This window comes from Centropristis striata, chromosome 1 (assembly GCF_030273125.1).
Source record: "Centropristis striata isolate RG_2023a ecotype Rhode Island chromosome 1, C.striata_1.0, whole genome shotgun sequence".
Lineage (NCBI taxonomy): Eukaryota > Metazoa > Chordata > Actinopteri > Perciformes > Serranidae > Centropristis > Centropristis striata.
In genome coordinates this window covers 13,222,197-13,510,554 of record NC_081517.1, presented here as the reverse complement: position 1 = coordinate 13,510,554, position 288,358 = coordinate 13,222,197, and the positions used below count along the sequence as shown (strand labels likewise).

Below are 288,358 nucleotides of genomic sequence, written 5' to 3'. Positions count from 1 at the left end.
TACATTTAACAATTTTAAACAAATAATGAATGAATAATAACAATAATAAGATTTTTATGTTCAATTTTCTTGATTTTTTTTCTTTTTAGATTTTTTCTTTTTCTATTTTTAACTGTAACAGAAGTCCAGATTCATGATTCTGATTATTGCTCCTGTTAACATTTGGTAATTTTTTAATTAATAATGAAATACATTTTTATGTTTTATTTTAATTTCCTTGAATATTGAGTTGTTGTTGTTTTTTTTAACTTTTATTATCATTTCTACTTCTACTAACATTTAGTCATTTTTTAATAAATAATGAAGGCACATTTTTATGTTTTATTTTAATTTTCATTAATTTTATTAAAATTTTTCTTTTTCTTGTTTTAATTATTATTACTATTATTCTAAAATAAAACATCAAGTAACAAGTGTCCTGACAAGTTACCAAAATCCAAAGTCATGTTTCATTTTGACTCATAAACAGAGACCTGAAAACATTTAGTTATTTTTAATAAATAATAAAGGTGCACTTTTATGTTATGTTTTTATTTCCTTGAGTTTTTTTATTTACTTATTTTATTATTATTATTATTATTGTTACTTTTTCTAAAATTAAGTCAATTGTTAATAAATAACAAATGCACATTTTTGTGGTTTATTTATTTTATTTTTTATTTAAAATTTTATCAGAATTTTTCTTTTTCTTTTATTCTAACAGAAAACATCAACAGGTGTCCACACAAGTTACCAGAGTCAAAGTCATGTTTCATTTTTGCTCATTTTGACTCATGAAACAGTAAAACACCCGGATATAAATGTAAATTTTAACCCATAATATTCCTTTAATTCCATTTTTACTTCTTCTTTTTTTAACAGTTCTCAAGTTTCATAGAATCCCAGACGCAAACACATCTTTAAATCATCATTTAATGATCAATATGTAGGGTTTTAGGTACTTACCGATCACAGCAGAATCTCCGGAGGTCCACAGCAGCAGCAGCAGCAGCACCAGGGCCGTGAACGCACCGCCAGCCAACATGTTTCAGGCCGCAGAGCTGCAGCTTCCTCCTCGGTTCAGCACCCGGAGGTCAGAGTCACAGAAGAGCCGGACGAGCCTTCATGAGACAGAAACTTCGTTTGGAATAAACGACGTGTAGTGTCTCGTCAGTGAAGTTCCTGATTTTCTTCCACAGAAAAGCGACTGAGTCACATCCTCAAACTCACCATCTCCTCCGGCGTGTTAGAGTATGTTAGTGTGAGTGTGTGTGTGTGTGTGAGGAACAAGAGCGCTCGACATGCTCTACCTGGAAAACACCTTGATGACGTCAGAGATAATTATCTCTTTCTTTTCAAAATAAAGGTTTAAACGGCTCAGAGGAAATTAATGGAGCGATGATGAAGAGGCGGTTTAATAAACTAAATAAGAATAAAAGTAGGACAAGAAAGCTTTACTAAATTTACATTGAAACCTCGTTTGTAGAAAAAAAAGAATTGAATCGCAGAAAAATGTAAAAGTAAATCAATACTAACAGGAAAACATGTTGAGAGATACAAAAATACAAGTATAAGAACAATAGGCTAGAGTTCTGCACAAAACAAACGAATATAATATATTTAAATAATCTGAATCGTGTTATTATTTTCTGTGCAAAACATTAAAACATATCAAGAGAAAATTAAATTAACATTTAAGAAACACTACACTACACTAAAATATCTACATGGCTACTACATAAAAACAAAATAGGACTCCAAGAACAGAATAAAAATGTAATAAAAAAATAAATAAATAAAAGATATAAAGATCATCCTATCATAGCTATGCCGACGACACCCAGCTAATCTTCTCATTTCCCCAGTCTGAAACACAGGCAGCAGCACGTATCTCTGCATGTCTGGCCGACATCTCCCAGTGGATGTCCTCGCACCACCTCAAACTCAACCTGGGCAAGACTGAGCTACTCTACCTCCCAGGGAAGGGCTCTCCCACCACTGACCTCCACATCACTGTGCAGAACACAGTGGTTGTCTCCACAGAAACCGCCAAAAACCTTGGCGTGACTCTTGACAACCAACTGTCCCTCTCCACAAACATCACCGCCACCACCAGATCCTGCAGATTCTTGCTGCATAACATCAGGAGAATCCGCCTGTTCCTCACTCTGAAGGCAGCTCAGGTCCTGGTCCAGGCGCTGTTCATCTCACGCCTGGACTACTGCAACTCCCTCATGCCAGGTCTGACTACCAAAGCCATCCGACCTCTGCAGCTCATCCAGAATGCAGCTGCTCCATTGGTCTTCAATCTTCCCAAATTTTCACACACAACACCCCTCCTCCGCTCCCTGCACTGGCTACCTGTGGCTGCTCGGATACGCTTCAAGACTCTAGCTCTGGCGTACTCTGCTGCTAATGGTTCAGGTCCTACTTACATCCAGGACCTTGTCAAACTCTACACCCCTGCCCGTCCTCTCCGCTCTGCATCAGCCAAACAGCTGGCGACTCCCACCCTCCGCGGGTCAACTCGCCTCAAAACCTCTTCCAGACTTTTCTCTATCTTGGCTCCCAAATGGTGGAACGAGCTCCCCACCGACATCAGGACCTCAGACAGCCTGTACATCTTCCGCCGCAGGCTGAAGACCTATCTCTTCCAACAATACCTCGGTTAAGCCATGGTCACCTAACACATATATATATTTAAAAAAAAAAAAAAAAAAATTGCTCTTCTTCTTCTTCTTCTTCTTCTTTTCTATTCTTTTCTTCTTTAACATATAGCACTCCTGTAGCAATGACAGTTAGCTCTTAAAGTTATGTACTTACTCGATTCCTATGGTCTATGTCTAGTACCATCAGGTTGAATGCACTTATTGTAAGTCGCTTTGGACAAAAGCATCTGCTAAATGACATGTAATGTAATGTAATGTAAAGATAAAATAAATAATTATTTATAATTAGTATTCATATAATTATTTATACATGTTTCAAATAATTAAAATAATATTTTATTCATATTAAAATATTATTTTATTTGCTTGTGCTTTGATTGATGAGGACAACATCCTTTAATTTCCGGTTGTGTTTCTGGTAAACAGGTGAATCAGCAGCTCATCAGCTGGTGTTTGTCGCCCTCTACAGTTCACTCTCTGACATTACATCTTCTTTATTTCGGCAGCTGCGGCACCAAAAAACGAAAAAAACCCTCAGACACTTCTACTCTTTTCTAATCTGTTTCACTCAACTTGGCCTTATTTGGATCCTCTGACTTATTTTAATCTTAATAACTCCTGGCATTACTTCCATGTGCTTGTTTTGTATCATGTCTTTTCTGTCTTTCTGTTTTATGCAAAGCAGTTGTTTTGCCTGCTGCTGAAAGGTGCTGGACAGATAAACTTGTTTTTCCAGTGGCAGATTAAAAAAAACAAAAACTTGTCAGTTCCTTTTCCAGCACATGCAGGAGACAAATTAAAACTAAAACTAAAAAAAGCACAAAAATAGATAACAAATTACTTAAATAAATAATAAAAAGTATATTCTATATATATTATAGTAATTTAATCTTGTTTTAAAGACCAGAGTTGTTTCCAATGATTTGTATATTTCGCCAAGAGCTCCTGTCACAAAGCCTGTTCATCACCGTGCCAACGACATCCAACTTCAGCAGAGTGAAAAGCAAAGCCTCTTATCGGATTACAGCTGCAGTCTTTTACTGAGTCAGATACACACACACAAACAATATTCATCCAGGAAAAAAACAGTCCACTGGAAATATTACAAATTATTAGGAAGTAGTCCAGAACTCTCTGGAAGAACAGAGCTTGTGCCTCAATGAAGGATGAATACATAAAAATATATAAAATCATCTGCAGGATATTACATAAATTATTGCAATTATTACACTCATATAAATTTCTTAACTTCGACTCTTAATATAAAAAAGTAAGAATATTTTACAATTATTCATACTTTTGGTATATATACAATTGAAAATATAAATGTTCTCCAATTGTATTTATTTATTTATTTATTATTTATTCATTTACATTTTTTATTATTTTTGTGAAGCCCTGCCAGTGGCCTGTGTCAAGAAAAATATTTCACAACTGTTCATAATTTTGGAATAAATAAAATGACAAGGCTGTCATCATGTCACATTAGTTTACATTAAAATTAAAATTAAAAAAATCGGATAGCACATGATGACCTTTCACCTGCGATTTATTTTATTTTAATTCATTTATTTACTTATTCAGTATTTCTTTTGTGAAGACCTGCCAGTGGCTCATATAAAGAAAGAATCTAGAAATAAAATGTAAATTAAATGGCCTGGTTGCCATCATGTGACGTTCGTCTACGTCACATGCCCTGCGGCAGGTGAAAGGTGACCCTGTGACGTGACCTCTGCTTCTCTAACGTGCGGCTGTGACGCAGGACGCTGCAGACACACACGCGGGACGTTCAGACGGTGAGTTTGTGTGATTGATGATCACGTTTTTTTAACAGTCTGCTGCTGATGGACTGGACTCACAGTGACGCCCAGCTGGTTTAACTCCTCGCTGTGCGGTGGTTGGTGTTGTTATGGATGTTTGGTTTACCTGTAGCTGAAGCTGTTTTAGCTGCTGTTGCTGAGGGACAGAGCTGCAGAACTTTCTCCCTTTTTAGCATTTCGAGTTTGTTCAGTCTCCTGTTGTTGAGCTGCTGGGAGCTTTGACTGAAGTTATCCTGGATTTAACTCTTTGCACCACAAGGAGCAGTTTCAGGGCTTTTGTTGTTGTTGTTCTTTTAACATTTTCCTCTCTGTGTCCTTGTATTTCACTGCAATATATAAAATCTATATAAATAAAAAAGTCCTGCAACTCTAGAATGACAGAAAGCAGAGTGGAAGTGAATAAAATGGAACACACACACACACACACACACACACACACACATACATATATAAACACTTTGCCAAGTGCCCATGAATGTCACAAGTGTTAAAAGGACAAAATTACCATGAAAAAGACGTAAAATTGCCACAAATGCCAATCAAAGTTAAAAAAACAAACCAAAAAATCTTATATCAAAGAAGACACAACGAGACCAAAAAAACACAAAAAATACCAGCCCCCCCACAAAATTTTATATGACCAAAAACAGTTTCCTTCACATATTTTCAGTATTGTCATGTTTCCAGCCTCTCCTGTCCTCTCCTCTCTGCTCTGTGTAAACAGCCTCTCCTGTCCTCTCCTCTCTGCTCTGTGTAAACAGCCTCTCCTGTCCTCTCCTCTCTGCTCTGTCTAAACAGCCTCTCCTGTCCTCTCCTCTCTGCTCTGTGTAAACAGCCTCTCCGCTCTGTGTAAACAGATTTCAGTGAATATTTGTCACGTGACCGTTGGTCTCAGCAGAATCAATCATGTCTTCACAGTGTCTCTGAGGAGCAGAATAAAATTTTTAATGCATGTCTTTTGGTTGCAGCTACAAAATTCTCGAATGCATGATTACAGTAATTGCGACTTTAATTCTTTGTTTTTCTTAGTAAGGTTTAAATGCAGCACTTTTCCTTGTAGTGGAGTCATTTCACAGTGTGGTCAGTGTAGTAAAGATGTGTGTGTGAACAGTTGGTGCAGAATGTAGACCGTCGTGCTGTGATGCCGGGCCGTGGGATTACTGAGAGCACCATCAGTGTCATGACAGGTCTGACTCTTTACCCATGATCCTCCTCTGTACCCTCGGACCCGGCTCTCATATTTCTGCCCACTCAGCTCGCCACGTGAGGAGTAATTACAGCTGCTGTCTGCACGCCGCGGCCAGTAATCCTGCAGGGACAAATCCCACCAACCACCAACCCCCCTCACCCACCCGGAGCAGCGAGCATCCCGCTGGGTCGACTCCAGACAGATGTTGGACCTCACAGCTGGATTGTAGACATGTCAGAGTTTGATCAGGATCGTTCCACTGCACAGTGACTGATGCACTCGGTGCTATTCGTTTAATTAACAGAGAGAAGACAGTTTAGGATACAGCTGCTGCAAGCAAATGCATGAACGATGCTGCTTCTTGAGCAGCCTGGCACCTCCTCTACATGTATAAATATATACACACTGGCCACTTTATTAGGTACACCCAACTGCTTGTTAACACAAATATTTAGTCAGCCAATCATGGCAGCAGCTGAATGCATTTAGACATGTAGACATGATGAAGACGAGCTGCTGAAGGTCAAAGCGAGCATCAGAATGGGGAAGGAAAGTGATTTAAGTGACTTTGAACGTGGCATGATTGTTGTTCTGCTGATCTAACAACATCTGTAGGGTTTACAGAGGAAATATCCAGATGTTTGATGCTTGTTGATGACAGAGGTCAGACGAGAACGGAGACTGGTTCAGCCAGAACTCAGAGAACCACTGTTACAACCAAAGTAGGCAGCAGAATCAGTCAATCCATCAAACTTTATTTGTTATTTGTTATTCTTTTCCATTAAAATCTTGCACTGTAAAAAAACAACAACTGAGGAAACGTTATTGTAATATAAGATTTATTTAGTTTCACAATTATTTTTATTTAGTAGGCCAATTTTCTTATTTTCAATTGACTTAAATAATATTAGTGATTTGGGAAATGTACTGACCTTTGATAATTTAGCCTAACGATTGTTTATTTAATTTGGAATTAGTTTATTTTGTTGTGGAATTACTTTTGGTCTTCTGGGTAAAAGGTGATGTGAAGGTGGTTTTTGAATCGTGAACTGGTCCTCATTTCTTTTTACCCACGACTCGAAAGTAAATGGAAGTAAATTCCTAAGTGAGACGATAAATTAGTTAATGTTCGGCAAAACCTGCGTTACACCATCTCAGATCTCATCCATTTACAGTGAGGAAACGCTATCTAAAATAGAATACAATACATAGTTAAATAGATCAAATATTGATTCAATTAAATTAATAATTAGTAAAAATATTTACTAAGTAAATAAATGTATTAAAAAAGAATGAATAATAATAATTATAAAATTCTTCTTCTTCTTCTTCTTCTTTTTATTATTATATTATTATTATAAAACCTAATTAAAAACTATACTAAAAATAAACAAATAAATAGCTATAGCTGAACGTCCAACAACAGGAGCAAATGAAGACGTGAGCAAAAGTTTTGCTGCTGATTATCTAATTTGAAATTAAAACAAGATTTCTAATTGCTGACCACTGATTGAGAATGAATATATAAAACCTGAAAACAAAATAAAAACACCCAGTTATTTGTATTTTTCTCGCGACAGAAAGGATGAATAAAAATTTAATTTGATAAATAAAAAAAAATAAAATGTGACATAAATAAATGTAATGTATTTTTAAAAAATCTATATTAAAATAAATGAGAGGAAAATAAAACAAATTTTAAAAAGTTGCAAAATTTTTTGCAAATTGCAAAAAATTATTTAAATACATTTTAAAAATAAATAAAAGAAACAAAACATTTAAGCAAAACTTAAATAGGTAAGTAAATACATAATAATATAAAAAATAAAAAGCAAATTCAAAACAGAAATATCAAATTATAAATGCAGACATTTATTTTTAACATTATTTTTGGTACGTTTATTGGCCTATAAATGTATTTATTGAGTTATTTATTTATTTATTTTGGCAGTTTAATTCTTCCATATTTTTGTTTTGAATACAATATCACTATTTTTTTTTTTTTTTTTTTTTTGTCTTAATTTAAAAATATTTTACTAACTACTACTACTAACTAACTTTCCGGGCAAAATGACATCAAAATGACCAAAATCATCAGTCAACAATGTATAAAAATAAATATAATATTTGATTTAAAAATAAATAATAAAGACAGATGAGTCAGCACCTTCCTGATTCTAATGAATTATTTTCTGGCTACGGTAATGCTGACTCAGTTTATTTTGGGCCACAGAGCAGAACCAGACAGGCTGATCGCCGTCAGAGAGACTTTATCTGTGACCTCGCTGTCAGCGAGTTAACATGCTTGTTTTTCTTGATTACTCAGACAGAAAAGTGTTCAGCAATAATCCATCTGCCCAGTTATTCCATCTGATGAAAGCAGAGGATTGACCTTGATTGATTATTAAATTAAAAGAAAAACTGTGTTGCTGAATCAAATCCATTTCAGGAGCAACCGAACGGTCATCAATATAATGTTTTCAATTAAAAGGTATCCAGAGCAAATTCAGATTTTATTAAAAACTCTCCATGTGCCCCAAATTTACATTGAATATGTATATATTTATTTATTAGACCAGCTGTCATAAAAAACGAGAAAACATAAATCATTTAGAAATCTTTCAAAAGCTTGTTGAAACTAAAATGCTTTTGTTATTTATTTTGCAAATAACAAACTGAAGTCACCTTTTCACAGCCAGATTCGAGCCAAAGTCAGAATGGAACAAGCAGAAAATTCAACCACTAAAACTCATTTTTCATTTTTCACTATAATTTGACTCTTAATCCAGAAATAATGATGTGCTTTACTATTTTACAGGGTTTTTTTTTGTAAAACAGTAAACATTTTTGTAAAACAGTAAATTTAAAAACTCATGTATATCAATAATAATTATATATTAGCATTAAAAAATATCATTTAGGTTAAAGAGCTTCGACATACTGCTGTATTAACCATGACAGGAACATAAAGCTGAGGCACAAACTGCTGCTCTAATACATTTGCTAAGTGCTGTATATGTTAGCATTTTTAGAGTATTTTAATTGTTTTTATCAAGTCTCTTCTGGCCTATTAAGTCTGACAGTCGACAAACTCAACTCAACTCATCCTCAGCAGCAGCAGCAGTCGTCTGACGGCTTCTTTAAATCCTTTGATTGAAGTCATGTTGAGGATTTAGACCAGAGTGAGTTTAAGAATCTGCTGATTTATAAAATCTGTGTGCAGTAACAGACTTCATCAGGTCTTTAACGGAGGCTTTAAACACGATTCTCTCATCTGATCCTGGTGTCAGACACTAAATACTGTTCAAATAAAGCTATACAAATTATTTTAAATAAATATACCATAATGCCTTTGCCATTGTATGATAATTTACTGTTACATATTGGATCTATGTGTCTGCAAAAGTTATTTGTTGACAGTGGAAACAGTCGTTTAAAGTGTAAATGATATTAAAAAATGCCTTTGAATTCCTTCATACAGTTTTACTGTAAATGAATAAATAAATGACTAAGATGTATTTACCATGCCATATACCAAAAACATTTTTAGGAAATGTATAATTAATTAATAAATAAAATGTGACAGAGATAAATGTAATGTCAAATTTTTTTTAAAATAATAATGAAATAAATATGAGGAAAATATAAGAAAAATAAATTAATATATTAAGATCTGAATTAATTTAATTGAAATCACATTTTACAAAAAAGTTAAATTTAATAAATAAAACATGCAAAAATGAATGTTAAAAGCAAATTTTAAATAGGAAAGTAAAGAAAAAATGAAATACATTTCTAAAAGGTAAAATTTTTTAAAAACATTTATTTTTAACCTGTACCTCTAACCTTTGGAACATTTAATGAACTATAAACATATTTATTGTGGCATTTATTTATTTTGGGATCTTCATTCCTCAGTGTTTTTTATTTTATTTATTTATTTTATATACAGTATTACTTTTTTTTCTAATATTGTGGGGGGTTTTGTCTTAATTTGAAATAATTTACTCACTTTTCAAAGCAACATGACACTGAAATGGCCAAAATCATTTGTCATAAAACAATGTATGAACAAGAATATAAAATATGATTAAAAAAATATATATAATAGAGAGAAGTGAGACAGCACCTTCCTGATTCTAACGAATCAATCTGAGTGATTAAAAGCCAGTCAGCTCGTCAGAAATCACCTTCCATAACAATGTGCAGATAATCTCTTGTCTAATCCTCCTATAGATTTTTAATCAAAAATCCTTTTCAGGTATTTTTCTCTCTCATGCAATATTTCAGCGAGGATTAATGTATGCAGGCTGCACGCCACCAGCTCACACACACAGACGCACACGCACACACACACACACACGCGCGCATACACGCACACATGCACACACACACCATTTAATTTTTTTCTTTTATACCTCTCATTTTTTGAAATAATATAAGTAATATTACATATATTATCCAATTTTAATAATGAATTTAAATGTATTTTTACTTTTACCAACTTTTAAAAAAATAATATTGTTTGCATTTATTTCTTTGGGATTTTATTATTTTATTGTTCTTGCTCCTTGTGTTTTATTTATTTATTTATTTATTTATTTATTTCACAGGGTCAATGCAAAGTTTCTTAGCTGTAGTCAAGTCAAACTTTATTTCTGTAGCACGTTGAAAACAACCTCAGGTGACCAAAGGGCTGTACAAATATAAATAAAGCAGTATATAATAAAAATAATAAATAAATAATAAAATAAATAAATAAAATAGCTGTACTAGTTAGCTGAACCATCAAATACCAGCCAGAAATTATTTTTTTTAAATCTACATTTTAAGTATTTATTAGACCTTAGGCTTTTATTATTTTATTGTTATTGCTCCTTGTGTTTTTATTTATTTACATATTTATTTGTTTGTTTATTTAATAATAAAACATCATAAATAAAACAGTCAATCAATAAAATCAATAAAACATTTTTAAAAATTAATTAATTAATTAATTAATTCAAAAGCTGTAGTGGTAAGTTGAACCATCAAATACCGGCCAGAAAATTCTCATTTTTAAATTTTAAGTATTCATTAGACAAAATGTCAGACATTCATGGTGATTATCTCAACATCATCATCCCTTGAAATGTCATCACCAAAATGTAATATTTCTCAGTCTAATTAAATAATTACATTTTTATTTAGAAATGTAGTAGGCATAATTAAAAATTAAATTACTCTAAGCTGCATGTTGTTTTTAAAGGCCGTAAATAAGTAGTTTATTATTGTTGTTATTTACCAGAATTTTGCACACAAAATAACAGAAAAGTTGAGAAAAAAAAATTATGTTTTGTTAGAAATTAACAATTAATAACAGTTAATACAAGTGCAGCTGAAACAAAGAGTTGACAGAAAATTAACTATTTTGATGGTTGAAGGCATTTTTTATGTCAAAAAATGTTATAGTTCGAGCTTCTCAAATGTGATGATTTGCTGTTTTACCTTTTTAATAATTTAATAACTTTTTAATAATTAAAATAGCATTAATTTATTAGTAATAACTTTCAGGTTTGTGCAAAATAAAACGCTGCCATGGTTTCACCCTCTGAGTGAGCCTGCAGAGAGTCAAACAGGGAAGGCACACACAAACACACACACACACACACACACACACACACACACACACACACGTAACAGCTGTGTAATTCTACAATCGGTGTGTTTTTTTCTCCATTGTGTTCCACGTGCCTGAGGTTTGATCCCCCGCCTTTTTCTGTCACCAAGCTTTACTGGCACACAAACTGGACCCACGCACACACACACACACGCACTCCATGATATAGGGCAGCTGCACGGCTCTAAATCTCATCATTGGCCTGAATCCTGTTGCTCTGCTGCATGTGTCGCCATGTGAGCAGCTTCTTAACTGGTGCTCCTCCCATCAGGTCCCCATCAGCCCCCCTGGTCCAACAACCCTCCCCTCCTCTGCTCTCTGCTCTGTTTACTCCACTGAACTAACAACTGGATGCTTTAGTTGATCAGCATCTATTTACTCTACAAACACACTTTCCTCCGTCCACTGTCACCTCTGTCACCTCCGTCACCTCCGTCGGTCACCTGAGCACCATGCGAGTACTTCTGGAGAGCAGCTGGATGAGGTTCGGACCAGCAGGCAGAGGCTCGTACGACTGGGTGACAGGTCCACCTCCAACACAGGAGAAGCAGGTATGTAAATCTGAACATATATTCTCCTCCTCATGCTTTAAAATTTACCCCAAAGTATGTGGATTTAAAATAACAGGGAAAAATTCAGTGTTTCTGCTTGTTTCCGGGGTTTTACTGAGGCTAAATAACTCTCCAGATGAATCTTAGTGCATGCTTTGCACTAAATTATTTTATTTTATTCTAAATGTTTAAAATGTGTCATAGTGGAATGTAACTAATTACATTTATATATTTATAAGTACTGCATTTAAGTACAATTTTGAGGTACTTTATTTGACTATTTCTATTTTATGTAACTTTATCCTTCTACTCCACCACATGTAGCTGTCAGCTTTAGTTACTTTTCAGGTCGAGATTTAACATAAAAAACATTATTACATTAAAATGATTAAACCTCATAACAGTATATTAAGTAGTTAAAATGAGCCTTACCTTAAGAAAATTAAAATGCTGCTTGCATAAATGCATCAATACAAATAATCTTATATTATGTTTAGAATATATAAAAACATTCTGCATAAGAGTACTATTACTTTTGATACTTGAAGTACATTTTGATGCTTTTGTACTTTTTTTTTTTTTTTTTTAGTTTTGAATTTCACAGTGTGGTATTAGTACTGAAGTAGGGGATCTGAATACTTTTTCCACCACTGGAAATGTTCCCTCGTACTTTCAATATTATCCATCTATTTGTTTCTACTTTACTTCTGAAGAATTATACATTTAAATCCCCCTCACATATTGAGAACTCCGCTGGGAAAAAGGTCTCCTTCACGTGTTTCTGCTTGTTTCTCGGCTTTATTGACACTACACGATGCTGATTTCATAATCTTTGTGATCTGTATTGTTTGTGTGTGTTTTCCTTTTTAAATTATGTCCCACCTGCATGTTGAAAAAAGTTTTTGCAAAAACTAAATACATTTGCTCAAAAAAGTGTTCATACTTTACTGGACTTTTTCCATTTTCCAGGATGTTTTTCACTGCAGCTTTCATTGTTAAGATTGAAACTGTCTCTAAATTAAAAAAGACCAAATATATGAACATTTTATGCTCTGATCTGAGGTAGATGATCCTGCAGAAGATGCATTTATTAATTAATTATTAAGAATAAGTACCTACAAATATCTTGGTTTATGACTTGAAAATGGACTTATAATGTGCATAATGCAGGGCTCAGCATGCAGTAATGGTTGCCAGTTGTGGGAACAATTTTGAGAAATTGGCCTTTTATTAAAATGAATGAGCTGTGCAGTTTAAAAAGAACTAAACTGTCCATGTAAAAGCCCAATAATAAAGGACACGAGTTGAGAATTCCTATAAACTCTGTGTGCAGCATATCATTGGCATGCTTTTGCATTGGAACTGTGTCAAATTGCATTGTCCCTACTGTCCCAAATTAAATAAAAAAAAAATGAAATAAATGACATGCATTGAACAGAGATGTATAGTCCCAGTAAATGTGTGTAAATTTCATGCACATAGACAGGTGTGAAGGTCTTAATGTAATGCTTTGTTGATGAGGCCAGTTGCAGATGAAAAATCCTTCTAAAATGCCTCTAATCAGCAAACGATAAAAGTGCTTAATGAAAAGCCAGAAGTAGTAGGTTGGAGAACTGGAAACTTCCTCCTCAGAGCCCTTAAAGCCTCACATGAAGTGTCAGACTTTGATGACAGCAAACACTTTGTGCTGAGGACAGCCGAGTGACACTCAAACAGATTGAGAATTAAAACTGTCCAGGAGTCTGCAGGGTGCTGGGTCATCCAGGCAGCATTAACTAATTGCTAGAAAAACTGAGACTGGGTGAATTTGGGACGCTGTGAGCAGACCTCAGCAGCAGCAGCACGGCCACATGTCGTCCTGTCACAGCTGGATCCTCGTCTGGATCAAACACAGATTTACAGCTGTTCATTCACACAGAGGATCACTCTGAAAACCATTAAAAAGATTTGGTAGAAAGGTTCAATCTGGACTGAATGATTGAGCTGTTTTTTCACAGAATCTAGTTTTTAACCCTCTGAACCCTAACAAGATGTTTTAGGGTGTTTTTTATGCTCGTTTTATTCACTGTGTCCTTGTATTTTACTGCAATATATAAAATCTATATAAATCAATAAGTCCTGCAGCTCAATGGAATCAGCACAATCGGAACAACTCAAACATGTCTTAGTGCAGAATAACACAGTTAGAATGACAGATATCAGGAAAAAAAGAAAATTGAAGTGAATGAAATGGAATCAATACATAAACTATTACTACTATAAATATTTTTTTACAACACAAATGTTGTAAAAAAAAAAAAAAAGAAAAAAGACAGAATTACCAAAAACTCACAAAAATAAAAATATAAAAATATAAAATATAAAAATATTAAAAAAAAGATACAAAATGACAAAAAAAATACACAAAATTACCAACAAAAGACCAAAAGACGTAAAATGACCAAAACAAGATGTAAAATGACCAAAAAAGACAATAAAAGAACAAAATAACAAAAAAGATATATCATAAACACTATATATATATATATATATATATAAAATATATACCTATGTATATCCTCCTCTCTGCTCTGTGTAAACAGCCTCTCCTGTCCTCTCCTCTCTGCTCTGTGTAAACAGCCTCTCCTGTCCTCTCCTCTCTGCTCTGTGTAAACAGATTTTCAGTAAATATTTCTCACGTGACCGTTGGTCTCAGCAGAATCAATCATGTCTTCACAGTGTCTTTGAGGAGCAGAATTTAATGTTTTTAACAGGATCTGGTTAGTGCAAACGCTTTATTTTAAATGACACATGTAGAATAAAGAGATTCTGATGGGCAGTTTTGGTGCCTAAACGTAACTAAACTGCGACAGCTAAGAGAGCGTATCGTGTGGTGGGCGTGTCCTGTAGTTCTGTGAACCTGCAGAATGATCCTCACCTGCATCCTCCACACCTTCTACAATGGTCTGCAAACAGTTTTTGCCCTTATTGCGAAAAAAAGAAATAAAATAAAATATTTCTACGAGGCTGTTTATACAGCTTGCACAAGGCACTTTGCTGTGTACATATTGTTCATAGTATTTACTGGTCGTTTTGAATGGAGTGTTTTTGATCATTTTGATAATCACCCCAGCGTCTCAGATCACCCTTAGCAACGTTAGGTGGTCCCTCAGTAGAGCACCAAGAATCAGCTGGAAAGGAGTGAAAGCTAACAGAGGAGAAATCAAAGCTGTGTATACTTCAATTAACATAAAACGCCCTCATGAAGTTCAACCTACAGGCCTTTATAAAACTTAATTGAGAGTTTTATAGTGCTGTTCCGAGGGTTAATTGGACTCTTCCTTGTTGATCTCCAGGGCCACAACTGGAATGAGTTGGTCGAGGATGGGAAGATGGAGCTGGTGCTCTACGTGGTCGTCCCCGTGGCCTCTGTCCTCCTGCTGGCTCTCCTCGCCGGTCTGGTTTACCGCCGGTGTTCCCGCAGCAAACTGAGCCTGGCCAACATCATCGCTCTGGACCTGGAGGACGCAGAAGGCAGTGCCGAGTTCCTCTCCTCGCTGACCCGGAACGCAGAGCGCCACACCAGCACCAGCTCCGATGGCTCGGACGGAGTCTTCGTCATGGTTTACCTGCCTCCGCCCTACGAGGAGACGCTCACTAAGATCACCCGCGCTGCCAGCCTCTCCAGCTCCAAGGATGTGGAGTCAATAAAGATTGAAGACCTGGAGGCCAAGCTGTGTCCGGAGCTCAAGGCCAGCGGTAGATTTGTGTGAAGAGGCGTGAACGCTGCTGTAAAAAGACATTATGACTCCAATATTTGGTGTTTTTATAACTCTGTTGTCTGTGAACTCACTGTATGTAATAATGTCTCATCTCTGCAGCTCTACACAGCTTTTTAGCCTCTTTTAGCTCATAGTTTTGGTTTTACAACACATTTACTGTCTGGTTCAATCCAACTGCTCTCATTACAACCCAGTCATCGGAATAATTGTTGACATTTCTGCAAACCACAGATACGTTGAATCTAAATTGCACCATCCATTGGCGGGATGTTTCCAGCCTCTCCTAACCTCTCCTCTTGGCTCTGTGTAAACAGATTTTCAGTGAATATTGGTTGCACCTCAGCAGAACCAATGATGTCTTCACAGTGTCTCTGAGGAGCAGAATTTAATGTTTTTAACAGGATCTGGTTAGTGCAAACGCTTTATTTTAAATGACACATGGAGAAAAGAGAGATTCTGACACAAATATCAACATTTTAAGCTTCATTTTGGTCACTTTCATAAGTTATGATCTGATCAAAGACCATCGGAACGTTGTAATTCAGACAATAATGCCAGTTTTTATATTTTCTTTTGACAGTTAGCTGTGTATTTTGAGTGACCATTTATAGAAAACATATTTTTCTAACCTGTGGCTGAATATTAACATTTTAAGGAAGTCTTGAAGAAAATATGGAAGAAATATCAACATTTTAAGCTTTGTTTTAGTCTCACAGAGTTCATTCTGACTCTAAAGACTTTCAGAAAGTTCAAATTCCGTTGAAAATGCCTGTTTTTACAGTTTCTTTCTACAATAAATAGTGTTATTTTTGGCAATTACTTCAAGAAAATGTGTTTTTAATCCCAGTTCTGGGTCACCTCGGATGGAAGACCAACTTGACCAACCAAATGTTACAGATTAACTGTGGTTTGCAGAATTGTCCAAAGCTAACATCTTTGCTGGCGACTGGTCCACTCATTAACCTTGTTTCCAGTTGCTGTAACAAACCGTACACAACCTGCTCAACACCAAACAGCCGACAGACACAGTTAGAGACCAGCTGGTGAAGACGGGCATTTTTCTCTGGAGTTGGAGACCAAACAAGATCTGTATGTTGGACAGAAACACGACTCCCAGTCCGGATGATAACGTCACTCTGATCTGCTGGATGTGTCTGTGTGTTTGCTTGTTTTGCCCTTTACTGTCCAAACATCAATAAATGCACTTTGAAAGAAGTCCTGCTTTTTACTGTTATTTCATACATTTCTAAATTTTTTAAATTAATATAAATAACTGTGTTGTTTGCCTAAAATACCGAAATCTCCAACGTGTCCATGGGTTTTTTAAACTAAATCACAGCATGGATTTTTCTGTGGTGTTCCAAAGATTTTGGTGTCTTAATGTAGGACTTTTAAGGGATTTTTGACCATTTTCATCAGATCTTGAGTGGTCAAAAATGGTCAAATTTAACACCAAATGTGTTGAAGAAATGGAATCAACCTAAAAACTGCTGCAACAACGTATCAGACATGATTGAGTATGGGAATCACCTTCATATACTCCATCATGATGTTTTTAGCCTTTATAAAACTCTCACCCCCTATGATTCAAAATGTAAAACAAGGAAGACATGTCTGATTGAAGGAACAGTAACAGAGTAAAGTCTGACCTCTAGTGTTGACAAGTCACAACAAAAACAACAACATATCCATGTTTTTTTAAACATCATTATCATATATAGGCTGTATAATTAGTAGAAATCCCACATAACGTGCCATTTAATTATCTTTGAACCTGTAAGATTGATGCATGTTAATTATTCCAATTATTATTTCATCTCCAAACACTGGCAAGCATGGAGCCATGCTTGCCAGTGTTTGGAGATGAAATAAGGTTGTAAAAATGCAAATAGTAGGTGCAAAATATGTGGAGACCCATTTTTCTTTTCTGATCTTTTCTGATCTTGTGGGCACTTGTGTATAAATTCCAATTTAAAAAAATAATAGATCATAGAAATTCAGTGTCTGCTTTTTAAATAATTATTTCTGTCATTATAACTGTTATTCTTTACAAAGACAATGATTGATTCTGTGATGAACGGTCTTGTGACAAATATTCACTGAAAATCTGTTTACACAGAGCAGAGAGGAGAGGACAGGAGAGGCTGTTTACACAGAGCAGAGAGGAGAGGCTGTTTACACAGAGCAGAGAGGAGAGGACAGGAGAGGCTGTTTACACAGAGCAGAGAGGAGAGGACAGGAGAGGCTGTTTACACAGAGCAGAGAGGAGAGGACAGGAGAGGCTGATTACACAGAGCAGAGAGGAGAGGACAGGAGAGGCTGTTTACACAGAGCAGAGAGGAGAGGACAGGAGAGGCTGTTTACACAGAGCAGAGAGGAGAGGACAGGAGAGGCTGATTACACAGAGCAGAGAGGACAGGAGAGGCTGTTTACACAGAGCCGAGAGGAGAGGACAGGAGAGGCTGTTTACAGAGAGCAGCAGTTTTCGGTCACATATATATATTTTTATATTTTGTGTGTGTTTTTGGTCCTGTTATTGTCTCTTTTTGGTCATTTTGTGGGGGTTTTTTTTACATTTGTGACGCTCATGGGCACTTGGAAAAGTGTTTATAGATTTCTTTTTTTTTTTTAACTTCAATTTTCTTTTTTTCTTTCTGATTTCTGTCATTCTAACTGTTATTGTGCACAAAGACATGTTTGAGTTGTTCCCACATAGCCATGATTGTGCTGAGCTTATGGACTTATAGGTTTATATAGATTTTATATAATGCAGTGAAATACAAGGACACAGTGAGTAAAATGTAAAAAGAGTAAAAAAGGCCCCGAATCTGCTTGTTTGGGTTCAGAGAGAGAGCAGTAGGGACACGTGGTGGTGTAAAATTGTAATTGCATTTGCGGTCTTATATTTGACCCTCTATTCTTGCCGTAGTTTCTCTGTTTGTCTGTTTATATCTAACGTTACATACCAGTCCTTGCTAACCTTTGAATCTGTAAGCATTTCTGTTTTCATAAATTATTCATAACAGCAGTATCCTGCATTCTTGTATCAGGAGAAACTACACTGTTGTATGTCTTTCATAACATTGGTGCAAATTTGTTCCTCAATCACAGTTTTTCGGGTCAGTCTGATATATATATATGCAGTAAGGTATACTGTCTATATATATAAGGTATACTGTCTATATATATATATATATATATATATATATATATATATAGACAGTATACCTTACTGCAAAGGTTTTAGGCAGGTATGAAAAAATGCTGTAAAATAAGAATGCTTTCAAAATTTAAATGTTAATAGTTTATTTTTTATCAATTAACAAAATGTAAAGTGAGTGAACAGAAGAAAAATCTAAATCACATCAACATTGGGTGTGACCACCCTTTACCTTCAAATCAGCATCAATTCTTCTCTGCATTTTTTCCAAACCTTTTTCAGAGTACTGTATGTACATATATACATATATAAGCCCTATGGAATAGGCAAAAATCATGGCTAGAGGTGGGAACAACTCAAACATGACTTTGTGCAGAAAAACACAGTTAGAATGACAAAAATCAGTGACACTTTTCAAGTGCCCACAAGTGTCACGAATACTGGAGAGAGAAAAAAAAACCCGATTGTCATATTTCCAGCCTCTCCTGTCCTCTCCTCTCTGCTCTGTGTAAACAGCCTCTCCTGTCCTCTCCTCTCTGCTCTGTGTAAACAGATTTTCACTGAATATTTGTCACGTGACCGTTGGTCTCAGCAGAATCAATCATGTCTTCACAGTGTCTCTGAGGAGCAGAATTGAATGTTTTTAACAGGATCTGGTTAGTGCCAATGCTTTATTTTAAATGACACATGGAGAATAAAGAGATTCTGACACAAATATCAACATTTTAAGCCTTGTTTTGGTCATTTTCTTTAGTTATGATCTGTTCAAATTCAGACAATAATTCCAGTTTTTACATTTTCTTTGTACAATAAACTGTATTTTGAGCGATAATTTATAGAAAACATACTTTTCCAGGCCTTGGCTGAATTTTCAGCATTTTGTTATCTTTGTCATAAATTAACTAATTTTAAGATATCGGGGGACGTTATCCATCCTCACACCATTAGTTTCCCCTTCCATGTGCATTAAAATATAGGACTTTTTGCATGTACATTTTTTTTAAATTGAGAATAGCCTTAAAATTAACTTTAAACTAAAATATTTGGTCTCTCTGCCTGATTTCAAAGCTCTATTAGTACAATGGTGAATTAAGCAGTTGTTACTTGCAGAGGCATTTTAATATTTTTGAGGTTTTATTTTAATTTTAGTATCTTGTGATTATTGTTGTCTGTAACTTTTTTGACTGCTGTTTTGGCCAAATTCCCCTTGTAAAAACAAAAAACTGTTGATCTTGATGGGAAATACCTGGTTAACTATGGTTTGAATAGACAAAAAATAAAAACAAAAGTACAAATTATCTTTATTAGTCTTTCAGTCATCTTTAATACCCTGCACTTTTCCTTCGTCAATTGACATTGTGACTTTTCCCCCCAGCAATGTTGCCAGGCACATTTTATTTTGATTGATAGACACAAACACAACAGCATGCTTCACTTTGTTATGGTCATAAATCACCGCTCATGTGAGAGAAGGACAATCCGTCCTGTGATAGTTTTGGCACTTCATTACATTCAGAGAAGTAGTTGGCTTCTCTAACTCTGCACTTCATCCGAAAGATTTCCTTGATCCTGCAGACCAACAATGCAAATGTCATTAAATTAAGAGATTTCCAAAAGCAGAACATGCATGAAGAAAAGACTGAGGTAATAACTCACATTTCTTGAAGCTCCTGGGGCACTCCCCATATGTCTTTACTGTCACTGTGGAAATACCAAAGAAGATAAATACATTTTTATTAATTTAGAGTATTTCGATTGAGGTTTTGCAACATGCTTGAAAGCAGATCAGCTGACAACAGATTTTCTGAAAGAAACTTTTTTTTCTGATGTCTGAGTCTGATGTTCTTTTTGTGATGAATCCTTAAATGTCCAATTAATAAAGTGTCAGTGGTAGAAAAAGTAGTCAAATCATTAACTTAACTACAAGTACTGAAACCACACTGTGAAAAAGCTCCACTATAAGTAAAAGTATTTAATTTATAAGTAATATATATATATATATATATATATATATATATATGTAAAAGTATATATCAGCAAAATGTTCAACTCAAAATATGAAACTCTGTAAAGTATAACTCTGTGTTTTACTTTCATATATAACTGTTGCAGTAATATCATATTATTGATTAACTTAAATTGACGTATACATTTAAAAACATTATTGTGCAAAGGTTGTGTGAAAAAATGTAAACGATGAACTTACAGAAGAGTTTTTAGGATCTTTAACACGCAGTCGATGTCGTCGTCGATGTTGTCATCCACCAAGTCTGAAAAGAAAACAAGTTTACTGTTTTAAGGCAAAGTTTGGAGAAGTTTGGGCTGTTTGTTGGACAAAAGAAACACTGTGAAGGTGTCACTTTGGGTAATTGTAATGCAATTCATTGCTATTTTTACAAATCAAACAATCAAGCCCTTAGTGGAGAAAAATGTGCAGATTAATCCTTACTGAAATAATCATTAGTAAATTAAAATGAACTTCACCGGAACCAACTCCAACAGTAAAATCCTGCTTTTAGATGAATGCATGAATAATAATAATAATAATAATTATAATCTAATGATAAAATGTATAATAGTAGAACAGTCACAACTTGCAGGGACATTTTTATACCTTTAAAACTTTTTGAAGCAGGACTTTTACTTGTAGTTGAGTATTTATACAGTGTGAAGGCCAGTTGCTGCAGAATCAGTAAATTAGCTGTAAAATTACTCCAGTACTAATATTTAAGCAATAACGTCAGGTTAAAGTTTACTATGGCGTCGTTCGGACTGCAGGCAGAAGTGTCCCAAATCTGATTATTTTGCTCATATGGGACATTTTTTTATAACCACATGGAATCCCATTTTCAATGCTTTCCAATGTGACATCAGTCTGAAGAGTCACTTAAATGTCACATTACGATTGTCAAAATTCTGCGCCGGCGGATGTGGTGCTTACACGATGGATTATTACGATCCCAACACTCCTGGCTCTGCCTCCTCATCCACACACACCTCCATAAAGACGGAGCAAAAAGCCTCTTTTTCGTTGTCCTCCTCCTCCTTCTCGTTATCATCTGTTCAGAACTGTAACAGCTGACTTCAGCAGCCTCCATGTTCCCTTCTGTACACATCGTCTGTTATTGTTCTTCTGCGGGGTCACGGGGTCAGTTCAGTCTGATATAGATCACATCTATTAGAGGTGTGAATCCCCAGAGGCCCCATGTATGATTTTATCCTGATACTTTAGTTACGATATTATTGCGATTTTAATCATTTTACGATATAGTGATTATTGCGATACAATATATTGTGATTTAACTGTTTAACTGCATTTTGTGTCCACAACATTAAATTCAATCGAGAATTGTTTTGTCAAATAAGAGAAAATTCTCAGTGTATTAATCTCGCTTCAGTCTTTTTATTTCTCCACAATGAGAGTCAAACCCACAGACTGACCAACAAAGTATTCAGTCAAACTGAACTGAACTGATATCAAACATGTATGGGCGACAACAACTGCAGCGAATTAAACAAAAAAAAGCCGAACTAAACACATGGAGCCTATAGATTCCTTAGATCTTCTAGTTTCAGATGATATCAGTATGTCCAGTATATTCATAAAAGTGAGCCAGAAAAAACAAAAACGGCAAAAATACTGACATCCCACTGGCCGCCAGAACGCTAAATATCTATACTTGGCGGTCATGAATCTATATGATATTGCAAAATATCGCGATACTATGCTGTATCAACCCCCACCTCTAACATTTATACAATAATGTCAATGGCCAAACAAAAAAAATTGGCTTTGAGAAAAAAAATCCGAATTGAGCATTAAGAGCTGCAGCTGCTGACGTGTTCAGTCTGCTGTCGTGACATATACGATGATGCGTAGATATAAAACGGACACACACTCACCTTTGCACGCCATCCCACAGATGTCGAGTGTGGAGGACGTGCCGTCGCTGCAGACCACACGGTTGCTGAGCTGGAACAGTCCGTAGAGCGTTGTTGGGACTTCCTTATCTGGGGGAGTCAGCTGATTCAGAGCTCTGGTGTTCAAACCTGACTCCTTCTCAGCGTGACAGATAACTGAAGGCAGGGGAGAGTAGAGAAATCATTAAATAACTTCTGCTAGCTGATATTCAAACTGGTGTTAATATTCATGAGCCCCAACGACTTTCTGAGCCCTGAATTCATCCTGCAGCGCTACGAAAAGTTCTGCTTAAATATCTGTGTCTCTTAGCATGATATAAGTATTTATGGTGCAGTAAAATGTTCCCTTCCTGTGTTTTCCTGTTATATCTGATGTTGTTGGATTAATATTCCTGCTGCATCAATGTTGCATTTTCCTGCTGTAGATTTTTCAGGTTTTTGCTCATTTTAACTTCTTTATTATCCTGTTGGGTAGTTTAATCTACAGCGACGCATCATATTCTATATGATCATCATGTTTGTAGCGTGGCTGTCCTGTGAGAACTACGGATCTCTAAAAAGTCACAAAAAAAGTCACAAAAACAGCTTTGTGACGAGGACTTTTCCAGCTGATCCAAGAGATGTTTTTTTTAACTAAATGCCCTAAAAATATTTCAAAAAATATATAAAGAAATTAAAGGAGAAAAAAAACCCATAATAAATAAACACATAAAGGTCTAAAAGATAAATTAAAAGTATAAAAATAATTCAAGTTCTTGTTTAAAAATAAATGAATTCACTTAAAAACTTTAAAGTTAAAGAAAGACCTCAAAACTTAAGAAGATGATAAACAGATGTATAAAACAAACTAAAAAATTGTGTATAAATGAATTTGCTGTGCTGTGAGAACCACGTTTCTCCACAAAACCTGTTTTCAGCTTTGTGATGAGGAGCTGATCCAAGAGGGATCATTATTTAGCTAAAGAAGGAGGGGAATTTTGTTCAAAAATCTTTCTAAAAATACATAAATAAATAAAGTACAAAAAATTGAACAACAACAAAAAAAAACATTAGAGTCTACAAGCTTTTAAAAATGAATTAAAAATAAAAACATAATAACATAAAATAAATATATAAAGACCAATTTTTTTACCAAAGTATTTTCATTTCTTTCTAAAAAAAATAAAAGTTAATGAAAGACCTTAAAAATAAATAAAATTATCTAAAAAATGTATATAAATGTGTTTGCTGCCTGTGAGAACCACGTATCTAATAAAAAGTCAGAAAAACAGCTGTTTTCAGCTTTGTGAAGAGGACTTTTTTCCAGCTGATCCAAGAGGGATCATTATTTGGCTGAAGAAGGAGGGGAATTTTGTCAGCACATAAGGGAACACTTCATCCTTCAGTTTATCACAAACATCAACAGATAAAAGTACAATAATGGCCTCTGAGATGTAGCGGAGAACAAGTAGTAGTACATGTAGTAATGTACATTTACCCAGATTTTAAGTACAGTAGTACAGGTTTTAAGCAGTAATACTTACCCTTGGCTGCTATGTTCTGACTCAGATCTACCCTCTCAAACGCCTTCAGTAAATCACATTTGGTAACGTTTAGTCCTTCAGCTGTATGGCAGCCCAACACGGACAAGACAAACACCACAAGTATCCTCATGTTGACTCTGACTCTCTGAAAACAGCGGTGACATGATATGTATATATATATATATATGCTGCCTGCAGATCCACCACAGAGCCTGCATCTTTTGTTCTCCTCAGACAAAGGATGTGCTCCATGTTCTCACAGTCAGTTTCGAGTTACTGAGTTTTTAAAGAGGTCGGTTGGAGAAAAATGATACTCCTACCTGAAAACATCTTTTCTTAATTTTGCAGGTTACGCCTTCATCCTCCTGAAAAGACCTGGCCCAGAGAGGAAACATCACACAAGGTGAGATTATTTCTCGTTTATAATTTCAGAAGATTGGGTGTCATGACCGGCAGTGAATACACGGTATGGTAAAAATGAGGACATCCGTGTCCTGATTACAGATATTATGTTAAGCCAAACAAAAGACACAACAACAGCAAGAGCAGCAAGACAACAGCATGAAAGATGATCAGCATCAGCACTTTTTATACTGCCTTTCCGCCCCAGACTGTATTTGAATGATGTTGAATTTTGAATGTATTTAGTCATGGTGACGTCCCCCGTTGGTTTGTGGACCTTTGAAGCATCGAGTTCGGTGTTACGTCTATTTCCATCTTTGTTAGTTGAAACCAGGAGAGACCATATCTGGACTGTGGTTTTTAGTAGTTTATTTTAAGTAATTTTGTGTCTTTTTGTCTTTACGGTCATTTTTTGCTCTTTTATGACTTTTTGGGTCATTTTGTGTCTTTTTAAGTGTTTTTTGTAATCTTTTGTTGCTCTTTAATTACTTCTTTTGTTCTCTTTTTGCCTTTTTTTGGTAATTGTTTTGTCTTTTTTTCAGTTTTTTTTTGTAATTTTGTGTCTTTTTAGTATTTTATTAATTCATTTTGTGTGGTTTTTTTTTTTTTAGTATTTTTTGTAATTTTATGTATTGTTGCTGCTATTACTTTATTTTGGTTAATTGTGTCAATTCTTGTTTTGGTAATTATTTTGTAATTGTGTGTCTTAAGCATAGACTGTATATAAATAATGGACGAATCACTGTGACGTCACCCATTGGTTTGTGGACTGCCAGTTGGAAGCATCGAGTCCAATTAATTTGAAAGCCATAGACAAACTTTTATATTATAGCAATAAAGATAGGAAAATTCAACACTTAATTAATTTGATTATTCTAAGGGCGAAATTCCACATTCACAAGGCCATTTTCCAAAGGTCGACCTTTCTTTCCTGCTTTTGAAATTGAATTCAATAACTCCCTTGAATGTATTAAAACAATTGATAATAACAAATGTATACATACTCTTAACATAATTCAAGGAATATTTGGAGAAATGTAATATGTCATGCCTTTTTCTGTTTTTTCCCTCCTTCCCTTTTAATTTAATTATCTTTATTAATCTGTTTAACTTACACCTGTACTGACTTATGCATTTCATTCACTTTGTCTCATATTAAATTATTTTCTCATTTTGTGATGCCAGACTTTGTTTGTTCTATCCAGGATGAATGTTCCAACTGTATTTGGAATTTCTCAATAAATTTTAAGAAAAAAAAAACTGTCCTGTTGAAGGAATTAAAACAATATTTTGTCTCCAAAAAAAAAGAAGAAGTTGGAAGCATCGAGTTTATCGTTACACTCGTCGCCATCTTGAAGCCGCTGCTAATTCATGTTAGCATTAACTGGAGCATTAACTGGGATTTTAGTTTTGGCTAGAAAAAACAAAAACAAAATGTATGTTACTGACCTCAGAAAAATGAACAGTGACTCCTTGGAGTGTCCGTTAGTCCAACTAAACACTGAACAAGACATTTTTACTGAAGAAAACATTCAAATAAACTGTCATTAAGTGAAAATACAGTGTGAAAGGGTCAAAGTTATGAGACCAAATCGGTAAACGTCCTCTTTTCTATCTATATAACGTTATATATAACTTTATTGATACGTTGCCGTGGATACGCATTGCTTCATGTTAGCATTAATTGGAGCATTAACTTAACCGAGCACTGATCCCTACAGCTATTGCTGTATGGGACCAGTGCTCGGTGCGATTGCCCCGAGGCCCTAATAAGTATATAATACAATATACTAACAAGTATTCTTTTGTAATTATGTGTCTTTTATAGCTTTGTTTTTTTTTTTGCCAGTAAAGTTGTGCCTACTTTTATGACTTTTTTTATTGTCATTTTGTGTATTTTTTGTCACTCTGTGTCCTTTTTCGAGTATTTTCTTGTGTGATTTATGCTCTTTTTTGATGTTTTTTAATGTTTTGTCCTTATTTAAGTCATTTTGTCTCTGTTTTTTGGTATTTTTTTCTCTTTTACCGGAAAAACTCAACAGCAACTCCTTGGAGTCTTTTAGTCCGACCGAACTCTGAATGATTTTTAAATGAACAAAATGTTCATTGGTGCGGATATGCATTGTTCTGTTCTATCCTGATGACAGCCACCTGTCAATCAAATCACACTCTGCCTTATCATGTGTTTTCTTCTGAATGGGACCATTATTTACAAAGTAACATCAGATTATCTTGAAGAAGACTGGAAACTAGAGATTGAGACCAGAATGTTGCCACCAGAATGTTTTCTGAGGTAATAAATCAGGTGAAAAGTCGTTTCAGATTGGGTTGAGATAGAGACGACTGGAGTGCTTTTGCAACTGATGTTGGTGACCCCTGCTGGCTATTGGAAAGAATGCACGTATTGGCTTCATCTTTCAGACTTGGAGGTAGCTGATTGTTAGTAATCTAGATTGTTTTGGTGTGAGTTGCAAAATGTTGGAGAAAAAAAGTAATAATTTGCTGATGGGACTATTTACAACATGTGATGTCAAAGGAAAAACATTACCATCCCACTGCCTTTAGTTATTTAAAACACTAATATTACACATAACTCTATATTTTTTGTATGTATACAGTATTTGTGTGTTTATATATATATATATATACATTTGATTGTATTTGTATAGACTATAATTATTATTTTTTTCCCCTTCCTTTCTTCTCTAATTTGTTCTATTTTTGTTGCCTTTTTTGGTTTATATGCTATTCTTATATTTAAGTATTTTCAACATCTCTATATGTGTTGTGTGGAGGAAACTACAACTGCATTTCATTGTGCAATCTTAAAATAATTTAAACCTTGAATCCTTGAAGCAGGGTTGCGCCATTGGGAGCCAAAAAGGTCACAATTTAAATTTCAGAGCTGTGTGGTAGAGTGAGTGCTCTTAAGTGTTTTTACTGTATCAGAATTTCTTGTCTGATTATAAAATATCTTATTTTTATCAGTCAGTGTTCCTTATAATTAACATGTCCACAAACACAAAGTGTACAGTGCAGCAGGTTTATTGGAAGAGCACAGATGGCAGAAGATAGAAGAATCATTCTCTTTGTTTTTCTCATCACAAATTATTCACTTTAAAGTACATAAAAGTGGCATTTCAATTAACAATATTTCAAAACTGTTCAAATTAGAGATACAGTTGTCAGTTCAGCTTCAATTTATGGAATGTGTTGGTTGCAAATTCAAACAAACAAACTGAAATGAAATAACCTTTTTTTAATAGAAATATCACTAATTAAAATTTAAACAGAAGTGCAGAGCTGATAGAGATGAAGAAATCATGTTGGTGTGGCGTCCTGCAGGTAGAAAAACCAGCCGTTCATTCACATCTCCTGAAGTATCGCCTTGAGATACGAACACACGTGGGACTGCGTACACGCCAATAATACCTGTTATGAAATGAGAGATAAAGCAATTAGTGATATCTTTGTCAGTAAGCATCATATGGTTTAGATAAAAAACAAAAACAAAAAGTTTAGAATTATAGGGGTTTAGAACATTATGTTACACAAACATTTGTTACACAGATTTGGTGCTAAATTGGACCATTCAACCACACAAGAATTGATTTTAAAATGGACAAAAATCATTCCAATCCACATTAAGACACTCAGATCTTGAGGAACATCTTAGAAAAATTTATGCTGTGAATTGGTTTTAAAAACTGTGGATTTTGCCTTAAACTGCAGGGGATTGGCATAAAATCAGAGACCAAGGGACTCCTTTGAAAAAGGCCATGTCTAAATTTGAAGAGTTATTTCACCCCCTTCTTGACAAGAAAACATGACATTGGTACCAACAAGTTTTCCTTATATATTCACGTTTCACATGATACCAGTATCGTCACTTCGTCTTTAAAACAGAGCCTACTATATTCTCTGAAAAGGTGGCGGCATCCTCGGCTGATTTTCAGAGACTGTAGTAGAAGAATTTGCTGTACAGAAACTTACCACCAGCGATTAGTCTTCACGAAGCAATCGATGTCATCTGTTATGTCGTCATCAGTGAAGGCTTCGGGGGGAGAAATTTTTTTTATTAATATGTAACAAAACAACAACAACAATTTAATTAAATATCATCTCTCTACTCCATTGGTTTAAATACTCACCTCTGCAGTCTGTGTTGCACTTGTTTGCAGACCAGCTATAACCAGAATTACAAAAGAACCTGTCACTGAACTGGAATAGGCCGTAATAGCCAGTGGGGCGATGTCGCCTCCTGCTGACAAACCATGGCCGATATCTGCGACGAGGGGATCGTTTCTTACGTTTTCCACCATTCTCATCATCATCGTCTTCACTCTCCTCCTCATCCCTCATGGATACGTTACCCAGGGTCACCTCATCCTCCTCGCTTTCACCTTCGTCACCTTCGTTCCCCAGTTCCTCAACGATCTCATCCATGTCTGTCGTGTCAAGCTTAATGGTTTTATCAGCCTCGCGCCTGCGTCGGTTTGGTCCAGTAGTGGTTAGACGAGTGGTTACTGGTCCAGTGGTTGGTCCAGTGGTTGTTGGTTCAGTGGTTGTTGGTCCAGTGGTTGTTGGTCCAGTAGTGGTTGGTCCAGTGGTTGGTGCTCCAGTGGTTGTTGGTCCAGTAGTGGTTAGTCGAGCGGTTGCTGGTCCAGTAGTGGTTGGTGGTCCAGTGGTTGGTGGTACAGTAGTGGTTGGTCCAGTGGTTGTTGGTCCAGTGATTGGTGGTACAGTAGTGGTTGGTCCAGTGGTTGGTGCTCCAGTGGTTGTTGGTCCAGTAGTGGTTAGTCGAGCGGTTGCTGGTCCAGTAGTGGTTGGTGGTCCAGTGGTTGTTGGTCCAGTAGTGGTTAGTCGAGCGGTTGCTGGTCCAGTAGTGGTTGGTGGTCCAGTGGTTGGTGGTACAGTAGTGGTTGGTCCAGTGGTTGCTGGTCCAGTGATTGGTGGTACAGTAGTGGTTGGTCCAGTGGTTGCTGGTCCAGTGGTTGCTGGTCCAGTGGTTGTTGGTCCAGTGGTGGTTGGTCCAGTAGTGGTTGGTCGTGGCAGTATTATTAGTTTGCGTTTCCCGAACACCTTCAGTGAGTTGGTTATCAGATGGGACCTTCTTTCTGCCTCACAGATAACTGCAGCGAACACAACATGCAGATGGCAGGAAGCAAACAAGGAAAAGAAATGAACAAAAATTGTGTTAAAGCCCATAAGTTACATTTCCTATTCTCTTTGTAGTTGTTTAATGTCAACTTGTAGTCCTTTTTCAGTTCTTAATAGTAAGTTTATTGTCTCTTTGTAGGTGTTTTCTCTCTGGCCCAGGAGCTTCCTCACTAACTGCTTCATACTGTGTAGGGAATGTCATTTCCTGTGTTAGCACTAAACGATGGTGTTGAACTTCATTCATCTTTGTAGTATCGCCCAATATGGATGTAGTTCAGAGGGATCCTGTCTGAATAATAAGGGATGTGATCTTTATCTTACTTAATGATTCTATTAAACATTATTTACAAAGCACATTTCAAAACAAACCTTCTCATAATTATGAGATCCGGATATCATCAATATGAGCCAATGTATCGTCTCTTTTTTTACGTCTATCATTTACAGTTTGTACGCTTTTATACAATTTTGGTTATAGGGTGTAATTCCCAAAATGCCCCCAAAAAAGCACAATTTGACTGCTAACATTGTAATATTCTTTTGACCCAAATTATATCTTAATATCTATCTTATCTAGCTTAGATAATTGTGTAGATAATATTTGATATTCTGAGTCCTAGGCAATAACGACACATGTTTGCACTGTTTTGCACTGGTTGTCAATCAATTATTCTATTTTGCATTTGGACATCTCTTTCTGTAGAGCTTTTTTTCTTCTGGCTTCCTGCTGTGTACCTGCATGTTAATGCTGGTGACTTTGGCAGTCATTAGACCAGGAAAAAGTAACATTTTTATTCATCACCGAGTAGATCAAAGTAGCAAAAGAACAGGCAAAATGCTTGGTTAAGGTTTAGCACAGAAAAAGTCACAATAAATACATGTTTTACAAGTCAGACAGTGTGCAGGAGTTCTTTTACATCTTGTGATCAAACCTTCAGAAACACTTAACTACCTTTTTTTTAAAACCTCACCTATTGCCAGTATTTTTTCCTTAAACCTTTTCGAATATCTGGGCAGGATCTCATCCTTGAGTCGATCTCTCAGCTCGCATCTAGAGACTCTCCGTCCCTCAGACAGGCTCGGCACCAGAACCGCCACGGCCAACACCACGAGCAGCCCCAACTTCATGTCTAAGCTTTCTGTGGGGGTCATTAAGAAAACATTATTTTGGAAAGAAAAGGATGCATATCTCAGTCAGTGCAACTTGTTTATATGATTATTTTCTTTAAAAAGCATTTTGCAATAATGGCAACATTCCTACTTGGTGACGTAGTGACATCAAATCATTGCATTCAATACGTACTGAAATAAAAAGTACCAGCTACTAAAGTACCAGCAACAAAATGTCCTTAAAGTAACTAAAGTAAAAGTACTCTTTATGCAGATTGTTTTATATTTTGTATTTATATTGTTGGATAATTGTTTTTGATGCATTTATGTAAGTTAGGGCTCATTTTAACTACTTAATATACTTTTATATTGAAAAGTAACTAAGGCTGGCAGCTAAATGTAGTGGAGAAAAAAAAATACAATATTTTCCTTTAAAATGTAGTGAAGTAGAAGTATAAAGTTGCATAAATGGAAATATGCAAGTTAACAGGACACACCTCAAAACTTAAGTGAACTTAAGTACTTGAGTAAATGTACTTATTTACATTTCATCACCGACATTTGCAGTATTATTTTTTGTACATTTTATGTATTTGGCAGCTGTCGAGATTTGCACTTTACACAACAATTTAGATGTATGGTTGATTTTATTTTGTTCTGTGATTTTTATTTATACAGACAAAAAAATATCATATTTTCAATATATTTTTCAATATTTTGTCATATCATTATTGCAAAAATACCCTGAAATATCATGATATTCTTTTAGAGCCATATCGCCCGGCCTTATCTAGAACCAGTTTCCTCTGAAGAAAAGCAGAACTTAACATTGATCTTCAGTGTTGAAGCTGAGTTTACAGTAAAATAGCGTCCTCTAGTGGTTAGAGAGGCTTAAAACACGCTTCTGCTGATGGAAAGGCAGGAGCAGAGGGAGAAATTTAGTGGGCTCTGGCAGATTCTATTGCCTCTATTCCATTATATACACTGATCTTAAACATTACATATTTTATTTAATTATTTTAAAGGAGAATAAATTCTGTGGTGGATTCTGTTAACACACTGTGCTCTTATTTTGAAAGCAGCATGTGTTTAGCAACAGGAAGTAATCCCCTCTAATATAATGGTAGGGGAAACATTGAAGTATCTCTCTGAATGAGAAATGCTATTGCTATAATCATATATATTCTTGGTTGTTTTTTCAAGGTGGGACAAAACTGTTCAGTTTGCTTCCAAAACATCCAAAATACACATTTAGGTTTTAATATGACAAAAATTTTAAACATCAAGAATTGGAAAACTTTTTGGGAAAAAAAATATCTGAATGTAAGTAAGCAACTGGGCAAGTGGTGATATTCATTAGTTTATTTGTGTATTTAAAGGTTTTCTCAAAGAGATCTCCACTTCAGTAGCACTTCAGTAGTAACACTTCAAACTGTTCAGTTCACTATAGTGAAAAATTTGCCAGTGAAATTATCTTTTCTTAATTTAGAAAAAAGTCAGATTAGCTATTTAAAAATATTAAAATAATAAAGTTTACTTTGAAATATTTTCTTGAAAATTTGTGTAACAAAGGAAAATGTACTGACAACAACATAAGTACTTTAAGAAGAGAAAAAGTCTTCAATGCTGAATCTAACATGATTTTCGTTTTTGCAGTTTAGAAGTTTAATTGCAGATATGTTCATTTATTTCACACAGAAGCACCCTGAAAAAACAATTACTGTTTAGAATAAAGTTTTTTTGTTATTATCTCTCCAATGAACAATAAAAAAATTGGTCTTAAAAACAAGATTGACACGTTTAAAATATTAAGTTAAATATATTGATTATTTTAATTTGTTATTATTCATTAATTTAAATGTATTTATTATCTCTAGCCTCAAACAAAGTGGTAGGTAAAAAAACAAACTAATAATAGTAATAATAGCAAGAAGAAGATTAAAAAAAGCTGTTTCTTACCAAGTTCTTCAGAATAAACTCTTTGTTGATGAAAGTTTGACTCTCTGTCTGCAGGAACAAATGTCTCAGCTTTTATATGTTGACTCTGAGCTTGACAACCTGTTTTGCTAGTTGACATGTTTTTCATTATTCCTTAATGATGTTTCCTTGAAGGAACAGGGAAATGACTCAACAACACACAGAGGTGTCTTTGACCATTGTGAAAACCCGGAATATACATTCGTTTTCTCAGAAACTGTTTACCAAATGTGATCCAATGTGAACGTGACATTTCCAGCTTTCGTAATCTTTCATATCAAATTACAGCAGCAGTGAAGCACGCGATCACAAATCACAGTGTCGTGTGTCTTGTAGTGTATATTTATACTGTTTGTAATTTATTGTGTAAAAAAAGCATAAATCAGTGTTTCTCCACCTGATTGGATTTTATAAGAAGATTAAATTAAATCATTTTTTCAGTGATTATTAGCCCATAAATCGGTCCGATATTGGATTATTTTTGAGGCCGATACTGATTTTAGAGGAGGGAAAATAATAATTAATAATATTCAAACTAGGTTGTTGTCAGCCCATAATCACAGTAACAATAACTGCTGATAATGACCATTCAATCATGTGATAACATTAGAAAAAGATGGTTTCTATTTGTATAAAGGGCTAAAATCAAAGAATGATCACTCAACTCTGCAGGTTTTTTAGCCTCTTTTGCTCATAATTTAGATTTTTCATCACAGTTTCTGCAGTTTCAGTGTCTCAGCTCTCTCATTAACTCTGTTTCCAGCTGCAGCAGGCAGCTGTTTACAGCAAACAAGCTCTGTTAAATACAGTGGCCCCGAGAGCTCATCACACTGCAGCTAAAGAAAACACATGCAGACAGTGTTTTGAATTTGGTTCTGTATTCTGACTGAATTTGCAGTGCGGTTTGTGTGTTCAGGATGCAGAGGAGGCTGGAGTCACACAATCAGGAGGAGAGTTGTGCAAAAACGAATGTATACCTCAAGAATGCCACTTTTGGGGCCAAAGTTGGAGTCTTGCTTACAGATAGTTGCAAGGTTCTACAGAAAAATGCTTTCATTTAGATACACTTCAACTTCATTGCCAAGAATGTGCAACTGAGAATTCACAGGTGAGTAGAAAAAGAGCATGAAAAAAGGTGCAGGCAGAAAAAGGTTTAGTGTTCATGTTCAGATGCAGGTGGCAGGAAATCCAAAGCAGGAAGCAACATTTACAGTGTGGCCAGGAGCAAGTGAAGATGGGCTGGAGGGGGACAACAGGGGGGGCGAAGAACAGGAGAGGAGGATGGCAGGAGACTGGGAAGGGTGGGAAAGTCTGAGTGCATCTGGTGGAGGAGTGGCTAGAGACCGGGACAGATTCAGTGAATTACAAACAGCTGAGGCAGACATTCGTTAGTTTTGTTTATCAGTGTTGGAAGTGTCCTGCTCATATACAGACTGTGAACTTCAGACGAGCCAGGCACCGAATGTTATCAGACCATTGAAAGAGTGTTATCAGTTTGAGGTGTGAATCAGCGTATCGGCCCCACGATACGATTTTATCCCTATACTTGAGTCACGATACGATATTGAGATTTTAAACATTATGTGATATGGTTAGTACTGTGATACTGTAGATCAGTCACTGTGTTAGTGTTGATGTTTATTGAGCCACTGCAGACACCGTACTGAGGAACACTCAGTTATACAGGTTACTGGTTCCGGGTCAGGGCCATGTCACAATGCTTGATGCAAGCTGCCTGTATGTTGTTTTATTATATCCTCGTTGTGTTGGTTAATAAACCAGGTTGTGAGTACTAACCCTGCATCATACATGAGAACACGAAACAGATACAATATATTGCAGAATTGCAGAATTTTTTGGGGTTGATACCATTAGTTAGACACATTTCTTCCTAAATTTAACCTTTTTTTTTACTCAAGTATCAATACAAATTGTCAAAACTCCCTCTAAAATGCCAGATTAACACACAAAAACCTGGTGCACCATAGAAACATACATGCTGTGATTTTGTTTTAAAAACATTCGACATTTTGTAGATTTGTGTATTTTTCAGCAATTGTATGTTGAGCACTTTGTGTTGTGTTGCCTGCATAGTAACCCCCTTATTGTGAATCTAGTGTGCCAGCCATCCATCCTCTGAATGCTCTAGGTCTCTAGTTTGTGGTTGTAAAGCTTCATGAGGCTGTGATGATCCTAGAGGTCACAGCAGCTCATTTTTTACGTACTACAAACTTTTTTTTGGTTGTTTCTTATTGTTTTGATTGAGAGACCCCATGCCGCAGAAAATGATATATTTAGTGTTTAACGCTGTGTTTTTTAAAGATATTTACACGTATTGTAAGATCAGATAAGTTCAGACTTTAATTATCCCTCAATTGGGAAATTCAGTCTTCACAGCAACTCAAAGTACAGACACATAGATATAGAAGACAGAATAAAGAATATAAAAAATAAGAGATATATAAGTACATTCTATACACATTCTATACATACATTTCTGCTATTTGGCATTAATTATTAATATTTTTGTATTTTGTGTTTGTTTTCCTGAGAGTACTTTGCATTCTACAGATATTGCACATTGGAGAAAATATATTTAGCATGTTAAATAGGTTAAATAAGTAAATATATTTAAATATATAGTGTGAGGTGGTATATGACATATATAATATAGAAAAAATACAGAAGGCCTAAAATGGGGCTAATGTGGTCGGATGTAACTCCATTTGAGTCTTTTATCAGTTATCTGTCTTTACTTTTCCTTTGGCATGAATTTAAATTACTTTTTGTACCACTGAACACTTATACAATAGTACTGCATGGTAGTAGTTTTTACAAATTTACCAGATAGTTTTTTCTTTTTTTAGCCCTCCACTACCGGAATAAATGGTATAAACTGCCAGTTTGAATTTCTTTTTAAAGCCCACCTACCCAAACTCCCAGAAAGAAATACAGATGACATGACTTCAGGGTCCATAAGGGTGTTTATACTGCTCCCTGGATGTTTACTGGTGACTGGAGGGTGTTTGGTCCCAGGGTAATCCACCAGCAGCTTGAATTTGCATAGAAAAAACATAAATAAATGTTTATCTGTTGTCCACCTGTACTGTAATGCAGTAATGTCACTGTCAGACAGCTCCATCAGATCAAAAGTTCACAGAAATCTACTGTAGTCTATTGTCTAGGACAAAGTCACTGTGTTCCAGTTTCCAGCCTGTTGAAATCACAGTAAAAATCTGCTGCGTTCATAGTTCAAAGTCATCTGAAACAGAGACAGGCTTTACATTGTGTGGTATCATGCAGGAAGTATCAGAAATGTTTGCTTTGGATGGATAACTTTCTCCCTCACACATCCTCCAGATCCTGACTTTCCTTTTTTTTTTTTTTTTTTTTCTCGAGAAAAAGATTTGGAGCTTCAATTTTGTTTTGCATTTTTTAATTAAGTTTTCTGTTGCATATACACAGTGTGCAGACACAATAGGGGTTCATGAATAGAGAAGAAACTAAAAACAAAAATATCACCTGTTCACAGAATAGTTTGCATATACAACGTTAAATGCACCACATCAGGCTGCAGCACTCCAAGAGCGGATCTGGTGTGTGCTGCATTTGTGCATTTGTCAGAAGTTTGCCGTCTTGGTCCAGACTACAGAGCCGCCATGTTTGGTTGTTGACTTTGTATGTGTTGTGAAAGCTAAAATAATCTACCTCGTTCTGTCATTTTTTTGCAGTGTAATATTTGCGTTCTGTGTGAAAGTACTTGTGACTATAGTATGATGTGGGAATTGAAATGTGATTGAAAAAAACCCATTGTTGTCTAGGAAAAGATAGTTTGGCTTAAAATATGTAAGTTTGATATTGTAACTTGCTCTGCAGCGCGCACAGAAAGCAACAGCCTGCAGAGAGAAGTCACAGACGGATGTGATGCAGAGTCGGGTCTATCCATGGCAAAGCAAAGTTGGGGATGTTTTCATGAAGTCACACTGCAATGTGGTTGATACGGGCTTGCGTTAGCTCACAACAAAGTCTAACATTATCATCTTACACTCAGTATTAATAAGAACATTATCGCTGCTCATAGCATTCAAGACGAGCAGCACAAATGTGTTGTATCAGTTGTGTTTGGATGCCATTTTAGGCTCGCAAATCCAGGAGACACATTTGTAGTAGAGATGATGTAGTCTGCCATTGTTGTTATAATACTTGCAGACGTACAGTACTGTGCAAAAGTTTTAGGCAGGTGTGAGAAATTGCTGTAAAATAAGAATACTTTCAACGATAAAATGCAAAGTGAGTGAAAAGAAGAAAAATCTAAATCAAATCAGTATTTGGTGTGGCCAACCTTTGCCTACGAACCAGCATCAGTTCTTCACACCTGCCTAAGGAAAAGCAAACAGGTTGTGAAAAGTTCGTTCAACTTGCAATCCAGCACCAGCACCGGCAAAAAAATGAGGCTCACATTGGTTGAAAAGGGGTATGAGAAAAAACTGAAAGGGAGCTTCTCCTGGAATGAGATTGAATTTATGAAGTATGGGGCTATGATTGTGCCATTTTAAAGAAGTCTGAGTGTGATTTTCCACTAGCTGTCATGTTGACAATAGAAAGAACGTCATTGGACCAAGTTGCAGGTTTATGGGGCAATGCAGAAAAAACAAGGTTCTGTAACCGGTGAAGGTTGGAAAGGGTTAGAGGTGTGAATCCCCAGAGGCCCCACGATACGATTTTATCCCAATACTCTAGTCATGATACGATATTATTGCGATTTTGTAATGTGGTGAGTATTGCGATACAATATATTGTGATTTAACTGTTTAACTGCATGTTGTGTCCACAAACCTAAATTCAATCAAGAATTGTTTTGTCCAATAAGAGAAACTTCTCAGTCTATTCATCTCGCTTCAGTCTTTTTATTTCTCCACAATGAGAGTCAAACCCACAGACTGACCAACAAAGTATTCAGTCAAACTGAACTGAACTAATATCAAACATGTATGGACAACAACAACTGCAGCATTTTATCAAACTTTCAAAAACAACAAGCTTCACTGCTCTCAAATTTTTTGAATGAAACATAAAAAAGCCGAACTTTGCAGCGTTATTTCAACAACTCCCTGACATGATAGCCTTACGATTCCTTACATCTTCTAGTTTCATATGACGCAAAATATTAATACTTGGCGGCCATGAACGGATATCGCCGCGCAAAATATCGCGATACTATACTGTATCGATTTTTACCCCACCTCTAAGGGTCCCCTCTGTTGGCCTACAGGAGACCTGAGCATTGGGGTCAAGCCACACAGGACGCTGTACATATAAATAAGAGTATAATTTACTTCTACACACTCTGTTGAGAATGTTTTACACTAAGTATCTGGTTATATCTTGCACCTTTAAAGCCATTATGTGCCAGATGTCAGTTTAAGTGATTTAAAGTGATCAGTGAGGCTGTCAGACTGGTTAGCCGTCATGTTCTGCATACTCATGCTGTTCATCACTTTAAGCCCCGGACACTTTGTTAAGCTCTTTGTTCAGTGATGACATTGGTATGACTCAGTACACAGGCACTTTTCATGTCACAGCTGAACATGTGAGGATCGTTTCTCGGTGAATCCACCCACACACACACACACACAGGTGCTTTCACTCAGGCCGGTTTCACCTGATCATGGCTGCAGTCCAATCGTCTTTTTTTTGCTTCGGAGGTTTTCCTAACAGAGTGAAATGTAGCCAGTCAAACTCTCTAAATACTGTGGAAAATGCTTTCTTTTTTGTCTACATTGTCTTTTATAGATAGATAGAAAGATGGATGGATGGATGGATGGATGGATAGATGGGTGGATAGATGGATATATAGAGAGATAGAGAGAGATAGATAGATAGATAGATAGATAGATAGATAGATAGATAGATAGATAGATAGATAGATAGATAGATAGATATATAGATGATATATTTGGGATATATAAAACAATTTGATTAAAGCCATTCTGCATAATGAGTACTTTTGCTACTGCTTTGTACTTTTACTTGAGTAAGTTTTGAATGCACAACTTTTACTTGTAGTGGAGTAATTTCACAGTGTGGTATTAGTACTTTTACTTAAGTAAAGGATCACCACTGTCCACCTCTAAACACTGGAAACTTAACTTCCTGTTATGTTGCGGGTCAAATTGACCCATTTTGAAGTTTAAAAATCTAAAAAAAAATAGTTAAAAGTATTTTTTGGAATGAAACTTCTTCTGCTTGGCTTAATAAGTGTAATCAACATATAAAATGAAAATGGTTCATCTCACATATTTGCATGTTTATATTACATAGATACTGTTCAATGCTCATTCTGACGTTGAACAGAAGAGGTGACTGGTATTAATTTATCAACTTACTCCATAAAAAATAAAAATTTAAAAATGTAAAACAAAATTTTCAATAACTCAGTGTCATGTCAGCTATTGTATTTTATATGGAGGTCGTTCCAATGGACATAAATTTAATTTAAAATATTTTTTTATTTGGATTTTTCAGACACATGTTCATGTTGATCACAAAGTAGACAGTAGATCCTTATTTTTAACAAACAAGAAGTGCAGGGTTTAACAAGTACAGTTTAACATGCATTTTTTAATGAAAAAAAAAATATTGATTGAAATGGTTAGTGATGGAGTTATTAATGAAATATAAACAATGTTTATTGTGATTTTTTGGTTTCTGACACTTTTGGATAATTAAACATGCCCGGGTCAAATTGATTATTGCTGTTCCTGAGAAAGGAACATAACAGGAGGGTTAAATGAATGACGTTTGTGTTTTGCTTGTTTGTGAAGAATCAATTAACCCTGAATTGTTTCCGTAGAGATCACACTGTGCTGAGAGGAAGCTGAAGACTGAACTGGTCCTGGTATGCCGTCTGAGGGGGGCGCTGATCCAGGACTGCCAGACGGGGATGGAGGGCGGTCAGCGATCTGAGGGCGCGGAGGTCAAAACTCTGCTGGTAGCTTTCGGACGGAGGGTTTGGAGACTGAAGGGACCGGTGGTGGACCTGAGACCTTCTGCTGGGAACACTGGAGCTGCAGCATGGAGACACAGCGTGTTTTTTTTTTACTGAATTACACAAAGACATTTATCAATACGTCTTTTCTATCTGGCAAACTTTCTGCTCCACAACAAGAAACAGCGTTTAAACTACTACTGGTCAGGTTACCGTGCATTATTTCAGACTATTCCAACTATTTTAGAATCAGAATCAAAATGGTAAATACTTTTTTGATTGAAATTCTGTTTCGTTACAGTTACTCCAACCAAGTATAGAAAGAAATACAGAATAAATATTAGATCACTCTTGTTTTCTCTAATTTCTTGTTCATTTTAATGCCTGGTACAACTAAAGGTACATTTTAATTAAAAAAGTTTAATAAAGTTTAATTAAAGCGATATCTAGACATTTTCCATGGTTTTCTTCATAATAACCAAAATCATTATCAAGAAAACCATCATTATATTTGCCCAAACAAATCTACCTTTAGTTGTACCACACACATACACACACACACACATATATATATATATATATAAATATATATATACCAAAATCATTTTTTATGTTTCTGTAATAGTTAATACAGCAGTATATGGAAGCTCTTTAACCCAAATTATATTTTTTATGCTAAAATATAATTATTATTGATATCCATGACTTTTCTAATTTACTGTTCTACAAAAAACCATGTAAAAACAGTAAAACACTTATAGTTATTTACTTGCATTCCTAAAGAGAAAAATGAGTTTTAGTGGTTGAACGTTCTGCTTGATTAATTTCTGACTTAAATCTGGCTATTAAATTGTGAATTCAGTTTGTTATTTACCAAATAAATAACAATAACATTTTTAGCTTCAAAAAAGCTTTAGAAAGATTTCTAAAATATCTTTGCCTTCTCATTTTTATGACACATGGTGTAATAACTTTGTTAAACACTGTATATATGTTATATATTGCAGTGAAATACAAGGACACAGTGAGTAAATTTAATTTGCAATTTAATTTAATATGTAAAAACAGCCATGAAAAGGTCATTAAGCCCCCAATAGAGAGGACTAAGTCTGGCTTAATGAAAAGTTTATTCTGCTCTTACTTTAGCAGAGAGATACGCTAACTGATTAACTGGGTTTTGTTATCTAAAATAAGACTCTTTCCTCTTTTTCTGAAACTGTAGAAACACAGAAATTGACATTTCCAATTACCAATACAATGACAATTTTTGGTTTTAAACAAGTTTTTGAAAGATTTCTAAAATATTTATGTTTTCTCGTTTTTATGACAGGTGGTCTAATATATTTGTTAAGCACTGTACGTATGTAAAAAAAAATAGTAGAAAAAACAAAATAAATAGATTTAGGAAAATATAGAGGCCTGAGAATATATACAGACTTCCAATAATACAATACATGCAATAATAAGACAAACAATAAGTAAACCATGTAAGTTTACTGAGCACATTCATTATCCTCAGATGATTAACTCTTCTCACAGGACACACTGTGAGTTTACTCTTTTACTTTTAACCTTTAACCAACAATCATTTGCTTAAGTTAAAGTATAAATACTGCAGTAATTACAAGTAAATGTCTGAAAAACTTTACTCTCTGCTGCGGCGCCACCCTCAGGCCAGACTTTTCACTTTATGAATAATATATTTCATGTTTTCATGATAGAAATATGTTCAATATGATATTTATTTTAAATAGCATATGTTTATGTGTTACTATACACAGTAATGTTTGAATAAAAAGTAAAAGCATAAGGAATAAACTTAACTTAAACAATAGCTAGGAGAACAGGAGAATTATGACAGCCTTTCTATATTTTTTATGCCTTATGCCTTACCCACAATCCTTTGAGTGGACAACATGGACTCTCCCCAGCTGTCCTGGATATAATCCTCGCACGTCTCTCCCCAGACGAAATGTTCTGCAACAGACACAAGAGAAAAGTTCAATCTCTTTAACATCACATCACATGCCACTCATCAGCACCATTATTAAAAATAATATCAGATATTATCTGCAGTTATCGGCTTATTAAAGCTTATCAGTATCGGTGTACAGGTGCATCTCAATACATTAGAATATGATGTACAAGTCAATTTCCAGTAGTTCAAGTCAAACAGCCCCAACCAAGTATTGAGTCATATAGATGGACATACTTTTCAGAGGCCAACATTTCCATATTAAACATACTTTTTAAAATTGGTCTTTTGTCAATTAAATGTTCATTAAATGTAAGCCATAATCATTATAATTAGAATAAATTCAATAAATAAATAAATAAATAAATAAAGACATGAAATGTTTCATTCTGTGAGTAATGGATCTATATAATGTGTTATTTACACTTTTTGAATTGAATTACTGACATAAATAAACTTTTGTATGATATTCTAATTTATTGGCTGCATCTGTATGTTGTCTGATATTTGCCATTATTAAAACTTTTTTACACAATATATAAAGCAGAAAATGTTGCTTGCTGTGATTTAGAAACGTGATTTAATCTTTTTTATTATTATTATTTTTTTTAAATCATCAGCAATTGAGTGAAACTGAACAGTAATTATGTATATTTGGCTATTTATTTCATTGCTATTTATTAAGTTTTATGTTTGAGAAAGTAGTTCCCTGGGTACATGTGCAAAGTGAAAAACTGGTGCACAGGCCACATAAAAAAGTTCTATTTCCGGCTAAAACAATCACTATATCAGTCTCCTTATTGGTTATTGGTGAATGTTCCTGGGCTCTGCTGCTCACTCACTTTGGTGTGAACATGCTCGCTTCTTCCTGAGACTCTCTGAACTCGTGCAGCCTCAGAGCTACACCAGATCCCGCCATCGCTGATGAGACCAAGGTATGAGTTTCCTGTGGATGAAGACAGGCTTATTTCTGTTCTGAACTTTTAATACATAACAAGAGTGCTGACCTGTAGAAGTATTTAGATCCTGAGCTAAAATAAAAGCTCTAATATCAAACTGCACTACAAATAAAAGTCCTGCATGGAAAAGACTGCTTAAAATCAATAAACATGTAGATTTTAAATACAGAGTACTATATGTTTTAACAGTGTTGCAGATAGCACTTGTTCCAGACATTTTTTTTTTTTTTTTTTAATATTTGCAAAAATCTTCTTAGTGAATTTGGGCTCCTCTTACATCCTCTGCACATTTTTTCCATACAAAACAAATGGAAAGATGATAGAATTTGATGCTTGGTTATGAATAGAATGGTAATAAATAACACAAATATTTTATAACTTGAAGGCGGAGTCATTTAACTGCCATTTGCAGTGAAATGACCACATTAGAAAGACATAAAATGAGGCAGTATAAAAACAGTAAAATAAAAAGAAAGTTCCCACATAGGGCCAAAGATCACCAAGTTCACAAGTGCATGATTTAAATTTTGATGATTTGAAAAAAGTTTAAAGAAACTTTATTTTATACAGCGATCAGTCATTTTTCAGTCTGAAAATATTTAATGGTTCCAGTCTCACAAGATTTGCTGTTTTTCCATTTAATTGTGTTAATAATTTAAATGTTTACAAACCAAACAATTACTGTAAAATCCTGCTTTTACATCATGATACAGTCACAGCCTGCAGGGATTTTTTTATACTTGAACTGCATTTTCCTGATTATACTTTTACTCAAGCAGCATTTTCATTACTTTTTTAACCCTTAATGGAGCATTTTTCAGTGTGGTGTTAGTACTTTTACTTAAGTAAAGGATCTTATGTCACAGTTGAGTCAAATCATTGACCATTTCTGCTCTAAAACATGCCCCACCATCACGCCGTCCCTTATTAGTTAAGAATCTCACCTGTCTTACCTGCAGAGGAGGAAGATGTCAGTCCAAACTGCTGATCTCTTCTCTTCTCTTCTCTTCTCTTCTCTTCTCTTCTCTTCTCTTCTCTTCTCTTCTCTTCTCTTCTCTTCTCTTCTCTTCTCTTCTCTCCTCTCCTCTCCTCTCCTCTCCTCTCCTCTCCTCTCCTCTCCTCTCCTCTCCTCTCCTCTCATCAGGTATTATCTCTGCAGGGGATCGAGGACAGAGAAACCCAACACTGCAGTAAACTGACACTAGTAACCAGCAGCGTCTCTCTTCTCTTCAGTTCAGCTCAGTTGGCTTTACTGACATGAAACTTTAGATGAGAATATAACCAAAGCAACAAAACACAACAGTATCACCAAAACAGTACATAGCAATAAACCATTTATTCAAATTCAAATTCAAAATTACTTTATTTATCCTCGAGGGGAAACTCAGTTAGTCTGTTAGCTCTTGAAGAATGTGACAGCCTGATGTCTGTAGGAGCGAAGGATCTTTTGAATCTCTCCGTCCTGGAATGGAGAGAGAGGAGCCGTCCACTGCTGTTTTTTAATCTATTTTTGTTTTATTTATCTGAACATCTGAACCAAAATAGTACCATCAGGTTGAAAACTACATGATAATATGTCACTTTCGGCTTCTTATTATTAAAACAAATGCATACATTTCAGTCTTAACTTCAATATTTTTTTTATTCTGAGTTCTAAACAAATATTAGCTCACAATAGAGAGTCTTCTGGTGTTTTTATTTGGGTTAAGCATTTTTTTTCCCATGTGAAAGAGCTGTGAATAAATTCATAAACTTTGCAAGATTTTCCTTCATGTCTTTTGTATTTTTTTTGCCAGTATGGATGTCAAATGGGTCTTAATTATTATGGTCTATTATTGTTATTATTGTAATTATTACGGTCTATTATTGTTAATATTGTAATTATTAAGGTCTTAAAAAATCTTAAATTTGACTTGTTGAAACCTGCAGAAATGAACAAAATCCCTTTAAATTTTTTTTCAATTAAGTATTATCACTCACAGGAAAGGAATAGTCAGACATTAAGGGACAATATTAAATCAAAATCAATCAATCTGCATATCCAAACAACTACATTATTATTGTTTTTAATTTTTAATTTTATTGTCTATGAAACGTAAAAAATAGAGAAGGCGCTTCACCTGTCTGACAAACAAAAAGACTCAAATTATAAATATATAGAACAGAAAACAATGAATAAATCTCTGGGCTGTAAAAAGCAAATTATTTATAAGTCATTATTTACAAAAATGTCATTGGAATTTTGTTATATAAGAACCGTTTAATATTTTTGAATTATTATTATTATTTTTTTATTATGTTATTGTTTGGGGACCGTATTTGTCAGGTGTTTTGTCAGTCAGCAGACACCTCTGAATGATAAACTGTCTCATCTCATTCAGACCAGACCTGTTCAGGGAGAATGATTGTTATTTCACAGACTGTACTTGATTAATGTAAAGCAGCAGCAGCAGCAGCAGCAGCAGCAGTCCCGTCTATGTAGGCTTGCAGCCAGACTGGGACCAGGATCCCCAAACAAAGCATCCATTCACAGGAAGGCTGGAGAGGAAGAGAGGGAGGGTGGAGGGAGGGAGGAGGGGGTTCTATACATTTAGGTAAGCCTGAGTAAATTAATAACAGAATAAAAGTCTGGGAAAAAATAATTGTCAGCATGCAGAAATTTTCACATGGTGTGTTTGAGACTCACTCCAGTGGATAAATAAGAAGTGGTAATATCTACTGTGGCTCAGAGGGAAGTGAATTATAACTGAGCTGAATCTGGACACATAAATCCAGCACACGCACAAGCGCGCGCGCACACACACACACACAGAGAGAGAGAGAGAGAGAGAGAGAGAGGGACAACAAAAGCCGGGGACCAACAAAAGCCCTGGATGCCATGAGGAGAGAGATGCTGCATTCAGGTATCCCTCGTAAAATCCCAGTTCCCAGCATATAGAGGACACACTGTACAGACGTGCTGAGAGACGTACAGTAAATCAAGACACGCGATTAAAATGTAGCGCTCAAATCGATTATATTATCAATTAGAATTAATCTAAGTAATTAATTATAATTTCAATTTCAATAATAATCAAATTTCAGGTAAAATACAGAACACTGGGAGGATTTATTTCTTTTCTCTCTCTTGTATTGTTGGAAATGAAATATCTTTGGGTTTTGGACTGTTACTCTGACTGAAATTATTATATAAAAAAGTCACATTTGGCTCTGAGAGATTGTGATTGATTATTTTGCACTATTTCCTGACATTATATAAGCAAAACAATTAGCCAATTCAATTGTTTTATCTTTTTATTGGGTTTTCAAGGGGTCACGTTGAATTTTCACATTAATAAAGTAATACTGGAATACTATAAACAAATTTCGAGTGTTTTACTGCATTTATTTTGATGATGAATTTTACATTTACTTTAAATAATTATTTTCTACCCCTGCCAAATTCCCTGTCACATTTTACCAGATGGTTAGAAGTAAAAAAAAAGCAGTAAAAAAATTGCAGTTAGATTTCAGCACAAAAAAAACTATTACTCGTCTTTTAATCATTTTTGAAGGAATTTTAGAAATGTTTTTCTGCAACTACTTTGACAAGAAATGTATCTTTTTGCACTTTTTGCTTTTAAAAAAGATTCTCTCCATTATTTTGAAGTTGTTTCAGCAGAGGAACCTACAATTAATTTAATTTACCACTGTTACTGTTCCTGTGTGAGAGAGAAAAAAATCCAGGTACATTTCAGATCATCATTCTAAATGCAACAGATTAGATACGCATCCATATTTACTGCAGACTCTTTCACTGAGCTCTCAAACTAACTGACCTGAATTAAAAATTTTAATTCTTTTTTTTTGTGCAAATATTATGACAAGAAATTATCTTTTGGTCTTTTTTAGGCAAAAACAATGGCCACCAATATGGAGTATAGCCTTTAGTGTTGTTGTGATGGCTGTATTTGCATTACATTGTATTTAATTGTTTATTTGAACTGTGTTTAAATGTTGTAACTTGTCACTTTTTATGCTGCTTTCTTGACCAGGTCTCTCTTGGAAAACAGATTTTTTAATCTCAACGAGACTTTTACCTGGTTGAATAAAGGATATATATATATATATATATATATATATATATATATATATATATATATATATATTTAAGTCAAGGATTTAAATATTTTTTCCCCAGCTTCCCTGTCACTTTTCCCGGCTGGTAGGGTCAGTGAGTGTAGCGCCGCCACATGTCCCACGGCCCCTGAACGCAGCAGGAGTCCTCCCAGTCGGATCTGGCTGAACGTGACGTGCCGACTCGGAGCCGAGCGAGGTTTCCTGGCGGAGCTGCGGAGGAGCAGGAGCCGAGCGGGTCTGTCTGTCTGTCCGCCTGTCTGTCTGTCTGCCGCCGCAGTCTCTTGTCTGTCTGGGACACACACACACAACCCCAACCCTCCTCTTTTCTCCGGCTTGTGGACTCGGCATCAGCGGCCATGGCTCCATCGCTGTCCGCCTCCTGCTTTCTCCACTGAGCGACCGTCGGATGCTCCAGTGCTCATAGAGGAGGAGCGGGGAGGAGGAGGAGGAGGAGGGGGCATCCTTCTTCGACTACCAGGTACCACATTATTATTATTATCATTATTATTATTGTTATTATGTGCTGTAACGTGCTGTGGGGGTTGTTTTTAGTCGGGGAGGTGCGTCGTTTTTATTTTTGGGGAGCGGGTGTGTGTGGCGGTGGGAGCGGAGTTAGCATGCTAAGCTAGCCGCTGCTAGCTGAGCGGGCTGCTGCCGCTGCTGCTGCTTCGTCATCCGCCAGTCTGGGAGGATGCAGCGCCGGGATGCTGCTGCAGGAGGGAGGGGAGGCAATGGGAACGGTACCGTCCGTCTGGCCTCGGCCCATCACCCCCCCAGCCTCCCCGCCACCTCCCCTCCTCCTCCTCCTCCTCCTCCGGCTCACCGTCTCCGGTCTCCCATCCCCTTTCAAAAACAACGTCGCGTCTCTGTCCCCAATGAACAAATAAAACAACCGATAAATCGTTGTTTCATGACAAAAATGAGACCAGTGGCTGTCAGTGAGCCATGTTGCTATGCTAACCAGCCTTAGCATCACCCCCTCCTCCTCCCGCTAGCATCCCTGGCTACTCCTCCTCCTCCTCCCAGCCGAGCCATCACAGGCCAGCCGGGCTTACACAACCGTCTCCCCGTCACCCTGCCGCCTCACACACACACGGAACCGGCTCATTTTTTTAATCGTCGCTAGCAGCAACCACTCACTCGGTGCAGAAAGTCCCATTTCTCCCCGTCGCCTGTATTAAAATATAACGGAGCACGCCAAGCGGATGTTGTTATGTAACAAGATAATGACACCACACGCCCTTGAAACAAAAGCTGTTGTTTCAGTATTTGTTTGTTTGTGGTGCGGTGCGGGACCCAATCATGGCCAATAAATCAGAGACACGGGGGGTGGATGGGTGGGGGAGTAGGGGGGTTTGTGTTTGTACCGAGGGCCGCAGCTCTCAGCCGGCTTCTGAAATATACCACGGCTGCTCCTGTCAGCCATTGTTGTTGTTGTCATTGGAGGGCTCGCATTTGTTTTCCAGCCTTGGATCTTCCCATTGATGAATGTGCGCTGTGGATTGAAGGAACATGGCCCAAAAATGTCCAAAATACTCCTATATATTACTCTTATAACTTAAAATTTAAAATTATGAGTCATTATAGTGAATGTGATTATGACTTCAAAATGTATTAAATTGCTATGGGAGAAAAGTCAGTTTCACTCCGACTTTGCCAGGAAATATGTAAAATAAACATAAAACATATTATTACATTTCCTGTACAATACAAGGAGGACTTGAAGGTAGAAGGTTATCTCATGGCAGATAATACAGTATGGTCAGTTTTGTGATTAGATCAGATTCAACTTTGTCAGCATTGTTGTTGTTGTTGTCATTGGAGGGTTTGCATTTGTTTTCCAGCCTTGGATCTTCCCATTGATAAATGTGCGCTGTGCATTGAAGGAACATGATTCAAGAAACCTCCAAAATTATACTCCTATAACTTGAAATTTTGAATTATGAGTCATTATGTGAATAGTAAATGTGATGATTTCTTCAAAATTTATTAAATTGTTCAGGAAAGGTTATGAGGGGATGGTGAACTGCTATGTGGGATAAAGTCAGTTTAACTCAGACTTTGCCAGGAAAAATAACATGTTATCATTACATTTCTTGTAAAATACAAGAGGGAGTTGAAGGTAGAAGGTTATCTCATGACAGATAAGGTCAGTTTTGTGATTAGATTAGATTCAACTTTGTTGTCAATGCTTACGGTTCAGGTGCTGAGACAACAAAATGCAGTTTAGTATTTAGCCAAGAGTGCAAAAATGCAGTAAAATGCAGAGTAATGTCCATACATATGTCTAGTTTGTGGTACGCAGGGCTGCTCCTGTCAGCCATTGTTTTTGTTGTCATTGGAGGGCTCGCATTTGTTTTCCAGCCTTGGATCTTCCCATTGATGAATGTGTGTTGAAGGAACATGGTCAAAAAATCTCCAAAATTATACTCTTATAGTTTGAAATTTAAATTATGATTTACAGTCTATATAAATAATGTGAATATTGCCAATAATGTATTAAATTGTTCATGAAAGGCCATAAGGAGATGGTGAAATGCTGTGGGGGAAAAGTCAGATTGATTCAGAATTTGTTGTCAAACATCTATTTCTTGTAAAATACTAGTAGGATATGGACATAAAGGTTATCACGTGATGGGTAACATGATACAGGCAATTCTGTGATTAGATTAGATTAAACTTTATCATCATTGCACAGAGTTCAGGTACTGGGACATCTAATGCAGTTTAACATCAAACCAGAAGTGCAAAAATGCAGAGTAATGTCCAAACATATGTCTAGTTTGTGGTACGGAAGGCTGCTCCTGTCAGCCATTGTTGTTGTTGTCATTGGAGGGCTCGCATTTGTTTTCCAGCCTTGGATCTTCCCATTGATGAATGTGCGCTGTGCATTGAAGGAACTTGGCCCCAAAATCTCATCTTACACTCTTATAATTTGACATTTAAAGTAATTATTACCTCAAAATGTTTTCAAGTGTAGAGATAAGGCTAGAAATATGGGGATGGTAAAGTGCTGGGGTTGGGAAAGTCACTTTGACTCAGACTTTGTTGTCAAAAAATCAAAGGTTATGATCATAATCGTCCGATGTGTAAACCTGAGTTCCTTCCCAAATATTCAGGCATAAACCACCATTTTAAATATTGTGTTTATCAGAGATGTGCTCATAAGTTTCTTAGAAATAGAGTAAATCATTCAGTGTGAAAAAAACTAAAGAAATTACCAATTAGTCCACTAATTGACTAAGAAGGGTCAGCCCTAGTTTATTCGGTATTGTGAAATTGTGAAATTGTGTACATTAGATTTTTATACCTTATTGATACTCTTTATGGTTTATATTTTGTTTCTGGCTCAGTATCAAACAATATAGGCATTATGGGATATGCAATGGTGTGTGAATATTTTGTATCACGCATTCTACCCCACTATCCTAAAATTGGAGATTGGACTATTGCACTGTCCAAATCAAAGGAGGGGCATTATTTGTAAAAGAAAAATATTATTCTGAATTAGTAGTGGTGTTGCTTAAGAGATGACCAAGCCTACAAATCGTATAATTTCATACAGTGTGACTTGTACAATGCAATACAAACTTAAGAAAAACATCATGTTTGGTATAGAGCCTTGCAAAACAATCCCACAAAAACCATCTTCACATATTTTTTCAATAGAAATGAAAAATAATGATCCAAAAGTGATTATTGCCTTTAATATTGTGAATCATTTTGCATTCACAAGAGCTGTCAAAATAATCACAATTAGACCATTTCCGATTCGTTCAGCCCGAATCAAGAAGTATTTTGAAGTTGTTTCAGCACAAAAACCTGCAAATCATTTGATTCACAGCAGTTACTTTTCCTGTAGAAAAAGCTATAGCTATAAACTTTTCAGTGTATTTGATCTGCAACTTATGGACGGTCTGATACTACAGTGTGAGTTGAGTATCATGAAGTGTAGTTGAATTTTTACAGTGGTTCTGCCTCCATTAAAACAATTATGAATGTAGACAAATTTTGACTAAGCAATAAGTTAGCTGTCTTGGATATAAATCTCCCAATTCTCCCGCTGCCAGTCTCTGCCGAACTAAAGCAAAAGAGGCAGCACTGGAGTCTGTGTCGATATTCACAATTTGGTTATTTGGTTGTAAAATGTATTCTTTTCACAACTGAACAGTGTGTGTGATCTTAATCGTGTTTTAGGAACTTGCGGACAAACTCATAAGGGATGCAGCCACTGTAAAAACAAAGGCGTGTTCGGAGTTTAGATGTTGCTGTCAATGTCTGTCTGCTGCTCACCTGTCGGTCTATGTCGGGTGACGAGTTGACAGGCTGAGAGAGACTGATGGAGAAATTAGAAGGAGGCGAGAAATGAATGTAAAGAGAAAGTTTGGGAGTGAAGGGATAAAAGAGGAGTGAGGGCAAGGGGAGGACAAAACAAGGGAATGTGTGACAAAAATGATTGAAGGAGATTTTAGAGAGATTTTAAGTCTATTTTTTACATGCAGGTTGCAAATTGTCACAGTATTACATTTCACAAATGGATGCAAATTGCAGACACAAAGTCCTAAAAGGCTGGTGAAGTCTCATGCAGTGTTACAAGCATGCTTGTATGAATGAAACAACAGGAAATTATCTCATGATGCAAATTTGGTGCCCCAGGTACACTATAACCATACTCCTAATGTGGCTTGGGAAATGTTTTAGCTTTGTTTGAACACACTCAAAGAAATGACAACACTAACACATCCAATATGGCAGCGATAGGGCTTGAGGCAAGGAGAATATATACAATATTAATTGATTTATTAATTGTTTGGTCTTTGAAATGTCAAAAAGTAGTGAAAAACTCCGACCACAACTTCCCAGAAAGTGATTTTAAGTTGCTCCATTTATATATATTCTTTATTTAACCAGGTAAAAGCCTCATTGAGATTTAAAAATCTCTTTTTCAAGAGAGACCTGCCCAGGAAGGCAGCATAAAAAGTGACAAGTTACAACATGAAACACAATTATCACAAACATAAAATACAAATACAGCCATTACAACACTGAGTGAGCAGAGGAGCAGTCACACTGACCAAGGGGAGAAATTTCTTTGTCTTGTCCTTTAAATTGATTTGAATTCCCCAACTGTGATCAGCTCAGGCCGTTTCAAGTCCTTTTGCAAATTATTCCATGATAAAGGGGCGGCGTAACTAAAAGCTATCTTACCTAACTCAGTTCTGTTTGTCTGACCAACTGACTAAAACCCCAAAATATTTGATTTACTATCATAAATGAACAAGAAAAGTGTCAAATTATCACATTTGAGAGACTAGAACAAGCAAATGTTGGTGTATTTGTTTGACAAATGTTGCTGTCAATGTCTAATTTATTGATTTAAAAAAGTTTGAGAATAAGTTAGTGGTGGACTGATGAATCACAGGGAAAGTTAAGGTACTGCAATCCTTTTCCCCTTAAAAGAGAAGGAGAAAAAGGAGTTAGTGAGGCAGGGAAGGAGGAGAGAGACCAAACCTGTGTGAGGAAGAAGAAAGGCCATCAAGGAAATAAAGGGTGGATGTACTGGAAGAAAAGCCGGATCTCGTCAATGAGGGTCGGAAGGAAGTAAGGAAGGAAGGAAGGAAGGGAGGAAGGAGAATGGGAGGTATAAAAAGTCTGGAGGAGGAGAAGATAGGGAAGTACTGATGGAGGGAGGAGGAAACATGAGAAGGAGACACGGTGCCAGTGTAATGATGGATTGATGTGGATCAAGTTGAGGTAAAAGTATTTTATTGAAGAACTGATGAGAGGAGGAAGAACAGGAAGGATGCAGGAGGTAAGAGTAGTTTGTAAATGACTGATGAGAGAAGGAAAGAAAGGGACAAAGCGAAAAAAAAGGAAGAACTAAGATAAGCAGACGGAAAATTTTGGGGAGATGTAGGGATGCAGGGAACGACTGATGGAGAGATGAAGGGGAAGAGGAGGAGAAGATGTGAGGGGGCAAGGAGAGAGGAAGGGAAGGAAAGGAGGGTAGGAATCAAAGAAGAAAGGAGGGAGACAAGGATGTAAAAAAGTTCAGGGAAAAGTTTTTATGAATAGGCTGATGAACGAAGACGGATGGAAAATAGTCAGTGAAGGATGAAGGGAGGAGAGAAAAAGGAAACAAAAGAGGGTAGGAGGTAAAGAAGGAAGGAGGTAGAAAAGGAGGTAAAAAGTTAAGGGAGATGTGGTGAGAGAAAGACTGATGGAAATGAAGAGGAAGGAAAAAAGATGAAGTGAAGAAGGAAGGAAAAAAGGTAGGGTAAGAGGAGACAATGGGATGGAGAGAGGAAGGGAAGGAAGGTAGGGTATGATATAAAGAAGGAAGGAGGGAGAAAAGGAGGTAAAAAAGTGAAAGTAAAAGTAGTTTGTGAAGGACTGATGAGAGAAGGAAAGAAAGGGAGGAGACAAGAGGGAGGGAGATGAGTTAGTGAGGAAGGAAGGAGGAAGATGAGGAGGTAATGAATGCAGGGAACGGCCGATGAAGAGAAGGAGGGAACAAAGGATAGAGGAGATGATGTTAGAGGGCGAGAAGAGAGGAAGGAAAGAAAGGTGGGACAAAAAGTAAAGAAGAAAGGAGGGAGACAAAGTTGTAAAAAAGTTTGGGGAGAAGTAGCTTGGTAGAAGATTGATGGAAATAAAGTGGAAGGAAAAGAAGGAAGGAAACAAAAGGAGGGGAAGAGGAGGAGATGATGTGAGGGGGCAAGGAAAGAAGGAAGGAGGGAAGGAGAGTAGGGTAGGATAAAGAAGGAAGGAGGGAGGGGGGGGGGTTTGAAAAAGACTTATATAAACAAAGAAGAAGGAAAAAAAGGAGGGAACAAAGGAGGAAGGTAGGAGATGATGTGAGGGAGCAAGGAGAGAGGAAGGAAAGGAAAGTAGAGCAGGAGGTGAAGAAGGAAGGAGGAAGAAAAGGAGGCAAGACTGAAGGGAATGGAAAGATGAAGGAGGGAGAAGAGTTGGTAAAAAAGTTAGGGAGTTAGGAAAAGACTGATGGAAATGAAGAGGGAGGAAAAGAAGGAGTAAGGGAGCAAATGAAGGAGAGGAGAAAGTGTGAGGAGACAAGGGAGAAGTAAAGAAGGAGGTAAGGAGACAGGAAGTGTGTTTTAGGCTCCAAACAATATGTGGCGGCCCGCTGTGTTTGCTGTGTGAAGGAAACTATCCACTGACCTGCTCTGCCTTCTCTCCTTTCTCTGCCTCCGCTTCCTTCCAGGCTGACTCACCGCTGGAGCGCCTCAACACAGCAGCAGCAGAAGAAGAAGAAGAAGAAGAAGAATTTTGGGAGAACGAGGGAGAGAGAAAAAGAAACAGAGTAAGAGAAGGAAGGAGGGAGAGAGAGAGAGAGAGAGAGAGAGAAACTAAAGGAGGTGAGGAAGACTAGGAGGGGGAGGAGAGACTGAAGACAGCCAGAGAAAGTGAGGTCGGGTCGGCGGGGCGAGAGGAGGAAACAGAAAGTGATTGTGGGAAAACGGAGAGAACGACAGAGAAAGAGCTGAGGTCAGGTGAGAGAGGGCGCAGGTAGGTTGGAGGTCAAGCGGCGGTCAGACGCTGAAGGCTGACTGAGCAGCAGCCGCACACGCTGTCCCGCCACCACCCCCAACGCCACCGCCCCTGCACCGTCACCACACTGGGAGAGCTGGGAGGACTGGTGACGAGGAGAAGCCACCATGAGCGACCAGAACGTCGTCAAGGAAGGCTGGGTCCAGAAAAGAGGTGAGGAGGACTCATGTTCTCATCTAGAACCACTAAGATATGTTGTTTTATCATATGTTACTGATTTAGCGCTGCTAGTTAGGGCTGGGCAATATGGACCAAAAGTCATATCCCGATATATTTAGGCTGAATATCGATATACGATATGTATCCCAATATTTTTATCACAAAGTGAGAGCAAATGTTCAGTCAAAGTCAGAGCCAAATATGACATGTCACAAGTAGTTTTTATTGAAACTGTTTATTTAAGTGAACATAAATACTCTAGAACAACAGGAGAACCTTTTATTAAAGTCAAAGCTCCATAAAGTGCACATTTAAATAAAAAAAACATCTTAAATAAAAATATCCTATGAAATAAAATAGGCCAATCTTTGACAGGCATCAGTAAATGTAGTTTAAGTATGTAGCTTGTTGTTTTTTTTTGCCTTTTTATGTATTCAATTGCAAGACAACATGCTATATTGTGAGAAATATTGTTTTTGCGACATGAAATGACCATTATTTGGATTGAAGATTTTGGCCACATTGCCCAGTCCTACAACAACGTCTCATCACTTTCCACTCAGATGAAGGTGTAAATACAGCCGCCATTAATCCGACAGAACAGAAACAACAATAATGTTTAAAAGTCACTTCTTCTTTCTGTTTTGTGTTTTTTCGTTAACAAAGAGGAAGCTGATTTATTACAAACCTGACAGTTGGACTGAAACATGGCTGATGTGTTCTGGGCCTTGTGGCCGTCTGTGTTTGTGTTTTTATGGAATTAATTAATGTGTGTGTGTGTGTGTGTGTGTGTGTGTGACATGGCTTTAGGTTTGCCTTTACGCAGGATGGAAAATGAATCATTTTCAGCCAAAGTTGGCTGCTGTTCTTTGTTATTATTCTTCTGATTTCCTTTTTTTGTTTTGTTTTAATCTTTTAGCTGACTCGGGTCTGAAACAAGATCAACACAGCAGCGTATGATTTAATCAAACTTGAGACCGTTGTGTTTAGGACTATACTGAGAAGACGCTTTACATGTCTTTAAATAAATGAATTAATGAGAAAACAAATAGCCTATTTCTATGCACACTAATTATATACAATATGTTATATGCACTAATTCTTTAGCTACAGTTTATTATTTTTACAGACCTGCAAACTTTAAGTAAGATTTGCCTTTCTGAACTTAAAAAAAAACATTGCAGCAACAAGCTCTTGAAATCCTATTTCAGCCTTAAAGAAAGAGGAAATTATGTATCTAAAAATGATGCAGATAAATTGAACTACTCAGGTAGTTTCTGCTCCGCAGACTGGCATTGTGTCATGTTCTTTTCACCTTTACAGTGTACTCACAGCAGCTTTCATGCCCTCTGTTTCCTTCTCAGAGTGCAACTGAATGATGCATTTACTTAAATTATGGAGAAGCCCCTGAACTCCTCTACACACACATGTTCAGTATGTTCAGAGTTTGCAGGGTTGGCTTTACAATAAATTAGCCTATTTCACTCTTTTATATAAATGTAAATAGTTAAAACTTTTGGATGGAAGGACTTTGGAAAATGTCTCCCTGTTGAACATTACAAGAAAGTTAAATACTTTTTTCCACTCCTGAGCAGCTTCTCCTTTCTATTTGTGCAGTATCTAATTGTCTTGGGACAAAAGTAATATAAATAACTTGTATCAATGTGAACACGCCTCATGCTTAGTTCATAGTTTGTAGTGTGGAACTGAAACACAGCTGTTATTTTTGAAAAGTTTCATTCAACAACAGGTAACTGGCTGAAACTTTTCTTCTAGATCTTTCTGTCTCTTATATGGTCACTTACCATGTTACCACCTGAATTTTAGAGAAATCACAGTATGGACTAGTCCGATATCTAAATGACAGGAGTTCCATTACTTGTTAAATGCAAAATATGTGTCAACATCATTCTGAATGAAGTTTTATGCTGCTGCAGTGAGAGTCTGGATCCTCTCTGTCAGTTTTTGATTTCCAAATGGTGATATCAAGAACGCGAGCGAATCAAAGCAACAAAATGGGACGTTAGTTCCCCATGCAAGGTATGGCGATGCTTGGTCAGTTTGCCGGATAACAAACTTTCTCAAAATTGAATTAAACAGTCATTTGAGGCAACAAATAGGCAACAGTTTAACATAATCTTGATTCATATGTGATCAGAGCTGCAGATTGACAGTTAAATCTGAGTTTGGTGAGTTACACTGGATGTCAGGCATCATATAAAATCTGCTCGTTGGCCCGATGGGGAACACAGCGGCTGGAACAGGAGACTGACCTGAGTCAGTCGTCGGATTTCCAGGCTACAAACATGATTTTGGCTTCCCACGATTAAATTCATGTGATGAAGCAATTTTCTTATTTTTTTTTTTATTGTTTTATGCATTTGTATTTATTCTTTAAGGAGATACACTGATTTTTGGTGAATAAGACCAATTTTATGTTAATGCACAAATCTGTACATTAGCAGAAATATAGCACAATATGGATATGATAGCAGTTATAATTAAATGACAATACAAACAGTTTTTTGTTAAATCAACAAATAATCGTGATAATTAATTGTTGATTAAATATTGATCAAAATGATCGTGATAATCATTTTGGCCATAATTGTGCAGCTCTATTCTACAGATTTAAGAAAAAAATCTCACTAGGCCTGTCACAATAATAACAATATCGACCTATCCAGCTAAGCAAAAATTCACAGTGTTTAAGTCAGAGGAGAATTATTAAACGTGCTGAGACACATTTTGTTGTCGTGCTGCTTCTCTCCTCTCGTCTGCTCTTTATGTTGAATTATTTTTGAAAGTTCATTATATCTGTGTCATTAAATTGTCTTAAAATTACAATAACATTGTTGATAGCAGTTAATAGTTGGACAATAAATCGTCCATGAAAACATGTTCATCGTGACAGGCCGAATCCTTGCAAAAAAATCTGAAAAATGATACAAAAATGATCATTCCCTCCTTTATCATCAAATTGAAACGTCAATATCAGTCAAAATAATATAAAAACGTGTCTTTAAGTTAAGCTGAACACACAAGAACAACAAGGAGCAAATGTTATTGTCTTGTAAAAGCTTTTTGTTTCCTCTGGTCCACGCTGCAGCACAACATGAATTCTCTGTTCCAGCTTGCTCAGGAAAAACACAGCTTTGGGTTGTTGTTCGCAGCGACCGGCCTCAGTCAGAAAAGATGTGTTTTCATGCAGCTCGGAGCGGACACGGCCCGAGCCGCTCTGCCAGTTTGAAGAACAGCACCTCCAAACAATGGTTGTTTACCTGCCAGACGGCGAGCAGAGCAGGCAGGCTTTGCAGGGCTGCAGCCCAGTCTGAGCTGCACTTGGCTGGTGTGTTATTTCCCACAGTTACTTTAGTGTGTGTGTGTGTGTGTGTGTGTGTGTGTGTGTGTGTGTGTGTGTGTGTGTCTGTTTGTGTGTGCTGCCGGTGTGTTTGTCTGGTCTGAGCTCAGGGCTGTTGGCTGGCAGGCAGGGGGAAGTTTCTCCGTGGCACTATGAGCTTACAGAGGATGACCTAACACTCTGGTTCCTTCCTCTCCGGCCCCCACAAGTCCCTGAATTGTTTATTGCACCTCTGTGTTCTCTTATAATTCAGCCCTAACAGCCCCTCTCAGAGAAACTGCCCCGAGCCGTTCTGTGGGCTGTTTAGGATCAAAACTCAGAGTTCACACACAGTTTAGGAAACTGAGTTTTTGAGAAACACTTTAAACTTGACCTCAGTTGTTTAACATGTTTCAGTTTTTAGTTATGACACTGAATTCTGTCAATCTGATTGATCTCTTTTGACGAAATTATCCTTCGCCACAAATGTTTGGGGTCACGAAAGACCTCTTCTTAATGTGATGTATTTCCTGTTGAACAGGATGTTGGGTGGGACATTACACAGCGAGGAATCAATTAAATCTGTGAACCAATGGGAAATCAGTCAAAGTGAAAGAAAGGTTGCTGAGTTGACAGGAGGACAAGAACTGTTTGTTTTACACTGGGTGTGGTTCAGGAGATGTAGCTATAACTCCAATTCAGACAAATTTGGGATGCTGTATGAAAAGTTTATTTAAAAAAGAATGCATAGAATTAACCTATTAAGACCCACAGGCCAGGTACTGTACAGGTTTAGGGGTAGAGGAAGGGTCTTTTAACATGTGGATAGCAGGAGGTTGGTTTCAAACCACCAACTTTATGTTTAATGACGGACATGTTCCACCACCTGAGCTAAGGGTTTTGTAGCATGAGGTCCCCTTTTAAAGGTTCCATGAGATTAAACAAACAAAGTTTCTGTTTACATTCAGTGTTACGCTATATTGCCGACGGCGGCTGCAGTTGTTGTGCCGCTGAACAGTGATTTGATGACTGTCGGACCAAGTGGAAGGTGTGTGTTAGACGTCATGCACGACATCAAATATCCCGATTCGGCCCGATGGCTCGTTCATAGTGGTTCTGCTTCCAACAGTCCCACCAATTTTCCGCCTCTGTGACTAACGCTGGAGGCGGAAAATTGGTGGGATCACTTGATCCCGGCATCCCGCTTCCAGCGTGTTAATAGTTAGAGAGCCGTAAATGTCCCGGCATGAAATAGCACTATGAAAGGGGCTTCTGTATGTGCTGCAGCAGTATGTGCACAGTAAGCGACGTCTGCTTGTTTACAATAAGCGGCCGATACTTTGGTGAATGGTGGTAATGGTGAAGAACTACCCATCGTGCTGTTTCTCTCTGTAGAGATTCTACAGCAGAGTCGTTCTGCATTTTGCTGAACATGATTCGATTGCTGTCGGACGTGTTTCTGATGGCACGTCACATATTTTAGGGCTTGCCAGCTCCACCAGTTCACATTGATCCCATCTGAACAGTCTCATCAATGTAACGCCTCCGTTTCTACCCCTGAAGAGCTGGGGACACTTTGTCCCCCCATCACGCCTCTGGTACATTCAGATTGCAGGCGAAACATTACAGACTAGAGGAGTAAATATTGCAGCTTGAACCGGCAGTCTGAAAGGGGGATATGTTTGTTTTTTAGTCTCCAGCTCTCAGTCTGTAAATCTGTAGTTGCATTGAGCATGTACAGTAATTTACATACTGTTTGTATTGTGACGTAGCTGCAGTTCTTCACATTTAGAAGTTGTTCACTTTCTGCTGCTAAGTTTGGCTCCCGAGTATAGAATAGTTTCGCTTTCTGTGTTTTACCTTGTGGTACGTGCTTGTTGAACACTTTTCAGCATTTGAGTTTTTCCAAACTCTCCTGTAGTGTACTGTCGTGCCGTTTGGCGCCATTTAAACATCTGTAGCTCAGGAGTTGGCGTTTGGCTGCGACATCACGTCCCATTCACATGAATAGCAGCTTTACGCTCTCTATACTTTTGAGTCCGTGTGTGTGCACACCCAGAAGCAAACATGTTAAATATATTTACTCTCTCAGTGGAGAGAGGATTTTTTAAGTATACCTGTTTGTTTATATCACTGTTTACTATGTTGGAGATTTCTTTGGCATTTATTGGTGCATTTTGGTTTCCTCCACCTGCCGTGACAGCTCAGAGGTGTGAAACCAGTTACATGGATGTGCTTTTCTCTGCATATAATGTATAAAACGTATACGTAGTCCCCGTGACGTCACCCGTAGGTTTGTGAAGAGCTTTGGTCAATATCGCTCCTCACGCCTAACTCTCGCAAGAGTTTTACCCTGCTCAGTGCTCTGTGGTAGCAGATTCAAAGGCTTATAATGAGTTATTGAAGGAGGGGAACTGAATGAAGCTGTGGAGTTTTAGCCAGTTTTTCAATCGTCTGTTGATATTTTCAAAAATCAATTGAAGACTTACTGATTTCGGTAAAAATTCAGCTAATGTAGTTTGTTTTTTTCTATTTCCATTTTTCATACTTTTATTCTTCTGCCTTTAATTTGTAACATTTACTCTTTCTCTATTTTCTTCATGTTTTTATCTTGTGTATTTTCTTTCCATTTTTTTTTCTGTGTTTTTTGTTTTTAATGAAACTGTGAAGCACTTTAAGTTGCCTCTGTTGGATTTCAATGCCATACTGCGGAGCACTTTGAGCTGCATTTTATGTATGAAAGGTGCTATACAAATGAAGTTATTATTATTATAAATTACTTTGTGAGGGTGTAAAATGAGGCTGCTGTTTGAGATATTGAGCAGTGAGCAGGGATATGGAAAGTTTTGCCAATTGGGGTCCAACAATAAATGATTGGTTGTGTTGTGGATGATTTCCAGTTCACTGAGAAGATGCTTGGAGGCAAATCTGTAGATTATGTTGCTTGATCCAGTAAAAATAAAAAGGTTATCCTAAACTGTTACATTTCTCTGCTGCTTATCAGCTTTTAAATGTAACTGTTGTCTGTGTTTTCTGACTCCATCCCATCTCTGTTGTTGTCGTCCTGGTCACACTGTTGTTCTGAAGCTGAGTGACGATAGTGAGCAGAGTTTCGTCAGATTTGTTGGAAAAGAAGCTGCTGAGGCGGCTGATCGCTGAAACAGAGCTGCTGTGGTTCCAGCGCCTTGTTCTCTGACTCTGTAAGATGTTCAACATCTCACCACGACATATTCATTTACTGCAACATTAGAATTATGTCACATAGTTGATGAGTCGGAGCAGCAGGGAACCAACACTTCGTGGCTGCTGAATGAGAGAATTCCTCTTCAGCTCCAAGTGTTCGCAGATGTTTAAATTAATTTGTTTGCTGAGAAACATAAAAGCTGTTATTAGGCCTGTGATGATAATTACAATCTGGATTTATCATATGATACCTGGACATGATAACTTGATATTCCCTTTGTGTTTCCTGCAGGTTTATTTACTAAATAATGTCAGCAACACTTTATCCATTCTGCTCGCTGCTTTTATTTATCAAGGAGATTTTAATATTTTCACAAGTTTTTCTCACATATGATTCTAAAGAAACTTAATCTGTTTTTTTTTTTGGTATATATTTGACAGAACAGGTTCTATTTGAACAGCTGATGGACAATATATCTAAAATATCTTCCCAGCTGTTTCTGAGCTACTGGTGAAAGAAAAAGGCCACCTGTTGATCATTTTGACTATTTTTAAGTTGCATTATTTACTTTTTGGGTGAATATTTAATTCAGTGTATTCATTTGTTTAATGAAAAACATAAAATAAATCTCTGTTCTTTTATATATTGAGGATATTTTTTTAATTTACATTAATGTGTGAACCCCCCATGCCAAAAGAAAAAATAATTTAAAAAAGGAAAATCATTTTCTTAATGTACATAAAAAGAGAAAAGAATCTGTAAATCAGATCAGTGGGGGAAAAAAATCCTCATCCAAAAACTCTATTTAAAATTTGAAATTGAAAATAATCAGAATCACGTTTGTAGGTTTAAACACACAACAATAGAATATAGTAAGAGAAAATAAAAGATAAAAACAAGCACTCTCAAGAATAAAAATAGTAAAATTGACAATAGAAATGTGTGTTATAGAAATGTGTTCAATGTATCAGTTTTAAAAATGTTTGAAGGCATGCTTTAAAATCCTCAGAATAAAATGACAAAAATCACCCAAAATTTCAGCTTAAAAAAAGCAACCGGTGATGTTCTGAGATCCTCCTGACTCTAATAAACCTCCACGTCCTCGTCATTTATCACAGATTAAACTGATACTAATGTAGACAGCCCGAGCTCTGCTGCTTCCAGCTGTGAACACATGTGCGTGCAGCAGACTGTAACCTGTCGCTGTCGCTTTATTTCCCTGCAGGTGAGTACATCAAGAACTGGCGACCGCGCTACTTTCTGCTGAAGACAGACGGCTCTTTCATCGGCTACAAGGACAAACCGCAGGACTCCGACCTGGCCTACCCGCTCAACAACTTCTCTGTAGCAAGTAAGAGCCGGACACAGAGGCCCGCGCCGCACGTTTCATCTACTGAACAAATGAATAACAGCCGTCCTTCTCTCTACCCGACTTCCAGAATGTCAGCTGATGAAGACGGAGCGACCCAAGCCCAACACCTTCATCATCCGCTGCCTGCAGTGGACCACCGTCATCGAGAGGACTTTCCACGTCGACACTCCTGATGAGAGGTGAGCCTGCAGACGAGTCCAAAGAAACTTCATCTGCTATGTATTTATTTTACGGACCAGGCTCAATTTAGACGAGCTGATGCACAATATATCTAAAATGTCTGAAAATTCTCAATTTTCTTTTTTTTTACAAAAAGAAATTCAAATGACAGGTGAAACGAAATATTTTGACCTCTTAATCTGAACGTTTTTTGCACAAAATTAACCGAAACCGAAATCTCTGGTCAATAACAATTTGAATAAATATGAAACAAGATTTAAATCTAAACAAAAAAATAAATCAGGTTTGAATTGAGATCAAACAAATGCAATAATTAGAAAACAATATTTTTTCATAAATCACATCATATCATAAAATCATGTTTGAGCTTTTAAAAAACCTTAAAAACGTATTACAAAGAAATATCGGAAGAATGAAAAAAATAAAAAAAATAAAATAAAAAATCTGAAATTCGTATTACTGGAAAAAAGGGAATCATATAATAAGATAAAATAAAGGATAAAAGCAAGCACTTTCATGAAACATAATCAAGGAAAATTAAAATGATGAAATCATTGAAATTAAAATAAAAAGGATTTTTTAAAAATGAGCACAAACTATCAGTTACAAAAGGAAATATCTGTACAGTTTTTGTGCAAAATATATATATTTTTTGTGATGCAGTACTCAATTTGTACTATTGTGAAAGTTCTACTTAAACCAATAAAAAATGATTAAACAAAACAACAAAACCTACCAAAAAACCCCACACAAAACAAATGGAAAAAAAACAATCAAACGGGCAAATCAAAGTTAGGTCAATAAAGTATGTACCAAAGTAAAACAGTTTTGTGCAGAATATTGACCAGAGAATCTGCAACAATTACAGAATGAATAAAGAATGTGTGTGCAATTATGCAGAGATTATAGTCCAGAAATTTGTGTTATGACAGCTCCTGAAACACTTTTTTTGTTTGTGTTGAAGATGAGGAACAATCTGTCTTGAATCTGGTCCAGATTCTCTCCCATAATATTAAAGATAAAACAATGCAAAATATAATAGAAGTAATAGGTTTTTTTTCTTCTTATAATGTCTTATGAAGGTTTACGTCCGTACGACCTATTTAACTGCTACTTTTGTCCTGATAGGATAAATATAAATGCAATTAATATAAAAGGTCATGGGAGATGACAAAAAACTCAAGTTTTCAGTCCTGAACCAGTTTTTGTGTTAAATTATCCTCAACAACACAACAAAGTCTGTCAACACAGTGAGAAGAAAGACAGGAAGCCGGGGAGTGGGCCGAGGCGGGACGCCAAGTTTTTAAGGCTTTTCGTTCCCAAACACAATATAATGTGTAATGTATACATTATGACTCTATACCTGGAGCTCAAGGCTTGTTATGAACACGTCTAAAAACATCCTGCGAGCTCCTGATGAGGTCTGAAGGTTTTTACCAGGTGGATATATGATATATATGTGTCGAAATGGATAAAATAACATATTATTTTTTAAAGTTAGCACTTGATGAAGATGAAGTCAGCAAAAAGTGTAAGACGTAGTTTGATTTTTCATTTTTACCTCTTAATCTTTTTGTACAAAATGAACCGAAACTCCACAAGATCTCAGATTGATAATAATGAGAATAAATATTAAACAAAATTTAAATCTAAACTTATAAATCAGGTTTGAATTGAGATCAAACAGTTGGATCTCACTGGACACCAGCTCATTTTATTCAAAGAATGAAGCATCCCTGGCTGATTTAAAGATTTAAAAACAATAGCAAACATTTAGCATTCGCACTTTAGCAAATAAACACTTTTACAAAAGTTAAGACAATAAAAATAGCACTAATTTATATGACAGAAGAAAATAAACTTTAACCAACCTTGTGTCCCTGTCAGCCAGGCATTATAGAAGCATTTTTGATTCTTTATATGAACTTTATATGAATTACGAAGCACTCATTATTATTTACCATTCTTTTTTTTTATTATTATTCAAAGTTTTTATTATATTTTCATTATTACAACAGACAGACGAACATCGAACAAAACAAACAGGGTGGAGGTCATAAAAAAATTAAAATAATAGTAAATAAATATTCAAAATAAAATAAATGAATAAAATAAAATACAAAATCTGAAAATAAATTAACTGAAATTAGACAGGCAGGTGAGTAGGCGAGGCAGGCAAATTAACACATCTGTCTACCAAAACTATCTCATTTTTCTTTTATCATATCATTTTCACAATTTAATCTCCCCAACATCTTCTCACATGCCACAGTCTCCATCATCTGTGTTTTCCACAGACTCAGTGTGGGAGCTTGGGGTTCCCTCCAACACCTCAGAATAGTCCTTACACATGTTGTTAGGCCAGTTTTTAATATTCTAAAACTGTATTTGTTCAACAGGGGTACCATAATTCTGTCTCCAAGGAGACATCTCTTTGTGACCTGGGAAGTTCACAATTTAATGATTTGCTCATGTAATCTATCACTTTTTCCCTCAAGGGGAGGATCTTCGAACATTCCCATAATGCATGGATAAAAGGCATAAATGTGCCACTTTCTGCCCCACACTTCCAACATAGATCATTATTCATTAAACCCATTCTTGATGCGGTAAAATAATATCTATGAATTATTTTATACTGAATAAATTTGCCTCTGGCTTCTCTTTTATTTACCATTCTTTTCATTTTACCGTTCCACCTTTTATTTCCTGTTACTACCTTTCAAAATAAAAGCACACGTTTCACACTGGACCACACCTTTTTCAAAATAAAAGCATCACAACATTGTACACATAGACAACACCTACAAAATATACAAACATGAAAAACAAGCTATACGATACAAATACACAATAAAGAACCTTGCAAAATGTCATTTACAAAGAAGCATCCAGATTCAATACAATTCTGGACTAATTTTGTCAGTATCATAAAAGCTGAGTGTTTGACATTTGCATCGAATTGGTAAAAACTCAACCAAAAAAACCTTTTAAGAAAAAAATATTGGAAGAGACTTAAGGAAACAGCACCTGAGGAGGGATCCCTCTCTCAAGGCAGATGTGCAATAAATGTTGTGTGTAAAAAAATATGTGAGTCTAAAGTTAGGAAAATATTCCTTTAAGTCTGTCTGAAGGTTTAGGCAAGGCAGTTATTCATATAGCAGATTTCAGGAACAAGACAATTCAAAGTTCTTTACGTAAAAATGATAAAGTTATATTATTAACACATTATATAAAGGATGTTTACATGCAATTAAAGAGCCAAAAAAATCTAAATAAGAACAGGCTAAAATAGAATCACACAGAAATAAAAAATACAACAAGAGTTTCAGTGGATGAGATGTAAAATTAATAATTATTTAAGATTAGGATTTCCTTTATTAGTCCCACAGGCGGGAAATTTCCAAAGTTACAGCAGCAAAGTGGATAGCAAAAAAACAATAAATAGTAAACAGCAATATAAAGTAGAAATATAAGAGGTTTTAGCAAATAAACAAGTAAGAATATAAAATAGTTTTAACAATTTACAATTCAAACAAGTAGAAATATAATAAGTATTAACAATTTAACAAAAATAAAATAAAACATTTCATTTTAATCAAAGGCAGCAGTTAACAGAAATAACTTGAGTCACATCAGACTTTCAGTCTTGTTGTTGTTGTTGTTGTGTCCTGCAGGGACGAGTGGGCCGAGGCCATCCAGATGGTAGCGGAGTCTCTGGCCAAGCAGGAGGAGGAGGGCATCCTGTGCAGCCCCACCTCCCAGATCGAGAACGTCAACGAGGAGGAGATGGACACCTCCATCAGCCACTACAAACGAAAGGTGAGCTCACAGACTTTTATTTTGAAAAGAGGAGGTCAGTGCACTGAATGATGGAGTTTCTAAACTTTATTCTTCCGATTTGTTTCTCTGTGCAGACAATGAATGACTTTGACTATCTGAAGCTTCTGGGCAAAGGCACTTTTGGGAAAGTCATTCTGGTGAGGGAGAAGGCGAGTGGCACCTACTACGCCATGAAGATCCTCAAGAAGGAAGTCATCATAGCCAAGGTCCTTTTCATCTGTAGCAGATTTTACTTGTTGCTGCTGTTGTTGCATAAGATGGTGTATTAGGGGTGTTTTTATAGATTAAAAATAAAAATCATGAAGGAGCTGGAGAGGGGCAATATTTAGAGGAAAAAAATCTGGATATTCGAGATTAAAGTCAGTAAATGTATGAGTAAAAAGTGGATATTCTCCGAGATTAAAGTGGTAAATTTACAAGACAAAAATCACAAATTTAGAGGAAATAACTTGAATATTCTCAGACATTATGGAGTCAAAAATTTCTGAGAAGAAAACTTTACTACTAAATATCTGAGGCAAAGTGGCAAATTTACAAGAAAAAAAATGACGGTTTTATGGAAAAAAACTTGGTCATACATTTCTGAGAAAAAACCCTTAAATTATCTGAGATTAAAGTGGCAAATTTACAAGAAAAAATAGTAATATTAAAAACTATAATTAAAAAAAACATTCTCAGACATTATAGAGTGATTTATTTAGATTAAAATGGCAAATTGACAAAAATCACAAATGTATATAAAACAAAATGTAATATTCTCGGAAATTATACTATGAAGTCTGAAATTTCTGAGAAACCCTGCCAGAAATTCTCTGAGATTAAATTTACAGCAACAAAAAAAAAAATGTATGGGAAAGAAAATGTTATATTCTCAAACATTACAAGGTCATACATTTGTAAGAAAAATGCAGAAATTCTCTGAGGTTAAAATGGCAAATTGACAAGAAAAAAAACCTAAAACATGTATGTAAAAAACAAAAATTACAGGAAAAATGTAATATTCTTATTTTAAAGTCAGAGAATTTCTGTGTTTTTTCCTCACAAATTTCTTAGATTAAAGTGACACATTTGCAAGAAAAAACAAACAAATTTACAGGAAAAAACTTGAGTATTATTGGATATTACAATGTCATACATAATTTGGGGAAAAGTCACAAATTTACAGGGAAAAACAAAAAGCAAATAGTGTTTTTTTTCTGTCAAGGAACCACATTTTTTCACTTTGCAAGGTTGGATCAGCACAACACCATAGACATCGCTGGTTGCCTGCATTATGTTTTTAAAACTACAATTGCCCTAAAATGCTGTCGTAGTTTAATTGTCTGTAGAGTAACTGCCATGACTCTGTGTAGAAATAGCAAAAAATTCTAAATGCTCGACCATCCATTGTCTCCTTTTGTCTCCTGACTAATCGCCGTACCTCTTCTCTTTCCTCTTTTATCACAGGATGAAGTTGCTCACACACTCACAGAAAGTAGGGTATTAAAAAACACTCGGCATCCATTCCTAACTGTGAGTATCAGCATGCAGAGTGAGCAAACATACCTGTACAGCTGTGAACTACATGTTGGAATAAACTGACCACAGAACTTCTGTTCTCTAAGAACTAAACATGTTTGAAACATGAGTTTAAGAGTGTGTATCTTGTGTGTTTCAGTCTCTGAAGTACTCGTTCCAGACGAAGGATCGACTGTGCTTTGTAATGGAGTATGTCAACGGAGGAGAGGTGAGACTTCAATGGATCTCTGTTTTTGTGTGTTTTTGATGCTGGCAGATGTTCTGAAGTTATTTCAAGACTTTTTGAAGAATGATGACGGTTTGATTCAAAGAGCTTCTGCAGAAAGCAGTCACTCCTCTCGTTGTGCTCTTATTTAGAGAGTCGCAGCAGGACCGGGCTGTCTGCTGGTACGCTTAGTTTTAAGATTTTAGATTTGTAACAAAGAGCTGTGGTGGGAGAATTCATGAACGCGTCTTTAAATTAACAACAGCAAAATCCGATCATGATGGAGGTCGATGGAGGTTTGAAACCCGCAGCAGCATTGACAACAGTCAGTTTCTATCGATGATTTTCCCTCAGCATTTTGAAGACATCATTAAGTCATACATTTCTGAGAAAGAAAATTCATTCTCTGAGAATTAAAGTGGTAAATTTACAGGAAAAAACTCACAAATTTATATGGGGGGAAAATTGAATACTCTCAATACATTATGAAATCAGAAATTTCTGAGAAGAAAACTCTGAGATTGAAGTGGCAAATTTAAAGAAAAAAATCTAACAATTTTATGAGAAATAATTAGAATATTCTCTGATTTTATAAAGTCATACATTTCTGAGAGAAAGAAAACGTAACTGCCGATTCAAGTGGCAAATTAATGGGGGGAAAAAAGAATATTTTCAGACATTATAAAGTCATACATTTCTGAGTAAAAAAACTCAGAAATTCTGAGATTAAAGTGGCAAAATTACAAAAAAAAAACCCTCACAGATTTATGGGGAAAAACATGAATTATCTCACACATTATAGAGTCCTACATTTCTGAGAAGAAAACTCTGAGAAAGAAAAGTCTGAGATTAAAGTTGCAAATTTACAATATATATATTTTTTAATTTAATAAATAAATATAAATAAATTTAATATTCTTAGATATTATGAAGTCAGAAAATGTCTGTGTTTTTCTCACAAATTTCTGAGATTAAAGGGACAAATTAACAAGAAAAAAACAAAAAAATTAACAAGAAAAAACTTGAGTATTATTGGATAGTACAATGTCAGTATCAGCGGCAGAACTCCCAACTTACTATTGATTACTGATCGGAGAGTCCAGAACTGTTCTTCTGTTTGAACTAATGTGAAACCAGCCTCTCCTGGATCCACTGCAGAAAACATCCAGCAGAGATTTTCATATTTTCCTTAACTCAAACAGCGGAGATGTCTGAGGTGTTTGAACTCTTGTTTGTTTTTCTTGGCAGCTGTTTTTCCATTTGTCAAGAGAAAGAGTATTTTCGGAGGACCGCACCCGTTTCTACGGCGCTGAGATCGTCTCTGCTCTCGACTACCTACATTCTGCCAAGATCGTCTACCGCGATCTGAAGGTAAACTGACTCGCTGAGGCTGAGTTTATATTAGTCACCTGTATTAACAGTTCTTTAACTTGTACAGGGTGTCTGCTAGGTTTTAAAAGGTTGGACTTTATAATCAGTTACCCCCAACAATGATGTTAGACATTCTTACACATTATAAAATCCTACATTTGTGAGAAAGTGAGATTAAAGTAGTAAATATACAAGAAAAAATACAAATTTATGTGAAAAACTTGAATATTCCTAGACATTATAGAGTAATTTCTGAAATTCTCTGAGACAAATTTATAGGGGAAAAAAAATCAAATTTATGGGGAAAAAAATACAAATTTATAGGGAAAAAAATACAAATTTAAGGGGGAAAAAATACAAATTTATAGGGAAATAATACAAATTTATAGGGAAAAAACTGAATATTCTCAGACATTTTGAAGTCATGCATTTCTGAGAATTTTTTTTAATTATCTGAGATTAAAGTGGCAAATTTACAATTTTTTTTTTTTTTTTTTACAAATTTGCAGAAAAGAAAAACACAGAAAAACTCACAAATCTATGGGGAAAATGTAATATTCTGACATATACAGGGTCATACATTTTTGAGAAAAGCCTCCAGAAATTCTCTGAGATTAAAGTGGCAAATTTACAAAAAAGAAATTACAAATGTAGAAGTTAGAAAGGTTGCTGCTACAGTTGCAGATAAATGTCGTCTTAAAAAAATATTGTATATTAAATTCAACTGAAGTCTTTCTGTATGTACCCTGATGTATAAACGTGCAGAAGCACGTTCTGATGGTGCACGTCATGTTTCTTTGTTTCCTCCTCGTCAGCTGGAGAACCTCATGTTGGACAAAGACGGCCACATCAAGATCACAGACTTTGGCCTCTGCAAAGAAGGCATCACCGACACTGCCACCATGAAGACCTTCTGTGGAACACCGGAGTACCTGGCTCCCGAGGTCAGAGCTCACACAAACAGCAAACATTTTAAGAATTTGGGTCTCAGCTGATGGGAACCTGCAGTGATTTAGAAAGCAAACAACCAGAAAATAAGACTTTCTCTTCCTGAGGCAACGATCAGGGTCAGGGCAGTTGTGTGTCCACATTATTCCAATTGTTTGCAACAATTTTCAAACCAAATAAATCTGTAAATTTGATCAAGAACACACTCATCAGCTGCTTCTAATCCCCTGTCAGTGATGTTGTTAAGTGCCAGAAGTTGTCATAAACTGACTTTTTATCCAGTGTTAAGCCACATTTTTACCATAAACTCTTTAGATCTTGGTGGTTTTTAACTCTGTATTTGAACCAGATGAATCATTGTAGTCGTTGGACGTCTCGTGTTCACCGAACACCATCAGAGAAAGTTATTTTGAATGTTAAATTCAGCTTTATGTAGTGTCTTTGCCAGTTTAAATTTCTGGCTCTGTTTGTTTTTGTCCTTTTATGATGAAATGAGGAAAGAGAATGTGTTTTGTTTGTCACCGAGCGGTTACCACCCTGGGACGTAGTTCCTCTAACGGCAGCTAAATGTTTTATTCACAAACAGAAAGCAGAATGTCAGAAACTAATTTCACTTCTTCTAATGTGGTTCTTGGTGGAGATTTTGTAAGTTATTTTCCCATTAAGAGGATCTGAAAGCGGATATCACATATGTCAGGACCAGGAATAATACATCTGAAAGAAACTTTTCTGGAAAACAAATTTAAAATCCAAGTTTTAAAAGTTTTCAACCCTTATCTCTGGTAACCGACAGTAAATCTAATAAAAAATACTGATAACTTGATGGTTGTGTGTCATCAGGTGCTGGAGGACAACGACTACGGCCGGGCGGTGGACTGGTGGGGTTTGGGCGTGGTGACGTACGAGATGATGTGCGGCCGCCTGCCGTTCTACAACCAGGACCACGAGAAGCTGTTCGAGCTCATCCTCATGGAGGAGATCAAGTTCCCACGAACGCTGTCGGCCGACGCCAAGTCGCTGCTGTCAGGGCTGCTCATCAAGGACCCCAACAAACGGTACATGCACGCTGAAACACACAAATAATGTGGAGCTTTCCTCAGCAGAAGTGAGAGTGTGCTTTGACTGTTTCCATCAACACATTTCTCTGCACAGTTTGAAGATTCACATGAGAAATGCTAGATGGAAACACCAGATTTCTATAAAACTAGGTGTTTGTTTTTTTCGCCCATTTCCCAACAAGCTTACAAGACGGTGGTACCAATGGACTCCTGAGGTCTCCTAGTTCCATCTGATATCAGTATTATCATTAGGAATGAGCCTGCAGAAACCTCTGAAAGACAAAAAGTCAGCCGAGGACTCAGAAGTCCTTACGGAGTCGCAGAGGTTAATAATCCTTTGCAGTGGGAATGCTGCGTATTTATTAGAGGTGTGAATCAGCGTATCAGCCCCACGATATGATTTCCTGTCTTTGTACTTTTTTGCCAGTATGGATGTGAAATGGGTCTTAAATTGTATTCATTATGGTCTTAAAAATGTCTTTAAAAGTCTTAAATTTGACTTGTTGAAACCTGCAGAGACCCTGGTACAAAAAGCGTCAGCAGCAGCGAGTGCATTCGAAACAGTGATGGTGAACTGTACGTCGTCTGTTTGTCCGTAGAGATTCTGCAGACTCAGCAAAGTTGTTCTGCGTTTAACTGAACATGATTGGCTTACTGTCGGACTGCGTTTCTCATGATACGCTCCACTTCCTGTCTTATAACACAAGTCCTGGTTGCATGTATAACCTACGTTATGTATTTTCTGTCGGTGGTACAGAGCTAGGATCGCTTGGTTCCCCATCACGCCTCTGGTGCGTTCTGTTTGCAGGCGGAAAAAACAGAGGTCTAAATTTTGCGTCTGAAAGGTGCTTCTGTCACTTGTTCTGAGGGGCGGACCAAAATAGCAGTGTCATAGTGTCATTTCTTTCCAGGGTTTGTGCTGTAGGATGGTATTTTTGTTGGTGTTTAAACACTCACTTTATCAGGATTAAACCCAAAACTCCTCCACCCATTATGACCTTTTGACCTCTCAGGATCCTGGTTCTGATTCACAGGACAGGAGATTAAAAAACGTGTCCTGTACGTCCAAGAATCCCCTGGTTTAAATTAAAGTCTCAGCGTTAAGAAGGAGAACAAAAAACCTCCTCATGATAATTTGTATTCAGCAAAAGTGCTGTTAGACAGAAGTGGCTGGTGGCTGCTGTTAATTTCCCACTCTGATTGTCCCGGAGGCGTTTTCTGTCTCTAATGAACAAACTGGAGAAAAGAGGCTACTGCAGCTTCACATGGCGAACTCGTTCACCCCCGGAGAGTTATTCTGGGCTCCGTAGCAGGTGGATATTCTGGGTCCATTGATGGAGACTTTGTCAGAGGAGCGTTTTGAAGTCTGACTCCGACGTCTTCTTCTTCTTCTCCTGTGTGACAGGCTGGGCGGCGGACCGGATGACGCTAAGGAGATCATGCGACACAGTTTCTTTGGCACAGTCGACTGGCAGGACGTCTACGACAAGAAGGTGAGAACGGGATTTATCTGCGGAGACGTCATCCCGTCTCCAGCCGTAATTTATTCAAACAGCGTACCTGAGATATTCTGGGATCAGGGTTACCTAATTCTTCAAAAGAAGTCTAGCTGGGACGTATAAACTCCAAAATAGAACAGAAAAGAAAAAATTACCTCATCTCCGTCTGATCTGAACAACATAAAGCAGTCCAGACAACACACACTCCTCAGAACACACACACACTCTTTTCCTCTTAGTTTAAAAGCAATGACTGATGATTTTTAAGTGTAAGAGTTTAACATCCATTCTTCGCTGCATTTCTGCATTAGATATTTGAAAAAACAAAATGGGCTAAAATCAGCAACATTCTCTTAGTTTTCTCGTTATCTTGATGCATCAATTATATTATGGTTTATAATGTAGAATTAATAATGTACTGGAGCAGAGTATTTATATATTTTTTGTCTTTTCAATACATTTGGACTTATAGCGCTACACTAAAGTACAGTACATGAGTTAATGTACTCAGTTACTTTCCAAACTGCCTCTAAACAAGATAAAAGTGGCTGAAAAAGTAAACACAGACACCTCTTCACCTTATGTCGCTAAACGATGTCTCTGCATTTTGTAATTTCGCCTTCTTTTTTTAACATTGTGACAACAAGAACAACATGCACAAAGGAGAGCTGGACACCATTTTTAAATATTATTACCATAATTTAATTTCCCTGTAAAGTCCAATTCCCCATTTAAATTCCGATTTATCATAGGTTAATTATTTATAGGTTTAAGTTTAATTTTAATGTATCTTTCTAACATTTCACACTCTTATAGCCAGTGTGCTCCTACTCCTGTCACATCTCCTGCAAACCTCTGATTCACACAGCTATAGTCTTGCCATCTTGTGTGGGGTCCAATAACTCCTATTAATGATTCTATATATAATGAAGCAGGTCATAAGGCGACTCTGTGTTTAGGAGAGAACAAAGATGTTGACAACATGCTGAATATGATGTAGATACAGTATATATATATATATATATATATATATATATATATATATATATATATGTTGACCATACTCAGCCAGTATTTGTTAACCTTCACACAACAAACTCAGCAGTCCCACCTCAGTCACTGACTCTCTTCTGCTTCCTGTCCGGCTGCAGCTGGTCCCTCCATTCCAGCCCCAGGTCAGCTCAGAGACGGACACGCGCTACTTCGACGAGGAGTTCACAGCACAGACCATCACCATCACTCCGCCAGAGAAATGTAAGCATGTGTTTCTGCTGGCACTTAACATTTCTCTTTGTTAAACTGTATTTTTATTGTCTCTCCTCTTCTGTGACACACTCAGAACTTTATTCTCTCATCTTGTCGTTGACATGTAAATATTGTCACACCTCTTCCTGATGGTCTTTTTACAAGTTGCCAACATGATTTTCGTTAAGTATCTGTCTCCTCAAAACATATTATCTCATCATCTACCAAACCTTACATGACTTGGATATATCATAGGGAAGAATTCCCAAATTCCCAAAAACTGTACGATTCCAGGAAAAAGCCAAAATACATGAAAATGATATTCATTTATTGCCCCACAGTCTCTCCTACATGGTGGCGCTATAGATATATAGATAGTATTTGCAATGTTGTATGTATTAACAACGTTCTCTCCAGGCGCGTGAAGTGAAATGTTTTCATCTGAAACAAGTTTTATAGAAATCCATCCAATCCAGATGTTGGACGTGTAGATAGATTAGATGGATTGAAACGTATGTTTTCTTTAAATGATCGTCAAAAATACAAACAGTCACGTGACAAATATACACTGAAAATTAGACAAAACTGCAGCCTGTTTACATAGAGCAGAGAGGAGAGGACAGGAGAGGCTGTTTACACAGAGCAGAGGGGAGAGGACAGGAGAGGCTGTTTACATAGAGCAGAGAGGAGAGGACAGGAGAGGCTGTTTACACAGAGCAGAGAGCTATTTCTGAATAAGTTCTAAACTTTTAACTCACATGACTGATCAGCTGCTTCTTCTGACATGAAAGAACTATTAGAAATTGCTCAATTAAATCTAATTCCCGAAGACATATTTTCTCTTGTAGGTGGCCAAATTTTATTTCTCTCATGCTCAATCTCTTCTTCTCCTGTTTACTGAAGGATTAGCCTACAGCAACACATTACACTGCCATCTGCTGACCAAATTACATTACTGCAGCTTTGTTTATTCGCTTTGAAGGAGCTGATGGAAGCTCACTAATTCACATTTTGGTTATTATCAAGAAAAACCATGGAAAATGTCTAGATATCAGCTCTTAAATTAAACTATTATCAGCTATTTTTGTTGTTATCATTATATTTGTCGAAACAAATGTAACTTTAGTTGTACCAGGCATTAAAATGAAGAAGAAAATGAAGAAAACAAAGGTGGTCGAATCATTTTATTCCATGGCTGTATATAGCTGGTTTCTGTTTGCCTCTAACATGTCTCTGTCTCTCTGCAGATGACGAGGATGGGATGGACGCGGCGGACAACGAGCGAAGGCCTCATTTCCCACAGTTCTCCTACTCAGCCAGCGGGCGGGAGTGAGCGGCCCAGCCAGCCAGTATCGTCCCCATTCGTGGCCATTCTGAGGAAAACACGTAGCCATTTTAGGAAAAAAAATACCAGTCTCCCCTCTTTTTCTCCTTCTCTGCCTCCTCACAGACGGGGAGAAGTCTTTTTAGGGACTTTAAAAGAGGTTTTTGCACAGTGGGATAGACTCCAGCCGGTCTCCCCACACTAAAAAAATAAGTCTCCTACATTTTCAGCGCTATTTACTGCAGAAGGCAATGTTTTTGTTATTTATTTTTTCTCTCCGTCAGTATTAAGTTGTCGACCCGGGTTGCGTTCATCTTTTTTTGTTCGTCTTGTTTGTTGTTTCGGCCCTTTTTTCTTTTTTTCTTCTTTTGACTTTTTTGCACTTGGTTTGGAAGAGCCGTTTTAGGGAACAAAAAACCAAAAATGTTGCCTTACGTGTGCAGATGTTTCGTATCATACCGACAGGGTGTTTTGTTGAGGTTCGTTTTTTTTTTTCTGGGAGAGGGCGGGCGGGTTTCTGGGGTTGTGAGGGGGTCATTCTTAGTTGAGAATAAGTGCATGGCTCGTGGTTCACTCAAAATGAAAAAAAAAAAGCTACAAAAAAAAGATTTTGTTTCTCATACATTTGCCATGGCAGCGCACATTCCCCCCAAACCCCATGGCAATGACATCACTGTCTACAGGTAAACAAAAAAACAAAAAACAAAAGAAGGACAAGAATGGACGAGTCTGTATCATTCCTTTCATCGTTGCAGTGTTACTACTTTGCTATTGTATTTTTTCAACCCATGTCTTTTTTTCTTTCTTTCTTGCGCTTTGACTTCTTTAGTTTTATTTTGAAACAGGAAACACTAAACTGCCAGAAACTGCACAGTTCACTCAGGCGCCACAGAGCACAACCGCGTTCAAACTCAGCTAACCGCTCCAGCTTTCCACAGCCGGCAGGGGAACGAGGCCTTTCTCTGCTTTCTCACCGCTTCTCCTCCTCCTCCTCCTCCTCCTCTTCTTCACCTCTGCTCTTTGTTTCCTCATCGTAGCTGTAGGACTAGTGGAATGGGTGTTTACACAGGGAAATGTGGCTTAATGTATGTATGTAATGTATGTATGTTTTGTATGTATGTGGGACATGGGGGTCAACTTTATGCTGTCATAGCACACACACACACACACACACACACACACACACACACATGGATTTACACATGCGCAAACAGGAAACAGCTGTGACTGAAGTCGGCAGTTTACTCCAAACTAAATCAAATTTTGTGTTTTCAAAAAAAAAGATATAATATTAGAATACTTTGTTGTTTAACCAAGTTTGTCAGGTGAAGCTAAGGGTCAAAGCAGTTGTAGTTATCCGAAATCGTGTTACGCGTGTCGGCGGCCTAAAGAGAGCTGGATACGTATTAGGCGGGGCTCTGTTCATTCCAATGAAAGCGTGAGGCCAAAAAAAGTTTGACTGAAATTCAACAAAAGAAAATGCAAATTGATGCTTCTTTCCATCCACTACCGTAGCAATTATCAGGAGTTGGTACATTCAGATAAGCAGTTTGTGGCGCCAGTTTTCAACCGTAATACCTCTGCAGAAGAAGAGAGCGTGCATCTCCAGATGATGCTATTTTGCGTTGCAACCAGAGGAATGTTTTATTCGCCCCTTTGTCTGCGTAGAATGGTGGAGGACGGATAACGAATATTTGCCAGTGTTACATTTTTGCATATGTGTTACCGCAGCAGAGAAGAGAGAAGAGAAGAGAAATGGATACAGTGTTTTAGGCGGGGCCCTGTTCATGCCCATGAAAGCTGCTCAATATCTGGATCTTTTATGGAAAAACAACAAAAGAAAATGCAAGTTGATGCTTCTTCTCATCCTCTACCGATGCAGTTTTCAGGAGTAGGTTCACTGAGATAAACAGAAGGTGGCACCAGTTTTCAACTGTCTTACCATTGTAGTAGAAGATGAACTGAATGCAAATATTTGGCAGTGTAAAGGTTTTGCATATATGTGACCGCGGACTAAAGAGAATGTTTGAGGCAGGGCCCTGTTAATTCCTATGAATGTTGCTCAGTGGCACATGAAGTTTGTCTACCGTGTGTAAAAATATCTGGATCTTTTATGGGAAATGAAATCAAGAAAATGCGATTGGATGCTTGTTTCCAACCACTAAAGTTGAGCAAAAGTTGGAGTTGGTACATCGAAATAGGCAGGAGTTAAACCCCAGACTGTGAAAAATAATGTAGAAAACTTTGTGATGAAAGTTGGATTGGGTCTGTCTGACTGCTGCCTAAAGAAGACTGGATACAGCGTTTGAGGTGGGGCTCTGTTTCCTATGAAAGCTGCTCAGTGGTACATGAAGCTAAGAAAAGTTTGACTTCCGTGTATAAAAAAATATCTCAAATCTTTATGGAAAATCAACTAACGAAAATGTAAATGGATGCTGTTTCCATTAACAACCGTAGCAATTATCAGGAGTTGGTTCATTGAGATAAACAGAAGTTGGTTGTCTAAAGAGAACTGGGTACAGTGTTTGAGTCAGGGCCCTGTTCATTCCTATGAAAACTGCTCAAAAGTTAGACTTCTGTGCATAATAAAATACCCAGATCTTTTATGGATCTTCCAAACCTGAACAGGAATAAAAATGATGTTGTAGTACGGCATTTTTTAGACTCTCTAAATATTATCGGAAAAAATTAAAAAATAAATTCGGTCTATTTTGACCCACAAAGACACACATATGATAAATCACAAATGGTTAAAAATAAAGTTTGTAAATGCGCCTTTGACTGACTTTTTACCAAACTCTGTGCCGCCTGAAATAATAATAAAATCAGTAAAATTGGCAAACAACCTCTAAAAAACATTGTTTTATTATAATGTTGCATCTCTCAGCTGATATTTCATGTTCACCTTCACATTATTGTAGCTGTCGCAGCTAAAAAGGCACACATTCTACCTTTATTAATACAACTTTATGTTTTGAAAAAAATGGTTTTCATGCACACAAATTTTGGAAACTCATTAGGAAACATTGTTATTTATCTGGTTGCAGCTGGGAACCAACTTTTTTGGGGTCCGAACAAGTTAATTTTTGTGTCAAAATGCTCGAAATTAAGTAAAACAGAACCAGTTCCATGTTGGTAGAAAAGGGTCATCAAAGAACTCACATCCAAACAAGATAATCTCACCACGAAAATCAAAACGGAATGTCTATGCTTGTTTTTTATCACAACAAACATCAAATTTATTGTTTCTGGAGAAAACTGCCCACTTCATGTTTCGCTGTTCTCAGTTTACACTCTTCAGGGTTCCTGCACACACCCGGGGGAAAAAAAGGTTCAGAGGTAGAATTTCCATGTCTTCAAAGCTGTTTGTGAAAGATATTTTGGGGAAAATTGTTTTCTTGGAAGTTCATGTGTAAAAGTGATGAAGTGAGAAATATGACTGTGAAACATGTCGAACAGCAACGGGGAGTGTGATGTTTTATGGGGGGAAAAGTTTTGATCTTGATTGCAGCTGTGTGGGACCCCTGACAGCACACACACACACACACACACACACACACACTTTCACACACACACACACACACACACACACATACACAAAAGACTATAGACGATAGATCAGAGAAGAAGATTTAATTTATCACACGGACACTAACAGAAACGAGGCTTCCAGCTCCAGATGCAGGAGTTCTGTCCTGTCAGTATTATGAGAAATATTTATTTACACACACACACACACACACACACACACGTTTTTAAACCTGACCTGAGGGTATCAATAAATCACTAATCATGTCACCGATCACGAGAAAACTGAGCCGTGAGACACTCATGTATGAAGACTGTGAGGACTGCCAGAAAAAAGAAGCCGAGTCGCCCCAAACTTCGTGATGTAAATATGCAATGCCTTTTTTTTCTCTTTCTTTCTTTTTCTTGGGTCTTTTTGTGGCATCTTGACAGACGACAAACTTGTTTTTTTTTTTTTCCGTGTGTGACTCACGCTTGCTGATGAGAATAGTGACTGAAAAACCACAACAACAACAAACGACTCAAAAAACATTTAAGAAGAAAAAAAAATAAGGAAAAAAAATAAAGACAGTGTCAAAGACTGGACCCTTCCATTCATTTTTGATTGTTTTTTTTTTCTGGGTCGACTCATCCAACTCCACTTGTCCACGGAGGATGTTCCCCCGCCCCCTCCTCCACCTCGCCGTGGTCCCCGATCGACTCCCGACTTCTTTGTGAGGACGTGATGAACCTGTGGAGTCTGCACTGTTGTCTGTTCCCTTCATCCTCTTTAAAAAAAAAAAAAAAAGAGTCAAAAATACAAAAAAGTGGGACCATGGATGATTTTTTTCTCATTTTTTTGCAGTGCTGGTTTCATCAGGTTGTTCCCCTCTCTCCTCCTCCTCCCCCCTTTTTTTGTACCATAGTATTTGTTTTATTTATGTTTATCATTCTAGGCAGTGTTACCTTGTATGTCGTTGAAAAGGCACCTCTTGAAAGTCGCTGAAGGATGATGATGATGATGATGATGGATGCATTAACTGAAGTCTCTTTTTATTCTTTTTTTTGTTTTGTTTTGTTTCTTTTTTTTTTGTTTTGTTTTGTTTTGGATCGTTTGCTTGTTTGTTTTCTTACCAAAACATTAGGGCAAGAACCCAGTAGTGGACTTGCATTGCCGTGGTAGTATTTATTTTGAATTAAATTAAAAAGAAATACATTTCAGGGTTTCTGCTGTCGTGGCTCTTTATTACCTCCCGAGGAATTTGTTTGTTTGTCTGTTGAGTTTGTTTATTTTGCAGCAGGATTACAGGAAAACTAACTGGTGGAGAGCTGAGGAAGAACTCTGGAGCTGATCTGGATCACGGAGCGGAGAAACACATTATTTTCATCAGTCTGGAGGCTAGCTGCACGCGTGAGTGTCTGTCTGCAGCTAATCTCTCATTATACTGGACCAATCTCACTTAGATTTATTTTGCACATTTATGACTGTTGATGGACTTCTCAGGGTTGTATAGTAACTATTTCACCAGTCTGCCTCCTTTCGATACTATTTTCCCTCTCTGGTCACATCTGCAATGTGTTTTGCAGGCATTTCAACAAAGATCTCCACTACCAGTGTAGGTAGAACTGATTTACACATATATAACAATCTCCGTGTGAAATTGAATTCATGTACATGCAGATTTACATGTCTAATTATAATATGAAAGCAACTTTAATGAGAGACCTATAAGAAGTTAGACTAGTGTCACACCACTTAATAAATTGGAAACATAACATTATATATTATATTAGTAGTTAATGTGAAAATTTGATAGAATAGTAGCCAAAAGCTGTCCGATGTGGAATACACTGACGCTAATCTTTCATACTACTGGACCAGTCTGATTTAGATTTGTTTTACACATTTCTGACTCTCTGCTGAAGTATTTCTCAGGGTTTTATAGTGACTTTTTCAGTAGTCTGCCTTCCTTCAATACTGTTTTTCACATCTGCAATACCGCACTTTCTGGTGTTTCCCGGGCATTTCCAAAAAGATCTCCACCACCAGTATAGGTAGAATTGATTTGCTCATATTTAAAAATCTCTGTGTGAAATGTAATTTATGTCCATGCAGATTTACGTGTATAACTATAATATAAAAGTAACTTTAATGAGAGAAAGCAGTAAGAATTAGAGGTGTGAATCACCGTGTTGGCCCCACGATACAATTTTATCCCGATATGGTGAGTATTGCTATAAATATGTTGCGATTTAACTGTTTAACTGAATTTTGTGTCCACAAAATAAATCGAAGAATTGTTTTGTCAAATAAGAGAAAATTCTTAGTCTATCCATCTCACTTCAGTCTTTTTAATTTCTCCACAATGAGTCAACTTTTGGGAACCCAGAAAGCCGGTTTCATTGAGATAACATGAAGTCAGAGGTCACATGACCGCTTTGAAATTCACCATGAAACATAATAAGAATATTATCCGGCCCCCCACCTCTCCCCGGCCAAACAATATTAGTCTCTTATTTAAAGAAGCCAAGAACCATCAAGTTCTCGTGTTATCTCATCCTTGTTTGGGTAGTTGAGACGTTTGCTGTAGGTTCATCATCTGCTTCAGGTTTATCTTACGTGAACTAAACATTATTTATGCTTTGCCTTACCTCGTCTGTTGCAGGACACGTTTAGGCCTCTGCAGCCTCTCTGTGCACCGCTGAACCTTGTGCTGTTTATATCTTTACATTTTGTAGTTTGACTGCAGGATCACATTTACGTTTATGTTACTTGTGCTAGATGCACCAGTGCAAACAATGCTACAAAAACGTTGTTGCCAATATTTAATCATTTTTCTTCACATTAAGGCTGGGTGATACTACCAAAACTATAGAAAAATACATTTTCAATATATTTTTTATTGTTATGGCTGAAAAAACTATATTTCCGTTTATTGAATGTCGCTTTACGTTCTGAACTGATTTTACCATGTGTTCTGCTGTTTATATATCCATAAACCACAGTAAACGATCTAGACTATTAATTGAATTACCAGAAAACATGCTATAATTCCTTTAAGGAAACAAGCTGCTGCAACAGCTCATAAAATAATGTTTAGATTTTCTGTTTGCATAAAGTAACTTGTTTAAGTGTTGAGATCTGAAAAAATGAAATATGAGTAGTCCCAAAAAGGCTGACGTACAGAGAATAAACCTTTCTTCTGGTGCCACCAAGATAACTCATTTTTTGGCTTAAATAACCACGTCTGTGTCCTCTGCATTAGTTTTTATATTTTATTTTGAAGTAGGTTGAAGAAATACTGCATGTCCCTTGTGGAAAAAATTTGTTTTTTGCCAATATTTTAGTATTTTCTAACAAAATATATATATATATATCACTAAAAGGATTTAAAAAAAATGTATCTGAAATAATTTTTTAATTTTGTTTCTATAGTGAAGTCATAAAAACCAGCAGCTGAACTGCTTTACAGTAATTTTTCTGTCTTCTGGATGTCTATTAATGTTCTGATTCTTGAACATAGAAGCAAAACCTGAGAGGCTGTGGATGGACTATGTGAACACATGAACAATAGTGTTCAAAACAATAGCAGTCCAATGTGACTAACCAGATTAATCCAGGTTTTTAGTATATTTTTTATTGCTACATGGCAAACAAGGTACCAGTAAGTGCAGTCGATTCTCAGAAAACCAACAAGACCCAGCATTCGTGATATGCACGCTCTTAAGGCTGTGCAATTGGGCAATTAGTTGAAAGTGGTGTGTTCAAAAATTGTGAAAAAACAGGTGTGAATCAGGTGGCCTCTATTTAAGGATGAAGCCAGCACTTGAACATGCATTTCTCTTTGAAATCCTGAGGAAAATGGGTCGTTCAAGACATTGTTCAGAAGAACAGCGTACTTTGATTAAAAAGTTGATTGGAGAGGGGAAAACTTATAAAGAGGTGCAAACAATTATAGGCTGTTCAGCTAAAATGATCTCCAATGCTTTAAAATGGAGAGCAAAACCAGAGACACGTGGCAGAAAACGGAAGACAACCATCAAATTGGATGGAAGAATAAGCAGAATGGCAAAGGCTCAGCCAATGATCAGCTCCAGGATGATCAAAGACAGTCTGGAGACGTCCAAACCAACAATCCAATCGAGAACTTGTGGGGTGACATCAAAAATGCTGTTTCTGAAGCAAAACCAAGAAATGTAAACGAATTGTGGAATGTTGTTAAAGAATCTTGGAGTGGAATAACGGCTGAAAGGTTCCACAAGTTGGTTGACTCCATGCCACACAGATGTGAAGCAGTTATTAAAAACTGTGGTCATACAACAAAATATTAGTTTAGTGATTCACAGGATTGCTAAATCCTAGAAACAAAAAAGTTTGAACAAAATAGTTTTGAGTTTGTAAAGTCAACAGCAGACACTGCTACTTTTTTAACACACCCCTTTCAACTAATTGCCCAATTGCACAGCCTTAAGAGCTGGTTGGTTTTCTGAGAATCTACTGCACCTACTGGTACCTTGTGTGCCATGTAGCAATAAAAAGATATACTAAAAACCTGGATTGATCTGGTTAGTCACATTGGACTGCTATTATTTTAAACACTACTGTATGCCACTATTTATTTATGAAATTACCAGAAAACGCTGTTATTAAGCTGTATTATGACAGATTTTGTTATCGAGATGTAAAATATTGTGGTATTCTTTTTTTTTGCCATATTGCCCAGCCCTACCTCACAATTATTTGTCAGTGAGATGGCAAAAAACCCCCAACCTATAATAATAAGGAAACAAGCTGCTGCAACAGTTTATAAAATATTGGTTAGATTTTCTGTCTTAGGTCTCATAAAGAACTTACTTGTGTAAGTGTTGAGATCTCAAATAAAGTCTCAAACAGGCCACCGTACAGAGAATAAACAGTTCTGAATGACAAACTGGAGGTGACACCGTTCGATCAAAACAAAAATCTGTTGTGTAATGAGAAACTCAGGTTCACACAGCTGCAGAGAAAACTAAATCACAACAGAAAAACATCACTAAAAGTCACCTGGAACATTTTTCTGTTTCTGTGGTTAAACTGAAAACACAGAGAAATCACATGAGTTTCTATCAGAAAATCATAAACAGACAAAGCAGCCGGCAGACTCTGTGACTGGAGGGCTCCTGTTCTTTCAGTCTCTGGATCCAGCAGGACCCGCTCCCAGCAGAATCAGCGGTCCGGTCTCACAGAGATCAAACCTGTGGCCTCTCAGGAACCTTCACTCTGGTATAGACGGAGGCCAGTCCACGTCCACAGACTGAGAGAGGAAACACACACAGACAATTCTACTGTCAATTCTTCTTCAAGTTATTTATTTATTATTATTATTATTAATGTTTACTGCAGTCATTCTGCTACCTGTTATAATTATAGTTTAATACTAAGGTCACATTTTATGCCCTTTAACCTTTTTTTCTTTGTGGAATAGAAAACCGTATCAAAAACTGATATTTTTATATGTATTTCATAGAAATATCGAGGTCAGACACTATTATTATTATTATCATCAGGGAGACCTTTTAGAGTATCTTGGAAGGGAGGAGTGTCCAAACTACAAAACCTTTCCACTGGGGTGCCCCAAGGATCAGTGCTTGGCCCCCTTCTCTTCTCAGTTTACACCACCTCACTTGGCACAATCATCCGCAATCATGACTTCTCATACCATTGTTATGCCGATGATACCCAGCTGTTCCTTTCCTTCCCACCAAACGACCCCACAGTCTCGGCCCGCATCTCTGCTTGTCTTGTGGAACTCTCCACATGGATGACAGAACACCACCTTCAGCTTAACCCTTCAAAGACGGAGCTCCTTGTCATCCCACCCCGTCCGACCTTATATCAGCCTATCAATCTTCATCTTGTTGATTCGCCCTGTACAACATCAGGAAAATCAGACCCTATCTGATCGAGTAACCGACACAACTCCTGGTTCAGGCCCTTGTGTTATCCCGTTTAGACTACTGAAACTCTCTACTGGCGGGTCTTCCTGCTGCACCACCAAGCCTCTGCAGATGATCCAGAACGCGGCTGCACATCTGGTCTTCAACCAGCCCAGGAGAGCACATGTCACTCCGCTCCTCATCTCTCTGCACTGGCTCCCGGTCACAACCCGAATCAAATTCAAAGCCTTGTCTCTTGCCTACAAAATAGCAACGGGCACAGCCCCGTCTTATCTGAACTCCTTTGTTCAGATTCACAAACCCTCCCGTCCACTACGCTCCTCCAGTGAAAGACGTCTGGCTCCTCCGCCGCTGAAGGCCTCTACGTCTCAAACCAGACTCTTCTCCTCTGTAGCGCCCCGGTGGTGGAACGAACTTCCAAACTCCATCCGTTCTGCTGAGTCCTTCTCAATCTTTAAGAAGAGACTGAAGACCAACTCTTTACTGAACACCTTCACTTTTGATCTACACTGACGACTACGACAAGTATCGCACTGACTGCTCTTGCGACCTATAAAGCACTTGTGTCCTAATGGACTCGAACTAACCCACAGCACTTACCCTTGCTATGACTTCATCCTTGCTTGTGTTGTATTACTCTCATTTGTACGTCGCTTTGGATAAAAGTGTCTGCTAAATGACATTGTATAATTATTTTGTCCATATATATAATATGATAAATCCAGATTTAAACCATCCTAACGATTATTAGCCGCTATAAAATTACAATATCTGAAGTTAATCATCATGTTTGATTTAAGCTGCAGAAGAACTCAAAGATGGTTTCCTTTAAACGTATAAAGAGACACAACATACCACGTATTTTAAATGTCTGAATGGATAATAATGTTGAGTCATGGAAAAAATGATTAGACCACCCTTGATTTCTTTAATTTCTTGTTCATTTTAAGGCCTGGTGCAACTAAAAAGTACATTTGTTTGGACAAATATAATGATAAAAACAAAAAATAGCTGATAAGAGTTTAATTTAAGAGCCGATATCTAGACATTTTCCATGGTTTTCTTGATAATAACCAAAATCATTTTCAAGAAAACTATGGAAAATGTCTAGATATGAGCTCTTAAATTAAACCCTTATCAGCTATTTTTGTTTGTCCAAACAAATGTACTTTTAGTTGTACCAGGCATTAAAATGAACAGCAAATCGAAGAAAAAACAAGGGCGGTCTAATACTTTTTCCCATGACTGTATATATTTGTGTTGACCTCACCTCCACGTCGAGCTCCAGGATGTCTGTGTCAGTCTTCAGCAGCTCCGACATGTTGGGTTTGGTGCGTCCGAAGTCTCCGTGGACGAACTCTTTGATATAACTGTCAGCTCACGTTCAGGACTCAACAACAGGAGGAGGAGAACAGATTTACTCCACCTTCACATCTCAGAGGTAAATATTAACTTCTTACTGTGCTGAATTTATCAGTATTTCCTCTCCTTTCTGTCCAGTATAAACCACGTATCTCCACATGTGCTGAATATTTGGGACAAACTGAAGGGTGAAATGTTCCTTTATGTATTGAGAAAATGATCCTGCACTGTAAAAAAACAACAACCAAAAACTGTAAATGGTTTGGCAGCAACACGGTACAGTAATCTTAAGTGACATAAAATGTGCCTATAAATAAAATGTATTATTATTATTAACACTTCCCATCAAATAACAGTAAATGTTATTTTTATGATAATTTCTTTAAAAATATGGATCATAAACAGTAAATATATTTTTAAAAATATATAAATCTGATGAATAACTGCATTTTTTTTTCACTTAAATATGAGGATGATTTCCTTTTACATCTTTTAAATTTTAACTGGAAAAGTAAAAATATTTGAGTATGTAGTGAAGTTTAAGCACTGACTGTATCGAGAACATTGTGGCTGTTCCTCTGGCGCCCTCCTATGGACACACTTTTTATTTTATATAAAACTCTTCAGAAAACAGACCTCACTGGTTTTAAATCCGCTAATTTTATATTTTAATGTGTGTTTGGCATCCTGAGAGCACTAACAGATAAGATAAGATGATAATATGTTCTGTATGATGAGGATACGTCCCAGCCTGCGTCTTCAGCCCCAGGTAGAAGTGATGAGAGTCCAGGAAGCGCACGTTCATGCTGTGGACGACTCGCTGACGGACGGCCAGCGCCCGCCGGTGCAGGACCCTCAGGGGGGTCTTCTGGTCCAGAGTCAGGTCCTGATGTGGTCAGAAGCAGTTCAGTTTATATTTTAATCTTCAGTGACTTTAATCCTGCAGTATCACTTTCTATCCACTGGTGGTCACTCAAACTCAATTTAAACACATAAAACATCCGATTTAAAGTGGAGTACAATTTCAAAACTTAATTTAAATAAATCAAAACAAATCTAAATTCAGCACCTAGATCTCCTGCACTGTGTGTAACTGTAACTTAATCCCTGTTTGTGTCCAGTCAGATCTGTCTAAGAGTGTGGAGAGATGTGTAGGTGAACAGGAATCCTCAATCGTGTGATCTGACCTGATTTGTGCTTTATCAGAATTGCAAATGTGTACGTGTGTGCGCATGTGCGTGTGCATGTGTACGCATGTGTATGCATGTGTGTGTTTATGTGCAATTGTGCGTAGGTGCGTGTATGTGTGTGTGCTCATGTGTCTGTGTACGTGCATGTGTCTGTATGCGTTCATGTTTGTGCATGTGTGTGTGTGTGTGTACCTTGATGTCATCTATGAAGGCGATGTCTTGGCTCTGAATGGGTTTGAGGGTCCAGACTAACGCCGTGTACGACTTGGTTTTCTCCTCCTCTCCTTCCTTCATGCGGCTCATGGCGTCCCTGCAGTTTAACACCTGTCAGCTATGTTCTGCTTCATTTATCTTATTCACATATATTTAATAATAATAATGCAGCTGCAGTTAAGTTTGTTTTCTCACCTGGTAACAATCTGCAGGTCTCTCACTCTGATCTTATCTGAAGACTTGTTGATGGCCTAAAAAACAAAAAAACAAAAACAAGGTTATAAGGCGTAAACACTTTGCATGCATGTGTGCGGCAATGACAACTTTGAACAGAGAACAGTCAGTAAATATCTCAAAAACTACTGTGAAAACTGCAGAGGATGTATAGTGTCTTAGTGTTTTCTGTGGGTTTGTAACCGTTCCTATAATTCCACCTTCAACTTTTCAGACTTCTTGTTGTGCATAAGAAAGATAAAAATCAACACTAGTGGACCATGCATATATATTTTGGTCTTGATTTTGTGTTGATGTTTTGTTTCTCTTTGTGTTTTGCAGATGTGCTTTAGGGAGCTAAGAATAGAGCTGCAGAAGCCAGCTGAGGTGGTTTGAGCATCTGTCTGCATCCTCCTGAGCACCTCATTTTGGAGTTTTTTTCCACACATGTCCAACTGTTAAGAGGCAAGGCAATACCCATCAGCTATTGCTCTGACAGCAAATTAGCCTCTGAGGATATATTTGAGCCAATATTTTTTGCAGTTTAGTGTATCCAAATAATGGATATCTTGGCCAAGACTTCCTCCTCCGTGTGCCGATAAGCAACATCATCTATACTTTTTCTAGATGATTAATGTATTGACGACATTTCGGCTAATCTCGATAACCAGATATCTGCATATGATGCAAATTAATGAAATAAAAAGCAAATAGAAAACTCAATCGTTCTTAGATGGTAACTGATGAGTTCCAAGATTATATTTTGGCCAATGTGTTACACTGTTACAACTATAGGCAGCTAAAATGTGATTGGTCAATACTATTTGGACTACAAACAGAAACTAGAGCACTTCCAACATCAAAATCTGTCCCATTGCTGACAGATTCTACTTGTACGTGTATCTGTTTTATCTGCCTTCTGAAAATCTTTTTGGCCTCAAGTAAACAAAAAACTTGACCAAATTCTGTAGTTGTTGAGATATTTTGCTCGGCAACAAAGTGTCGAGTGTTTTGTCTGCAGTTAGTGAGGTGAGTGATGATGATGAAGATGAAACAACCTCCTGTAGCTGCTTCATCTCCACTCTGCTGAATCTGGATCGGTGAGGATTCAGCAGCTCCATCGCAAACGGACGACCTGCCAGTCAAACCAAAACAGAGAATAAAAACAATAAAAACTCATTCTTCAAACATCAGGTGATAAAATCATCTGCAATAAAGAAAAGATGTGCTCACCGTTTCCCAGAGTGCGTACGTCCACGTCCTCCCGGCCAGACGAGGAGAAATTAAATCCTGCAACAAAACAAAAAGAAGGATCATCATGGTGACATGTTGCTGTTCTGCAGCCGTCAGAGCGCAGACTCACCATCGGCTCTGAAGGCGGACAGGACGGGCGCCGCGATCAGCTCCTCCACTGACGACTCCATCCTCCGCTCGCCGTCGATCACCCAGGGAGTCTGAGGCAGACTGCGGCAGAACTTGTTGTACCTCCCTGGACAACAACAAGACAAACGATTCATCTTCTTTTGATTCAGAATGCAGAAAAACATGTAAAAAGACTTTCTGTTGTGTGTGCTACAGAACCTGCCACAAAGACAGACACATGGAGACACTGGACGTCCTGAGGGCTGCAGCTGCTGCTCGGCCGCGCCGGTGGACACGGGTAATGTCTGCAGAATGAAAAAAAAAGGGGGGAAAAAGAACAAGTGGTCGCAAGCTTGTAGCTAAAATAATGTTTGAATTAATCACCAACATTTTGACATGAAAAGTCTCCTGCAAAATAAATCAACTATTATTTCAAACTGCACTTTTTAACCCTCTGGACCCCACGCATTTTCTTTAAAAAAAAATTGCCAAAAATCCACCGATATTCATAGAAAGAAACCGTCAAAGCAGACATTATCGTTGAAATTTAAACTTTCTGACAGACCTTGAATGAATCATTTTCTGTTATGAAAAATAAACAAAACTTGTGTTAAAATGTTTAGTTGTGTCAGAATGTGTCATTTAAAATAAAGCGTTTGCACACTAACCAGATTAATTATTAATTTTTAACTAACCTGTTAAAAACATTAAATTCTGCTCCTCAGAGACACTGTGAAGACATGATTGATTCTGCTGAGACCAACGGTCACGTGACAAATATTCACTGAAAATCTGTTTACACAGAGCAGAGAGGAGAGGAGAGGCTGTTTACACAGAGCAGAGAGGAGAGGACAGGAGAGGCTGTTTACACAGAGAGGAGAGGAGAGGACAGGAGAGGCTGTTTACACAGAGCAGAGAGGAGAGGACAGGAGAGGCTGGAAACATGACAATACTTCAATTTGTACAATATGTGGAGAAAACGTTTTTTTTCTACGCATGGAAAATATAATATAATAATATAATGTATATATAAATTCCATATTATTCCAATTTAAAAAAAAAAAATCAGAGAAATTCAACTTGTCTTTTTTTTCCTGATTTCTGTCATTCTAACTGTTATTCTGGCCAAAGACATGTTTGAGTTGTTCCCACTTCTAGCCATGATTGTGCTGATTCCACAGAGCTGCAGGACTTAAAGCTTTATATACTGCAGTAAAATACAAAGACACAGACGAAAATGTAAGAAAAGCAAAAAAAAAAACCCTGAAATGTCTTGTTGGGGTTCAGAGGGTTAAACAAAGTTACTGAAATATAAAAAATTTAAAAAATTAGATAGATAATTTAGAAATTTATATTACTGTAGGAATTTGGCATCAGATATCTTTTCCAGAGCTTTGACCACGGCCATCCTGGTGAACACCGACTGCAGAGAGAACAAATGCACAGTGATATATAGTTTTAATAACAGAAACCACTGCATTCAGAAAGTTTTCACTTTTTTCAAATTTTGTTATGCTGCAGCTTTACGCTAAAGTCATTTAAATACATTTTTTCTCTCATCAATCTACACTCAATACACCATAATGTCAAATTTAGAATTTTTTGCTAATTTATTAAAAAGGAAAAAAAAAAACCATTTAGATATTCTATTTTGTGCATTTATAGCGGTAATGCTCCCTCCTCTCTCTCAATCATCTAATGAAATAATAAAAAATCAGGAGAGACTTCTTAAGAGTCAGCAAAGACTACAGGAAGTACACTGCTTTTTCTTTAAAACAAGCCAAGATTTTTATTTTTTAATCAGCTCAATAGGTGCTGGTAGCTGGATTTAGTTTCCTTTGGACAGGGCCAGGCTAGCAATATGTCAACTATTCCTTTACAGAAAAGCTTCCTCGCCTGTTTGTTCTTGGTGGGTTTGAAGCAGTCGCCACACGTTGTTGCACTGAAACAGAAAACAGGAGAGAGAGAGAAGCATCAATATACTAAAGTTATGATTCATTCATTTATTTTTAAGCTTTCTGCAGATCTTCAGAGGTTTAAGGACTCACAGGAAGTGGCAGTCGGAGTCGGTCTCTGGGTGAGTGAACTCCACTCCGACCTCGAACGAACTCTGGAAGAAAGAATAGTTATCTGTGATTATTACATTTATCATCTAGCATGAAGAAATTATATTTATGTATTACAATCAGAAGGAGAAAAAATAAATTAAATACGTTTGACTCTTGTGCATCTTTTAAAAAAAGATGCTTTAATGTATATTATTTATATTGTTTTGGGTGATTTTTTGTTTGTTTTATTCTCAGTGTGGGATATGTCAGTTATTAGCTAAATTTATTTAAATTATTTAGATTATTTCTGCAATGTCAGATGTGCAAAGGTGATAATCCTTTTATATATTAGTATTATTTTCTATATATTATTTACTAATATTCTATTCTATTTCAATTTTCAAACAACTTCATTCCTGATCATAAATACCAAATATTCATTAAATTTTAACTCTTTAAAATGCCCATTTTATTTCAATCTGGGAAATGTGAAAAAACAACAACAATGATTTTACTGCATGTCATCAAACTCCAGAGTTTCTTAATACAGCAGCAACAATTCTGATGGAAACAGCATGTATTTGCCCCATAGTGTGAACAGGAGAAAGTTGTTTAACCTGGTGGAAAATACTAAAATCTACAGTTTTAAAGCCAGAGCTCGAGATTCAATTCTTGACATAGTAGAATGCATGATTTATTTTATGTTGAAAAATTAGTTTTAATGGAGACTCTTTTGTCCTTTTGAGCATTTTGGAATCACAGTTGTTTTTTACAGACTGATTATAGAAGCTCAGGTTACACTTAAAAAGTTTAAGGAAAGAAAAACCTCCAAATGTATGTCATATGAATAAAGGATCCAAAAAGATTGTTTGATGTCCCTAATACACATGCACACATGCACAAGGGTTAAATTAAAAATGTAATTTATAAAGTCAAGCTTGTATATGATTGTATACAACATGACTGAATTTTTCTCTCCTACCCTGGTGACCACGGCGACTCCGCTCAGCTCTTTGGCCACTCGGCCCTGCATGACCCACTTGAAGGCTTCCTTCACCTGGATGACATCATCTTTATCCACCGCCATGCTCTTCTCTCTGCAGGAGTCAAAGAGAGACAAATTACACTTCTGATTCCACAATTTGATGACTGGATGATTTAAAATAAGAAAATATTACTTTACCTGAGTTCCTTCTTCACATGAAGCCAACAGGAGTGCTGCAGGAATAAAACACTCATCAACAGTTGTAATAAAGAAGTAATAATGAGACACAAACTAAACAAATGCAGCTCTGTGGAATCAGCACAATCATGGCTAGAAGTGGGAACAACTCAAACATGTCTTTGTGCAGAATAACACAGTAAGAATGACATAAATCAGAAAAATCCCTGCAGGTGGACACTGGTTTAAAAAAATGTCCAACTGCCTAGCCATGAAGAAATTGATATATGCAGCTATGGGGAATATCCAAAGTTTTTTATTTATTATTTATTAAATATCTTGAAGATTATCAACCATGTTGTCATACACCAAGATAATGTAATCTTTCTCAAAATAGCAGCTGCATAAGAATAGCAGTGTATGTAATATATTAAAACAGACAATTAAAATAATAAACTAATATATGTATATATATATATATATATACACACACACACACACACACATATATATATACATACACATACATATAAATATATACAATAAATATAATTTTCCAAAAATAAATACATCATTAGCTGCAGCTGCTCCTATGGCTAAATTTATGCCATATTTTTGTAGAATTTACCATAATTTATTTTGATCATTTAAATTAAAAGCTACTTTTTTATCTATTTTGAATCAATAATTGAAATTGTGACAGACATTTGTCAGTAATCACAACAGAATAATATAAATTTTATAACAATATAATACTTTGAAAGGAGCCAATACTTCCGTCTTTTACTTGTAATTGAGTATTTTTAGACACACACACACACACACACACACACACACACACTCTCTCTCTGACTGACCTCGCGGACACACAGCTGAGCAGGCAGAGACACAGACAGCACCAGCGTGTCAAACTCGTACTTTTCTGCCTTCACTCTCTCTGCTATCTGTGAACAAAACATCATCAGGTCATCTTAAACATGATTTACTCTGACTCAGACATGTGAATATTTAACAGCACACACACACACCTTTACAGCCCGAGTCGTACTACAGAGTTCTTGCAGGATCCCCAAACACACCACACACACACCGTCCTCCTCCTCCTCCGTCAGTGTGACAGCAGCAGCAGCAGCAGCAGCAGCGTGTTCCTCTGCCGGAGCACCAGGCCCGCTAGGCTCCAGCTTTGCCCTTTTGCTAGGTGGATCTTCAGGTGGTTCTGATGCTGCTGCATTATGGGATTTGTTGTTTTCTTCTGTGGACTCTGCTGCTAAATCTTGGGATTTGCTATTGTCTGTACTGCTGACGAAAGCTTGGAGATCTTGGAGTGTATCCTGATAAAGAAAGACACATTGTATGACGGATCACAACTGGCAATAAAAGGGAACCACCAGTTTTAAATCAGCTGTAATTAAATATTTACCTGTTGGGGTTGTCTGTACGCAGCCTGGACGCTGACGCAGCAGAACCTGAGGATGCAGCGAGCGCAGCAGCCGGCCGCCAGCAGCTTCTGTACAATGGGTTTATCTTTGTCCTTCAGCGGCAGCATGACTCCAGACTGCAGGAGGTAAAGAGACGTTTTTTTATTTCACTGCAGTATATAAAATCTATACAAAATCTATAAGTCTTGCAGCTCTATGGAATCAGCACAAACATGGCTGGAAGTGGGAACAACTCAAACATGTCTTTGAGCAGAATAGCACAGTTAGAATGACAGAGATCAGAAGAAGTTGTATTTATCTGACAAATTGTTTATTAAAATTTTACAAAATGGAATTTATATATAAACACTTTTCCAAGTGCCCACAAGTGTCATGAATGTTGTAAAAAACAGACAAAATTACCATAAAAGTCACATAAAATTACCAGAATTTCACACCACCAGAATCACCAGAAGTCACAAAATAACACAAAAAAAATGTAAAAATATTTTTTAAGACACAAAACATAAAAAAGATCTAAAAATATAAAAAAGACCATAAAAAGACACCAAATGACCAAAAACATACAAAATATTTTTTAAAAGATGTAAAAATATAAAATAAGACACAAATTTACCAAAAAAGTCACAAAATAACCAAAATCAATTATGTAAAAATATCAAAAGAGACACAAAATTATCCCGAAAGACGTTAAGACAATAAAGGACCAAAAAAAGACAAAATAACACAAAAAGATCTAATAATATAAAAAAAGACACAAAATATTTTAAATGAAGGGCATATGACCAAAAAGAGTTTGTTCCAGATATTGCACGTATTGAAGTATTTTCATGTTTCCAGCCTCTCCTGTCCTCTCCTCTCAGCTCTGTGTAAACAGCCTCTTCTGTCCTCTCCTCTCTGCTTTCTGCCCTTCCAGTTGTCAGTCTGATTGAACCATTGTGGAGCATTTATTTCTCTCATGTAAAAAAAACAATCCTTCATACAAAATAACAAATTTTAAAGCAGACTTTACAACCCAAAAGCTTTAAAGGCAATTCAAACATATAGGGTAGACATCTGACTGGACCCAATCAAGCTTTTGTGGCTACTTTTCATCAGTAGAGAACATGATGTACACCAGGATCCTAAAACAATCCTGCACAAGAGGCTGCAGCATGTCCACTCTCTCTCTGAGCTAATTTAGCTAACACTTAGCTTTCAAGCAGCCATAATGAAAGGATGTGAACGCAAACAGCACAGACAGACAGCTGCTAAACACTCGAAACAAACCTACCGGGCACAGAGGCGGTGAATTCACGAAGATATACAGTAATAAAACAAGAAACGCTTCAGTTTCTGGTTAACATGTTCATCTAAAATGCTTCTTCCTTGCTAACTCAGCTATGACAGACGAAGCTAATCGATCCGGATCAGCGTCTTTTAGATTAATGAGAAAAAGGAAAAATAAAAAGAGGCTATACCTAATTGGATTTTGATTCATTTTGATTTTAGTGTATAATCTGTTAAAATGTAAAATAAATATAATATTTCAATTAAAAAATAAAGCGTTTATGAACGAGGTTAAATCGGTAATCGACTCATGCTGTCTAGATACGTCATCTCCGGGCCGTTTGACAGCCAGGTCTTTCCGCCGGTGGCTCTCGAAGGTTCTGATCAGGACCGGGTGGCGAAACTTTTATCTGAGTCCATCCGAAGCCGAACCGCGCCGCTCTAGCTCCGGGACCACATCAGTCCCGTTCTGAAGACTCCCCTCTACATTTTCCACCGATTATTAAGTCAAGATGCCCGAAGCGATGGCGGCACCGAGAGCCTCAAACATGAGCAGAAACAAAGGAGGGGCGTATGTGGACCGCGACAAGCCGGCCCAGATCCGGTTCAGTAACATCTCTGCTGCTAAAGGTAGGCTCAGTTATCTACAGGCCGTCTGAAAACACCCCATTCCCGGCCCCGAACCTCACGTTTCAGCCCGAAATCGGAAGCTGGCTCTGGGCTGGGCAGGGCACCGTTATTCAGTCATTTAGCTTCTACCCGGTCCGAAATCCCATTCAGAAAGTGCCAATTTAATAACCTTGCTGGGTGAAGTACATACGATCTGGGTTATAAAACTTTAGAAGACCGTTACAACTTAAATAGATCTCTCCTTTCTATTCGGCATATACGACATGTACCAAATGCTACTTGTTCTCCTGAAATTCCTCTAAAAATTTGGGTAGCTTCCGTCATGGTAGCTTAAAGTAGCAGGCAGCATGAGACAACGTTTTTAGTAGAAGACGCAACAAGAGTCTGGTGTGGTTATCTTTCTCTCTGTAAGATGCTGCAGCTGAATTAAAAGCTAATAATAATTTAAGCATAAAAAGCAATACATGTGGGCTGGGCAGGGCACCGTTATTCAGTCATTTAACTTCTACCCGGCCCGAAATCTAATTCAGTAAAGTGCAAATTTAACAGCTTCACTGCGTGCTAGGTACATGATGTCGTGTCCACAAAACTTATGGAGTATTTTTTTAATCAAACAAAACTCCCCCTTTTATACGGCATATATGACATGCACCAGAAACTACTTACTGTCCAGAAATTCCACTTTAAATTTGGGTGGCTCCCGTCATTGTAGTTTGAAGTCGCAGGCAGCATGAGACAGCATCCCTGTCTGCAAGATGCACATGACTCTGCATGCTATATATGGCCAGGATGCAAAGGATGGAGTACTAAAATGTGCATCTGAACTAAAAGCTAAACTAAATTAACAGCTATTTTTGATTTGTTTCATGCTTCTTAAATATTATTTTTTTTTTTATCCTTTTCCCTTGTCATACATAATAAATAGAATTATTTTTGTACTATTGGTGGGATAAAAGATATAATATAAATATCATCTTGGGCTCTGGGAAATTTCACTATTTTCTGACATTCTCTTGACACAATGTGAAGAATAATTGCTGGATTAATTAATAATCTAAATAATCATTAGTTGCAGCCTCTGTTCTTTATGCAGTAACATGTTTTTGTTTTTGCTTGTTGGGCTTTTCAACAGACAATAATTGCATAGTGGCAAAAGGAGCATACCTGTTTGCATACAGTTAGAATAATGTCACAGATAAAGTCAGTGTAGATTTAGTTTATAACAATACAGACAAACAAAGCAACATTAGAAAAAGTACACTAAAGAAAGAAAGGCTTTCTTACATATTAAGTCTTAGACCAATGTCACCCATTTGGATAATCAGGTTTATATCAGGGAATTTGATGAATAGTGGAAAAAAGTAGCCCAAATGCTAAAATAGTTCCAATCTAATAAAATAAACGATATCTCATATTGAGCTGCTATAAAATATGTTCAATATAAGTCATCCAGCACCAATAGTTTTAAAGGCTATTATGTCGTTTCTGAAGCAGGATTTGGGCAGCTTGGTTTTCCTTTTTGTTGAGAATTTGGGCGTCCTCAAATATTTAAGTGCTTTCATTTGTTATCCTGAAACATACACATGCAACATTTGCGTTCAACCTCAGTGTTAAGAGACGTCTTGTTTTGTGTCTGTTTTATTAGTTTAGCACCCAAGAAAACAACAACCCATATTTACAAATGACAAATGAATAAATGAGTTATATAAACATGAATGTTGAATCGAATTGTCACCATAATAAAACATCACTTTGCTTTGTTTGCAGCTGTTGCAGATGCCGTCAGAACGAGTCTGGGGCCTAAAGGCATGGACAAGATGGTGAGGGAACAGATTCTGGCTCCAGGTTAACTTTCTATGCTCCTGGGCCACACCTGTGTTTTTAAAGCAGGAGCTTATTGTTTTGTTTGTTTCAGATTCAGGATGAGAAAGGTGACGTGACCATTACCAACGATGGAGCCACCATCCTGAAGCAGATGCAGGTGCTCCACCCTGCAGCCAAAATGGTACGTGTCCAAACTTCTTTATCCAAAACATGCACGCTCTTTCTCTTAAAGCAGAATTTTGAGTTTAATGTACTTCTTTAACCCAGATGATTTGCAGTAAGCCTCATTGTTTTTTAATATGAGCTAATCTTAGTAGTTGCTCTCCTGGATTGTAATGGTTGTGTGTGTGTCTCAGCTGGTGGAGCTGTCCAAAGCCCAGGACATCGAGGCCGGAGACGGCACCACCTCCGTGGTGGTGATTGCTGGAGCGCTGCTGGACGCCTGCTCCAGGCTGCTGCAGAAAGGTAAGAACCACACAAAATCGCATAAATTAACCCCATTATTGTAAGTGCTCCACTTGATTTTATGCAACTGTTCAATTCAACCTGTAAATGGTGGGAAGGTTGCATATAGAAAACGATTGGATGCACATAGAGGTGGACATGGACAGATTTTTTGAGTTCAGTCCAAATTAGACAAAGACCCTTTTTTGCCACGTTTACATTACTTAATTAGAGCAGCACATCTACATGTCTGAAATAAAATAAAACCTTTTCCCACTAATAAACACTTTGATGGGGTCATACTCAGTGGAGACATTAGGGGAAAAGTCACCTTTTAGGGGAGGGGATACATTAAGGATAAATTAATTATACTATAATTATTTTATTATAGATTAAACAGCCACAGATTAAATAAACATAGTTTAAAGATTATTTAATAAAATATTATTTTTTTTATATTTATGATTGTAATTTTAATGTAGATTAAACTGATATACATTAAGTATTAAATAAATATAATTTATTTTAAATATTTCATTCTAATGTATTCTATAATTTTATTATGGATAAAATGGCTAATTCTATAATTTTAATATAGATTAAACTGATAAACATTAAGTATTTGATAAATATAATTATATAATATTAATTATTTATTTATAAATGTTAAATTATGTATTCTATAATTATTTTATTATAGATTAAACAGCTACAGATTAAATAAAGAGTAAATATTTAATAAATTATTGATTATTTGTATTTAATTATAATTATTTTATCATTTTAATACAGATTAAACTGATATACATTAAGTATTTAATATAATATTAAATAATTTATAAATATTTAATTATAATGTAATGTATATATTTTGTTATAAATTAAACCGATACACATTACGCATTATTTAATAAATTACTATATATTTATAAATATTATTTTATAATATTTTCTTAATATTCTATCATTTCGATAAAATCTCATTTAAATGGAAAATATCACAATTTCACAAAGCTCAAATTGACATCTTTAATATTGCTCCTGTTGTTCCACCAGCAGTCCAAAGTACAAAGAAATTTAATTTGATAGTATAACCGAAAAAGTCTGCAAATGGTCACAATTTGTAGCTGAAACCAAAAAAAATTGTTTCATAAATGACCTGTATAATAATGTGAAAAGTATATTTTTGTTGATTAATTTTTCTGCAGCTCCACCACTCTGTTGTTAAATATTTTCCCGTGCGTCAGGTATCCACCCCACCATCATCTCGGAGTCATTTCAGAAGGCAGTGGAGAAAGGCGTGGAGGTGCTGACAGACATGAGCCGGCCGGTGCAGCTGAGCGACCGCGAGACGCTGCTCAACAGCGCCACCACGTCGCTCTGCTCCAAGGTGGTGTCGCAGTACTCCAGCCTGCTGGCGCCCATGAGCGTGGACGCAGTCATGCGAGTCATCGACCCCGCCACCGCCACCGGAGTCGACCTGCAGGACATCAGGATCATCAAGAAGCTCGGGTGAGAGCGACAAGCATGTTTTTACCTGATTATTTGATGCATTTCAGTATTTTACGGGTTTTAAAAAAAATTGTAATCCTATTCAAACAATACAGAAGCTATTACATCAGACTGACTAATTAACATCAAGTGCAATACCATTTTCCACACCACCGACTATATTATGGTCATTATCATGTGCAATACATCTTTATTTATTACATTCTGCCACATTATCTGCCACTTTATTCTTTTTTTATTTTTTATATTGTTATATTCATATTCATATTATATATTGTTACCTATTTTGATGTTTTTTATATTATCCCATATTTTTTTTTTTTTTTTTTTTTTGTGGAACTTGGAGCATTCTGGAACAAGGATTTCCTTTGGGATTAATTAAATTCCATCTTAAATAACATGAGAGGGATTTTCAGACCCATTCCTTCTGCTCTGAAAGCCTTCATCAGTGTTTCCCCTCCGTGTGTGTGTTCAGAGGGACCATTGATGACTGTGAGCTGGTGGACGGCCTGGTGCTGACACAGAGGATCGCCAACACCGGCGTGTCCCGCGTGGAGAAGGCCAAGATCGGACTCATCCAGTTCTGCCTGTCCCCTCCCAAAACTGACGTGAGTCACCTGATGAATCCTGGGGTTAGAGGACAGAGGGCAGCTTCCTGTTCACTTTATATTGAGGGACTTTATATATTTAATCTCTGTGTCTTTCTTGATAATGATTTTGGTTATTATCAAGAAAACCATGGAAAATGTCTAGATACCAGCTCTTAAATTAAACTCTTAACAGCTATTTTGTTATCATTATATTTCTCCAAATAAATGTACCTTTAGTTGGACCAGGCATTAAAATTAATAAGAAACTGAAGAAATAATGGTCTAATCATTTTTTTCCATCACTGTATATGTGGGGTTAAATTAAATAGCAAACAGAAAAGGATGTCCAGATATCTCTGGATTTATTTACTCAAAATGTCACGTTTCCAGTGATCAAAGCAATTCCCAAATTATTGTTACAATTTAATTTAGCAGACACTTTTATACAAAGCGTAGAGAGTTCATACAACACGGGCAAAAATGTTTTAAAGGCTTCAATTGGAGAAGCCTTCCCAATTTTTAAAACTTCTTTCTGAGTTGACAGTTCCCTGTTGTGTTCTCATTCTCTCCTGACCGTCTGTGTGTGTTTCTGGCGTGCAGATGGACAACCAGATTGTGGTGTCGGACTACGCCCAGATGGACCGCGTGCTGCGGGAGGAGCGCGCCTACATCCTCAACATGGTGAAACAGATCAAGAAGGCGGGCTGCAACGTGCTGCTCATCCAGAAGTCCATCCTCAGGTAACACAGAACAGACACCAGAGTCAACGTGTCATCAAAGATTAAACGCGCTCCGTACTGACAACAAGGTGTTTCCCCCTGACAGAGACGCTCTGAGCGACCTCGCCCTGCACTTCCTCAACAAAATGAAGATCATGGTGGTGAAAGAGATCGAGAGGGAGGACATCGAGTTCATCTGCAAGGTGAGCTGAGACATTTCTGAAGCACTGAGCAGATTCTTGTTCTTTTCATTTTGGTGGATATTTTTCACACTGATATTTTGGCTAACTTCATAATGATTTATAAATTGGAATTATTCATGCCAGGCTGAAAAAGATGAGTGAACTATGTTACAGCCCAGAGTCCAGACTTTATCTTACACATCAATAATGAGATGGTAAAGGAAAGATCACTCCCCACCAGAGGTGGGAATCATGATACAATTTCATCCTGATACTTGAGTCATGATACGATATTATTGCGATTTTAATCATTTTGCGATATGGTGAGTGTTGCGATACAATATATTGCTGTCTTGATTAAATTCAATCAAGAATTGTTTTGTCCAATAAGAGAAAATTCTCAGTGTATTCATCTCACTTCAGTCTTTTTATTTCTCCACAATGAGAGTCAAACCCACAGACTGACCAACAAAGGACGACAACAACTGCAGCATTTTATCAAACTTTCACAAACGACAAGCTTCACTGCTCTCAAGTTTTTTGAATGAAACATAAAAAAGGCTAACTTTGCAGAGTTATTTCAACAACTTCCCGACATGATATCCTGACGTACATGGAGCCTATAGATTCCTTAGATCTTGAAAAGAAAAATTGGCAATTATTCTGATGGAACGCTAAATATTGATACTTGGCAGCCATGAATCGATATAATATTGCCTGACATAATATTGCCTGACAAAATATTGCGATACTATGCTGTATCCAAAATTTTTCCCCCACCTCTACCCTCCACATGTTTCTACTTTTCACTGTTCCTTTTCTGTTCCTGACATACATTTTCAAATGAAGCATTTTAGACATGCATGAAGGTGTGTCAGTACGAAGGTTTTAAAACTAATGTAAGAGACTGTCTGATGTTAAATGTCAATAAAAAGTATTTTATGAAATAGGAGAAGCTTCATAATGAACCGTCTAAAAATATATGGAAATTAGCGTTTCAGAAGTAGATATCTGAGTTTAGATAACCTTTACCTTTTTTGTCAGTATCTACATTATATTTTTGTCCTGTTAAGTTTCTACATGTATCAGTAATATGCAACCAGGACATTTTGTTATATTGTTATATCTTTGCATCTATGCCTATTGTGTGACAGTAGACAGAATATCCATGGGTTAAAATGCCAATTATTTGAATTTAAGGCCTTTTTAAAATGTCTAAAATTCTCTTTAAATCTCATAAAATATCTTAAATATGATTTGAAAGGTCTTAAATGTATGAACATTACTTTTATTCAAAACAAATGCATAAACTTCAGTCTCGTTTTTAAATGTTTAGATTTTTGAGGACGCTATAACATAACTACTAAATGGAGCTATGTACCTGTGCAGCCCGGTCAGAATTTATCGACACAACCAGCTTGCTTGTGTCACGGTGTGTAACAGGCTAGCATAGCAGCAGAGAAAACTTAACGAAAGCCCACAGCAAAGCAAAATTACTTGAGTAAGATGATGAAGTGTAAGTTCAACGATTTGTGGCTCCAGAACGAATAATTTTTTTTGCCAGTATGGATGTGAAATGGGTCTTAAACTATATTCATTATGGTCTTTAAAAAGTTTTAGATTTGACTTGTTGAAACCTGCAGAGACTCTAACAAAATTCCCCTCCCCTCCAGACTCTTGGCACCAAGCCCATCGCCCACATCGACCACTTCACCCCAGAGATGCTCGGTACAGCCGAGCTGGCCGAGGAGGTCAACCTGGACGGCTCCGGCAAGCTGATCAAGGTACGCATCAGAACCTCAACGAGTCGGAGCTGATATCAGATCAGTTTTCAGATCATTACGACTGAAGAATCAAAAACCATCACCAGTATGAGAAGTTGAATGTCCAGACGCTGTGGTGTTGATGATGCTTTCAGTAACCGTGTGTCGCTCCCTGCAGGTCACCGGCTGCAGCAGCCCCGGGAAGACTGTGAGCATCGTGGTGCGCGGCTCCAACAAGCTGGTGATCGAGGAGGCGGAGCGCTCCATCCACGACGCTCTGTGTGTCATCCGCTGCCTGGTCAAGAAGAGGTCGGTCGTTTCTGCAGATTACTCCACAAACATGACAGAAAGAGGAAGCACTGAGATGCAGATAGTGTGTCCAAACGCCCTCTTACAAAGGCGCTCCTGCATTGTTTCATCCTGCAGGAGCGTAAGAAACAGAGGAACAGAATCACTGAAAGCTCACTGTTTATTCACTCCTGGTTGTTTCAGCAACCTGGCTGGGAGCATTCACACATGTTGCATGCTCCAGGGAAATCATTTCAACTGTTCCACAAATATAAGTTGATTTTTTGGTTCTGGTAACACGGACATCCCTAAAAACTCTAGAAAGAAACAAACAAACTTACAATTTAGTCAAAATTATTTGGAAACATATTCGTCAGTTGTAAAAATCCATCACAGTTTATAGACCGACTCCCTGCTTCAACTTCAACAATCACAAAATAAAATTAAAATAGGCAGCGTGGCTCTTTTTAACTGTGCCCTAAATGTTTTTAAACAGCTAAAAACCTACTGGTTTATAACATGGCTTTTAATAGTAACAATTTAGGATAATTTTATTATTCTTAAATATGTTTTTTTCATCTAGTGTCCTTTAACTGTCTAGTTGTTGACTGCTTATTTGAACTTGTTTTAATGTGTTGCATTTTTATTTCATATTTGTAATTGTAAAGCATTTTGAGCTACATGTCTGATATGAAAAGCACTCTTCAAAAATATTTATTATCAATAACTGCCAAAAAAATAAGCTGAAAACCTGGGCTTGTGCTGAGTAAAAGATCTTGTATATCATGATGAAATAATGACTTAATATTTAATGAGAAACTTTCTTAAAGTATTGACTTAGTAGTCATTATGATGGATTTATTTCATCACATTGGTAAAATGGGCTTCAGTACCCAGTACAATACAGTGGCCAGTTCTAACATTACCTCACTAAAAAGAGTGTTTATGACCAGTTTTCTTGTGTTTCTTGACTTATTTGACTATTTTATAGCGTTATCATGTTCCCAGGTCTTAGAAATGACCTGACTGTATTTTGGGCTTCCACTGTGACATATTGCACCACATGACAATTCTACTCCGTCACTAGCACTTATTGCTGCACTAATGGCTCTTATTGCACTATACCTTGATTGTTCCCCTTTTTTCCTGTAAGTCGCTTTGGATAAAAGCGTCTGCTAAATGACTAAATGTAAATATTGTTTGATAATTGATTTCTTTTCATTAACTCTCTCCTTCTCCTATCAGGGCTCTGATTGCCGGTGGCGGCGCTCCAGAGATCGAGCTGGCCGTGCGTCTGGCCGAGTACTCGCGCACTCTGGCCGGCATGGAGGCGTACTGCGTGCGGGCGTACGGCGACGCCCTGGAGGTGATCCCCTCCACGCTGGCTGAGAACGCCGGCCTGAACCCCATCTCCACCGTCACCGAGCTCCGCAACAGGCACGCCCAGGGAGACAAGTCGGCTGGGATCAACGTCCGCAAGGTCTGATCCCTTTCTCCTCTTTCATTACATGTTGATGAAGAAGCTGTGAGATTAGAGTCAATTATACACAAGTGCATCTCAATACATTAGAATATGATAGAAAAGTCTATTTCTAGCAGTTCAAGTCAAACAGCCCCAACCAAGTATTGAGTCATGTAGATGGACATACTTTTCAGAGGCCAACATTTCCATATTAAACATACTTTTTAAAATTGGTCTTTTGTGATACTGAATTTTTTTCTGAGAGATTGAATTTTAAATTTTCATTAAATGTAAGCCATAATCATTATGATTAGAAGAAATTAAAACAATTATCATTCTGTGTGTAATGGATCTAGTAATATTAATAATAATAAGTGTTATTTACACTTTTTGAATTCAATTACACATAAATAAACTTTCTATGATATTCTAATTTATTGAGATCTGTAGACTGTATATTAGTCAATCTTTAAAGTTGCTTATCCAATATAAAAGCCAGTTATTCTGTAGTTAATTATTTTAGTGTCTGGATGTGCTGCATTTCTCTATCTGATATCATAGTAAATTTCATATCTTTGGATTTTGGATCATTATTGACAAAAAACAAGCAATTTAAAAACTCATGCAACCAAGGATATTACTATAATACTATTTCGATTACTATTTAATTAAATTTAACACCAAACTACAAATTACACACCAAACAATTAAAGTGAAATTTAGAGATTAAAAAAAACAAAAAAATCTGCAAAATTTAACTTCAGTCAATTTTGAAAATAATGAATTGCAGCCCTGTAAGCAAATAATACAATAATGAGAAAGAAACTTACTATACACAATATTGTACTTTTTAATCCACTACATTCAGCTGACAGCTTTAGTTACTTTTCAGGTCGAGATTCAACATAAAAACATGATCAGTTTAAAGTGATTAGACATGAATTTTAATTAAACTGCATAACAGTATATTAAGTAGTTAAAATGAGCCCTACATTTACAAAAATTAAAACACTGCCTACATAAATGCATCAATAGTAATAATCCATTAATATATTAAGAACATATAAAACCATCTGAGTGGGTCCTGTCTGCATAACGAGTTCTTTTACTTTTGATACTTTAGGTTCATTTTGATGCTGATGCTTTTTTTTCTTGAGTGAGATTTTGAATGCAGTACTTTTACTTGTATTGGAATAACTTTACAGTGGGATATTGATATTTTCACTTAAATCCACCATAATCTGAATGCTTTTTCCACCACTGATTGTAATGATGCTGCAGCATTAAGACTCCTACTGCACACTTCATTTGGGCTGCTGTTCCTTTTCTCATGAATGTTTCCCTTGCTGGATTAAGACCAATGTGACTTTTTACTGTGTTTGTATGTGACAGGGAGGGATCTCCAACATCCTGGAGGAGCTGGTGGTGCAGCCTTTACTGGTTTCCGTCAGCGCTCTGACTCTTTCAACAGAGACGGTCCGCAGCATCCTCAAGATTGACGACGTGGTAAGACTAAACCTCCCAAACTGTGGATTAAATGGTTAAAAGTGAATTTATTTTCATGTTCTCAGAGTCTATAAAATCTGTTTGTTTTGTTCCAGGTGAACACCCGATAAAGACTTGAGTCTGTCCAGTGAGTTTTGTCCACTAAGCCTGCTCGTACTGCGAGGGATCAGAGGACTCTGTCGACGTCAGTCTGTTCAGATTTCTGCTGTAGTTGTTACGTTGCATAATTTAATGATAATAAAAAAGGCTTCTTTTTTTTGTTGACACTCCAGCTGTTGCCTGTGTGACTCTTTTGCCTCTTTTGGATGTCCTCAAGTCTGTTTTTAAACCCTCAGAATAGCTGTAATGTAAAGTTAAGCTCCACATAGAGGTGCTTCTCTTTCATTTTCCTTTTTAGTAACAAAAGGGTTCCTTCTTGCAGTTTTTTGGCCAAATAAGGTTATAAAACCTGTTAAACAATAAATTTGCCAACAAGGCAGTGTTCATGGAATTAAAGGTTGGTAAACGTCTGAGTGGTAAACCTAAACACACAAAATAAAAATGGTAGTGTTGTATTGTAGTGCTTGCTGAAGCATTGTGTTCAACATTATGCCACTAAATTGTAATAACCTTTTATAGACAGATTTTTTTTAAAGTGCTCATTAGCTAACTGGCACATTTGTATTGAGTTTGAAACTAAATTGTTATTTTATGTGCACCGTTTCTGGTAAATTAATTCAAGGATAGCAGAATATGGAAAAACACAAAATAAGGCATGATTGTGCTCTAAAATTACCTGTAAAGCTTTTTGACATTATAGATCTATTAGATAACATTAAACAGATGAAATATGCCTTAAATGTGAATTTCACAAAGTTTTATTTTTAGTAAAAGGTCTCCAGTTGAAATAAATAAATACAATGCCTAATTTAAAAAAAACAACTTAGCTTTTAAGAGAAAAAGACAGAACACTGAGGCAGTCAAAAACTATTATCTCTCTTAAAATATATATATTGAAAATGTATATCTATGCACACGTGTACATACATACACACACACACCTTAACCATAACGTTTTTTATAACGACAGATTTTGATGTTAAAACAAAATATTTAAATGCTTTTATTTTGTATGGAACCCATAACTACGTCACTTCCCCCAGGCAGACCCAGCCTCGTTGCTAAGGAGCCTACCTGCTGCTTGGATACGGACGCTTTCAGCACGCGGATAACGGTTACCGATTTATCTAAATAATACCGGTTTGATCCTCATAAAGTTGGGTAACTTTTATTTAAGTTAAAAACTGGAACACATACGCCGGCGCCATGGCGAACGCCCACCGGACGAACGTGCTGGTTACTTCTTGTCTGAAGACGCCGGTGGACCCGCACACCAAGGCGCCGTTAGCTTCTTACGAGCGGGAGAGAGTGCTGCCCTGCACGGCCACCAGCCTCATGGACAACCGGGACTACGACAAGGAGGTAAGGACGGTAAAAAATAATTAAAAAAATCACATTATTTTAGTATTAACTTGTAGTTTAAGTAGTGCAGTTAAGTAACTGAACTACATTTTGAGGGACAGTTTTTAGTAGAAAAAGTACATTCAGTCCATTTTAAATTTATTTAATATTGTTGTAGACAGTTGTAGGTAACCTATTTTTTGTGCCCTGGATTTTGATCTCTGCTGCCGCCCCACTATAACTTTTTATTTTGTTTGTGCTGCTTATCGCATTAAAATAGCTTTTTTAAAAACTTAACTGCAGTGTGTCTTTTCTGAAATAATATCCCAGTTGCTTTGAATAATGTATTAAATTCAGTATTTGGGAATTGTTTGTAGAAAAACGCATTGTTGAATTATTCTTCAAGGCTTTGTGCAGCACAAATTAAATCTCAGTGATGGACATCTCAAAACGTTTTTAAAAAAATACTGCATGCATGGCAAATCATATTTTGTCACTATCAGTAAATGGTGTTATAATAAAAATTATAAATATGAAATAATATAAAAGAGGCTCCATACATTTAAAAATATTCCATCATTTTAAGTAATGACATTGTGAACTCTATATTATTCTATACATGTGTAATTAGAGCTCAAATGATTAATCAATTAGATGAGTGACAGAAATTTTAAACTTTAACTGTTTTAATAATTGAATAATTTGTTTGAGTCCTTTTTCGATACAGACTGTTAAACATTTGACAGTTTTATATTCTTGATTTGTGAATATTTGCTGCTTTTATATAATTGAAAATGGAATAGCTTTGGATTTTGGACTGTTTGTTGGACCAAATAAGGAATTTAATGCAATTTGAATTAGTGGTTGACCAATATGGGTTTTTTAATGCCGATGCCGATACCAATTATTTTGACATCAGTCTTAACCGATCCCTGATATGTGCTGCCGATTTTTTTGGGCCGATTCTTGAAGCCGATATTGCCTTTTCTCCCTCCATTTACATGATAAAAATGACACAATGATAACAAATGTTACACAAGTCTCAATTTAAACAAAAAAAGAAACATTTATTAACAAAACGAACAAAACATCAACAGTTGGATAGCAAACAATGTATGTTGTTATAGGCCTTGAGGTGGTGGCGCCTCAGATGAGTCCACATATTTGATGTGTTTTTCTTTTTTCCGGTATCAGCAGCAGCTCACCAGCGAATTGCAGATGTTGCACCGAGCCTTGCCTGGTGTTGGCTCAGTGAAATGGGCTAATTGATCGGCGAACGCACGCACGTATCGGCCGATGCCGATACAAGTAAAAAATGCAAATATCGGCCGATATATCATGTATCTCTAATTTGAATATGTCAGGCCATTTTTCTCAACAAGAAAATAAATTAATAAAACACCTACAGATTAACTGATAAAGAAAATAGCTGCTAAATGCAACCTGAATTCCATTTAATTTATTCAAAATAGAACATTGTTTCTTCTTTTTTGTTTTTTTCAGAATTAAACTACTTTATTGTTATATGGTGAGTTTTAATGATGGTGAGTTTCTTAAATTAAGGTGAAGATTTGCTAATTTTATATAATTAGGAATGGAATAGCTTAGTAGTTATAGTAGCCCAGTAGTTACATAAAGCATCTAAAACTGGCTCCACAGGGACAAACTACAACATTAACATGGTGTTATATTGGTCCTCAGTGATAACAACAGAATAATATAATATTCTGTAACAATATAACACTTTTGAAAGGAGCCATTCTGCATGATGAGTTTTTCTAATAATGAGTAGTTTTCTAATAATAATACCCCTAAGTGGGCTACATCTAATTAAAAAAAAGTCTGTTGACTTCAATTTTTTAAGTTTTTCTTTTCTTCTGGTCACTTAATAAAACAATGAAATAAAAATGTTATTATTTTCTCATTTGTAATGGTGTATCACCAAACTAAAACAACAGTTAGTGTAGTTTAGTTTAATCCCTTTTTGTAAAAAAACCCCAAAACTTTTAAGCAAACAAGGACAAAATGTATGTATTAATTTTCCTTTTATATGTTTATATTAAGTATTAATTGAAGATGCTTGGAGATTTCTGAGTAGCAAACCCAAACACTCAAGAGTAAAAATCAGAATAGCACACAATAAAGCAAAAGTAAATTAAGTTAGTTAAAACACAACACTTGTTTCCCTTCCTTCCATATTACAATCCTGATTTAATAGAGTTGTAATGTTTATATTTTATGTTGTTTTTGAGAGAAACAGAAGTCGTCCAGTTAATGGGTGTGTGACAGTTTCAGGTCAGTGCTCGTGGTGGAAAGGATTTGACCTGTGTAATTTGTGGGCCTGACTATATCTGGACTTCCCGCTTGACTAGATTACATGACGTCACATTCAATTTATATAATCCCTAACACTTAAATATCCTTAAGAAAACAACACTGTTGTCCTCCCAACTGCTGCACGATCCTGCAGCAGTTTAGTCCCGCTTCAGTGTAGACGAACTCATCACGATAAAGTGAGAATCAAAAGAGCCAGACACCTGATGCATGGTGTGTGTGTGTGTGTGTGTGTGTGTGTGTGTGTGTGTGTGTGTGTGTGTGTGTGTGTGTGTGTGTGTGTGTGTGTGTGTGTGTGTGTGTGTGTGTGTGTGTGTGTCAGTTGAGCTCTATCACATTAAGCTGCCCTTTGTGCTCCACCATATGGCCCATGTCGCTGTTGCTAATAGGCTTAGAGCCGCCCTGCTCAACGGCACTCCTCCAGAAGGCCTGCTGGTTAGAAACAATGCCCAGCAGCATGCATGATGTGTGATAGTCTGGGAGTATCAGAGGGTTCATCGTATCATTTTATATAAGTTCTAAAATATCTGAGTCAAACCACAAGGAGCCGTTTGTGAGTTTCATGTGACTTTTGACCCTCTCAGCTGCAGTATGAGGACTCGGGCTCTGACTTCTGTGATGAGGACTACCTGGGCCACGGTGCTCCTCTCATGGTGACTGACTACAGAGCAACAGGAGACCACTTGAACCTGAGTGAAATCTTCTTTTCCAACGAGGAGTACTACAGCAAGTTGGAGGAGCTGAAGAAGGCGCACCTCCGCACCATGGCTGAGCTGGAGGACATGTACCGGCGGCAGCTGCAGCTCAAGGCCATGGAGCCTCTGGACACGACGATGCTGGAGGCAGGCAGGCACAGGTGAGCAACTTTTGGTCCAAATTATGTTAAGAGGGAGTTGTGGTTAATTGTGTTGGGTTTCTCATGTCTGGATGTTTGTCTCTCTGTTGTTTTATGTCTTTAACACGCATCTTTTTCAACTGCATTAAATAGAAAGAAGAGCAGTGATGCAAACGTGACTTCTTACTCCCTTTGGCCTGTAGAGGGTGCTATATTAATATTTTATTGTTTTTTATTAGTGCAACAGTACAACAGTGGTGACTATACAATCATGGAGAAAAATAATTAGACCACCCATGTTTTCTCTAATTTCTTGTTCATTTTAATGCCTGGTACAACTAAAGGTACATTTGTTTGGACAAATATAATGATAACAACAAAAATAGCTGATAAGAGTTTAATTTAAGAGCTGATATCTAGACATGTTCCATGGTTTTCTTGATAATAACCAAAATCATTATCAAGAAAACCATGGAAAATGGCTAGATATCAGCTCTTTAATTAAACTCTTTTCAGCTATTTTTGTTGTACCAGGCATTAAAATGAACAAGAAAATGAAGAAAACAAAGGTGGTCTAATAATTTTTTCCATGACTGTACATGCAATTATCATTCATAGTCCAACTTCTTTTTTCCTATATTTTTTATTTATTTCTAATGTGTTATAGTGCATTGTTCCCTCTTTCTGCAATAATAACCAAAACCATTATCAAGAAAACCATGGAAATGAACAAGATATTGAAGAAAACAAGGGTGGTCTAATATTTTTTTCCATGACTGTAGGTGCAATGTAGTAGGCTACATAAAATTGTTGAATTGTTGAATTATTCTTAAGTGTGGAACAAATTAAATCTCTGGATATCTAAAAACTTTTAAAAAAGAGACTATATCCATGGCAAAACATACATTCTTACTATCAGTAAGTGAAAACAATAGTTTATAAAACTGTTCTATCACTTTAAGTAATTAAAGTGTGTGCTTTATATTATATTGATATTATTCTGCAACTATTAGAAATAATTCAATAATTGTTTGGGTAATTTTTCAATAGAAAATAATAAACATTTGCCAGGTTCAGCTCCCTCAGTGTGAAGATTTTCTGCTTTTATATCATTAAATAAAAACATTTGAGTGCAATTTTTTGCCATTCCAACATATTATTAAAAAAACAATATAAATAATTGAGAAAATTATTTACAGATTGAAAGTTGCAATCCTGAGTGCAGTTTAACTCCCTGTGAGATGATTTTGAATAAGCTTGTATGATGAATTTAAAATCGTTCCAGCTCATTTAATGTGAATTTATCAAAGATGACACCTTGTTTCCCCATTTGTTTTGTTCAGAATAAATTGTTTACTTCATTGTGATTTAGTGAGTTTCTGACCATAATATGCTTTGTTATATCAAAAGTAATTTATTTATTTTTTTCTGTTAGGCTACCGTGGTCTAACAGCAGCCCGGCAGCTTCACGCCGTCTGAGGAAGTCTCACTCTGCTGTGGAGCTCAGGAGAAGCTCCCGACAGTCTGACTCTTCAGACGAGGAGGAAGCTGTCAGTAATGACGTGGAGAAAGGCCTGCTGTTTTCTCCTAAAGAACACATCAAGAACATGTGGCAGGACTTCAAGCTGCCCGCTCACCATCGCCGCATGTTGTCCTCGTCGCTGCAGAGCCTGCCAGCCGACCACAAGAAGCCACGAAAGGGAAAAGGAAAGAAGAGGCTGGTGCATAAAGATGAAGAGCAGGAGGACTGGAAACACAGACTGACCGTCCCGCAACCTTTTCAGATGATGCTGCGCGAGGCTGAGAGGCGGAAGCGCGGCATAAAGACGCGTTCAGAGATTGAGCAGGAGAACACAGAGCTGCGACGGCAGCTAGAAGAGCTGACAGAGTGCCAGAGGAAGTTCCGCGCCAGCCCCGTACCGGCTCATGTTCACCTCCCGCTCTATGAGGAGCTGCAGGAGCGCCACAAGGAGCGGCGGCGAACGAGAGAGCGAGAAGATCAGCATCTCCGAACCAGCCAGAAACCCTTCAGCTTTCTGGAGAGGGAGCGGATAAAGAAGGAGCAGAAACAGCTGCATCACCCGCAGCAGTCCGACCAGGAGAAGGTAAAACCGTTCAAAGCCAAGCCGGTGCCCAAGGCGGTGTACGCAGCAGCGTCAGGGGAGCAGATGAAGGAGGAGCAGCTGTACCGGGCCATCAAGATCCAGATGAGAGCTCAGGAGATGCTCACCAGTGCTTCCATGCCTCCTAGCATGCTCGCACGGCGACTCAGCGACCGCAAGAAGACCAAAGACGGTAACAGCTCAGGGGACGACAGCTTCTCCCACAGGCCGCACATCAACAAAGAGGTGCCCGACTTCGACGCCAGCTACCGACGCTTCCAGAAACACCTGGAGAAACAAAAAGAGGTTAAGCCCACGACTGCCTGCGAACCCTTTGACCTTAGGACGTCGCACATTGCCTCGCACCGTGACCGCATCCTGGCCGACATCGAGAAGGAGCAGAGCAGCCCGAAGATGATGCGCTGGCCGTACGTCAGCCCCGGGTCGTCTCGCACGCCAAACTCAAGTCTGTGTTCGTCCCTCTCTGGCAGCCTGGAGATCCTGCCCACAAAAGTCACAGATGCCACCAAAAAGCGCCATGAGGCCGTGAGGTACCATTTTAGGACTCCAGAGGCTTCCACCATTGTAGTTGAGATAAAGACAACCCCAGAACTCAAATGTCCTGTTTGACATCCCTGCAGCCTGAATACTTGTGAAACTCCTTTTCCCAACATCCCTGCAGTGTGCTCGCAACCTCACACCCACTCCAAAACAGTTTTGACACCCTGTAGCAGACTGTTGCACCCACATCCTCACCCGTCCCCTCCGACCCCTCCTGCATCTGTGACCAGACTGTCTCCCCGAGCAGAAAGGCGCTGGAGCAGAGGAAGAAGGCCGAGCATGAGGAGGAGCGCTGGAAGGAGAGGCAGAAGCAGCGGGAGAAGAAGCTGCAGAGGGTGGTGATGAAGCGCGCCCAGGCCAACGACCCCCACCTGGCTCTGTCCCAGACACACCAGACCAAGCTCAAAGAATTCCGGTACAAAAAAACCCAACACGACTACAGAATGAGCTGTTGTTGAATAAAATGGGGCGATGCACAATTGTCTGTTTTTTCTGCAGGAAACAAGAGCTTCAGCGCAAGAAGGAGTACCAGCAGGAGATTAAAGAGATGAAGCAGAGAGTGAAGGGGAGGCCGCTGCTGCTGGAGCAGGTTGCACAGGTAAACGTCAGCCTGAGCTTTAAATCACACAGCACAGGTGTCCATGTGGTCAATCCTGCTGTCACACATATACAGGTGCATCTCAATACATTACAATATCATGGAAAAGTTCATTTCCAGTAGTTCAAGTCAAATAGCCCCAACCAAGTATTGAGTCATATAGATGATATACCTTTCAGAGGCCAACATTTTCATATTTAACATACATTTCAAAAATTGGTCTTTTGGAATATTCAAATACTTTGAGACACTGAATTTTAGGTCCTCATTAAATGTAAGCCATAATCGTTATAATTAAAAGAAATTAAATAAATGAAGACATGGAATGTATCATTGTGTGTGTAATGGATCTATATAATGTGTTATTTCCACTTTTTTAATTGAATTACTGGCATAAATAACCTTTTCTATGATATTCTAATTTATTGAGATGCACCTGTATATAACATCCAAACTACATTTCTGTCTGACCACAAACACATTTAAAGACACAGACAAAGTGTACACCTGAATCAATTCCGTACCAAATTTAGAAACAAACCTGTCAAACATTTAAATTAAATAATAATAACAATTCAAGAAACTGTTATTGGACCACAAAATCATTTTATTATCTTAAGTGCTGGTATGCATACATTTATCACAGACTGATGAAATCCAAAAATCTGAGTTCTTTTTTACTTGATGAGCATGTCACTGTTGACACTGTGTCTCTGAACTTTGATTACAGAGAAATGCCAAACAGGCAGCAGAGAAGCGCTACACAGACGCTCTGCACGGATGTGATCTGACTGAAGAGTTCATCAGCAGCAAGGCGGTTAAATCAAGATCTGCAAACAAAGCGTCCCAGTCCAGTGACAGCAGACAGAGGTGAATCACTGCAGACACACAACACCCAGTCAGGCTGATGCTTCAAGCTAAGGGAATCAAACGTAGTATAGAGATGAAAACGTCTGGGAGGGGCTGCAGAGAATGAATGTTTGATATCATGTAAAAAGTTATTATCAAAAAAGAAGCTCTTTCTTATATTTCAGGCTCCTTTTACAATCATCATTATACATCCATTAAAAGAAAAGACAAGTGCAAGTTAAGAAAATAGAATCGAAGAATTAAAATAATGCAGAAGTTAAAATATATGGATAAAATATTATATATAAAATGTGTGAACTATAATATAAACAGAAATGTAGTAAATGGATAAATCTCCACTCCAAAATGGGACATTTTTAGCTTTTTTTAATTTCTTTTTTTAAAGTTTTTTTCTTTTTTTTCTTCCAGTCATTTTATAAATATGGCATATATTTTGTCATGGGTGTGAGATTTTTTTTATTTTTTATTTTTGGAATTAGAACCTCAGCTCCTTAAATAAGTCCATAATAAACTGTGAAATCAAAATAAAGACACTCAAAAGGATAAAAATTACCCATTAAATCCACACAGTTTGACTCCACGGCCATCACAGCATCAAATCACACATTCTGTTATATCAGATCTTCAATCTGGAGCCCTGGCTTCAAAATTGTAGTTTGGATTTGGATTTTTTGGGGATTTATAGCAAAACTTTTGGATTTGCAAACACATTTTTATCCATAACAATACATCTTTATTCACACATTTATTTGACCTGCAATAAAACGTTTTTGAGTGCAGCATGGAGAGTTTTGCTCTCAAACCTTTTCTGTTTGATTGCATAATAAAGTGACAAAAGTAACCCCAGAATCCATTTTTTGTGCTTTTTAATTAATCATTTAAAAAAAAGAAAAAAAGAAAACAACAGCAGCATTATGTAAACCAACTGGCAATTAAAGGGTTGAAAATCTGAAATTGAATGAAATCTGGTTGTTATGATCAGTATTTATGTTGGATTATATTACTTTATAATTTTATTTTTAAAAATGCATTAATGTTTGTCCTCTATGGACAGTAATCTCATGAAGCCCACAGCTTTATTTAACTTTTTTCGTGTGAATTAGTAGTATATATAATTGTTTGTTGTTTAGTTGGTTGTCTGTAAAACATGTTATGTTAAAGAACGTGTGTTTATTGAATCAGAGTGCAGCCGTCTTAGCTTGGAGCTGACTGTGTTCTTGTGTCTCTCAGTGACCAAGAGGAACCAGACATGGGATACAAACCTGTTCACTACAGAAAGGTTTTCCTGGATGACGACGACACAGAAACAGATCCAGACAAAAGAGACAGCAGCAGGGACGAGGCGTCTCTAAACCACCGTGATGGAGGGGACTCCAGCAGTCACCGCTCGGATCAGGATTATCATGGAGAAAATGATGATGAGCACGAGTCAGATGAAAGTTACCACTACTCAGACGATCATGAGAATTATTCAGACGACAGCGAGCACGATGCTGACACCATGCAGCAGGAAGCAGGGCAGTGATGTCATAGGTATAAATGGAAACTGAGGGGAAACACTAAACAGGAAGCTTTATATTCATTTAAATTATATGATGTAATTTATTCTCACTATGATTGTGCACATAATGATTTAAATTAGATATCTTTAAAGGGGAACTTCACTATTTTTCAATCTGGACCCTATTTTTTGTTTTTGGCACAATGTTTCGATGAATCAGTTGATATTTTACACATGAAGTGCTTTGGTGCACGATTTCTTCTCCTCTTTGGCGGGCAGTAGTCTTCCTGGTCAAAATAATCTCTGGTGCATGGTGCAGTGTATGGACTGGAGTGTTGGACACATGTATAGCACAACACAGCTTTAGCCCGTCCATATCCCTCCAAGGTCGTCTCTATGAAAGCTGCCTGAAGTGTGACTCAACATTTTGGTGGCACAATTTAGAAATGCACAAACACAAACGAAAGGGAATACTTACTACCTCTTACTTCATAATTTATAAAGGATTTTCAAACTAAAATTGCTTCAAAGTAATGAAATATACAATCCATTAGTGAGAAAACTCCAGGAGCAGGTCTGGAACTCTTGTAAATTCTGTAAAAAGATAAAGGACTGATGTATATTGATGTGCGCAATCGCCCTGCAGGTTTACACTGCAGACTGGACAATACTGGAGTAGTTTGTTGTCCCCAAAATTGTTGTGTCCATTCATCACTAAGACACAAAAACATGGAAATATTTGGTTCAGGTTGAAAGCAACTGAAGTTCCCCTTTAACCTGAGGTCCATACGATATTATCACTCATTAGTTTTCTCTTTATTGAGCACTTGAGAATTTTGACTCTCTTAATCCTCATTTTGCATCAGAAAATGACATCTGTCAAATGTGAAGCATAACATTGTCTGGTTTCTAGCTAAATGCAGTACATTATTTTTTCTTTCGCTCCATTGTGGGAATTTTGTCACGGCACAATAAAATATTTTTAGTTTCACACTTAAGGAAGTGATTTTGGAAAGCACAGATCCTAAAAATAACATTAAAGATGACTTAATTCTGTTACAGGCTTCCAGTAAGCACTGACAGAATATGACAGATTATTAAATGGCCCAGTGTCCCAAATCCAAACTAACTGACATATTTTACATTTTAGCAGATAGTGTACAAAAAAATCAACATACTTCACCATTTACACAAAATTGGAAGATTGTACTGCACAGTATTTTCACATTTCATACTTTAATAACTTCTAGCTGATAATACTTGTATACTTTTACTTAAATAAGGTCATGGATGAAGGACTTTTACTGGTAGAAGAGAAAAAGACTGAGAACAGTGCATGTTTATGACTCTCAGTTGCTGATTTGGGTTCATAAACACACGTGTAATTGGACAGCACTTTAGATGAAAGACTATAAAATTACATGTTTGACCTCTAGGAGTTACAAGTAATGTTACTAAATATATATATAATAATATTTATTGATATAATATTCATTGTTTTTATTCAGTCATCATAACTTTGTTTATGTTACACTGGACCACCTGAAATAAAGACACTTTTTCAAAAGCAATTACAGCAATGCTGGTGTTGTTTTCACCTTCTGTGTGTGTGTGTGTGTGTGTGTGTGTGTGTGTGTGTGTGTGTGTGTGTGTGTGTGTGTGTAAAATGTGGAACTATATCTACTGTGGCAGGGCCTAACACGGGTGTACTTTGCCAGATATTTCTGTGTGTGTGTGTGTTATTTTTAATAATATTTTACCAGTTATTTATTATTTTTCAGGGCCTGTGTATAACTGAATTTAAGTTATTTATTATATTATGAATTTATTATTTATTTTAATAGTTATTTATTAATTATTTACTCTAATAGTTATTTATTATTATTTAGGGCCTGTGTGTTACTGAAAAAAAGTTATTACTTATCAAATGTATTTATTATTTAGTCTAATACTTATTATTCTTCAGGGCCTGTATATTACTGAATAAGTTATTTATTATATTTCAGGGCCTGTGTGTTACTAATTTTAAGCTATTGTTCAGGCCCTGTATGTTAATGAATATAAGTTATGTATTATTTTTCAGGGCCTGTGTGTTACTGATTTTTAGATATTTATTAAATGATTGATATATTATGTCTTTCTTATAATAGTTATTTATTATTGTTCAGGGCCTGTGTTTTACTGAATATAAGTTATTTATTATCATATCTTTATAGTATGTATTTATTTATTTTAATAGCTAGTTATTATTGTTCAGAGCCTGTGTGTTACTGATTTTAAGCTATTTATTATAATATGTATATATTAAGTATTTATTGTAATAGTTATTTTTACTGTTGTTCAGGGACTGTGTTATTTAATATAATATTTATTTATTATTGTACAGGGTCTCTGTGTTACTGATTTTAAGTTATTTATTATAATATTTATTTATTATTATTCAGGGCCTTTGTGTTACTGATTTTAAGTTATTTATTATAATATTTATGTATTATTGTACAGGGCCTGTGTGTTACTGATGTTAAGTTCTTTATTATAATATTTATTTATTATTGTTCAGGGCCTGTCAGAGGTCAGACGGACCAGACACACAGAGGGAGGGAGCTTGAGCCAGATTGACAGCTCCACCCAGCCTATGACAACTTGTGACGACTGTACCGGCACAGCCAATCAGGCGCCGGGTGGGCGGGTCAATAGTCCAAATTTTACGCGGCGCGCGACGGGCCGAAACACCGAGAATGAATATCCCGGTCTCAACCGGTTTCAACCGGTCCGTGGTTGGAAGCATGAGCTTAGAGGAAGAGCACACTGGCACGCATTAAAAAAACCTCTGCTCTCCAACAGTGTGTGCGAACAGAGCCAGAAATAAAAACGAGACTCTTCTGACTTCGTGATTATGACCCGGAATACCGCTCAAAGTGTGACTCCGTGAATCTGTGTTGTTAGCTTAGCTCACGTTAGCCAGGATCATCATTGACTTTTCCATTCGCACGCTAAGTTGCTACTAGCCTGGTGGGAGTCGGCTGTAATCAGGGATAGCTACAGAAAGATGTGTTTCAGACCGACTGAAGACGGGGAACAATAAGCTGTGGCACACCGAAGAAAGCTTTTAACACATCGCCAAGAACCGATAAGTATCCAGGCGTTTTATATATTAGCGCCGCTGGTGTCACCCAGGAAAGCTAACGTTAGCCTTTTTTGCTATCGAAGGTTAGGAGCAGCCTAAACGTGTGCCATGAGATAACGTTACACCGTTTTCAGTGCTTTGAGAGGATTATTAATCAACTACAAGTCACAGCGGACATCTAAACACTTGTTTTCGACGAGGGGGACAGGACACACCAGGTAAGTTCAGCCCGATAAACAGTCACCTAACTTACCCAGCGTGGGCTAACGTTAGCCTCCATCAGTTTAAAAAGTAGTGTGGTGTTATTGTGTGGGGGTTAACGAGCGGCTCCACGGACCAGACGGGAAACAGCGCACTGTGGCCGCGGGTTGTTGCCTCCACGGTCTGCTTTACAAGCATTTTAATTCACTAGTTGTAAAACAGGGCTATCTGAGACTGTGGTGGTGGATGCGGCTCTATGAGTGTGAGCGCAGTGAGCCGGCTGGGGGCGTAGTTTCGCCCTTCACACGGTTATGATTTATTTCAATGGGTGTCATAATTGGACCACGAGGGCTGACTGTACTGACACATTTAGGCTCAACGAGAAGAACTTGTTTCTGACTAACTGCAGGACCAATTTAATATGTATTCATTATGTTATTAGTCAGGGGCTGTGTGTCACTGAATATAAGTTATTTATTATAATATTATTGTTTATTGTAATAGTTATTTATTATTTTTCAGGTTCCACGTGTTACTGAATTTGAGTTATTTTAATATTTATTTATTTATTTAATAAAATTTTATTTTTTATTGTTGAGTACCCACATGTTACTGAATTTAAGTTTTTCATTGTAGTAATTTATTATAGTAGTTTTTCTTTATTGTTCAGGGCCTGTGGGTTACTCAGTATAAGTTATTTATTATAATATTTATTTGTTGTTTATTATAATTATGTATCATTGTTCGTGGCCCACGTCTATCTGAATTTAGGTTATTGTAATTTATTTTTATTGTTCAGGGCCTGTGTGTTGCTGAATATAGGTTATGTATTTTATTAAATAATTCTTATATATTATAAATAATAATTGTTATAATAATGGAAATTTGATTATAATAGTTATTTTATTATTGTTCTTGGGGGAACATGTTACTATACTTAAGTTATTTATTGTAATGTTTATGTATTATTAAAGCTATTTTTTTATTGATAACGGCCTGTGTGTTACCAATATAAGTTATTTATTAGTATATTTATTTATTATTGAAATATAATTATTGATCCACTTATGGAGGCTGTATTTGAATGTTTTCACATTTCAAACCTCACAGCACTATCCATTGTCATATGATCAGTAAATATGTTTAAAAATGCAAGTTAAAAATTAAAAACGGGGATAAAATATTAAATATAAGTTAAATATATATTTGTTCTAGACAGGTGTACAGTAATTTAAAAAATCGACAATCTTATAAATGTGTATGCATTATTTATATATATATATATATATATATATATATATATATATATATATACACACACACTCGCACACATAAAGTAATATGCATACAGAGATGTAAAGATATATTGATGTCTATATAAAGGTAGAACTAAGTAATACTGAAAGCTGGATTCCTAACACTCTTATTGTAATATCTACCTGTAGATGTCTGTATGTTGTGTGTGTTTTCAGTCATACTTGTGTTACTGTTACCAGGTGCTGCTGTGGTTTAAATTTAAATCAATCATCCTCTCCTCCCCTCAGAAGCTCTATGCCAGCAGAAATGACGATGTTGGCGGATCACCCAGCCAGACAGCTGCTGGACTTCAGTCAGAAACTGGACATCAACCTGCTGGACAATGTCGTCAACTCCATGTACCACGACATCGGCTCGCAGGTGAGAACGATTCCTTCCCACTGAGGCCTCCCACCTCAGCTTATTCTAGAGGGGATTCACATGTAGTCAGTTCAAAGATGTGACTTTTTATCAGAAACTTGCCCCTCATGGTTTAAGTGTATTCAGTAAGAAAATTTACATGTATAATATAAAAGTCCTGTCCTCTCTAGAAACAACACAGTCAACTCGGATTTCTTCTGGGTGGTATACCTCTGTTAAAATGCCATAAATCCTCAAAGGATTTAATCATTTATTTGACGTTAATTGGGGGGTGGGGGGGAGAGGAATCTATGAAACATGTTTCGAAGTACATGCATATTGAACTATTAACCTTTTATTATAGCCTCTAGGGGTGTAAAGATACATTGATCTGGATTGATACATCAGTTCAAAGTGAAAATATTGATACATATCATCTTATCATGACTTTAGAAAATCCCACTTTATATTTATTGTATTAATAAAACATTACATAATTTAGTTATGAATCATTCATGGCTTCCCAGGGGCACAGAATTTAATGTGTTTTTTTTTTTTTACAGTATCCTGTTTGTGCAAACAATTTTTTTATAAAATTTTAAAGGGATTTTAATGAAATAAAACTTTTTTAAAGCTTTTAAATTTGGTTCTTTTTGCTGCGTTAAGTGTTTTTCACACAAATCATTCAAGGGCCATCATAAAGAAATTATCAATACAAATCTGACAGTAATTTCTGTTAAGTTTCTGGCCACAATAAGTGGTGTAATTTTGTTTATTTATTCGGTTTGTTTGAAGAAAACACATTTTTCAAACCTGTAAGCAGGTTGTGGGGCTCAGAGGTTTAACAATGCAGCTATAAGTGAAGGTCAGGTGTTGATGATGTGTAAACATAATTAAATGTGCTTGAAGTTGGCCTGTAAAAGCCAAAGATTCATGTTTGCTGTGTTGCTCTTTCGTAGCAACGAGTGGCCCAGGAAGTCCTCACCAACCTGAAGGACCATCCGGATGCCTGGACGAGGGTCGACACCATCCTGGAGTTTTCTCAGAACATGAAAACTAAAGTAAGTGTGTGTGTGTGTATGTATGTATGTGTGACACATACTGATGCTGCAGCAGAGGAAAGCACTGAACTCCCATCAGCGGTTTGTTGACAGTCTCTCAGGGAAAATGTAATAATGTGAGCTGATGTTTATCACTTTATCCACATCAGGCCGAGGCTTTCAGGGCAGCGAGGTCTGAGCATTAACTCTGCGTTAGCTCCGCCGTACTTATTGGATTTTCTCCAGCTAATGGAAGCTTACTGTGTTTAAATCTGTGGTTATCTGCAAAATTATTAATTTCTCCATTTTTTGCTGCATCTTCTGCATTTCAGAATCAGTAGTTGGTGCAGTCAAGTGTGTGTTTTCTGTTGAAGTTTTTGAGTTTCCCTTGGTATCTGTTCAGTGATGAGGGCTTTTAATGCTGCTGCTGACTACACAAAGTTCTCCCTTTTAGTGCCACTGTTGCAGCTGCCAGTGGTGTTAAAAAAACGTTTACAAATAGAGCTGCCATTTACATTAATTTACATTTAATTGTGTGTGTAAGGTTAACGACTAAGGAGGCAGCAGTAGGCAGAGAACAGACTATTGGTGGCATGCACCGTTCTTTTTGCACCATATTGAGTATTTGCATGCACGAAAACATGCTCACACATGTTTTTTGGTTTCTATGGGACATAAATTTTGTGCTGTACGAGTATGATGTGTATCACCAGACATTACATGCAAATACTATACGTTGCTGAGCCCTTGTTGGTTATAAATTAGCTCTTAATGTAAAGAATGTTTCTCTAATAAGTCTCAATTCTTCTCTCAGTATTATGCACTGCAGATTCTGGAGACAGTCATCAAAACACGCTGGAAGATTCTGCCCAGAAATCAGTGTGAAGGTCAGTTTAAATACTAGAAATTAACAGATTATAAAGAGTTTTTTTCTGTCCTAGGTGTGTTGATTGCCACTAAAACTCTTGGATACATTTTCAGGCATCAAGAAGTACGTTGTTGGTCTGATCATCAAGACGTCCTCTGATCCTGCAAACATGGAGGTGAGCTTGCATTTATATAACATACGGCACTTTGTGAACAAACTGAGCTGCTCCATACTGATGTCACTGTTTTTTTTATTTGCAGAAAGAGGGAGTGTACATTTCAAAACTCAACATGATCCTTGTACAGGTAAACAATCATTTGATAGTTTGACATGAGGTAGTAGAACGGTGACTGCCATGAGGTTATGAGGCTGCTGACACCGAGCTCTTCTCTGGTTTAGATCCTGAAGCAGGAATGGCCCAAACACTGGCCCACCTTCATTAGCGACATCGTAGGCGCCAGTCGAACCAGCGAAAGCCTCTGTCAGAACAACATGATCATCCTCAAGCTGCTCAGTGAGGAGGTTTTTGACTTCTCCAGCGGACAGATGACCCAGGTCAAAGCCAAGCACCTCAAAGACAGGTAACTGATGGCAGATGATGGTTGAAAACAAAAAAAAGCCTAAAATGATCACATTTGGGTCAGAGGGTGGATCTGTTGAGGAGCAAATTAAGTTATCAGCTGCTACAAGCTTTGTAAGCAGGTTGCATTCATAGTTTGTTAGCGGGGTTATTAGGCGTGTTTCCGTTAGGTGCTTTTCCCTCTAGTGAGCCACTATGGGTCTGGCTTAGGAGAGAGGATTCGCCCAACTTCACCAGTTCACTCAGAAAGTACCTGTCTTGGGTTGGTACTTTTCTGAGCCGCTACTAACTAGTCGACACTGATTGGATACGGTTGAGGTGGCGACTTTGGGCATGCGTGACTCATCTGCAGACGCTGAGGGGTTAACATCTCCTGCTCCTCTGACTGCAGCTTGGAGAGACTGCTGCAGGAGGACTTGGCCTTGTGAGTGCTTTGGGACGGCGCCTGCTACTCGTTAAAAAGAATAGGAACTAGTCTCCAAGTCTCCAATAACACCAAAACAAGTCGCTAGATTTGTCACTAGTTGCTTTTTTGAAAAAGAGTCATTAGAGGGGTCAGAATAGTCGCTAAATATAGCAACAATATTTAGTCTGTTGTCACATTCGAACTCCGTTGGTTAGCTGCTACAAAAGTACCTGTATGGGAACAGAGGCAGAGGGGAACTAACTAGTGGGCGGAACCAAAACACTCGCTTTCCAAAAAGCACTCAGTGGAAACACGCCTATTAACTCTCTGGAGTTCATGACGTCATGCTGTAAAAATGTCAGCAGTTTGTTTCCTGCCGTTAACTTCTCTCTAAAGTTCTGCCTTCAAACTCCATGAGGCCAGTTTGTGTTTTAATGATAGGCCAAGTAATGGCGATTATATGATCATGATAAGTGATTGCGATAAATTTCAGGTCCATTTCAGTGATCAGGTGTGAGCATATTTACTCGATCAAACATGTCTGAAATGTGCATAACAGCCAATCAGAGTCAACCTTTTCCTGCTCCACTTCTGTTTGTAAGTTGCCAGAGAAGTAAACAGACCGAATGTGGAGCTATACGCAGAGCTGAGGGCAGTGAAATAGATGTCAGCCATGACTTGGAGCAATAAACCAGGGAGGAACAGGTGAATGTTGGGAAAGAGCAAAGGAAATTACAATATATCCGCCGCTGTATTTAGAGAAAACTAACATTCACAGCATGGCAATTCACACACAATGGTGCATTCAATAGCGTAGGAACAGCTATGGTGCGTTCAAGAAAATGTGACATATGAAAACCTACAGAGAAACAAGTTATTAATGAATGCAACGTAACTCAATAAACAAGTTAATAAAACATTAGCAGCGTGGGCTTTCTATCAACAAATCTCACAATTTGTTTATTTTGGGTCTTATACCTGCAAAAACACTCGGGACTGTAGAGTAGTTCACTGTGTTATTTTATATTTGCTACATTTGTTGTACTGTTAAGTAAAAATTGTTTTTATATATTTCTATGTTCATCCTATTGAATTTGCTTTGTTATTTACTTTGTATGTTAATTAAATGTTGAACTAATCTCTAGTTCTTTTAGTTGTCAGTACAGAGGCTATAAAACTGGCAGTTTTAAAAACAACTTAAAAAATTGTGATAATTGAGATCGGACAATATGAAAAAATATATTGTGATCATTTTATTTTCCATATCGCCCATCGATAGTTCAAATATATTTAGTTTAAAAATCTCCTCATTTGATGGATTTGATTTGACTCTGTCTTTTAGCATGTGCAACGAGTTCTCCCAAATATTCCAGCTGTGCCAGTTTGTGATGGTAAGAAGTCAGTTAAATTTAGTTTTTGCAACATCTGATATTTTAATAAACACCACAATCTTTTCTCATATGCACCAACACCACCTTCTTCTTCTTCCTTGTGCAGGAAAACTCCCAGAATGCCCCTCTGGTCCACGCCACACTCGAGACTCTCCTCCGCTTTTTGAATTGGATTCCTCTAGGATACATCTTCGAGACCAAACTCATCAGCACTCTGGTCTACAAGGTAAACAAGCTTCTATACATGCAGTTTGCATTGTTTGTCTCGTTAGGAAAAACACAATGTTTGAACTATGGAAAGAAGAAGTGATATTGATTGAAGGGCTGCCAAAAAATTAAATCTTTTTTTTTTTTTTTTTTGATGGATTAGATAAGTTTCTTTCTTTTTTATTTATATTTTGTTAAAATTAAGGCTAATAAGTGCTCGGCTAAGTGAAAAATGACTTTGTTGTACAACATCATAATTGTTATGATTATGATTTGTTTGTATGATCACTTCCACCATTCAGAATCTCCTCTGTCAAAGGCGCTCTTGCAGTGTTTCTTCCTGCAGGAGCGTAACAAAGTAAGACTTACTGATCGCTCACCTTTTGTCTGGCTGCATCAGCAACTCACACATACTGTAAATCTGCTGTTTGATATCATTGTGAACTGAACATATTTGGGTCAACATTGAGTTCTGTGATTCCCATTGAATTCTTTCTTTCTTACTTTTTACGAAACTGTTTTTTTTGTAGGGGGAAAATTCATTGATAATTGATATGGTGGGTTGATAGTAGAAGTAATTTTTTGAGCTGGAATGAACTTGAACATGACTTTTTTATGTGGATTGTGCACCGATTCTTCACCACTGCAAATGCACCCAGAGAGCCACTTTCTCAAACACAAAACTACATAATATTTAACATTGTTATACATGATACAATGTAAAACACTGTCAGCCAATTCTATAAATGATAACTGAGAAAATAAAGAATAAATAGAAATAAAATAAATAACTAAATAAACATAATTACTGTTAAGTTTCAGTCAGCTGCTGACTATTCAAAAAAACATAAAAAAAAAGAATAACTTACACCATTTCTAAATCACGCTAAGCAACATTTTCTGCATTATATATTGTGTTTTTCGTAGTGGCACATATCAGATAGCACACACTGATTTTAATAGGCCAATATCAGCCGGTAATATCTGGTTACGTGCAAGACAATATATCGGTTGACTAAGTTAAAGTGGTGTCCTTATTTTGCCTTATTTTCTCCTTTATTATGTGTGTATGTACCAGGGCCAGCCTGATAACTGTAGTATTAATAAAATGTTAATTCCACTGAAGAAAACTGGCCTTTTTAATTGGTTAATTTAAATAAATGACCCACTGTGAGAATCTACATCCAGGGCTGTAAACTCCAATGTCTAACGCTCAAATAAAAAGCATAACATCGCTGCTTTCCAATACAGATTACTATACTTTTTGTTTTATTCGTGTTTCAGTTCCTGAACGTGCCCATGTTCCGTAACGTGACGTTGAAATGTTTGACGGAGATCGCCGGAGTGAGCGTCAACCAGTACGAGGAGCAGTTTGTCAACCTGTTTACCCTCACCATGTGCCAGCTCAAACAGGTACACACACACACACACACACACACACACACACACACACACACACACAATCATGCAGAGTGGTGCTCAAGTTAATTGCACTCAATATGATTACACAGAAGAACTCTTGAATGTGCCCGCTCTGTTATTAACCACACATACACTCACAGAACATGAAGTCTGCAGGCAGCACCAACTCTCAGACGGTCAGGAAGTGTGAAGCACTTTCCTGTTTGTTCACTGTTATTACAACTAGACACAAAAAACACATCTGTGGGCAGAAGGAACGTTTGATTTTAGCAAGTCAGATGAGGCGACACAGTGGAAAGCTGCAGGGGGAATCTCCAAAAACAAAAGGGCACAAGAGGAATTCTTTGCATAGTTGTTTGATCTGAGAGTCAGTGATGTTTCTCATGCTGCACAGAGGGAAAGTGACACTTCATCTGACTATATATTACATTACATTCAGCTGATAGGTGTGGTTGCTTACAGCCCTGACACGCCTTTGGAGAGTATTTTTCAACAGACTGCCTCAGGCTAAAAGATGACGAGCAACACAGACAGTGTAATATTTACTAATGGTTTTCTGAAGTAGGAATATTTTTACAATACTGTAAAGAAAATAATTTAGCGCCTAATGCAAGTTAGATCAGACTGACTAATTCTGCTTTATTAAGCAATTAAGAAAATGTATTCATGAGGCACTCTGTAAAGTGCATTGCAGGAGGAAGTGATGAAGAAGACAAAGATGCTTCGTAAAGATTTGAGGCTGCTGTAAAAACTCTGATGGTGGAATATTAGTTCTGCTGTAGCCCAGTTTGAAATAAATAAACATCAGCAGGCACAAATTAATTAAGTATGACTCATCAAATATTTAAAGTGTCTTGAAGTCTTGTATTTAATTCCGCCTCACCTGTGCTTCTGGAAACAAATCTCTTCAACCCAGATGGTCTCAGTGTATTTACATCCAGTGTACACACACACACACACACACACACACGCACACGCACACGCACACACACACTCCTCACTCCTCACCAGGTGGATGTAAACAGCTCCACCTGTCTGCAGCTGCTGGCATTGTGACAGTGGGAGAGAGAAATAATAATCCTGGTGCCTGAGATTTATCATAGATGATGTGTGTGTATATATACGTATATGTGTCGACACAATTTGTTAATTCAAACATGCAGATTCTCTGAAATCATATTGACTTTATGGCATTTCAACCAACATTTGTAAACTTTCTGATAACAGTTGGGTTTTAACTAAATGAGTGATTTGCGTCGTTTTAAAGTCCACCAGATCTCTAAATTTCAGAGTCAAACAGTGTGTGCATGCTGAAGTAGCTTTATATACGGGTCTAATGGCTCTTTTGACGCATAAACATGGGATTTAGATTTGTTTTGCATGTATTTCTTAGTTGAAATGGTTCAGATTGTGAGTGAATAAGTTGACTTTAGAAACACTCGCACGCACGCACACACACAGTCACACTCACTCACTCATACACACATACACACTCTCACACACACTCATACTCACTCACTCACTCACTCATTCTCTCTCTTACTCACACACACACTTGCATACACTCACTCACACTCATATACACACACACACACACACACACACACACTCGCACTCGGGTTTATTCCTTCTTGTTCTCACGGATCACCAGATTGTTCTGAAGCCTTCACCCCTCCTCATGTTGTTCCTCCTCTGCTGGTGCTTTTGTGGATGCTCCGTTAGTCTTAGCTCTAGTTTTAGATTAAATGTTTTCCCTGGGTGGTCTCATGGCTCGCTGGATTAACTCTGAGCCTATTTACAGTAAATTCAACATCCTCAAACAAAACAAATTGCGGCTGCAATCATGGCAGAACAATTAGGTTGAAATAAATTTTGTCTCCAAATAAATAAAGGTGAGTTTTTGAAGTGGTGTTTTTTTGTCGTGTGGTCAGATGCTGCCTTTGAACACTAACATCAGAGTGGCCTACGCCAACGGGAAGGACGACGAGCAGAACTTCATCCAGAACCTCAGCCTGTTCCTCTGCACCTTCCTCAAAGAACACGGCCAGCTCATCGAGAAGAGACCTAACCTGAGGGAGACACTCATGGAGGTAGGAGACGTTACAATCTCTGTCCGAGTAAACAAACCTCCGACTCTCAGCTGGTGGTTTTTGAGTCATTTCCGCCTCTGTGGAAAACTTGACCTCCCCCTGACTGCTCCTCCTGCCTCTCCTGTCTTCCCTCGCCTGTTTTGTCCTAATTCCACCTTTGCAGTGACAAACATCTGGAGCCGATTACAGTGGGAAGGCCTACCTTTCCTGCGGCTGTTTGTCCACTTGTTTAGGTGCTTACTTGGAGATAATTGTTCCAGGAGGAGAGGATGAGAGCAGATGAGGAGAGGGCAGAAAGAGTCGGTGGTGCAGTTTGTTCAAGGAAAGACTGTTCAGTTGGTATTTTGCTGTAGTTATACAGAGGAATACATAAAGTCATCTAATAATTGCAGGTGTAGGAAAGTAATGAAAATAAGTGTTAAAAAAGGATGATAAATTCAGGTATTTAATACATTCTCTGGTGTTCAGGAAGAAGAAAATGAGATACATTTTTTGTTGTTTTGCCATGTTATGGAACTATGCATTAATTCATGGAATCTGGTTTTGGTACCGACTCCTAATTTTTTTGGGAAAGACATAGTTTTGTAGTTTTTTTCCTGCACAACTGGATTGTAAGCATGACAATGTATAATCACATAAGTGTCAACAGGAAATTCTACAAATGCTGATGTGACAGGATGGCAAGGACCTATACTGATAAATGCTGTTGTATCTCAATTTAATGACAATAGATTCAGCAAATAAGCCGGGAAGATAAAGTTTTAAATACCTTTTTAGCACCTGTTTGAATGGTAACTTTCAATGGTAAATCATGAAGCAGTGGAAGTTGTTGTTGTTACAGATGAGTTACTTTATTCTAATGTAGTTTACACGTAAGTTACTCTTCTGTTAATGCACACTGACCATTGGTAATGTTCTGATGTCACTGCTTTTGCTGCAGGAGACAAAAATACCCATTTTGACCATGATTTAGTAAATCTGTCCATTAGTAGGTGGAGTGAAAAAGTAATTTTTTCCATTGCATAAATCTCGTGAACTATCTGCCCATTCCTCATTTGTGGGCAGTTCAGAAAGAAGCCAAAGCCTTGTGATTCTTTTTACATATCATTCAGGACTCCAAATAATCAGTGAAGTGGAAGTGAAGTTTAAAGTCAAGTGAAGTTTGTCTGTATCATGCTATTAGTTCAGAACCACACAAAAATAGTAATTTATGTGTTTAAGCCAGATATTTAGTGAAATATTTTTAACTAGTGTGAAAGTTGGAGCCAGGTGTCATCCCCACTTCTGAGTGTGTGTCGTCTGCCCTCAGGCGCTGCACTACATGCTGCTGGTGTCAGAGGTGGAGGAGACAGAGATCTTTAAGATCTGTCTGGAGTACTGGAACCACCTGGCTGCAGAGCTCTACAGGGAGAGTCCGTTCTCCACATCCAGCACCCCGCTGCTGTCAGACGTCCCGCCACGCAGACACCTCTACCTGCCGGTCCTGTCGCAGGTAGGCTGTCCACACACACGCACACACACACAGTGATAACTTTACCACTATAAACAATTTAGCATCAGGGTTATAAAATGACAGAAAAAAAGGTGAAAAATGCAATCTGATGACTATTAACTCATCATCAGATTTCTTATTCCGTCAAACAAAAAATAAAACTTTAACCATCACAGAAGACCAAAAAAGCAACAAAAGCTCTCATTTAAGAAGCAGAATATTTGGCATTTTTTGCAGAATCATCATATAATCATTATATTATGATTGACAATTTCAACCTTTCATATAAACCAGTTATGGAGTTATAGTTTAGCTTTTAATTTTCACAAATTGACAATTTGAATTTAATTTGTGTCTTTAATTATTTAAATTTGTGTTAATTTCTCTATTTATTTAATATTTAATTTTCCATATTTTTATTAACTTTTATATATTTTTTATTTTACATTTTTTAATGTTTGCATTCATTTTTAAATTGTATTTATTTGTTCTGCATCTCTATTTAGTATCTCAAACTTATTATCTATGCACTGTTATATTTTACAAATATTTTGGTTAATCTACTTGCATATTAATTTATTTTTCCAGTAATTTTTATGTTTATTTTGTTAGCCTCTGTCCTCAGTCTCAGACTCTCTCATCCACTATCTCCCTCCTCTCCTGTCTGTCAGGTGCGTCTGCTGATGGTGAGCCGCATGGCCAAACCCGAGGAGGTGCTGGTGGTGGAGAACGACCAGGGCGAGGTGGTCCGCGAGTTCATGAAGGACACGGATGCCATCAACCTTTACAAGAACATGAGAGAGACTCTCGGTGAGTTAACGCACGGCTGTGGTTCTGTCAGCAATATTGTGGCATTTCTGCTCACAACAGCAACAAGTTCTGCAGCTACTTGTAAAGCTATAGTTAAAATATAAAACTAATTGAAAGTTGCCAGAAAAAATTGTTTAGCTTGTGAGTTACTAATTGTAAGCTGTGATATTTTATAGTGGAATTTGTGTCCCTATTTGCACAGTGTTTGCAAGTGTTTACAATTACATTTTGTTTTCATTTTATGCAGCAGTTTTTGTTTTATAATGAAGTTTTAATTCCAAGTTTTGAGTAATTTGTTGCTGCACTTAAAAGGTTTGCAATTAAATTGTAATTCCTGTTATATTCAAGGATTTTGCCAGATTATTTTAATAAATCAGCACATTTCTATGCATTTGTTTTACATTTTGTTTGGAAAGCAAAGTCAAGCCTGATGTTGCTTTACAGTAAACAGTTGGTCCTCGTCTTTTCCATTTTTCCATTAAGCCTATTAATTAAACACTGGTATCAGGACTGAAAAAGTTGGACACACACACTTGTGTTACTTATCAACCTGGTTGAGGGCTTTTAAATGTAAACTGCACAACTCTCTCAGGAACTCTCTGCTAAATTTGAACTTGGATGATAAAAAAATAATTTAAATTGTCTGGTTTATTTCTCTCTTATTTAGACTCACACAAACACACACTCATGCAAACTCAGACAAACACACACACACACACGCACAGTGATAATTTTACCACTAAAACTGATTCATGAGACAACTGTATTTATCAAGCTGACGTGTTACACATCTTTCAGTCTTTGTTTTTTCCTGAGTGTGACACCAACTGTTCATCATTTCTTCACACTGCTGTCACTGAGTCAGAGGGAGGAATTTATATGTTTTACAGTTTATTAATGGAAACCAAGAATATTAGAAAGGTGTCACACAGAAGAAGGAAGCTTAGATGAGCAGCTGCTGAGTCTCCTCTCTAACTCCTCTGTCTCTCTGTACCCCTGCAGTGTATCTGACCCATCTGGACTATGCCGACACGGAACGCATCATGACGGAGAAGCTGCACAACCAGGTGAACGGCACAGAGTGGTCATGGAGGAACCTGAACATGCTCTGCTGGGCCATCGGCTCCATCAGCGGGGCCATGCACGAGGAGGACGAGAAGAGGTTCCTGGTCACCGTCATCAAGGTGGGACACACACACACACGCACTCACACATACACACTCTCAGACTGATACACACTCACACACGCACACTCTCATTCATACACACACATTCACTCACTCACTCTCACACACTGTTGTTATTATTAACAGTGTGTGTGTGTGTTAACGGAGTGTGCTTCTTATTAACGGAGTGTGCTTCTTATTAGAAGAAGAAGAAGATTACTTTATTAATCCCACAGTGGGGAAATTCAACCTCTGCATTTAACCCATCCTTTTTTCCACACAAGTGAACACACCATACAAGGAGCAATGGGCAGCAGATTACTGCGTCCGGAAGCAGTGCCTTTAGGTGCCTTGCTCAAGGGCACTTCAGTCCTTCACCTGTCAGTACCGGGTTTTGAACTGGCGACTCTCCAGTTACAAGCCCGATTCCTAACCTCTAGGCCACGGACTGCCCGTGGTTGACTGAATGTCGGTGTGCTGTTATTAACGGATTGTGTGTGTTGTGTTCTCAGGACCTACTCGGCCTCTGTGAGCAGAAAAGAGGGAAAGACAACAAGGCCATCATTGCGTCCAACATCATGTACATTGTGGGCCAGTACCCTCGCTTCCTCCGAGCTCACTGGAAGTTCCTCAAGACCGTCGTCAACAAGCTGTTTGAGTTCATGCATGGTGAGGAAAAACACACATGAGATCCGATCCTGACTGGAAGTGCCTGTTTATTACAGAGGGAATAATTTGATTTCTTTATTGCTTCAAATATAGTTTACATCTTTATTCTTATGCGTTTTTCAAAACAAAATAAAACCTGAATTTTCATCTTAGTATAGCTATTTGTTTCCAGATAAAAAAATATCAATTAAATTAAGTTAAATCTAAATTTTACTTATAGTGACTCAGGCTCAATATCCAGTAAAAATCTTTCAGTGCAGTGTCTAACTTTCAGTACCAAACCAAGATTGAACTCTTTTTAGATTTAAAAAAGAAAAATATAAACTTCTTATATACAAAACTTATTCATTTCATAGAAAAAAAAAATTCTAAAATGTTGTTGAAACAGAAGCAGGCGAAAAACCAAAAACACTTTACCAAACATAAAATGTTTTCCATACTCCATACTTTAGTTTGGTATCAGATTACAAATATTGTAAAATTCTACAAAAGTTCCCTTTGAAAACACATCAGTGTACATTCGTGTTGTCAAGTTTTGGTGCAATATAACTTCCTCTAAACCTTTAAATAAAAAAAGCCTTTAAGTCATAAATGCATTTTCTTTACATTCTGAAACCTAAATCTGTGATGTGTGATTCTGATGTTTAGAGCCAAAAAGAAAGAAGACTGCTTGAAATGATTGAGAAGATTCAGAACTCCTGTTTCCTTGACTTCTGATTAACTCCTATAATCTTCTTCTTCCTCCTCTTCATCACAGAGACCCATGACGGCGTGCAGGACATGGCGTGCGACACCTTCATCAAGATCGCCCAGAAGTGCCGGCGTCACTTTGTGCAGGTTCAGGTGGGCGAAGTGATGCCTTTCATTGACGAGATCCTCAACAACATCAACACCATCATCTGTGACCTGCAGCCGCAGCAGGTCGGTCCTGGAGCTGTCACATAATGAATAAATAAACATGCCATTAAATGTATGAAAAAATGTATGTTGAAAATGCATGTAGGCATTAATTAATTGATTAAATGTGACATAAATTGATATTTCTGTTTTAATTTACTTCCTTATTTAAATTCGGATTAATCTCCCTATTTATTCAGTTGCCTATTTAATTAATGTTTGCTTTTATTTATTTATTTATTTTTCTTTTTTTTTACAAAAAATTGTGTGTGTATTTTTAATTTTTTTAACAATATATAAGTTGTCATTAATGTGTTTTTACTTAAAGAGAAAAATTTTACTATTTGCATGACTTTCTGTGATAACATGTTTAAATATAGCATTTTCCCCCCATTTCTGTTAAATATCCAAGTCATATAAATGCTCTCTGGTCTCTGCAGGTCCACACGTTTTACGAGGCCGTTGGCTACATGATCGGAGCTCAGACGGATCAGGCCGTTCAGGAGCTTTTGATAGAGAAATACATGCTGCTGCCCAACCAGGTGTGGGACAGCATCATCCAGCAGGCCACAAAGGTGACAATTGATCTCTTATAATCCACAAAGATCACTTTAATTCTGTTAAATGTGACCTACTTTTGAAAACTGTTACCTGTGCTTATTTGTGGCCTCTGTGCTGCAGAACGTGGACATCCTGAAGGATGCGGAGACGGTGCGTCAGCTGGGCAGCATCCTGAAGACGAACGTCCGAGCCTGTAAAGCCGTGGGTCATCCCTTCGTTGTGCAGCTGGGACGGATCTACCTGGACATGCTCAACGTCTACAAGTGTCTGAGTGAAAATATCTCCTCGGCTGTCCAGACCAACGGTCAGTCTTTATTGGACAACGTGATTCTTGAGGCTCTTTTCTATAATGAGTTTAGATTGATGTCTTAGATTGAATTTAAAGCTCACAACAAATAGTCATGGAAAAAGTTATTAAACCCTTTTCTTCAATTTCTTGTTCATTTTAATGCCTGATACAACTAAAGGTACATTTGTTTGGACAAATATAATGATAACAAAAATAACTCATAAGAGTTAAATTTAAGAGCTGATATCTAGACATTTTCCATGTTTTTTTTTACCATAACCACATCATTATCAAATAGAATTGGGGAAAAATGCCATTTATTTTATTTCTTAAAAAAAAAAAAAATGATTTAATATAATTCGTTTTTGTATTATTTATTTTAATTAATTTATATTTTCATTTTTTGGTTGACATTGTTAAACCACCATGAAACTGCTCAATTAATTAAGTAAAATTAAATTGCATTGGACAAATTCATTGAATATATTAATTTTCAATAAACAATTGTGCACTTTCATCATGCAAGTATTAAAGGATTAATTACATTATTTAACACCTAATGTTGCAGGTTTTGCAGGTAAAAAATGAAAAGCCAAAGTACGGTATGCATTTTGTACCACCTTGTCATTTGCAAGTTCTTTCATCATTTCAAGTGTTAATTTGTAAAAGAGAAATGTTCCTATGTGTACACAGCTTTAGCCATTTAGGTTTCTTGCTATTTTTAAATGCACTGTTTTCGTTTTTACTCGTTTTCAGCCGCACCAGGCAGCTGTGTTTAATGAGGAAAGCTGTAAAAACTGCACTGCACACAGTTTCCTCTGCAGCACAAGACTAACTGGTGAACATAGAGGAGCATTTAGTGCCTGAAGAGTTGGTTGAAAAAAAGTATTCAGATCCTTTACTGCAGTAAAAATACTAATACCACAATGTGAAATTACTCCAATATAAGTCAAAGCCCTGCATTCCAAACCTACTGAAGTAAAAGTACAAAAGTATCAAAAATAAAAGTACTCGTCATGCAGAATGGACCCACTCAGATTGTTTTATATAAACAGAAATGTACAAAAGTTTAGGGCAAGTGTAGGGGGGGAAAAGCTGTAAAATTAGAATGCTTTCAGAAATATAAATGTAAATAGATTATTTTTATCAATTAACAAAATGCAAAGTGAGTGAACAGAAGAAAAATCTAAATCCAATCAGTGTTTCAAGGCAATGAGTGGTCACACCAAATACCAAGACTGCACAGTACTGTACATTCTATAGATACTATAGGAGAATAATATTGACTCATTTATGTAAGCAGTGTTTTAATTTTCTCATTGTAGCGCTAATTTTAACTACTGAATATACTGCTATTTGGCTGAATAAAAAAAAAAGATTTAAAAAGAATAATGTTTTTTATGTTAAATCTCCACCTGAAAAGTAACAAAAGCTGGCAGCTAAATGTAGTGGAGTAAAAAGTACAAAGTACCGCTAAAATTTAGTGAAGTAGAAGTATTTACCGGTAGTTAAATAGAATGGAAATACTCAAGTAGAATACAGGTACCTTCAAGTACAGAACTTGAGGAAATGTAATTAGTGACATTCCAAGACTGATAAAAAGTTGGTTGAAACAAAAAAACGAGCAAAATCGGACAAAACACACTCCAAATACTGTTCTTGTCGCTCTGTAACTGCTGCATGTATAAATCTGTAACGGTTGCTAACAAACTCACTCACAAACTCTTCAGGTGATATGTGGATGTTGTGTTCACAGTTTATTTTTTGCAGTTTTAGCTTGTGCAGGTTTGAATGACTCCTTTAATCTGTGCTGCAGGAGAGATGGTGACCAAGCAGCCTCTGATCCGGAGCATGAGGACGGTGAAGAGGGAGACGCTGAAGCTGATCTCCGGCTGGGTCAGTCGCTCCAATGACCCTCAGATGGTGAGACACACTTTTTATTTTTTTCCCGGATGATTATGTAATGGAAGAGGAAAGAGTTTTGTGTGTTATATTTAAATCTGTGTTTGTAATGAGGGTTATTTTTAGCTGTTGAGCTGCACACAAAGCTTCCTCTGTTTTCTGTTGCTACAGCAAATGGAAAACTGGACTTAATATTTTTTAATTATGTCCAGCTCCATCTGGAAACAACAGCAATGAAATAAAAAATGTTTTCAGTTCAATGACCTGCACCGTAAACCTAAACACCAACTAAATTGTCTTTTTAACTATTAACCACCTGGGGATTTAAATGTGTTTTCTTTGAAAGATCGCCCCAAAATCCATCTTTTATCTTAGAAAGAAACCGTAAAGAAAGGCATTTTCATCAGAATTTGAACTTTCAGACATTCTTTGAATTGATCATAGGTTAGAAAAAGCGACCAAATTGAAGCTTAAAATGTTGATATTTGTGTCAGAATATCTCTATTCTACATGTGTCATTTAAAATAAAACGTTTGCACTAACCAGATCCTGTTAAAAACATTCAATTCTGCTCCTCAGAGACAATGTAAAGACATGATTGATTCTGATTGATTCACTGAAAATCTGTTTACTCGGAGCAGAGAGGAGAGGACAGGATGGGCCTTTTTGTGTCATTTTAGGAATTTTCGTCTTATTGGTGATTTTACTTTTTTTTTTTAATTTAATTTTATGGGTTTTTTTTACAACATTCGTCACACTTGGAAAACGTATATATAAAAAAATCCATTTTATTCCAATTTTTTTTTTTAAATATTCAGAAATTCAACTTCTTTCTAACTGTGTTATTCTGCACAAAGACATGTTTGAGTTGTTCTGATTGTGCTGATTCCATAGAGCTGCGGGACTTATAGATTTATATAGATTTTATATATTGCAGTGAAATACAAGGACACAGAGGAAAATGTAAAAAAGGGCAAAAAAATGCCCTGAAACTGCTTGTTGGGGTTTGGAGGGTTAATGAGCAGGTACCAACTTGTAAACATGTGTTTTAACAAGGTTTAACAAGGTTGGACTAAATCAAGTTAAAATCAATTTAATATGTAGTAAAGTGGTATTTAAATGTTGTAAAAGGCCACAATATAGCTCTTATTTCGCACCATCTAATGAGGATTTTTATTTTAGAAATTACAAATGCAGACGGTCTTCTGAATTGTTGATGTTTGTGTTCTGTGGTCCAGGTTGGGGAGAACTTCGTGCCCCCCCTGCTGGAGGCGGTTCTCATCGACTACCAGAGGAACGTCCCCGCTGCCCGGGAGCCTGAGGTCCTCAGCACCATGGCAACCATCGTCAACAAGCTGGGCGTCCACATCACGGGAGAGATCCCCAAGATCTTCGACGCCGTCTTCGAGTGCACTTTGAACATGATCAACAAGGTTTGAGTCATTTAATCATTACTGGATAAAACATTAAAATGACAGCTTCAGAGTTTGACTCCTTGTTTACTTCTTGTGCCGTTTAGGACTTTGAAGAATTCCCAGAACACAGAACCCATTTCTTCTACCTCCTCCAAGCCGCCACCTCCCAGTGCTTCCCAGCCTTCCTGTCCATCGCCCCAGCTCAGTTCAAACTCATCCTGGACTCCATCATCTGGGCCTTCAAGCACACCATGAGGAACGTGGCCGACACAGGTCAGAACCGGATTCAACTTATCTCGTCAGATAAAGAGTTAACACAAATATATAAAAAACCTAGACAAGTTTTAACGTTCATTTATCACTGGTGTAGATCCTAAGCAATTTGTATTCTTCAGTTGTAAAAATATGCCGCTTATATACGACATTAAAAAAATGTTTTCAACTAAAATGTCAACTATATGTAGGCCTGTCACGATAATTACTATATCGACTTATCTTTCAACATATAAAAATGGACACATTCCTTGGGAAAAAAACTATATTTCCCAAGCAGCCATTCCAGCTGTTTGTATGTTATTTTAACAATAAATTAAACTACTTTATTCACACAGTATATAGTGCAGCATATTGATGTAGATTTATATGATGGCAATAGACAAAATGCTCTTGTGAGTTTCAGCTGGAATGTTTTTATCTTCAGTGTTTCGGTTTGGCTCTTTCTTTCTGGCTTTTACAAACAAAGCTCATCTTAAGTTTGGAGCTGATGAAGGCCTTTTCACACAAGACAAACAAAAAAAAAGTCCAATAAGAGACCTGATGGATCAGTCGATCAATATCCATGACACACAAACACATTATGACATCTGAGAAAATCTGTTGGATCGTATGAGAGAAAGTAATCATTTTATTAGTTGTCTTGTTTTTATTGATATCTGAAATCTAAGTCCAGATTATTATTAGTAATTCCATTGTTAGAAATCATGTTAAAACTCAGCAGGTAGTCAGTTGTTCTTTCTCTGTCCTGTAGGCAATACATCTTTGAAAGCTCTGATTTAGGTTAAGTTGAAACACAGAATAATGTCATGAGCTGATACATGTGTCAGTGGAGTGCATATATTTGGGAGCAGTGTCTGTGTTTCTCTGCTGGTTCTGATGATTGTCTCTGTGTCTCCTGCAGGTCTGCAGATCCTCTACACGCTCCTGCAGAACGTGTCAGGGGAGGAGGCCGCAGCACAGAGCTTCTACCAGACGTACTTCTGTGACATCCTGCAGCACATCTTCTCTGTGGTCACCGACACGTCTCACACTGCAGGTACACACACACACACACACACACACACACACACACACACACACACACACACACACACACACACACACACACACGTGATGTAGCGGCAGCTGGGACCTCCTCCTCTTTAAAGTCCCAAAACTCAAAATATGCAGCTATATCCACCTCCAAAAAGTTAGTGTTTTTTCTTAACCAGATTGCCAGAAATTCACAATTTTTATCATAGGAAGAAACTGTAAAAGCTGGCATTATTGTCAGAACGGTCCTTAAACGGATCATAGGTTACCAATGGTTCCATTAGAAAAAGTGACCAAATCAAAGCTTAAAATGTTGATATTTGTGTCAGAATGTGTCATTTTTAAATAAAGCATTAGCACTAACCAGATCCTGTTAAAAACATTCAATTCTGCTCCTCAGAGACACTGTGAACACATGATTGATTCTGCTGAGACCAACGGTCACGTGACAAATATTCACTGAAAATCTGTTTACACAGAGCAGAGAGGAGAGGACAGGAGAGGCTGTTTACACAGAGCAGAGGGGAGAGGACAGGAGAGGCTATTTACACAGAGCAGAGAGGAGAGGACAGGAGAGGCTGCAAACATGGAAAAAAACAATTAGACTTTTTTCCCCAATAGTAATGACACTTGTGGGCACTTGGAAAAGTGTTTATATATAAATTCCATTTTATTCTAACTGTGCTTTTTTGCACAAAGACATGTTTGAGTTGTTCTGATTGTGCTTATTCCACAGAGCTGCAGGACTTATAGATTTATAGAGATTTTATATGTTGCAGTGAAACACAAGGACACAGAGAAGAGAATGTAAAAAGAGCAACAACAAAAAAATGCCCTGAAATTGCTTGTTGGTGTTCATAAGCATTACTATGTAAATGAGCATATATTGTCTTCCGTGATGTCAGGTGTTTACACACTGATCCCTTAAATAACAAAGTAACCGTGCCTCCTGTCTGCAGGTCTGACGATGCACGCCACCATCCTGGCCTACATGTTTAACCTGGTGGAGGAGGGGAAGGTCAGCGTGGCTCTGAGCGCCGCCAGTCCAGCCAACAACCAGGCGCACGTCCAGGAGTACATCGCCAACCTGCTGAAGACCGCCTTCCCCCACCTGCAGGAGTGAGTAGCTGCTTCCTCTCCGTATGAACCACAGCAGCGTTACATGAACTGTGTGTGTGTTAATGTGTGCCGTGCCTTTTACACAAATATCTTCATTCCACCAAAATGCATTAAGCTTTTTCTTTTTTTAAACTTTATCGCAGGAGTAAGTAGACCTTTACATTTAGTTACATATCATCTTCATACTTGTAGCATTCCTGCAAAATGTCTGTTTTATAGTGAGTAACTAATAGTTTTAAACTTATAATAGATAATAAAATAATAACAATTAGAGGTGTGAATAAGCGTACCGTCCCCATGATATGATATTTTCCCGATACTTGAGTCACAATACGGTATTATTGCTATTTTAATCATTTTGCGATATGGTGAGTATTGCGATACAATATATTGATATTATTGCATTTTGTGTCCACAAAATTAAATTCAATCAAGAATTGTTTTGACTTGAAAATTCTCAGTCTATTCATCTCACTTCAGTCTTTTTATTTCTCCACAATGAGAGTCAAACCCACAGACTGACCAACAAAGTATTCAGTCAAACTGAACTGAACTGATATCAAACATGTATGGACGACAACAACTGCAGCATTTTATCAAACTTTCACAAACGACAAGCTTCACTGCTCTACATGTTTCTGAATGAAAGGTGAACTTTGCAGCGTTATTTCAACAACTTTTCAACACGATATCCTGACTCATGGTGCCTATAGATTCCTTACATCTTCTAGTTTCATATGATACCAGGATATTCATAGAAGCCCGCCATGGCCTCTGGGGGGGAAAAAACGGAAGTTATTATTGCCTCAAATTATCGCCATACTACGTTGTATCGATTTTTTCCTGGACCTCTAATAACAATGTTGGAAAAATAAGAAAGAAAAGAGAGAAAAAGACAGTGGATTAGTAAACTGATGCATACCTACATACATCTACACAGACATTAATAATGAAGAAGAAAATGCAGTCATGGAACAAACTATTAGGCCATTGTTTTCTTCAATTTCTTGTTAATTTTAATGCCTGAAACAACTAATGGTACATTTTTTTGGACAAATAAAACGATATTAGAAATATCTCATAAGAGTTTAATTTAAGAGCTGATATTTAGTTATTTTCCATGGTTTTCTTGATAATGACAAAAAATCATTATCAAGAAAACCATGGAAAATGTCTAGATATCAGGTCTTAACAACAAAAATAGCTGATAAGTTTAATTTAGCATTATATTTGTCCAAGCACCTGTACCTTAAGTTGTACCAGGCATTAAAATAAACAAGAAATTGAAGAAAAAGTCTAATAATAAAGTCTAGTGGTCTGATAATATTTTCCACGACTGAAATATCTAAAACTTTTTCTTTTTTATACTTTATTGCATGAGTAAATGTACCTTTACATTTATTTACATACCATATTCTTCATACTTGTAGCATTCCGGCAGAATGTATATGTTTTATAGTGAGTAATGAATAATTTTAAACTTAGAATAAACAAAGTAAATAAGATAATAATAATAATAATAGTAATAAGGTTGTAAAACTAAGAAAGAACAGAGAGAAATGAGTAGATTAGTTAAATGATGCACAAACATATAAACACTTGCATAATCAGTTATTCCATAAATATTTACCTACATAGTGGATAAAAAAGTGACTAATTCCGATGGGACTCATGTTGAATCCAATGAATTTCAGTTTTAAATGTTCTTGATTTCTGATTCTATAGATTATTCTTCCCATTCCTAAAATTCTGTCTAATTCTCCATTTATACTGTGAGATGCTGAGAATAACAAAGTTTGATTCAAGTGTAACAGTCTTTAGTCCTAAAACCGGTAAATTAATGACTCAGCACTTCTGAACTCTGGATTTCATCCTCAGATTTAAGAGAATACTTCTACTTGGTATTCTTTCATTTCTGCACAAAATATAGCCGAGATGTTTGTATTGACTGGTTCAGATTTTTTTGTCACCAGAGAAAACCCAACATAAAGCAGGACTAAAGGAGGTTAATTTAAAGGTGGAAGCAGCTGCAGGGCTTTGAGAATGTGTCTCTGTTATTTTGTCCACCTTGTAAAAGTTGTTCAGCTGCTCCCAAACTGTAAACGCTTACTGACCTGTTCCTCCTGTCTTCAGTGCCCAGGTGAAGGTGTTTGTAACGGGTCTGTTCAGCCTGAATCAGGACATCCCGGCCTTCAAGGAGCACCTGAGGGACTTCCTGGTGCAGATAAAGGTGAGAGACGAGATTCAGAGCTCAGATCAAAATAAATACAGTGATTAATTAATTTATTATTTATTCAAATCCTAAAAAAAAAAAAGTCAATCGAGAATAATGATTTGAAAATGTATTCAATTTTTTTACTTTGATTTGTCTTCAGAGGACACAAGAGCAATTTTTTTTAAAGTGAAGCTTGAGAGTTAACAAAAAAGTTAAAAAAATACATATTTTTTCAAAGTTCTTTAAATACTGGCATTAGGGAAACAAAAAGGGTTAAAATTCTGACGAAGAAATACATTTTTCTTAATGATCAGAACTGATGCAGACTGAAAAAAAAGTGGAAAATAACATGGATATATAATTTTATTGCAGTTTTTTACACATGTATTTGTTCTCTCAGGACATAACAAAGTCTCAACTAAACTATTATTCAATTTTTTTCCTTTTATACAGAACATTAGACATAAGCAACTTTTTTAAAATTGAGGCTCAAGGGTTAACAAAAGTTTAAAAAATACAGATTTTTTAAAAAGTTCTTTAAATACTGGCATTAGGAAAACAAAAAGGGTTAAAATTCTGACAAATAATAAATAATTCTTAGTTATGATCAGACCTGAAAATAACAATAATATATAGTTTTATTGCCGTTTTTTTACACATGTATTTGTTCTCTGAGGACACAACAAAAACCTCAACTCTTTAGCTCCGTTACTCTCTTCCCTTCAGTACATGCTGAGGTTTGTAAACCCACAAAGACATTAGTGTGTTTTCTAATCTGATGGGACGTCTCTGAGAGCTGCAGCCTGCATCACATTATTCTGACTTGTGAGTGGAGCCTGTGTGGAAAGTGTGAGCGCTGCAGGTCTCCCTCTGTGGGGAAACGCTCGCCTACAGCAGAGCCTCTGCTGAGTTTGTGTCTGTGTGGTCCTGTAGGAGTTTGCTGGCGAGGACACGACGGACCTGTTCCTGGAGGAGAGGGAGACGGCTCTGCGCCAGGCCCAGGAGGAGAAACACAAGCTGCAGATGTCAGTGCCCGGCATCCTGAACCCGCACGAGCTGCCGGAGGAGATGTGCGACTGAATCGGTGGCGAACGGCGTGTACAGAAACGACTCTGAAGGGGGAACGGGGCGACAGAGCAAAGGACGCTTCCTGTTGATGAATTGTTTTCTTTTCAAGTGTGTTTGTGTGCGAGTGTGTGTGTGTGTGTGTGTGTGTGTGTGTGTGTGTGTGTTTGAAAAGAGAATGAGGGGCCGGAGGAAGGACCCCAGCACTCGGTTGTATGTCGACCAAATCAATGTCAATATGTAAATGAGAATCGTCACCTGACCCCCTCGACCCCGGCGTGGATTCTGTTGTTTTTTTTCCTACAAACTTATTTTATACAAATATTTTTTTTTGTGTAACATGCCATCTTTTGTTAATTCTTTTGCTAATTAAAGCTTTATGTTTGGCCATACATACGGTTCTTTTCCACCTGCATGAAGTTGAAAGAATTCTTTTTAATCCCCCTCACCTCCTCTCCTCTTTGTTAATATGTAATATATAATGTGGAAACACTTGCGATGGTTAGTTGACGGACAGTTGCTCTGGTTTCTGAAGTGCCATGTGCATGGTGCAGGACGAATGTGATGCTCAAGGGGTAGACGTGTGTGTGTACTTCCTTGCTTCCTTTGTTTGTCTTGTTTTTGGTTTGTCAGTGTGTTTATTGTTTTTCTTTCCCTCCGGCTCTGCTGAGGAGTCGGAGCTTCAGTTGGACCGCTCTGCGTTTTTGGATGAGAAGGAAAGCTGTGTGCATATCATCCTGTTTGTAAAGCTGTCTTAGTACTCTGAGAATATAAAGTTGGCTATTTTTACAAAAAAAAAGTGTGTGTGACTCAGATTCTTCCCTGAAGGTTGTGGAAAGTCTGGAAAAGACGAGGAATGTCACAGCTCAGCTTCCAGGACCTGAAGGGTTATGAAAATGACATTTATTCTAAAAGGGATTTTGGAAATGTTGACGTTCAGCTCTGCTGTTGGAAGGAGTAGTTTTGTTTTTAAGGAAATGGTTCCAAAACCGGAGGCGCAGCAGAGGAGTCGCACCTGACCGGAGGGAAAAATGTGGCGTTTTCTCACTGTAGATATTTTCCCAGCTCCACAGTAAACTAGGAAGCTGTTTCTACGGGCTTTCAGCTGCTAAGATTAATAAAAAAATCATTAATTGGGGTGTCCCGGTGGCTCACTGGTAGAGCGCGTATCATTAAGGCTGAGTCCTTCCTGCAGCTGCCCCGAGTTCGAATCCGGCCTGAGAGAAGAGAGAAGGGAGATTACTTTATTAATCCCACAATTGGGAAGTTCAACCTCTGCATTTAACCCATCCTTTTTTACACACAATTGAACACACCATGAGGTCCCTTTGCCGCATGTCCTCCCCTCTGTCTCCCCCTTTCTATCTATCACTTTCAATAAAGAAAAAATGCCAAAAAAATCATCTTTAAAAAAAAAAAATCATTAATTTTATGAAGTATTCTGGTGAAAGTAATATTAATTTATTGCCGTTTTTATATGTATATATATTTGTCCTCTAAGGACATAAAAAGAACATTTTTAAAGTGAGGCTTGAGGGTTAACAAAAGTCAGAAAATCATTTTTAAAGTTCTTTAAAAAAACAAACTGGCTTTTAAAGGATTAGAATTCTGAAACATGAATAAATATTTCTTAGTTATGATCAGAACTGTTGCAGACTGAAAAACAAGTGGGAAAAAAAACTTAATTTTATTGCAGTTTTTTACGCATGTAGTTGTTCTCAGCTGCATTACGTGTCTGGTATTTAAATGGAAATTTAAAAAAAAAAATGAATATTTGGTAAACTGGAGAGCTGTTTCTGACGACCTTTCTGCTGCTTAAATTATCCAAAAAAATAATTAATACATTTTACTAAGTGCTCTCCTGGGGTCTCATGTATCAACGAGTGCGTAGCTTTCATACTGGAAGATGGCGTACTCCCAAAACTAGAAAAGTACGTACGCACATTCACCTCCACATGTATCAAACTGTTCCTACGCCAGGTTCAGCACCTTTCCTTAATGCATCCCAGTCAGCTGGAACTGATCCACATGCACGAGCCACCATCCACGCCCCGGCTCCTTCCATAAATGAATATGCAGATGACATGCAAATGACTATAATTCGCCGGCATGCCCGCTGATTATCGACAAAACAATGGCAAAATCAACTTACTGCCACTGCGCGCGAGGTGGACGTGGTGATCTCCGGGGTGGAGGCAGGAAAAATTAGCTTTTTGGTGCATCAGTTCTGGGATCAGCAACAAGGTGTCACTGTGGCTGTTAACCAGCCGAATCAGAGACCTCCACCATGGCAGAAGGGTCCCTCAACATCAGCTCAACACACGCTCTTTCTAAACTTCACTGTTGTTAAAGTTAGTCAGAGCCGTTAGAGCTGCCAGTGCGCTATGCTGCCAAAATAATTTTTACGCATCAGTTTATAAACCACACTCAACTTGTCACAATTAAACATCACAGGAATTAAAATCACGGGATCAAATATGCACCACACCTGACTTATTCTGAAAGGATTTCCCACACACGTTTTTTCTCCGAGGAGAGGGATCTGTGGTCATGGATCGCTGTGCAACTGTAGCGTTAACATCTCCATGTTAAACCAAAGGGGAAACAGTAATTAAGGCAGGTTATCTGTGAAAAATATATGCGCTCCATAATCAGAATCACAAGTACTTTATTGATCCCCGGAGAGAAACTATGTAGGCCTACATATAAAAATAGTGGAAATAGCAGAATATAGACTTATAAGAAAATAATTAAGAAAATATACAATCTTAACATAAAAAAAAAAAAAAATCTATCCCCTCATATTTAGAACGGATTATTGATGGTGGAAAACGGCATTTTTCCTCCATTTTCTGAGAGCTATAAACTATAAAAATAATGTCAGTTGTGTGTAGTTTGGGTTTAGACACGTTTTAAATAGAACATAAAAGACAGTAATTTGCGGTGCCACCGCACATTCTCACAGCACCTCGAAAGGTTGCGGAGCGGTCCGCACATTCTCACGGCAAGTTCACTTTTCATACATGTGGCGTGTGCGGGAAAAACAGCGTAGCCTACGCAATGTTTTTGTGCGTACGCAGCGTTGATACATGAGGCCCCTGTTGTTTCAGCACCACATTTTTCCTCACTGCAACAATTCGACTGAGATTGGCAGTCGAATCTGGCTCCATATATATTCATGGTCATCCCTAATACAAATAGATAAAAATAAAAAAAAACCTACATATAGTTTCTAATGAAAAAAAGCAGTTATAACTAAAAAGGAAGGAGAAATAATGGTTAAATCAGAATGAAAGTTAATATAAATAATTTGAGCTGTCAATAGACTAAACAAAATAGCAACATTTGCTGGGATTAATCGCGATTAATTGCCTTATTTTTTCATCTTAATATGGTAGCTTGTAATAGATATTTTTCTTTAAAGAGGAAACTGGTTTGTACCTATAGAACACATTTTTATTCAGGTATCTTGAGGTCAGAGGTCAATGGACCTCTTTGAAAGTGACCATGTCAATTTTTCCCTGCTAAAATTTAACCTAAAATGTCATGGGTTGTCAAAATTAACATATATATATATATATTTTTTTTTTTTCCTCTTACCTGTCTTGTTATTTATCATGTCATGTCAGGTTGTCTGTGGATTATTTTTTTATTATATAGATAGATAGATAGATAGATAGATAGATAGATAGATAGATAGATAGATAGATAGATAGATTAAATTAGGTAATAACTAATACATTATAAGTAATAAGTATGTAATAAGTAATACATTTTAATGGTTAAACAAATACAAATAAACTCACAGATAGGGACTTTCTGTACAGTTCCTTCCTGTAGCAACATTTAATGCAAAAACAAACTCTGAGGCTTTAAACCTATCTTGCAATAATTTGCAATAATTTAATAAATTATTATTATTATTATTATTATTACTTTAAAAAAAAAACACAGATCCAAAGACAACAGGAATAAGTAACTAAAACAAATTCATTTAATTTGTTGTAAGGGAAAACATTGATTGTCTCTCAGGGTAACTACAGAAAGTAATTATTTGATCTGTCTGTTTGTCTATGTTCAACATGCCCATAACTTTGTTGTTCAGTAAAAAAGTTGGGGCAAGCTTAGTGACATTTAAAAATTACTCGGAATAACTTGTTTTTTTTTTAACAACAACAACTTGGCATATTCCACAAAAAATACTATTGAAAATACTAAAAACTAAAATGTAAATATAACATTGAAAATACATAAACAGAAACTACACTTTAAAACACGCAAATATGTATATATATATATATATATATATATATATATATATATATATATATATATATATATATATATATATATATCCATATTTGCGTCCTAAATTTGAAACAACTTTAATTTTAAGCGGAATTAATCAATATTGGGAAAAAAACAAGTTATTCCGAGTAATTTTTAAATGTCACTAAACTTGCCCCAACTTTTTTAAAAAGATAAAATAATCCATATTTGCGTCCTAAAACTTGCCCTTGAGATCTCAGGGAAAGGTTGCGCTTCATTGGGGAAATATCGCGAGACTACCGAAGAAACCCGAACGGGCGAAAGAGACAGCACGGAAACTCCCGAACCCCCCCTCCTCCTTTTTCATCATGGCTGCTGTGTCTACTCTCTCAAGTAACGCTTAGATTGGACACTGACTCGATTTCTACCGTGTTGTGCCTCTTAACTTTTGGTGTAACATCAACTTCGCTTGGATGCAAATCACTTTCTACAGCTCGCTTTCCCCCCGGCTTCATTAAGTGGGATAACCTTCACCAATCACTCCCTCCACTGGGCCTTTTTTACCCCAAAAACAACCAGCTGCCAGCCAACAACAGCTCCCAGTGCGATGGTTTGACTCAGTTCTCCTCTTCATGAACAATGTGTGAAAACTGCGCCGAGCTGGTGGAGGTTTTAAATGAAAGTAAGTGAAGAAAATCATTGTATTTACATGGAGACGACGCTGGTTTTTAGCTGCCTGCTGTTAGTTAGTTAGCATCGCTGTCCACTCACTGTGATGTGTTAGCTTCGGCGGCTAGCTGGATATAACTTTGTGTTTTAGCTCCACTCTCCGTGCACACTACTTTTGCAGCCGTAAGAGACAATTATACGCCATGACATTGTTTCTGTGCGTGTGTGCAGTCGGTGACAGTTGTGTCTTCGTGTCTGACTGAGTCGGTTTTGCCATTTTCCTCCTTCCCAAATTCAGTTTTTGGGGCCCTGTCTGTCAAACACTCCTCACAGAAACTCAAGCTAGCCCCCCTTAAATTAAAATCGGCTAAAAAACTCATCTTTTGTGCGTGACATTACAGCCACAGCTCAAAACACATTAGCACTGTTGTTTACCATGCACAGGGGGCGATTTTTAACCGTGCTAAATGGTGCTAAAAACGCAGCTTTGCACGGATTTTTGTGGAAGTGAGCTGGAGTTAGCCGAGTGTAGCTGCAGCCTGACTTTGTTTGATGTGTTTGTCAGGTCAGCCTGCTAGCTGTCCACCCATTGTTTTCACATGCTTCACATTCACAGTCCACTAATGCAATGCTAACTTGCCACTAACACACTCACGGGATAATGTAGCTGACACAAAAATTATAATTTCTAGTGTGGGGTATTTTTTTTATTTTTCAGGCGAGTATATTAAATGCTAACTTAAGCTAGCATAGAAAATTAATGGCTGCAACGAGGCGCATATTTTGGCACACAGTTAATCCTCGGTAGCTTGTGTGTTTATTCCTCGGGCCGATGTCCACATCAGCCTCTTTCCTTACTAATTTTAGTAGCTATTTTTGTTTTTATCCTACTACGAAGTCACGCATTAGCTACCATGCTAACGTCAACTAAAACCAGCAAATGTAAATACAAGGTTTATAGCTACAAGTTAGCCGTTAGTGCAGGCGTGTTAGCCGGGCCTTGCTGCTGCACTTCAGGGCTGTCTGCAAGACACTGGACAAAGCCTTTGTTTTATTACACTATTTACTACGCAGTGATTAACGATTTATTTGTTTGTTTCCCCCGTGTGTGTGTGTAGCCTATTGTGTGTGTCATGAGTTCGTGTGTGTGTGTGTGTGTGTGTGTGTGAAGGGAAAGCTCCACCTGCAGACAATCCTGCACCTGACTGTAGCACAGACTCGCTCATTTTTTCCCTCTTACCTGTCTTGCTATTTATCATGTCAGGTTATCTGTGGATTATCTTCAGTAGGCAGGTTATGCTTTCTTGAAAGTTTGTGTGCGTGTATGAAGGGAAAGCTCCACCTGCAGACAATCCTGCACCTGATGGGCTAACTGATTCAAGCTTAAAAAGATAATTCACCCTAAAATAAAAATGCACATTTTTTCCTTACCTGTAGTGCTATTTATTCAACTAGACTGTTTATATAAACAGGGTGTTTATCCTCTAATTGTCAGCAAAGCAGGATTTCTTGGTACCTATTTAAAGGGAAAGTTCACCACAAAATGAAGAATGCATATTTTTCCTCTTACCTGTATTACTATTTATCAATTAAGATTGTTTTGGTGTGAGGTGACAAATGTTGAGATGTCATTTCTCTGCCTTCCTTACAAATATGATGTAGCTAAAACTGCTCACAACAAGGTCTGTGGATTATCTTCAGTAACCAGGTTATGATTTCTTGAGAGCTTCTCCTGCAAGCTCTGTAGGAATCCACTTGAATCCTGAACCTGACTGTAGCAAGAAATGGTTCACCTCAAAATAAAAAATGCACATTTTTACCTCTTACCCATTGCGTGATTTATCATTTCAGAATGTCAGGGTTGTGTCTGTGGATTATCTACACTAACCGGGTAATGATTTCTCAAAATGCTTTTTTCGAATGTATTTTTTGATGCTTTGAGCACCACAAACCGAATGCCACCTTGTTCCTGCATGTTGAAGGCTGATATCTCCAACACTCTGCGACTCACACCAAAACAATCTTAACTTGATAAATAGCAATACAGGTATAGGGAAAATATGCATTCTTCATTTTGGAATGAACTGTTGAAAAGTTACCTAGAAATCCTGTGCATTGCTTATTGAGAAATTGTCAAGTAAAACAGAAACATCCTTTGTATTTGTGCGTAGTATTTAATTGTCACAGTGAGTTGTAGCCGCCTGTTATTGTAATATAATGGATATGTATAAAAGAATGTGGAAACCCAGACGTGTGATTCGAGCTGAACCTTTCCATAAGATTTAAAGCTTGACTGCATGTATTTTCCTCCCATTCTGCAAAAATGCATTATAACTCTTTAATACAGGAGATCCTTTCATTGTGCTGGAATGTTTCATATAAGACTGCAGTCAGATATCTGGTTGTCATTCTGAGCAGAGACTCGAAGTCTGCAGCGTAGTTGAATGCAACTTAGTTGCTAAACCATACGATAACAAAGAATGTATATCACATCATTACCAGATAAAAGTCTGTCTGTGCTCGCCTGCATGCTTTCTGTTTGGCTGTTTCTCTTTTTGTCTCTCTGTTGTCAGGGAGTCCATTAAATGACATTTAAAGGTCAATATCATTAATTCTCTGTTCTTAATAGAGACGGCGGGTCACTAAAGTCAGGCTGCCGTGTTGGTCTGAATAGCTTATTAGTAACGACAGGCGCTGATGTTGGCTGATGAGGCCTGGCTTCTTATTAATGTTCCAGTTCATCCTAAAGGTGTTGGACGACGTCAAAGCCAGGGCGCCGTGCAGACCAGTCAAGTTCACAAAACTGGGAAAAACATTTCTTCACGGTGCTGGCTTTGTTTTGACACAGGACAGAGACAAACACAAACTGTTGACACAAAGCTAGAAGCACTCTATTGTCTGAAATATCATCACAGTAGGACAATGTCCACATACTTTTGGCTATATTGTGCGTTTTGAAAGAATGATTGAACGAACGATTAATCGGCCTTACAAAGACTAAACTCTAGTTTCCAGTTGTTGTTTTTCTCCGTGGAGTTCACTTCAGCGCTGTGATTGTTGAAGATGTCAGTTTTGCTTCATTTATATAATCCCAGACGAGGTGGAGGGGCGCACGCCAGTGGTGGAGAGGTGCGATGGGAACACGATGCAAACAAAAGAGGGGAAAATAACTGCACATTTGTAGCCACGATGCAAAAAGATATGTTAAATTACAGAAGTGAAAGTCTTCTTCAGGGTCATCTGAAGCTCTTTATGTGTCACAGGTTCAGGTTCCACTTTGTATACGTCCAAATATATGGTGAAAAAAAACCTATTACAGTGACCAGAGGACTGTTTTCTTATATTGGTGTGTGTAAGAGCACCTGTATGTTTTTGGGAAACCCCACGTCAGGTTATTAAGTTGATGTTCATCGAGAAATTTATTCTAAAAATCACTTCTGTTCATAAGAGGGCAAATCAATACAATAAATGGCATTAAAATGTCTTTTAAAAGACCTACATACCTACACAATAAACAAATAATGTCCTATTGCGTAAAAAACATAATTTAAAGACCATACCACTCTGTGGGGTTAAAGAGTCTTTAACCCTCTGTTTTCTTTAAAACTTGAAACTATAAAGACAGGCATTATAGTTGGAATTTAAACCTTCTGATGGTCCTTGAACAGATCATAGGTTACAGACATTTCCGTTAGACAAACTCACCAAATCAAAGCTTAAAATGTTGATATCTGTGTCAGAATCTCTTTATTCTACATGTTTAATTTAAAATGAAGCATTGGCACTAACCAGATCCTGTTAAAAATACAGAAGTGAAAGTCTTGTTCAGGGTCACCTGAAGCTATTTATGTGTCATAGGTTCAGCTTTGTTTACGTCCAAATATACGTGAAAAAAAAATCACAGCGACCAGAGGACTGTTTTCTTATATTGATGTGTGTAAGAGCATCTGTATGTTTTTGGGAAACCCTAGGTCAGATTATTAAGTTGATGTTGATCGAGAAATGTATTGCGTTGTGTTGCATTGTGATAGAAGTTAAATCCGTAGCTTTCATTTTTATCATCTGCATTTTTCATTCATGTCAGAGTTCATTAGGGCTGCCCTCTCTTAGATGACTAGGATTTCTTTAATCCGTTAGTCATTTTTTTATGCTTTTTTTTTTTTTTACATGTTGAATTGGTTATTTCCAAGAAACTTATAAGCAAAATTGAAATTGTTGATTTTGCATGATTCTTTGTGGAGACTGATTATTTTCAGATTTGTCGATTAAACCAACAAATCGATTTAGTTGGGGGAGAAAAACAAACCGTACGCATTGATCGACTAAGAATTTCTTTGGTCGAGAACGGATCCAGAGTTCATAGTGTGGAAAATTGTAGACGTGTTAATGATGAACTGAGTTGCTTTGTATAAACGCTTTCATAAACGTTGAGGACTCAACAGCGTTAGTGTTTTGGTTCAATTATTGTGGACATATTTGTACTCTGGTGCTCAAAGATGATGGTAAAGTTTCTAAGAAGAAAAGAAGAGATTTCTAATGTGGTGTTGTGTTCAAGTTGGATGAAGGTTAAAGATTGTTCTGTGCTGACACACACAGGTTCATCTGCTGTCGTCTGGTTCGATTCTGACAGAAAATCTGCTTCTTATGTGCTTTTTTCACAAGTCCAGCAGTAAAATCTGTACTTTCGTGTCATGCTGAAGCCTGTTGGACCTTTTCGGCCTCTCTGATACTAGCTGGTGTTGTGGAGGGCTGTGATGGGGGGGGGGGGGGGGGGGGGTTCACGTCGGGGGGCTGTCAGCTGTGACAGCTCTGTCTACAAGACTGGCAGGTCCATGTGTTGTGTCTGCAGGTGACCTGTGACCTCAGATTTGCTGCAGCAGCATGTGTTTGTGAGAGCATGTAAGAGACAGAATCCCCCTTTTTACAACCGTGTTTCCGAACACAGGGCTGAGCCACGTGGTTTACAGAAATGCAAGGATTTGCTTCTTTTGTGTTGGTAAATTGTTTTGTTTTTTTCGACAAAACCATTTGAAGATGTCACCTTGGGCTCTGGGAAATTGTGAAAACATTTTTTTATATGAATTGAGCTTTGTATCAAACATTTTTAGATTTATTTAATAGAATGAAGGTCTGTCGAAATTGCTCCAAAATTATGTTCAAGTGTTCGTTCCAAAAACCTATATGTGTTTCAAACTATTTGAAATTCAAATTTTCCACATTATGTTCATAAGAGGGCAAATCAATACAATAAGTAGCATAAATACTTGTACTTATTCAAGCATTAAAATGTATTTTAAAAGATCTACATACCTACACAATAAATGTTCTGTAGCGTAAAACTTAATTTTAAGGCTGTACCACTCAGTGTGGTTAGAGTCTTTAACCCTCTGTTTTCTTTCAAAGATCGGAACTATAAAGACGGGCATTTTTGTTGGAATTTGAACATGAATGGATCATAGGTAACAGACATTTCCATTCCAAATTGAAGCTTAAAATGTTTATATTTGTGTCAGAATCTCTTTATTCTACATGTGTCATTTAAAATATAGCATTTGCACTAACCAGATCCTGTTAAAAACATTAAATTCCTCAGAGACAGAGCAGAGAGGACAGGAGAGGCTGGAATCATGACAGTACTTAAATATGTGGAGACCCAATTTTTATTTCAACATTCATGACACTAGGTGTTGTGTTTTTGATATGTATCGAATTTTATTCAAATTTTAAAAAATAATTTATCTTGCGTTTTTTTTCTTCATTTTTTTAAATGATTTCTGTCATTCTAACAGTGTTATTCTGCACAAAATAGATTTTTGAGTTGTTCCCACTTCTAGCCATGATTGTGCTGATTCCATAGAGCTGCAATACTTATAGATTTATATAGAGTTTAAAAATTACAGTGAAATAAAAAGCCACAGTGAATAAAATGCAATAAGGCCCTGAAATGGCTTGCTGAGATTCAGAGGGTTGAACTTGGAGAAAAGGGCGTTATGGCATTCTTGCATTCTATTATGGCTGCCTACAAATATTCTAAATTCAAATATCTACATATTCAAAAGAAGCAGACATCAAAAAATGACAATGTATAAAAAAAAAATGCTCTATAGCAGTAGCTCAGTGGCACTCATCCCTCCTATCAAAGAGCATTTTGTCAGTTTGTGTTTTTTATTTTGACAGCCAGGCTCTGTTGGCTCTCAAAAAGAAACTGTACTTATAGTGTCACAGCTGCAGCGCTCATGTTTTTAAACGCCTCCAGTCTGGCTGAACACTACCGTCACCGCTGAGCTGACGAGTGTGATCACACGGTGCAGGTGTCCTCCCCCTCTTTGTATTTATATCCAGCCATAAACTGGGTTTATTGTTGGCACCTGCATGGCCCGTTCCCAGACAACATCATCATCGTGAAAGCCGTGAGGCGACTTCCTTCCGATTCGGCCAAGTATGAAGCCTCAGAGGAGCTTCTGTTCACACCAAAATTTTTTAAAAAAGAGGTCTTGATTCAGTTACAGTGAGGGAAAACTTCCTGCCTGTACGGCCAAGAGGGTTGATTGAGTTCTATTTGTGGTGGTTTTTGTGTTCTGTCCGTCTTTGCTGCCAAATTCAGGTCAGCTATTCAGCGGAGACACTCGATTCCTCTGAAGCTGGTGTGACTGATGTGGATCTTTGAAGGCCGACAAAATAACAGTAACTTTAGACGGAAGCTGTTGAAGTCTTGTGCCAATACTTAATGTCTGATAGAGGCTTGTGAGGCTGGTGTCAATATTGGAGAGTGAACATGTGATAATAATAACAGTTTTAGGGCAGTTTTCAATAGAAAGAGAGAAAAAACTGCAACAAAGCACGGGAACCAAGTGGTGGATGCATTTTGAATTTGTGTCAGTATCATTCTGTGATTTATTCTACAACGGTGCATTAGGGCCAAGTATGACAAAAAAATGTGTGAGAAAAACTTTTCTTGTAGATTAGCCACTTTAATCTCATAAATCGGTGACTTTTTTCTCGTAGATTTGCCACTTTTTAATCTCATAAATCTGCTACTTTTTTCTTGTAGAGTTGCAACTTTTAATCTCATAAATCTTCTACTTTTTTCTTGTAGATTTGCCATTTTTAATCTCATAAATTTGCTACTGTTTTTCTCGAAATATTACCCCCCTGCCCCAGGTCCGTATTTTATTATTTTTTTTCATACTTGGCCCTAATAAACCAGTGATATTATTCCTATCCAGATATTACTTTTTATTTATCATTATCTTATTATTTCTCCCATGGGAGAGTAATTCACAGGATTCTAACAGGTGTTTTCTGCCGTTTCTCCCCAGTATCGGATGCAGACGGCAGTGAAGGAGGCTTCCAGCTGAAGAAGGAACATGCCCTGCGAGTGCTGGGCTACATTAGTTCCTGGACACAGAGGTCAGAGCGCCTTTCTCTCAAATCTCACAACAGTCAGCTCATAATGTTTGTATAGAATTAGGAAAAAAAACCAAGTGATGACATTCCTGTGTGTTAATAGTTTAAGGTACTTTCCTGCTGCCGCTCTTTGCTTCCCCAGTTGGACAGAATCCTTTTTGATTTTCGGGGAAGTGAGATGCTATTACAATCGTAAAATAATCCCAAATGTGTGTGCGATTTAGTTTCAGAGATGGTTCTAAGATACAGTAGTTTTTGAAAGGAGGAAAAACTGTAAAATTTAGTCTGAAACTAATAAATACCTTCGAAAAAACCTTTTTTAATGTATTTGGTTTAGTCCAAAGTTATTTCAATTAGAAATATTGGCTATCTTGGCTCAGTTGTTGAGTGTTTATTGGACCAAATAATATAATCATGATCCCATAGGCATCCAGGATTAGAGCAAAACTGAGCCTTTCACCAAGTTTTGTCTGTGTGCAGGCGTACAGTCTGAGACTTTAAACACCTGAGCATTAGAAAAAGGAAAAATAAGCAAATCTAATTTTATACAGGCTGGAAAACAATCTTTTAAGTGATGTAAAACAGTGAGGAAGTTCTGTTAATGAGGATAAACTCCAGTCCGGGTGGCTTCTCACCAGCTGGGATAAAGTGGAAATAAATGATTCAGTGTGTCTTAATGTCTTCAGCAGCGAGAGTCCAGCTACCTTTGAGCAAGACATGTTTTCTTTAAAAGATCACCAGACATACTTTGTTTATCGTAGAAAGAAACTCTTAAAACAAACATAATATTCAAAATTTTTACCCTTGAATGGATCATCAGTTACAAAAGTTTCTGTTAGAAAAAGTGACCAAAACTTGTGTTAAAATGTTGATATTTGTGTCAGAATCTCTTTATTCTACGTGTGTAATTTAAAATAAAGTGTTAGCACTAACCAGATCCTGTTAAAAACATTAGATTCTGCTCCTCAGAGACACTGCGAAGACATGATTGATTCTGCTGAGACCAACGGTCACGAGACAAATATTCAATAAAAATCTGTTTACACAGAGCAGAGAGGAGAGGACAGGAGTGGCTGGAAACATGACAATACTTCAATATTTGGAGATTTTTTACAATAATCGTGACACCTGTTGGCACTTGTTTTTATATATAAATTCCATTTTATACCAATTAAAAATAATAATTTATCTAATGATTTCTGTCATTCTAACTGTGTTATTCTGCACAAAGACATGTTTGAGTTGTTCCCACTTCTAGCCATGAGTGTGCTGATTCCACAGAGCTGCAGGACTTATAGATTTATATAGATTTTATATATTGCAGTGAAACACAAGGACACAGAGAGGAAAATGTAAAAAGAGCAAAAACACCTGCTTGTTGGGTTTCAGAGGGTTAAATGTGTTTGGAAGCTGTCTCTCAGGTGTGAATGTGACTTCACTGTGACGCTTCAGAGGAGCTTTCACGCTCTGCAAACCTTCACTTGGTAAATAAGTAAACAAGAAAGAAGAATATTCTGATGATTTTTGTTTCATGGGAAGACTTCTGAGTAATGATGTCTCTCATTAAGGACGGTGTTTGTTTCCCTCATCCAGCTGCAGTGTTTTTATATTTGGTGTAATGAGGGAGACTTGAAGTCGCTGACCTAAACATTCAAAACTTTGCTGACTCATTTGTTTAAACATTACCAAGATCCGATCCGTTCCTCAGGCCTGCTGTGCTTTACTTATAAGCGTGTCAAGCTTCCTTTTCTTTGTTGAAAGTCAGAGGAAATTGCTGGTGACCGTCCTGTACTTTGACTTAAGTGATGGGTGAAAGAGGTACGCGGAGACGTGGCAGAACACCAGTGAACTCGCCCACGCTCAGTTTACTGTGTGACAAGAACCATGGATGGAAACGTTAATCTAGTTCAGGGGTAGGCAACCTGAGGCACATGTGGCTCTTCAGGCCATCTGCAGTCGCTCCCAGTAGCTGTGACAACAAAATGATACTAAATGAAAAGGTTATTTCTTCACATTTTAATGTTTATTTATCATTGGTGTAGGCCCAGAGCAATTTGTTTTCTTTGGTTGTAAAAATTCAGTCATGGAAAAAAGTTATTAGACCATTTTTTTCTTAAATTCCTTGTTCATTTTAATGCCTGGTACAACTAAAGGTACATTTGTTTTGACAAGTATAATGATAACAACAAAAATAGCTGATAAGAGTTTAATTTAAGAAGTGATATCTAGACATTTTCCATGGTTTTCTTGATAATGATTTTGGTTATTATCAAGAAAATCATGCAAAATGTCTATATATCAGCTCTTAAATTAAATCTGAATAAATCAAGCCTAATGCCTGTTTTACACTGTTTAAAGAGGTAATTTTAGTAGCATGACCCTGTCAGTAAAATAAGCAAAGAAAGCAAAGTAAATGCAGATTTTTTTAGAACAGAAAGATGTAATCTGATGCCATGTTGTGTACACTAATAATACTGTGCTGTTTGTGCTTGTTGCAAGAGAGTCAGTCCAGAAATTTCTCAATCTCTACATACACTACATCGTTGAAATATTTCTTCATTGAATATGTGGAGAAACTGAGTTTGAACATCACCTGTTTTCCAAAGTCTCAGGCAAAGAAAATCAACTTATACACTACATACTATATATGTATAAGTTGATTTTCTGATTTATAACTTATAAATGTATAACTTATACAACTATATATATATATATATATATATATATATATATATATATATATATATATATATATTTCAGTTGAAACCAGAAGTTTACATACACTATATAAAAAGACATGTATGCTTTTTTTCTAACTTTTCCTATTTTAGGTCCGTTACGATTACCAAAATTATTTATATTTGCTAAATGCCAGAATAATGAGAGAAGGATTTTTTTAGACAATTTTTTATTAGTTTCTTCAAAGTCAGAAGTTTACATACACTCACATTATTATGCCTTGAAACAATTTGGGAAAGCCCAGATGATGCTGTCATGTCTTTGGAAGCTTCTGATAGGTTCATTGACAACATTTGAATGAATTCGAGACACACCTGTGGATGTATTTTAAGGCACACCTGGAACACACTGCTTCTTTGTGTAACATCATGGGAAAGTCAAAAGAAATCAACCAAGATATCAGGAAGAGAATTGTGGACTTGCACAAGTCTGGTTCATCCTTGGGTGCAATTTCCAGATGCCTGAAGGTGCCACATTCATCTGTTCAAATAATTAACTAATTATTATTATAATGAACCTATCAGAAGCTTCCAAAGACATGACAGCATCATCTGGGCTTTCCCAAATTGTTTCAAGGCATAATAATGTTAGTGTATGTAAACTTCTGACTTTGAGGAAAGTAATAAAAAATTGTCTAAAAAAAACTTTCTCTCATTATTCTGGCATTTAGCAAATAGAAATAATTTTGGTAATCCTAACGGACCTAAAACAGGAAAAGTGATTGTCTGATTTCATGTCAGACAGTGAGAAAAAAGCATACGTGTCTTTTTATATAGTGTATGTAAACTTCTGGTTTCTACTGTATATGAAGGGAATGGATCTGGGAGGATGTCGAGCCAGACAGGTCCTGAGTGAAACGTTCTCTGTGTCACAAAGCATCACAGTTTTATAGAAATGCTGCAGGTATTTTTTCCTGAAGTGACTGACTCAGAATGGTAATTGTAATGCTGTTTCTTCCACGTTTTGTCTCCAGACAATGTCTCTGCTGCTTCAAGGAGTACAAGCACCTGGAGGTCTTTAACCAGCTGGTCTACGCCCTCATCAACCTGGTCATCGCTCAGATCAGCAGCCTGAGAGACCGCCTCTGCAGCGTCCAGGACCACACCCATAAAGCAGGCGTGTCTGGGGCTGAAGGGGCGGGGTCTGAATGGAGTGGGGGCGAGGCCGTGGCTGGGCCCCTCCCCCAGCCGTCCTCGCCCGGGGAGGACGAACCCGTGAATGTGGAGAGAGACTCTGCGGAAGAGGATGCCGACGGCCCGGATCTGAGCCAGAATAAGAGCCAGGGGCCCAGCCAGCTGTGTGAAGCCCAGATGGAGGCGCTGGGGCCTGGGGAAAGCAGCGGCGGCAGCGTGTCCATGGGTGGTGGCGGCGGCGGAGTGAGCAGCAGCGGGGACAACCAGGACCCGTTCAGCTCCTGGAGCACGGAGGAGAGGGAGAAGCTGCTGCTGTGTGCCGCAAAGATCTTCCAGATCCAGTTCCCGCTCTACACAGCCTACAAACACAATACACACCCCACCATCGAGGTGAGCTCACACACACAAACACACACACAGCACCACGCCTGCAGGTCACATTCTGACAAACGCTCCGTTTTTTTTTTGGCTGATACTGATGTTGATAAACAATCACATAAAGATGGTTTTAACCCTCAGGGCCTGTTCAAATTGTATGCACACTTTTACTGCTTGTGCTCCTAAAAAGCAAGCTATAAAAATATAATACATTATGATATACTTTCATTGTACTGTTTTTCCCCCTACATCTGACCTAATTTTTGATATCAAACACATTGATTTTTTAAAATTTTAACCCTTTATATGCCAGGTTTGTGTCATGATGCCATTTTTATAGACCTGGCTGCAATCACAGCTGTGTAAATCACTTTTTTTTGGTTATGAGTTTGTCATGTGTCTCTAGATGGAAGCATCTTTTATGTGATTCAAGATTACCCATATTTTGATTTATTTGAACCAGTACATGCTTGTATGTATGGATTGTGTGTATAAATTACATGTTTTTTCTCTATATGCTGAATGTGGTCAAAATTATGCAATCTGGCGGAGTAGTAAACACAAGTAGTAAAAATTATCAATTCCAAGGTCAAAGCCCAGATTGACCGACAGATTGCATAAAATGCATTTATTATGCTTTAAAGTAAGCAAGATCAAAAATTGCATTTTGAATGGGTTTCAATGGCGCAACCTGAAGAGTAACTATTGCTGGAAAACAGTATATTTTAGCCTTACTGCAGGAGCTGAGCTGGAAATGACAAGATCAAATAAAAATACACTATCTTGCCAAAATGCATGCCAAATGCATGAACACAGCCAAAATTATTAACAAATGAAGTATGAAAAGCACGTAAAATGCGCTCAACCTGCCCTGAGGGTTGAAGACGATTGCTTCATAAATATTTTTTGAATTTGCATATTAACCCTTTTGCCCTTCGAGCATTTTTGTACATTTTTCTCTTTTTTCATTTGTTGATCATTTTGGTTGTGTGACAGCTTGAGGCATTCATTTTTGCAGGAACTTTTCTTTTTAAGTACATTTTTTGAGTTCCATTGTCTTTTACTCTTACACATCTTGTATACTCTTGTACTCTATTGGTGCATTTACTACCCTTCTTGACCTCCATGGACAAAAATGTCCATTCACACAAAATTTGCTATTGAATCACCATACGTCAACATTTTTTTTCTTTTTTTTCTATTGATGTATGGTGATTTAATAGCATTTTTTGTGTGCATGGACATTTTGTCCATGAGGGAGTATCTTGCACGACATAAAAAATACTAATGCAATCAAATCAATTTTGTTGCTAATCTTTAACATATCCAAGACTCCAATCACCACCAAAACCCCAGCCCCCTACTATTGATTATATGGAAAATAATTCATTTTTTGTGGTTTTTTGGAAGAAATTTTGACATTAAGATATATAAACTGGCATATAAAGTGTTAAAATTCTGAAAATGATTGAATGTTTGGTAGTTCTGAATGTGTCTGAGGTTATTTAAGACATTTATGAAAAAAAGCAGAAAAAAATATTGATGTGTGGTGATTTAACAGCAGTTTTTGTGTGCTAAGTTCACGAGGGGTAGTAAACGTGAGGAGAGCATGAGGGTAAAAGTATAAAGATTAGGATACACGCTGATGGAATTCTTTCTGTATTATATATTTATTTCACACATTTTTACTTTAAAATGCTCTCTGTAGCTGGGTGCTTTTGGATTATTGCAGGAAATAAGCTCTTCAGCAAATAAAAATTTCTGATACTGATATGTTTTATTGAGCAAGATAATCACAAACGAACACTACCTTTATGATTTTTGAAACGTGTATGCGGTCGGTAGAATTAAAAGACGACTATTTCCAGGTTTTAGGACTCATTCCTGCGGCTCTCTGATCTGATTTGATTCTTATAAGGAATTTAAAAGCACAACAACTTGTGAAGAAGAGTATCAGATTACAAAATCCCAGAGGACGGCACTTAAAAGCATCACTAAAACCACTTGTTTCCAAAGTGACTCTCGATGGAAACAACAAACAAAGACATGTATACAAAACAAGCAACATAAGCCCAAGGTTTACATACAAATCTATGGTAACAAACAACACGTAACCTATATTTACTGATCCCCTCTGTTCCCCATAAAACCACAGCCTCATGTTTTTACACATTTGTGACCTCTGAGTTTTCTAGGCTAGCAGTTTCCCTCTGCTTCCAGTCTTTATGCTAAGCTAAGCTGAACACCTCCAGGCTCCAGCTCTGCACATAAGACATAAGAAAGCAAATATGCATATTTCCCCATAAATGTTGAACTATTTCTTTAAATATGTCAATCGTCAGCTTGTTAAAAAACTCTTAAAAATTGATGTGAGGATGTATTTCATCCAGACGGATCAGTATGTTTCTCAAAACTCAGACGTTTGTTTTTCTTGTGAACAAAATATGTAAATATGTAAACACATGTATTATACCATTTCTGTTAAATATCAAAACAGTTCTGGTGTTTTCAGGCTATTTTAATGTTCTATGCATGTAAATAATGGGCTGTAATTAAACAAATACTGAATGTTATTGAATCCAATAACTTAACACATTTTAATTATAATTATTCTTTTTCTTATCATATATGACCTCTAAGACTAAGATCTCACTGTCTCTGTTTCTCTTTTTCCTTCAGGACATATCTGCCCATGAAAGCAACATCCTCGGCTCCTTCTGTGACATGAATGTAAGAAATCCACCTTTTCCTTTTTTCCACTAACTAACTAAGTGGACACTCTGCTATGTGTCAGTCAGCCGACACATGACAGCAGGAAAAGGTCTCTTAAAGGGCCGGCTCAGAGCAGTGAAGTCTGAAACTGCTGACGCAGGGCTGGGAGATACAACCTCAAATCATCATCATGATTAATTGAACATGATGCTCGTTAATTAGAAAATACAGAGGCACATTGAGCAGCAGAAATATGGACCATTGGATAAGATTCAAATGTAATTTCACAAAAGCCACTTAAAACAAACAAAATATCTTGAAAATAGGATTTCTGGTTATTTGACTTCAGTTTTAGCCGCTTTATTATACCCCCATTTTCCCTAAAAGACAAAATTAAAAAACTCAAATCAGGTCTCTACTGTAAATATGCTCAACTATTAAAGCATTTTTTCTAATGCTTATCTTATGAATAAATTAAGGAAACATACACAGTGTAACAATTTTGTGGTTATTTGTTGAAAATTCGAACTGAAGTCAAAGCATTTTGAAATCAAAACGCCACAGTTTTTCTACAGTGTTTGCATTTGACTTTTTTTTTTGTTCTGTGTTGTCTCCCCTAAAGCCAAACTGTGTCCAAATGACGGACACGGCATTTTTCTGGGGTACAAGCCACTCAAGTTGCTCAGTTGGCTCGATTGATTTCTCCATGTTGCTTCTAAGTCGTGTATTGAAATAATCGAAATTATCGTCATGGGTAACATTACATCGGTTAGAGGTTCTAAATGTTGGTTTCGGCCCTGTTAAGATGAAGATCTGGACAGAAAATGCAAAAGTGGCGTTGTGTTCTCACTGTTTATTCCGCGTTCAGATGAGGGTCTTTAGTGGGAAATCTGCATGCATACAGTGACACAGAAGTCTGTGAAATTGGATGTAGTATGCAGCCAGGTGGCTAGATGGTACACAACACCACCAAGACACTTCTTTTCAAGGAAAACAAAGTAAGACAGACAATTTTGCCTGGACAGACGAGGAGGTCATAATTAATGCGCCTTCTCTGTTCTGTTCTATTATCTATGATAATTCTGCTGAACTGCTGAAATGACTCCTGATGGTTCTCAGAGCTGCAGGGCAACTTGACTGTCTGACTGATGGAAACAGTCTGACATGTTTGTTGTTGTTTGCCTGGACTGCACATGGATGCTACGTAAAAGCGATGAGAGCCAGCGTGAGATGATCAGAGACACTTTTGTGTGTTTAACCCTTAGATGGAAACTCAGCAGTGGAGCGATTTTAAGATTTCCACTTTGGGGGGCCGGTTCATTTTTGTGTGTGTTTTTAAGCCCCAAAAACGCTGTCACTGTCTAAGCGGAACGCACATCTGATAAAATATTTTGTCATTTTCACCCAAGAGCGTTGTCGTGTAAACAGGCCCTCAGATTATTTTAAATTAATTGCCTAGTTCATAATAAACTGCCCGAGGAACTATTGTTTGCTAATTACATAAAAAGTGAAATTAATCTCCGTCGTCTTGTTGTTGAGTTGGTCATAATTTATTTTATTGGGAAGCTGCACGAACGAGCTCCCTGCTCCGGGTGCAGAGGTGTTGATGGAGATGAGGCGTGTGTCCTATGCGTGTTGGGAATCACTGACTTGGGCTTCAGGGGCCTGTATGTGCCAAATGGTGTCACGTGACCAGCTGAGGAGACTCCGGTTTAATTGGTCACATCTTCTCTCAGCGGGCCAGGCTTTCGATCCTTTCACTCTTTTTTTATTTTCGGCTGCTGTCTGGGGTCTCCCTGCACACGCTGTGGAGATTCATTTTAGCTGGTTTGTGCAGGAAAGCGCTTCATCCTCTGACCCTGGACTGAGAAGAGAAATACTTTACTCTTAATTCACTGCCTCTGACCTCGGATTTCACTGAGTCACTTCTCTATCTGTCCAAAATTTCTAAAAGTCATCTTGACTCAGCAGCGGTTTTGTGGACAGAAGTGTCAGCCAGAAGTTAATGTCTAAAAGTGATGTTTAAATCTTGAGTTACAGAGGCAGAATGATTTGGTTTATATCCGTCAGTGTGTTGACTCTTTCAGTTGAGTACAGTTCTGTTTATCCAAGTATTGTCCACATTTCCTGCCCTCTTCGCCCACATTATTACAGCGTGCTGAGCCTTTATAAACTCCATCGTAACAGGGTTTTGCCGGTCTGCTCTCTGAAACATTTGAGAGATCACAATCAGTATAATAACAGTGTTTTGGAAAAGGAATGCAGCACTCTAAACTGTGTGTAGTATTGTAGTTTGTATATGGGGTTGTAGGAATTGTACGCTATGCTGGGTGAGTTTCCGTCTCTTGAATGGTTTCCTGCAGATGAAGTCAGCCCCCCCCCCCCCCCCCCCCCCCCCCCCCCAGAGAGCAGTAATGTGTCCCCGGATAATCCGCTTGCTCCGTGACTTTTACTTTCCCACCGTAATAAAGTTTTCATTAAGCTCAGGGGCGAGATTAATTTAAGAGCAGGTGGTAGGAAAAATGAGCTGGGCCAGCTTACACTGGTTGTACGGCCCAGAAAATGTATACAAACCTTTAAAAAAATAATTGATTCAAATGCAGTGATTTCACAATTGTTTCATGTTGCAGTCAAGTGAAAAACAAGTTAATTATTTTTTTGTTACGTGCACCGAAATTTGCACAGCTTCAGAGCGGGTGTTGACATCATTTTAAATTCATACTGCAGGTTTTTATAGCAGAAAAAGTGTCAAGCATTGAGATTGATTATAATGAATAAAGCTTCAAACTGTTTGTAAATGCATCCTGACTTTCTAATGTGTGTCTGGCGTTGTTCCTCCTCATCGACTCCTCAGGACGTGGAGGTTCCTCTGCATCTGCTGCGGTACGTCTGTCTGTTCTGCGGAAAGCACGGCCTCTCTCTGATGAAGGAGTGCTTTGAGTCGGGCACTCCGGAGAGCCTCCCCTTCCCCATCGCCCACGCCTTCATCACCATCGTCTCCAACGTGAGTCCAAACCTCAGTAAATCTTTACTAAATGAAGGGTTGATGTATAACATTTTAAGGTGAAGGTGACATTCAGTTTATTAAGAACACCTTCATGAAGGTTATAACTCATTCAGTGACAGATGTTCTTTATTTTAAAACGCTTCTCACTAGGGTTGCAAAATTCCAAGAATTTTCAAGGAAAAGATGGATACATGGATAGATAGATGGATTCTTTATTGTTAATTTTTCCATACATTTAAGTTATACAGACAAATTGAGATATCATTTCTCTCTCGCCCAGTTCTCTAGAGCTAGTTAAATTAAAAAGAATTGAAAAGAAAAACTAGGTGCAAAGAGGTAGGTGAGGTAGAAGGTAGTGCAAGTAATTTGTGCAAAAGGTTGGAAACTTTCCATGGGAATTAACGGGAATTTATGAGAATAAACCGGGAATTTAAAGATTTAATGGTTGGCCCTTCAACAGGGAACTTAAATATAATTGGGAAAATATATCTTATCATAATCTTGACTAAAACAACCAGATTCAACTTCCAACTTGATAAAGTTCTACTTACAAATATAGCTGTTGAAATGTCATGGGTTTTTGTTATTTCCAAAAGGATTTTTTCTTATGGTAAAAATTCCAGCTTAACTTCTCATGGAAAGTTTCTGGAAATTTATTGAACATTTTTCACCCCTTTGCAAGCCTACTTATCACTGATAAAAAAATACAGGGTGCAAATATTAGGAGGCATTCACTCACTCATTCAGTCACTCTGTTTGGTTTCTGCTGCTGTGAACGCTCCAACAAACTCTGGTGCGGACAAAAGTAGTGAACTCTGGTCCTTTACAAAATGGGGATCTGGGGTCTCAGAGTTCAGTTCTCTGCAGAAGGAAGGAAGCCGACCAAAACACAGAAAAAAGTCTAAAATTTATGGGGGGAAAATCACCAATTTCTGAAAAAAAATCACAAAGTTACAGGAAAAAATATCTAAAATTTTCAAGAAAAAACTCACAAATGAATAAAAATAAATCACAAATTTAAGACCAAACACCCCCACAAATTTATGAGGAAAAAAACCCGAAAATCTACGGGGGGAAAAATGATACATTTATAAGACAAAAATCATAAATTCACGAAAATCAATCACAAGTTTACCCTGAAAAAAAATCACAAATGTATGTGTTTGTTCTCTGAAGGAACTCAAGACCTCTAAACCAGAGGAGACACTATGAGAGAAACACACTTCATTTGTTACAGCAGCTTGTTGATTTAATGATGCACAGTGTTGATTATCTTCTGTGTTTTCATGTGTTGATGTGAGTTTGGTGTTTAATAATTTGTGTTGTGTTTTTGCACACAGATCCGAATATGGTTGCACATTCCTGCAGTCATGCAGCACATCATACCGTTCCGCACCTATGTAATACGGTGAGTGTACTCTCCGCTATATAAGAAAAAAGTTGGACGTTTTCCTCTGCTACAAACATGCTGCATGTCCTCTGAATCTGTTGGCTGTCGTTCAGAGATGTTGCACTTTTTTGCTGGTATAGTCGCTCCATAAATACATATATAAATGCACACACAGAGCAATCAGTCCATCCTAGGGGCCAATTTTCACTTTAATTCAAGATTTATGACTTTATTTGTCAATTTCTAATAAGACAGATCTAAAAATATAAGTATGAGAAATATGTCGTATAAGAGCCAGCAGCAGCATCTTGCACAGATTAAGTGTAATAGGTCAGTCTCTACACAAGTTAATCAACAAAGCAAACACACCTGCAGGGTTCATACACGCGTCCTGGAAACCTGGATTTTAGAGACCAGCTTTTCAGTCACTGAAAAACCAGGAAACTGAAAAAAAAAAACCAGATGTCCTGAAAATAATCTGTTTTCCCAGAAAAAATGTAGTTTTGTTTTAGCCCCACACCTGCCTACATAAAAGTGCATCTTTTGTTTAAGATTTGTCTGTTGGTGACACTTCAAAGTGGGTTTATCAGACAAAAAGCATTGTTGCTCCAATATCAGTTAACCTAGCTCTTCAAACCAGACACAGAGGGGGAACAGATCTGCAGAAATGTCTTTGGTTTCAAGGTTTATTTTCTGCCGTCAGGTGGAAATTAGCCCACTGATTAACCTTATGAGGACGGGTTTTTGGTATTTGTTGAGGCAAAAATATGTTACTGTGCCTGCTGGACACTAAGGGAACAGATGTAGAGAATATTGGCATCTATTGTTAATATAAAATATCAAGTATGTTTCTAAGCAAGTGCTCTCCTGTATTGTCAAGAAAAACTCCTGGAAAGGGTCCTGAAAATGTATCTCAGAGGGCTTTCACAACCCAAAGTTTAGTCCGTTTTACTACAATCTACAAATCATAATCTTTGTTATGGTTCATTTTGTCTCTTGTCATACTCTGGTTTGGTCCCAGACCTCCTATGAGAGGGTCTCTGTCTGTTACAAAACGGTCCCTAGTGCGGTTCAATTCATTGTGAACAGAATCCGACCCATTTAAAGGAAATGAACCAAGATGTTAATTGGTCATTGCAGAATGATCAACATGTTGCTCTGAATAACTGAATAATTCCTTGGTGGTAGCAGCAGGTGGGGGTCGGAGCATCAAGGCTCTCATTTTCTGGTTCTACAGCTGTCTGATCACAGCACACCGTATGTGGAAATAATGGAGCAACACGTTGTTGATGCCTTGGAGCCTCAACAGGAGCTCCTTCTGACCGTTTTCTCTCCACAGTTCTCTCCAACACCAGAGCAGTTTAATAATAATGAATTAATAATATAAGGCCGCTACAATCAAACAGACTCTGATTCAGACGAACCAAACACACAGGGGCCGTGAAAGCACTAGATGGTTAGTATTTATTTATTTTATATATATATATATATATATATATATATATATATATATATATATATATATATATATATATATGAATTTTTTTTTTGACATGTTCATGCTTTATTTTGATGGTGACGTGTAGTGGGAGACAGAAACCACGTCCACTGTGACATGATTCAGCCTTAGTGGGATGCTCTACCAGTGATCCATCGAGATTCACTGGATAAAGTAACTTAAAGAGTGTGAACCCTAACCTCAGAGAGGGAAAGAAAATATAAAATTAATCAGTAAACGTTATTACTAGGTATCAAGAAATTAATTTCCCATGCACCAGTCAACACACAGATGTACAAAAACGACAATTTCTGCACGTTTTTGTTGGTAAAATAAAGTCTGAAAAGTAAAATTCTGCAGCCTGAGCAAAAACAAAAATAAGAAATGTGTCTTTATTAAACTGCTGCTGATTTAGACACAATATAATACAGAAGATGAAAATAGTAGAATGAAAAGTAGCTGAGCAGTTTATTATACAAACACGGCAACATCCTAATTTTTTTCAGCTCTGCCCATAGCATGAAAACCCTGCGTGATGATTTAACCAACTAATTATTGACAATTAAATTCATCAGCAACTCATTTTTTTGTTGCTCCCCTACATTAAATGCCACCAGGATCTCTTTTTGAGCCTGAATGTGATCTCCATAGAGGAGGAGGAGAGAGTTTGTCGTGCAGCTGTAGCAGCCTGCAGACTGGACTCTGAACCTCTGGTTTGTGTATGACTGAGTAGCTGCCATTTTGTCAAACACCATGCTTCTCTGTCGGCATCCTCGGCTCAAACCAGGCTGGAAGAAATGTGGCTCCTGCAGAGGATTAGTGGGGACTTTTTTAGATTTAAATCAAAACTGTAGCTCAGACTGCCAGGTTTTAATTGGTAATATTTTCAATCCTGTGTTATTCTGCGCTGTCAAGTATTAAAAAACGTACTTATTACACCTTTTAAATGCTTTAAAAAGACGGTTTGGTGTCTGCAGGTGTGTCTCTCACTGACATTTGAAGTGAAAAAGAAGCCAGACGATGATTCTGTCTCGCAGCTCTTTCCCTCTCCGTCTCTCTCTCTCTCTCTCACTCACTCACTCACTCACTCAGTCGGCACACCTCGCTCTCATTCGTGCTCTCTCCCCCAAATACCAAAGTGCCACACGTGTTGCTAGGAAGAGCTTCCGTCGCCGTGGCAACAGTTGCCGGTCCTCACATGACCCCAGAGGAGACAGAGAGAGAGCTGCCGGGCCCGGTCATGTGACGCAGGCAGCTCTGATGCTGCACCGACTCTCCTCTCCTCTCCTCTCCTCTCCTCTCCTCTCCTCTCCTCTCCTCTCCTCTCCTCCTTCTCTCCAGTAAAATGGACATTTCCTGATATTATTATTACTTCCCTCTTCCCTTAAAATACCCATCAAGCTCACTGTTGAGTTTTTAAAATGTTTCAACCATAAATCAGGGCTGCAGCTAGCAACTATTTTGATAGTTGCATAGTCGTCGATTATTGACACGATAAGTTGACGAATCAGATAATTAATTGCACAAATACTTATTCCGTTAGCATGGCAACTGCGTTATTTCAGAGGCTGTAGCAGGCTTATTAACAAGGATATACTGGTATCATATGAAACTAGAAGATCTAAGGAATCTATTGGTACCAAGCATGTCAGGATGGCGAATTGGTTCAGCGATTTTCAAAGCACTTATATGACCTCTGACGTCATGATATCTGAATGAAAACAGGCCCCATGAGTTCCCACAAGTCTCTTTACAGACATATCTTCTATGCTGTTAACATGCAGGGTAACTAGACGGCCATACTTTGGCGACAGCAACACAATAAACAAGTCTCTTTGTGAAAAAACTTTTTCATGTCAAAAGGTGATATATCACGACTTTCTGTGACCTGTTGCTTTGAGTACAACCACACAGCTGCGCCAATGCGCCAGATTATTGACAAACCGTTAACAGTCCCGGGTGTGACTCTGTTGATCTGCATAGCACTGCCGTGGCTCAAACTAGTAAGTATCCAATCACAGGACGCGTAAATGTCACATTCAACGTGAGGCCAGCTCGAGGGCCTTACTGACACAACTCGTGATCTGATTGGCTATCGCAACTATCTATCAACTGTATTTGCCCGTTCACTTACAGTGCACAGACGCCCGCATTGTTGATTCTGAAGGCCCGGGCAGATTTCATACAGCCTGGCAACATAAGATAGCTGAATTCTGATTGGATAAAAACTCTCACCTAAAAACAACAGCACTGAAAGGAGCATAATATGACATGAGGAGAATATGAATACTTTTAGATATTTAGGGAAAGTAAATGAAAAATTAAATTAACCTTTATCATAATCATGATCATGATTTCTGGTTATGTTAGGCCAGCAGAGAAGGCCTTGCTGGCCCTGACGGCCCACCACTGCATAAACTGAGTATCACTCGAAAGCTGAGACTCTTGAACCCAGTTTTTATTCATGTCCTTCATATCCTGGAGGGTTTTTGACCTTTTTTATTTACATTCTTTATATTAAAAAAGTGACCTAGTTCAGTACCAAATGTGTGTAACAAATGATATCAACCCAAAACTTGCTGCAACTTCAAGGACATAGTTGAGCTGGAAATGGACTTAATGTTCTGAACCCTTATACACTTTAATATCTGCAACTCATTTTGTCACCAACTGATCATTGCACCGCTACCAAAAACGTCATCAGGTTCACTTAGTTGACCCTAAATTTCCTCTCCATAAAGGAGGAGAAGAGTTTTTGTCATGCAGCTTTAACAGCCTGCAGACCGGACTGAAGGGCGACACACACCAGCAGCATCTGATGCACGAGAAGACGAGGGATTCGGTTTTAATTAACGTGCAGTGATAGACGAGAAAGGCTGCACAAGAACACACAAAATGACATGCAGTACTTTAAAAAATGCTGAATCTCTAAAAGTGCGTTGTAGGAGAGCTTTAGGAAAGGTGCCGAATCAGCAAACTCAAGGTTACATGATGTCACCCAAAACAGATCAACATATCAGATTTAACACTTTAAAGTGTCTTTAGATATTAACATTATCAGTACTTTGTCCTCTGCAGGTATCTGTGTAAGCTGTCGGACCAGGAGCTGCGGCAGAGCGCGGCGCGGAACATGGCCGACCTGATGTGGAGCACAGTGAAGGAGCCGCTGGACAGCGCGCTGTGCTTCGACAAGGAGAGCCTCGACCTCGCCTTCAAATATTTCATGTCCCCCACGCTCACCATGAGGCTGGCAGGACTCAGCCAGATCACTGTGAGTCACTGCACACACCACTGAACACACACACACACACACACACACACTCTCTCTCTCTCTCTTATTGTCAAATATGTGATACTTTCTGTTGTGTTTGTTTATACAGCAGAAGTGGTGCGATTATAAATAATCTGAGCAAATGTACTATAATAAACCATTTAAAATGTGCGTTAATGTCACATTTCCTGATAAAAGTTGAGGGCCTGGTGGAAGAAACTAGCAGCTGTAGCCCACAAAGGCTGTTGTTCTATTTGATTAATTTAATTCTGTTTATAAAAAGCCACTGAAGACTTGTTGATTCTGCCAGTGTTCCCCAAGAAACTGTAATAATTACAGCCAAGAACGTGTTTGTTTGTCAACAACTTTCTTTTAATTTGAGGGTTTTGATACGACACTGATGGAAAATAACTTCGTACAAAGAGGCATGATGTATCATTTCTTCACTCATCGTGTGTGTGTGTGTGTGTGTGTGTGTGTGTGTGTGTGTTTCCTCAGAACCAACTCCACACCTTCAATGACGTCTGCAACAATGAGTCACTGGTGTCCGACACAGAAACGTAAGTTAATTTAAAGGGATCACAAAGGTGTCCATACATCCGATTACAAAAGTAATTGGATCTGCTTAAATTAATTGATGATGTCATTTTATTTATATCCAATAAAGCAACTGTGCATCAGTCTGCAGAACAGTGTAGAGGTGTATGTTTAGACGAGTCGTCATTTATTAACTGAACCCCAACAAGCAGTTTCACATTCTCCTCTCTGTGTCCTCGTGTTTCACTGCAATATATAAAATCTCTATAAATCTATAAGTCCTGCAGCTATGGAATCAGCACAATCAGAACAACTCAAACATGTCTTTGTGCAGAAACACAGCTGCTAACACAGAATGACAGAAATAAAAAAAAAACACAAGTTAAATATCTCTGATAAATTCTTTTTAAAACATTTTTTATAATGGAAACTTTCATAACCGATGATCAGTTTTAAGGATTGTCAGAAAGTTTAAATTCTGACGATAAAGCCTGTTTTTATCTTTTCATTCTACAATAAACTGTGTATTTTTGGTGATCTATTAACAAAAACATTCATGCCAATCCCATCTTAATGTTGGTTGGGTTCAGAGTGTTTTCTCAGACGGTGCATATACTTTATAATGTTTACAATATATGCTGTCTTCTCCAGAAATGATTGTCACCTCTTTTCACACCTGCAGCTCCTTACAGTCAATATGCAGCATGTAACAGCACAGCAATGACTTTTCTGATCTGTTTGTTGTTCTTCGTCCTCTCAGGTCCATAGCCAAGGAACTAGCAGACTGGCTGATCCACAACAATGTGGTGGAGCACATATTCGGACCAAATTTGCACATTGAGGTGAGACCTTTGCTCCAGTGACACAAAACTGACAGCAAATGTGAACAAAAACATGTTGCATTTGTAACTAAATCTACATTTTCTTTAGTTGAATTGTGTTAAAATGTATGTGTATTTCCTCAAATGTGTGACAATGATTTATATTATTTTTCTGACTTTGTTGAACAGTGCAACACTTTATTTTTATTTTTATTTTATCCAAGCACAGTCGATCTTAAGTGTGTGTGTGTGTGTGTGTGTGTGTGTGTGTGACTTCCAGATCATTAAACAGTGCCAAGTGATCCTGAACTTCTTGGCTGCAGAGGGCCGGCTGAGCACGCAGCATGTGGACTGTATCTGGGCTGCAGCTCAGGTGAGATTTACACCTGATACACCTGTTCCAGCTTCATTCCACACAGGATTTATTATCAAAGTGATAAATCATGGCTGGCTTGGTCTCATTTTACTGTTTTAACAATTATAAGTAGATAATGTGTGTTTTTTTGGTCAACATTTTTTCATAACATAAAGGTTACAAGACATCTATTAAGATATTTTTTGGATGTAAATAAGCAGTACACTACCAAAATAAGTTTATCAGCATAGAATAGTCATAAATAAATAGATCGTAATAAAAGTTAATAAAACAAAAAATTGTAATTTTAAAATATATTAAATACATAAAATATTAACAACAACAATAATAATAACAATAAAAAATGGATGAAAGCTATATTTCCACTAATTTTTAGCCCTTTTTTACGTTTTCTTGAGAATGTAGAGGATGATTAGTTTAGTTCTCCATCAGATTGTTATTATTATTATTATTCACCAGTTTGTAGGGATGAATTTATAACAGCTGTACAGTTGATTAAATGGGTGTGCCATTCACCTGCAAGGACTGTCACTACGACATGGATCCAGCTGACACACAGTCGATCCTGTCCCATATTGAATTGATTATAAGAATATAGAAATATAAACCTCAATTAATCATAATAATGTTATTCCATGTTATTCTAGCCCTTATTTAATAGTTTTGATGTTATAAATATTGTATGAAGATTTGTATATAAAAACATATCTGTACTATTCAATGAGGATAAAACAAATAAGAAATTATTAAATCGGCTCTTTTCTTCGTGTTTCAGCTCAAACACTGCAGCCGTTACATCCACGACCTTTTCCCCTCGCTCATCAAAAACCTGGACCCAGTGCCTCTCCGCCACGTCCTCAACCTGGTGTCAGGCCTGCACCCCAGCGCCCACACAGAGCAGGTACACACACACTCACACTCATTTTGATCTTCTCCAGCCTGTAGATGTATTGTCTGCAATGAACACGTGTCCTCCTCAGACTTTGTACCTGGCCTCCATGCTGATCAAAGCTCTGTGGAACAACGCTCTGGCAGCCAAAGCTCAGCTCTCCAAGCAGAGCTCCTTCGCCTCGCTGCTCAACACCAACATCCCCATGGGCAACAAGAAAGGTCAGTCTGAAATTAGGATTGATGAATCGAAACGTAAAAAATACAATTACAATGTTTCAGCGTTCTGTCCAGAGAAACCTGGACTGATCGTCACAAGAATTTCTCTTAAGTAAAAGTAACAATACTAATGAAATATTTTGAATTTTAAAATGCCTTAAATGCTTAAAATGGGTCAATTATAGTCTGTTGATACATATTAGAGCATAATATGGCCAGAAATTACACACAAACACAATATTTGGGGATGTCCAAAAATGATCCCCTCAAAAAAAAGTCATACTATAGCATGTTGATTTTTGTCAAAATATGGTTAGATTTTAAAATGCTAGAAATGGCCCAATTATACTGTGCTGATACAAGTGGTAGTGTAGTTTGTCTAAACATGACACCCTCATTCTCGAATAGTGTCAAAGTAACAGGTGAGGTTCTGCAGACTGTAACTGCATTTCCAGCCACCTGTTTTTATGCACATGTTTTAAGTTCATGCATAAAAAAACCCTCAAACATCTTGTATTCTGTCCTCAGTGTGTGTGGGTGTCTGTGCACAAATCGACAGATAGCAAACAAGTTCCAATTAAGAGAAGAACAGAAGGCTGGACTTAAACAAGAAAAAATGAATTACCCTTAAAAGCACACACAAGCAAAGCTTACACAGAACATGACATCTTGAAATATTGCACACACAAAACCAGCAAAATGCAGCAGAAACAGGCTTGTCAAATAAATGACGACATAGATGAAGCATGTGTGAAGCTTCTAATCCACTTAAAAGATGTAAAATAATGCCAGATTTAAATAGTTTCATCACTGCACACAGATATGGTGCAGCCATCATCAAATGAATACATAAAACAAACATCATCTTGTGCCGTCTTCTTCTTTAATGGTATAATAGTTTTTCTAACTGGAGAATTGGCGCCACCTACTGCTTACCCTGATGAGCCACCTCCTAATAATCATGTAACAATGGTAGAAATGGGGCTGGGCAATTATTTTATCTAGTCTTTCATTTGCATCACATCGTGATTAAAAACAAATTTCGCAAACCAAAGAAGTGCTGTTTTATGAATATGGAGCATACGAAAACAGGCTTTACCATATAGTTATTTCATTTATTACCTAAATAACCAGAAAACATTCTATATGGTGATAATAGAATATTTGGGCGTATTACCCAGCTCTAGGTGGAAGTAAAAAGCATTAAGTTAAATTTTCTTTTGCAGATTTTCTCCAAACTTGGTTCAAATTTATGATGCATTTGTATGGAAACCGGATGATGGTGCATCCTTCTTTTCTTGGCCTCTGAACCATGATTTCTCCGGTCAGCTGCAGATGTTTGTGTGTATTAGGTTAAGGAAGTTCTCAGTTTGTTGGTTCCTGGTTCTCAGTCTGTTTGTCTGGTCTCAGGTTCGCCGGCTGCCAGTCCGGACAGCAGCGACAACAGCGACACTCAGCACAGCGGAGGCAGCGACATGGAGATGGACGACCAGATGATGACGGGCAGCAAGAGGAGCCAGCAGAGGCTGTCTGACACAGAGGTACACGCACATGACTGAAGGGGGGAAAAAGGGATGTAACATTTTGCAGAAAAAATATTTAAAAAAATAAAAATGTTTTAATCTGGTTAGTGCAGACACTTCATTTTAAATGACACATGTGGAATAAAGAGATTCTGACACAAATATCGACATTTACCACAAGTTTTGGTTACTTTGTATAACGGAAACTTTCACAACATGATATGATTCATATGATCCATACAAGGATCGTCGGAAAGTTAAATGATAATGCCTTTTACTTGGAGATAAAGAAACTGTATTTTTGGCAATGTTACAAATAATTTTGGGGGGAAAATTTTAAGAGACATGAAGAAAGTGATTTTGATGAATTATCAAGATTTAATGTTTAGATTTGGTGATTTTTTGCTGACTGAAGAGTTCGCCACACATGATTAGTTCCTTCAGAAACGTAAAAATCTGACAATAATTTCCTCATCTTTTAACTGACTTTCATACTAAAGTGGTTAAATAAATAACTGTTTGTTGTTGTTTGGTCAGGAGTCGATGCAGGGCAGCTCCGACGAGACGGCCAACAGCGTGGAGGAAGGCAGCAGTGGACCGGGCAGCAGTAGCGGCCGCAGCGAGGCCTCCAGCAACGAGGCGGCTTCCAGCCGAGCCAGCCAATCAGCCGGCAGCCCTGGCAGTGAGATGCACTCCGACGACATGGCGGACAGCGAGGCCCTGAAGGAGGAGGAGGAGGACGATGAAGAGGAGGACGACGAGGAGGATGACGATGACGATGAGGAGGACGAGGACGAGGGGAACCGCTCAGCTGCTGAAGGCGTGCAGCAGAAGGAGCCCAGGGAGCAGACGGAGTCCAGGAAAAGGAAGGCAGGCGAGGCACTCGGCGAAGGGACGAGCCAGGGGGCGGGGCCCAGTGGCTCAGGGGGCGGAGCCAAGCCCAAAGTCCTCCCCTTCAACCCAGAGACTGCTGCCGTCATGGTGACAGCTGCTTCCACGTCGTTGGAGGGCCGGATGAGGATGCTGGACGCCTGCTCCGCCTCGTCGTCTGCTCGGCCTGAGGGGGCGGAGCCTCAGCAGCCGCCGGACATCGGCCCCTCACAGATGGTCCAGGGGCCCCAGGAGCCACCGTGCCTGCCACGTCCAGGGGACTTCTTAGGAGAGGCCATGGGCAGTGAGCTCTTTAACTGCCGCCGCTTCATCGGACCCCAGCACCACCACCATCACCATCATCACCACCACCACCATGAAGGGTAAGGCCTGAGGCGCATTCTCTCTAACGGCCACCAGGGGACGACTCAACTGGCTGTAAAAGAAATATGATTCTATTGAAGTCTAGGAGAAAGTGGGCTTACTTTTCAGTTGATTTCTGACCTCAGTAAACATTCTTATGAGTTTCTGGTCCTAAGTGTAAGTTTCAAGTCTTCTTCAATACAGCATGATGTTCATTTAGTAAATGATCGTCCCATTTAGAGTAAAATAGACGATAAAGCAAGGTGTAATTTAGAGCAGTGCTATCTCATTATTTATCTAGCGATTCCTATTCATTTATTATTATGAACATTAAGATAGCCGTGAACTTGTTTTTGGTGTACCGTGAGGCGTGTTTCCACTGAGTACTTTCTAAGCAACTTTGTCGCTTTATTTAGCGACTATTCAAAAAAGCAACTAGTGACAAATCTATTGACTTTTTCTGGTGTTATTGGAGACTTTTGGAGACTCCTTCCTACTCTTCTTAACGAGTACCAGGCGCCGTCCCAAAGCACTCACAAGCGGCCCAGTCCTCCTGCAGCTGCAGTCAGAGCAGGAGATGTTAACCCCTCACCGGCCAGTCTGCAAATGAATCACGCATGCACAAAATCGCCACCTCAACAGCATCCAATCAGTGACGACTAGTTAGTAGCGGCTCAGAAAAGTACCTACCCGAGGCAGGTACATTCTGAGCCGCTAACCGGTGAAGTTGGGCAGACCTTCTCTCCCAAGTCACACCCATAGCGGCTCATTAGAGAGAAAAGTACTTAATGGGAACGCGGCTATTCTCTCTAACGGCCACCAGGGGGCGACTCCACTGGCTGCAAAAGAAGACTGATTCTATTGAAGTCTAGGGAAAAAGTGAGCCTACTTGTCAGTTGATTTCTTGTCAGTAAACATTTTCATAATGAGTTCATGGTCTTAATCGTTAGTTCTCTTCGTACAGCATGATGTTCATTTCGTAAATTATGGTTCCATTTAGAGTAAAATAGACGTTAAAGCAGGGTATGATTTAGAGCAGTGCTGCCTTTTTATTGATCTAGCAATTCCTACTCATGTCATTATAAACATTTAAATATCCGTGAACTAGGGCTTAGCGATATGGACCAAAAGTCATATCCCAATATATTTAGGCTGAATATCGATATACGATATATATCCCGATATATAAAGTAGTTTTATTGAAACCGTTTAAGTGAACATAAATACTGTATAACAGGAGTACCTTTTATTAAAGTCAAAGCTCCATAAAGTGCACATTTAAATAAACAAATCTTATGAAATACAAATACCTTATGAAATAAAATATGCCAATCTTTTTCTGAAGTAAATATATTATATGAGAAAAGTATAACAAACATTACAAATGAACTAAATATGACAAACCCTAGTAAGGGCAGCATTTATACATTAAGAAAGGGAAAAAATGTAACTATATTGATATATGCGATATGGTCCAATTCCATATCGCATTAAAAAATATTTCAATATTTTTTTTATCGATATAACGCCCAGCCCTACCGTGAACCTGTTTTTGGTGAACCTTAGACTCACCATGGGACTTTTTTTTATCATGCTATGGATAATACATAAGATCTTTGTCAATTTAAAATATGTTTTTGCAAGTCGAGAAAGTTGCAGCGTGTCCTCCACGCACATAAGTAAGTGAGGTTATTATTACCTGATATGTTTTATCAAGCGATTCCTGTTTTTTTTTTTTTTTACCAGCCATGAAGCAAAATAATCAAATGGAGCTTTGCTGGTGTGATAACATCACAGTTAAAAAAACAGTCTTGCTCCAAAAAACCCAGAGGCCCTTCAAACATGTCTCTGTGCAGAATAACACAGTTAGAATGAGAGAAGACCAAAAATGAAATGAATGATTGAAAAAATACATTAAATGACCAAACAAGACCTAACAATAATTTTACGCTTTATTTTTAGTTTCTAACGGAAACCTTTATAAACTATGATCCATTTTAGGACTGTTGGAGAGTTTAAATTCCCATGATAATGCCTGTTTTACATTTTCTTTCTATGATTAACCCAGATGGCAAGCTTGAGGTTTTTAAAAAGTAGTTCACCAACGAATTTACATTATGGTGGCTACATTCACTTGTTTTATACAGTCAGTGCGCTAGATGAAAGGTTAGACAGTCACCAAAACATCAGGATCCAACCACTGGAGGCCAAGAATATTCACAGCAAATTTCATGGAATGCAATGATATTGGTCCCTTTTTTCATCTAAATTGATTGAAACTAACACTGTTCTGCATCTGTGACCAAGCTGGTTAATTGATCTTTAATTAATCTGAATCCGTCCTCTGTCAGTCCTATGGTAGAGGACATGCTGAGCGCTGACGACGTGAGCTGCAGCAGCTCGCAGGTCAGCGCCAAGTCGGAGAAGAACATGGCCGACTTTGATGGCGAGGAGTCGGGCTGCGAGGAGGAGCTCGTCCAGATCAACTCGCACGCCGAGCTCAGCTCACACCTCCAGCAGCACCTCCCTAACCTGGCCTCCATCTACCACGAGCACCTGGTGCAAGGTGAGCCACAACCTTTAGGCTTTAAAAAGTTTGTTGCGTTATTTTTACTGTTGCCAGAGAAGCTGATTTTGTGATTCTCTGAAGGTCCGGCAGTTCATAAGCACCAGTACTCCAGCAGCCACGCGGTGACGGACATCAACCTGGACAACGTCTGTAAGAAGGGCAACACGCTGCTGTGGGACCTGGTGCAGGACGAGGACGCGGTACGACTTCTTTTTTTGGACATATGGGTCATTTATTGCAAACTCAGTCAGAATATCGACCTTCTCCCCAGTCATGTCACAGATTCTGTGGATAAAAGATCTATATAATCCATCTGTTAACTTCATGGCAACTTGCAACATCCTATTACTACCATCTATATACTTTTTCACATTTTTTAAACATTATTTTATTATTGGTTTATCTTATCTTTATCTTATCTTAAATTATAATAATCCATAGACATTCTCATTTATGAATTTATGATATTCATTAAATATTTTCATTCTTTGCATGTATGTTTTGCACCTTATTGTGTTAAAATTTGCACTAAACATCAAATAAATCTATTCATGTAAATAGTTTTTGCAGAAATATAAATAAAATTGAAATAAATATATATAGATAAAATATGTATAAAGTTTCACTTTATACAACCCGATTTTAATTAAATTAGATATAGCTGTAGAGCTGAAAACCCTACTTTTTAAAAATATATTTCTTTCAAAGAAAGTAATTTTTAAATACTTTTTAATGGCTGTTATATTATATAATAACATTAGAACAGGTTTTTATTATCCATGTTCCTTCCCTTTTGGTCATAGAATTATTATTTACATTTTTATACACACATTAAATATTTGATATGACCAGAGGTGATAATAATATTTTAGTGTTTTAAGTGTATTCAAAAAGTAACATTGCTACAAAATAAAAGCACCAACAGCTAAGAAAATCAAAACAAAGAAAATTGAATCCACACACTAATAATTTTATACGTCAGAGCCAGAAACGCTGCGACATTGAGTTTTTGTTTTTGTGATCTGATGTTTAGCTCTCTCTGTGTCTTTAGATTCATCTGTCTGAGGGTCTGATTAACGAAGCAGAGAAGCTGCTTTGTTCACTCGTCTGCTGGTTCACCGACAGACAGATCCGAATGCGCTTCATCGAGGGCTGCCTCGACAACCTGGCCCATCACAGGTGAGTTTATTCGGGGTTCCCTCTGGATTTAACGATTCACTCAGTGAATGAATGTCTAAAAGCTGCAGGTAATGCAGCCTCGACAGTTTGTCTCTGTGTTGGACATGTTGCTTGAGCAAAATAGCAAAAATAACAAATAACAAGTAATATTTCCAGAAAACTTTTGTGTGTCTTTGTTTAATTTTTGCTTTTTTCTTGTTTTTTAACCTTCATCTTCTCTTCTATTCAGGTCCGTGGTGGTCTCCTTGCGTCTACTACCCAAACTCTTTGGCACTTTTCAGCAGTTTGGCTCCAGCTACGACACTCACTGGATCACCATGTGAGTAACGTTTCTCAGCAACTAATTCAGATTAACCCTCTGAACCCTGCAGCTCTGTGGAATCAGCACAATCATGGCTAGAAGTGGGAACAACTCAAACATGTCTTTGTGCAGAATAACAGACTTAGAATGACAGAAATGTCATGAATGTTGTAAAATAAAGACCAAAAAAAGAAACAAAATTAACAAAAAGTCACAAAATGACAAAATAAAGTCAAAATATCCTCCAAAAAATATGTTAAAATATCATAGGACAAAGAATAACCAAAAAAAGACAATAAAAGACCAAAGCAAGGACACTAAATAAAAAAGATCCAACAATAAAAAAAAAAGACACAAAATATAAAAAAATATTTTAAAAAAGACACAAAATGTTTCAAATTACACATTATCACAATAAATATAAAAATTTTAAGTTTTATTAATGCCTGTTTTTACAGTTTCTTTCTAAGATTAAGGGTGGATTTGTGGCAATCTTTTAAAAAAGAACATACACTTTTGGACCTGGTGCGACATGGTTGAATTCAGAGGCTTAATTTGAACTGCCGGTTCACTTCAAGCTTTATATTCTTTAAAATTCTCTGAAAATTTCAAAAAAGTACAAAATTTCTACTAGTCTTAAAATGGGAAACAGATCCTAAATAACAACTTGTGTTTCTGTCAGGTGGGCGGAGAAGGAGCTGCACATGATGAAACTGTTCTTTGACAACCTGCAGCACTACATCCAAGAAGTCCGGGAACATCGGCACAAGTTTGCACTGTAAGTAAAAGAAACATGCACAGTTAAACATCTCAAGTCATAATGCTGCTACAAGGAAATATTACTGTCAGTCACCTGAACCTAGTTCATGTCTGCTGCACATTCAAAACATTATGCAAAAATCACTCTGAATAAAGACATTTACAAGTATGATAACATTATGGATTTAGTGAAATAGTGTTTTTTTCTCCCTCTGCTGTGTTTGGCAGGTACAGCCATAGTGCGGAGGTCCAGGTCCGTCTTCAGTTCCTCACCTGCGTCTTCTCCACACTTGGATCTCCAGACCACTTCAGTAAGATCCAGCTTCTTTTGTTCTGCTCAGAAAACAGCAGGCTGGTTAAAAACTAAGGATATATTCCTGAGAGAAAAAATATTTAACAGAAGTTTTTAAATGAACTCTTGGTGTGTGTTTGTGTTCTCTTTGAGTCTCTTTGGGGAACGCTGCTAAAATAGACCTCATTATGCAACCTGAGCTGCTCCGCTGACAACAATGCTCCCGCTGTCTGTCTGAGCGAGAGAATGGCGTAACACTGATTAAGAGAAAGTATAACCTGCTGCTGTAGTATTCCACCAGATTTAGTACACGTCGAAGTTTTATCTCAGTTCTTCATACACTCTAGTTTGTGTTTATATTTCTATAACTTTCCATAATAACGTTCCATAACGTTCCATAACAGCCCAATCATGGCTAGAGGTAGAGAGAACTCAAAAATGTCTTGCCACTAAAAAAAGGAAAAAACAAAACAAAAACCAAGTTGAATTTCTTTGACAGCTTATTTTACAAAAATGGGGGACAAATGGAATCCAAGTATACAAAAATGTATCATCTACCCTCTGCTCTGTGTAAACAAACAATTTAGTAAAAATTTCACAGCTTCACAGTGTCTCTGAGGAGCAGAATTTAATGTTTTTAACAAGTTTTGGTTAGTGCAAACACTTTTATTTTAATGACACACATGTAGAATAAAGAGATTCTGACACAAATATCAACATTTTAACACAAGTTTTCACTTTTTATAACAGAACATTAGTAACAGATGATCAGTTCAAGGACCCTCAGAAAGTTTAAACTTTCATTATGGCTGTTTTTACAGTTTCTTTCAAAGATGAACTTTATTTTTGGCAATGTTTTAAAGAACATGAAGAGAGACATGAAGAAAGTGATTTTGCTGAATAATCAAGATTTAACGTTTAGATTTGGTGATTTTTCCTGTTTATGGCTATGATAAAAGAGGTAATTTTGGTGATTTAAAAAAAAGAAATATGCCTGATTAAAGCTTCATTTAGAGGGTCATTAACAAAATGTGTGTGTGTGTGTGTCAGGGCTGAGTCTGGAGCAGGTGGACATCCTGTGGCACTGCCTGGTGGAGGACGCTGAGTGCTACGACGACGCGCTGCACTGGTTCCTCAATCAGGTCCGCAGCAAAGACCAGCATGCAATGGGCATGGAGACGTACAAACACCTATTCCTGGAGAAGGTAGGGAAGAACATACCGCAACACATAAAAAGACACCAGAAAATGTTCTTCTTTTATTTATTCTCAACCATTCAACTTAAAGGAGGTTTAAACAGTCATATATGGCATTTAAACTGCAAAAGAACATTATGTGCAATATGTCTTTTGTGTAATATAATAAAACTTGTGTATATATATTATATATTTTATATATATACATATATATAATATTTTGTTTGTTTGTTTATTCAATTCCTGTCCACTTAATGCTAACTAAATGGCAAAATAAAGAAGATAAAGAGAAAAAAGTGGATTGGTTAATAAGTGAAATCCAGTTTTTAACCTTCAGGAAGAGTAAACTGACTGAGCTACCAGCAGCTGTGTGTTGCTGTCGGTTTGTGTGTGTGTTAATGTAACTGTGTGTGTGTGTGTGTGTGCAGATGCCCCAGCTGAAGCCGGAGACGATCAGCATGACGGGTCTGAACCTCTTCCAGCACCTCTGTAACCTCGCCCGCCTCGCCACCAGCGCTCTGGACAACGCCTCCAGCTGCGAGGTAAAAAACCTCAAAACAGCATTTAAAAGTTTTTAATTAACATTTCTACGGTTGCAAAGTGCTGGAACATTTCTGGTGAATGTCCAGAAACTTTCCATGGGAAGTTAAGATGGGGAATTTGGAAATATTCCAAATCAAAAAACTTGGGAATTGAGTGGAAATTGGGGGTAATTTAAATTAACTGTATCATATCCAAACATAAGTATACATTTAGTTTTTTCATAAGCAGACATCCTGCAGAATAATACGATTTAAAAAATTCAACAGATGTATTTGTAAGTACAACATTATCAAGTTTTAGTTATTTTACGGAACAATCAATTATTTCATTGAACATCAAAAACGTGAGTTTTGAGTTAAATATTACTCCTCCCCCCTGACCCCACCCATTCAAAAGTTAAGTAAAATCCCCCAAAAGTCCCGTTCAACATGATAAATGAAAAGAGCCAGTCTCTCCCTATATATGTACCCCATAAGATCATCACTTACTTACATGACTTAATGTAGTCCACGGGTTTGGCTTCAATAGTCTTGAGCTCTGGGCTCCAAAGTGGTCCAGAGTTGTAGAGATCATCTGTGCATGTGATGGAGAAATGCGCAGTGCAGGTAGGGGGCGTGGCCACAGCAGCCCTGCAGTAAGCAGTGAGCTGTGTGCATGTGATTGAGGAATAGCAGATATCCAAGTGTACTTGCATGACATTTAGTTGCTTTAGTCAAGATTATGCTAAAAAAAATATTTTCCCCAATTATGTTTAGGTTTTGTACATTTCTGGCCTATTACTGTTTATTCCCATAAATTCCTGTTAATTCCCACAGAAAGTTTACAACTTTGAAAATTCCCAGATGCAACCCTATTTATTTCCAATAATAACCTTTTATTTCTCTTACACTGTAGAGCTCTGCTGACATGTTAGTTACTCATCTTGTCAACTTTAATCAAAATAGACAGACAGTTAACTCACAGTGCTTTGTCTGTGTCTGTGTCTGTGTGTGTGTCTCCAGCTGTGTGGGATGGACCAGCTGTGGGGCATCGCTCTGAGAGCTCAGTCTGCTGATATCAGCCGCGCCGCCATCCAGTACATCAACTCCTACTACATCAACGGTTGGTTTCATTCTCACTCACACACTTCTGCAAACATGTATGAGTGTGTGTGTTTTACTGAGTCGATTTGGTGCACTGAAGGTCCGTCAAACAATTTATGCTTTTCCCCCCCAGATACATTAAACCAAAAACTGAATACTTAAGTATCTACACTACTGTTCAAAAGTTTGGAATCAGCTGTTGAATATATTTTTTGTAATTATGGCGATTTAAATAGATAAATACAATAACAGTAAAAAAAACTGTATTTACATAGATACATACAACATAGATATTGAGTTTTATTTTATTAGTTTTTATCTCACATTCTCAGAAACTACATTTTAAATAACAATTCAATAAAGGGACAAAATTTAAATGATGATAATAAAAATGAAATAAAATAAAACCGTCTGCATGTAACCAAAGCAAAACTTGCAAGGCCATTTTAACTTATTTTTAGTTATTTTGATAATTTTTGTTGATGTCTCCAGGCATCAAGTAAAGATATTTACAGAACAGTGCAGTCAAGCTCTAAATAATGAATCTTTTGAAATAATGAGTCTTTTTTTTTGGTTGCCCTCTGCAGTCTAAACAAGGTTAAACTCTGATATTACAACAGTGCAAACCGGTTGAAGAGAAACAACATTAATTCCAGCTTGTTATAGGAATTATTGTGCAGTTGACACTAAAAAAGTAACCCAAAATAAATCTGCATACACAACAGTTTGTTTCACAACTGCTTCTTCTACTCAACTGTTGCTCAGAGGGATTTGTCTCTTTTTGTCCTTTTATTTATTAGTCTCATCTTTGTCTGTTTGTTTGTCGTGTCTCTTCTTGTCTCCAGCTGGTAAGACGGGCCTGGAGAAGGAGCAGGAGTTCATCAGGAAGTGTATGGAGAGTCTCCTGATGGCTTCAGCCAACCTGGAGAAGGACGCTCACTCCAGCCTGACGAGCATCGAGAGGGGGCTGCTCATGCTCAAAACACACCTGGAGGCCTTCCGCCGCAGGTACGCACGGGGGGAGGTTAACCCTGAGGCCCTCTTCTGGCATTTTTTTTTACCATTTTTCTCTCCTTTTTTTCATTTGTTGATCATTTTGGCTATGTTACAGAATAAGACGTGACATTTTGCAGGAATTTTTCTTTTTAGTATTTTTTTTAAAATCCAATTTATTTTACTCAATTCAATTTTGTTGCTAATCTTTGACCTATCCAAAACTCTAACCACCACCAAAGCCCCAGTTCCCTTCTATTAATTATATGGAAAATAGTTAATTTTTTGTTTTAGTTCATTTTGTAAGACATTATGAAATAATCCATATGTATAAACTGGCATATAAAGGGTTAAAAATGTAGTGCCGTTGAGTGCCTGCTTTCTTTCCCTATAGCCTCTGAACCCCAAAATGTTTTTCAACAAAAAATATAGTAAAAAACGTTTAAACTTTAATTTGCATAAAAAGGGTTATAATTCTTAAAATGGTTGAATGTTTGGTAGCTTTGAACATGTCTCAAGTTTTTTCAGAGATTTATGAAAAAAAGCAGAAAAAATATTGATGTTTGGTGATTTAATAGTGGTTCTTGTGTTTGGCCATTTTTGCCAAGAAGGTCCCGAGAGGGTTGTAGATTTGAGGAGGACATGAGGGTTAACAAGAGGACTATGATATGAATACAGACTGTACACATCACGTTTGTTTCCTGTCCCCGTCAGGTTTGCGTACCACCTGCGTCAGTGGCAGATCGAGGGCACGGGCATCAGCAGCCACCTGAAGGCGCTCAGCGACAAACAGTCTCTGCCGCTCAGGATCGTCTGCCAGCCCGCAGGACTGCCCGACAAGGTGACAACTCTCATTTGTGGACAGCTACAGCTAAACTAAAGATGTGACTCAAGTTACATATTTACACACTGACTGGAAAACAGGGAATTTTAAAACAATGTAGAATTTATTATTTTTTGTATGTTCATGATAAAGTATAGAAAACATGGTTAAAATATACACAAAATAAGAAAAATATAAATAATAAAATAAAATGTAATAACAAAATAAAAAAGCTGTTTAAAAAAACTTTTAAAAAAACAACAGTAAATATAAATAGACATAAAATATAAAAAGAATATAAGAAAAAATAAAACCAGTAAATATAAAAAGACTTAAATATAATGAAATTAAAATGTAATAAAAACATTAAAAAGTTAAAGTAAGATAGATAAAATATAATGAAATAAAATGTCATAGCAAAATCTAAGAAGCAATAAAATATCCATTAAAAATAAACGCATTAAATATAAATAGGCATATAAAATATAATTAAATAAAAATGTAATAACAATTGAAGAAGCGATAAAAATATCCAATGAAAAGAGGAAATACAAAGACATATAAAATCTAAAAAATTAAAAAGTAATAAAAAATATATCTATAAAAATAAAGAAGTAAGATATATAAAATATAATGAAATAAAAATGTCATAACAAAATCAAAGAAGCAATAATAATATCCAGTAAAAATATAAATAAATACCTAAATAAATATTGAAATATATAAATAAATGTATAAATATAAATAGGCGTGTAAAATGTAATGAAATTATTCAATTATAATAACAATTGAAGCAATAAAAAAATACAAAATTAAAAAGTAAAGAATATATGAAACATGTAAGATATATAGAATAGAATCAAATAAAACTGTCAACAAAATCTAAGAAACAGTAAAATAATTATCATAATAAAAAGTAAAATAAATAGCAGCTAAATAGTCATGTTTGATGCTTATTGTGATTAAAATATTATTTTGAGAGCAAGTTGGAAATAAAGCTTGTATGCAAGTTAAACATAAGTGTTTATGTGCATATATAATGCATAAAATTCTGACAGTTGAAGTATTTTAGCAGCATGCTTTGCTGTCATAATATCCTGTAAACAGTTTCAACAAGTACATTTCCCTGTAGCTTTGATTGCAATTTAAATTAAATTTTGATACAAATATCCACCTGTTGCATGTGTAGATTTAGTGTTTAGTTTAAATTCTTTCGTCTGTGTTTACTATATTGTTGTTTTTTTCTGCAGATGACGATCGAGATGTACCCGAGCGACCAGGTGGCCGACCTGCGAGCTGAGGTGACCCACTGGTACGAGAACCTGCAGAAGGAGCAGATGAACCAGCAGGCTCAGCTGCAGGAGTTCGGACAGAGCGGCCGTCAGCCAGGAGACTTCCCAGGTCAGCTTCAGATCCTCCCCTCGTTACTGTTGACTCCCAAACATCCTGTCAGACTGCTGTCACACGTCTCTCCACGTTGTTTGCTGTTTTGAAAAGGCTGGTGTGTGACGTCTGTCTCGTCCCCTGCAGGAGGTTTGATGGGACCCGTCCGGATGATCTCATCAGGCCACGAGCTGACGACGGACTACGACGAGAAGACGCTGCACGAGCTTGGCTTCAAAGACATGCAGGTGACTGCCCACTTTCTCTCCTTATAGACATTTGACAGAGCAGTTTGTACTACAATAGTATAAAATATAATGAAATAAAAAAGTTAATCACAAAATATAAAGGCATTAACAAATATTTATTAACATAAAAACAGTAAATATAAAAAGACATAAAAAGTATAATGGAATAAACATGTAATAACAAAATTGAAAATGAATCAAAAATACCCCTAAAACTAAAGCAGTAAGATATATGAAATGTAATGAAATAAAAATGCGGTAGAAATATACATTAAAAATGAAAAAAAAAAAACATTAAGTATAAAAAGACAAAAAATATAATGACATAAACATTTAATAAAACATACAGGAAGCAATAACATATCAATTTAAAATAAAATCAGTAAAGGTAAAAAGTAAATACCTTCAAAATAAAATGTAGGAAAAAAAAAAAAATACCCAAATTAATTAAATAAATGTAAAGAATCGCTTTCAAAAGTATAATGAGATAAAAATTTCATAACATAATCTAAGAATTATTGTGCTGTTGCAATAGAGCTGCAGGATTTATAAACTGCAGTCAAAAAAAATGAGGCGACAATGGGTAAAATGAGAAAGGAGCAAAAAAAAAATATCCTGAAGTGTATTTCCAATCACCTGGACGCAAAAGTTTTGCAGTTGTGTTATAATTTGAGGTATAACTGATGTGGTGTTTGTCTGTTCTTTGATCCCAGATGGTGTTTGTGTCTCTGGGCGCTCCTCGGAGGGAGAGGAAGGGGGAGGGCGTGCAGCTGCCGGCCTCCTGCCTGCCTCCTCCCCAGAAGGAGCATATCCCAATGCTGCTGCTGCTGCAGGAGCCGCATCTCACCACGCTGTTCGACCTGCTGGAGATGCTGGCCTGCTTCAAACCGCCCAGCCCCAACACCGAGAAGCTCCACGAGAACCCCGAGGTGGGTGGGACTGACGGAGGAAACCCGTAACTCACCACTGCATTGTTCGGTTCATGTATTCATTTTTGTGTGTGTGCAGAGTGCGCGCTGTGAGGAGCTTCACCTCCACGCAGAGAATCTGTCCCGTCGGGTTTGGGAGCTGCTGATGCTGCTGCCTACGTGTCCCAAGATGCTTCAGGCCTTCCAGAACATCTCAGACGACACGGTCAGTCACCAAAATAACTTTCAAGAGTTAAAGGCAGAAAAATTAGGTTTAGTTCAAGTCCTAAACATGCAGGAAGAGATGGAGAGTACATCTGAACTGCAGTTAAATCACCTGAAGGACTTTTCAGATATGACTAAAGTTACATATTTACACACTGACTGGAAAACTAGGAATTTTAAAACAATGGGAATTTTTAATTTTGTGTATGTTCATAATAAAGAAAAACACTAAATATAAAAAATATTTAAAATATATACAGAATGAGAAGAATATATATATATATATATATATATATATATATATATTCTTCTCATAATGTAATACAGTATAATTTCCATTCAAAAAGAAAAACACTAAATATAAAAGATGTTTAAAATATACACAAAATGAGAAAATGTATATATAATTAAATAAAATGTAATAACAAAATATAAAAGCAGTGGAAATATACATAAAAATGAAAAAAAAAAACGGTAAATAAAAGATTAAATAATTATATAATAAAAAATATAAGAAGCAATAACATAGAATCCATTCAAAATAAAATCAGTAAATATAAAAAGTAAATACCTATAAAAGAAGAAATAAAAAAAAGGTTTTTCTCAATAGATATATTGATATGGAAATGTAAAAATAAATGTGGAAATAAATAAATGAGAATGAGAAAAAACACATAATAATAATAATTTATTTCTATGTATTTTTTATTTATTTCTATGTATTTTTTTTTTATTTTTACTTTTATTAATTTATTTCTCCTACTCAATGTAATTTTTGTCATTCATAAAAAAATAAATTATATTTACTCACAACGGCATTTGACAGAAGACTAAATAATAACTTAACAAAAATTAATATTACACTGCGGTTACAAATTCAAATAGCTCTGTTTGTCGGCCAGAGAGTGAGTTACTGATGGTGTGTGTGTTTTTGTCATTGTGTGTGTGTGTGTAGAACGGCGAGGGTCTGTGCTGGAAAGAGTTGCTGAGGATTAAAAGTCCTCACAAGCTGCTATACGCTCTGGAGATCATCGAGGCGCTCGGCAAACCCAACCGACGTATCCATCGAGAGTCCACCGTGAGGAAAACACTCTTTACACATGTTTATTAATTTAAAAAAGACGTGTCTACATGTATTTCACATTTGTTTTGAAGTTTTCATGGCTTTTTACAATGTGAAGGCAGAATAAGCAGGAATGTCTATTTTCTAAAAAAAAAATTATGTTTTCGGAATTAATTGTAAGCACTTTGTCAGCCATTTATAGTGTTTAATGTACATGAACAACATCAACACAAACATCATTATTATTAACACAAGGAATTTTAGCAAGTCAGTCATTGATACTGATATATTAGTGATAGTGATTAGTGGTATGATGAATGTTGGTGATCTGATAATACCTCTTACTTCGCACTAGTTTCAGGTTTCATGAACATCAGGCCAGTAGTTTTTTAAGTAATCCTGCTGACAAACAGACAAACAAACCAACAAAACTAAACCAAATACAAACCGAGGAGGCAGACATGTATATTATATATTAACTAATAACAATTGCTCATTGTGTGTGTGTGTTCAGGGCAGCTACAGCGATCTGTATCCAGACTCCGACGACTCCAGTGAGGATCAGATAGAAAACAGCAAGAACACCTGGAGCTGCAAGGTGAACATCCGTGACTGTGACACTACTACACATAAATACCTTTTGTTTAAGGCTTTATTTTTTTTTCCTCTTTTACTGTCTTCCAAATGTCAGTAGTTGTTTAAGATGTAAATAAAACCACAGTATACAGAAGTTAAAGTTGGATTCTGTGTTATTCTTTCTGTCCTCCAGTTTGTTTCGTCTGGAGGCCTCCAGCTGCTCCTGGAGATCTTCAACTCGGGCATCCTGGAGCCCAAAGACCAGGAGTCCTGGACCGTGGTGAGAGGGAAAACATTGATTGAATTCTTGTCTTTGAGCATTTGAAAGAAGGATGTTGCAATGTTGCCAACTAAGTGACTTTGTAGCTACTTTGTAGCAACTTTTTTCAAAAAAGCGTCTCAGGACAAATCTAGTGACTTTTTCTAGTGTTATTGGAGACTACCGTAGTTCCTATTCATGTTAACGAGCACCGGGGGCTTCCGACTGCCCGTCCCTCATCCCAAAGCACTCACAACCGGCCCAGTCCTCCCGCAGCAGCCCCTCCCAGCTGCAGCCAGAACCGGAGATGTAAACCCTCCTCGTCCAGTCTGCAAATGAATCCTGCATGCATGAAGTCGCTGCTGACTTGCTTATACAGTCATGGAAAAAATTATTAGACCACCCTTGTTTTCTCTAATACCTTGTTCATTTTAATGCCTGCTACAATTAAAGGTGCATTTGTTTGGACAAATATAATGATGGCAACAAAAATAGCTGATAAGAGTTAAATATAAGAGCTGATATCTAGACATTTGGTTTTCTTGATAATGATTTTGGTTATTATCAAGAAATTCTCACTCCTACAGCGTCCATTTCAATTACAGGCACATGCTAATGATGCAAACTAGGTGATGATCATTTAGCAACTTTTAGGATAGCCAATAACTACTTTCCTTACTGAGGAGTTGGAAGCACTGGGATGTTGCTGAGTTTCATATTGTTCCCTCTCGTCTCCTCCTCCTCCTCCTCCTCCTCCTCCTCCTCCTCCTCCTCCTCCTCCTCCTCCTCCTCCTCCTCAGTGGCTGCTGGACTGCCTGGCCTGCCTGCTGAAGCTGATCTGCCAGTTTGCGGTCGACCCCGCAGACCTGGACCTGGCCTACCACGATGTCTTCTCCTGGTCTGGGCTCGCCGACAGCCAGCGCAAGCGGGCGTGGCCGGGCAAATCCCGCAAGTCCACGGTGGAGCACGGGAAGGGCCTGCACATCCCCCGGCTGACTGAGGTAACTGTTCCACCAGCAGCAGACACTTGATTATCTCAAACTCTCTGGGATCTGACCGTCACCTGATCCGTCTGTTGGTTCACAGGTGTTCCTCAGCCTCGTTCAGGGCACCAACCTCATCCAGCGTTTGATCAACGTGGCCTACACCTACGACAACCTCGCACACAGGTGACTAAATACAGCAGGAGCTCAAATATTCTTCTGGTATTTAAATATTTCAAATATTATTTACATGTTGTATTTCTGTTCGACAGAGTTCTCAAGGCTCAGTCTGACCACAGGTCTCGTCATGAAGGTGAGAATATTTATGAGGCATATTTCCACACAGTGATGAAATTCTGAAGAAAAAAGGGGGGGAAAGCATGCAGAATAAAGGATAAAGAAACCTCAACATCTATCACCCCAAAACAAATAGATTTAAACAATAGATTTTATATATATATATATATATATATATATTTACACAAAATTAAATTTAAATGTAATAACAAAAAATAAAATTTATAAAAAAAATCCCTAAAAATAAAGAATACAGATATATAAAATATAATGAAATAAAAATGCAATAACAAAATCAAAGGAGCAATACAAATATCCAGTAAAATGAGGAAATGTAAAGACACATAAAATATACAAAATTAAAAAGTAATACAAAATAAAGTAATATTATATATAAAATATAATGCAATAAAAATGTCTAAAATCTAAGAAGCAATAAAAAAAAAAAACATCTGCTAAATAATCATGTTTAATGCTTGTTGTGATGAAAATATGAATTTTTAGGGAAATTCGGAAATAATGAAAAGCTGTTATGCATGTTTAATAAAAAGTCGTTAATTATGTGCATAAACATCACAGTGTCAACAAATTAATATCCCTGTAGCTTTGAATTCAATCTTTCAAGTCAAAGTTTATTTAAATTTTGATGCAAATATCCACCTGTTGCATGTGTAGATTTGGTGTTTAGTCTCTAAACTAAACTGGGAAAAAAACATGCAGAATAAAGGAAAACAAACCTCAACTCTCACCCCAAAACAAATCCAATAAAAACAACAAAAACAGATCAGATGCAGCTCAATGAAACAGTCTGGCCTGTTATATTTGGCAGTGTCATGACGGTGATGTTCCTGTTTTTCTCTCCAGTGACTCACTACTCCATGTGGCTGCTGGTGAGCTGGGCTCACTGCTCCTCCACAGTAAAGTCCAGTCTAGCCGACAGCGACCACCTCCACGACTGGCTGAAGAAACTCACCCTGCTGGTGCCCGAGGTGAGCCGGTCCACACATACACACGTCCCTCACAAGTTTATAGTGACAGTAGTGGTTGGTCGTTCAAAGCACAAACAATGTTGGATTCAGTTCTGGCAGGCTTCAGAATGAATGAACCAAATACAGTGACTTAAAGTTCTTATCATGCAAAGTTATTTTGGTACATTGAAGTTTCATAAAGATTTTGCTTATATGGCAAAGTTGTCAGAGGAGACACAAGTCTTGTTCCTCTAATACAAGCACACCTGAGTATCAGGTTTATGCTATAAGTTTATGGTTGCCTCCTGCGCAGGAACGTGAAAAAGCATTATTACAGTAACCAAGTAAATACAAATCCTGCAGACAGCTCCACAGTGTGGGGAGTGTACGTAGCAGGATTTTGGATTTGTCGTCCTATCTCGCGCTCTAATTTTGCTCCGATACCGCTCACACCTTGAGTTTAAAGCAGCACGACCCCGATACAGAAATAAATTATTTATTTTTGGTAAACTATGGTTTGTGGCTATCAGATTCATCTGAATGCCTGGCCAGGGTTACGAGTTTATGAATTATATCTACAGTGCAGCTTTTTTATTTCTTTTTTGCAGCAAGCGGTGAGCAATTTGAATGGAGCTTTTTGTTATCTATCTATTGAATTGCAACTCATAAGGTAATTTCACAATTCTGCCGTTTTTTTTTTTTACAAAATTATTCATGAAAAATTGACAAAAACTAAATTTGAAACAATCACAAACTTATTTCCAGTGTGAAATGCTAATGTTAAGAATAAAACAAATGTAAAATAGAAAGCAGATGGCAAATAGAATAAATAGATAATAAACAAATGCCATTATAAACAATATACATTTCAGCAACTTTCAGCACAGCTTCATGAATTAGGAGTGGAAAGTCTTGCTGCTCTTCTCCGTGCAAAAAAATAGAATTTATCGTGAGTGATATCACAAGAAATCAAATAAGCAAAATGTTGAACAATTCCTTTCAATCGGGCATTACTTTTTCATGACTAGGGAGCGTTTGATTTGTTGAACACAAGCCCCAAATCGATTTGAGACGTGCGATGAAGTTCAGACTGAGCTCATATTCTGCTAAACCTTCATGTGATCTTACCTGGAAGTCAAGTTAAAGTTAGAGGAATTGGAAAACAAGCAGTTTGTTGTCTGACGTGTTGTTGTTGTTGTTTTGCAGCCGGCTGTGAGGCACGAGGCGTGTAACGGCCTCTACAAGCTCTCTCTGTCGGGTCTGGAGGGCGGAGAGTCCATCAACAGGTCCTTCCTGCTGCTCGCCGCCTCCACGCTCCTCAAGTTCCTGCCTGACGCACAGGCCCTCAAACCGCTCAGGGTGAGTCTCACACACAAGAATACAAAGAAATACAAGAAACTCATCTGCAGGCTACACTCTGTGTCAGAAGTCCTCCGGGACGATGATCTGACTCAATTTGAGCTTTGCTACAGTGAATCTAGTTTGTTTCTGAGAGACATCGTCCCTCTGATGGGATTAATGTGGAAAGACACTGGGACAAAACCTGTGGAGTTTTATGTTTCTGTAAACAAACAATAGCCCAGATGTAAATGTGTTGTGTAAAATATATGTGTATAAATACGTTAAACTCAACAGGTTACATTTTAACGATTTTATTGTGATTTCAAGTATTTTGCGATATTATTTGTGATACAATATATTGCGATTTAACTGTTTAACTGCATTTTATATCAAATAAAATTCTCAGTGTATTCATCTCACTTCAGTCTTTATATTTCTCCACAATGTTGGTCACAGACTGACCAACAAAGTATTCAGTCAAACTGAACTGAACTGATTCCTAAAAGTAAGCCTGATACTGACGCTAAATAAATGCTAAATATCGATACTTGGAGACTATAAATCGATATAATATTGCCATGCTAAATATCGCAACACTATGCTGTATCGATTTTATTATTCACAGTTATGCTGCAGATTATTGGTTGTTACTTACTTGAGAGATCCAAACTGACTGATGTTGAGGATTCAGTCTATGAGGATGCTTTAGATTGTGTGTCCTTTGCTGTTTTTAAAAGGGGACTTTGTGTGTCCTGCAGGTGGAGGACTACGAGGAGGAGCCTCTGCTGAGGACGGGCTGTAAGGAATACTTCTGGCTGCTCTGCAAACTCATCGACAACATCCACGTTAAAGACGCCAGCCAGGTGGGAACCTTTAAATCCACAGTGCTGATGATCACACAGATCAGCTGACAGATTGTTTGTAGTATTGTTGTGATGTTTCATTGAGCTGCTGCTAGTGTTGATCTGTTTGAACTCACAGAAGGTCTCTCCCTCTCTGTCGCTGGCCGGCTCGATGCAGACCACGCTGCTGGACCTGGACGCTCTTGCCCGACACCTCGCCGACTGCATCAGGAGGTCAGAACACACAATATATATACAGTCTGCTGTATCTGAGCTCTGAGTTTGGTTTATTGAACGCCTGCACATGTTGCACCTTTTGAGTGCACATTATTTCTATTCTGAGGAGGTTTTTGCTGCTTAATCTTTCGGTTTATGGTTTGCTTTTTGTCAATGTCACCTGTTATATACACTAATGCAGGCTACACTCTGTGTCAGAAGTCCTCCGCAACGATGATCTGACTCAATTTGAGCTTTGCTACAGAGACACCAGTCTATTTCTGAGAGACATCGTCCCTCTGATGGGAATAATGTCGGAGATACTGGGACAAAACCTGTGTAGTTTTATTTATACCTGTTGTTATCCAGAATGAGACGGTGCATTTCAAGCCAGTCTTTCTAATAAAGCATGCAGAGGACTGTAAAGTCTTGATTTTGTCTGTAACCAAATTATTTTTGCATGTATGAACTTTTGTCAATGAAACAAAATCTCAGGAAACAGGGAAGCACACATTCAAAAGTGACAATCTGTGCCCAACTTTTCTTCCATCAAGCTTTACAAGCGGCTCTAAATAATAATAGCTTAAATTTATATAGCTCCTTTCAAGAAACCCAAAGACGCTTTACAATACAATACAGTCGAATGACTAAAAAAAACTTGGGCACTGATGACAGGTTGAGGGAGTTAATTGAGTCCGAATGCCTTTGTGAAGAGATGGAGCCTTTTAAAGTTTTTTGAAAATGTCCAAGGAGGAAGCATTTCAGGTTTAGGGCAGGAGAGAGTTGCAGAGGGTGGGGGCTGCAGAGCTGAAGGCACGAGCCCCAAAGCTTTTAAGTTTGGTGCGGGGGGCCATCCCCAGACCTGTCAGAGGACCTCAGGTTTGGGGGTGGTACGTAGGGGTGGAGGAGGTCAGTGAGATAGGAGGGGTAAGGTCGTGGAGGGATTTGTAGGTCAGAAATAATAAAATGTTTGAACTGTAGAGTGTTGGAAGATAAACCCGACCCTCCATGACCTCCGTGTCCCTCTCTCCTGCAGCCGTGAGATCCTGGACCAGCAGGACGGGACGATCGAGGACGACGGGCTCACCGGCCTCCTGCGTCTCGCCACCAGCGTCCTCAAACACAAGCCTCCCTTCAAGTTCTCCCGCGAGGGTCAGGAGTTCCTGCGAGACGTCCACAACCTGCTCTTCCTGCTGCCCAGCCTGGCCGACCGCGCTCAGCCCAAATGCAAGTCCCACGCCGCCCGGGCCGCCGCCTACGACCTGCTGGTGGAGACGGTGAAGGGCTCAGTGGAGAACTACCGGCTGCTCCACAACTGGGTCATGTCGCAGCACATGCAGGGTGAGCACGCCGGCGGCTGCACGCTGGGATTGGACAGGCTGTTACCGGGCAGATCAGGAAACAGATTTTCTGCCCGAGAAAACAAAAACTAAAAACACATTTTGTTAAAGTTTCCAACTTTAAAAGTTATTTAACATTTAGTTGAGGTCTGAAAGTCTTTATAACATCTTTAAAGTGCTATTTGCTTGTTTTTTAATGTAGGACAGAGAATTTATTGAAAAGTGCATGACCTCAAAATATTTTTTTCTCACTGTTAGTTATGTACCTGCTCAGCTCAACATGTTTCTTTTTTCAAATTATTATTATTATTATTATTATTATTATTATTATTATTATTATTATTATTATTAATTATTATTATTTCAGCCTACTGATTTCTTAAAAACATTTAGATTTAAAAAAAAAAAAAATCTATACTGATGAATAATTAATTGTAAATTAGGCAATATTTTAAGGGTAGATATTCAAGGCAGGTTATTCTGCACTTATAAATACTTTATAATTACTATAAATAAAAAATAGATTAATTTGAATCTGAAGGATTTACAATTTAAAAAAAAAACTTTCTGACTTCATTGCATTTAAATCCTTGCTGATTATTTTTTTTTTTACATTTTTACATTTTTGCTGTGCAGTACAATAGGTTTGTTTTTTCTCTGAATTAAGTTTATATTTACTTATTAAATAATAATCTTCATAGCAGTTTATTTGCAACCTTATTTCCATATTGGGAAAGTTTGACAAGAATGCAGTAAATATTGAGTTGTTTGATCACAGAAACAAAAATAACTGCTCTCAAATTCTAACTGTTATTATTATTATTATTATTATTATTGCCACCTGAAATAAAAGTAGATATTTTGGATTTGCAGTTTTACTTGAGAATAAATCTGTTAAGCTGCTTCAATTTTTTTGTCCACTAGGTGGCATGAAGAATTCAGAACAAAGCTGACAAACGCAGAACATCAGATTTTAATGTTTTTAACTATTTACACCCCCACAGAACAATATATTAATTTATCTAGAGTCGTTTTTCTGTCCTTCTGATCAATGCAATTCCAGTATTCACTTTATTATTAAAGTAGGACACTTGCAGGCTACACTCTGTGTCAGAAGTCCTCCGGGACGATGATCTGACTCAATTTGAGCTTTGCTACAGTGAATCCAGTCTGTTTCTCTGAGACATCGTTCCTCTGATTGGACTGATGCTGGAGACTCTGGGACAGCTGCAATAAACTGCACAGTAAAAATGCTTTAAAACTACAAAAAACAGCTAAAAAATATCTGAAAACCTGCAGAAAGAGTGACATCTCTGCAAACAAGCTTCTTTACATGACACATGCTATGAATTAATGTCAGAAATATTGATTCATGCATTAAACTTCTCTGATGTTCTTCCTTCAGCCTCTCACGCTCCGTATAAGTGGGACTACTGGCCCCACGATGACGTCCGGGCTGAGTGCCGCTTCGTGGGTCTGACTAACCTGGGAGCGACCTGTTATCTTGCCTCCACCATCCAGCAGCTCTACATGATCCCCGAGGCCCGCCAGGCCGTCTTCACTGCCAAGGTCAGTACCTGCAGGATGAACTAAGGGCACAGCATGCCCAGGAGAGCATCATTTACATTCAAAACAGTGTGTAGATCTCATACTGTGTGTCTGTGTCTGTGCAGTACGCGGAGGATATCAAACACAAGACCACGCTGCTGGAGCTGCAGAAGATGTTCACGTATCTCATGGTGAGATTTACATTTCTCTCTACTTTAGAGTTTAATGATCCCTCAACACATAGAAAATGATCTGCTTGGAACAATGACTTTCTGATATGTTTTTGTTTTTTCTCCACACAAAAAAAGTATAATTTTCACATAAAACTCACAAAACTTCACAAAACTTAAAAATGCATCTACTGAATGCTTATTTTGTTAATTTTTTATGCTGGACACAAGATTAGGCCTGTCATGATAATTACAATCTGGATTGATTGTATGATATTTGAACATGAGCAGAATAATAGTGTCTGAGCCTTATATCTCCTGTTGTGTTTCCTGCAGGTTTATTCCTTAATAATGTCAGCAACATATGATTTTTGACAAACAGCACGTTTTATTGACAGAACAGAATTAAAACTTAATTTCTGCTCTCCTTTTTTATTTGAGGAGATTTTAATATTTTTTTCACAGTCGTGTTAATATTCTGAATAACTTAAAGTTTTTCTATTAGTAAAAACTATGATCTTATATAATATTTTGCCAGCTACAGTGGTTAAGAGTGGAGAATGGATAGTGGAGTCCCAAAATCACACATGTTGGATCCATTTCTAGATCTTAACAAATATTTTCCCCTCATGTCAGAGCAGTATTTCTGCAGTTTATGATATGACCATAGACACTGAGTTAAGTTCCTATTTCAGTCTTACATTTTAGACACAGAGGAGAAAGTAATGGATTAAAAGAATGTCTTGGAATAGGAGATATATGCAATCTATGTACTACTCTAAACTGGGTTGCCATTGTATGAGTAAAGATTGATTTTTTTTTTTAAGCATAATCCGCAGGCAGTCTGAATCAGCCCGACATGTGTAACATCTTTCTACCTTCCTCTGTGTGCGTTCAGGAGAGCGAGAGGAAAGCGTACAACCCGCGGCCGTTCTGTAAAACCTACACGATGGACAAACAGCCGCTGAACACCGGGGAGCAGAAGGACATGACGGAGTTCTTCACAGACCTCATCACCAAGATAGAGGAGATGTCCCAGGAGCTGGTACACACACACACACACACACACACACACACCAGAACAATAAAACATTTTTTACTTAATTTTTACAACTCTGAACATTTTAAGGAAGATCTGGTATATCAAGAACTGCTGATTTAGCCAATTTATTTTTTGGATTTGTTATGATTTGGTTTGTTTTTTTTGATTTTGGAAATTAATTTTTATTCCTAAATTTTCCTGATTCCCTGATAATCATGTAGGTTGGTCATAAAACCACAAAAACACTGATATTTAAATTAATTAAAGTGTTATAGAGTTTAGAGTAAAAGAATAAAAGCACATGTGGAAAAAAGACACATGAATAACTTTACTACAAGTTAGAAATGAAATATTTATATACATATCATTTCTTATACATACTGATATTTATTACAGGTTTATATAAGGATATGGATGGATGGATGGATATTTATAGTTTTGCATCTTGACAAGTACAATTTTCAAATTAAAATGTGAACTTTATTAGTAAGTTTGTTTTGTTTGTTGTCACAGAAAAACACAGTGAAGACACTATTTGGAGGCGTCATCACCAACAATGTGGTTTCTCTGGTGAGTTTGATGAAATAAATGTGATTTCTTTTTTAATTATTTTTTTTAATGAGGAATATTTAACTTTAATATGAAGGTTAAAAATTTAGAAAATTTGGGTTAACTTTATCTCAAATATTCTGAGGAAGCTTCGAACACACCTCTTAGATTTTATTTTAAGACTTAACATTATTTATAATAAAATAAAAAGTCAAATAATTGTATTATGTGAGAATCAGTAAATAACTATTGGTGCTGCTCTCATGTTGAATTTACTGTAGCGTATAAATGATCATTTTTTTAATAACTTAATGCTAAATCAGAAGTTTGTTGACCATTACACAGGAAGTACATAGTTTATATCTTCAGTGCATTTTCCAGATTGAGTGCAGAAGTCAAAGTATCTTTGAGCTGTTTTTTTAAATTTGATTTCTTGACTGTTTGTGCTGCAGGACTGTGACCACGTCAGCCAGACTGCAGAGGAGTTCTACACGGTGCGGTGTCAGGTGGCCGACATGAAGAACATCTACGTGAGTGAAACACACAAACAGGTTTTATATTTTCAGCAAAGCCTTTTCACACTCTTCGAACATCATCGTCTTTGTGCTGCTGTTGCATTTATTCAGGAATCTCTGGATGAAGTGACCATTAAGGACACTCTGGAGGGAGACAACATGTACACGTGCTCCCAGTGCGGCAAGAAGGTCCGGGCGGAGAAAAGGTCCGTATGGTGACAAAAAGCATGAAAATAAATAGATAAAATAACCTCCCTTCATCACACCGTCTCACTATGTCCTGCGTCTTTTTCTCCTGCAGGGCGTGTTTCAAAAAGCTGCCCCGCATCCTGAGCTTCAACACCATGAGGTACACGTTCAACATGGTGACGATGATGAAGGAGAAGGTTAACACACACTTCTCCTTCCCGCTGCGCCTCGACATGACGCCCTACACCGAGGACTTTCTCATGGGCAAAGGAGAGCGCAAAGAGGGTTCGTCCAACAATCACAAAACACTGAATTCACAGAGAACGGATTACAGCTTCTTGTTGTATTTGTGCAGGTTTAGAGGCTGCAAAACCTGCACAGTCGTAACTTTTTTTCGTCTGTGTTTCTGCAGGTTTTCGGGAAGAGGGCGAGGCAAAGGTGACGGAGAGCTACGAGTACGACCTCATCGGGGTCACGGTGCACACGGGCACGGCTGACGGCGGCCATTACTACAGTTTCATCAGAGACATCATCAACCCGCACGCCTACAAGAACAACAAGTGGTGAGAGCAGAAAGAGCATGTTGAAGTGGAAATATTGGTGCTTCTCAAAGTCGAGGATGGGTCTTTCTTTAGTTTGAAGCAAACTTATCCATGCATATGCACCCTTTACTTATGAAACTCAACTTTTAAGGCTTTTAGGCCCCAATTGCTGAATCTTTTAATAAGAGTGAAGATTCAGCAACTGGATAAGTCGCTTCTCGTCTCATATTTATTCCGAAAACAGATTTTGCTGTGAAAGTGGAAAATAACTGAAAGTTTACTTGGATATGTTCCTTCTTTCCAACTTAGGGGGAAAAAATCGATATACAGTATAGTATCTCAATGTTTTGCATGGCATTATAATATCGATTCATGGCCGCCAAGTATCGATATTAAGCGTTCCGACAGCCTTCAGTATTTTCTGCGTTTTTTTTTCCTTGAGGCCGTAGTAGGCTCACTTTTTTTTTTTTTTAAGATATTTTTTGGCCATTTTTGGGCTGAGTGAAGGGGGAGACAGAGAGGAAGACATGCTGGAAAGGGTTCCGAGTCGGATTCGAACCCGGGCCGCCTGCTTACGAGGACAGTGCCTCCATGGTACACGCTCTACCAGGTGTGCAACCGGGAACACCCCGGGCTCACTTTTTAGGAATTAACTGGAGATACTGGTATCATATGAAACTAATTTTAGTTTAGATTCAAATTTTGTTTAATATTTATTCTCATTATTATTGATATATATATTGATAGGTCTTGCAGTGTTTCGGTTCATTTTGTATAAAATACTTTAAGATTAAGAGGTGAAAATGAAACATAAAAGTATGGTTTACACTTTGTATTACATTCATTTGAATCATTATTTCATTTTTTAGGGGAAAAATTAAAAGAAAATTGACCCAAAAGGTAAAAATGCAGCTTAAAAATCCTCTAAATGATCGACAGGTGGTCATTTTAAACTAGTATTTTCAGATATTTTTCAGATAAAAATTGTTCATTAGCTTCTTTAAATTTAGAGGTGAGGGAAAAAGATACGGTATAGTATTGCAATATTTTGCTTGGCGATATTATATCCATTCATGGCCGGCAAGTATCCATATTTAGTGTTCCGACGGCTCAGTGTCAGCATTTTCGCTCTTTAGGGTTTTTTTTCCAGAGGCTGTAGCAGGCTCACTTTTATAGATACTGGTATGAAACTAGAAGTTGTGCGTCAGGACATCGTGTCAGGAAGTTGTTGAAATAACGCTGCAAAGTTCGGCTTTTTTTCTATTTCCTCAGAAACCTGTAGAGCCAGTGAAGGTTGTTGTTTGTGAAAGTTTGATAAAATGCTGCAGTTGTTGTCGTCCATACATGTTTGATATCAGTTGAGTTCAGTTTGACTGAATACTTTGTTGGTCAGTCCGTGGGTTTGACTCTCATTGTGCAGGAATAAAAAAACTGAAGTGAGATGAGAATTTTCTCTTATTTATATACACATTTTTAAACTCATAAGGCACAGAGGTTTGCCTCATTTTCAGTGAGGATGAGAAATACAAATTCAAAATACAGATAACCGACATCATTTATAACATCTATTTAAAATGACCAAAGCTAAAAACAGTTGCAGGAAAGTCTGCAATCAAGCTAAGAAATTGGAGAAAAATGTTCTGGGCGTATTGACCCTCGGTGTAAGTTGAAGATCATTCCAGGTCGCGAGGGGCATTAAAACAAAAGGCTGACTTCCCAAGTTCAGTCTGCACACGGGGAACTGGGAGAGTGAACCAATCATTTGATCGTGTCAAATAGTGTCCATGGTTCCAATCAAGTAGTCTTTTGACAAAACAATTCTTGATTGAATTTAATTTTGTGGACACAAAATGCAGTTAACAGTTAAATCTCAATATATTGTGTCGCAATACTCACCGTATCACAAAATGCTTAAAATCACAATAATATCGTATCGTGACTCAAGTATCAGGATAAAATTGTATCGTGGGGCCTCTGGGGTTTCACACCTCTACAGTTCATAGTGTGTATTGGATTTATGTGCTTTAAAGGACACACACATCCTTGAAAATTCTCGATCTTTGGTAGAATCTGAAGGATCCTTGACGTCAGACAGTCCTTCTGTAGGATTCAATGATCCTTGACAAGAAGCCGTTTAAGGATCCTTCCATCACTTTGAATTGCACTAAATGATTTTAAGGACTTTTTAAGCTGCACCAAGTTGCTCAGACATGCAGTTGGATTAAAAAGCATCACTTGTTTGCTGCAGGTACCTGTTTAATGATGCCGAGGTGAAGCCCTTCGACTCAGCCCAGCTGGCCTCTGAGTGCTTCGGGGGAGAAATGACGGTACGAGCTGCAGCGAAAAAGAAAAAAAAACGTTCCAAACATCACATTTCTACAGGTTTTGCTGACTTTAATTTATCTTTCAGACTAAAACGTACGACTCCGTCACGGACAAGTTCATGGATTTCTCTTTTGAGAAGACACACAGTGCCTACATGCTCTTCTATAAGCGCGTGGAGCTCGAGGAGGAGAACGGGAAGGACTTTAGTTTTGACGTCTCTCCTGATCTACTAGAGGTACCCTGGACCCTTACTATCTTTGTAAAGTTTTAATTATCACAGTCAATTTATATTTATGTTTTAAATGTTAATACACACACACACACACACACACACACTCTCACTCTCACTCACTTACACACTCACTCACTCACTCACTCACTCACTCACTCACTCACTCACTCACTCACTCACTCACTCACTCACAGTGTTGACTTCTCTCTGTGTCTGTGTGTTTCAGTGGATCTGGCACGACAACATGCAGTTTCTCCAGGATAAAAATATATTTGAACACACATACTTTGGGTGAGAATCAAACCTGAGATAATTAACTTTTCACCGCTCGACCTCCATCAGTTGTTTATATTTATTATATATTTATTATTATTTTCAGTTTCATGTGGCAGCTCTGCAGCAGCATCCCCAGCACTCTACCCGACCCTAAAGCCGTCTCTCTCATGACCGCTAAGGTGAGAAGTTTTTTTTTTTACTTTTTACAACACTAAAAGCAGTGCTTGAGGAAACTAGCATATTAAATGTAATTTTTACATTGCTTAAACATGGTTATGGTTATTATGGAAACCAAAAATGATGCTTTTTATGACTTGAGATTTTAAGAAATAAGATTAGATATTCCTTTATTAGTCCCACAACAGGGAATTTTCCAGTGTTATAGCAGCATGCATAGTTTTTCTTTCCAAACACTCTGAGTTCATTTTCTTACTTTAAATGTTGTTTTCTTCTGCAGCTCAGCACATCTTTTGTCCTTGAAACTTTCATTCACTCCAAGGAGAAGGTAAAAGCACATCATTTCTGTTTTAGGATTTCAATGTTTTTTTCAATATCGCATTTCAATTTTATTCTCAACATTTCAACTTTTTTTCTTGTTTTAACATTTCTATTTTATTTTTTTTACATAATTCAACTTTTTTCTCAACATTTTGACTTTTTTAATTAACATTTCTATTTTTTAGACATATTTCAACTTTTTTTCTCAACATTTAAATGTTTTTCTAAATATTCCTTATTTTAGACATTTCAACTATATTCATTTTATTTAGATTTTTTCTTGTTATTTCGACATTTCTATTTTTTCTCAACATTTCAAATTTTTTTATCGACAAAATTCAACTTTGTTCTTGTTTCAAAATATTTTCTCATTATTTAAACTTTTATTTCTCAACATTTAAACATTTTTTAGACATATTTAAACTTTTTTTAAACATTTCAACTTATTCTAGTCATTTAGTCTTTTCTGTCCGCTGGAGACGAGCTAACTGTGTCTCTGTGTGTTTGTGCAGCCCACCATGCTGCAGTGGATCGAACTCCTGACCAAACAATTCAATAACAGCCAGGCCGCCTGCGAGGTTTCTTCAGATTTAACTAATATTTTACAGTTGTTCTTGTTTTTGATACGCCTCATATTTACTGACGGTACAGTAAACTAACTAACTTTTCTGTTTCAGTGGTTTTTGGATCGGATGGCTGATGATAACTGGTGGCCGATGCAGATCCTCATAAAGTGCCCCAATCAGATAGTCAGACAGGTGAGTCAGCAGTTTGTTTCCATGTTTCCTTCCTCAGGTTTTTCTCCTAATGATTAAAGTATTGATATCTTAAATCTCATGTCACAAACACTCAGTGGACACACTTCTTCTGCTTGTGTCCTCCAGATGTTTCAGAGGTTGTGTATTCACGTCATCCAGAGGCTGCGTCCGGTCCACGCTCACCTGTACCTGCAGCCCGGCATGGAGGACGGGTAGGTTGATCCTGATTGGTCAGAGCTGCAGCCCGGACCAATCAGTGTTTACTCTCATTTTTATTCTTCATCAGCAAGAAAATCAAAACACACATATTACTGTATATATTTTTTGTGTATTTTTTTCTATATCTTTGGTTGATTTATTGATTGAAAAGTTAAATTTGAAAATGAATAAAACTTAATGTGTATAAAAATATATATAAAAAATAAATGTATATAAAAATATATTTAAAAAAATAAATTAATGTGTATAAAAATATATATAAAAAATAAATAAATGTTTATAAAAATATATTTTAAAAAATAAATTCATGTGTATAAAAATATATATAAACGTGTAAAAAATATATATAATAAATAAATAAATGTGTATAAAATATATATAAAGAATGAATAAATGTGTATAAAAATATGTCTAAAAATAAATAAATATATATAAAAAATGTAAATATATCAATAAATTGAAAATAATAATGTTGCCTTTTTAAAACTGCAATATGATCATACAATTGCATACATTTTTGCAAAAAATTTGAAGCAAAATGAAACAGGAACATTAATTAATTTAGTATTTTCATATTCAAAAAGGAGTGAGAGGAAGTACAGTTTATTAAATCCCATTCCTTCTCCATAATTAGTAATAATAAAATATTTATTTATTCTTAAAAAGGTTTGTTGATTTTTCTTTTCAAGTATTTTTTTTTGTTTTAATTATAAAAAAGTTTTTCACCAGATCTTTAGAACACTGTTTTATTTTACCATGAATACATTTAAATGTGATTCCTTCTTTCAAAATTAGAAGCAAAAACTCATTGCAGACTCTCCTTCACAGCCCAAAGAAGAATTTTTTAAAATAACTTGAATTAAAAACATTTGGAACTTTTTCCACATTGAGCATCTAAAAGTGAGAGGATTCGACTGACTGACTGATAAACGGTGGTTGTGTGTTTGAGCCGTTGGAGCGGAGCAGCTCAGACGAACCGTGTCGTGTCTGCAGCTCCAGGCGGCGACAGAGATCCAACAGGAGCCGCGTGTCACTCAGAGTCTCGTCTCTTTGGACTCTGACAAAGATTTGTGGCTCCACATCCCTTTTCTTCTTTACGGCAGTTTCTTTTTCCACACTTCATCGCTCTGATAACCCGTTAAATCAGCCTTCAAATTTCAGTTCCATCCATTTATTATTGTTTTATTGATTTATTTTAGTTTAAGTCGTTGTTCAGTTTAACTTGGTTGTTTTTAATCATTTTTTCTATTTTTTTTCTCAACATCGTATTTCAACTTTATTCTCATCATTTAGATTTTTTCTCTTGTTATTTAGACATTTCTATTTTTTCCCCAACATTTCAACTTTATTCTCGTCATTTCAACAAATTTTTTTTCAACATTTACATTTTTTTAGACATTTCAACTTTTTTCTTGACATTTCTATTTTTTCTCTAGCCTGGGTATACCCAGACTGCCTTGCGCGCTCGATTTAATTTCGAACTGCGAAAGGGTCTGGAAACCAGAGGGATTTCTTAGCCCTGTTTTAGGGATCCAATCACAGAACGGGGAGGGACTGCAAGACGATGACGCGTACTACCCGGCAGACGGAAGCTTGTAGTTTTCTTACTGATCCAGCATGGCTGCAGCAGACGCGAAACTCTCTTTAGCTGTAGATGGTGTTTAAAATAGTTTAGAGCGAAAGTTGAAAGGCGAAAGGTCTCTCGGCGGCCCCGCTGTCCCCCGGCTCGTATCGAGATCACCAGCGTTACGGTACCGGGGCTAATAGCGGTAGCGCTACGCTACTGCTACGGCGTTAGCGGTAGCTATTAGCCCCGCTACCGTAACGCCGGTGATCTCGCTACGAGCCAGGGGACAGCGGAGCCGCCGAGAGGCCCGCAGCAGCTTGTTTATTGCCCATAAAATCAGTGGATGTGTGTGGCTGAATGACATGAGGGGGAATAAAGCGTGAAAATAAATAATCTTGCAGAAAGCGAGAACTGGAGAAGCTACGCAGCAAGCAACACTCTCTCACAGACACACACACAACAAACATCAATTTCTGTAGCTCTACTATGTCATCTGGTATAACTGATACGATTGGCTAAGAGCTACCTACAGACGCTTTTGATAGACATTCTAAGCGCCCAATAAACGGCTCCGGAGGATCGTAAACCACACCTCCTCTACGGAGAAATGCATTGTTGGTTCCCAGACCACATCTCATTTGAGATTAGTCTGGTGTTAGCCAGGCTATTTTTTCTCACCATTTCTATTTTTTTTTTTAATCTATTTAAACTTTATTCTTGCTATTTCAATTTTTTTTCTTGACATTTACATTTTGTCTCAACATCTTATTTCAACTTTATTCTCATCATTTTTTATTTTTTTTTCAACATTTCTATTTTTTTAGACATATTTCAACTTTATTCTCAACATTTCAACTTTTTTCTCAACATTTTTTATAAAACTTTTTTTATATGTAAATTACAAGCGCATACAAATACATGAAAAAATCACAAACAATAAACACCACAAACTTTACATACGCAGCAAGTTATGACCTACATGTAAATTCATGATAGTTCTGTGTTTATTTACTTTCTTCAGCTTTGTTTTCTACATGTGTATTTCTGTCTTTCTGTAAAGTATTATGTATGTACGTACATTGAAAGCAAGTTACATCAGAACCAGATCCTTGGATTTCTTCCACATATTGCTCCATAAAGCTGAATGTGATTCTTAAATCTTTCCCTTTCTTTTTTTTTGCGTCAGCTCTGACGACATGGACGGTCCGGTGGAGGACATCGGCAGCCGCTCCTGCGTCACTCGCTTCGTGAAGACGCTGCTGTCCATCATGGAGCACGGCGTCAAACCGCACAGCAAACACCTGACGGAGTACTTCGCCTTCCTCTACGAGTTCGCCAAGATGGGAGAGGAGGAGGTGAGTGTTAGCTCACAGCACGCCGCTGCTCAGCTCAACTCAGCTCGTTGCTGTTGGTTTCTGCAAAAGTTGTGCATAGTACCTGAAAGTTTTTGTTTTGGATAATGACATAACAGCAGATTTTCCCAAAACAATAGTTGTAGCAGCTTCTACCAGGAATATTTCTTTATAGTGTAATTTATGTGTCAGCATTTTAGTTCTGCTGCACTTTAAATATTGAAGTTATTGATCATTTAATGACATGATGACAAATCAGCTGCATCAACTGATTATTTTATTTCTCCTCCCTCGCCCCAATCCTCAGTTATTTATTTCAACTTTTTTTTGTCGTTATTTCGACTTTTTTTTTTTCATTTCGATGCTGTCTTTGTGAGAAAGCTGTTGTTTTGTTTTCAAATAGGATTACATTTTTTCTACATGTAACTATATTATTTATTGTTTCTTTGTGTCTCCAGAGTCAGTTCTTGTTGTCACTACAAGCCATTTCCATCATGGTGCATTTCTACATGGGAACCAAAGGCCCCGAGAACGTGAGTTCACACACTGATAACTTGGCTTATTATTCAAAACAAGAGATTTCTGTTACTGCCTTTATTTATTGGCTTTCTTTCGTATTAAATGTGTATGTGTATGTGTATTAAATAAATGTATTTAGATCATTCACTCAAGTAAAAGTGGTGACACTGCTCTATAGAAATTCTCAATTACAGCTAAATATCTTGCATGCAGAGTTTAACCTTAGTAAAAATACAAAAGTATTGTCAGCAAAAAAGTAAAAGTATTCGGTTATAGCTGGTTCAGGTGGAGTTAATTTTGTTTCTGGTTACTTTCCATAATGTTATGGACTTAAATATATCACAAAATTATGTATTTTAGGAAACTGATCACATTTTCTTTGTAAAATCTGCAAAGTAAACGAATACTTTAGTAAGTGTTTCCCTCTCAGATGTAGTGAATTAGAAGTATAAAGTTAAATAAAATGGAAATACTCATGTTTAGTATAAGTTACTTTGAGTAAATGAATTTAGTTAGTTTCCAGCACTGATAATTGTACTGTTTATTTAACGATGGATGATATTTCTGTAACAATGTTGTAATAAGTAGGGTAAACAGAGCGTGTCGTCCCTTAGCCTCAGGTGGAGGTGCTGTCGGAGGAGGAGGGCGAGGAGGAGGACGAGGAGGAGGACATCCTGTCTCTGGCGGAGGAGAAGTATCGTCCTGCAGCTCTGGAGAAGATGATCGCTCTCATCGCTCTGCTGGTGGAGCAGTCCCGCTCTGAGAGGTACGAGTGAGAGGACCAGGAATACGAAGGTTTTCTCTTTAAACGCTGCAGGAGTTAAATTTGTCTCTCGTCTCTGTCTGCAGACATCTGACTCTGTCCCAGAGCGACATGGCGGCGCTGACCGGAGGGAAAGGCTTCCCCTTCCTCTTCCAGCACATCAGAGACGGCATCAACATCAGGCAGACCTGCAACCTCATCTTCAGCCTCTGTCGCTATAACAACCGCCTGGCCGAGCACGTAGGTCCAACACAGACACACACAGACGGTTTATAACCTCGACATACAGGGACATCCGTCTTTTAACCCTCTGAACTCCAAGAGGCTGCAGGGTTTTGTTTTATCCTGCCAAGTTTTACGCCCTGTATTTTGCTGGAATATATAAAGTTTGAGTTGTTCCTGTTTCAAACCATGATTGATCTGATTCCAAAGAGCTGCAGGACTTATAGATGTCTTTGTGCAGATTAACACAGTTATAATATAAATAGAAATCACAGAAAAAGCAAGTTGAGTTTCTTTGATAATTTATTAATTGAAAAACTGAAAAAAAAAAAAAAAAAAAAATATATATATATATATATATATATATATATATATATATATATATATATATATATATATATATATATATATATATATATATATATTATTCTTGTTATTTCAACTTTTTTTCTCATTATTTCGGCTTTTTTTTTTTTCTCGACATTTCAATTTTTTAGACATATTGCAACTTTATTGTCATCATTTCTACTTTTTTCTCATTATTTCGACATTCCACATTTTTTTCTCTCAACATTTTCAATTTTTTTTAGACATATTTCAACTTTATCTTGTTATTTCGATTTTTTTTCTTGACTTACATTTTTTTCTCAACATCGTATTTCAACTTTATTCTAGCCATTTTTACTTTTTTTTTTCAACATTCCAATTTTTTTAGACATATTTCAACTAATTAACTGTTGTCCTCTCCTCTCTGCTCTGTGTAAGCAGCCTGCAGTTCTGTCTGATTTTCAGTGAATTTTTTGGTCATCTTAATCAATTCAGTTTTTTTCAGTTCCTGGCTATGATAAATGGTGCATTTTCTTGTGTTTTATTTATTTTATTAGTATTAATACACATTTGACTTTAATAAAAGTACTAAAAAATCACCTTAAGAATGTATTTAACATACCAAAAGTAAAAGTACTTATTATGCAGAATAATGTTTATTGTGTTATTGACTTTAAATGACTAATGAATTAGTGTTCTCATCATTTTAGTTTTTTTTTTCTTTTTTATACTGTTTGTGAATTTCCCCTTGGAAGTTTTATCTTTGCCTCCAATAATAATCATAATTTCAGTTTTTTTCTTCTCCTGATTAAAATATATTGATTTTGATGGATGGATGGATGGGTGGATAAATCTGAATTTATATTAAAACCTTTGCTAAAATACTTAAACGTTTGCAGAGAAATTGGACATTACTGTGAAATTAAATTGATTATAGAAAATATTTTGACATTTTTAATGATCACCTCTAAATGTCAGCATTTAATTAGGCACAGAGAGTAACAGAAGTTTTGCATCAAGCAGTAAAAATAATTGTTCTTATAATAAACGTTTTTTCTCCTCTTGACTTCACAGATCGTGTCGATGCTCTTCACCTCCATCGCTAAGCTCACTCCTGAGGTGAGACAGAGAATTTTATCAGATTTATTCAAAGCACTTAAAACACAAAGAGCCGTGCAGATATTAGTTATTCTCCCCCACAGGTTGCAGGATATTAATTGATTTTCTTCTTTAATCCTTTAATAATTTAACTGCTATTTCTTTGCCTTATACAGCTTTTTATGCCTCAGATTATCTTGTATCAGACTCAGGATGTCTGCCACAGTCACAGCAGAGACCTGAGTGTGTTAAAGTCGCTCTACAACAGTTTTCTTTCCTCCGTCAGGCTGCCAATCCGTTCTTCAAGCTGCTGACGATGCTGATGGAGTTTGCGGGCGGACCCCCGGGGATGCCCTCCTTCGCCTCCTACATCCTGCAGAGGATCTGGGAGGTAAAACAATAATTCACTGTTCTACTCTTTCTAGATTTAGATCTCTCCTTTAAACACAGTAACATATTTAAAATTAAGCTATTATCTTCTGCTAATTTTTTGTCTTTTTTTTTTTCATGTTAACCAATTAAATTCAGGATCATTTGTTTCATAAAAGATAAAAAGATTACCACACTTCTTTTCCATTTAAACAAACATTATGTTAAAAAGACAGAAAGGATACACTTAAAACAAATAAATAAATAAAAATAAAGTTAAACAAATAAAAAAAAAACAATTCTAATAATTATGAATGAATAAAAATTTTTAACAAAGAAATTATATAAAATATAATAATGTTACTTTTATAACACCAAAATGCTCTTCATTACATATCACTGAAAAACAGAAATAACTCCTAAAACTCTCCCCTCATTTAAATCAATATGATTTATTATTTTGCATGTGATAAAAAATGTTTTAATTAATTGATATTATTATTTTTTAAATTTGTTTTGAATTGCTTTATTTATTGTCATTATTATTTATGAATATTTTTTAGCAACTGTCTCTTTATTCTTTTTTAAATGTTTACAATAGAAATCCTATTGTAGTGTTTCAAAAGGTGTTTTTCTGAGGATCAGAATGGACTCATTTAATCTAGCAGATTTTATTTTTTATCTGTCGCGTCTCTTCATGTGTCTGTCTTCCTCCCGTCAGGTGATCGAGTACAACCCGTCCCAGTGTCTGGACTGGCTGGCGGTCCAGACGCCCAGGAACAAGCTGGCCCACAGCTGGGTGCTGCAGAACATGGAGAACTGGGTGGAGCGCTTCCTGCTGGCTCACAACTACCCCCGAGTCCGCACATGTAAGAGTCAGCACTCAGCTGGAAGCTTTCAGGGATGAAACTAAACCTGCCGAACTCAGGAGTTAAAAGGGTCTCTGATAGGGCTGGGTGATATGGCAAAAAATGATCACAAAATACTTCTTCATATCGTCCGATCTGGATTATTATCACAATCTTTTATATTGTTTTTAAACTGCCAGTTACATAGCTTCTTTACTGAAAACTAAAGAAACGAGAGATTAGTTCAATATTTTATTAACATACAAAGTAAATAACAAATCAAATTAAATAGAATGAACATATAAAAATATTAAAAAAAACAATTTTTAAACAGTATGACAAATCACTTCTTCAACTTCTTCAAATGACTAAACAGATTTGTTGTTGTTAGAAAGCCTGCGATGTTGATGTTTCGTTAACTTGTTTATTGATCTAAGTTCCACTGAGTAATAAGTCCTTTCTCTGTTAGTTTTCATATGTCCCACGCTCTTGAACGCACCATAGCCGTTCCGACCCTATTGAATGCACCATTATGTGTGTGAATATGCCCTCAGCTCCACATTCGGTCTTCCTGTTAACTTCTCTGATTGGCTGTTGTCACGTACATTTCCGACATATTTGATGGAGTAAATATGCTCACAGCTGATCACCTAAATGGACCTGAAATGTATCGCAATCACTAATCGCCATCATATAACGTCATCAAAGAACCAATCCAAAAACTCTCTAATAAATATTGGTGGAGCTTATTATAATACATGACTGAGTTTCTCTGCAGAAAGCAAGTGTGCAGATACATATTGGTTTAAGATGTTTTAAATATGTGCAGCTGATTTGACCAGAGTTTCTGTGGTTTTCCTTTAATAAGGGGCTACAGTATAAGACCAAGAATATAGAAATCATAGAAAAGAACAGACTACTTTTTAGCAGTTTGTGTGAATTATAAGCCTTCTTTTCCTTTTAACTTTGGATTCAATTCAGTCAGTTACTTTATTTTTATATTATATTTTTTTATTTTTAAAAAGTGAAGAAAAAAATTGATATGTGTATATTCCAAAGATTAAACCAACTGTCATTGCAGCAATACACTCTACTCTTTATTAATTTATTTCAGTGCTGTTTCATTAGGATAGGAGTTCTTTAAATTAATATAATGAACATTTAACTGTTGTAGCTTTATGTTTGCAGTGATGCAACATTTATTCATCAGAATCATAAGAACAGGATAGGTTAAAAGATGAAGTAAAAAGCACAAGAAAATCACATCTACTTCTTGATTTTGTGCTTATTGATCATTTTATGACATGATGAGAATCAGCAGCATCAACTGTCTCTGACCTCGCCCCAATCAGTTTGATTTTTCTTAACATTTCTATTTTTTTTAGATATATTTCAACTTTATTCTCGTCATTTCATCTTTTTTCTCGTTAATTCGATTTTTCTAAATTTTTTCCCCCAACATCGTATTTCAGCTTTATTCTCACCATTTCGAATTCCTTCTCAACATTTTTTTAAGACATATTTCAACTTTATTCTTGTTATTTTTACTTTTTTTCTCAACATTTCTGTTATTCTACTTCATTCTGGCCTTTATTATTTTGTGTGTCTATTAGAGGATAAATATCGGAGGCATGACTCATGAATACCACCTACTAAAATGAATCTGTCTCCTCCTCCAGCGGCGGCGTACCTCCTCGTCTCGCTCATCCCCAGCAACTCTTTCCGCCAGATGTTCCGCTCCACGCGCTCGCTCCACCTGCCGACCCGCGAGCTGCCGCTGTCGCCCGACACCACGGTGGTGCTGCACCAGGTGTACAACCTGCTGCTGGGGCTGCTGGGCCGCGCCAAGCTCTACGTGGACGCCAGCGTGCACGGCACCACCAAGCTGGTGCAGTACTTCAGCTTCATGACCTACTGCCTCATCTCCAAGACGGAGAAACTCATGTTCTCCGGATACTTCATGGACCTATGGAACCTCTTCCAGGTACCTTCACTCAGCCCTTATTATTTATTACCAATATGTTACTTATTATTCTAGATGTAATTGTTATATTTCTTTCAATTTTTCTAATGGTAAGATTTAAAACAAAATGCTATGTAATTTCATACCTGCTGTTAAATGAAATAATAAATAAATGAAATAAAAATAAAAAAATAACATACATTTTAATCTGAAAATAAATTAATATGCACAGCAGTAAAAAATAAAACAAATTACAAATTTTTTGTTTTTTAATGATTTATTATTTTCTATGTACATTTTATTTCTGTTTTCTCTTATTTCCCTTTTTTATTCATTTATTTTATTTGTATTTATTCAGTCATTTATTATCCTGTTCACAAAGCCATTTCTAAATTGTCTTTTTATTTTCATGTTTTACTTATTTTTATCGATGCAGTACTTAATTAAAACAATTTAATTGTTGCATTGCTTTCCAGTATTTCTGATGCGAGAGTAAAAACAATACTGTCATTTAATTAAATACATGTCGTTAAATGATAAATAAATTATAGAAAAAATAACAAGAAAAATCAAATACATTTGTAGGTTAATTTGAAAATAATTATTTATGCACAGCAGAATACAATTAAATTAAATGTATTAATTTAGTTTTGCATCTTGTATATATTTTTATATTTATTCTTTTCTATGAACATTTCTGTTTTCTCGTATTCATCTTTTTTATTTATAATTTATTATAAATATCCCTCTAAAGTGTATTTTTCTTATTATTATTATTGATGCAGTATTTAAAAAAGTATTTAATTGGTATATTTCTTTTCAATATTTATGATGATAACATTAAAAATAAAATATTTTTTAATTTCATACCTGCCGTTAAAAGAAACGATAAATAAATAAATGAAAATATCATACAGGTAAATTAAAAATAAATCAATAAGCACAGCAGTATAAAATTATTTAAAATGTATTAATTTATTTGCCCAATTACTCATTTTTGCTAGCCTGGCTACATTTTTGCATTTCATCTCATGTTTTATTTTTATTTTTTATTCATGCTTTTCTATGCACATTTTATTTCTGTTTTCTCTTATTTTCATTTTTTATTTATTTACATATTTATTCATTTATTATCCTTTTTCTTATCAGAACACAAAGATCCTTCTATAGTGTATTTTTCTTGTAATTATTAATGATGTACTATTTATATAACAATATAAGTGTATTTTTTCCAGTATATCTGATGGTAAGATTAAAAACTAAAGTGTATTTAATTACATACCTTTAAATTATTTCATTATTATTATTATTATTATTATTTCATTAATTAAATAAGAAGTACAGAAATGTACAAATGAAAACAGCTAAACTTAAATATAATCTTTTAATTTATTTGCAGAATCTCATATTTCATATTTATTTTACTTTTTTTTTATGTACTTTTTATTTAACTTTTCTCTTATTTCCAATAATTTAATTGTTATATTTAATTATATATTTAATTGTTATAATTCTTTCTCATATTTCTGATGAATAGAAGAGTAAGATTGAAAACAAATGTTATTTAATTACATATCTGTCCTGCCTATGGAGGACTAAAGCTGCTGTAATAAATAAATAAATACATAAATTCTATTCTATTATTCAGTTTACAATGGAAATCCTACCCAAATGGCTGTATTCAAAAATAAATGTATTTAATTATATTAAATTTATAGAAATTAATTGACGTAAAACATTTTTTTTTTATTACAAATATAATATAAAGATTGATGCTGGTGTTTACTAACAGATAATAAATGCCAATACAGTAAAACACAGATGTAATGCTATGGAATGTCTAAACTTCTCTATTAATAAGCATTTATGAGTGTCCTTCTATCTGTGTTCTAACCGTTAGTCTCAGCTCTGCTCTCAACAGCAGTTTCAGTCCCGTCTATCTCCTCTCTGTCCGCAGCCCAAACTGTCGGAGCCGGCCATCGCCACCAACCACAACAAGCAGGCGCTGCTGTCCTTCTGGTACAACATGTGCGTGGACTGTCCGGAGAACGTGCGTCTGGTGGTGCAGAACCCCGTGGTGACCAAGAACATCGCCTTCAACTACATCCTGGCCGACCATGACGACCAGGAGGTGGTGCTCTTCAACCGCGGCATGCTGCCCGCCTACTACGGCATTCTGCGCATGTGCTGCGAGCAGTCGCCCGCCTTCACCCGCCAGCTCGCCTCACACCAGAACATCCAGTGGGCCTTCAAAAACCTGACACCGCACGCCAGCCAGTACCCAGGGGTGAGCGCCGAGACACAAATTTCCCCCCCAAAAAAGGCAGAAAAAGACACAAAGTCATCCAAAAAAATACATAAAATCACAAATAGTCCTGCAGCTCTGTGGAAACAGCACAATGTGCAGAATAATACAGTTAGAATGACAGAAATCATAAGAAAAGAAAAAACTCAAGTTGAATAAAATGGAATTTATATATAAACATTTTTCCAAGTGCCCGCAAATGTGACCAAAAACACATAGAATGACACATAAAGATGTAAAATGACCAAAAAAGACACAAATTTACCAACAAAAAAAAGGACACAAAATCACCAAATTAGGACATAAAATCACCAAAAAGCTCTGTGGAATCAGCACAATCATGGCTAGAAGTGGGAACAACACAAACATGTCTTTGTGCAGAATAACACAGTTAGAATGACAGAAATCAGAAAAAAGAAAATAATCTGATAAATTATTATTTTAAATGACACTCTTTATATAAATATAACATTTTTCTAAGTGTCTCCAATGTTGGGTCTCCACATGCTAAACATATTCAACTTTTGTCCTCTCCTCACGGCTCTGTGTAAACAGCCTGCAGTTCTGTCTGATCTACAGTGAATATTTTTGTCAGCTTAATAATTTCATTTTTTACAGATCCTGGCTCTGATAAATGGTGCATTTTTTTGTGTGATTTATTTGTTTTATTAGGCCTCTTACTTAGTATTAATACCACAGTGTGAAAGTCCTGCGTTCAAATTTAACTTTAGTAGAAGTACAAAAAGTCGGTTTTTAGTACTTTATTTACTGTTTGTGAATTTCCCCCTGGGCAAGTTTTATCTTTGCCTCTTACAATAATCATAATTTCCTGCCTGAAATTTTTTTTCCAGATTTTATGAGGAGTTCCGTTCTGTCTGTTCACATCAGACAGATAGTAAGGAGGTTATTTATTTTTGTGTGTTTATAAACGTGTGTGTGTGTGTGCTGCCCCCTGCAGGCGGTGGAGGAGCTCTTCAACCTGATGCAGCTGTTTGTGGCGCAGCGAGCTGACATGAGAGAAGAAGAGCTGGAGGACATCAAACAGTTCAAGAAAACCACCATCAGCTGCTACCTGCGCTGCCTGGACGGACGCTCCTGCTGGACCACGCTCATCAGGTGAACACACACACACACACTAAAAGTTCTGATCCATTAATCAGTTGTTATTTTTCTCTCATCTCATTCTTTGTTCAAAAAGGTTGAACACTATAGTGACAATAAGGGGGTTTCTCAGCAGGCAACACAACACAAGAGCTGAACATACAACTGCAGAAAATTTTTGATAACAAATTACAGCATGGATTTTTCTATGCTGTTCTAAAGGTCTTGGTGTCTAAATGTGGGGTTCTGGAGGGATTTATGACAATTTTTAAAGATTCTCGAGTAAAAAAAACAACATTATTCACAGTGTAATTTCCACAATAAATACAGTCATTTTTCCTCAATTTCTTGTTCATTTTAATGGCTGGTACAACTAAAGGTACATTTGTTTGGACAAATATAATGATAACAACAAAAAATAGCTGATAAAAGTTTAATTTAAGAGCTGATATCTAGACATTTTCCATGGTTTTCTTGATAATAACCAAAATCATTATCAAGAAAACCATGGGAAAAGCACCAACACTGCTCTGCTGGGAGACAGTTAAGGGTGTTTATTTTTTGGGATTTTTTCATTTTATTTTGATTATTTTGTGTCTTTTGTCATTTTATGTATTTTTGTAATTGTCTATTTTTGGTAATTTTACATCTTTTGGGGTAATTTTACATCTTTTTTGTAATTGTATGAATTTGTTTGGTCATTTTGTGTCTCCTTTTGTCATTTTACACCTTTTTTGTAATTTTATGTATTTTTTGGTATTGTTATGCTGTTTTTTTTTTGTAATTTAACATCTTTTTTAGGTAATTCTATGTTTTGTAAAGTATTTTTTATGTCTATCTTTGTATTTTTTGTGCCCCATTTTGGTCATTTTACATCTATTTTTGGCCATTTCACTCCTGGTGAAAGTCCTGGGTTAGGTTTTGTGCTTTACCTTTATTCATAATTACTCCATCCGCTAGATGGCACACTAACTCCAAACATAAACATGGGTAAAGATTGGTGTATCATATGCACGCAGAATTGGATTTTGTGTGAAAGTTTCCTGAGGCTGTGATTATCCTAGAGGTCACAGCAGCTCATTTTATACACTGATCTTAAGTTTCACTGACTAACATCATCACACATGAAGAAAACTCATTGAATCTCTCAGCTGTCCAGTTGGACCAGTGTAAGGACCCCAGGATGCACAAAGATTCACATACAAGAGGACACAATTACACATTTTACAGCATGTGATCAGCATAAAGTGGGCGTGTATGTAAAGAGGGGACTGTGTTCTGTATTTACCTTTAGGACTTGATTGCTCTGGATCCTAAAGGCTGTTTTGTTGTTCTCTCAGTGCCTTCAGGGTTCTGCTGGAGAACGACGAGGACCGACTGCTGGTGGTCTTCAACAGAGGACTCATCCTCATGACTGAGGTAGGATCAGGATCTGGATCTGGATATCCTGTATAACTATAAAAGCATCAAAAGCAGAGCAGTTTTATATTAAAAATACCAAGATGACTTACAACTAAAATGCACAAAGACACAAAAGAGACTTAACCCATTAAGGCCAAAAATGCCTGGAAAAAATGCCTGGAAAACCTCTGGGCGATTTTAAAAGAACCCCCTAAAACCTGAAGTTTTTCTGGAAATTCAACAGAAGATTTTTCAGCCTCTGTAGCAGATGGAAATGAAATTCAAAAAGTATTTGAGAGCTTATAACAGTGGCTTTCATGAGAAGTTGAGTTTTTTGTCCAAACCTTCAATAAAGTTTTTTAAAAAATCAACAAACTCAGCAAATGTTACATTTGACTGAATAAAAATCCTATGCATAATACTAATACATGCCCATTAGCAAGATGCAAACATGATATGACCACTGGAAGAAATAGACATAGTTTTCATTAGTCTACCGTAATAAAAAAATAAAATAATAATTATAATTATAATAATAATAAATAATAATAACACATTTTATATATTGCACTTTTCAGGGTACTCAATGACGCATAAAGTAATATAAGACATAAACAGTCTTGATTTCTTATATCATCATCACAATCAATTAGTATTATTATTGTTATTATCTCCAGATGGCCACAAATCTGTCTGTTCTTTGGTGAAAATTTGTCGTCTTAAAACATATGTGTATATATATATAGATAGATAGATAGATAGATAGATATGTATAGATACACTATACAATTTTATGATATCAAATAAAGTAGAAAATAAAAGTCAGTATTATATATATTAATGTTCACATGAAAATAATAAATGAGGCAATAAATATATAATATAAATATAAATATAAATTAAAAAATGAGTCAACATAGTTTAAAAAATAAAATAAAATATTTTTAAAATATATTATATATATATGTGTGCATATATAATGTTTTTTATGATATAAAATATGATATGAATATAATTAGGTATTTATATGTGTATATATATATGTCATTTTTTAATTATATCAAATAAAGTAGAAAATTGTTATTATATAAATAAATATTCAAATAAAAGCAAGAAATTACTGTAAAATAAATGCTGAAACAAATAAAAAATGTGTATATATATATATATATATATAAATAACATGTTTTATTGTATTAAATAAGATTTTTAAAATCTCACTAACTAAATATATATAATTTTATTTAAAAAAATTATTAATTTTCAGGGGTATTTTATTTTCTGTTTAGTTATGTGCATTTTAATTATTTATTTTAATTTAGTCACTAATTTATTTAATATTGACTTATATTACCTTATATTCTGAGGAGTTAAATTAAAGCTGAATGATTAAATACAACAGCAACACTTTAAACTTTATTAAAGTATTTAGTATTTAAAGTTAATGTAATAATAAAACCTGTGAATTCTCGATGCTCGAGGACATGAAATCATATCTCTCCTGTTTCTGATGTTTGTGATGTAACCGTGGTGATCTCTGTCCGCCTGCAGTCCTTCAACACTCTGCACATGATGTACCACGAGGCGACGGCGTGTCACGTGACCGGCGACCTCGTGGAGCTGCTCTCCATCTTCCTGTCCGTCCTCAAAGCCACGCGGCCGTACCTGCAGCGCAAAGGTGAGACTCACCACGCAGAGTTTAACTGGACTCTACTATATTTTATATTCTAGGATAAGAGAAGCTTTTATTGATCTTTAGAGGGGAAATTCAGCTGTTTCAGCAGCAAATGCAAGGAAATAAGTTAAGATAAATATAAAACTATATATTTATTCCCCCAGCTTGCTTGTTTTCATGACCATTTCAGCAAAGTTATCATCATGAAATCTTGTGAGGTCATTTCTATGAGATCTGTTATTATGGAGCTCCCAGCCAGAGCGCCAGGCTTTAATACAGAGTCGACATAGCAGCGAAACCGTAAAATAACAATAACCGGGTGTAGACAGAAACTTGTACGTCACAGCCCGCAAAACGACTTTGATCCATTCGGTCCGAAAACATTCTAAAAGTCTAGGAGAGCCGTAAGATTAAATCATTTTATTCACATTCAAGTTTGTGGAAGTTTTAATTGCGCTGCTCCAGAAGAAGCAGAAGATCAATCCGGGTATTTTTTATACTTGGAAGTCATGGCTTCATACTCCACTGAGCAGCTTTCATAGGAATGAACAGAGCCCCACCTCCAACTCTGTATCCACTTATATTTCTATCCATGGTTTTTACTCTTATGTCACTTGCATACCGGTGAATATGTACGAAGTTAGTGAGAAGCTTATCATATATTCTGACCAGAGATTCAACACAGCGGACAGTTGCAATCTGACAAAATTAAAAGCCGCACCCAGTTAATTGTAATTCAGTTAAAGTTAATTGTGGTTAATTGTGAAGGATGTGTGTGAGAGGTGTGAGCAGATGTTTCTGTTGTGTCCAGATGTGAAGCAGGCTCTGATCCAGTGGCAGGAGAGGATCGACTTCGCCCACAAGCTGCTCACACTCCTCAACTCCTACAGCCCCCCGGAGCTCCGCAACGCCTGCCTGGGTAACAGACAGAATTTTTTTGGAATATATATTTTTTATTTTTAATCATTTCAACAGTTTTAATTAGCACAATGTTGCCCAAATATTTATAGACAAATACATTTTTTTGGTGAATTTTAAGGAATGAAAATTTTCCATATTAAACCAATTTTTAGGATATTAAAGCCCCAACCACGGTTGTTTTTTTTGTTTTTTTACTTTTTTTAAATAATATTTCATATTTTAAGAAAAATTGTGATTTTTGTGTATTTTAAGGATTTATTATTTTCTCCATATTAAACCCTTTTTTTTGTATATTATGATCTCCCTCCAGTGTTTTTTGCCCTTTTTTTCTTAATCATTTCCTAACAGTGTTAATTTGCCACAATGTTGCCCAAATATTTTAAGAAAAATAATAATTTTGGTGTATTGTAAGTTAAATAATTCTTTTCATATTAAGCCAATATTTGAGATATTAAAGTCCCCCCTCCAGCTTTTTTTCAAAATAATATTTAATCTATTTAATATAGATTTTTAACATAATTTCCTAATATTGTTAATTAGCCTCTATATTGCCCAAATAGTTTTGGACAAATATTATTTTTTGTGTATTTTAAGGAAAGAGAATGTTCGATATTAAAACAATTTTTAAGATATAAAAAAAATATGGTTGTTTTTTTTGTTGTTGTTGTTTTTTTAACATTTGTATAATATTTCCTATTTTTAGACTAATGATGATTTTGGGGTATTTTAAGGGAATACATTTTTCCATCATGAAATTTGTCTTTTTAATACATATATATTCATATCCCCCTTGAGTGTTTTTTGCCCTTTTTATTTATTTTCTAACATTGTTAATTAGCCACAATGTTGCCCAAATATTTTTAGACATATAATATTTTTAGTGTATTTTAAGGAAAGTAAAGTTTCCATATTAAACCCATTTTAAGATATTAATTTCTCCACTGCTGTTTGTTCTGCAGACGTTCTGAAGGAACTGGTTCTGTTGAGTCCTCACGACTTCCTGCACACGCTGGTTCCCTTCCTGCAGCACAACCACTGCACCTACCACCACAGCAACATCCCCAGTGAGCCACACTCCTCCTCCTAATACATTAATGTCAGTTATTATTATCTGAACAGCAGTTTCAGTGACTGTGTGTGTGTGTGTGTGTGTGTGCGTGTGCGTGCGCGTGCGTGCAGTGTCGTTCGGGCCGTACCTGCCCTGCAGAGAGAACATCAAGCTGATGGGAGCCAAGAACAACATCCGACCTCCTCGACCGGAGCTCAACATGTGTCTGCTGCCGTCCATGGTGGAGAGCAGCAAGGTGAGAAACAAAATAACATTCAAGAGTCACTTCATAAAGTTTATTAAGATAGATTAGATCTAGATTCATTTCATACAGTTTAATTCAGGTGATGTTATAAATAAATGTTGATATTTGTGTCAGTCTCTTTATTCTACATGTGTCATTTAAAATAAAGTGTTTGCACTGACCAGATCCTGTTAAAAACATAAAATTCTGCCAATACTTCAATACGTATAATATGTGGAGAACACTGGTTTTGGTCATATTATGTAAAATAATTTTTTGTCTTTTTAAAATATTTTTTACATTTTTTTTTTATATTTTGTGTTTTTTTGTTGTCTTTTTTATTAGATCTTTTTTGTTATTTTTTGTCCTTTTTTGGTCTTTAATTGACTTTTTTTTGTTCATTTTGTGACTTTGTGAAATTAGTGTATTCTTTTTGGTAATTCTTTTTTTATTTTTTACAACATTCGTGACACTTGTGGGCACTTGGAAAAGTGTTTATATATAAATTCTGATTTATTCAAATTTAAAAAAAGAGGAGACAAAGAGAAATTCAACCTTTTTTATGATTTCTGTCAGTCCGTGTTATTTTGCACAAAGACATGTCTGAGTTGTTCCCACTTCTAGCCATGGTTGTGCTGATTCCACAGAGCTGCAGGACTTATAGATTTATAGAGATTTTATGTGTGTCTCTCTCAGGGTAAGGACGAGGTGTACGACCGGATGCTGCTGGATTATTTCCTGTCCTACCATCAGTTCAGCCACCTGCTCTGTCGCGTCGCCATCAACTGCGAGAAATTCACTGACACGCTCGTCAAACTGAGTACGCATGAAAACACACACATTCATATAAAAAAACTGCTCGCTCACACAGGAATATAAAGTCATTGAATGTTTAATTTCTCTCTCTCAGGTGTGTTGATCGCGTATGAAGGACTTCCTCTTCACCTCGCTCTCTTCCCCAAACTGTGGACGGAGCTCTGCCAGTCTCAGGTCTGACACCTTCTATCACCATTAAATCCAGCTGTTTTTATTGCGTGTGCTTGTAAGAGCACACTATATACTATCCACCGGGCTTCTTCCTATTTATTTTTCAGTTTCTTCCGTGTTTTTTAAACATTCACTAAAAAGGTATCAAATCGACCGGCTTGGCCATGACAAGTGTGCTATGACTTTTCTAAGGGTTTTGGAAAACGGTTTTCAAATTATTCAGCAAAAACAAACCAAAAAATCCCCCCATTGTTACCCTATGGAGGGGCTACAGTGGATGACATCATCCTAGAGTGGAGAGAGAGAGAAAAAAATTGGCAAAAATTTGCAAACTGCGCTCAAGGCCGCAAACGCCACTACAGAAATAATTTATACATGGAAACATAGGAAAATTCGTCTTCTCACTCACATTAGTCTGCTAAAGCTGTCAGAGTTATAGTTTGGGTTTAGGACCCACAGATGTGTCACCAACACGCACCCACAGCCTCATAGACCGCCATGTTTAAAAGGCAGGAAAATTTCTGGAGGAAAGCAGAAGTACCAGTTTCTTCTGATCGCCCTAAAAAAACATTTTCTTAATTTTTCTTGAAAAAACACATATGTAGACATTCAGGAAGAACTCAGGATGCTCAAACTGAAGTCGGATCAATCATAAGAATTATGGTTTTGCCAAAAATGCTTTCTGTTCAAGGGGCACTTTTCAGCAGTTTTTCTCTCTCTCTGTCAGTGGCGTCAAATGTCACAGGAGCAGCTGCTCCGCCACCTGGCCCTGGTTGCTTGACACACACACACACACACACACACACACACACACACACACACACACACACACACACACACACACACACACACACACACACACGTTGAAAGCTTGATCGGTCACAGACCTCAGCACGGTAGGGATATTATACTGTAAACGACTTGACAGTGTCAATACTGTATGGGTGAGCCAGAGTCAAGCACACTCAAAATGTCTTTTTCTAGTTGTTGTTATTATTATTGTTATTTGTGACCTGATGTTTGCTCTGCGGTCTCTCAGTCGGCTCTGGCGAAGACGTGTGTGAAGCTGCTGTGTGAGGATCCGGCCTTCAGCGAGTACATCAAGTGCATCCTGATGGACGAGAGGACGTTCCTGAACAACAACGTGGCCTACTCCTTCCTCACCTGCTTCCTGCACAAGGTACAAAAATATAAAATTGCAGAAAAGCTGGAGTGCAGCTTTGCTTTAGTATTTTTTTCTGAATTTAAAAAAAAAAGGTTTTTTCATCTTTCCCAGCTTTCATTATTTGTTGTATTTTCAGAAATGGGAATTGTCCTCATTAAAGCTATTTATTATAATATAAATATTAAATATATATATATATATATATTAGGGCCGGGACTCGATTAAAAAAATTAATTGATTAATCAAAATTAATCATATTTTAATCGCATATAAATATTTGACCTGAGAACAGTGAGAAGTAATTTTTTCCACATGGGTTTTTAGTATACCATTGAATAATGACTGAATACATAAGCTTAAGCAACAAAATATTGTTTATTTTTGATCAAGTCCAACAGACCACTGCAATTTTTGCCATTAAGTGTAGCAATAGCATATTAAGAAATATAGTACATTTCATAAATTCAGGTAGCCTATAGGTAGGTAGACCTTCTGTGAACTATAATACTTTGGTTTTAGGCTCATAGCTTGCACACAACCATGCTTTTATCGACGCTTCCATCCGTTCGTTTTTTGTAATAAAATGTCCCATCATCCACGGGGCCAACCAAAGCGTCTCATCAGCTTCTTCCTTCATGTTCACTGTGGTTTGTTGTTGTCTGAACTCATGAACGCTAGTTGGTGCTCCAGTATAATCGGTCTGCCTGAAACTCATCCAGTGAGAAACATTCCGCGGTGCAAAAATAAGTGTGATTAAAATGCGTCAATTTTTTTAACGCGTTAATTTTTGTGTAATTAATTAATCTTAACGCGTTAAAGTCCTGGCCCTAATATATATATATATAATTTTTTTTAAAACATTTTATCATTTCCAACAGTTTTAATTAGCCAAAATGTTGTTGCATTTTTGTAGACAAATTTCCACATTAAACCAGTTTTAAGGTGTTAAAATCCCAACTTTGGTTGTTTTTTTTTTTGTTTTTTGTTTTTTACATTTTAGTAATATTTCTTATAATATGTCTAATTAGCCTCAATGTTGCCCAAATATCTTAAGACAAATTATAATTTTGTTAAATTTTCAAGACTGAAAAATGTCCATATTAATGCCATTTTTAAACTCTATTTTGTAACTAATTTGCTGACTGTTCATTAGCCTCAATGTTCCCTCAAATATTTTTTGACAAACAATCATTTTGGTGTATTTTCAGAAATCAATTTTCTCATTTAATTTAGTAAATTCTTCACTCCAGAGTATTTTGGATTTTTTTAAATATTTTATATTTTTCTAACTTTTAGACTAGTCAGTGTCTGAACTTTCATTGAAATGTGAGGAAAATTGGTGGTTAGGAACCACACTAACAGCCTGTGTGTGTATAATTGTTTGCTCTGTGTGTGCGTGTGTGTGTGCAGGTCCAGGTGCTGTCCGGGCCCAGCTGTGCTAACCTGATTGGTGTTCTGGTGACAAACCTGCTGAGTGAGCAGAGCAGCCTGCAGCCGGAGCTGGCAGCTCACCACGCCGAGCTGAGCAAGACCAGCGCCCTGCTGAACGCCGTACGAACACAGACACACACACACACACACACAGACACACCTCTTTTGCTGTCTGTCTCTGAGCCCTGAGCGTCTCTCTCTCTCTCTCTCTGTCTCTCTCTCTCTGTGTTTTAGGATCTGAGGGCTCTGCTGCTGCTGCTGTCTGTCCAGCCTCCTCAGACGGTCGACCCGGCGCTCTGTCCCGCGCTGCAGGAGCTACAGACTCGCTGTCGGGTCTGTGTGCAGCAGCGCAACGCTCTGGAGCTGGAGGCCAAGGACCACAAGGCCAAAGGTACCACACACACACACACACACACACACACACACTGCACCTAGAGTATCCTAAAGGTTACTGTCTCTTTAACCCCTCTGATGGGAACGTATGTTTTCTTTAAGCAATCTCCAAAAATACACCATTTATTGTAGAAAGAAACTGTAATAACTGACATTATCGATGGAATTTCCCACAGTCCTTGAACAGATCATCAGATAGGAATAAAAAGTGACCAAAACTTGTGTTAAAATGTTGATATTTGTGTCAGAATCTCTTTATTCTCCATGTGTCATTTAAAATAAAGCTTTTGCACTAACCAGATCCTGTTAAAAACATTAAATTCTGCTTCTCAGAGACACTGTGAAGATATGATTGATTCTGCTGAGACAAACGGTCACGTGACAAATATTCACTGAAAATCTGAGAAAAGACAATTAGACTTTTTCCCCAGTGGTAGTGACACTTGTGGGTCGAGTGTTTATATATAAATTATATTTTCGAATTTCTGTCATAATAACTGTTATTCTGCACTAAGACAGGTTTGTGTTCTGATTGTGCTGATTCCACAGAGCTGCAGGACTTATAGATTTATAGATTTTATATGTTGCAGTGAAACACGAGGACACTGAGACTAAAATGTCAAAGAAAAATAAAGATAAACACCCCAAAACAGCTTATTGGGGTTCAGAATGATATTTATTATTCTCACTTATTTGACCTGTGTCTCTGTGTCTGTGTGTCAGTTGAGGATGAAGGTGCGACCCCGGTGAAGCGGCGGCGTGTGAGCAGTGATGACGACCGAGCCGGCGAGGCGGCGGCTCCGCTCTGCGTGGCCTCCACCTCCTCCTCCTCCTCGGCACTCCCGCCCTGCGGCGAGCCGAAGCCCGACCACCAGGAGGCGCTGACGCCCACCAGCACCTCGGACACAGAGACGCGGGACTCCTCATCGCTCATCGACCCGGGCACGGAGCAGGACCCGCCCTCCCCCGACCCCGGCCCCACCTCCTCCTCCGGGAACCTGGACTCCTCCCCCAAGGAGGAGAAGATGGAGGCGTCGTCCTCCTCGTCCTCGTCGTTCTCCTCGTCCTCCTCACTGCTGCAGGAGGCGGGGGAGGGGTTTGTGCAGGGGGACGAGCCTGAGCCGCCGCGACACGAAGAGGAGGAGGCGGCGGCGATGGAGGGGAGGAGGGGCGAGGCGATGACCGCCGCGTCAGAGGAGGTGAAGGACGAGAAGGAGGCGGGCTCTAAGGCCGGCTGCAGCTCTGCCCCGCCCCTCTCAGAGGACGCCGCCACTGCTGCCTTCCCGTCGTCCCTCGGGCTGGTGGGGGAGGGGCCAGAGGCGTGCGGCGCCGCCCCCCCCCTCCTCCTCCTCCTCCTCCTCCTCCTCCTCCTCCTCGCAGGTGTTCCCGAGCGCTGGCTCCGCCCCCGACATGCTGGACATGCTGTACAGGACGGTGGACGCCACCATCGCCATTCTCACCAAACTGTCAACCGTTAAAGGCCCGCCCTCTTCATGACATCATCAACTCACAGCCGCCATGAGATCTTTAACGACAACTTTTTATTTTCCCTTTTTCTTCTTTTTTGAAATCTGAATTCTGCTCAGAGGGAAAAACTTTTCCCTGTTTTTTGGTTCCTTCTTCTTCTTCTTCTTCTTCTCTTTCTGCTGTTTGTGCTGCTGTTCGTTGCCTTCTGCTGATGTTCAGTCGGTCGGTTTTTCCAGCTTCAGTGGCGCTCGCCGTGTCGTTTCGCTCTATAAAACTGGGACTCCACGCACAGCCGACACCCCCCCCCTTCCTCCTCCTCCGTTTGACAAATAAAGACGAAAAACAGAAAAAGTCGTAACAAGCTATAGCACATTTTTTTCAAAGGGCAAAAAAAGAGTTTTTTGTTTTGTTTTTTGTGTGTTTTATACTGATTTGAATTTGTTTTGGAAAGTGATTTTATTTGTTTGAGGTTTGCTGTAACGGGGAAAGGTTTACAGAACTTTTGTCTCCTCTGTATGTAATTTAATTTTATTGCATTTTTACTGTGTATAAAAATGGTCGTCCTCTGTGCCAGTTTTGTACTTTATGAACGAGGCAAAAGAAAGTTGCCTTGACTTTTTCTGTGGTTATCCAGAAACTAAGTTTACCTGTAAATTAAGAGAACCACGAGAAACTTGATTCTGTAAAGAATCCTCTCTAGTCATTGCCTGAAGGTGTATATGAAAACTATATAAATATATATATAAATATCTTTATATATATATGAATATATAAAAGCGGTGCTTTATTTGACTGTGGTTGTAATAAAGCCCCCCATGTTGGACCAGCTGGAGCTTTTATTTTCTTTACTGAAGTACATTCCATAATCTATTGTTTATTTTTTTCGCTTCTTCTGCTGTGTTCTGATTTTCTTCTGATTTTATTTTAATAGAGAATAAATTAATAAAAACAGTTTTAATATGAAGAATTATGAACTGAAATCCATGTGGAGCTGTGAGGTTTTTTTTATTTATTTTCCTCTGTGTCCAACAAGAAAAATATCAGAAAAATAAAACTTTTCAGGTTCTCTGCAGCGGCGAAGAGCCTGACGAGCCTGAATGGATCAAAAAGCTGCAGGTAAATGTAAGTAAGGTAAACAAAAGAAGCTGTTTGGACTTTTATTACTGCAGCTACACAGGTGTTCGATGGTGGTGGTTTTATTTTATATGGATATATATAATTGTTATTTAATTAATGTGTATCAACAGACTATATCTGACCCATTTTAAGCTTTTTTTGACTTTTTAAAATTTGACTTTTTGTGAGGGTGGTCATTTTTGGACATCCCATAATATGGAGTTTTTTTCCCAATTTTTGGATAAAATATATGACCACATGTATCAACAGACCATAATTGACCCATTTTGGGCATTTTAGACTGTTAAAAAAATTGACCACTTTGGACAATAATCAACTTAGTATAGTATGACTTTTTTTATGGGGTGTAATTTTTGGAAAACCCATAATATGGTGTTATTTTGCTATTTATGGACAAACTACCACACGTATCAACAGACTATAACTGACCCATTAGAAACAGGTTTAGGCATTTTGAATTTGACAAAAGTCAACATACTATAGTATGACTTTTTTCAGTTTTTGGACATCCCATAATATGTTTTTCTGTCATTTCTGGCCATGTTATGCTCTGGAGTTTTATAAGGACATTTCTAGTATTTTTAGGCATTTTAGAATTTAACCATTTTTGACAAACGACATGCTACAGTACAACTTTTTTTTGTGAGAGGGTCATTTTTGGACATCCCATAATATGGTGTTATTCTTTCAATTCTGGCCATTTGATGCTCTAATATGCATCAAAAGACTATTATTGGGCCATTTGAAGCATTTTTAGGCATTTTAAAACTAGACTTTGAGGGGGGCATTTTTGGACATCCCATAATATGGTGTTTTTTTCCACTAGTTTTAGTCTATTTATACTACTACATGACTAAATGTAGTAAATTGACCAATTTGAAGAATTTTTAGGAATTTTAAATTCTGACCATTTTTGGACAAAAATCAACATGCTATAGCGTGCCATTTTTTTGAGGGGGTCATTTTTGGACAACATTGGCCAACAGACGTATCAACCAACCGACCCATTCCAAGCATTTATATATTTCTATAATTATTTATTTTAGTTTTTTCAGTTGTTACTTTTATTTTTATCAGCTTTTTACAGTATATTTTTTCTTGAATTATTTATTTATTTTTCTGTATTTTTTCCAGGTACAGAAACAGATTTCACATTTTGAAATTATTAGAAAAATAAAAATTCCAACGTGACACAAAACGTTGAGTTGATCTGTACAGATTGTTTATTGTGGTGGTTTCATGTTCCAGTTCCACTGCAGAGCTGCATTCATGTTATTTACATTTTCTTTTGCCAATAAAGTGCATCGAAAATGAGCATAAAAACAAAACTTAAAAGTGACACAGGAACACAATATCACGTGAAAGATAAGTTTAGTTTTACAGACAGAGAAAAAAGAATAAGTGTTAACAGCAAAACTTTCTTACAATATAAAATCTGAAATACAGTTGGAGCATTTTAACCGTCACCAAAATAAATGTCTTGATTAAAGTGCCATTTCTTAAAACAGACTCACAGCTTGTGCAGCCACATGAAGGAAATAAATAAAACAAACAGGAAGGACATGAGGTCACAGAAAACTGACTCATCTTTACTTTTAGGCATCAAATTAAAGTATTTGAGTTTAGAAATGTATCTTGGCATAAAGGCTGTTAAATTAAAATATTCTGAAGCAAAAGTATAAACGAAATATAATTAAGTCTGTAATTATTTTAGCGGCACTCTGCAGCTTTCAGAGAGAAGACGTGCGGCTTTCATTTCCATCCCCGTCCTCCGTCTGTTTGGCCTCTTCAGACCTCACACTGTCTCTGTCCGTCTCTGCCCTCTCTCCTGTCCCCATCCGTCCCTGAAACACAAACAAATGTGACTCAGATCTCATTTAAAAGTGTCAACAATGTACCAAGTTATTTCTTCCTCTTTACCTTTTCAGATGTTTGTTTTTTTCGCTATTTTTGGACAAACTATACTACCACATGTATCAACAGACTATAATTGACCCATTTTAAACATTTTTAGGTATTTAAATTTTTGACCATTTTTGACAAAAATCGTTTGACTTTTTTCAGTGTTTGGACATCCCATAATATGATGTTTTTCTGTCATTTCTGGCCATATTATGCTCTAAAATGTATCAACATACTATAATTGACCATTTTAAGAAATCAAAAATCAACATGCTATATTATGACTTATTTTTTTACATCCCATAATATGCTGTTTTTTTATCTATTTTTTATGTCAAACTATACTACCACATGTATCAACAGACTATAATTGGGCCATTTGTAGAATTTTTAGGCATTTAAAATTTGACCATTTTTGAAAAAAATCAACATGCTATACCTTTTCAAATGCTTTGAGAATCTCCTGAGAAGAGTTCCTGGAAAAACAAAGAGAGGTAACCATTAAAAACAATATTCAAACTGAGAGCTGAGACGTGATTTAGAGCAGGATGAGTTGTTGTTACATGTGATCTGCAGAAGGTCGGTCGATGTAAAGAATCTCTTTGTCAGAATCCTCCTCATGTTTTTGCCTCAGTTTGAACCTGACAAATTAAACACATGACGAGCGTTAAGATATTACAAACAGGCTGGATCCTTATGTCTGAGGCAGTAATGGGCATTTTATTGGATGATGATTGGTGATGGTAATAGTGTAGTATGTACACAACAAACAAAACAAATATATAATTATAGTTAAATATTATAGTTTGACCAATAGTTGTCTCACCTAATGATGAAGGCAGCAACAAGGACCAGTCCCAGCAGGCTCAGGGCCAGCAGCACGGCCAGAGCGATGACCACGGCTTGGTTGGAGGCGGGGCCTACAGGTTTTATCTCCACGTCAAAATGAAGCCCGTCCCCGAACACCTGGACCAGCTCCACCATCACAGACGCTGACTGGCTCTGCAGCTTCCTGACGAGTAGCAGTAAAGATTTTATTACAGCTTGTGCAGAAAAATGTGGGGTTTTACTTCATTTTACTTACAATGCTTCATTATGTATTTTATGTGTGTTTAAGTATACGTTTGGACGGGTTGATGGCTAATTTCATTGTCCTAGTACTTGTTACTCTGTGCAATGACTAAAGGTGATTCTGATTCTGATTATTTTCAGTATAATAATAAACAACCTCCTGTGTCTTTTCTATTCAAATTGAGAGAATTGGTGTCACAGTTGCTCAAAGTGACACATTCACAATGTTTTGTTTTGTCCAGGCCTCAACATTATAACAAACATATTGCATTCATGAACATTATTCAAAGGAAAAGCAGCAAACCTTCACATTTAAAGAAGCTGGAACCGTCAAATGTTTTTAGACGAAAAATGTCATCAAAATAGTGGCCAATATATTTTCTGTCTATCAACTAATTTAATAGATTTAAGATCACCTTTATTCTGCATGGGTCATTCTGTTTACACAGAGCAGAGAGGAGAGGACAGGAGAGGCTGTTTGCACAGAGCAGAGATGAGAGGATCTTTTTCTTTTGTGTGTGTTTTTACATCATTTTGGGGGGTTATTTTGTGACCTTTTTTGTCATTTTGTGTCTTTTTTGTTATATATTTTTTTCTTTTTAAAACAACATTCGTGAGACTTGTGGACACTTGGAAAAGTGTTCATATATAAATGCTGATTAATTCAAATTTAAATTATCAGAGAAATTCAACTTTTTCTCTGATTTCTGTCATTCTAACTGTGTTATTCTGCACAAAGACATGTTTAAGTTGTTTGATTGTGCTTATTTCACAGAGCTGCAGGATTTATAGAGATTTTATATGTTGCAGTGAAATTCAAGGACACAGAGAGGAAAATGTAACCTAAATATATTAAAATGAGTAGAAGTATATTATTTGCAGAAATGGGAAAACAGTTACAATTCACCCCTACAAGCTAATTATAACATATTAATAAGTCTGGATTTGTCATAACTTGTATGTAAAAATGCATATCAAAGTGTATTTTTTAGCACTAATGTTAAAAGTGAAACTGTTACTTTGTGACGTGTTCAGAAGAGACGACTTCTTGTCCGTCTAAGCTGATGAAGCTGACCAGCGTCTTCTTGGCGGCTCTCAGAGTTCTGGACCCTGAAGATCCTCCGTTAGCGTTCGACACCTCTGTGATGCTCACCGTCCAGCCCAGAGCTGCACCCAAAGCCCTGAGAGGGGAAAAATGATATATATAATGAATTATTACGACAGAGTATTAGGGCAACATTTGGGGGAGAAAAAAAAAACGAATTACAAGATTAAAGTCGTAAATATTGAATAAATTAAGAGAATGAACTTGAAAATATTGAATTAATTACGAGAATACACTTGAAAATAAAACGTCGAAAATATACTTTACTTTAATTACGACTTTATTCTCGTAATTGATTAGATATTTATGCCTTTATTCTCGTAATGAATTAAATATTTACGACTTAATTAAAAAATGATTTTCTAAATGTGACTCTACCCTAATACTAAAAGTGCACAGAATATAATCTTAAAGCAAAGTAAATGATGAGATAAAAGTCTCACTCACTCCTCCAGCTCTGGGACTTTCTCCTCCACCAGGTTGGCCGGCTGGTTGAGGGAGATGACCACGATGTCGCCGCTGCTTACACTGCCCTTCACCTCCACCTGGGGGCAGCACAGAGACAGGAATTTAAATAATAACAACCATATACAGACATGAGAACACAGAAGCTTAAACCTTGTAATGCAGATAAACATAGTTTACTGCCTATAAGCTACCTGTGTAACTTGGTTTAACTAATTTTGATATTTTTATTACTGTATATATTCTATTATCTACTGTATTTTATTGTCTGGGTTTTGTTTGTTTATTTGTCGTTTGTCATTTTTTTATTCCATCTTCATCCCTTGTATGTATAGTGCTCTATTAATAAAGTTTATTATGCTGATAAAAACCACAAAACCACCACACTCCATTGACAAAAACAGTAATTTTCCCTCACAGAACGCAGGAGTTTCTGTCCTTGATCTGTCAGTTTATTTGTTATTGCGTGACTTTGGTGAAATTGAACGAATCCTTTAAAACACTAAAATCACAGAATAAAACAAACAAACCTTATCAATTGAGGCAGCAGTAGACCAGCAACTCCCGTGCTCTGCAAGTTAAATTCCTCTTTTTGAGAGAATGTAGACAACAGCTTCAGTGTAGTATGACCTTCACATTTTTTTAATAATATGGTGTTTTTTTCCTTGCCATATTATGCTCGAATATATATCAACAGACTATAACTGACCCATTTGAAGCATTTTAGGCATTTTAAAATTTGACCATTTTTGACAAAAATCGACATGCTATTGTATTACTTTTTTTCAGTTTTTGGACATCCCAAAATATTGTTTTTTTTTGCTATTTTTGGACAAACTATACTACCACATGTATCAACAGACCATAATTATACAATTTTAAGAATTTTTAGGCATTTTAAAATTTCACCATTTTTGACAAAAATCAACATGTTATGGTAGGACTTTTTTTTGAGGGGGTCATTTTTGGACATTCCATAATATGGTGTTTTTTTCCTGCTATTTTTGGACTATAGTACCACATGTATCAACAGACTATAAATGACCAATATCTAGCATTTTTAGTCATTTTAAAATTTGACAATTTTTGACAAAAATCATTTAGTAACATAATACAGATAAGGCAGTCTCAGGTGTCTCGGTGCAGGAAGAACATAACACTTTTTTAATTTTTTAATCAAAGTGTCCTGGAAAATAAGATGTGTGTGGGTTTTATGGACCCCTGCTTAATCATATATGTAATGAGTTATTTGTGATGTAGGAGTCAGTGTACAGTGGGAGGTTTTCTCATCAGTCTTACTGAAAAACTGAACAATGAGACTCACCTTTCTAAAGATGCTGGAACATTTTGCTCTAGCTCTGTGAACCACTCCACCCAGGCCTCCACACTCACCTCCACTGAGATCGTAGCATGGAGCCCTCTGGGGTCTTCAACCTTCACCTCCACTCCAGCCGTCGTTCCGGCCAGAGCCTCGGCTGAGACCACGTACACCAGACCCGAGGACGGATCCACGTCAAAGTACGGATGGCCTCCTGTCAGACTGTAGACCAGCTGACCCTCTTCACCCACGTCCGGGTCTGAAGCCTGGAGGTTTGGACACAAATATCTATTTACTTTACTTCATCTTGAACTCAAACATCATAAATCAGGAACGCATGTTTTCTTTAGAAGATCGGCAAAAATACACCGTTTATCATAGCAAGAAACTATAAAAACATTATTGTCAGAATTTGACCTGAACAAGTCATAGGTGCGAAAGTTTCCTTTAGAAAAAATTACCAAAACTTATGTTAAAATGTTGATGTTTGTGTCAGAATCTCTTTATTCGACATGTGTCATTTAAAATAAAGTGTTTGCACTAACCAGATCCTGTTAAAAACATTACATTCTGCTCCTCAGAGACACTGTGAAGACATGATTGATTCTGCTGAGACCAACGGTCACGTGACAAATATTCACTGAAAATCTGTTTACACAGAGCCGAGGGGAGAGGACAGGAGAGGCTGTTTACACAGAGCAGAGAGAAGAGGACAGGAGAGGCTGTTTACACAGAGCAGAGAGGAGAGGACAGGAGAGGCTGTTTACACAGAGCAGAGAGGAGAGGACAGGAGAGGCTGTTTACACAGAGCCGAGGGGAGAGGACAGGAGAGGCTGTTTACACAGAGCGGAGAGGAGAGGACAGGAGAGGCTGTTTACACAGAGCAGAGAGGAGAGGACAGGAGAGGCTGTTTACACAGAGCAGAGAGGAGAGGACAGGAGAGGCTGGAAACATGACAATACTTCAATATGTAAAATATGCGGAGAAAACTCTTTTTTTCCTTTTCTTTGAAAAGTGTTTATATATGAATTCCATTTTATTCCAATTTTGAAAAAAAAAATATTTATCAAAAAAATTCAACTTGAATTTATTATCTTTAATGATTTCTGTCATTCTAACTGTGTTATTATGCACAAAGACATGTTTGAGTTGTTCTGATTCCACAGAGCTGCAGGACTTATAGATTTATAGAGATTTTATATATTGCAGAGAAATACAAGGACACAGAATGTAAAAAGAGCTCAAAAAAAGCCCTGAAACGGCTCATATCACACCGAGTTATTTAGAAGGCTTAATCATTTACAGTGGGCAGTATGTTAGTTTGCAGGTAGAGATGACTGAGTGAAACCGGTTTGATAAACTTGAGATAAAGATCGGTTCCTCCCTGAGCTCAGTGACAATCCAATCCAATCCACTTTGTTTATGTAGCACGTTTATAGCAAGCACAAGGTATACAATAAGATAAAATAGAATAAAAATTGAATAAATTAAAAATACATAAAATGCACTGCCCGCACAAAATAAAATATGCATGTATACACATAAAATCATAAAATCAACACTCTATGTGGTGTTAAAAGCCAAAGAGAAGAGATTTAAAATGAGACAGTGAGGAGGCCTGTAATGTGCAGCGGCAATTCATTCCAAAGTTTTGGAGCTGCGATGGCAAACGCTGGCTGCTCTGAGCTTCAGCCTAGCTCTGGTACCAGGAGCAGCTGGCCAGCTGACCTGAGAGACCGGTTGGGAGTGTAGGGGTGTAGCAGCTCAGAGAGGTAAGGTGGGGCAAGGCCATTCAAGGCTTAAAAGCAAATAAAATAATTTTAAAATGAATCCTAAAATAGACGGGCAGCCAGTGCAGTGAAGCTAAAACAGGTGAAATGTGTTCATACTTTCTTGTGCCAGTTAAAAGACGTGCAGCAGCATTTTGTACAAGTTAAAGTCGGGCTATGGAGGACCCACAAACCCCCATATAAAGTGCATTGCAGTAATCCAGCCGAGTTGTCACGAAGGCATGGATCACAGTCTCAAAGTGCCGTGTTTGCAGGAGTGGTTTTATTTTGGCCAGCTGCCGTAACTGGAAGAAGCTGGACTTCACCACAGCTTTAATCTGGCTGTCAAATTTAAGGTCAGCTTCCACTTTAACCCCCAGATTGCTCACACTTGGCTTTTGATACTGTGCCAAAGAACCCAGATCAACCAGGGGGGGTCACAGAAGTGCTACCAAAGACCATGACTTCAATCTTTTTTTCATTAAAACTTAAAAAAATCGAAGACATCCAAGCTTTAATATCCTGTAAGCACCTTAGGAGTGGGTCAACAGAGTAAGATTTGTTGAGGGGGGGGGGTTGGGGATGAGCCACATCACTGAGTGAAACACCTGCTGGGTTTCAGCTCAAAGTCCACAGCTACTGTTTATCACTGTTGCAGTCGTCACACAGCACAGAGAAGATCAATGCAGCCTCACCTCTTATCTGACGGTTTATTACAGGATCGTGTCTCACGAGGATACGTTCTGACGAATGGAAACTGACAGCAGCTGGGCGTGCTTACCTTGACACTGATGACGGAGGTTTTGTACGGGGCAATGCTGAACACAGAAGCTTTATAATCCTCAGAGAGGAACTGCGGAGCTTCGTTCACGTCCTCCACCTGAACTCTGACCTGAGGGAGAGAAGAAACATGTCACATTACTGGAGAGAATTTCACTGCTGAAAAAGACATGAAACCATTTCTCCCAGGATTTCTGGGTTTGAACTAAGCGGCAACCTCCAGGTCTGAGCAGGGAGGCAAACCAGGGGGTGCCTTAAGCTGCATTTTACTGAAAATTCCAGCAGGAGGCGCTGACAGCTGCAAAAGCATTTGGGTCCATTTATTTCAATACAAAATGAGAAACTTCTTACTTGATTTATTACCTCAATATTTTTTTTAGGACAACACTATAGTCTCAATCGCTAGTAAAAAATCTTCTTCAACACAATTTGATGTCAATAGTTCTAATAATGGCCCCATTTAGAAGAAAATAGAAGAAAAATAATTGTATGATTTGGGGCGTGACTACCTTTGATTGACAGGTCACTGACAAGGCGAGCCGTCATCAGGAGAGAAGCAGAACAATGCGTATCCACGGCAACATGTCAATAAAGTTATATATAACATTATATAGATATAAAAAAAGGACGTTTAGCGGTTTGGTCTCATAACTTTGACCCTTTCACTGTATTTTCACTTAATGATTTTATTTGAACGTTTTGTTCAGTAAAATGTCTTGTTCAGCGTTTGGTTGGACTAACAGACACTCCAAGGAGTCACTGTTCATTTTTCAGGTAAGTAATGTACATTTAGTTTTTGTTTTTTGCCAAAACTAACCAATTAATGCTCCAGTTAATGCTAACATGAAGAGAGAGGCGTGTAGTCAGTGTCATCAGATCCCTCTCGCTCCTGTGTAACACTAAACTCGATGCCTCAAACGGGCCACAAACCAACGGGTGACGTCACGGGGACTACGTCCATTATTTATACAGTCAATGGTGTGAAACAAATGCACCTGCATAGAAAACTTTTAGGTTCTGTTCAACGGAAAGAAAATCTGTCTCAAAATCCCAGACATCTGCAATAATCCCTTCAAAATAAACTCATCAGTCTGTCATAAGTAGCTTAGACAGTGATGGTACAAAACCATATAATATATTTTTGAAACTTCTGTTTGTTTTACTAAAAATATGTCTGCTACTTTCTTGTGGGTCTGTTTTGTATGTGCCACAGTTTTCATTATTTTTTGTTGTTTATTGATGGTTTAAATGTTAAATGTTTCTATGTGCTACAAAGGCTGAGAACTTTGATAATTGTTCCGATTTATTTGAGATGTTTATAGATTAAAAAAAAGAAAAAGTTAATGCTTTTTAGGACAAGGCAATGTTTTACCGTTAAAGCAAAGAGTTTAAGCTTATAAATGGTTTTTAGATCATGTCTATCAGCTACAGATGCTGAGAAATAAATTATTTAGGACACGTTGACATTCTGAGCAGTTTCTCAAGTTTTGGGATGTTCTTTTGAAACATTGCTGAGGTTTCAGAGGGAGTTTTTCAATAATCTTCAATAATCAGTATCACCGGATGTAAACATGCCAGTAGGATCAACATCACATATTATGATCGGATCATACCATTGTGACTGCTGATGTTGGGGGGGTCCTGGTGTCCACTGCCTCCACATCTAGAAAATACCACTCCTGCTCTTCTTTGTCCAGCGGTGCTCGGGTCCGGACGGCTCCGCCGGCGTCCACGGAGAACAGGTCGGTGTGTGTTTTCAGTGTGTAGGCGACATCGTACAGGTCGCTTCCCGAGGACGCCATGACCTCCCCCGCCAGCGTCTCCGCCGGCCCGTTCTCAGGCAGGCTGAAGTTGTAGGAGGAGCTCCAGAAGGCCACGACCTCCACCAGACTGACCAACCGCAGGTTCACCACGACACGAGCTGCAGCAAACACCACATATAACATTCATTAGGATATTGATTATTGATATATAATATATATATCCCGATATTTTTATCCCAAAGTGAGAGCAAATGTTCAGTCAAAGTCAAAGCCAAATATGGCATATCACAAGTAGTTTTAATGAAACAGTTTAAAGTGAACATAAATACTGGATGATCTGAGGCGTCGTGAGTGGTCTTTTGACGTGACTTTTTTCTGTCCTGTAGAAGAGCAGGGCCGGGGCGTCCCGGTGGCTCACACTGGTAGAGCGCTTACCATGAAGGCCGTGTGCTTGCTGCAGCGGACCCGGGATCGAATCCGGCCTGAGGTCCCTTTGCTGTATGTCTTCCCCTCTGTCTCCCCCTTTCTATCTGTCTCTATCTAATAAAGCAGTAAAATGCCCAAAAAATAATCTTTAAAAAAAAGAAGAGCAAGGCCGTTTTTCTCCCCTGAAAAAAGCCTGGTTGGTGATTGGATAGAACGCTAAGCAGATTGTGACGTAGTACTCGACGCCATTTGTAAAAGCCAGCGAAGCAGTGTTGCCAACTTAGCTACTTTGTTGCTATATTTAGCGATTTTTCAGACCCCCTTAGCAACTATTTTTCAAAAAGGCAACTGGGCACAAATCCAGCAACGTTTTCTGGTATAATCGGAGACTTTTGGAGACTCGTTCTTACTCTTCTTAACAAGCGGCGGGGTCCGGCGGCTCGTTAAGAAGAGTAAGAATCTTTCAGTTTCGGGCATTCCATAATATGTTGTTTTTTTGTCATTTATGGCCATATTATGCTCTGATTTGTATCAACAGACTGTAATTGACCCATTTTAAGCATTTTAGGCATCTTAAAATTTGACAAAAAATCGACATACTATAGCATGGGTGATGAACAAAAAGATAGTATGGAATGTCGTTCACTACTATGTCGTTCAAAATCATGAAAAATGCCATGCTTCATTTCCTTTTATCGGCTCGGATTCTGTTCACAGTGAATTGAACCGCACTAGGGTTGGAGAGCCTCACACAGGAGGTCTGGGACCAAACCAGAGTACGACTGGAGCGTTCACAAGAGACCAAATGAACCAGAACAAGGATTTAACCACCAAAGTTTGATTAAAATGGACTAAACTTTGGGTTGTGAAAGCAGTCTGTATCCGGAGCTGCGGTCCTCTCTTCTCAAAGTGAAATAGTTTCCTAGCAGCTTGGAGTGAGGCGGAGGGGCTGCAAGCTGCTCTAACTAACTAATTCTTGCCCCATTTGTCTGATAAACAGTAAATTAATGAATACTGCGTTGAGACTTTAGTTTTGTGGAAGTTGGTGTGTTTTCATCTTGGTTTTTCAAAAGGGCTGGAAGAAACTACTTGAAGAAAAAAAGCATCTAGCTAATTGGAGGTTACAATAAATACAAATAAAAGCCCTTCGAGGTATGTAGTTGTCTGTGGAGCTCCAAGTTTGGTCCGAAAACACTTTGAGTTCACTAACGTTGATTAAAAGTCCCGAGTGCCCTCAGACTGACCTGTGGAGCTCAGAGGAGGCTTGCCGTGATCTTCAGCCTTCGCTGTCAGCACCAGCGTGGTGTCCTCTGTGACATCAGCAACCTCAGAGGTCAAGGTCACGTCCCCGGTCTCACTGTCTAAGGCCAAATATGGAGAACTTCCTGCAGAGAAGCTGCAACAGCAGAAAAGATAATATAATTCAGGCTTGATAAAGAGTCCTAACCTGTTACTGATCAACTATTAGAGATGAAACAGTTTCACCAGGACTTTGATTCCAGCATGACTTTTTAAATGTGTTGTCAGTGGTATTAACGTCATGTGAACTGACCTGTAGCTGAGGAGCGAGTTGTTCCCGGCGTCCTTGTCGGTGGCGGACAGCGTCAGCAGCAGCTTCCCATCCGCTGCATCTTTCAGGAGGACGCTGCTGACGAAGCTGCTGGAGCTGAACTCAGGCGTGTTGTCGTTGACGTCGATGAGACGAACTCTGATGGTGGTGACGTTCTGGTGCACACGAGTCAGTGAAAGAGGTTTCAGTCTTAAGTTATTTATTCTTTATTATCTTTGGAGCATTAATTACAATGCAAATTATTTAAATCTATGATCTATGTACATATATATATATATATATATATATATATATATAACCATAGAAAATGGCTAGATATCAGCTCTTAAATTAAACTCTTATGAGCTATTTTTGTTGTTATCATTTAGTTGTCACCAGACATTAAAATGAACAAGAAATTGAAGAAAACAAGGGTGGTCTAATATATATATATATATATACACACACACACAATTTAATTGTACTTTAATGGAAACATGGCTAGTGCCATTATACTAAAGTTGAAAGAGAATTTTAAAAGTAAATTTTGAAATATGGCATTAAAAAAATTTGTTTCCATCAGCTGGTTCAGATTGAACAAACAAAGCTGCTACATAATTTGGCCAGCAGACAATCTGGTAGTAAACGGGAAAAGAAGAAGATAGAAAACAACGACAAAAAGATGTTGCTGGTCGGAGAGAAAATGGAGAGAAGTCTTCAGGAATTAGATTCAACTTCTAATAGTTCTTTCATGTCAGAGGAAACTGTTGATCAGTCATGTGAGTTAAATGTTTGGTACGTCCATAAAAAGTTTCCATCTCCCGTTTAGCACATTAACTATTTTTTAAAAAGACAAAAAACACCTCAAGTGATTGCAAAACTTTTTTGCGCATTATTGAAAGTTTTATAAAATTTTAGTGTTTCCATCATGCTTTTCTCATGAGAATCTTGGAGGTTCAGAGAAAATCACTGATGGAAACACAACAATTAAAGATCTTTCTGATTGTGATCACCTCTCTCTGTGGGCTGCCTCTGTCTGTAGCCTTCACCAGCAGCTCATATGTTTCTCTGCTCTCCCGATCCAAAGTACCAACCGCCAGCAGCATCCCATCCTGCAGCACAACACGTGACCTCAGAGCAGGGACACAACAGCACAGAAAACATCCTGCAGTCCTGTCTGTCTCTCTCGCTCTCTCTCACTCTCTTTCTCACTCTCTTGCTCGCTCTCGCACCCTCTCTCGCGCTCTCACTCTCATGCTCTTTCTTGCTCGCTCTCTCTCCCTTACACGCACTCTCTCTCGATCTAACTCACTCTTGCTCACTCACTCGCACTCTCTCTCTCTCCATCTCTCTCTCTCATGCTCTTGCTCTCTCACTCTCGCGCTCTTCCTCGTGCTCTCACTCTACCTCTCTAATGCTCACGCTCTCTCTCACTCTCTCTCTCTCGCTCTATCACTCTCTCTCTCGCTCTCTCTCTCCTGGCCTCACCTCTCTGAATCTGAAGAGTGGGTGAGGGGAGGAGAGGGAGAGGGTGACCTCTCCGTTCGGGCCGAGGTCGGCGTCCGTGGGCACAATGGAGAAAACTTCTCCCGGATTTTTCTCAGAGTAGTCGCCCTCGGGGATCTCGAGGGGGTCCGGGATGTTCGGGAACTGTGGGGCGTTGTCGTTGTAGTCTAGGATGGTGATGTTGAGCTGAGCTGTGGAACTGAGACCGTCAGGGACCTGATCCACCGCCACCACCTAAATACAGACATGGAGAACATCATGATCTCAGAGGAGCACACATTTAACTGCTTCAGCTCTCTTCAAGGACTTTTGCATGGACAGGATCTTTAGCTGTTGTCCAAAAACTTTTTACAGGGTTGTTATAGTCTTTGAAAACCCTAAAACATTAAAAAAAAGATGGGAGGACATTATAATGTTAATAACGAGTATATTTGGGAGGATTGTATCTGCACCTATGACACAGTATAGGTTGTTGCATGGACAACACAGAATGCCTCACGTTAAGAACGAAATGAAGTGTAAATTGGAACTTACATGCATTGTTTTAGAGTTAAAATAAGATAAATCTTTATTGGTCTCATGATGTGGAAATTGCACTGTTGCAGCAGCAAGTGGATAGCAGAAAGAAGGATCAGTATAAACAAAAAAAGCATAAATATAAAACAAATATTAAACAAGGATATAAAATTATAGAATAATATCAACAATAATACTAAATAGAACAATGACATACACATGATGTAGGCAGATATAAACACCAGAGATAAGAAATACTGCACAAGAAAACTGCACATTGGTAACATGAATATCTCAAGTTGTAGAGAAAGATGTAAACTGTTTTTCTCTCATAGATGACTACGGGACATCTGTAAAGTTTATACTTATTGGAAGAGGCAGAAACCAGGTGATGTGAGATGTGAGTGTGTCATGTTTGTACCTGGAATACGTAGCTGTCCTTTGTCTCTCTGTCCAAGGTGACGTCCTTCCTCAGCGAGACTACACCTTCTTTGTTAATGTCAAAGGTGTCGTTGGTGTAGATGAAGTAACCGTTGGAGAATCCACCCTGAGGGAGAAGATAAGGTGTTAAACACCACGGTCAGAGTTAATGATCAGCACTGAAACAGCAGCAGATGCTTATCTGATATAACATACAGTAACACTTGAGAAATTACTATCAAGCAGCGCTGCCAAAGTCCAAACTGTAAGAGTTCACTCATCTGTGTTTCAATCTGAGTCTTAACATCTATTAGATAAAACATAAGCACACAAAGAGTCTGATCTCATAGAGTGGAAAACTTTTAATTAATTTAAGGTGATTTAACTCACCTGGTCCCTGTCGGTGACCTCCAGGGTCAGGATGGACGCTCCGCTGGCCAGGTTCTCAGAGACGGCCACTTCGTAGCTCTCCTTACTGAACTCAGGCGGGTTGTTGTTCACGTCCTTCACCTTCACCACCACAGAGCTGTTTCCAACCAGAGGGGGAGTCCCTCCGTCAGAGGCCTGAACCAGGAGTCTGTACTCCTTCACCTGGCTGTAGTCCAGAGGCTGAGACAGCCGCAGAGCCCCGCTGGAAGAGTCCAGCTCAAAAACAGGAGGGTCTGATGACGGACTCTGCTGGAAAACACTGTACGTAACCCTCCCGTTGGCTCCTTCATCGGGATCTGCAGCTGATAACGTGAGCACCAAAGAGCTCACTGGTGAAACCTCGGAGACTTCCACCGGATACTCGGTCTGTGAGAACGCTGGGACGTTATCGTTGATGTCGGACACAAGGACCAGCAGGGAGGCTGTGGCCGAGCGGACTGGACGACCCTGATCTTCAGCCACCACCAGCAGGTTGTACTCTGCCATGGTCTCCCTATCAAGTTCTGCCGCCACACTCACCATCCCAGACAGAGGGTGGACAGAGAACCTCCCCTCTCCTCCTCTCAGAGAGTACCTGATCTCCTTGTTGAAGCTGCTGTCTTTGTCTGTGGCTGCAACAGCGGTAACATTGGACCCAACCTCTGCGTCCTCTGGGACTGACTTGGTGACAGAACTGGAGGTAAAAACAGGACTGTTATCATTGACGTCATTGACCTGAACCTCCACCACTGCACGGTCGCTGGTGACCCCGTCAGATATGGAGATTTCCACAGAGTAGTTGTGAGGAGCCTCGTCATAGTCGAGCTTCACTCTAGTGCTGAATTCACCGCTGGAGGAGATGGAGAACTTGTCGGCTTCTGTCTCAACACAAAGTGTCACAGGAATCTCTCCTTTTGCAAGGAAGTCCACCTGAATAAATACATTTAAAAAAATATCAAACATGAAGGTCAAACACTCCAACAGAGAGGCTTTGGATTTACCCTGCCTGCTCCAGATGTGCTGTGCACCAGAGTAGCTTTCCACTTTGCTTTTGCATTTTATAATCTCTTTCCCACAGGCCTGTGAGTTTGTGTTCCCACAGAAGCAATATGTGACTACAAGCTGTATTTTATCATGTTTAGGTTTTGTAACTCATAGTTGGCCTGTAAGACAACACACACACACACACACACTAACATCGTGCGGGGCATGGACAGCTGTTGGCCTGTGCATGCCATTCGCAACTGGCCAATAGAACTTGTTGTGTGCAAGTCCAATCTTTACAGGACGGGCCAAAGAAGATAAAATGTGAATTATTACAAAAAACGGGGCTCATTCTGACTGGGATCCTGTGAGATCAATGTCAGTCCAGCGCTGCATAACTTTACCTGTGACCTAAATAAAGGCTTGCAGCATTAAGTCAGACTTTTTTCTCCGGTTGTGTTTACTCTTGGGCTTCCAATCAACAGACATGGACCATTTACAAGAGCAAAAAACTTGATATTTAACTGTTCAGTCAAACTCAAACTCCTGGTTTGTCCTCTATTGTTTTAGACTTTTGGTCATTCTAACCAACTTTGAACCATCACCAACTACAACAAATAAAACAAAAATTCCTCACCTTTAACCAATAATAAATTACATTGTTTCTCTATAAAAAACAAGTGCTTTAAATCAAATAATTTATAATTATGAATTAAAAACTTGCTTTGGATATTAGTTTATATTCTAATAATTTCCCATAGGGATACATAAAGTTCTATAGTAACTGTATCCTACATCGGACACCGTTTCGCGCTTATATCCCTGATCAGACACATCTGCAATGCCACACTTTCCGGTGTTTCATGGTCAATTTGAGATCGGCACCACCAGTGGAGGTATAATAGATTTATACATATTTAACAATCTATGGGTGAAATTTAATTTATGTACACAGAGGTTTACATGTCTAATTACAATACGAAAGTAACTCTGCTGAGAAAAAGCAGTAAGAACACTCGGGCAACGATCTTAACAGTACATCTGTATTTTTACTGTACTGTATTTTATTGTGAAGGACAGAAGTACGGTCCAGGTGTGTTGATAACAGAGTTTTTTATTTGGCGTACCCAGAAACATCCAATTTCCCCCGAAAAACTCAGCAGCTCTCACTATCTTACAACGAGGAGATCCAAGTGTCTGATTTGGGATACAGTTAGTGCATATGCTAATTCACCGGCGTTAGCGTCCTTTTACCGAGTCTGGTAAACCGAGGCTAACGTATAAGGTTAAAACGCTATACGGTTTAAAAGATAATAACTTAGACTCTAGTTTCACACCACTTAATTAACTGGAAACATAACATGATGATTTATATTAGTAGTTAATGTGAAATTTTGATAGAATGCCAAAAGCTGTCCGATGTGGGATGCAGTTACGGATAAGAAGGTGTAATATTCTGATGACAGCCTGTGTAGAGAAGTTCACCTTGAGGATCACCGTTCCTGGGTCTCTCTCTTCGTCTGTGGTGCAGCTGTAGCTGCTCTGAGTGAACTGTGGTTTTGTGTCTCCAACAGCGAGAATCTCCACCTGCGCTGAGGTGGAGCGGGACACTACGCCTCCTGAAGGAGGAAAAGAACATCATCATGACTTCAAAGGGACTCCACTCGACTGAAATTATTAAAAATAAACAAAATCCTGTCCACATGAACCGTACTGTACCATCTTTGGCTGTAACAAACAGTAAGAACTCTGTGGTTTGATGAGCGTCCACTGGAATAGTTTTGGTCAGAGTGATTGCTCCGCTGTTCTCATCAATGGAGAAGAAGCCGTTTGGATCCCCAAAGTTGATGGAGTATTTGATCTGTCCGTTGACTCCTGCATCTGGATCTTCTGCCTCAAGCTTTGAAAAACATTGCAGAAGAAAAAATATCATTAACCCACAAACTCATTTGCATATGTATTTTTAAATACCAGTAGAATTACAACCCAATGAGACAGAGCAATAATTCTTTTTGCATATAAAACCGCAGGTTTTACCTCTATATATCACACATGCATTGTGTCCCAGAGTGCTGTTTCCTTACACAAATGGGTTTGTAGAAATCCAGTAAAAACAACACAACCAAATAACAGGAAGTGATGTCATTTTCCCGGGAGATGTCATTTTTCTGCGGAAAGACGTCTTTTGGTGATAGAGTTGGGGGAAAAAATCGATACAGTCATAGTCTATTTTGCATGGAAATATTACATCGATTCATGGCCGCCAAGTAACGATACTTAGTGTTCCGATGGCTTGCAGGCTGTCTGTATTTTTGCCGTTTTTGAGCTCACTTTTAGGAATATCCTGGAGATCCTGGTATCATATGAAACTAGAAGATGTAAGGAATCTATAGGCGTCATGTGTGTCGTGAAGTTGTCAAACTAATGCTGCAAAGTTCTGCTTTTTTTCTGCTTAATTAAAAAAAAAAACTTGAAAGCAGTGAAGCTTGTTGTTTTTGAAAATGTGATAAAATGCTGCAGTTGTTGTCGTCCATACATGTTTGATATCAGTTCAGTTCAGTTTGACTGAATACTTTGTTGGTCAGTCTGTGGGTTTGACTCTCATTGTGGACAAATAAAAAGACTGAAGTGAGATGAATAGACTGAGAATTTTCTCTTATTGGACAAAACAATTCTTGATTGACTTTAATTTTGTGCACACAAAATGCAGTTAAACTGTAAAATCACAATATATTGTATAGCAAAATGCTTAAAATCTCAATAATATCGTATCGTGACTCAAGTATTGGGATAAAATCATATAGTGGGGCTGATACGCTGATTCACACCTCTATTCACTTTCGCTTTTGCTCTTTTTTATCTCTTGCTCCTTCACAATAAAACACTTAGACACACATTCCCTACACACTTAAAAGATTTGATTGCGCTATTGTAAATAGTTTATTTTAATGTACATGCTATGTTTTTGCAAATTGTGTACAATTTTCTTTTTTTTCTTTTTTGTTTTAGTTTATAAAAAAATTGTGTATTTCAAAAAGTAAGTTATGAACACACTCAAAATAATTTTCCTGTGGTTTAAAATGATTTTGTACAACTTTTTTTCCATTTACACTGTTGAGGGGTACAACTGTGACATTTCTGTATTTAGAAAAATATATAGGAAAAAAACATTTTCATATTTAGTCGGTGTTTTTTGCACTTTTTAGCAATTTATTTCATTAATATGGACATAAGTCAATACAGACTATTAAAATGTGGGATGTAAGGATTGTATTGCTGTATAGCATATGAAAATGTTTCAAAAATGTCACTACAGCATGTAAAAATGTAAAGATCTGCTCTGGCGGACATAAAGGGTTAAATAAAAGCAGTGTTTTTTGTTATGAGCTTATCTACAGGATGTGGAGAATCACTTACAGATAAACTACAGATCTCTGAGAGTATGTAAGGGAAGTTTATATTGACTTTGAATCAATGATTGATGGTTACAATTGAAGGATATCAAATTATTAAAATCTAGGTGTGAATTTTTTTAACCTAAAACATGTGAATCTGAATAACACAGTGCAGACTCCTCACCTTCACAAGCAGCATCCCTTCCGTCTGATTGGTGAAAACTTTGCTCTCGTACTCGCTGCTGGTGAATTTAGGGCTGTTGTCGTTCTCGTCCAGAAGAGTCACGGTCACATTCGCAGTCGTAACGTGTTTGGGAGGTTCCGTCTCCATCGCTTCAACCTTTATGATGGAGAAGAGAATAAATAACGTCTCAGGATGTGATCAGGTCCGTTTATAACACAACTGCTCCCACAACTTGTCCATGTGGAAACAGACATGAGGTGCCAGCTTCAGCAGGCGCCCGAACAGATTTTTATATGTGATCAGAAGGTCTCAGCTTTGAACCTTCAGCTTATCATATGACACAAGATCAAACTTTGGAGCATTTCAGCAAGAGCGCATAACAACATTGGTGCAGATCTTTAGTTACTTAAGTTAAAATCCACCTAAAAACACTCACATACAGTCATTGAAAAATTATTAGACCCTTGTTTTCTTCAATGTCTTGTTCATTTTAATGCCTGGTACAACTAAAGGTACATTTGTTTGGACAAATACACAAAAATAGCAACAAAAATAACAACAAAAATAGCTCATAAGAGTTTAATTTAAGAGCCAATATCTTGCCAGTTTCCATGGTTTTCTTGATAATGATTTTGGTTATTATCAAGGGAACCATGGAAAATGTCTAGATATCAGCTCTTAAATTAAACTCTTATGAGCTATTTTTGTTGTTACTATATTTGTCCAAACAAATGTACCTTTAGTTGTACCAGGCATTAAAATGAACAAGAAATTGAAGAAAACAAGGGTGGTCTGATAATTGTTTCCATGACTGTACAGTGCTTAACAAATTTATGAGACCACCTGTCATAAAAATGAGAAAACATAAATATTTTAGCAATCTTTCAAAATCTTGTTTAAAACTAAAAATGTTATCGATTTGTCAAATAACAAAGTGAATTCACTTTTTTATAGCCAGATTTGAGCCAGAGGTCAGAAATTAATCAAGCAGAACATTCAACCACTAAAACTCATTTTTCTCTTCAAGAATGCAAGTAAATAAAAAAATTTTGACTCTTTATCAATCAAAAGAATGTTCTTTACTATTTTTACAGGGTTTTTTGTAAAAAAAAAAAAAAAAAGAAGTAAATTTATAAATTCATAAATAACAATAATAATTATATTTTAGCATTAAAAATATCATTTGGGTTAAAGAGCTGAGAGCTTTATTTTACTAAAGTGAGTTTTTTAAAGCTAAATTTAACTTGCAACAGGTGGTATACGGTGGTATTGCTACTTTTACTTAGGTAATCTGAGTACTTTTTCCAACTGTACAGGTCATGAGGTTGAAAGCTAGTCAGTGGACATTAATTTAGGAATGTTTAGTCAAACTACAATTCTTAAGGTCTAGCATGGAGTCAAGACAAGAGGTCCTATAAGTGCTACAAATAAATTCAAAATGCCAAGATCCACCTACATGACAACCAAGCTAAATCCATTTATACATTACATTTATACATTTAAATCTCTGGGGGAAAAAGGCAGTAAGTGGACCTTGAGTTGGGAAATTCAGATATTTTGTTTCAATGAGTGTAGCTCAGCTGTTATTTGGGTTTTGCTTCGTCTAATATGTATGAGATGCTTGCATGCATGGTCGAAAAATATTTGATCAAGCTCCTTCTTAAAGGTCTGTTTAAAAGGTTATAAAGAGACACAATACACAGAGGGATCAATCAGGTCATAAAACGTGTTACTACAGGAGGAACAGGCACAGCTGCTCTAAGATGAATTGATTTTTCTCAGATAGACTTTCCATTTAAAATAAGTCTAAATCTCAGATTCTATGTTACCTGAAAGGCGATGCTCTCAGTAGTCTCTCTGTCCAGAGCTGTGGAGTTTGTTACTCTGATCGTCCCATCAGAGCTGACAGAGAAAGGAGCAGATTGTGGAAGGATCCGCAGCGTTCCCACAAATCCTCCCTGGCAAAGATTAAGCAGATGATGGAACAACTAACTTTATGTACTAAATAATAGTGAATACTCTCCAAACTTAATGTATGAATTCACCCGCCGTCTCAATGACTCAAAGAATGAAATAATCATGGTTTTATCCAGTATAAGGTTTAGCACTACACGTTACCAATCCCATCTGTGGAAACACTGGTCTAGGTGTCTGCTTGTAGTGCATTAATTCATATACGTTTTTTAAACACGATCTTTTAAAGTGGCTTGTATGAAACTCATTTTATGTATGGTAATGTTTTGGTTTGGTTTGTTGTTCTTAATCTGGACCCTGAGTCTGAATAAAAGTTGAATTGATAAAGGATTTAAATTCAAGATGAGAGGCTGTGTTACAATGGCAGATGTTTTGATTAAGAAAGACCAAACTACAGAAATGCAACATAAAGATATTAACAGTATTTAATATCTTGGTTTGGTAAAACTCGCTCATTAGCACTAAATATAGTACAGGAGATGTTGATGTAATTTGTTTTAATTTAGTATTCATTCAAAAAACTAATTATTGAACAAAATAAAATTTGATATAAATATTTTTTAAATATCATTGCTTAAGAAATTTTGTTCTCGACAAAAGTAAAAATAAATAAATAAATAAATTAGAGATAGAATTAAATGCATCAAAATAATACTAAAATTAATATAGGCATTAATTAAATATGATATAAATTCATATTTCTGGTTTCAATTTTTTATTTGTTTCTTTGTATTCATTTTCCAATGTACTTCGTTTTTAAATATTCCAGTTTGTTTATTCAAGTTATTTTCAAATGTGTTTATTGATTTTTTTTTTTCAATTTATATTTAAATGTATTTTTTTAATTTTTTTCTGTATTTTTTTCTATTCCCTTTTAAATGCATTTAAAATAAATGTGAACATTTTCATTAAATAAAAAAGGGGAAAATAAATAGAAAAGAGGGGGATTATTACACAGACAGGTGAGCTGCAGGCTGCAGGTGACTCACCTGGTCCCTGTCGGTGACCTCCAGGGTCAGGATGGACGCTCCGCTGGCCAGGTTCTCAGAGACGGCCACTTCGTAGCTCTCCTTACTGAACTCAGGCGGGTTGTTGTTCACGTCCTTCACCTTCACCACCACAGAGCTGTTTCCAACCAGAGGGGGAGTCCCTCCGTCAGAGGCCTGAACCAGGAGTCTGTACTCCTTCACCTGGCTGTAGTCCAGAGGCTGAGACAGCCGCAGAGCCCCGCTGGAAGAGTCCAGCTCAAAAACAGGAGGGTCTGATGACGGACTCTGCTGGAAAACACTGTACGTAACCCTCCCGTTGGCTCCTTCATCGGGATCTGCAGCTGATAACGTGAGCACCAAAGAGCTCACTGGTGAAACCTCGGAGACTTCCACCGGATACTCGGTCTGTGAGAACGCTGGGACGTTATCGTTAATGTCGGACACGAGGACCAGCAGGGAGGCTGTGGCCGAGCGGACTGGACGACCCTGATCTTCAGCCACCACCAGCAGGTTGTACTCTGCCGTGGTCTCCCTATCAAATTCTGCCGCCACACTCACCATCCCAGACAGAGGGTGGACAGAGAACCTCCCCTCTCCTCCTCTCAGAGAGTACCTGATCTCTTTGTTGAAGCTGCTGTCTTTGTCTGTGGCTGCAACAGCGGTAACATTGGACCCAACCTCTGCGTCCTCTGGGACTGACTTGGTGACAGAACTGGAGGTAAAAACAGGACTGTTATCATTGACGTCATTGACCTGAACCTCCACCACTGCACGGTCGCTGGTGACCCCGTCAGATATGGAGATTTCCACAGAGTAGTTGTGAGGAGCCTCGTCATAGTCGAGCTTCACTCTAGTGCTGAATTCACCGCTGGAGGAGATGGAGAACTTGTCGGCTTCAGAGTGAATTGTGAAGTCAGGAGTCTCAGTTGGTAATGCGTAGAAGGTCACCTGAATACATAAAAGATGAGGAGCAGTATTTAAAAAATGATTTTATTAAATGGAATTTGTGGAGATTCATAACTTTATTTTTCCACTTTCTGAACAACAGTGAGCACCTTAATACAAATCCACCTTGAATATTAGCAAGCATAGAAATGAAAAAGAGGCCAGATTTAAAAAAGAAAGGGATCCGACATTGAACCCTTAGGAACTCCACATTTAATTTCAGCTGCACGTGATGAAGACGTTCAAATAAAAACAAAAGGTTTTTGTTTTTTTAAATCAAAATACAAGCTAAATCTGCTTCCAATGTGAATTTAGGACATTTACTACCTTTTAATAAATATTTATTATTTATATCAGAATATGTTATACAACTTAGAGACAGCACCCTTTAAGCTCTGCATTTGGTAAATATGAGATCTATATGAGTAAAAAGTACAAAATTATCAAAATGTACTTAAAGTATCAAAAGTAAAAGTACTCATAATGCACAATGGACCCACTCAGATTGTTACATTACAAATATTGGATTATAAGGCTCATTTAATATACTGTTATGTGGTTTAATTAAAAAGAAAAAAGTCTAATCACTTTAAATTTATCATGTTTTTTTTTTTTTTTAAAGATATTTTTTTGGCCATTTTTGGGCTTTATTGATAGTACAGAGTGAAGGGGGAGACAGAGGGGAAGACATGCGGGAAAGGGCTCCGAGTCGGATTCGAACCCGGGCCGCCCGCTTACGGGGACAATGCCTCTGTGGTACGCGCTCTACCAGGTGTGCCACCGGGAACGCCCCAAATTTATCATGTTTTTATGGTAAATCTCAACCTGAAAAGTAACTAAAGCTGTCAGCTAAATGCAGTGAGTATAAAGTGACATAAAAAAGAAATACTTAAGTAAAGTGCAAGTACCTCTAAATTGCACTTGCAAGTACAGCACGTGAGTGAATGTACTTCTTACATTCCACCACTGGATATTAGTTAAACAGGTGGCAGGTCCAAGGTATGGACATGACCAATCTTAAATTAGTGGAAACTTACCGTAAGAATCAATACTCCTGGATCCTGCTCTTCTTTTACAGTGCCATGGTACACCTTCTGTATAAACTGAGGGTTTGAGTTACCCGGAGCACGAATGTTCACCTGTGCTGAAGAGGAGCGGGATATGGTGCCCCCTGGGAGAGGTGGAGAACAATATCACAATGACTTATAAAACTCAGCGTGATAAGTTTTTTACTGACATTTTCCTGCTTTATCACGATTATGTATTTGCAGATGCACACTGCCCCAAGGCCTCATGAAGCCTCAAACCAACCAGGTTTTATGACGTCTCTCCTGAACACATATTTAGTTAAAATATTAGCACCTCTTCCAGATCATCACACTCATGACTGCTACATCCCTTAGCCTCTTGATAGAGTGCTGCATGAATAAGTCTTCTGGTTCTTCTCATCTCAAAGACAATGGGTCTTTTGAATGGGTTTAGTTAGTGAAGCATTCATTAGTATGACTTATTTTTCAAATTTTGGACATCTCAAAATATTGTGTTTTTTGTAATTTCTTGATAAGCCCCCCTACTACATGTATTTACAGACCATAATAACATCATTTTGAGAGTATCAGGACATCTAAAATTTTATGACTTTTTCACAAAATATTTCAACATGCTATAGTATGACTTTTTTCTCAAATTTTGGACATCTCAAAATATGTTGTTTATCTGTTATAAAAGCCCCCCTACTACATGTATCAAGAGACTATTAAAAAAGTTATGATTTAGTGCTGATTGGCTGAATTATTACAATCACAACAAGTGATTCTTCAATTTCTGGCAAGCTTTGAATGGCGCTGGATATTTAGAGAGTAAGAGTTCAGGTCTACCGTCTCTGGCCGTTATGTAGAGAGGGAACTGCAAAATCGTGTTCTCCACCAGGGGAATGACTTTAGCCAGCCTGATGTCGCCAGTGTCTTCTCCGATTGAGAAGTAGTCATCATTGTTTCCAAAGTCAATAAAGTATTTGATCTGCCCGTTCTCATCCGCATCTGGATCTTCTGCCTTAACCTTTTAATTAAAGTATACAAATCGTCATCTTAGCAGCACCTCTAAAGATGATAAAGAAAAATTACCAAAAAAAAGAACTATAACAATGTCAAAGGAAAGACTAAAGTAGAAGATTTTTTAAATTATGCAATAAAGTGGTAAAAAACAAGGTTCGGCGTAAGTTAAAGCAGTGTGTCATCAGCATAGAAATAGAGGCCAGGCTTAAAAAAGAAAGGGATCCGAAACTGAACCCTGAGGAACTCCACATTTAATTTCTGCTGTAAATGATGACGATGTTCAATTAAAAAGAGATTTTTTTTTAATCAAAATACAAGCTAAACCTGCTTTCAAGTGTAATATGAATTTAGGACTTGTACTACCTTTTCACATATATTTATTTATTTATATCAGAAAATGATACAATTTAGAGAGAGTTCTCTTAACCTCTGAATTTGACAAATATGAGATTGAAATTTGTCAATTATGTAAAATAAGAACAATATTCAAATGACTTAAAAAACAAGAACAATGCCAATCCTTTAATTTAAAGGGTCGACAAACTGCCTAGTTTCTTGCACTGGGGGAAAAAATCATTGACCTAGAAACTATGTTGATACATGACTTAAATTGTATTTTGGAATATTTTGCTCGAATACTAAGATTCGATACATGTTTAGTAATATAAAACCAAACAGTTTAAATCTCTCACCTGGACCAGGGACATTCCCTCTGTCTGATTTGCAAACACTTTCCCCTCGTATTTGTGACTGGTGAACACAGGACTGTTGTCATTCTCGTCCAAAAGAGTTACAGTGACTTGCACCACTGCAACACGGTTTGGTGGATTCGTCTCTCTTGCTTCAATCTATTAATTAACAAAAGAAGTTGAGATAACAATGTTAAGGGGAGCAGATCCAAAAAGTATATTGTGTATATATAAGCCTGTGCCAGAGCTCTACTGTTCTCCAAATCTATTAAAAACACATCAGCAGATAAATGTTTTTTGGAACGTCAAAACCTGCGAAATGACTCAGAATTTGATCCATTCCATCCAATAACATTTGGAAACTCTAGAAGAACAGTAAGATTAAATAATTTTATTCACATCTTTAGGGCGCTGCTCCACAGGCAGTAGATGCAGAAGAGCTAAGGAAGATCTGGGTATTTTTTATGCACAGAAGCAAAACTTTTTTGACTTCATGTAAGCAGCTCTCATAGGATATAAGTCGAGCCCCCCTGCCGCCTTTATTTTGACGCAATCCCACAAACACCATCCTGGTGTCCCAAATATTCCCCATATCTTCCTGTTTGGGTTCCCTAAAAACGTCTTCTTAAAATAAAACTTCATAGAGACAGAGCGCCACCCATCATACTCTGAAGACCGCGCCCACTGGGGGAGGAGACAAACCATCGCTCTCCTCTAACTTTGTATTGACTGAAGGAGCGTCCTTGACCATTTTACTGTGTATTTACTAACAGGTAAAATTGTCAAAGGATGCGGTGTGGTAGAATGTACGACCAACAAGTTAAAGAACCCAGATGGACAGTTTTGAAATCTAACGAACCAACGAACAAAAGACAAACGTGGATATCAGCCAGTATTAGATTGGTAACAGCCAATTTGTCCTTTCTGGTAGACAGATGCTAAAATAATCAAATGATATGTTTAAATCTATTAGCTTAAACTAGAAACAGACATTTTGTTAATGTTTCAGCCCATGGTTATCGAAAAGTTAAATATACATATAGTTTCAGGATTTGTACCCGCCGATGTCTCACATCTGTTTCCACTTTTGTCCTCTTAAAGGGTTTTTTTTTCTGGTTCTGCAGTTTATAAAAACTTAGTTCTGGATCTTTAACCTGTTGGTAATACATTCTACCACACAGCAGCTTTTAGACATGTTTCTGTTTTTTGCTAGTGGATGGAATTGTCAAGGAGACTCCTTTCAAAACAAAATCAATCTCTGTTGCTATATTTGTGACCTGTTTTTAAAGATTCATATCTTCAGTAGAAACAGAAAGGACATAGTCACTGTGACATCACCCACTCACATCACCATCCGTATTTTCTTTTCTTAAACTTTATTGACACGTTGCCGTGGATACACATCGCTTTTCTTCTCTCCTGATATTGACATGTCAATCAAAGGTAGCCACACCCCAAATCATACGATTCTTTATCTTCTATTTTCTTCTAAATGGGGCCATTATTTACACTAATAACATCATATTGTCTTGAAGAAGATTTTTTACTAGCGATTGAGACCATAGTGTTGTCCTAAAAAAATGTCTGAGGTAATAAATCAAGTGAGAAGTTTTTGTATTAAAAATGAATGGACCCAAATACTTCTGCAGCCGCTGTCAGCGCCCCCTGCTGGAATTTTCGGTAGAATGCAGCTTAAGGCACTTTGTGGTTTGCCTCCCTGCTCAGACCCGGAGGTTGCCACTTGGTTTAATCTTAAATGGAGTTTACCTGAAATGTAAAACGTGCGATCGCCTCTCTGTCCAGAGCCGTGGAGTTCTCCACTCTGACCGTCCCGTCAGAACCAATGGAGAACGGAACAGATTCTGGAAGGATCCGCAAAGTTCCCACAAATCCTCCCTGGGGAAAGAAGCTCATGGTAGGAAACACTTAATGACATTTATAACTGTTGTTAGTGTGTTTTTAGGTAAGAATCTACCTGGTCCACGTCAGTGACGACGGCTTTGAACACGACAGCACCAACAGGAGAGTTTTCCAGAAGTGTAACAGAGTATTCAGGCTGGTCAAACTCTGGAGGATTATCATTCACATCCTCAACAGTGACAGACACCACAGCCTCCGCAGTCTTTGAGCTGTCATCTGTCTGTGCCGCCTGCACATAAAAAATATTTCAGATCAGCATCAGTTCAAACAGACTGTACATGACCTGTGTTTTTCTAATTCTGCAGAAAACCGGTGTGTTGATGCTCTGTGTTACTGCATACTCTTTCATTGAATCTATAACTTTGTCTCATTTCACATTAACATCAGCATTTTAACCATCTGGGGTCTACATGCCACCGTGATCAAGTCACATGACTCTTTATAGTGTCACACTAAAACCTTCAGCAGCATGTTTCCTGCCGTCTGCTTCTCTCTAAAATTCTGGCTTCAAACTCCATGAAGCCAGTTTTTGTTTGATGATGATAGGCCAAGTAAACCGGAGATAAGCTCAAATGTATTTAGTTACATCAGCATTTTTCAGCTCTCAATTCATTAGACTGTTGTATTTACAAGCATTGATGCACTTAACCCTCTGAACCCCAACAAGATGTTTCAGGGTGTTTTTGGCTCTTATTACATTTTACTCACTGCGTCCTTGTATTTCTCTGCATTATATAAAATCTCTATAAATCTATAAATCCTACAGCTCTATGGAATCAACAGAATCATGGCTAGAATTGGGAACAACTCATGTTTTGCTTTGTCATGTTGCCCTCCTTCTATCTGTCATGAATAAATATACAGTCAACCCAAACTGCCACAGATTAAAGTACGAGTACCTTAATGCTGACAGAGATCACGCTGCTGTTCATCTCCTCTCTGTCGATCCCAGCCAGCACAGACACAACCCCGCTGCTGAGATTAATGCTGAACTGACTCAGATATTTGTCTGGAGACACTAAACAAACAATGAGAAATATTAAGTGTTGTGTCAAAGGTCTGAGCTGAAACTCAAAGCTTTTATTTCTTGTCTTCTACCTGCAGTGACGCTGTAAATTAAAGTCATGTTGATCCCACTATCTCCGTCCTGAGCCTTTATCGCCTCTGGCTCAATTGATCGGAAAGACCCAATCTGAAATATAACATACAAAACAAGGGTTAATCTTTTTATTCTGTAGATTATCAAAAATCCCCCCAAATCCTTTAGTCAAAATGAAACACAGTAGATAAAAATTATAAGTTTAGTCGACAGGTTGGCACTGTTAGAACTGAATTAGGGAATATAAGCTGATCCTACTATTAACTGAAAAATCACAGTTTAAACCTGTTCAAAGGAACCACTACAACAGCGTATTAGGGCCAAGTACAAAACAAATTTATATACAGACACGGGGGAGGGGGGTACAATTTCGAGAAAAAAGTTGCATATATTGTATGAGATTAAATTGGCAAATCTATGAGAAAAAAGTAGCAGATTTAAGAGAAAAAAGTGGCAAATCTACGAGAAAAAAGTAGCAGATTTATCAGAAAGAAGTGGCAAATTTATGAGAAAAAAAAGTTGCAGATTTATGAGAAAAAAGTGGCAAATTTAATTTGTAAATGTAAATGTAAAAGTATATTTGTGTACTTTTTATCTCATAAATCTGCTAGTATTTTCTCATAGATTTGCCACTTTTTCTCAAAATATTCCCCCCCTCCATTTAATTTTTTTTTCATGCTTGGCCCTAATACGCCGTTGTAAACCACTGAGTCGACTGCAGAGGGCCTAAAATAATGGACAAACTCTATATTTCGAGCCCAATTGCACCGTTTTGTTTCTGTAAGATTCGAGGGTCAGTGATGCTTTAATTGATTGAATTCTTCTTCTTTTGGAGACAAAACTATTTGAAATGAGAATAACACATTTGGTGTCTGAATTATACTGTATTGAAGAGAAAAAATATATTTTTTCCAGACATTTACTATATTATTTTACAGGGTTTTCTTTTTTTCTACATTAACTACAAATGCCACAAAAAGGTAAATTACTTTTATTAGATATTAGATATTAACCATACAATAAAAGTTGAAATTTGTACATTTATATAATGGGACATTAAAGATTTTTTTACTGTATTATTCAATTTCTTTATGGTCTTGAATGTTAAATTACAGTGAATTACACAAAAAAATCACATCATATTGCTGAATGTAAAATTAAGGCAACTTTCTGTTTTCCTACAGTAAAACTTTTAATTTAATTTAATTTGTAAAATTAAAAAAAGTCTGCCTGCTTAGCACTTAGTCATAAATAAATAAATAAATAAAAATTTAAAAAACCTTATCTTAATATCTATTATTCAACAGATAAATTGTTTAAGAATATAGACATTTACTTCAGATTATCCATATTTTTAAAGAATTTATCTGTAAAATAACTTACTGTTGTTTACTGTTATTTGAGTGTTTGACAACTTTTTTTACAGTGTATTTTAAATCAACAATACTGAATAAAAAGAGAAAACCATCAATTTATCACCTAATTAATAACTTTCTACTGAAGTGCTGTTGCTTAAAAAAAGATTTGTGAGAACTGTGACAGGCATTACCTGTGAGATAATGGTTGCAGTATTTAGTTAAAGAGACTCACCTGGTTCTCTGGAATAAAAGCCTGGTACACGCTGTGGCTGAAAAAGGGATTCAAGTTATCGAAGTCAACCACGTTGATCTGCACGCTGGCCATGTCGTTTAACCCCCAGTTATCCTGCAGCGAACACAGATCGATCAGGTGTTCATGTTATCAAGGCTCTTTACAATCCTGTACCATCAGAAGATGAGTCCATATATACTTTCACTTACCCGCGCCGTCACAACAAAGTTGTACCTCGGGGCAACATTGTAGTTCAAACGTCTCTTCAAAATAAAATCCCCTGAGTTGGTCAAAATAAAGTCCTCTGAAGCTGGTACCTTATGACAAAAAGTTAAATTTCATCAAGAAACTTAAACAAAAATAAATTTCACTGCGATATATATATTAAATATTGAAGTCCTGCAGCTCTATAGAATCGGCACAATCATTGCTAGAGAAAAAATAAATTAAAAAAATTAAATTAAATAAAAAAAAATAAATTCATCATTAAAAAAATGCAAGTTAAATTTCTCTGAGAAATTATTTTTTGTCTCGAATGCTGGAAAAATAATTCTGGTCTCCACATATTGTCCATATTGAAGTATTGTCATGTTTCCAGCCTCTCCTGCCCTCTCCTCTCAGCTCTGTGTAAACAGCCTCTCCTGTCCTCTCCTCTCTGCTCTGTGTAAACAGCCTCTCCTGTCCTCTCCTCTCTGCTCTGTGTAAACAGCCTCTCCTGTCCTCTCCTCTCTGCTCTGTGTAAACAGCCTCTCCTGTCCTCTCCTCTCTGCTCTGTGTAAACAGCCTCTCCTGCCCTCTCCTCTCTGCTCTGTGTAAACAGCCTCTCCTGTCCTCTCCTCTCTGTAAACAGATTTTCAGTGAATATTTGTCGCTTTTTTCAAAATAATGATTTAAAGGCTGAAGATAGCCATCTTGCCATTATGTCCTACAAAATAATATTGATATGAAATATAATTATTTTTAGTTGCTTTTTAAAAATAATTATCATCATCATCAGTGCAGTATTTATGGATTCATACAGCATTTGTGTTGCTAAATTGGTAAAAAATTATAATCATAAACCAACATTTTTCCAAATATGAGAATATTAAAATGATAATTACATAGGAATATGACACTTGGTTGTTTGCAGGGCTGCTGTCTGCGTCCACAGCCGTCACTTGTAGAACCACGCTGTCCACAGGTTTTATCTGAAAGAAGAGAAAGGCTGAATGACCCACAGACAATAAGAAATATGCATGTGACCTTTTTTTATTACACACAACATAAATAAATAAAAAAATCTAATAAATAACACAAATGTATGTACTATGTATATAAATAATGTATTTATTTATTAACAAAAATATTTAAATAATAAAAAATAAATAAATAATGAGAGATAATAGTAGAATACAACTGACTCAAATTATACATTCAAACATTATCTTTTAATTTCTTTTTTGCTTTTATTATTTGTACTTTATTATTTTTTATATATCTTTGTAATATTATTATTATTACTATTATTATTATTATTATTATTATTATTATTATTATTATTATTATTATTATATTTAATTTATTTTACTCCTGGCTTTGAAAATGCACCATATATTAATACATATGCAGACATTAGATTTTATTTACTTTTTCTTTTAATCTCTTGTCTCACCATTCACTTACTATACCAGAGAGTGTAATAAAAAAGTATTAAATGTATATTAAAAAAAAGGATGGGTGTTAATTTCTGTTTTCAATAAAAAGATAATAAAAATAAGATTAAAAAAAGATTGATTTTTAATTTCCATTAAATTTATTTCAATAAATGACTCGTGGCAGTTTCTGCACAGGTCTTGCCATGTATTATGTTTAATTATATATATAAATATATTATATATATATATATATATATATATATTATAAATATTAATTCAAATTCACGTAACATCTTATCGATTTATCTTTATCTCCTTCAGTGCCATACCTCAGAGACGTCAATGCTGTAGGTCTCCTGTGGAAAAATTGGCCCGTTGTCATTGAGGTCGTTGACTTTCAGCGTCCGAGTGTTGTTGAACTGCCACAAGGAAAAATCATCATTTCAAACATTCGGTTTTGTTGGTGACCGTTTGTGAATACTGCAACTTTGATGTTCTGCACCTACCTTCTGGGGGCTGTCACACATTACGGAGTAATACAAGGTGCTGTCACTCTGTAACACAGGAACACAGTGCACTTCAAATAGAAACAGAAAAATAGAACTCATGCATCTATAAAGTTGGAAAAAAGATTTTCATTAGCAAACAAGAAACTTACACATATATATATACACACACATATATATACACGTGTATATATATATATATACACACACATATATACATATATATATATATTTTATTATTATTATTATTTATTTATTTTCTACATTTATTCATCTATTGATTTATTTATTCATTTGATTCTGCTTAGGTCATTTTTCATCCTTCATAATCTGTCCTTGTGCAAAAAAAGATTTTCATTAGCAAACAAGAAACACTTCAAGAAATTTAATAAATTAATAAATACCTAAAAAAAAAAAAATAATACATGTAAAAATGTTTCAATTTACTTTTTGCATTTACATACATACATATTCACATACATATACATATATACATATATGTGTGTGTATATATATATACATACACACATATATATATATGTGTGTATGTATATACACATATATTTATTTTTTAATTATTATCATTTATTTATTTTCTACATTTATTAATCTATTGATTTATTTATTCATTTGATTCTACTTAGGTCATTTTTCATCCTTCATAATCTGTCCTTGTGCTGCTGCTACGTCTGAATTTCTCCTCTTTTCTAATTAATGTTTACCGTTTATAGAAATAAAATAAAAAAAACCTAGAAGGACACTTGGGGAACTCAGACCTCCCCCCTGTCCTGTCCTGTCCTGCAATGCTACAAAGAGTGAAAAATATATATAATAAATGTAATGTGTTGTTCATGAAAATCAAACCTGGAGTTTTTTTTTATAAAATCCTGCTAACAAACAAACGAATAAAACAAAAACACCACATCCTTGGCGGAGGTTAATCAGGAGTATTTAAGTATGTGCAGACAGGTTTCCCAAACTCACTGCAGACAGCATGTCGGCGTCCAGCAGCTTCTTGGTGCGAACGGTGGCGCTGGTGTCTCCCAGAGTGAAGCTCAGCTCTAGGAACTCCAGGTGGGGAGAGAAGAGATAGGGCACCAGCTTCACGCCGCTCCCTGCTGTGATCCCGCTCACCACCTCAATGTCTCCTGCAGCATCATGGGAGCATTGTGAGGAATGGACCACATGAACATCTGATCTACCGCTCGATGCACACAGCACCAATGTGAGCATGTTTTATTCAGCATGAAGTCCAGACAGATCCCAGCAGAAGATATAATAACGACTTAAAGACCAACAGCTCTGCACTGGTACTCTAAACAAATAAATAACAACAATGTGTGTGTGTGTGTGTGTGTGTGTGTGTGTGTGTATATATATATATATATATATATATATATATAATGTATTTATTTATTAATAATTAATTAATAAATAAGATAATAGTTGAATATAACTGACTCAAATTATAAAAAACAAACATTTTTATTTCACTTTATTTGTACTTATTATTACTGTTTTAAAATATACATTATCATCATCATCATTATTTTTATTATATTTTATTTATTGTACTCCCTTTTGTTGTTTAACCCTTTGGAGTTTGGTCTGTTTTTTGTCTGTCCTTCTCCTTCTGCCTGTATTTACCACTTCAAAAATGTTCCCCATGTCGTGTTGGTATCATTTTTTTCAGCACAACCTCACCTATGTGACCTGATCATTATTGTTTCACTTTGACTTACTGGATAAACACTTTGAACCCAAAAACCATCCCAAAAACTGATTATGAAAATGTTCTTTTTCACTAAGAAATATGCATGTGACCTTTATTATTATTATTATTATTATTATTATTATTTTTTTACAGAACAGGATATATCCTGATAAAGGACCTCACAACATAAATAAATAAAAAATCAAATAAATAACAAAAATGTATGTATGTATATAAATAATATATTTATTCATTCATAAAAATATTTAAATAATAAAAAGTAAATAGAGATAATAGTTGAATACAACTGGCTCAAATTATACAAACATTTTTTTTTATTTGTATTTTGCTTTTATTATTTGTATTTTGTTTATTTTTTAAATATATTTTTGTATATCTTTGTAATATTATTATTATTATTATTACTATTATTATTATTATTATTATTATTATTATTATTATTACTATTATTATTTTATTATATTTAATTTATTTTACTCCTGGCTTTGAAAATGCACCATATGTTTTCTTCACTTTCGAAACACAATCATGGTCAATGAAGAGTTTTAAATGTTGGTTACAAATATAACAAAGAGACTAAGAAGACTGAGACCGTAAAACGAGGAGAACATCTAGTTCTATATTTTTTATGCTTAATATATGTGACCTTATCTCTGGTTTTACTTGGCCTATCATCATCAAATAAAAACTGACATGGAGTTTGAAGCCAGAACTTTAGATGGAAGCTGACAGCAGAAACACGCTGCTGATGGTTTTACAGCGTGGTTTGATCATGCAGGTGGGATCTTTTTAAGTTGAATAGGTTATTGAGTGTGGTCGAGCCTTTTCAATGTTTACTCAATAAACAAGACTCATTAAGTCTTTCTGACTCATTTTGGTTCCGCTCCATGAAGTAAACTAAACATAGTTTACAGCATACGTTGCCAGATTAACGGATCCTAAAGTCAGCTGAATGTGCTTCATAAAAACAAATCAACTGAAAATGAGTTAAACTAACTAAAATAATGGCTTGTGGGAAGTATATTGCCTTGTTCATTGTCTTTAATGTATCCTTTATAAACTCTATCGGTGCCTCTTCCCTGACGTTACCTGGCATGGCATCTAAAACCTGATTTGGTTTAATGGTTTACCCCTGTCTGTTCCTTAAGATTTCCTGGCAATGCATCTCGCAAAGACATAAAAGAAGATGATAAGAGGAGAGGGCAGAAATAAAAATAATAAAACATTACACAACAAAGAGGTTTGTTGTGGCCTGCATGAACTGTCAGAAAATCCTTTTTTTTTTTCAAAGCTGAAATCTGAAACTTTCCCCTTATCACAACTTTAAGGCGTGTTTCAGAAATATGCTTTAAATATAAGTTTCTATTTATTTAACTAGGTTTGTCCCAATGAGATCAAATCAATCAAGAAAAATGAATATATTTATCGCTATTTAAAGAGTAAACATGAAATGAGGTCTAACAAATTCACACATGAAACCACTTTCAACTTAAACACTCATTATTATTCTATTAAAAGATATTATCTCTAAAAAATTGTTGTAAAAAAACAGCTGCTGGATTTACTGACTTCACTTTAAAATGAATGTTGTATCCAACTTACCAGAATATCCTTCATCCACTGCACCCACATATTCATTGCTGCCCTCAGCACAATTTATGACTGAAGTCCCTTTAAGGAACAATAAAAGAAACACAAGTTAGTACGGAGTAGTGATGGCTCGATGCCTCTTTCTTCATGCCCGATACAGCAAATATCTGCCAACTCTACAATCTACTTTTATCCTTCTGGTAAAACAACTAAGATGCTAATAATACATTCATATGGATGCATTCTGCTCAACCTACACTGAAAAAGAAAGAGTAAAATAATTTAAAAAAGAAACACTTAACAACAGCAAGTTATTTTACAGATATAAAAATGCAGATAATATACAGAAACATAACTATTTAAATATATATATGTAGAATATTTTTATAAAATCTGAATTGTTTTGTTTTTTTTAACTATAATGTGAATTTTTTGAATTTTTACATAGAATTCACTGTAATTTAACATTCAAGACAGTTAAGACATTTTATGGTTAATATTTGAATATATTTGAAAGAAAGTCATTTACCATTGATATATATATATATATATATATATATATAGCAGACAATTTTTTTTATTTAGTTTAATATGACTGTAAGTGTTTGGCAACATTAACTGGTAGACTTTTTACCATTATTCATGCTTTCTTTTTACATTTTTTTTTATCATTTCATTTTTAAATTTAAATTAAAGTTTTATTGCAAGAAAAAAGTTGCCTTAATTTTACATTCACCAATATGATGTGAATTTTTTAAATATTTTTACATAGAATTCACTATAATTTAACATTCAAGACTGTTAAGAAACTGAATAATACTGTAAAAATGTCCCATTGTATTAATTTACAGATTTCAGCTTCCATTTGCATTAGCATTTAATGTAGAAAAACAAGGAAAATCTGTAAGATAATATAGTAAAACATTATGAGAATATAAAAATCTTTAGTGTGACTTTCTAAAGAGAACCTCTCATGCTCAAACTGTGACACAAGTATTCAACTCCCCAGAAAGAAGAAATACATCGACGGTAACATTACTCATACTGATCCTCTTTATTTAAACTCTTACACACAGCTGCTCACCCGTGTGACTCATGACACGGCTCTCTTTACGGCATGTCATTCAAAGTTTAGTTAAGCATTCATGTAATATGGGAATAGGTAATGAATCACATCTATATGCTTTTATAGCTTTTCAGATATGTGGTGCTGAGATTCCTGACTCCATGATAATAACTGCCGATGCTTATGTAGTGGGCACAAAGTGCTGTAAAATACACGTTTTGAAACAACAAATACTGAAATAACTTTGTAAAAAGGTTCAATTACAAAACAAGAGTATTAAATCTGAAACAAAACAATTAAAGCACATACAAATATACTCTGTATGGTATACATGACCTTAAATCTAATTTCTGTTTGGTATTAAAAGGATAAAATGGTTTTATATCAGTGTATTTAATATCACACAATACTTAAAAATCTGTTTATTACGTTATATTACCTCAAATGTATGGCACAATTTCATGAAGTATCAGTCTGACATCTGTAGTGCAGTTTTCTTCTTTTTTAAAAATGTGCCTCACTTGAAGATGGGACTTTGAAGCTCTAAAACTTTAAATAAGGCATCAAACCTATATGATGGCATCATTTTATGCAGATAAAAGGCCGATAATAAAGCAGATATAGGTGGTATATAACTACTGTGAAAGTATGAAAACGCTCAATCCACAGAAAAATACACAGCCTGCATTCAGAAACTGAATTCTCTAATGTTGTGAGGTCTCAGTTACACCCTGCTGCTACAATGGTGTTTCAGTTATTCCCTGGCTGCAATGATGGTGCAGAGATGCTGCTGATCAATCAGAACAGACTGGGATTATTTTTGGGAGGGGGCTTAAAGAGACAGGCGTCACAGACAGAGAACGAAAACAGATATACAGCCAACCCTCCGAAAAGTCTGTTTTCTTTAAAAAAAAATAGGGGGGAAAATGCTGTTTATCACAGAAAGAATCTTTAAAACTGCCATTATCCTGGGATTTTGAACTTTCCCACGGTCCTTGAACAGGTCATAAATTATGATCATTTCCATTAGCAAAGTAACCAAAACAAAGAGCTTAGAATTGCTATATTTATACAAAATCTCTTTATTCCACATGTCTCATTTAAAGGGAACTAGATCTTGTTAAAAATGTTTTAATTCTGCGCTCAAACGGTCATGTGACAAATATTCACTAAATATCGGTTTACACAGACAGAGAGGAGAGGACAGGAAAGGCTGTTTACACAGAGCAGAGAGGAGAGGACAGGAGAGGCTGTTTACACAGAGCAGAGAGGAGAGGACAGGAGAGGCTGGAAACATGACAATACTTCAATATGGACAATATGTGGAGACCAGAATTATTTTTCCAACATTCGAGACAAAAAATAATTTCTCAAAGAAATTTAACTTGCATTTTTTAAATGATGTATGTCATCATAACTGTGTTATTCTGCTCAAAATGTATTTTTTATTTTTCACCACCTCTAGCAATGATTGTGCCGATTCTATAGAGCTGCAGGACTTCAATATTTTATATATATATATCGCAGTGAAATACAAGGCCACACTGAGTAAAATGTAAAATGAGCAAAAGAAAAGCCTAAAAAACTGCCTAGGGTTAAAATAATGCATATTTTCTACATTGAAGCATTTAACTACTCAAGTTTGAACCTGAAAATGAGCATAATATGAGTCACGATACTCACGGCAGCGCCCAATAACTGGTCAAACAAAATGAATCGGTAACACTGGACTTCTGTAGGAATCCTCACTCAACATTTGGCGTATTTAATGATGTGCAAGATAACTTTTGTAATGCTTTTCTGTTTAATGTCTGGGCGGAACAAAATCACAGAGACAAAATTTGTAGCCAACTGATTACTATTGTAAAAAACAATCTACAGCCTTCGACACAGACAGAAAAAACATGTCTCACTCACTGTCAATGGTTTTAAATCAAATCCCTCTCTAGAATATCTATCCATTCTGGCTCCACTCACCTATGGGACTTCCAGTAACGACACAAGCACAAACAGAGGAAACAAGTAGCAGACCAGTCCGGATCAAAGCCCCGGAGTCCATATCGGCGAGGGTCGTGTTTTCTTAAAACCTGAAAACTGACACTGAACTGATCAGCCACTGAATCACCACTGTTAAGAAGCGCCTGCAGTTTACCTCGCCCTTCTACTTTACAACACTTGTGTTTTATGGCTGGTTATAAGTTGTTACAGTTATCACTGATTGTGCCAAAGAGCAGGAACAAGTCTGAGTTTCTTTTCCCCTGAAACAGTGAGGAAGAATCATGTTCACTTCACAGGACGAGAAGAGAATTCTGACCTTGTTTACACCTTTTCATGTGATTTTTATTGCAGTTTCCCTCTGTAGATTGCTGTGTGTTTGTGGAGAATAATAAAATGTTTATTGCCCTGTGTAAACAGATTTTTCCTGTTGTTCCAGGGCATTACATACAATAATTTTGCACTTCTTGTATAAAAACAGCAGCTATTACTTTCAGTTGTGTGTCTGAACATGGATTTTAAAAGTGTCTTCTTGCCTGAATATTTTACCACACTTCAATCACTGGAATTACTTCTTGTTCGAGTGGATCATCACATGCCTTTTCTGCGCTCTCAGAAATCTAACGTAAAGTTTTTGTTGTGTTTTTTTACGTTACCTTCCTTCTCTTCTCTAGTTTTGACCTGTAGTTGCTCTGAGTCCTGCCCTCTGTTGAAATCTCCATCTTCAATCTCCAAGGCATGAAGAGGCTGAGCAGAAAAAAAACAGATATGCCTTTAATTTAAGTAATCTGATTAAGTCATTCACCATGTTCCCCTTTTGATTCTCTTTATGTTAATCTCCAACATTAGCTTCTGCTGTGAGGGTGACTGTTGTTCCAAGCCAAACTCGCACATCTTACAACAAAAGCCTAAAGCCTTCTGCCAAAAGGTGAGCTGGATTCAGAAAAACACTGTACACACCAGTGGTGGAATGTAACAAAGTACATCTATGACATTTAAGTACTTGAACTTTCCATATTATGTAACTCTATACTTCTACTCCACTACAGTTTAGAGACAATAGTTGTACTTTTACTCCACTACATTTAGCTGACAGCTTTAGTTACTTTTACAGGCGAAGATTTCTCATCTCTTTAGTTTTAAGAAAAGTGGTGTTCAGACCTTTTTATTAAAGGCCCATCCATGAATTTCATTTTTATTAAGGTCTTTGTAATGCAGGATTTCACACACACACACACACACACACACACACACACACACACACACACACACACACACACACACACACACACACACACACACACAGAGAGAGAGAGAGAGAGACCCACACAGACAGAGACACACAGAGACAGAGAGAGAGAGAGAGAGAGAGAGAGACACACACACACACACACACACACACACACACACAAACAGACAGAGAGACAGACACACAGACAGAGACACACAGAGACAGAGAAAGACAGACAGACAGACAGAGAGACAGACAGACAGACAGACAGACAGACAGACAGACAGACAGACAGAGAGACAGACACACAGACAGAGACACACAGAGACACACAGACAGACAGGGCATCAGGGGGTGAGGTGAGTCTATTAGTCATGCACAAAGCAGAAGTCTTCATTTGTCTTCGTCTCTGGATGACTGAGCTAGATGACACAATCAAGCTTGGGATCACTGCTACAGTTTGTTTGTTGGCTTTATTCAAGGTCTTTAGGGATACAAGACAAATAATGAAGCCTTGTCTTATACATATACTCAAACATTACAGCTGCAAGTTAGGACTATTTTCAATACAGATTAGTCTGTTGATTATATATATCAAATTAACCAGTTCACAAAGGGATTGTGCTGCTTTTGCAGATGCTACATGCAGAAAAAAGGCAAAAGAAATTGTGTAATTCTCAAAGTACATGCAAAGGGTGAATTGCATCCCCTAACTGTGCTGCCAAGCAAACTGCGTCTCAGTGCTCTGGTGCTATTTGTATGTATTTAAATGAGATAATATGCAAACATATCTTGCAAAATCTGCCCTTTCATGCAAGCAAAAGAAAAGTCCAGTTTACAACCACCAGCTCTAAGCCACATGCATTTACATTGAAATTATAAGTGTCTCCACCAGTGTCTGGTGGTAGATGAAGTGCATGTATAAGGGCAAATATAAGGTCGACTCAAACTCTTGGGACTCAGAGACAGGAAGCTTCTCTCAGCTCCTCTATGTGTCATTTTTGAAAATACACAAGAAATCAATGAAAAATAAGGTAATAAAAGAATAGATTTCAGGCTCAGTCTGACTCTTGTGATGTCCACAGCTGATACACTCACAAATGCTCACTGTGTGAAAGTGAACTGTGTGTGTGTGTTTGTGTGTTATTGTTTGGATGCGTAGATGAACACAGAACATTAATTAATATTAGATCCTGACAGATCGGTGGCTTTGACTCTGGAGATTTAAATAATCAATGGAGACCCGCTGCACTGTGTCTCTCTTGTCTCTGCAGACATATTTATCTTTACAGTTAAATAAGCAGAGTTTGATCTATTAATAAAAAACAGCACAAGCTCAGCCCAAGTATATGTCCAATTGGGAGTGATTCAGGGCTTCACATTCAGCCTCTAGCACATTTATACTCTGCAACTTGGATAAGTGCAATCATGAGTAAAAAGAAGGCAAACTGTGCTCGGCTTTAAAACTATATGGGCGTTTGATTATAATTATATAATATATAATATATAATATATAATTAGCGCAAAATTCTGAACAATCATTAATCAATCATCGATTAATTATTCCCATCCCTACTGTGCACTAGCCATGCAATAAAAAAGGTGGGGTTTTGTTTTCAATAAAAGATAAAAACCAATCTCGAAACTAAAATAGCATCAGGGAAAAAGGCTCCTTGTACACAAGAAAAGGGAATTTGCACACTCATGCAGCTCATTGTCTGCAGGAAAGTAGATGCATATTTAGGGTACAACTGCAGCAACAATAAGCTGGTACTTCACACCAGTAGGCCTACACAAAAAGTCCAGGAAGAGGTACAAACACGTTCTTTTTATGCTGCTCAACATGAAGCAAAGACAGCAACTGGAAACAAAATCAAGACATTAACACATTACGAGTAGATCAACAGGTGGAGCTTTGGCACACTTCAATAACTTGGAAAGCCCTTATAACAGGGTCAGTAGAGTAATTTATTGCCAACAAATTAAAGAATGAATACATAAATCCATCACAATAACTCACCGACGTTTTTTTTTTTTAGGTTAATTTTGGTTGATGCGTGCGATATGTGGGTTTGTTGGGTAGATTATATGGAACCTACAAAACTTTTTCTTCCTTCAGAAATTTGGAACTTGTTTTTTCTTCAGGAATGTGGAATTGTGAAATCTACTCAACTTTTACTTTCATCAGAAATGTATGTTGCACTGTCACTTGTTACCTAATGTTTACTGATAAAAACCTCCAAAACTTCCGTCATTCGTCACAAAATGAAACTCTTGGTGACCAAAAAAGGCCACGGTGCCACTTTAAGGTGTCCCACTCCACTATAAAAATGCTCCTTTCTTCTGACTGAACTCACTGCAGCAACACCTTGTTTCCTCCAACAGAAGAAGAAGAAGAAAACTGCTTCAGAGGTTCCATCCAACATCTTTCTCCACCAAAACTAAACAAGGTACCAAGATCTGTGTTAAATGTTTGGGATTTTATGAGACTTAACAGATATTTTTAAAAGTGCATATTGCAGCATAAATAAATGGGAAACCATATAATAGGCCTAATATTCATTGTAAAATTATAAAACTGAGGAGTTTTTATTAACTCTGAACAGACTGCTTCTCAGTGAGCAACGCTGTAATGTTTTACAGGTCTATTTTTACCTGCACATAAACCTGTTTTAACAGAATTTCAGAGACTTTATTTCAACTTGTTTAGGAGTCAACATCCCCGTTCTTAATTCATGACGTGCCGTAAAATGTGATAACAAAGTATGATAACGTGAGTTTAGCCACAGCTGTTTCCCTTTCCTCTTACTGCCTTTTATCTTTAAAACTCTCAATAACTTGATGTGTGCAGATGGCCAGCCTGAGTTGGGTCGCTGTGGTGCTGACCTTCAGCCTGTCTGTTGGAAACAATCTGGCGGTGGATCAGAATTACCTTACAAGAAGTGTACAACAAATCCTGAACACGTGAGTCAATGGCCCTCATTTATCTAAGGAGCGTAGAAAAGAGCGCAGATCTCTGAGTGTATAGTTCGTCTTACGACAGGGTTCACGTGGGATTTATCAAACGATCGTATCTCTCCAATCACAGTGTAAAAATGATCCGCTGTTGATAAATGTGGCGGCTGGAGACAAACGCAATTTAAATGTTACGCCCAAATATACATAGACATATATGTAATATAATAATATAATATGTCTATGCTAATATATACCCGATTCAGATGGCTCGCCTCCAGAGTTTACGACACCGAAGGACGCAATACGGCCAAAAAGAGGATTTTTTCCCCCTAAAGTCAGCTTTATTAGCAACATGCACCGTTACAAATAACAAGAGCGCAATACACATTTTACAGAAATACGCAGCAACAGAGGTTTATGAAATAAAAGTAATTATAGTAATATACTCAAGTTCATTGAATATTTTACATTCAGAGCACAGACTTAAACGTTTTCACAGCTTTTTTGTTGAAGGAGGTAAACAATGTTTTAAAGTAGGTTTTAATTAAAAAAGAAGAGGCATTTCTCAGAGGCAGAAAGTGAAGCGCTGACGTCCAACAGCTGCAACACAACAAACTGGTTTTGTTTGGCAGCATAAAAAGTGAAACTCCTGGCGAGGTTGGAATAGCCTATTTAATTTATACATTGTGATATATAAAGCCTAATAAGCTATATAATATCCAAATATTGCTATTATTATGACGGAGAGATATTATTCACCTCTTTACATTTACTAAGAATGATGTCCTAGTTAGAGGAGCGTATCCTACGATTGCAGGATGTATATTAATGATTTTTTAATGATAAATGGTGTAGTCTAAAAATGTTTTGCTTTGTCACCATTAAAAAACAAAGCACGACAGAGTTTTATCAGCTCCAGGCATCGATACTATAGTCTAAGATCAATTCTCAGACTCAGACGTGTGGACTTCACGCTGACTCAGATTTGCGTACACGAGCTGAGAGCAGACTGAGCTCTGATCGTACCGTCCGCTCACGTCCAAATTGATAAATGCCGAGGCTTACGTAGAAATGATCTCACGCCCACTTTACACTTTCTGTCGTATGCTCGTTTGATAAATGAGGGCCAATGTGTTTCCAGTTGTTAGAAGAACACAAAAGTTTAGTATTCTGAAAAGTAAAATTACTTTCAATAACACATTTACATTCAATAAGAAATTTAAAGTAGTTAAATGTTTTTCCTTTAAGAAAATAACCTTTTCACACCCACCAGCATGTTTAGGGTTCAGAGGGTTAAACTCAATAGTGTCCAGCCATGCACACAGCTAAAAGGAGCACAGGGAGGGCCTGAGAGTGGACACTGTGTGCGGTTAATTGTTATAAGGAGACAGTTATGTAGGGATTTAGTGTCTTCAGTAAATGTCCATTTAGGGAGGGTTTACAGCAAAATAAACCAAAACACTTAATTAATACTCTGACACAAGGTAACGCTTTGTGTGTCTGATTTCTTTCGCAGGTACAAGATAGACGGCATGCAGTCCAGTTTTGCTGTAAACATCCCAGAGGACCAGACGAGGCTTGGGGACGTCTTCAGAAATGACGAAGGTTTCAGGGTGACAACAAAATATGGAGGGGGTGATGTGTACACAGGTACCAATGTGGTTGCAGCTGCACCTGACTATGGGGAAACCTTTACTGATCATGCAGAGGCCCGTGTGCTGGACAATATACAAGGTTTAGCTCAGAGAAGTGCAGGTCACATCCTGATCATCTACTCTTCCCTTTCTCCATGTGGTGACAAGTGTGCAAGCCTAACCCATCGGTTCAACATCTTAGACAAAATAAGACAGAATGTCATACCCAAATGGGGAGACTATGCCTTTGTGTTTTCCACAGTATTCGACCAGATCACAGCCGGTAAACCCATACCGCCACAGCAAATAAAACAGGCCCTGACTAATCTAGCAGCTGCAGTTGGTCAGAACAACATATACCGCTGTTATCGACCATGGAGAATGGATTTCAGATGTATCAAGTGCTACAACAATGGAGTAGCTGAAACTCAATGCATTAAAAACTAAAAACTGTGTCTGAGTCCCAACAGGGCTGTGGTAGAGTTGATTGGCGTAGAGGATTCAGGTCCAACTGATGGGAACTGATACAACTGATACCACTTAAATAGCATTAGAAAAAAAAAAAAAAGTATGCTTAACTGCTAACACTTTCTCATTTAAACTACAAGCTTATTACAAAGACAGGCTAAGGACCCAAACACACTTGAGATGTTTTCTGTGGTCCAGATCATTAACCTGCAGAGCTTAAATCATTCTCCTGCACACATACTATGAGCTTTATGGTTATTGTTTACCTTCACACTGTTTTGGGGGTTGTTCCATGTAACGGCTGTGAATCACTGTACTACATATGTGTGTAAAACATGACCAGATCCTTCTGAATAAAGCTTTGCTCAGCATCTTTTCTGATCTGTCTGTGTGTCAGTCATTACTGTTCTCTAATAAACTGTTACTGTCCTTTCAAACCAGCAGAACTACTTTATAGCTTCTGTGCTCCACTGTCCTGCAGTATACAAGGAGCTGTCTCTGTTATTCAGTCTGCCTGATTCATAGAAATGAGGTGAAGAAAATAACAGAAATGTATCAGTATAACACAATTTGGTTCAACAGCTCCACAAACACTCTGAAAACATTAGAACATTAAATATATTGCACCAATTTTATTAGACTGCATTCATAACAATAACAAAAAAAGCTTCATCTTATGTTATTTGATGCATCCATTTATTTTCACAATTTTTGAGTTGCATTTAATGGCATATTAATTTATCTATTGACTCATTTATTATTTTGGCAAGCTGTAATACTCTTTTTGAGCGCTGACAGATCCAGTTTAGCCTGAGGGCAATTACAGAAGAATCCTGTAATTGCAGGTGCGCAGCTTATTGCTCCGCATTTTATTACACAACAAGGAAGTGAGCAGCCGGACTGGAAGGTGTTTTTGACTCAGTTTACTGACTTTAAACTGCAGCATTTAATCTTTTTTGACAGACTGAACGGTAAGTGTGCTCTGCATGGTGTTGGATGTTTCTTTTGGGTTTTTTTGTTTGAATCTAACTAAAAAGCACAAATTCAAAGGACTTGTACATCACATGAGTAGTTTATATTTGTATTCCACTAAGTACAAGTACGATTGTATCAAAATAGTTTTATTAAGAACTGATAAAAAATTTAATAAATACTATTATTATTATTATTATTATTATTATTATTATTATTATTAATAATAATAATAATAATAATAATAATAATATTAATTATCTTGGTAAATACAGTTAATTAATATGTAAAAAAACGTAAAATAAATGTACGCATTAATCAGGTGATAAGGATTTCAGATACTTTGTTTCAACTTGTTTATTTTGGAGTCAACATCCCTGTTTTTATTTCATGACGTGCTGTAAAGTGAAGTGTGATATTCATAAAATTGAAGTGTGCAAATATGCAAAGTGGCTGTGTACATTTAGAAAATGGCTGAAGGATTAGAATTTCCCTTTCCTCTGACTGCCTTTTATGTTGAAAACTAACCCTAACTTGATGTGTGCAGATGGCCGGCCTGAGTTGGATCGCGGTGGTGCTGACCTTCAGCCTTCAGTTTGTTGGAAACAATCTGGGTGTGGATCATGATTACCTTACAATAAGTGTAAAACAAATCAAGAACATGTGAGTCAATGTGTTTCCAGTTCTTAAAACACAAACGTTAAGTAGTATGTATGAACACTAAAACTTCTTTCGATAACACATTTACATTCATTAACATGTTCAAATTAGTTAGCACAGAGTATACACAGAAATACAGAGGTTGAATTTAATACTTTCACAATATTTTTAATACCGACACGACATTGATCTGCCACTGTAGCAGCAAACTTTTCAATTCAGTGTTGGGGGTAACTAATTATAAAGTAACTGATTACTGTATTTTTTTATACCTTTCTGAGTAAGTAAGTGTAATATTGCTTACAATTCAAATCAAGTGTCTATATCACAGTTACTTGATACTTTTTGCTTTTATAGCAGCACAGAGCTATACACAATTATTTGCTATTTAACCCTAACTCAAGACAAAATGTTATTTCATTGTTTTATGTAGGGAGAGCACACATCCCTTCTCCAGCGTTTCACTGTCATTCTTTCTCAGTGAAGGGGCACAAAATGACGAAGTTTAAAAAAAGTTAAAAACAGAAATGTTTAGTGAGAGGACATGTAAAAAGTCAAAAGTAAAGTGACGAGTAGGAGGAGTAACACATTCCATCACAATTTAAAGAGGTAACTTGAAACTAATTACAACTGTAATCATAGACCCCAGTGTTTCCTCAAGGATATTTTTCAGCAATGGGGGTATAGGGTTATTTGTCCCCTGGATGGTAAATATAAATCAACAATTTAGGAAGTATAAAAAATGACACTCAACTGCAAAACAAGCTTTAGAACCAGTGCTTCCCAAAGGATTTTCTGAGACTATATTATGATGGGGGGACCAAAACAAAGTATGGGGGTCCGAGGGCATGGTCCTCCTGAAGTCCTATTGGCCTGTGTAAATGTAGTCCTTATTAAAGTCCGTCCACTTTTAAAGGCTACTCACAGTTGAAATACTAAAAGTCTTGGCCATCAAGAAGCTTGAGCTTATTACTTTATTATTTATTTACTTTTACTTGTTTATCCACTTAAAAAAATATATAGAATAGAATAGCCTTTATGTGCTTCCATTCCTGTATTCATAAGTGATGCACTCGTTCATTTAGTAGTGGCGGGGCGCCGTTACTAAATTAATATAGCGGAAAACGTGGAACCTCAGCCCGCAATGTTAATATTGCACAGAATTTGCAGTCTGTGGCTCCCGTTGCGGCCTTTTGCTAGACTCTGACACAAGGTAATGCTTTGTGTGTCTGTTTTCATTTCCAGGTATGGAATAAAAGGGCAGTTCAGTGTTGCTGTAAACATCCCAGAGGACCAGAGGAAGCTTGGAGACGTCTTCAAAAATGATAAACCTGACACGGTGAAAGGAACATATGAAAGGGGTGTTGATGTGTACAGAGGCACGAATGTGGTTGCAGCAACATTTAAAAAAGTAGAAATATCTGGGAAAACCGTTACTTATCATGCAGAGGCCCGTGTGCTGGACAATATACAAGGTTTAGCTCAGAGAAGTCAAGGTAACATCCTGATAATCTATTCTTACCTTTCACCATGTGGTAACAAGTGTGCAAACCCAACCAATCAGTTCAACATCTTACAAAATATACAAAATGTCAAACACAAATGGAAGAAATATGCCTTTGTGTTTTCAACAGTATTCGACAGGACCGCAAGCGGTGTAAACATACTCCCTAAGGAAATAAAACAGGCCCTGACTAATCTAGCATCTGCAGTTGGTCAGAACAACATATACCGCTGTAACAAACCAGGGGGAATGGAATTTAAATGCATCAAGTGCTACAACAATGGAGAAGCTAAAGCTGAGTGCATTAAAAACTGAAAACTGTCTGAGCCCCAACAGGGCTGTGGTAGAGTTGATTGGTGTAGAGGATTCAGGTCCAACTGATGGGAACTGACACAATTGATACCACTTAAATAGCATTAGAAAGAAAATAAGAAGTATGCTTAACTGCTAACACTTTCTCCTGCACACATACTATGAGCTTTATGGTTATTGTTTACCTTCACACTGTTTTAGGGGTTGTTCCATGTAACGTCTGTGAATCATTGTACTACATATGTGTGTAAAACATGACCAGATCCTTCTGAATAAAGCTTTGCTCAGCATCTTTTCTGATCTGTCTGTGTGTCAGCCATTACTGTTCTCTAATAAACTGTTACTGTCCTTTCAAACCAGCAGAACTAATTTATAGCTTCTGTGCTCCACTGTCCTGCAGTATACAAGGAGCTGTCTCTGTTATTCAGTCTGCCTGATTCATAGAAATGAGGTGAAGAAAATAACAGAAATGTATCAGTATAACACAATTTGGTTCAACAGCTCCACAAACACTCTGAAAACATTAGAACATTAAATATATTGCACCAATTTTATTAGACTGCATTCATAACAATAACAAAAAAAGCTTCATCTTATGTTATTTGATGCATCCATTTATTTTCACAATTTTTGAGTTGCATTTAATGGCATATTAATTTATCTATTGACTCATTTATTATTTTGGCAAGCTGTAATACTCTTTTTGAGCGCTGACAGATCCAGTTTAGCCTGAGGGCAATTACAGAAGAATCCTGTAATTGCAGGTGCGCAGCTTATTGCTCCGCATTTTATTACACAACAAGGAAGTGAGCAGCCGGACTGGAAGGTGTTTTTGACTCAGTTTACTGACTTTAAACTGCAGCATTTAATCTTTTTTGACAGACTGAACGGTAAGTGTGCTCTGCATGGTGTTGGATGTTTCTTTTGGGTTTTTTTGTTTGAATCTAACTAAAAAGCACAAATTCAAAGGACTTGTACATCACATGAGTAGTTTACAGTATATTTGTATTCCACTAAGTACAAGTACGATTGTATCAAAATAGTTTTATTAAGAACTGATAAAAAACTTAATAAATACTATTATTATTATTAATTATTATTAATAATAATAATATTAATTATCTTGGTAAATACAGTTAATTAATATGTAAAAAAAACGTAAAATAAATGTACGCATTAATCAGGCGATAAGGATTTCAGAAACTTTGTTTCAACTTGTTTATTTTGGAGTCAACATCCCTGTTTTTATTTCATGACGTGCTGTAAAGTGAAGTGTGATATTCATAAAATTGAAGTGTGCAAATATGCAAAGTGGCTGTGTACATTTAGAAAAAGGCTTAAGGATTAGAATTTCCCTTTCCTCTGACTGCCTTTTATGTTGAAAACTAACCCTAACTTGATGTGTGCAGATGGCCGGCCTGAGTTGGATCGCGGTGGTGCTGACCTTCAGCCTTCAGTTTGTTGGAAACAATCTGGGTGTGGATCATGATTACCTTACAATAAGTGTAAAACAAATCAAAAACATGTGAGTCAATGTGTTTCCAGTTCTTAAAACACAAACGTTAAGTAGTATGTATAAACACTAAAACTTCTTTCGATAACACATTTACATTCATTAACATGTTCAAATTAGTTAGCACAGAGTATACACAGAAATACAGAGGTTGAATTTAATACTTTCACAATATTTTTAATACCAACACGACATTGATCTGCCACTGTAGCAGCAAACTTTTCAATTCAGTGTTGGGGGTAACTAATTATAAAGTAACTGATTACTGTATTTTTTATACTTTTCTGAGTAAGTAAGTGTAATATTGCTTACAATCTAAATCAAGTTTCTATATCACAGTTACTTGATACTTTTTGCTTTTATAGCAGCACAGAGATATACACAATTATTTGCCATTTAACCCTAACTCAAGACAAAATGTTATTTCATTGTTTTATGTAGGGAGAGCACACATCCCTTCTCCAGCGTTTCACTGTCATTCTTTCTCAGTGAAGGGGCACAAAATGACGAAGTTTAAAAAAAGTTAAAAACAGAAATGTTTAGTGAAAGGACGTGTAAAAAGTTAAAGTGACGAGTAGGAGGAGTAACACATTCCATCACAATTTAAAGAGGTAACTTGAAACTAATTACAACTGTAATCATAGACCCCAGTGTTTCCTCAAGGATATTTTTCAGCAATGGGGGTATAGGGTTATTTGTCCCCTGGATGGTAAATATAAATCAGCAATTTAGGAAGTATAAAAAAATGACACTCAAAAATATCTTAGACAAGATAAAAAATAAAGTCATACACAAATGGAAGGAATATGCCTTTGTGTTTTTAACGGTATTCGACAGGACCGCAAGCGGTGTAATATACTCCCTAAGGAAATACAAGAGGCCCTGACTAATCTAGCATCTGCAGTTGGTCAGAACAACATATACCGCTGTTACCAACCATGGAGAGAGAAATTTAAATGCATCAAGTGCTACAACAATGGAGTAGCTGAAGCTGAGTGCATTGAAAACTAAAAACTGTCTGAGTCCCAACAGGGCTGTGGTAGAGTTGATTGGCGTAGAGGATTCAGGTCCAACTGATGGGAACTGACACAACTGATACCACTTAAATAGCATTAGAAAGAAAATACGAAGTATGCTTAACTGCTAACACTTTCTCCTGCACACATACTATGAGCTTTATGGTTATTGTTTACCTTCACACTGTTTTGGGGGTTGTTCCATGTAACGTCTGTGAATCACTGTACTACATATGTGTGTAAAACATGACCAGATCCTTCTGAATAAAGCTTTGCTCAGCATCTTTTCTGATCTGTCTGTGTGTCAGTCATTACTGTTCTCTAATAAACTGTTACTGTCCTTTCAAACCAGCAGAACTACTTTATAGCTTCTGTGCTCCACTGTCCTGCAGTATACAAGGAGCTGTCTCTGTTATTCAGTCTGCCTGATTCATAGAAATGAGGTGAAGAAAATAACAGAAACGTGTCAGTAGAACACAATAATATTCAACAGCTCCACAAACACTCTGAAAACATTAGAACATTAAATATATTGCAGCAATTGTATTAGACTGCATTCATTTTAAGGTGTTCCTAATCTGTTTAAAACAAGGTGTTTGTGTTATTAATGTGTGTTCAAACACTCTTCTTCCTACACAGGCAGTAGAAAGCACACGGCCCTTCATCCTGCATTTTGGTCAAAATCTCCATCTTGTAACAGCAGACTTGGTTTTTCTCTTTAACAAATAAATATGTTCTCAGAAAGGCAGCACAAGCCCCCTGAAGGACTTTTTTTCAAGATTAAAAGAATGTGAGGAAAATAGTCTAAATAAATAAACTTTCATAGTTTCAAATCCTCAGAAGAAGGGAATGTAGAGACTCAGTGACAGGGGCGGTTGTGGCTCAGTTGGTAGAATGGTCGTCTTATGATCGGACGGTTGGTGGATGGATCCCCGACCATGGCAGCCTACATGTCGTAGTATCCTTGAGCAAGATGCTGAAACCAAATTGCTCCCGATGGTGCGTTCATCGGTGTGTGAATGAATTCCCAGTGGTGGCAGGTGGCACCAGTGTGCCCTGGTAGCCTCGACCACCAGTATGAATGTGTGAGTGAATGGGTGTAAAGCGCTTTGGATAAAAGCGCTATATAAGTGCACCCCATTTACCATTTAAACATTTTTTTGTAAAATGTATTTGTCAGTTGGTCTCAACAACAGCTGGGCAGATCATCATCAACGGTCCATGAACCTAATGATTCTCATGATCTCTCCTCTAGCGCCACCATCAGGACAAACGCCCCCGTGTTCACAAGGAAAAAGGAATAACACGCTCACTAATATTTCTTCAGGAAAGCAGATACATTAAACAACTGCAGCCACACTGACTAGACGGGTTCAAACACATTATTGTTACTGCTCGCTGTAAAGGGAAGTCACAAGCTGGAAGCAATATAAAGACATGAATTCATTACTAGCAGATAAACAGGTAGAGTTTGGACATACTTTAAAAATCAGAAATTCCTTATTACAAGGTTAATGGACTTATGTGTTTTCAGAGAACATACCTGTTTAAATCATCACAATAATTCACCAACACTAACATTTTTAAAACCTTCAACTCATTGTGGTTGATGCAGGGCGAGGTTTTCAAAGTGTCGTTTTCTTTCTTTTAGTTCGTTGCACTGTCACTGTGGTTTGTTTGCTCATATTTTAATAATAACACCATCTCCTCAACCTTCCTCTTAACTGAGAAAAATGCAAGAAAATACATTTTAGTGTTCAAATAAGGGCATGGTGCCACTTTAATGGCGTGGCTACGGTGTCACATTGTTAAACTGCTTCAGAGGTTCAATCGAACATCTTTCTCCACTAAAACTAAGCAAGATACACTATAAAGGAAGACCAAATTCTTAATAAAGCTCTCGATTTACCGGTCCATCTATGTTTCAACCCTCAGCTATGGCCATGAGCTTTAGGTAGAGACCGAGAGAATGAGAGGAGGATGCCTCACGGGCACCTCCCGTTTGAGGTTTTTCCAGACACATCCACCTGGTTGGAGGCCCCAGGGAAGACCCAGAACACGCTGGAGGGATTATATCTCTCGCCTGGCCTGGGACTGCCTCGGGGTGTGTTAGAAAAATTGCATGAGGAAACCTTGAAAATTGATAATCTGTCACCAACAGAAAAAATCTGTCACCAACAGAAAAAACCTCACCATTTTTCTGCGCATTCGTTGATGGGGAAATGAAGAGCTGGAGACGTCCAAGTTTCTCAGTTTAACAAAAGTTTTATTACAATACGTCAAAAAATGTGCACTTTACAGAGATCTCCGGGTTCAAAATTAACTCATGTCCCTGAATACAAACAGACGTGTTTCAGTTCGTGAAGTCTGAACCACGACTCCCTCCCTGGAACCCATTAAAATACTAACATTTGTTTACAAAACATGCTGGTCGATTTCTTCCAGGAAGTTCCGCCTTCTTGATCCGCTCATTCGCCAGTTTTAATGCATACAACGGCACGTCATGCCACCTGGTTGCTTGCTGCTGAAACCAGGTCTTGCCCTGACCTACTAACAAACTTGTTAGCGCAAACATTTTTCCTTGTTATGACTTACAGAGATTCTCACACGGGATTTTCATTCGGCCTTCTGTGGTCTCCCCTCTCCAGACACACATACACACACACGCACTCACAAATGCACATACACACACAGCAAAAACTGTGCATCAATATATCTGGATGTCATTCTTTGTGATTTATAGAATCTTAATTAGTTTAAGCAAATGGAATATATGTAATTAAAGTAATCATAGTTTTCTACATCAATATTAACACACAAACACAATCAATGTATCAAAATCATATTACCTGATTAATATAAATGCATAGATAGACATTATCAAGATTTAGTGAATTACGCATGCATAGTGACCTGTGATGACTGTTGGGAGAAAAATCACAAAGAGGAAAAAGAGAGGAAGACAGTAACATTTCATTTTCAACAAGTATAATATTCAAATTATTCTAACAGGTGCCCCAGGAGAAGCTGGGCGTTGCAGCAAGGGTGGAATGTGTCTGGAATACTTTACCTGTTTCCTCCGCGACCCGGCCCAGGATAAGCAAAACATTGAAATGGATGCTAGTAATATGATGTCACAGTTACATGACTCTGCAGAGCTTAAATAAAGGGTTGTCTGAGAAACTGGAACAATGGCAGAATGTCAGTTACTCTCAAAGTCACGAAAAACAAATGAAGAGCAGCACAAACTTGTACAGCATTTTCCCAGGCGGAGTTGGTGAACACTAACCACTATAAAGTTGTATGTCCCATCTGTTTTAGAGCTGCAGTCACGTTGGGTCCTGACAGTCTTCAAGGTAAATTCAGACATTTTACATTTAGAAGCAATACAGAGTGCCTGACAGACTCACTGCATTATGTTTCATTGTAATTTATTACTTTGTGAATAAGGACAGCTGCCGACATGTTTTTTCCTCCCACTTCAAACACTGTGTACAACAAATATGTTAAGTTGTCCTTTCTGTTTAATCACTGAAAAGTTTCAGTAAAGTACTGCAGGCAAAGTGCTTATTTGGCCATTACAAATTATAAATTATTATTTTTTACTCAAGTCGACAACTACAGTGCAACAAAATCCATCGTAAAGGGTGACAGGACAAGAAGCAAAACAAAACTCCACACAGACATACAGATTTGATATGCAGACAGTGAATTGCTATGAACGAGCTTAAAAAACAAACATTAATTATAGGTAATGGTTGAGCCTTATCAGCTATGTGTCCCATAAGAAGTTGAATTCTTGCGCGTAAGTACTTTCAATTACAACCCTGGTGCAGAAACAGTTGGGATGTTGTCTAAGACATAAAAGAAACAGAATGGGATCATTGGCTAATCTTGTTCAATGTATATTAATTTGAAAACGGCACAAAGGCTGTATATTTGGTGTTTAAACTGACTTTTGTATTTGATGCATTCTGTTTTGCAGAACTTCTTTGGAATGAGGGTTGTATGTTGGCAAATGCTCAAATATAAAATAGAACTACAAATATTCCACTGCATAGTACAGTATTAAAGCAGTTTGATCAGGATCCTAAACCTGGTCTGGAGCTGGAGCAGTTGGTAACAGCATACATCTTCTGAGAATTCTTAAAGAATTGTAACATTTAAGTTTATGTTTCTTATCTGTCTGAACAGACGGAGGAGCAAGGTGAGAACAGGAAGATTTTGGTTTTGAGGTGACTAATAGTCATCCATGAAGCAGAAGTCTTCGTCTCGTCTTTATCTCTGGGTGACAGCGAGCAGTTGTGGTCCTGCTTTCTGGAACAAGCTGTCTGACAACCTGAGGTCCAACACAACTGTGTCCACATTCAAAAACTAAACCTATATAAAAACAGTATAAAACTATACAATCGCCATGGCTGCACAGTGCAACATGTTTGTCCCTTTTCCTTCATTGGAGGAAAGTGGTATTTCTGGGCTGTTTATAATGCATCTTACAAAATGCAATGTAATACTGATGTTATACTTATGAACTTATGAATACTGATGTGATCCAAACTTTAACAAGCAGTGTTTTCAGATAATCATTTTCTTTATTTGGCCATACGAGAAAAACATAA

At 37.1% G+C, this 288,358-nt stretch overlaps 12 protein-coding genes across 18 annotated transcripts in view; 7 read left to right on the top strand and 5 right to left on the bottom strand.

Annotated features, from left to right (window-relative positions):
• Window positions 1–1,407, bottom strand: part of ifngr1 (interferon gamma receptor 1) — a 13,651-nt gene extending 12,244 nt beyond the window's left edge. Inside the window, exons 1-2 of one of the 2 annotated variants that reach the window (XM_059331795.1) lie at window positions 1,210–1,407; window positions 946–1,116 (exon numbers count right to left, since the gene is read on the bottom strand). In XM_059331795.1, the coding sequence (XP_059187778.1) occupies window positions 946–1,024 (79 nt within the window). In that variant the 5' untranslated portion in view covers window positions 1,025–1,116; window positions 1,210–1,407. Of the gene's footprint in view, window positions 1–945 lie in introns of both variants that reach the window. The other variant, XM_059331787.1, reaches the window with a different exon arrangement.
• Window positions 1,408–4,361: 2,954 nt separating this feature from the next.
• Window positions 4,362–16,843, top strand: LOC131969639 (small integral membrane protein 28-like). Its single transcript, XM_059330742.1, has 3 exons — window positions 4,362–4,444; window positions 11,588–11,867; window positions 15,203–16,843. Exons 2-3 carry the CDS (start codon window positions 11,769–11,771, stop codon window positions 15,617–15,619), a joined length of 516 nt encoding a protein of 171 aa, XP_059186725.1. The 5' UTR covers window positions 4,362–4,444; window positions 11,588–11,768; the 3' UTR covers window positions 15,620–16,843.
• Window positions 16,844–20,215: 3,372 nt separating this feature from the next.
• On the bottom strand, window positions 20,216–24,362 carry LOC131972404 (lysozyme C, milk isozyme). The gene is made up of 5 exons (XM_059334241.1): window positions 24,233–24,362; window positions 22,692–22,886; window positions 20,995–21,058; window positions 20,445–20,489; window positions 20,216–20,357 (listed from the first exon to the last, which is right to left on the bottom strand). Exons 1-5 carry the CDS (start codon window positions 24,360–24,362, stop codon window positions 20,234–20,236), a joined length of 558 nt encoding a protein of 185 aa, XP_059190224.1. The 3' UTR covers window positions 20,216–20,233.
• A 22,715-nt stretch (window positions 24,363–47,077) lies between these two features.
• akt3b (v-akt murine thymoma viral oncogene homolog 3b) lies at window positions 47,078–80,471 on the top strand. 2 transcript variants are annotated; one of them, XR_009394177.1, is made up of 15 exons: window positions 47,078–47,400; window positions 54,148–54,647; window positions 62,403–62,528; window positions 62,617–62,728; window positions 66,407–66,551; window positions 66,647–66,778; window positions 68,019–68,084; window positions 68,230–68,298; window positions 69,544–69,666; window positions 70,482–70,610; window positions 71,455–71,669; window positions 73,078–73,165; window positions 74,323–74,425; window positions 75,664–78,050; window positions 78,271–80,471. XR_009394177.1 is itself a non-coding variant. In XM_059331744.1 (14 exons), exons 2-14 carry the CDS (start codon window positions 54,602–54,604, stop codon window positions 75,747–75,749), a joined length of 1,440 nt encoding a protein of 479 aa, XP_059187727.1. In that variant the 5' UTR covers window positions 47,078–47,400; window positions 54,148–54,601; the 3' UTR covers window positions 75,750–80,471. The 2 variants fall into 2 exon arrangements, 1 of the variants encoding a protein (XP_059187727.1); XM_059331744.1 differs by having other exon boundaries at window positions 75,664–80,471.
• Window positions 80,472–84,046: 3,575 nt separating this feature from the next.
• pus10 (pseudouridine synthase 10) lies at window positions 84,047–95,640 on the bottom strand. The gene is made up of 18 exons (XM_059331720.1): window positions 95,447–95,640; window positions 94,155–94,289; window positions 93,763–94,065; window positions 93,592–93,678; window positions 92,756–92,790; window positions 92,555–92,669; window positions 91,573–91,634; window positions 91,421–91,466; window positions 90,883–90,947; window positions 89,744–89,829; window positions 89,526–89,651; window positions 89,396–89,452; window positions 89,221–89,297; window positions 88,145–88,200; window positions 87,929–88,046; window positions 87,290–87,432; window positions 86,455–86,554; window positions 84,047–84,541 (listed from the first exon to the last, which is right to left on the bottom strand). The coding sequence occupies exons 2-18, from the start codon at window positions 94,278–94,280 to the stop codon at window positions 84,503–84,505; spliced, it is 1,641 nt and encodes a 546-aa protein (XP_059187703.1). The 5' UTR covers window positions 94,281–94,289; window positions 95,447–95,640; the 3' UTR covers window positions 84,047–84,502.
• A 141-nt stretch (window positions 95,641–95,781) lies between these two features.
• Window positions 95,782–106,633, top strand: cct4 (chaperonin containing TCP1, subunit 4 (delta)). Its single transcript, XM_059331733.1, has 13 exons — window positions 95,782–96,072; window positions 97,840–97,892; window positions 97,988–98,077; window positions 98,253–98,361; window positions 99,588–99,852; window positions 100,328–100,460; window positions 101,043–101,182; window positions 101,268–101,364; window positions 103,017–103,127; window positions 103,285–103,415; window positions 104,640–104,874; window positions 106,249–106,362; window positions 106,458–106,633. Exons 1-13 carry the CDS (start codon window positions 95,955–95,957, stop codon window positions 106,470–106,472), a joined length of 1,611 nt encoding a protein of 536 aa, XP_059187716.1. The 5' UTR covers window positions 95,782–95,954; the 3' UTR covers window positions 106,473–106,633.
• Window positions 106,634–107,544: 911 nt separating this feature from the next.
• fam161a (FAM161 centrosomal protein A) lies at window positions 107,545–118,146 on the top strand. The gene is made up of 7 exons (XM_059329080.1): window positions 107,545–107,823; window positions 110,721–110,992; window positions 112,407–113,624; window positions 113,882–114,049; window positions 114,133–114,232; window positions 114,963–115,102; window positions 116,333–118,146. Exons 1-7 carry the CDS (start codon window positions 107,668–107,670, stop codon window positions 116,625–116,627), a joined length of 2,349 nt encoding a protein of 782 aa, XP_059185063.1. The 5' UTR covers window positions 107,545–107,667; the 3' UTR covers window positions 116,628–118,146.
• A 1,172-nt stretch (window positions 118,147–119,318) lies between these two features.
• Window positions 119,319–145,249, top strand: xpo1a (exportin 1 (CRM1 homolog, yeast) a). The gene is made up of 25 exons (XM_059331708.1): window positions 119,319–119,948; window positions 121,476–121,608; window positions 122,547–122,648; window positions 123,442–123,514; window positions 123,609–123,670; window positions 123,756–123,800; window positions 123,895–124,076; window positions 125,824–125,872; window positions 125,979–126,098; window positions 127,364–127,492; window positions 129,433–129,591; window positions 130,901–131,083; window positions 131,755–131,893; window positions 132,896–133,077; window positions 133,572–133,728; window positions 134,486–134,649; window positions 135,066–135,200; window positions 135,307–135,490; window positions 137,292–137,398; window positions 138,616–138,810; window positions 138,897–139,065; window positions 139,970–140,104; window positions 141,060–141,219; window positions 143,353–143,449; window positions 144,368–145,249. Exons 2-25 carry the CDS (start codon window positions 121,483–121,485, stop codon window positions 144,512–144,514), a joined length of 3,201 nt encoding a protein of 1,066 aa, XP_059187691.1. The 5' UTR covers window positions 119,319–119,948; window positions 121,476–121,482; the 3' UTR covers window positions 144,515–145,249.
• A 3,865-nt stretch (window positions 145,250–149,114) lies between these two features.
• Window positions 149,115–231,964, top strand: usp34 (ubiquitin specific peptidase 34). 4 transcript variants are annotated; one of them, XM_059331697.1, is made up of 77 exons: window positions 149,115–149,450; window positions 156,757–156,847; window positions 160,557–161,106; window positions 163,774–163,824; window positions 166,661–166,810; window positions 168,154–168,221; window positions 172,780–172,972; window positions 173,471–173,532; window positions 174,270–174,351; window positions 174,611–174,703; window positions 175,482–175,607; window positions 175,687–175,816; window positions 177,224–177,354; window positions 177,874–178,589; window positions 180,921–181,135; window positions 181,220–181,338; window positions 182,190–182,317; window positions 182,547–182,636; window positions 183,301–183,396; window positions 183,606–183,688; window positions 184,720–184,874; window positions 185,294–185,407; window positions 186,410–186,509; window positions 187,336–187,498; window positions 188,198–188,324; window positions 189,557–189,707; window positions 189,837–189,937; window positions 190,651–190,866; window positions 190,946–191,071; window positions 192,026–192,148; window positions 192,648–192,731; window positions 192,903–192,989; window positions 193,769–193,969; window positions 194,055–194,137; window positions 194,224–194,264; window positions 195,113–195,237; window positions 196,423–196,575; window positions 197,316–197,420; window positions 197,578–197,633; window positions 198,652–198,956; window positions 200,361–200,524; window positions 200,629–200,694; window positions 201,572–201,718; window positions 202,229–202,285; window positions 202,717–202,794; window positions 202,891–202,985; window positions 203,081–203,253; window positions 203,381–203,531; window positions 205,759–205,837; window positions 205,921–206,070; window positions 206,294–206,358; window positions 206,447–206,522; window positions 206,801–206,848; window positions 207,354–207,419; window positions 207,519–207,599; window positions 207,726–207,811; window positions 210,572–210,740; window positions 211,196–211,270; window positions 211,871–212,022; window positions 212,106–212,259; window positions 213,643–213,687; window positions 213,953–214,057; window positions 214,757–214,904; window positions 216,563–216,867; window positions 218,804–219,133; window positions 220,110–220,267; window positions 221,593–221,671; window positions 223,205–223,331; window positions 224,140–224,247; window positions 225,209–225,313; window positions 225,429–225,553; window positions 226,238–226,361; window positions 226,452–226,531; window positions 227,568–227,708; window positions 229,104–229,244; window positions 229,359–229,515; window positions 230,241–231,964. In XM_059331697.1, exons 1-77 carry the CDS (start codon window positions 149,408–149,410, stop codon window positions 230,993–230,995), a joined length of 10,998 nt encoding a protein of 3,665 aa, XP_059187680.1. In that variant the 5' UTR covers window positions 149,115–149,407; the 3' UTR covers window positions 230,996–231,964. The 4 variants fall into 4 exon arrangements, with proteins under 4 accessions (XP_059187680.1, XP_059187663.1, XP_059187672.1 ...); XM_059331680.1 differs by having other exon boundaries at window positions 197,539–197,633; XM_059331689.1 differs by having other exon boundaries at window positions 189,804–189,937.
• A 502-nt stretch (window positions 231,965–232,466) lies between these two features.
• Window positions 232,467–263,402, bottom strand: LOC131972083 (protocadherin Fat 4). Its single transcript, XM_059333844.1, has 28 exons — window positions 262,943–263,402; window positions 261,352–261,445; window positions 261,153–261,271; window positions 260,309–260,482; window positions 260,101–260,229; window positions 258,337–258,492; window positions 257,468–257,648; window positions 256,628–256,761; window positions 254,646–255,593; window positions 253,512–253,640; window positions 251,683–251,838; window positions 249,823–250,003; window positions 249,589–249,722; window positions 247,102–248,049; window positions 246,713–246,838; window positions 245,758–246,009; window positions 245,283–245,381; window positions 244,273–244,445; window positions 243,965–244,116; window positions 242,145–242,452; window positions 240,533–240,643; window positions 238,057–238,248; window positions 236,647–236,744; window positions 236,114–236,275; window positions 234,850–235,035; window positions 234,587–234,664; window positions 234,463–234,499; window positions 232,467–233,965 (listed from the first exon to the last, which is right to left on the bottom strand). Exons 1-28 carry the CDS (start codon window positions 263,033–263,035, stop codon window positions 233,852–233,854), a joined length of 5,664 nt encoding a protein of 1,887 aa, XP_059189827.1. The 5' UTR covers window positions 263,036–263,402; the 3' UTR covers window positions 232,467–233,851.
• Window positions 263,041–266,387, bottom strand: LOC131972024 (protein dachsous-like). The gene is made up of 6 exons (XM_059333755.1): window positions 266,070–266,387; window positions 265,086–265,133; window positions 264,909–264,998; window positions 264,046–264,132; window positions 263,177–263,259; window positions 263,041–263,056 (listed from the first exon to the last, which is right to left on the bottom strand). The coding sequence occupies exons 1-6, from the start codon at window positions 266,316–266,318 to the stop codon at window positions 263,041–263,043; spliced, it is 573 nt and encodes a 190-aa protein (XP_059189738.1). The 5' UTR covers window positions 266,319–266,387.
• An 8,659-nt stretch (window positions 266,388–275,046) lies between these two features.
• LOC131974019 (uncharacterized) lies at window positions 275,047–278,138 on the top strand. Of its 2 annotated transcripts, XM_059336183.1 has the most exons (3): window positions 275,047–275,152; window positions 275,554–275,666; window positions 277,177–278,138. In XM_059336183.1, the coding sequence occupies exons 2-3, from the start codon at window positions 275,554–275,556 to the stop codon at window positions 277,739–277,741; spliced, it is 678 nt and encodes a 225-aa protein (XP_059192166.1). In that variant the 5' UTR covers window positions 275,047–275,152; the 3' UTR covers window positions 277,742–278,138. The 2 variants fall into 2 exon arrangements, 1 of the variants encoding a protein (XP_059192166.1); XR_009394600.1 differs by lacking the exons at window positions 275,047–275,152; window positions 275,554–275,666 and adding an exon at window positions 276,215–276,317.
• The last annotated feature ends 10,220 nt before the right edge of the window (window positions 278,139–288,358 follow it).

Excerpts from the sequence above, each read along its gene's own strand:
- LOC131974019 (XM_059336183.1), top strand. The coding sequence starts at position 275,554 with ATGGCCAGCCTGAGTTGGGTCGCTGTGGTGCTGACCTTCAGCCTGTCT. Across the intron at positions 275,667-277,176 it reads GTACAACAAATCCTGAACAC|GTACAAGATAGACGGCATGC; the intron begins GTGAGTCAATGG and ends TTTCTTTCGCAG.
- akt3b (XM_059331744.1), top strand. The coding sequence starts at position 54,602 with ATGAGCGACCAGAACGTCGTCAAGGAAGGCTGGGTCCAGAAAAGAG. Across the intron at positions 66,552-66,646 it reads TCAGCCACTACAAACGAAAG|ACAATGAATGACTTTGACTA; the intron begins GTGAGCTCACAG and ends TTCTCTGTGCAG. Across the intron at positions 69,667-70,481 it reads TCGTCTACCGCGATCTGAAG|CTGGAGAACCTCATGTTGGA; the intron begins GTAAACTGACTC and ends CCTCCTCGTCAG.
- cct4 (XM_059331733.1), top strand. The coding sequence starts at position 95,955 with ATGCCCGAAGCGATGGCGGCACCGAGAGCCTCAAACATGAGCAGAAAC. Across the intron at positions 103,416-104,639 it reads CGCTGCCTGGTCAAGAAGAG|GGCTCTGATTGCCGGTGGCG; the intron begins GTCGGTCGTTTC and ends TTCTCCTATCAG. Across the intron at positions 104,875-106,248 it reads CTGGGATCAACGTCCGCAAG|GGAGGGATCTCCAACATCCT; the intron begins GTCTGATCCCTT and ends TGTATGTGACAG.
- LOC131972083 (XM_059333844.1), bottom strand. The coding sequence starts at position 263,035 with ATGGCCAGCGTGCAGATCAACGTGGTTGACTTCGATAACTTGAATCCC. Across the intron at positions 258,493-260,100 it reads TCGCACGTTTTACATTTCAG|ATTGAAGCAAGAGAGACGAA; the intron begins GTAAACTCCATT and ends GTTAATTAATAG. Across the intron at positions 244,446-245,282 it reads GAGGCAGCCCACAGAGAGAG|AACGTCACCACCATCAGAGT; the intron begins GTGATCACAATC and ends CGTGTGCACCAG.
- LOC131972404 (XM_059334241.1), bottom strand. The coding sequence starts at position 24,362 with ATGAGGATACTTGTGGTGTTTGTCTTGTCCGTGTTGGGCTGCCATACA. Across the intron at positions 22,887-24,232 it reads TCAGAACATAGCAGCCAAGG|TCTACTCTCCCCTGCCTTCA; the intron begins GTAAGTATTACT and ends TTTAATGATTTC. Across the intron at positions 20,490-20,994 it reads AAGATCCTAAAAACTCTTCT|TGACAGTAAAGACATATGGG; the intron begins GTAAGTTCATCG and ends GTATTTCCACAG.
- LOC131969639 (XM_059330742.1), top strand. The coding sequence starts at position 11,769 with ATGCGAGTACTTCTGGAGAGCAGCTGGATGAGGTTCGGACCAGCAGGC. Across the intron at positions 11,868-15,202 it reads CTCCAACACAGGAGAAGCAG|GGCCACAACTGGAATGAGTT; the intron begins GTATGTAAATCT and ends GTTGATCTCCAG.
- pus10 (XM_059331720.1), bottom strand. The coding sequence starts at position 94,280 with ATGCTGCCGCTGAAGGACAAAGATAAACCCATTGTACAGAAGCTGCTG. Across the intron at positions 94,066-94,154 it reads CGTACAGACAACCCCAACAG|GATACACTCCAAGATCTCCA; the intron begins GTAAATATTTAA and ends TTTCTTTATCAG. Across the intron at positions 84,542-86,454 it reads TCCTGGAGCTCGACGTGGAG|TCTGTGGACGTGGACTGGCC; the intron begins GTGAGGTCAACA and ends TTCCTCTCTCAG.
- xpo1a (XM_059331708.1), top strand. The coding sequence starts at position 121,483 with ATGCCAGCAGAAATGACGATGTTGGCGGATCACCCAGCCAGACAGCTG. Across the intron at positions 126,099-127,363 it reads TCAGCACTCTGGTCTACAAG|TTCCTGAACGTGCCCATGTT; the intron begins GTAAACAAGCTT and ends TTCGTGTTTCAG. Across the intron at positions 143,450-144,367 it reads ACTTCCTGGTGCAGATAAAG|GAGTTTGCTGGCGAGGACAC; the intron begins GTGAGAGACGAG and ends GTGGTCCTGTAG.
- fam161a (XM_059329080.1), top strand. The coding sequence starts at position 107,668 with ATGGCGAACGCCCACCGGACGAACGTGCTGGTTACTTCTTGTCTGAAG. Across the intron at positions 107,824-110,720 it reads ACCGGGACTACGACAAGGAG|CTGCAGTATGAGGACTCGGG; the intron begins GTAAGGACGGTA and ends TGACCCTCTCAG. Across the intron at positions 110,993-112,406 it reads CTGGAGGCAGGCAGGCACAG|GCTACCGTGGTCTAACAGCA; the intron begins GTGAGCAACTTT and ends TTTTTCTGTTAG.
- usp34 (XM_059331673.1), top strand. The coding sequence starts at position 149,408 with ATGTGTGAAAACTGCGCCGAGCTGGTGGAGGTTTTAAATGAAA. Across the intron at positions 203,254-203,380 it reads CAAAGGAGAGCGCAAAGAGG|GTTTTCGGGAAGAGGGCGAG; the intron begins GTTCGTCCAACA and ends GTGTTTCTGCAG. Across the intron at positions 214,058-214,756 it reads TCCTGCAGAGGATCTGGGAG|GTGATCGAGTACAACCCGTC; the intron begins GTAAAACAATAA and ends TCCTCCCGTCAG.
- LOC131972024 (XM_059333755.1), bottom strand. The coding sequence starts at position 266,318 with ATGCTCACATTGGTGCTGTGTGCATCGAGCGGTAGATCAGATGTTCAT. Across the intron at positions 265,134-266,069 it reads ACGCCGACATGCTGTCTGCA|AGTGACAGCACCTTGTATTA; the intron begins GTGAGTTTGGGA and ends CCTGTGTTACAG. Across the intron at positions 264,999-265,085 it reads TGTGTGACAGCCCCCAGAAG|TTCAACAACACTCGGACGCT; the intron begins GTAGGTGCAGAA and ends TCCTTGTGGCAG.